This window comes from Watersipora subatra, chromosome 2 (assembly GCF_963576615.1).
Source record: "Watersipora subatra chromosome 2, tzWatSuba1.1, whole genome shotgun sequence".
Classification (NCBI taxonomy): Eukaryota; Metazoa; Bryozoa; class Gymnolaemata; order Cheilostomatida; family Watersiporidae; genus Watersipora; species Watersipora subatra.
Genome location: NC_088709.1, coordinates 22570960 through 22827865, shown reverse-complemented (window position 1 = coordinate 22827865; position 256906 = coordinate 22570960). Strand labels below are relative to the sequence as shown.

Below are 256906 nucleotides of genomic sequence, written 5' to 3'. Positions count from 1 at the left end.
ACTATGGCATTGCCGTCAATCACACACCGTCCATAATCTGACCACCACCCACACCATCAAATCACAATAATTGTGATATAATAGTTGAGAGCAGTTAGTGCTCTCGACTCCTAAATAGTGTCCAATAATTATCATAGAAATTGATAAGGATTGATTGATCAATTGATCACCTATAATAGATTATCATCAAATTATACCTGATTATAATTGATTATCATCGATCATTATCATGTATGTCTGTATGTATGTCTGTATGTATGTCTATATGTCTATATGTATGTCTGTATGTATGTATGTACGTACGTACGTATGTATGTACATACGTATGTATGTACGTATGTATGTATGTACGCATGTACGTATGTATGTACGTACGTACATATGTACATACATATGTACGTACGTATGTACGTACGTACGTATGTACGTACATATGTACGTACGTATGTACATACATATGTATGCACGTATGTATGTACGTATGTACGTACGTACATATGTACGTGCGTATGTACGTACATATGTACGTACGTATGTACATACGTATGTATGTACGTACGTATGTACGTACTTATGTACGTACGTATGTATGTACGTACGTATGTATGTACGTATGTACGTACGTACATATGTACGTATGTACGTACGTACGTATGTACGTACGTATGTATGTATGTATGTACGTGCGTATGTACATACGTATGTAAGTATGTATGTACGTATGTACGTATGTATGTCTGTGTGCATGTGTGTGTATGCGTGTGTGTGCGTGTGTGTGTGTGTGCGTGTGTGTGCATGTTTCGGTGTTCATGTGTGTGTGCATGTGGGTGTGTGCATGTACGTGTGTGCGTTTGCGTGTGTGTGCATGTGCATGTGTGTGCATGTGCATGTGTGTGTGCATGTGTGTGTATGCGTGCATGTGTGTGTGTATGTGTGTGCATGTGTGTGCGGGTGCGCATGTGCTTGTGTGCACGTGCGTGCGTGTGTGAATGCGTGTGTATGTGTGTGTACATGTATGTGTGCAGTTCAGTATGTCCAGCTATAGCTATTGCAATTAGAATCAAAACTTCGCATTCTGTTGGATCTCGACTCACAAAGATTGCAAAAGCAGGTTGAGAATCAACCTGCTTGGGAATTGTTGTCTATTCACAAGTCTGCGATGGCTCGCATGGCTTACAGCTTTTACTGTATACTGTATAAATCCTTTTGTCAATTGCACGTGCTAAGCAATGTATTAATTGAAACTCTATTAATTCTATTAAATCTATGAAACCTGAGAGTTTTTATGTTTTCTTGAACTTCTATTTCCATTTTTTGTGCTGCGGGAAGTCAGAAAACTCGTGTGTTATTGGATGTTGTGAGTCTTATCAAAAACTTGCCTTCTTTTTATTCTAAACTTTTGTATCACTCAAATGGTTTTAAGTTGAATTTGAATTTTTATGAAGCGAGACAAGTTCGAAAAAGACACACTATGAAAACTATTGATGAATGCTGCATGTACACAATAGCTTGGCTAACTGGGTGCAAAGCTCTGTTAGCAGTCAGTGAGCATTGTGTGGCTTACATAGAGAAAAAAACCACTATAATTTAAAGGAAAATGAAGAAAGACAGCCAAACTGAACACTGACTACTCCAGCCTTGACAGCAAGCGCTGCCTCAAGAGCTGCTTTTGGAGCCCCGGATGGCAGCAGGCATCTTATTCTATGCAACAGAGGCTGGGTATGCAGACTGACAATGTCCAGACACTGAAGTAAAGGCTGGAAGTGGTAGCTTTATTTATGAGTAGAGACATTGGCTTATGTGAGATGCTAAGCAATCATTCAGTTTTTTCAACAGCAAAATTCAAAACAAAACTACCACATTTTCTTAAAACTGTGAAGAGTGTATGAGTTGAATTCAAATGTGTGTAACAAATTATTCAAGGAATCTTTACACAACCTTAACACAACCTTACCAAAACTAGGCTGGCATAGTACAACCATTTGCAGGTTAAGCTCATGTTATCATCACACAGGTTCCCTCTTATAAAAAATCTACAATGATCATAAAACCACTTTTAATGGAATTGCACACATAGCCTTTGTTTCTAAACAACAGGGGTGCTGATACACTAACATTATATTGCTGCCTATTCAGTTTTGATCAAACTTCTATCCGTAAGGAGGTCGGGTGAACAACTATTTAATGAAATCTGCGACAAATTCTGCAAACCCCATTTCCTTATAAATATATTCTTAGCAGCATGCTTGTTAGCCAGGTAACCTTTTGAAAGTTACATTTGAGTGAAAGATGATAAGGCCTTCAACTCTTCTCTAAATACAGTTTTTGAATAACAAATGTGCAAAAATGAAACATTCAACACGTTTACCATGCAAAATATCATATTGCTGAACATGTTTATACAAACTGTTTCACTGTTGTTGCAGCAACTGTTTGCTGTGTAAATAGTATATGCGCAATTCATCAGATGTTCTTGTTACTCGATATGAATCTATGAAAGAGAAAAAAGTTTGTGCCAGTTCGGCCAAAATATGGGAGGCTCTAGCTGTCAATCAGATTCTGCTGTTAGACATAAATCTAAAAATTAATAATGTCTTGGCTGAGAATGATTTGATTACATAACTATATCATATAAGTTTGAAAAGTTTAGATGACATTTAATACTTTAAAATACAGTACTATGTATATATATCTATACATATATATATATCTATACATATGTTTTTTATATATTAAAACATCCTTAGCAGTTCCTGCTAAAGATATATATATATATTTGAAAAATTATTGCGAAATTTTTTTTTTTCGCAATAATTTTTCAAATATTTCATACTCCACTAATAATCTTTTAGGTTTTTAGTGTAGAGTTCTCTTTTTATATGCTTTTGCACTTGCTTTTAGTTAATATATATATAAATACATGTATATATATATATATATATATATATGTATATATATATGTATATATATATATATATAAATATATATATACATACACATTTAGCAGGAACTGCTAAAGATGTTGTAATATATAAAAAACATATTCTTACAGTGACATGAAAAGAAATATGTGCACAAGCCATGTTTTTTGCATGTAATTTCTGAGTTATGCATCAAAAATAATAGAAAAACAAACATAGAGCAAAAGGGACTGTCCAACAGTTTGAGACGGACAGCAAACCAGCTGCTGCAGAACACTTCTGCACTTGAAGTTTCATGAGAACTAACACAGTTGTGGCATCACATAAATGAGCCTGAACCAGTAGCACCACCGCCACCAGCCGCCCACAAGCCGCATCACTTTCACAACATTTGAAGCCAAGTCATGAACTTCAAATATGCATTTATTGAATAATTTAGCTGTGGTGCACAACATAGATCTTTGACCTTTATTAGTACCAAATTTCAAAAACATTTCTTGTCTTTAGTCTGCTACAGTAGCTGTGCTAGGTTAAACCTTTTCTCTACCTTTTTAGCCTTCTCAAGTGAATTAGAGAGGATAACTCCAATTCATCCAACTCTCTTAACCTTTTCATTAATCTTTTTTTATATGCATCGTTTGCTTCAGTAGTATTAGATGTCTATGGGTTAATAAAACAACCCTCCCGAATTGCTGATGTTTTTGCTAAGAGCGAAACACATAGTTATAATAAACCAAAGTTTATTATATCAATGGTGAAATAGTATACATGACTTCTCAGTCAAGACGAGCCACCTTGATAGATTTGCAAACACAATCAAAACGAATTCCTATAGCGTTATCAAAGCAGCCGTTAGCTTTCATTTCCACCTGCGCCTGTCTCTGATAACCTTCTTAATGGAATAATGGGAACAGAGTATTATCTGAACTCAAGTTGGGCTGTACGGTACAGTATAGGAGATAACCTACCCGAACAAGTGTACATTAACATCTGCTTGTCTTTGGGAATCCTGCTAAATGGATCTGCGATATTCGTTATTGCTTTCGGTGAACATACAGGAAGCAAAGTCAAGATTCCACTCATCAACATGGCGGTGGCTGATTGTCTCTCCGCCATTCTCCATTTTGGATATTTGAACTCTGACATTCTCTTTCAGTCACCTGTGTATTACTTCTGTTGTTTCGTAGGATCAAATGTCGCATATATCGGACACATCTCTATTAGTATTGAACGATGCGAAGCTATATTTTCTCCATTCAAAGCAAAGAATTTTCAAACAATACATGAAATAATGGTAGTAGTTGTTGTCTGGTTGTTTGGTGGTATATACACGGCTCTACAACTTCTCAGAGAGTATAACTATGTAGGTTCACCTACCATGTGGACTATTGTGGCAGTGCTCCAATATACTGTGCCTACTAGCGTCGCAATCGTCTGCTACACTATGGTCGTTGTCAAACTCTGCATGAGAAAACATAGCAATGTTATTCAAAATTCTACAGATCTAGAAAAGGACACCACTATAAAGGTTGGGATTATACCGGTTGATAGATGCTACATACTTGAAACTTTTAGAAAGCAGCTTAAATAATATACTTATTCAGTTTGGAAAACAAACCTTTGTTTCTAAAGTCTAGGGAGCCATTGCATAAAGTAGATAGAGGCTGACACAAGGATGCTGGTGCATTACATGATAGTTAACTCGTTAAACTTTTTTTCTATATATATATGTATACATATATATATATATATTTATATATATATATATATGCACAAAAATACATGTATATACTTAACTTCATGCTACAGGCAGTACTATTTCAACTATTGAAGCCTTACCAGTACAGCTTAGAGCCGAAAAGGGAGACAACTCCCATTGCAAATAGGAATTGACTTCCTGTCGTGAAACAATCACATTGTGCAAAAAAGTGTGCAAAGTGCAAAAGTGTCAAGTGTCAAAGTGCAAAAAAGGTGCTCAAATCACAAAAATGATTAGCACTGAACTAAGGCTAATATTTTCACCCCTCTCACATAGAGCCCAACCAAACCAAAGTAGGAGAGCCAAATACTTAATCTACAGACTGTACTGTTTCGACTATCTAAGCCTTATTATGCATATGTATGTACATGTATAATTTATATGTAAAATATGAATATATATAAATATTTTGCATATTTTTTTATATATAAGTTATATAGTTTTTAAAAGTACAACAATGTATAAAACTGCACTTAACATAGCTTTAGTTTGCTAATGTTCTCTATAAAGTTTTAGGAGTCTTTTACAATGCATACTGAGTAAAAAACACGTCTGCAGGAAATTGTATTTGTTACCAAAAAGGTCTCTGGGAGGCATTTCCTTCATATTTTCCTTTAGACAGTCGACTCTACGTTATTTGACACTTGTCAACTAAGGTTTATTGTTATCCTTAAAGTGTAGTACCAGGGAGACTATTTATTGACTGCAACAGACTCACAATTTATAATAATATACACTTTCCTTGCAGAGAATAAGTATCTGATTATATCGTACTAAAGAGATTGTAGTGCAGACAACTTCTGCGGTGGTATAACAAGGCCTGTGCAGTCCCTCTGACAGCACTGCTTAATACTAGTTCACACTATATTGCCATATGTTGGGGCTGTCCAATTGATGATTAGTAGTGAACCGCGCACCTTAAACCATTAGCATCGTCAATGTGATGCGGATACATCAGGAAACATTGCGGCTGTAAAACTTTCCCGATTGCTCGCCTAAAATATACGACGACCTGTACGATGTGCACCAATTCAGCAATGATAGTATATGGTCTATATCCATATTTCCCAAAATCTGTGTTTGTTTTTATGAATGCTACTGCAAGATTAGTACTTTGTCATCTCATTAATGACCACATAGTATTATGGAAACTGTCTCAGACTATTTGTTGATATAAACAATGTTGTCACGATGATCACCGATGTACTGTGGGACATGGACAATATAGTATGTACCAGCCTTCAGTGAAACTAGCTACGATATTAACTCATATTGGTCGGTTGTTAATAGAATGTCAATGGGACATGTTTTTGAAACATTTGTGATCTTACAGGAAATAATTTAAGTATCTAACCATGCATGAGAGACAGGCTAATCATCCTGGTTGACACTTTTATCAATGAATCCGTTGCATTACTTCCCACACCGTGTTATGAAATCTAGTGATAGCTAACCACATTCATGGTCATTCATAAGATGGGCTATTATTGACACATGATATCTTGATAAGGAAACAAGACCAGTCAACCAAACATGTTTTGCTAGACAGTTTTAGTGGCTGAGTTTTCTATCTCACGCTTTAGTAAAATGTCTTGTTTAATGAATTGCATTTTCTCTATGTATTATACCAGCTGAATACCTGCTGTTGTTCGTGTTAACTTTGCTCTTGAATTCTCATGTTTTTATTCTAGCTTTTAAATCTTTCTGAATCTCTCAAATATAAGGGTGTAAAGGCCTATGCATGCACGCATATGCAAATATGCACATGCACACAGGGATCTGCCGCTTACAAGTGCTAAACACACAATATCAGACACACCTGCTTACAAATGCCTAACACACTATGATTCCATCTTATGTATGTATCCTACTTGTTTGCTCAATCCAATGCTGTCATTTCAAAGAAATCTTGAATATCACAGAAAACAATTGTTTTTTATTTGAACAGCTGTCTGTAATGCTGATGGTGGATGTTATGGTACTAGTCATAGCCTGGGCAATGCATCACATGCTAGACTGGCTGAAAACACCTACTCAAGCGACCATGATAGTTACAGAAATCTTTGTTTATCTCTGGTACATCAGCACCTTCTCGTCTCCGGTTATTTACTTCATATTCAATGTATATTTCAGAGTAAGTATCTCTTTATCTCACATAGTAATACAATCTACTAGTTTTTCTGTTTTTAGATAGTGAATTGGTTTTGGTCTGTAACTACGCAGCTTTTTAGCAAGAACACTTCTTCTGTTCTCAACTACCCAGGCAGAAGCTATAAACATCAAATTAATTGGAAGTTTGAGCAAATATTTAAAACTAGCAATGGTTTGAATAATTACATTAATATTAATATTAATAACAGTAGTAGCAAAGTAGATCTAAGTTGATGATCTTCTAATATTGCATTTCTCCTATTGCAGAGGAGAGATATAAACATATAATCTTTTTCTTTCATTATTGCTGTTTGTTGTACATAATAACACCCAGTACATTACAGCTACCATTGCAGTTATCCTATTGCACTGCAGCGCCATTTGACTGCTAATATTACATTTCTCAATCATCAGTACCCATTCTTTTTTCTAATATCACTTTGGTCGTGGGCTGTATGACAGTGGAATTTCTAGTTTTAATAATTACATTAATATTAATATTAATAACAGTAGTAACAAAGTAGATCTAAGTTGATGACAGAAAACTACATCTTAAGTTATTATAAGACCAATAATAATGATAACAATAATATTAATAGCGATAATGATATTAGCAGTAATAAGGATGATAATCTTTTTCCTCATCATCATTATGTAGACTTGTTCTGGCTTCTGCTTCAGCCTCTACCTTTTAAAGCTTAGACATTGTCGGTCAGAAATTGACTATTTCAAGGTAGAGATAAGTATTCATTAGTAAAGATTGTCTTGTTTGCAGTTGGTTAATCTTTTTCAGATTACTGTAAGAAACTATATAATTGCTTGATTTACTAACATACGCCTTGTTTATGTTTTGTTTATTCAAAAACCTTTAAAAATTAATAGAAATTTCATGTTTATAGGATCATCATAGTATAAAAAAGTTATTTGAATTAACTTAAAACTCTTGTAATACTTCAGGTCTCATCATAAATCAACAATATTTTAAGCGACAATAAAACACATTCATTTTACAAATCAGCATACATTGTATTTGGTAAGACAGCGCTTATATATCACTGCTACTAAACAGCTGTTGTTAAATATAGTAAGAATAAGGATATGTATGTGTTGTCTTGAGTTTGATTGGTATGAGAATGTAAATCATATGAGAAACATAAGTGACACAGGTGGAGATTAATCCTTGTTCAAGATTGTACTGTTAAGTTACTGTTTTTTGAGAATGACACGCTGCTCTTTTCTCAGCAAGTCATGTCAATGTCATTATAAAGTCATCATTTATCTTTTGTAGAAAGATGTCAAACAATTGCTACAATTAATCAAGAAGTTGGCTGGTTGAGACGCATTCAGTCCAAGAAAATAAAAATTTATGCTCTGTAATCTGCCTACTAGGAAGTAGGTAAAACAGCTTTCAGTGTATGTTGTTTTTAGCAGTTGACCTAAAATACTTTCACAGAAGATTTACCCACTGTAGCAACTGTTTTTAAAAACTGCCAGTAAACTAATAAATGTAGTCGAGATAACATAAGAGTTTATAGTTGCCTGTATAAACTATTAGTAGGCCCTATTAGGTAAGTACACTTCTTTGTCAAGTAGTGAGTAGAGTTTGGCTCAAAGTGTTATAGTAGAGGCTGACTCTAGGCACCTGCTTAGCTTTCAGTAGAAGATGACTTTATTACTACTGACTGATAAACAATCTTAGCTGGTTAAGGGTCAAAAGGTCAGCTGGTATCTTTCCTTGATTTGTTTGTTTTATTATTATTAATAAATAAAAACAAACACAACTTGCAAGTATACAGGTAAAAGTGCAAAGCTTATTAGTATTTGGAGATGGAAGAAAAAAAAAGAGTGCTAGGAGAAGAAAGGTAGAAAGACATCTACATTGATAGGTAAAAGCACTGTAAATACATATGTACGCACATACATACATATGTACATCCATACATATGTACATGCATATGTAGATACATATGTAGTACATTTGCATGTCCATACATATGTGCATATGTATGTACATGTGCATGTATTGTATAAAATGTATTATATTATTACTGATAAAATTCAACATAACATGTATAAAACTTAAACTAAAAAAACAATCTAAAATATAGCGCTGATTATAAACTGTCGACAAAGAAACTGAGCAGAAACGATAAAGATAGAGATAAATAGAGAAAAAAAGTGAAAAAGAAAGAGAGAGAGAAAGAGGAGAGAGAGTTAGCGACGTAGAAGAATACAAGTGGCAAAGAAGAGAGGGAAGAAGGAGAGAGGGAAGAAGGAGAGAGGGAAAAAGGAAAGAAGGAAGAAGGAGAGAGAGAGAAGGAGAGAGAGAGAGAGACGGACGTTTTGTGACATTAAGTAGCTTTTTTATGCAACTTTATATGAAATTTTGCATAACTTCATTACCAATTTTTGCTCAGGCCGCTTCAAAGAATCCACTCTAGCATGTATTGCCACTAACATGGTATTTATTAAAGGTGCCTAATTATAAAGTAAAGAAACTGATGTTTAGGCTCATGTTTAAAAAATCACATCATTTTAGTAATGTTGAAGTGTTGTACTTTTCAGAGTATTGATGCCCTATAACATCTGTTTCTGTCTTAGCCCTTTTACTTTTAAAGTAATCTTATGAAGCTATCATGTACATGTATGTTTAATAGCTTGCTCCTTGAAGTAAACACAGAGCTAAGAAAGAAGTCAAATGTTCTCAGGTCTGAATTGTAAACCTTTTCTTTCTTGTGTAGCTGGTGCTTTGGTAACTTTAGATGTCCTTGGGTTGCTAACAAAAACATTCCATAATACTAATGCTTTTGTTAGGAATGAAATAGTATACATGACTTCTCAATCATGATGGACCAACTTGATAGTTTTGTGAAAACAAAAACAAATTCCTACGAAGATATCAAAGCAACCGATAGCTTCTATTTTTAGCTCTGCATGTCTCGGATTGCCCTTAATGGGATTAAGCTACATGAATTACCTGAACTCAAGATGGGCTGTACAGTACAGCATCGGAGACGAAATAGCTGAAAAGGTGTACATTAACATTTTTTTTGTCTTTTGGCATCCTGCTAAATGGATTTACGATATTCGTTATCGCTCTCGGTGGACATACAGGAAGTAAAGCCAAGATTCTATACTCATCAATATTGCAGCGACTCAATGTGTCTGTGCTACTTTTTATTTTAGATACCGAAATTTTGAGGTTCTCTTTCAGTCTCCTGTTTATTACTTTTGCTCCTTCATCAGATCGGATGCTGCTTATATTGGCAGCGCAGCTATTAGTATTGAACGATGTGCTGCTATACTTTTCCCTTTCAAAGCAACAAATTTTCGAACGTCCTACAAAATAATAGTGGTTGTTATAGTTTGGTTGGTCGCTGGTCTGTATACTTCTCTACAGCTATTCAAAGAGTATAATTATATAGGGGATCCGTCTGTGTGGGTGTTTATCTCAGTTCTTCAATATTCTACTCCGACAAGTATTGTAATCCTCTGTTACACCCTGATCATTGTCAAACTCTTCTTGAGAAAACGCAGCAGTGTTTTCCAACGTTCCACTGAGTTAGAGAAAGATATGACTATCAAGGTGGGTAATTGTAATTGGGTAATTGGTAATCATTGGGTAATTGTCGGTTCTTTAAGTTGCTAAATAATTAAAAATCAAAAACACCAATGTTTTATTTAAAAAAATTTCTTAACAATGGTTCAATGCCACAAAATGTTAACTTGCTTAAGCCCAGTTATTCTCAAAGTTATACAATTGCAAAAAAATATTATTATGTATAGGTTAATAATATTGTTTTTGTATAGGCGGTGCTGATGTCCTGCGAGCATTTGATTGAGGGTAATGATTGTTAGCCCTTGACTTTTATTATTGCAGACCCACTTTGAACAGAAAAATACACATGTATTTAAATATGTAGGTCTGACAACTCCAAACTCACTCCCTCATCACTCGAGTTTAAAAGGCAGGTCACACTTTGAATTATATTTATCTAAATTGTTCAGATCTGCGCTGCTGCAAGGTTTTTTTCCTTCCCTGGTTATTGTTGTCTTTGACTAATGACCAAGGCATAAAAACATTAACACATCATGCGATGGTCAGCAACCAAACTATTTGTTCTTCATAAAAAGGCGCATATGGAGTATGTCGTTTTCATTTGTTGTTAAAATGTTATAACGATAAACACATGACGGGTGTCATTCTAACTGAGGATAAAAAGAATACATACATTCAGAATTCTTACTACTTTTTAGTACTGCTACTACTATTCACTACTACAGCTACTACAGCTACTACTGCTACTACTGCTACTACAGCTACTACTGCTATTACTACTACTACTACTACTACTACTACTACTACTACTACTACTACTACTACTACTACTACTACTACTACTACTACTACTGCTACTACTACTACTACTGCAACTACTACTATTCACTACTATTACTGCTATTACTACTACTACTACTACTACTACTACTAGTAATGACTGCTACTACTACTGCTACTACATGTATTAATAGTACTACTAGTACTACTTCTACTATTTCAACTGCTATCCATACTTTGGCACTGCCACTTTTACTATCTCTTCAATGCTACTATACTGCTACTCCTTACACAACTATCCCTCCTCCTTCTGATACTACTACTACTAGCAATACTACTACTTCTACTCTCACTACTGTTACTACTATCTCTACTAACACTATTATTACTACTACTTTTACCCCAATCATTGTTATTGTTACTACCAATTCTACTGCTAATAGTTACTACTGCTACTACTAACTTTTTGGTCACTTCACAGAGAAATAAAATAATTATTACCATTTTGAAAGAAAAGAATGCTATCCAAAGCTCTCTTTAAAAATGAACTTTAGTTCCAATTTTGCATGCTGCTTGAGCTGCACATTTCATGCATTTTATTTTATCATAGCCTACATCTGTGTTTACAGAGTGACGATTGTGCAGACATGATCGTAAACCTCACTTACGACAACACAACTGGAGAAAGCCAACCAATTTTATGCCAACTTTGGCACTGAATTAGGCAAACCTATTGACTGACTCAATGAGTTATGTAAAAGGATAATTTGTCTAAGAAAATTCCAATTTTATCACCAATGTTTTTTTTAGGTTCTGTCTAACACAAATGGAGAAAGTCATTCCAACTTTAGATTATAGACAGCATTTGTTCAAATTCTAAACAAACAGTGAAGAGCTTTTAAAAGCTGCGTCAGAATGAGTCACTGAAGTATACTTAATCCTTGTCAGAGAATTACTATCTTTATATTGTTATTATTGTTACTATTATTATAATTTTATTGTAGTTTTAATTTTCAATGAGACATGATTCTAATGTCATAATATACTTAAATATTCAGTAGTTTTAGAGATCCAGTCATCAAAAATGTAAGACAATTTTGGTTCTGTATTTAAACAGCTCTCTGTGATGTTGATGGTAGATGCCTCAGTCTTAATTTTGACTTAGTCCATACACCACGTACTTGACTGGCTGCCATCAACAGTTCCAACAAAAATGAAAATAACGGAAGTCTTTGTATATTTTTTGTATGTTAACGCCTTCACAACTGCTATTATTTACTTCATATTCAACTCTTATTTTAGGGTAAGTCTTGCTCTTACACCAATGGTTGTTACTTGTTTTGCTTAAGTGTTGGTAGTACTATTACTGTTGTTAAGCCTCTAGTTACTGATTCTTACAAGAAAAACCTTTTTTATTTTTTTTAAATCTTTATCTAGCAGTAAACCAGTGTTGGCCAGAATTTGTTTCAATTTCCATTAGATAGCCTGCAGGAGGGTGTATACGAAACTGGCTCTCAAATGCCAAATAGGCTTTTGAAGCCAAATATGTTTGATGATCTGGCAGAAGGCACAGAGCATACCCGCATGAGGTGTGGCTAAAACTGGCCAATAATGTTGAAATGCATAGTGTTTACACAGACAGACAGACACACACAATGACAAGTTTAAATCTATAAACAGAGATTTATCAAAAACTCTTCATGCTCTTAATTTAGAGTGGCCACAGAAGCAGAGCTGGTTTTAAGTGGATCTCCACCAACAATTGTTTTTTTTAGATTTTATTCACAATGTTTTGTTCTCTATTTGAGCTTTTTAGATCGATATAATCCTTTATGTCACTATTAATAGTCACTGCGTATGGTCACCCCTATTTTACTTTCCAGTCACCGTAATTGTTAATAATAGGCTTAACAATAACTATTAACAGTTAAATTGCATGAAGCCAAATGTATGGGTGAGGAATATTGACTAAACTATCATCTATACTATAATAAGAGTGGTGTCTGTTTGTCCATCAATCACCACACTCAGAAGTTGAAATAAAAGGTTGTTTCAGACCAAACTTGAACTCATCCAAGTAAAAGTTAACATTAATGTTTGGGTCAGCTCTAAATAGCGAGTCACGTCTTTTTTTAAGATTTCCTCAAATCTTTGATAAGTTAACTGAGTACACAAAATATTGCTCAGGTACTTTTACAAGTAACTCTTAAGCTAGCATCACCAGCACAAAATTCTAGTTTCAGTTCAAGTTTAAGAACTGTTTCTTTACAGCCAAAACCAGGAAATTTCTCTGGTAGAAGTTAATATTATTTATCCATCAGATTTACTGAAGACAATAGCCTTAGTGACTATACATCAAAACAAACTTTTGCTTTTTGTTGGTTCCCAATTGAGCCATCCCTCATCACAGAAGTATTTTATTTGGAAAAATTAGATTAATTCTAACAAAGTATTTCTGGATGAGGATCAATCAAGTGATGAAGTGTTATAATTTGGAATCGTCTTCACTTTGGTAACTATATACATGTAGATTATAAAAAAGAAAAGTTAAAGGCCTGCCCAGACACTCATGAAAGAGTACAACATTAAATCTATATTCATTAATCCCACTTTGCATTCGTCTGTTTGCCTACAAAGAGGGTGTGCTTCCTCATTTTTGGCTGATTTTATTAAAAGTTCACACTCATATGCGTTGAGCCTTCAGCCAGATTACTAAAATATTTAATTTCAAACCCCTATCTAGTTCCTGAAAACCAGCATCTTAAACACAATCCTGAGGCTAACGAATTTAAAATAAAATAAATCTGGGGCTTCGCTTGGCTTACTGCTTGTAATTACAGTAATCATATAAAATATATAATATGTTATTATAATAATATATTATAAATAACAATTGCTATAATATATTATACATGTATAATATAATACATTATATTACATATATTATATACCATAGGTCACATAGCGGTTTTTGTCAAAAATATCTTGGTAGCCATAGCGGAGAGCTCGCTGACCTCTGGCCAGCACGCAGTAGTTGTATAACTGCCGGAAAGTTAGTTTTTTCCTTGCTGTTCCAATTTTAGAAGCAGTTGTTTTACTACTTCCATTTTAGCAGAATGGACATCTTACACTTTAAAATGCTTTAACAAGTGAGCTTTGGTTGTTATGAAATTGTTTACCAAATGCTGCATGCTAAACACAATATTCATAATTTCATATATGCATGTGTCACAGCAATGAAATTTTACGCTCGTTTCTGATCAGCCTATTGTGAAAGGGAATACACTTGTTTCTGAGCACAGCTGGATTTTTTTGTATACTTAAGTGTACATAATCAATCATTTCTGTGACTAGACTAAAGAAAAAAGATTTCAATTTCAGATAAAAGACTCTTTATTAATATATTATTATTCTTTTCAAACAACAATATGACTCTTATTCAATGCTTGTTACTGAAATATGTTAAATGTTTTGCTACAACAAATAAATTCCACTCTTACAGGCAAACATGAAAGACAAATTTGTAGCTCCCATCTGACAAGTAGAAACAGCACAATACGCTCTATGACCATTACATCTTTCTCTCATCATCCTGATATATATGGACAATGGTGCTACCTGACAGTCATTCACAGATCCGAGTAATAGAATATATACATGTATGATATTTTTATTAGGAACAATAGAGTTAGTACACTTACTATTGTTAAGAACAAAAGATATATTCTACTCCCTGTTGTTAAGAACCATAAAATTGTTTTGTTACTTGTTCCTTTGTTAAGAACAATAGAGTTATTACTCTTTCTTCTGCTAAAAATGATAGCGTTATTTCATTTACTACTTTGAAGAGCAATGAAGCTATTTCTATCAATATTGTTAAGAGTTATTAATTATTATTAGTTGCAATAAAGTAGAGTTACTACTCTAATAATTGCTGATATAATTTTTTTTCTGAAGGTCAGAAACAGGTTGTAGCAAGTGAGAGATAAAAAGCCCATACCTTCATCCAGTTCTTTTGCAAGTCACCATGACATCAATATAAAACAGCTTTATTGACTACAAACATTTTACTATTGAGTAGTCACAACACAGTACACGGTACATGGTACATGATACAGGGTACACGGTACCCGGTACCCAGCAAAACACAGTACAGTGAGTTGTATATTTATGGGCAGTAATTAAAAGAGAAAGTGCATAGAATTGTCTATATACTTACTCTCTATATCTGACATCACATTTAAAAGATAATTAGTAGTTATTCAAAAATATTTTAAGGGTTATTGTTTTTCCATTGTTTAAATGTTCTTTTTTTCAATCCCATATCCATAAAACAACAAAACTATATAAATTTAATTGGTTATCAATCCATACTTAAATAAGTGGCCACGGTAGAAATTACAACATGCAGTTGAACACAAACTTGATGTTTTCATTGTAAGCATTTGGAATAACTAAATGTTATATTTTAATTCGCAAAATGATCTCTCATAAGCCCAATTGTGACTTGATAATAACTTCCTTCAAAGAGTTAGATCTTCCCAATATAAAAACATGGAAGCCGTAATTTTTTAAGCCACAAGCTTATTACTGACTCAAAAGCACCAAAAATGTATAGGAATTGCATTAAGTTGTCAAGATTCCAACGTGATAAATACAAACATACAGCGCAGACAGTGGGGAATATAGAAAATGGAAAAGAAACTTAATAACGAAAATCCACAAAAGAATTTGCACGGTATAATTATAGTTAATCATAAAATTAATATATAAAGCTTTTTTACAGTGAACAGAAAAGATTCACTTTTACTGAATATAAAGGAAGCCTGAAAGACTCACCTGCATGCATGATGCACCACACCAATCATGACCAACTGCATAGCTGTAGTCAAGAATAATATATATGTATTTAAATATATTAGTAAATAGAACATAGATCATACACATATATAAGGGGCAAAGGTGCTCTTCTTGTTTCATACTTTCTGTTCCTTATATAGATGTAGTCGTTAGGTGGGCTTTACTACTGGTTCTACAGCCGTTACATTTTATGCTGGTTTATTTATGTCTGACCCTTCGTCGATATCCTGACCGAGTTCAGCCGACAGGCCGGGTCAGACGCATGGCCAGCTGGTTTCTACCAGAAAATGACAACTCCAAGGTTTTGGCATAAAGTTGACAAAATAGTTGATTAGCAATGACCGTGTCTAGCAAACAACATGTCATAACCATGGTCAGTGATTATGATCAGTATATTGATAGCCTTATTTATTATGTAAACAACAATTAGATCTTCACATACCAGTTTCCAGTGGTTATTTCTGCTATGTGTTTGTTTGCCACTTTTTTGTTTCCTCCACATCTTGTCAGGCTTTTATTGAAACGTATAATAACCATTTAAGTCATTGAATTGTGTAAACGAAAGCGAGGTTAAACTTTATCCAAAGGAGAGTTTTGGTGTTTGATAATGATTTTGCACGTGTGAAATCTATTAGAAGCCTTTGACACAGAAAATTTCCCAAATGATATGGTTCTTGACTACTATTATCACAAGTTTGTGTTCCGTGAGTGGAGTATCAAGCAGCAAAGGCCTCATTGAGAATTTGAGCTTGAGGAAGTAGAAGAAATAGAGGAACAGCATATTTATATTCGGACATGGAAGATGACCTCATTAAGTAGAGTTTAATATTTACTATATATTACAATGTATTTTATTGTGCTGGTGGCTGCTCAATCAATATACTATATTATAGTTAGACAGGATTTCGTTTAACTGAAGTATTGAACAAACTTAGATAGTTTACATAGTAAATTACATTTTTCACAAATAAACGTTTTACGATAAAATAAATATGAAAAAAACGTTTGAAATAACTTTTTCACAAATAACCATTTCTACTGCTACTAGCAATACTATTAACAGTTTGTGAAATAACTCTATGGTTTTTACCAAAAGTAAGCAGAATGGTTCTATTGTTCTTAACAAAAAAAGAGTAATAACTCTATTGATTTTAGCAGTAGTAAAACAAATATCTCTGTGGTTCTTTACAATAGTAAGTGGAATAACTCTATTGTTCATAACAAAATATCGTATATATTCTATTAGCACAGGATCTATGAATTAATGTCAGGCAGCACCATTGCTCAAGCGAGTGTGATGTGAGAAAGATGTATTGACACAGAAAGTTTCTCAAATAAATGGCTTTTGACTACTATTATCCCAAGTTTGTGTTCTGTGAGTGGAGTATCAAGCAGCAAAGGCCTCATTGAGAATTTGAGCTTGAGAAAGTATAGAAGAGATAGAGGAAAGACATATGTCTATTCGGACATGGAGGATGACGTTATCAAGTAGAGTTTAATATTTACTATATATTACAATGTATTTTATGGTACTAGTGGGTGCCCAATAAAATTACTATACAGTTAGATAGAAGCTCATTTAAATAAAGTGGCAAACAAACTTACATAGTTTATGGAATAAGTTAATAACTTAATAAGTTATGTGAATGTTTTTATAAGCAAAGTAAAAGCAGCTAACTTACAACAATTAGTGTTTGTATTTTAACAACTTTGAAGAAAAATACTTATAATCGGCTATAGCTACCATTATCATTGGCACTAGCAGTGTTCTAATCTGCAAGTCTTTACCTAAAACATTAGTATAACAAAAAAGAATGCCAGAAAATTAGTTTTAAACTCACAAACACCAGTGCAGATGGAAGAGCTTGTAAACCACCAGCCTAGCGCCCATCACTACACTTATAAGCATTCGTTTAGTCTTCTGTGCATCTAGTAAACTGGAGTTGTACTCTCCATGCCACCTTCAGTGATGTGTGACTATGGTAATTAAAATATGACTCTATCGATGACCTTGAGATGAATAAAAGCATTTTAACATATGCTAAGTATGGTACATTTGTTAGTAGACTCAGTTATTGTAGCGCTCAAATAAAAGCATTTTAGCATTTGTAGAATGCCTTTGTTATGCAACTTGGTTATTGCAGCGTGCAAACGCTAAATTATGTATAAGACTTTCAATCTACAGCTTTTAATGTTGAACCAGTGCACTTACGATCTCGATTACCATTCAACTGTTGATTGTCATACTAATTGACCATTACTCCACTACCATTCGACTTCAATTGGTTTGGCTTTTATAGAACTTTGTGTGCCAAATCAAGGCAGAGACAACCAAATGTTACAGTTGTTCTGATTCGCTACCGCAATTCACACTGCTTCACTAAATCACATACAGTTGTGTAAGGAATCCATAATAACCTTAAATTATATTAATTGTGAATTTTAGTGGTTATTTTATGTCATCATGACATATTGCTAGTTTGAGTCATGATAGTTGATTGATAGTTTGGCCGCATGAATGGTATTCACATACCATTCATGCTGCCTCACTAAATCAGATAGTTGTTTAGGGAATCCAAAACAACCTTAAATATTAACTGTGAATTTTAGTGGTTATTTTATGGCTTCATGACATATTGCTAGTATGAGTCATTACATTTATTAAATTATTAATAATGACATAATAAACACACTATATTATATAAATGTACAAACATGTGAGCATAGACATACTGCATAGTGCATAGGTAAAGTGAGCATATATAAAATTTATCTAGCATATATACAAGCACAGATGCACTGTATATACATACTACATAAGAAACAGTTCATAAATATACAAACCCATGAAAGTAAAACTACATAGAAAGTAGTAAAACCAGTATCACACTATAACAACAGAATAGCAACTTGCAGCGCAAGCTGTAAAAATGAACATGCTTGCTCATTGTAAAACTTTCAATTCCCACAGTGTGTAACTTGGAATATAACAAATATACAGACAAATAAATATACTAACATGAGCGCAAAGCTTAATACATTTCAGAAACAACTCATAATGTTAAAATGAACAGTTTGTGCGCATATCTCAATCAGGGCAGCGAATGAGACAAAATTCTCTCATTGAGAATGCAGCTAATGAGATGGCCAGATGAACACCTGAATGTATCCCAGCTGTTACTAAAAAAGAGAAACCAGAAACATACATAGTGTCTGTTGACACCCTGCAGTTATTATCTTAGTGTCTGTTGACACCCTGCAGTTATTATCTTAGTGTATGTTGACACCCTGCAGTTATTATCTTAGTGTCTGTCGACACCCTGCAGGTATTATCTTAGTGTCTGTTGACACCCTGCAGGTATTATCTTAGTGTCTGTTGACACCCTGCAGGTATTATCTATTATTCTCATCTCTAAATTCCAGGTAAAAGAAATACTTCCAAATTTTATCAACTATTAAAGTTACTGGTTCATTATATACTTTGTGACAGCTTTAAAATTACTTGTTTGAAGTGCAACTAAATGGTGCAACTTGAAGATATGATGTGCCTGAAAAATGGTGTTAAACTACGTACTTGTTATATTTGCAAAAGTTACTAACTTCACTAGACTTTAGAAGCTAAGGCTATTTAGAGTCGATAACCTTGTATGAGTTTACTCGAGTTACTCAATAAATACATAGTTCAGTGACGGTTAGCTTTGAAGGCCTGACCCAAGCATGTCACGTTAGTTCTCAATAAGCGAATAAATATGAGATCAGCTAATGCTGGATTATACAGCATTAATTGATCTCTAACTAATAATTTACAATAATCAGATATTACTATTGGCATAATGACATATTATTTGGCCCGAGTAGCAATACTGTATTTTTTGTAAATGCCTGTTGATTAGCGATAGATTATGGCTGTATATCTCATCAAATAGGCTTACTGGCTGCAACCGTAGCTATAAATAAAACTACTTGGGCATCTCTTGGTTTTTGCATAAAATTATTTTAGTTAGGTGAACAACTTGCTCATTACAGCATGACTGGGTTACTAAGTACTTTTGTCAAACCCGCTATAAAGGCTTGCTGAAATATTTATAAATTAGCCAAATGAACAAGAAATGACAATCTTTAAAAAGATTTGATTTAGAGTTGCATGAAAAAATTCAGATCATTAGTTGTCCTCCCTTACTTTATTTTGTCAGTTTTTGTTGATGGCGCCAAATAAAGTAGCTTTTCCTTCTTCAGCTAGTTTTTCAAGAAGACTCCAGTCTATTGCCGCTTCTGCCATTTTATTCAAGTCCTGTAGAGTTCCCTTCTTATCCTTACTGCTCCACTCTCTCTCAAGCTATAAATAATAATAACTACTAAAAGACAACACTTCAATAATACAGTCTTCATCTTAGCCTTTTTTCCACTACAATATGTAGGGTAGCAAGCACTAGCCCATGATTTAACAAGCTAAAAGACTTCATTAGCTGCAAAGACAATCTTATTTATATAAAAAAGTAATCATAAGGTTATTGAAGTCAGTCTGTAAATCAAATTCAAATTTACACTGTCAGATGGCAAGGTTATAGTTAATAAAAATATTATTGTATTTTATGAAAGTAATCAAAAATTTGTAGACGACGATATAAGAGTGTTAACTTTGTTAAGGTCAAGCGCCTTCCCTTAACTGGCTACTGCAATCCACCCCTGTTTCACGCAGAGAAAGAGTGTATGAGTTCAAAGTGAATAAGTTTGTATTTGATTGTAAGCGCCACAATAAGTGTACAACAGAGACATTCACAACTCCACTGGGAGCCAGGCCCATCTTGCCAAGTCACTCAATTTACTACCATAGAAAAAGAAGGTGGATATGTACAAAACAAGTAAAAACATAGCACACGGTCGATTAAAAAGCGTCGATTAAAGCGTCGCCGATTAAAAACGTACAGAGTAATAGGAAGTAAGCATATACAACAGACAGAGGAGACGAATCATGATATTTAAAAGGACAAGACAGTATAAGGCATATATATGTAGCCTGTAGGAGTAAATAAAGTAAATGCAACGTCCGCCACACCGTACTATCAGCGGCTGTTAATAAATGTAGTAAGGATAATGATATATAAGTGTTACCTTACTATCAGTGGTTGTTATTAAATGTAGTAAGGATAATGATATGTAAGTGTTACCTTACTATCAGAGGTTGTTATTAAATGTAGTAAGGATAATGATATATAAGTGTTACTTTACTGTCAGAGGCTGTTATTAAATGTAGTAAGGATAATGATCTGTAAGTGTTACCTTACTATCAGTGGTTGTTATTAAATGTAGTAAAGACAATGATATATAGTGTAAGTGTTACCTTACAGTCAGAGGCTGTTAATAAATGTAGTAAGGATAATGATATATAAGTGTTACCTTACTATCAGTGGTTGTTATTAAATGTAGTAAGGATAATGATATGTAAGTGTTACCTTACTATCAGAGGTTGTTATTAAATGTAGTAAGAATAATGATATATAAGTGTTACTTTACTGTCAGAGGCTGTTATTAAATGTAGTAAGGATAATGATCTGTAAGTGTTACCTTACTATCAGTGGTTGTTATTAAATGTAGTAAAGACAATGATATATAGTGTAAGTGTTACCTTACAGTCAGAGGCTGTTAATAAATGTAGTAAGGATAATGATATGCAAGTGTTACCTTACTATCAGTGGTTGTTATTAAATGTAGTAAGGATAATGATATATAAGTGTTACCTTACTATCAGTGGTTGTTATTAAATGTAGTAAGGACAATGATATATAAGTGTTACCTTACTGTCAGAGGTTTTTATTAAATTTAGTAAGGTCAGTGATATATAAGCAAACTGCAGGCGTTGCCCGGGTAATAAAAGCCTTTGCACAGAAAATTTGCTTTTATTTAACATATATCAATAGTTACCATGCTGACTTTCAAACTTCATATCATGCAAAAAGTGTTTAAAAAAATTTGCAGTTTAAAAAAATTAATAAAAAAATGAAACGACTGTAAAAGTTTTTAAACTTTGTCGAACAACTGTAACTTTTAAACTTCATATTATGAGGAAAATTTTTTGTGCAAGTCAAACAAATAGAAAACAAAATGAAACGTCTATAAAAGAGTCTAAATGTAAATGTGAAAAATTAGCTTATAATAGCTAAATTAAGTTGGTTTTGCTGCGATTACAGTAAAAGATGATTTGGTAGTAATGCAATTAATACGAACTAAAAAAACAAAATAAAAATCAACACTGTGTTTAATTAGTATTAACAGTTAGTGCATAGAAGTGTGTGTGTTTATAGAAAAGTTACTGCTTTAGCGGAAGCTATCCATCAAAACATTAAGTACGGCGACACTGGTACCTGTCGATACTGTTACAAACAGAAAAATTGAAATGTCTTTGTCTAGTACTTTGTCTGCTGACGGAGAGAGATCGTAGAAGCTATTCCTACTCAAGATAATACAATTTTTTGCATGAAGAATATTAGCCGTTACCGATTTAGCAATCAAACTTTACATAAAACCAAAAATAGAAGTGTAGCGACACATTTGAAATTGAAATTGTACAGTTAAAAATTACGGAGTAGAAAAAAAGGTAATGGTATCAGAAAATTAACTTTAAACAATTTAAAAAATAGCAAATGCAGAAAGTAACATTAGTTAACAATCAAAAGTTCACATTTGGTGTGTGCATACGAGAGTTAAATGCATGGTTTTAAGCAGCTTGCAGTTGTAATCTCCGTGAGTACAATTCCCGTACGCAGGAATCTTTTCATTCCAAGATTTCAATAGCTAGAACTAGACATCATGAAGGACACGCAAGCTTTGATATCTATATATATATGTATGTATATATATATATATATATATATATAAATTGTTTCCTCACCCCAGATACCCCATATGGGTGGTAAATTCTGCTCTAACTCGGGTCTTCTACCAGAAACCTAGGAGTTTGAGCACTCGCCTCAAAATCTTAGCTGTTCCCAATAGCGCACTTTTCTGCAACTCACCTGAGTTGATTGTTGTCGGTATTTGGGCAAGCCACATTTTATGCGCCGGTATTATTGCGCCCAGTGCCCCAATGACTACTGGGATTACAGTTGTTCTTACATTCCAGCCCTTTTCAATTTTTTCTCCAAGAGGGAGATATCTCTCTACCTTTTCTTTTTCTTTGCTGGCTATATTGTAGTCATTGGGTACTGCTATATCTATTATAGTAGCCCTCTTGTTCTCCTTGTCTACCACCACTATATCTGGTTGGTTTGCTAGGACATGCTTGTCAGTTTGGATGTAGAAGTCCCAGAGGATCTTAGCGCGGTCATTTTCATTCACCCTACCAGGAGCTTCCCACCAGTGTTGTGGTTTATTAAGGCCATACTCATCACATAGACTTCTACAGTATACACAATACCTGCGACATGATTATGCCGCTCAGTGTATGCGTTCCCTGCTAGCTGCTTGCATCCATTGATGATGTGTTGGATGGTCTCAGGTGCATCTTTGCACAGTCTGCATCTAGGATCGTCTCTAGTGTGATAGATTTTTGTATGGCGTTGCCTTGTTAGGAGCACTTGCTCCTGGGCTGCCATGATTAGCGACTCTGTATTGGCCGTTAGGTTTCCTTTGTTCAGCCACATATATGTCTGGTGAAGATCGCCAACCTTTGATATTTGTTGGTGGTAAGCACCATGAAGAGGTTTCGTGTGCCAGTCAATTTCCTCATCATCAGGGCGTAGGTCCGTTGTAAGAGCAGTCGATTGAAATTCAGCTAGCAACTTATCTGAGATGGCCATGGAGGCTGCATATGCTTTGATGCTTTGCTCCTCCTCTTTCACTGTCTGCTGTGCACTTTTGAGTCCCCTACCGCCATCTTTTCTATCAAGATACAATCTAGTAGTATCAGATTTTAGTGGAGTGCTCCATGCATGGTCAGCAGTTTACGAGTTGCTATATCTGTTTCTTTGATGGCTTCCTCAGTCCACTTTATTATGCCTGCTGGATATCTTATTACTGGCAGTGCAAAGGTATTTATTGCCATGACTTGGTTCTTGGCATTGAGCTGGCTCCGTAAGACCTGCCGAAGGCGTTTTTTGTATTCGGTAATGGCTTTGGGACGTACCTCGGCTTCGTGGTTGATGTTGCTTTGCATAATCCCCAAATATTTGTACCCTTCTTCTATATCTTTGATGGTACCATTTGGCATTCTGAGGCCAACTGTGAGCATAGAATGGCCTTTCTTAAGAATTAGCCTTCCACATTTCTCAATACCGAAAGTCATTCCGATGTCCTTGCTGTATACCTGAGTGAGGTGTATTAGCGAATCAATGTCCCTTTCTTTGTTAGCGTACAGCGTGATGTCATCCATGTAGAAGAGGTGGTTTATCTTGGTGCCACTCTTAAACTGGTACTCATATTGAGTCTCCTCCAGCATATTGCTTAGAGGGTTTAGGCATATGCAGAAGAGCAGCGGTGATAAGGAGTCACCTTGATAGATGCCTCGCTTAATTTGTACACTCGCCAGCTTTTTGCCATTAGCCTCCAGTTCTGTCTTCCATTTGGTCATTGACATTTTGATGAATGCCACAAGAGCAGGGTGAACATTGTACATACTGAGGCACTCAAGTATCCAACTATGGGGAATTGAGTCATAGGCCTTTTTGTAGTCAATCCAAGCCATGGCAAGATTGGTTTGCCTTCTCCTGCTGTCTTGACAGACTGTCCGATCTACCAGTAACTGATGTTTAGCTCCTCGGGTGTTGCGCCCAATTCATTTCTGAGCACTGGTCATATAGTGACTCATGTGCTCTTCCAGTTTGTCTGCAACTATTCCTGAGAGCGGTTTCCAAGTGGTGGGCAAGCACGTTATTGGTCGATAGTTTTTGGGAATCGGCCCCTGCTTTGAATCTTTTATCAGAAGTACAGTTCGTCCTTTGGTCAGCCATTCTGGATGGTCACCTTGTTCTATTAGGCATTTCATCTGCTTAGCTATTCTAGTGTGAAGTGATGTCAATTTCTTTAACCAGAAGGCTTGAATATTGTCATGGCCAGGTGCTGCCTAGTTCTTCATACGCTGCACTCTGCACTTAATGTCCTCTTTGCTGATGGTGAGTCCTTGCTGAGCCACAGTGTGTTGTTGGCTCTCTTTAAGCCTCTTCAGCCAATTTGCAGTGGTGTTATGAGTAGTCTCTTTCTCCCAGATGTCCTTCCAGAACTTTGAAGTGCTAGATCGGGGAGGCTCAGACATTGGCCTCTGCAGTTTGCCTTTGAACTGGGAATACACTCTAGATGGATTATTGATGAACAGTTTGTTCATTCTCTTGTTATCCCGCTCTTTGGTGTACCGCTTCAGTCGTGCCGAGAGTGCTACTAGCTGCTGTTTGGCAGATTCTAGAGCTTCTATTGTGGCATCCCTTTTTGGACGCTCCAAAATGTGGTTAGATCTCTCACTGAGCCTACTAACTTTCTTGCGCAAGTCCTTGATCTTATTTTGTAGCCTCAGCTGCCAGGATGGAATGGCTTGAAGCCTTGTTGACATTGGCTTAATATCTATCTCCTCCGAGATGACGGTTGCTGTACTGTAGATTAAGGCATTAGTCTCACTGATTGATCCATATATCCATATTTATATATATATATATATTTATATATATATATATACATTATATTTATACACTCTGTATATATATACATTGTATATATATACAGATAGGCATGCAACTTATATAACTGGATAGGTTAGTTGCTAGATATGATAACCTAACGACTTTTAGAAACCTGTGCATACACTGTGATAATCTTTCTCAGTTTTCGTTTTCTTTAAAATTCTAAAGTTTGATTGGACAAGTTTTTATCTCGCGTCTTTTTTCAGTTATTTTTAGCTCCTAACACAAAGTTTTATGAATATCACTAACTTTTCCTTCTCAATAGATGATTGTGAAGTTTAACAGTGTACCAACCTCACTCAACCTGTTGCTACTTGTCAGATTTAGATAGTAGATGTTCTTGAACCTTTCAATAGTCTTCCTATCCTTCCCAATTTCCTTAAGAGCAGCATTGATAGTCCTACCACTCTTAACTTGTTCATGTACAGTTGTGAATAACTCAATCACCTGCTTGATACTGGTCACTGTAAATGTAGATGCAGCCTAATAACATTTCAACAGGGGAAATGAGTTGGATGTATTACAGTTGTACTGTAGTAGAATCTACTCAATCAGCAGCATTTGTTTCTCAAAAATAGGCCAAAGTATTTATCATACTATCTGAATGCTACATGATGTACTTATACTCATCAATAGACAAAGTAATACCAACTTCTAAATCTCAAGTGTCTGTTTATTTAAACTTAAACCATAACTGTCACGAACAACTTTTATCGTACTTACTAGGTAAATCAGACACTCTGATTCCGATTTTGTACTCAAAATAAAGATTAGTCCACTAATTTTCAGAGTAATGAAGGCTTTTTAATAGCGTTTTAATATCGGTCTCTAAAACAACACGATCGGCATAACAAGCTCCGCCCATAAATACGTGACGTAACCTAGCTTTTTAGGAACAGAAGTTACGTAGGGATGTTTGGACCGATTTAGAATAATGGAGATGGGTGTGTTAAAATCCATTAATATCTAAATTTAGCCTTAAAAATAATATCAGTCTTTTCTGAAAGGAAGATAAGCTATTTTGCATTGCACATTTAAAAAAGCGCGATAACAACGCTAGTTTCTGATAAAACCGCGCTTTTTGAGCTCATTCTTCTCGGCGTTCAGCCCATTTAAACGTCATGTAACAAGCTACAAGCAATTTTAAATAGTTTATATACCCTTCATGAAAAATTGAAATTATTTTACAGGCTGGATTTAGATAATAATGGGGTTTAAGACACCCATCTCTATTATTCTAAATCAGACTAAACATTTCTAACTTCCGTTTCTGAAAAAGCTAGGTTTCGTCACATATTTATGGGTGGAGCTCGTAATGCCGATTGCGTTGTTTTCGAAACGGGTATTGAAACACTTTAAAAAAGCCTAAATGACTTTGAAGGTTAGTGGACTAACCTTTATTTTGAGTCCAAAATCGGAATTAGCGTGTCTGATTTACCTAGTAAATACGATAAAAGTTGTTTGTGACAGTTATAGTTTAATACTTGACACATGTAGTACCTGGTATAAACATAATCGGTACTTCAGTACTTGAGAAGCTGTTTATTGTGACCGAGTAAAGAAAAAAACTTGTAAGCTATTCATAGTAACGATCCTATGATACAATTACTAGCATGGTTTTATTTTCTGCTATAATCTCACCTACTTTTTATTTCGTAGAAGGAAGTAAACGTTCTAGAAACTTGCTTACAAAAGATAATGTGCAACACTATAAAACATTTGCGTGCTTTTTGACAATGATAAAACATTCAATACATTCAAGTAGCCATCAAGCAAAGTTGATTGTATAAAATCAGTTGAACTAAAAAAAGAGCTGTGAACTTAGTTGACCTTACTTGAATATTATATGAAGCAAAATGAGCAAACTAAAGTGATGTTAGAGTACTGAGCTCTTTTTGTTTGCAAAACTGACCGATGTTATAATAGATTTAGAAAACGACGAGCAGTGTTACGAGCCACTATTATAGGCAGCATTTTACAAGTCACTACAATAGGCCGCAATCTACAAGCAGCGACATAAGGCAGCACTCTACAAGTAACTAAAATTGGCAGCAGTCTACAAGTCACTATAATAGACAGCACTTTACAAGTCACTATAATAGTCAACACTCTGCAAGTCACTATAAAAGGCAGCAATATACAAGTCAGTATAATAGACAGCACTATACAAGTCAATATAATAGTCAACACTCTACAAGTCACCATAAAAGGCAGCAATATTCAAGTCACTATAATAGACAGCACTTTACAAGTCACTATAATAAGCAGCAATCTACAAACAGCATCGCTAGGCAGCAAAATGATCTCTACATACCTCTGCTGAGTTTACTCAACTTGCTGGTAGAGCTGAGCACAGGTGCCTTATCTAAACCTCTTGAATCTACTTGTTCAACATCTCCTCCTGAAACAATTGTTGTGTTCTTTGCTTGAAACATTTATATTGAAGTAATTTATGCATTTCAATGTTCAAACACTAAAGATGCCAGTACAAATTCTACTCCTGCTTGTACCAAAATCATTTTGACATTGGTATGCATGTCAAATTGAAATTTTGACATTTCAATTTTGAAATTTCAATTTGACCAGTTTGTGCGTCACCTCTATTTGATGGCTACCATACAGGAAAGATTGAAAAATAGAGCACGGTGGCATTCAATTAGAAGTTTCATGGTATATTCCTGTTTGTACATATGCTAAAGACCAACCCTAACCTACATTAGCAACATAAGTTAGAGACGCACTTGGTGTAAGCTAACTCACTTGATGTTATGATGGTTTTAGAGTCTCCAGCAGAAATAGTAAAGGGTAAAACTAAAGCTCCAAGTTGTACAGCATCAGTGTATTCAAATCCATCTGCACAATTAAATTTGTGACATAATATGAGTAGCATTAGATCAGATCGTGTCTACAGAATACATCATGTTTACAGAGACTCTGTCCACATAATACTTCCTCTTCAGGCTTGTAAAAACAATTCAGGTTTGTCTCTGCTGATGTGCAATTGACAATAAACCAGCAGTAGTGCCATACTCGTTGTCACTGGCTAGTCAGTATTGCTACTCAGGCAGTGCCTACTCAGCACAAAGGGTAGCTACATATGCTGGTACAAATGCTGCTCGACTTCTGTGTAAAGGCTCCTTTATTTTTTACACCATAAACAACGGTGAGTTGTTCAAGTGCCTTACACTAGACTAGCATTTTCTAATGTGTTGATTGAAACAGAGACAGCAAATGCAGAGTGAAAGGTCGCTAAAGGTTGTTTTCTAGAAATGCCAAAAATAAATTGAAACCTAAAACTTTAATTTTAAGGTCATAGGTTCCCGTTTACTCAATACTTGTTTAGTAATAAGTAACGAGATGGTACTGACTTTTAGATTTGACTGAATCAACTCTAAAAGTCAGCACCATCTCATTTCTATAATGTAAAAATTTCGACTGATGCTGAGGTAGCCAACATAACTGTAGAACATCTGACTTCAACTAGCTCTATCCAGATCGTCCAGAGTAAAGATGGTCTTTATAGTTTATACTAGTTGTTGGTGGGAGCACTTGGTGTAGCTAATGACATTAACCAGAATCAGAGACTTGTAAAATTGGTTCAAGATTACAGTCAGCAAAGTATACTAGCCTTGAGATGAGATTACGCATTCATATCCAGTTGTATTTTCTACTTCTCTAGTGAACTCCCCGACTGTCCGAGAACTGTCAAACATGAAGATAGACCGCCGTCCTTTCACAAGGAGTTTAACTGTACTGCCTTCAACCTTGGCTAGAATGAATGTATAAATAAGAATCAGCTGGTGCATGCTAATGAACCTATGAACATGTATGACAGGAGCTTTTGTGCTCCAGACTAACTGAAATGAAGAACATAGGAAATAACAGATGCTCTATACAGTTTTGATTGGCCATGAATCATTACCGGAATGTCTGTGAAGTAATAAATTATAAGTATATGAGTTACTATTAGCTGTTTGAATATAAATTATGAATATATGAGTTACTATTAGCTGTTGATTATAAACTATGAGTATATGAGTTACTATTAGCTGTTTGATTATAAATTATGAGTATATGAGTTACTATTAGCTGTTTGATTATAAATTATGAGTATACGAGTTACTATTAGCTGTTTGATTATAATTTATGAGTATATGAGTTACTATTAGCAGTTTGATTATAAATTATGAGTATATGAGTTACTATTAGCTGTTTGATTATAAATTATGAGTATATGAGTTACTATTAGCTGTTTGATTATAAATTATGAGTATATGAGTTACTATTAGCTGTTTGATTATAAATTATGAGTATATGAGTTACTATTAGCTGTTTGATTATAAATTATGAGTATATGAGTTACTATTAGCTGTTTGATTATAAATTATGAGTATACGAGTTACTATTAGCTGTTTGATTATAATTTATGAGTATATGAGTTACTATTAGCAGTTTGATTATAAATTATGAGTATATGAGTTACTATTAGCTGTTTGATTATAAATTATGAGTATATGAGTTACTATTAGCTGTTTGATTATAAATTATGAGTATATGAGTTACTATTAGCTGTTTGATTATAAATTATGAGTATATGAGTTACTATTAGCTGTTTGATTATAAATTATGAGTATATGAGTTACTATTAGCAGTTTGATTATAAATTATGAGTATATGAGTTACTATTAGCTGTTTGATTATAAATTATGAGTATATGAGTTACTATTAGCTGTTTGATTATAAATTATGAGTATATGAGTTACTATTAGCTGTTTGATTATAAATTATGAGTATATGAGTTACTATTAGCTGTTTGATTATAAATTATGAGTATATGAGTTACTATTAGCAGTTTGATTATAAATTATGAGTATATGAGTTACTATTAGCTGTTTGATTATAAATTATGAGTATATGAGTTACTATTAGCTGTTTGATTATAAATTATGAGTATATGAGTTACTATTAGCTGTTTGATTATAAATTATGAGTATATGAGTTACTATTAGCTGTTTGATTATAAATTATGAGTATATGAGTTACTATTAGCTGTTTGATTATAAATTATGAATATATGAGTTACTATTAGCTGTTTGATTATAAATTATGAGTATACGAGTTACTATTAGCTGTTTGATTATAAATTATGAGTATACGAGTTACTATTAGCTGTTTAATTATAAATTATGAACATGTGAGTTACTATTAGCGGTTGGATTATAATATATGAGTATATGAGTTACTATTAGCTGTTTGATTATAAATTATGAGTATATGAGTTACTATTAGCTGTTTGATTATAAATTATGAGTATAGGAGTTACTATTAGCTGTTTGATTATAAATTATGAGTATATGCGTTACTATTAGCTGTTTGATTATAAATTATGAGTATATGAGTTACTATTAGCTGTTTGATTATAAATTATGAGTATATGAGTTACTATTAGCTGTTTGATTATAAATTATGAGTATATGAGTTACTATTAGCTGTTTGAATATAAATTATGAGTATATGAGTTACTATTAGCTGTTTGATTATAAATTATGAGTATATGAGTTACTATTAGCTGTTTGATTATAAATTATGAGTATATGAGTTACTATTAGCTGTTTGATTATAAATTATGAGTATATGAGTTACTATTAGCTGTTTGAATATAAATTATGAGTATATGAGTTACTATTAGCTGTTTGATTATAAATTATGAGTATATGAGTTACTATTAGCTGTTTGAATATAAATTATGAGTATATGAGTTACTATTAGCTGTTTGATTATAAATTATGAGTATATGAGTTACTATTAGCTGTTTGATTATAAACTATGAGTATACGAGTTACTATTAGCTGTTTGATTATAAATTATGTGTATATGAGTTACTATTAGCTGTTTGATTATAAACTATGAGTATACGAGTTACTATTAGCTGTTTGATTATAAATTATGAATATATGAGTTACTATTAGCTGTTTGATTATAAATTATGAGTATATGCATTACTATTAGCTGTTTGAGTATAAATTATGAGTATATGAGTTACTATTAGCTGTTTGATTATAAATTATGAGTATATGAGTTACTATTAGCTGTTTGAATATAAATTATGAGTATATGAGTTACTATTAGCTGTTTGAGTATAAATTATGAGTATATGAGTTACTATTAGCAGTTTGATTATAAATTATGAGTATATGAGTTACTATTAGCTGTTTGATTATAAATTATGAATATACGAGTTACTATTAGCTGTTTGATTATAAATTATGTGTATATGAGTTACTATTAGCTGTTTGATTATAAACTATGAGTATACGAGTTACTATTAGCTGTTTGATTATAAATTATGAATATATGAGTTACTATTAGCTGTTTGATTATAAATTATGAGTATATGAGTTACTATTAGCTGTTTGATTATAAATTATGAGTATATGAGTTACTATTAGCTGTTTGATTATAAATTATGAATATATGAGTTACTATTTGCTGTTTGATTATAAACTATGAATATATGAGTTACTATTAGCTGTTTGATTATAAATTATGAGTATATGCGTTACTATTAGCTGTTTGATTATAAATTATGAATATATGAGTTACTATTAGCTGTTTGATTATAAATTATGAATATATGAGTTACTATTAGCTGTTTGATTATAAATTATGAGTATATGCATTACTATTAGCTGTTTGAGTATAAATTATGAGTATATGAGTTACTATTAGCTGTTTGATTATAAATTATGAGTATATGAGTTACTATTAGCTGTTTGATTATAAATTATGAATATATGAGTTACTATTAGCTGTTTGATTATAAATTATGAGTATATGCATTACTATTAGCTGTTTGAGTATAAATTATGAGTATATGAGTTACTATTAGCTGTTTGATTATAAATTATGAGTATATGAGTTACTATTAGCTGTTTGAATATAAATTATGAGTATATGAGTTACTATTAGCTGTTTGATTATAAATTATGAGTATACGAGTTACTATTAGCTGTTTGATTATAAATTATGAGTATAGGAGTTACTATTAGCTGTTTGATTATAAATTATGAGTATATGAGTTACTATTAGCTGTTTGATTATAAATTATGAGTATATGAGTTACTATTAGCTGTTTGATTATAAATTATGTGTATATGAGTTACTATTAGCTGTTTGATTATAAACTATGAGTATACGAGTTACTATTAGCTGTTTGATTATAAATTATGAGTATATGCGTTACTATTAGCTGTTTGATTATAAATTATGAGTATATGAGTTACTATTAACTGTTTGATTATAAATTATGAGTATATGAGTTACTATTAGCTGTTTGATTATAAATTATGAATATATGAGTTACTATTAACTGTTTGATTATAAGTTATGAGTATATGAGTTACTATTAGCTGTTTGATTATAAATTATGAGTATAGGAGTTACTATTAGCAGTTTGATTATAAATTATGAGTATATGAGTTACTATTAGCTGTTTGATTATAAACTATGAGTATATGAGTTACTATTAGCCGTTCGATCATGTATTTTGCTAATTTAGTCAAAACTGAGGTGCCAATCAGAAATTACTTGTCCCACATTCAAATTTTCATAGAGAGCACTTTATGTAAATCTGCTCTCAAAAAGATTTACTATATTATGTTTACCTTCATGTTTGGAGATCTGTGTATTTGATGGACCAGGTTGTACTTGATCAAAGAGGTGAACAGGAGAAGCCCGTTTCCTGTTTAGCACTGTTCGACTAACATCATATTTGTTAGCACTGTTGGGAATGCTTGAGTCGTCTTGTAAAAAAGATGCGAATGGTGCCTGAGGTGAATGACACCCAACTGATATCTCTACCGTAGAGGGGACAGTTGCTGCAATTTTATCAGGGATGCTCAATGGAGAGTATTCTCTACTGGCTGCTGTTGTTGAGTGAGAAACTATTCTTGCTGAGCTAGAATAATTCATGGGAAGGTAAGTGGGGTGTGTGCAAACAGGAGGGACATAGTTGGTGTTATAAGATAAGTTAAGTGGAATCGCTGGAACGGGCAGAGCCAATGAAGATAGATCAATATGAGACGAAGTGAAGTCATTTCCTGATAAAAAGTCAGCATTTTGAAAAGTATTCTGGGAGCAAGCACTGAATGTATCTTGGTCACTGGATAAGATATTCTGGAGAGACCGTTCTGTGGGTTGAAAAGAATATGTCTCAAGGAGTTGCAATTCTGAGGGTTGCGGCGTTCTTAGCTGTCGGGGGAAATTATGTAATTCAGGAGAGTGGGCCATATGTCTGAAAACATATGACATTCTATTATTTGCATGATCCAGTGATGTCATCCCTTTATCATCCTGCACCATAAGTGATGCAAGTCTATTCTCTGGTGCTATGGATTCCAATACACATTTCAATGTATCTGCTTTTCCTGACTGACCAGCATAGTGTAGTGATGTCATTCCTTTGTGATCCTGCACCATAAGTGATGCATGTCTATTCTCTAGTGCTATGGATTCTAGCACATATTTCATTGTATCTCTATCTCCTGACTGACTAGCATAGTGTAGTGATGTCATTCCTCTATTATCCTTCACCATAAGTAATACATGTCTATTCTCTGGAGCTATGGATTCCAGTACATATTTCACTCTATCTGCACCTTCTGGCTGACTAGCATAGTGTAGCGGTGTCATCCCTTCATTATCCTGCACCATGAGTAATGCATGTCTATTCTCTGGTGCTATGGATTCCAGTACATATTTCACTGTATCTGCATCTCCTAACTGACTAGCATAGTGTAGTGATGTCATTCCTTCATTATCCTTCACCGTAAGTAATGCATGTCTATTTTCTGGTTCTATGGATTCAAGTACATATTTCACTGTATCTGCATCTCCTAACTGACTAGCATAGTGTAGTGATGCCATTCCTCTATTATCCTGCACCATCAGTAATGCATGTCTATTTTCTGGTGCTATGGATTCAAGTACATATTTCACTGTATCTGCATCTTTCAACTGACTAGCATAGTGTAGTGATGTCATTCCTTCATTGTCCTGCACCATAAGTAATGCATGTCTATTCTCTGGTGCTATGGATTCCAGTACATATTTCACTGTATCTGCATCTCCTAACTGACTAGCATAGTGTAGTGATGTCATTCCTTCATTATCCTTCACCGTAAGTAATGCATGTCTATTTTCTGGTTCTATGGATTCAAGTACATATTTCACTGTATCTGCATCTCCTAACTGACTAGCATAGTGTAGTGATGCCATTCCTCTATTATCCTGCACCATCAGTAATGCATGTCTATTTTCTGGTGCTATGGATTCAAGTACATATTTCACTGTATCTGCATCTTTCAACTGACTAGCATAGTGTAGTGATGTCATTCCTTCATTGTCCTGCACCATAAGTAATGCATGTCTATTCTCTGGTGCGATGGATTCCAGTACATATTTCATTGTATCTGTACTTCCTGACTGACTAGCATAGTGTAGTGATGCCTTTCTTTTATTATCCTGTACCATAAGTAATGCATGTCTGCTCTCTGGTGCTATGGATTCCAGTACATATTTCACTGTATCTGCATCTCCTGACCGACTAGCATGGTGTAGGGATGTCATTCCTTCATTATTCTGTACCATAAGTAATGCATGTCTATTCTTTGGTGCTAAGGATTCCAGTACATATTGCAATGTATCTGCATCTCCTGACCAACTAGCATGGTGTAGTGATGTCATTCCTTCATTATCCTTCACCATAAGTAATGCATGTCTATTCTCTGGTGCTATGGATTTCAGTACATATTTCACTGTATTTGCATCTCCTGACCGACTAGCATGGTGTAGTGATGTCATTCTTTCATTATCCTGTACCATAAGTAATGAATGTCTATTCTCTGGTGCGATGGATTCTAGCACATATTCTACTGTATCTGCATCTCTTGACCAACTAGCATAGTGCAGCGGTGTCCTTCCTGCATTGTCCTGCACCATAATTACATTATGTCTATCCTTCAACTGAATGCTGTTCAAAATGCACATGAACAGCAATTTGTCATATCCAACAGCTCGATGAAGGAAACTCACTCCATCTTCAAACTTGCTTTGAACAATCAAACAACGTTTTGCTTCTGAAACACCTTTTAAGAACCTGCTCAGGTCTGTGACTGTTAAATGAGAAAACCTGTACTCTCTGTCTGTGTATGCTTTGAGGAGATTGTACAGCAGCTCTTCAGAGTTCACTTCTACCCCTTCTACTACCGTTGCACTACTGGCTCCGTAATTTTCCATCCTTTACGTTCTGTAGATTATAATTTGTTAATGATTATGCACATGACAAAATACATTGTTTTCAATTTTTCCATTTTGGCCTATTTATGGTTTATTTTAGAGCTGCACAATGATCGCGTAAATTAAACGATTAACGCGATCAATACAAATACACGATTAACTGAGTTTGGTCAATTAATCTTCCAATAGAATGCAACCGAGGTGATGATCATGATGTGATTCCTTGGTATTGCTTAATATATTGTAAAGGAATTTGCCGGCCTTTACTAAGGCACGATCTAGATTGCAATAATAATGCATAAATTGTAAAAAAAGTGAGTATGGTTTTCCGTTCGTTTTATTCCAAAGCAATTAGTTGTGGAGCTGCAACTACTCTGCTCTCTGCAAGAGCAATTTTTTTATATACATATATTTTCCCCAAACTGTCAAATGGAACCAGGTAAGAAACTGTAAAAGTATTGATGATTAATAGACTCGCTAACACGTTGGCTTAATTACAGCCAAACTAACATAGTATTAGCTATAAGACACATAATAAAGACAACCACAATTAGCAAAATGTATATAAGAGTAATTACATGCAAATAAAACACATAATAAAAACAGGCACAACATGCAATATATAAAAGTAATTATATGCGAGTATATAAAATATAAGAAATAAATTCGTGGCCCGGCGTCTGCCACAATATAACATTAACATAGCAGGTTACTACCATTAAATTTACTAACAAATAAATACTATGACAAGCAACACTTTTTTACCAATTAGAGACAACCACAATTATTTTGTAATCAACTATGAAAACATGAAGTGAGTCACTAACATAAACTTGTTTATACAATACAAAAACACGAGTGCCGTGTCGGTCTTGTCATAAGCGGCCATGTTGTTGGTTGTTTGCACATTGTTCTAGGTAATAGCAACAAAAATGATTTCATTATCATTTAATATTTTACAGCCTATTTTTTGTTTATATTACAAAACTTCTTAAGGTGAATTATGCATGTATTTTCATTTTTCAAAAAATCGCAATTTCATATTTCAGCTTTAGAATGATAGTAATATAAGATTGACACTTTAATGGAACATGAAAGCAGAAAAATGTCCTCCATACTAGGTATACTTCCGTAGTAGTAGGTAGCGCATTTTCATATGTGGTTTGAAGCATAACAAGAAAGTGACGTGCAATATATGCCAGAACGAATTTGCCTACCACCACAGCACATCATCATTAAGATATCATTTGAAGGTTGACTTGCAACAAAATTCACATTACAGTTATTTGATATGAAAAGATTCACCATGTCTTAGTATGTTGTGTTGTAGGTGCAAAATATGTGGAAATGTGATTACAAGCTCTTAAAAGCTAAAAACCGAACAGAAAATCGCAGCCACACGAGACCGCCGTAGTTTGGATTCCCTTTCCAAACTGGCTCAAATGTGATGTAGTTGTGAGAGATGGTTTCTGTTTACACTTTCTTGCAACCTTATTCGTCGAAATATTTTTACAAATCTACTTCACGCATTCAATATAACTATGTCTATTGTTCTTACGCGTCTGTTTTATCGTCATCGTAACGCTGTCACTTTTAGCACTGATATCTTATAACTTACCGTAAAAAATCGTTAAACTTTTTAACCTTAGCTCGAAGGAGTACATATCATTGTCTGATAATCATGACAAGCCTGTTGGTCACCTGTGATAATCGAAAAGTGCTGCAAATGTTATTTACTGAGTATTGGGTCACATGATCAGATTACAACTTGACGATTGAATAATGTCGAAACAAAACTGTAAAGTAGCGAGCATCTATATTTAATACAGAATCTTCGGTAAAACCCGAAGTGTTTGCCATAAACTAGTACTACGATAAGTTTTATATTGAGTTTTGTATTAGCCTCTCAATTTACGTGAGAACATACATGACAAGACGATAACCGAATTTCATGGCTGCGTCATCGAAATAAAGAGATTCCAATCTACGGCGGCTTTTCGTTTTTGAACTTTTAAGAGCTTGTAATCACATTTTCATATATTTGGCACCTACAACACAACAGAGTAAGACATGGTGAATCTTTTGATACTAAATACGTGTAACTGTAATGTGAATTTTGTTGCAAGTCAGCCTTTAACTAATTCTTATCCTATCGCTCAGAAATCATCACCAGCTGTCGCAGACAATAACTACTACTACTGTATGTACGAAGAGGGCATCTTTTCATTCGGATAATGTGAATAGGCTAAATTGTGCTGCCTCAACTCTTGGCTGGCTTAATTATAGACTTTCATAGACTATTTTTATACTCATAATGGTTATTACTTTGTAACTTCGGTACATTACACATAACATGTAATCCTGCTAACAATAATTGTCTCAAATATAATTAATTTATATATAGCTGTATTATTTGTTTTTGAATAGGCAGGTTTTAGCTAGATTAATTACATGTATAGATTTTACTAGATTACATGAAATGTAATCCTGTTAACAATAATTGTCCTGAATATAATTAATTTCTATAAAGCTGTATTATTTTTTTCGAATAGACAGATTTTTGCTAGATTAGTTCTAAGATTAATCGAAGATTAACTGGTTCAGACCAGTTATTAATCGCGATTAATTTTTATAACTGTATGCAGCTCTAGTTTATTTGCTCTGATCCAGTGTAAAATACGAAGTGAACTTTAACAATTAAACATTCGGTTTTCAAGGATTGTTTCACTTAACGATTTTCAGTTCAGTGGTCAGTCAAATTAATTTACATGAAACTACTCAATTTTATAAAACCACATGCATGTGTATCTTGCTAATTACCTCCTCATGTTATACAAGTGATCGTTGTCTCTTGTTTTAAAGGTTGACTTGCAACAAAATTCACATTACAGTTATTTGGTATCAAAATATTCATTATATTTTACTCTGCTGTGTTGTAGGGGCGAAGTATGTGGAAATGTGATTACAAGCTCTTAAAAGCACAAAAACTTAAAGCCGCCGTACATTGGAATCAGTTTAATTCTTTGGCATTCTCATTACATTTGATTATTGTTTTGTCACGTGATGTTCTCACGTGAATTGAAAAGTCAATAAAAGGCTCAATATAAAACTTCTCGTAGCACTAGTTTATGACAAACACTTCGGTTTTACCGAAGTCGCCGTATCAAATATAGATGCTCGCTACTTTACAGTTTTGTTTCGACCTGGTCTAATCGTCTAGTCGTAATCTGATCATGTTACCCAATACTTCCAAATAATTTCTGCAGCACTTTTCGATTACCACGGGTGACCAACAGGCCCCTCATGATTATCAGACAATGATAGGTACTCCTTTGAGCTAAGGTTAAGAAACTAAACAAATTTTTACGGTAAGTTGTAAGATATCAGTGCTGAAAGTGACAGCATTACAAATTACGATAAAATAGACGTGTAAAAACAGTAGACATGGTTTTATTGAATGCGTGAAGTATGTTTGTGAAAATATTTCAACGAATGAGGTTGCATGAAAGTGTAAATAGAAGCCATCTTGTGCAACTACGTCTCATTTGAGCGGTTTTGGAAAGAGATGGTGAATCTGGTGATACTAAATAGCTCTAATGTAAATTTTGTTACAAGTCAACCTTTAAATAGCTTTAAATTTTCCATCTCTGTCTCAGTTACTGGAGTGTAAACATTTGTAAGACTAGTTATATGTATTTAACATGGACGTGTGGTAGCCCTCTAGTAAGTAGTTTTAAAATATAATATAGGTACCAGAGGCATACAGTAGATTGCTGTCTCTGACAGCGACTATCTTCACCGTAGTATTACAACATAGGTGGGCCATAATTCAAGTAAATATAGAAGTATACCTAATACAACTGTTTAGATATGCCTAAAGACGAAGATATAAACTTGAGTTATCCTGTGGTTCCTTTATGTAAATATAACTGTCGGTGATTATTCAACTTTAAAATGATCTCTACTCGGCTATTATAAGCATAAGTAGTGTGTACCGAATGAAGGCTTTTCTATGGTAATCATTTAGATAGATTTGTCTGAGCTAGATGTTATCACTGCCCTGAAAAGGCCAAAGCCTCTAACTACTGTTGAGAACAATATCCTGAGTGATAAGAAAAAATCTTCCATTTGGCATGACTTGAACCTTGAATATGTTGTAACCTCACTTCATATTGATTATTTTCCAAAAGATTTTCATAAATTTTCCATTCAACGCAACATATTATGCAGTAAGCAATACAAGTGAAGACTTTTCAACTGTACTTGAAGAAAATATAAAAAAAGCAACCTATTATTAAACTTTGTGTTTCAAAAATGAACACTTTGTATTATAGTTCCATTTTGAAAATCTTTTTGATCTTTGCTGTTTAGCACATTCTACCTTCTTTTCTCTACTTCCGTACTATTAGTTACTAAATCTTGATAGTTCTACTGGGCCCATCTTGGTAGTTCTACCGAACCCATTTAAGCAACATTTATGAAAGCAAACAGTGTTGAACAACATATTTAGTCACAGCTACATGAAGAGTGCATCAACATGAAGCAATTGCGTAACAAGAAGCATAGGCCTATTACTATCTATATTTAACCATCTTTAGAATATCAAATTATTCCATGTAATTTCCATAGTGTTTGAGTTCTTTTAAGTTTTACAAACCATTTTAAAGTTAGACGGTGAGTTATATATACAGCGTTTAAAAGAGTGCGAGTTAAGTATAACTATAGCCCTTTAATAAATGCTATTTTATAAACACTGTCTTATAAAATATGTCTCATAAACACTGCCAAATAAACATTGTCGCATAAAAGCTGTGAAATCAAAGTCTTCTCGTAAACACCGTCTAATGAACGCTGACTGAAAGACGCTATCCTGTAAATGCTGTCTCACACATGCTGTCTTGCAAACGCTCACTCACAAATGCTGTACAGCAAATGCTACCTCAAAAACGCTGTCTTGCAAATGTGTTTTATAAACGCTGTTTTGTAACAGCTCTCTGTTTAACGATGTCTCGTGTAGCAGTCTTATAAATTGTGTCCAACAAGCGGTGTTTAAGAGCACAGTTTTATGAGTACTTTTGAACTTTATCTTATAACATCCTTCTTAAAAACACTGTTTTGTAAACGTTGCTTCATAAACGCTGTCCTATAAATGCTGTCTAATAAAGGATGACTCATAAGTGCTTTCTCATAAACGCTGTCTTATAAACTTTTTCTTGTAAACACTGTCTTATAAATACTGTCTAATAAATAATTTGTCCCAAACTCTGTCATATAAATGTTTTCTTAAATGCTGCCTTATAAAAAGTGTCTTATAAATGCTGTCTTTTAAAAACCCTGCCTTATAAACGCTGCCTTATAAAGGTCGTTTTTTAAATTCTGGCTTATAAACGCTGGCCTATAAGCGCTGTCTTATAAACACTGCCTTATAAACACTGTCTTATAAACACTGCCTTATAAACGCTGCCTTATAAAGGTCGTTTTTTAAATTCTGGCTTATAAACGCTGGCCTATAAGCGCTGTCTTATAAACACTGCCTTATAAACCCTGCCTTATAAACGCTGCCTTATAAAGGTCGTTTTTTAAATTCTGGTTTATAAACGCTGGCCTATAAGCGCTGTCCTATAAACACTGGCCTATAAGCGCTGTCTTATAAACACTGGCCTATAAGCGCTGTCCTATAAACACTGGCCTATAAGTGCTGTCTTATAAACACTGGCCTATAAGTGCTGTCTTATAAACACTGGCCTATAAGCGCTGTCTTATAAACACTGGCCTATAAGCGCTGTCCTATAAACACTGGCCTATAAGTGCTGTCTTATAAACACTGGCCTATAAGTGCTGTTTTATAAATGTTTTATACACTTGCTGAATTGCTGGATACTTTCCGCAAAAAGTTGTAATTAAAGTCTGTGATCCAACACTATATTTTCAATACCTCTTCAGTACAATAACCTATCACAAAGTAACGGTCTGAGACCCCTAAAACCTCTCTGACACTACACATAGTTTACTGTTGCAATTGCTTTACAAACTTATGTTAGCAAACTATTTATAGCTAAACGCATTATAATGTTTACAAGTCGTTCATGGCTAGAATTAATATTTTAATAACCGTTCTCTGTATTCATGAGTACCATATGTATACAGGTTTGCTGTGTCAGGTCTTTCATTTGTTCTGTTTTCATTCATATGTTAATATGACATTTTGTTATTAGCTAACCTAAGTAACACCAAAAAATATTAAGATTATACCCACATGTTGCGTTGCTTGCGCTGGTTGTCACCAGTAGACTCAATCAAGCAGGCACGCTTTTGTAGAAGTTAGCTAGTAAGCAGTAACTTGTAGAATGACTACCTTAACATTAATAGCAGCTGTTGGGAAATCCACTCAGTTTGTGAATCTGATTAGGAACACATTTGGTATTTTCGCTTTCCTAACAGATGAGTCAGGTAATGGGAATTCCCAATATTCAAACCCCTGATCACAACCAACAGTCGACAATAATGCATAGTTGAAATTTGGTACGCGTATCTAAAACTTCAAAGGCATACCTCTTTCTTTTCCAGTAAATAAAACACATCAGATACGATAGTTGGCTTCTCAATTAGGGTTTGAATACAATCTTTGAAGCATCACGAGTTTATTCACACAATTTTTCCGCTGCAAGCTACTGGTTCTGTTGTCTATTGATTGTGTAGGCTATTGATTGTGCAGGCCATCGATTCTGTAGGCTATTTAGCTCTCATTGCAAAACACTTCATACCAACTCTTTGTTAGCTATGTAGATTTACTAGCTGTACTACCCGGCATTGCCCGGGTAATAAGAAAGTCTTTGCACAGAAAGTTTATTTGTATTTAACATATAACAAACTTTGCCATTCTAACTTTTGAACTACATATTTTGAGAAAAGTGTTTTGTGTACTTGAAATAATTAAAGACAAAATAAAAACAATTGTAAAGGTTATGAAACTTTGTCAAACAACTGTAACTTTTAAACTTCTTATCATGAAGAAAATGTTTTGAGCAGGTCAAATAAACTGAAAAAATATAACAACTATAAAAAAGTTAAAATGTGAATGTGAAATAATTAGCAAGTAATAGGTAAATTAAGTCGGTTTTGCTAAAATTACAATAAAAGATATTTCGGTAATGATACAATTAATACCAACTGAGAAAACAAAATAAAAGCCTTGAATATGTTGAATTAATAACAGCAATTTTTGCATAGGAGTTTGTGTGTATAAAAAAGGTTACTGTTTCACTAGAAGCTATTCATCAAAACTTCGAATACTGCGATACTGGTAATTCTCGATACCGGTACATAGGTAAAAATGAGATGCCGTTCTCTCTTTTCCTGACCGAATAGAGAGATAATGTCCAGGCTCTTCCCACGATAATAATAGAATTGTCCGCGTGAGAAGAATTGACCTTGACCCCAGATATAGTAATTGAACCATAATTATGTAATGTAATTAATGTCAGCATTGACTGATGATATAAATAAAGCAGTAAACATTGCATAGCTTGTGTAAATGAGTGTCGCTCTTGACATGTTACAGTGATGTTATTATAACAAGATAATGTTTGTCCTATAAGGCTGACATATTTAGGTCAACTCCAGCGTCTTCTTTTTGGAAATATTATATTACAGTGAGCCAGTTTTTGACCACAATCATCCAAAAAATTAAATAAATGTCAAGCATTGTGTATTACTATTAAATGCTGTTGTGATAATTGTACCGCAGTCCCGTCTTTCATGAATTATGTTTAATTTGATATTATATTATTAAATCAAATATTAATTTTTTTCCGACATCTAGTTTATTAATTTATCACAAGAATTTAGGAGAGCTTACTTATATAGTTTGTGTTACACACACACACACGCACGCACGCACACACGCACACACACACGCACACACACATTTCCCTCACCTTATGAAACTCAGTTGACATGGTTGTTGGGTACACTCGTGTACAAAATGTAGGCACTTTTAAATTTTAAGGCACTCCAAACTTTTAAATTCTACCATTATTAAGGTCATCGGCACAGTTCAAATATCTGTGTTTATCCAATCACTGTACCACTACTTGTTAGGAGACGAAGAGTAACTGTACCTATTAATGAAAAACACTTACTCGTTGTTTCAGGTTTTCATGACATATTGGTAGTTTGATATATTACATTTGTTAATAAAAGCATATTGAACAAACTATATTATATAAATGTACATACACGTGGGAATATTACATGTGGGAATACAGAGAACAGGTTGACAAGTGAATTGAGCATATATAAAGTGTTTGTACTTATAAATATATACACAGGTGTAACTTACAAACATGGTACACACTCATCACCACGTAGATATACAAAACCAAAACATATCAGATTATAACAACAGTACCTAGCACAAGTAGCAAGAGTAAAAGGGTTTGCTCATTGAAAACTTTGTATCACACAGTATGTACCTTGCAATATAACAAGTGTACAGACAAATATAATAGATAGAGAGCCTGAATCATTTTACAAATCTATATATATATTTCTCAAAGTCCGTCTGTATGTCATATATCTGTTGGTTTTCCGGCTATAGCTATTATTAGAACACCTGAACTGGACAACAATGCAGACTCAAAGTCATGGCTTACCGTCATTGGAAGCCTAACCTTATTAATTAGCTTTGTGGAATTTTCCATTGGCAATATGCCAGGCTACTAGCTTGAAAGGTACAGTTGTTTGACAAAGTTTTAAAACCTTTACAGTTGTTTTTATTTTTCTCATGATATGTAGTTTGAAAGTTAGAATGGCAAATGTTGTAATATTGTGGAGGATCGGGACATACCTGTGTACTATTTACTGCACTCATATATATATCCGCACTATCATTTAACCGAACCTCTCGAACTTCCCTTATTGCATACTTGAACTGCCTTTTTATTATTATATAACTGTATTACTGAACTGCCCTTGTATTACTGAACTGCCTTTTTATTATATAACTGTATTACTGAACTGCCTTTTTGTTACATAACCATCCTTTTATATCTGGCATATCCTTTGCGATATAAATAGATCAGTAGGCGGAGTTAAACGATAGGCGCTGGCTATATAAGCCAGCGCGGTAGACAGGCAAGGTGTGCTTGATTTCACTCATACTTGTGCATACTGTACTTGTATTGAAGATATCGATAATAAACTGCTATATACTCATACGAACTGCTTCTATTTACGCCTGCCTGGTTGGCTCACCGATTGTACAAGCAGGCTCAGTGCAACCAACAGACGGAACTGCCAGGGTGACTCTAAGAAGGCTAGGAGGCGATCCACGGCCTTGTCTAGACTCGATCGGGTGTGCCATGGCACTAGAGATCCAGTTTTAAGACCAGCCATTAGTGGATCCAGACTAGCCTGGAATAGAGATCCAGAGGCAGGCCGGGGGTTTGGTTTCGGAGCAAGCCTGACTACTAGATTCTTGTCTTGGACTGACTTGACCGCCACAGGCAGGTCAATCAGGCCCCGGACAAGGTCAGCCAGTAGCCCAGGTTGCGACTCCCTTGTCAGGAAGTAAAGCTGACTCAGCTACCGGAGTCAGATCCTTTACAATATGTTAAATACAAATCGATTTTCTGTCCAAATACTCTTCTATTACACGGGCAACGCCGGGTGGTACAGCTAGTCTATACATAAAACTAAGATAGATTGTTTGTGCATGCCTCAGTGAGTGCAGGAAGATAAGATATACACAGCCATAAAAGAAAACCGCATAGAAAATTGACATACCTATAATAGCAGACAACAAGAGATTGTATCACGAGCTGTAAGATGTCTAGCTTATTGAAAAAGCTGGTAAGCGCACAACGTATAACCCAAAGTATAACAAGGGTCTATACAAGCAAATGAAATGAGTAGAGAGCTTGATTAATTTCATAAAAGCTATAGATAATACTAAAATGCATGTAAATTGTTTGTGAACGCCTTAGTCCAGAACATCAAATCAGGTAAAATTCTCAGGAATGCTGCTGATGAAAACATCAAAGGAGCAGCATCTGAATGCCTTTCAGTACCCCATCTGTTACGATAAACACAGAAATTTTGAAAATATTATACTCATAGAAAGGCTATGAATTGAGCATAGTGTGTGTTGACTCCCTGCAGGTGTCACCTATTGTGTTTTCATCAAAACTACAAGTGAGAGGAATAACTCCCAAACATTGCTCTTTCACAGCTGTTTAAAGTTTATTGTTTGATGCGTATTTTGTTACACAGCTTTGGAAATACTTCTGCGATGTGCGATAAAGAGATGCAAGTTTGAGAAAGGTACGAGACTAAAAGGACTATTTTAAACGACCTGTTATACATGCATGAGTTATTAATTTCACCATGCGGTAGGAACTTGGGCTAATTATAATTAACAAGCTTGTAAATACCTGTTTATTGACAATAGATTAGTTTTGCTGCATCGGTAATAATATTTCTTGGCCAACGAGTTTAGACTCGCCACTTCCGTTCGAGATTTTTGAGTATCAGGTAGATGGTAGTGCTTGGCTTGAGTACTTCTTGGCCAATGGATTTTTTGGGTATCGGATTTGTTGATACGAGTGTTATGTCTAAAATTACCAAACATAAGACATAAATTTTAAAATTTACAATGCAATTATAATTCTATCCAATTTATTTATTGTTTTTTAGTATTTTCTAACAACTGATATTTGTGCTCACAGCATTAACCCTTTGAAGTTTGAACCCAAGTTGGAAGGGTTTGTCAGAATCTCTATCAGCCAGAATTCCGGCATTCACATGGCTTTGCTTACAAAAGCCGGATGTAAATAACAAGGCAAACCAATCAAATTAATTTTTTACAAAATATTAGATCAGGAGTTTCACTTCCGCTTGTAACAGTGTTGAAATATTTTTACCTACTTCCTCCGTTTTAATAACAAATTTTATTTGAACAATATCACGAAAAATCTGATGCAACTCGTTTTTTGTTAGGTCATAAAGGATTGTGATGCAAATAAAGAATTTCATAATACTAATTATAGTTTTTTAATATATATTTTGTGTCATAAAATAATGATGAACAAGTGTTCAATGAATATAAAACTATTGTAAATGTTTCTACGAGTTTTTTTAAATCGTACAAACTTTTTATAGTTTTAGCCCGAATAAGGGTACAGCACTGTTTTTTTTTTCTGTTCGATGAAATTTGCTGTGGGTTGCCTGATTTTGTTGCTAGCGGTTTACTAAATATCATTGTACTGTGGGCACGTTCAGATATATATAATAGCCTACCGGGTAAAATTTTTAAAACTTCAGATCGTTGGACAGGTTGACCAGGGTTACCGACACACATTGACAAACAGGGCTGGGGTTCAAAGGGTTAACAGATGGGTTATTAAACAGGGTTTAGAGCGCAGGGCGCAATAGGCCGAGTTTTTGTCCACTCTACTCGACGGATTCGTGTACCAAAACCTGAACTCGCAAGTCCAAACCCGAACTTGCAAAATCGAAATGCTCAAAATTTCTCTTACCTGAGACTTGAGAGAAGATAAACTCGCGAGTTCAACGAGTTTTATTGCCCGTGCCCAGCACTACAATAGATTAACACACTATGTCAGTCTATCTCCCCCCAATTGCCTGCTGGAATAGATAAACAATGTATATAATTAAACTTACTTGACGCTTCCTCTTTATAGAGTCATGTATGTGTATACTAGAAACTTCTCATGATTCTCACATAATGATTATGATCAAGAGATCCGCTCACTAATTGATGTATGCAATAGTGACTCATTTTTTATCAGAGCTACTGTTGGTTGAATACTTTATAACTTATCAAAACGAACATGAGAAGACCACCCTTGAAGACACAATTGATTAAGCATTGCAAACAAAAATTTCAGAAAATTTTTAGTTATCCCTTACTGTATTTTATGAGTTTTTGTTCATGACAACAAATAAAGTAACACTTCGTTCTTCAGCTAAAATACCTAAAAAAAACCCAGTCTAAATTTTCCTCTGTGAGTTTCTCAGTCTTGCAAAGTTCCCTGATTGTCTTTCTCGCACAGCTGTCTCTCAAGCTATGAATAATAAAAACTAGTTGCAGACAAGACATTAATAAAACAGCTTTCATCATAGATTTTGTTTTACTGCAATATATAAGATAGCAAGCATTAGATGATGATTTCACAGATCAACAGTTTTAATAGCACAAACAGCAAGTTATTTATTAACACAACATAATATTATTTTTCTCATAACTGCTTTTATGACTACATAACTACAATCATACTGTAAACTACAAGGTTAGTAGCTAGTACTTCAACTTTTACAAGTACAACTAGTACTACTATAACAGTGCTACGAGTCACTACAGCATACAGTACTTTACAAGTCACTATAATAGACAGCACTTTACAAGTCACTGTAATAGTCAGCACTCTACAATTCACTATAATAGACAGCACTTTACAAGTCACTATAATAGTCAGTACTCTACAATTCACTATAATAGACAGCACTCTACAAGTTACTACAATAGACAGTACTAGACTACAAGTCACTATAATAGGTAGCACTCTACAAGTCACTATAATAGATGGCACTCTACAATTCACTATAGTAGGCAGTACTCTACAAATCACTATAATAGGCTACACTCTACAAGTCATTATAATAGGCAGCACTCTGCAAGTTACTATAATAGACAGCACTCTACAAGTCACTATGATAAGCAGCACTATACAAAATACTATAATTGAGAGCACTCTACAAATCACTATAATAGACTGCACTTTACAAATCAATATAGTAGGCTGCACTCTACAAGTCCCTATAACAGACAGCACTCTACAAGCCACCATAATAGAGAGCACTCTACAATTCACTAGAATTGGCACTACTCGACAAGTTACTATAAAACACAGCACTCTACAAGTCACTATAATAGGCAGCACTCTACAAGTCACTGCAATAGGCAGCAATCTACAAGTCACTATAATAGACAGCACTTTACAAATCGATATAGTAGGCAACACTCTACAAGTCCCTATAACAGACATCACTCTACAAGTCACTATAATGGACAGCACTCTACAAGTCACTATAGTAGGCAGCACTCTACAAGTCAATATAATAGGCAGCACTCTACAAGTTGCTGCAATAGGTAGTACTATACAATGCAATAGTGTAAACTACACTTAGTTGACATGTAGTAATATGAAAATGCAATTGTTGTATTTATGTCTTAAAACAAGGGTACAAACTAATATAAATTAAAATGAAACATTAAACATTGTATTTTGTTTGCATGATACTGCAGGGTTACGTTGAAGGTCACTAATACAGCTGTCAGTGTAATCATACCAGACCATCACTCGCTATTATCAGAAGCATAGAAACAGTCAACATTGATTACATGTATCCCAAGTGAACCTTACACTAAACAAGGAATATTAGGAGGTTATAATAATGCCTGATGTGCACGCGTATTCTTAAACAATGTTGACTTGTTGTCCCTAGTTACTTACCTAACTACTTACCTGCAGTTATTAACTAGCTAAATGTTTGACGCTGCCCGGTAATAAAAAGCAGTTACGATTCTAACTTTCCAATGAAGGTGTTTGTTTATTTCTATGTGAGTTGGGTTAATACATAATTCAAGTATTTGAAAGTTCAAGGCCTGGGTAAAACAGATTGCTAAAAAGTTTCGCCTTTCTCATGCTACACACCCATTAAAAATTTAAAATGGCTTATAAACAGTTGTAGGTAATGTAGTATCCATTGGCTGAATTTATTTACCCCATTAATTTGAGATGGGTTTGTCCTTTCATCTGGGCACTAAGAATAATGATTACACTTCACAGGAATTCAAGCCATATACTGAGTAGATGCACAGATGTGAGCCTAAGCATCCTACCCTTATGCTACATGGCTAACTTGTCACAGCTTGTAATAATTGCACTTATAATCATTTCGTGTCCTGATCTCTGATGCAATCATGATCTTCAAGTGAGCTAGATTTATTCAATCATGCTAATTATTCTATAACAACGCATTGAATAGTATACCAGTCAGAATAACTGTTGTGTTCAAGGTAAATGCCAGGGCAAAGCAAATTTTTCTTTCCTCCAGCATTATCACTATGGACATACAGAAAACAGACTGACAAACGACAAACACTTAGATCTATATATAAATCTCAAACTTTGCTTGTCTTATGTTGGTTGTTGGTCTATCTTTACTATTCCTGGTTCAAATGGTAAAAACGGAAACTTGATTTACGCTAGATTTGAACACAAATCTCTACAAACAAAAAAGTGAAACAAAAACAAAAAGTCTACAAACAAGCGTGTTTAAACTCAAGCATTTCATCGATTGCCATCATAATTGCAGGCACCAAATATGAACTTGTTAATATCGATTAATATCATTTTTTGCGTTTGTGTTTTTTGGGAAAGTTTATAAAAAAGCTGTTTCAAAATCCCTTATGTATTTTTTTATTTTCCAATTTTCAATTGGCCATTTATATATCAAATGTGTCATTTTACTCCTAATTCTAGTTTTGAATTTGCTAAAATAGCCAAATTTCTAAAAGTTACATACTTTCCACGTTTTAAAGTTCACACAAGTACCCTTGTATGCTTTACTGCTCTACGTTTACACCAGTATCACGAGGTACCGGTATTATCTATCAAAACTCAGAATCCATTTAGCTTTTGCTGCAACAGTAAACTTTTTCATACGCATGGTTATATGTACATATGTACTCATTGCTATTATTAACTCAACATATTAATGATTTTCATTTTCTTTTCTAAGTTTGTATTAATTATATCAGTATCAAATCATTTATCATCTCAGTTTCATTATAACATTGCGTGCTAGTCATTTAACATTTACACACATTTACTGTTGTTTATTTTTTCTTTCAATTTGAACTGCATAAAAAACTTTTTTCATGATATGAAATCTCAAAATTCAAATGACAAATGTTGTGAAAAATAACTTTTTTTGTGCAAAGGTTTTTACTAATCCGGCAATGCCGGGCATAAGGCTAGTCTATATATGAATTTTAATGTTGGTATTTTGTTTGTTGGTCTGTCTACTCATGTGTCTAGTTATAGTAATTAAAATGTACTAATGAAGTATCTGCTTTGCAAAGGATTCGATCTTGAAACCTCCAGCTGTGAAAACCAGCAACCTACATATACCACAACACTACGATTGTTCAACTGACCATAGCCAAGAATGATTGCAATGACATTTATTGCATCAGTTGCAATACCCACGCTTAAAGTATTTAGAGTTAGTTACTAGCACAGTTGATCATTATGCAACGGTTATTAAGCTGATTTCAAACTTTGCTATTGTGTTAGTAAGAAATTAGACTACTAACTTACAAGGTAAGTTACTCAAATTTATTGGGTAATTGTTTTCTTACTGGCATTTTCTATATACATATAAACTAGCCAAGCATTTGGGTGGTTTATAAATGTAAAGATCAAGATTATCTATATATATATATTTCTCAAAGTATGTCTGTGTGTACGCCATATGTCTGTCTGAATTTCGGCTATAGCTATTATTAGAATAACTGCAGCTGGACAACAATGCTGACGCAGTGTCATGGAGTATCGTCATTAGAAGCCTAGCAGCTTTACTGCAATTTTTATTGGCAATGTGCCAGGCTAACCACTTGAAAGTTAGAGCTGTTTGACAAAGTTTTAAAACCTTTACAATTTGTTTTCCTTTTTCTCATAATTTATTTAAACTACACAAAACACTTATCTCATGATATGTAGTTTGAAAGTTAAAATAGTAGATGTTGTTATATGTTAAATACGAATCAATTTTCTGTCCAGATATTTTTATTACCCGAGCAACGTCGGGTAGCACAGCTAGTATTTACATAATTACTGGTAAAAATAGCTTCTCTATGATTGGCCAGTAATAGAAAAACTAGTTTGCATGAAAAGCTATTAGACTGGCTGACAAGACTCGCTATATAAACAACCGTGATTCAGTGTTGTAGGGACTAGAAGCATAGTAGAAGAAAATGAAGAAAAGGTGAAATATGCTGCTGAATTGACATGCTCTTCTCTTCAGCTGTCAACAAACCTTCAGTGTGTGGTGATTTGCATGGACAGGAATCACTGTGAAGCAGAGGAGGGAGTTATTAATTTGTACACAGGTGTCGGAAAGACTCCCAACATCTGCGTATGAACTGTGTAGCTCAGTGGTTAAACGAGAGGTTAAAAGCTTACAGTTACAATCTCCGTAGGTTCAAATCCAACCTTTGGTGAGCTTCCGATTCTAAGATTTTTATAGCCATAACTAGGCATGCAAACATCTGAACAGATAGATGACAATTTTTTTGCGAATTATATAGATCTAAATTTTTACCTTATGTTTGTTGGTCTGCCCATGTGTTTAGATATAACAAATAAACTCTAGCAGTGCAAAATCCGCTTAGAAGACAATTTGATCTTGAAACTTAAAAGTCTGAAAATATAGTCTAATCCCACGACCAAACACAAGCGGAACGAATGTTTGAGAGTTTTATGATAAATGCATGTGCACACAACTCACGAAAATTATTCATCAACAACGTCGCAAACCCTTGTACCGAAATCTCATCAACAAATTTAACCATTTTTCAATGGAGTCGTTTACGTATAATAACGATACAAAACAAATACAACCCTATTTAAATATGTTACCAAGTCTTTGTAAATTGTCAACAAAATTTTAAAACTTAGCCATCTGATCGGATTATACACAAATAGACAGATTAATTTGGCCGAAAATCGTTATTAAAACTTGCCAAGCTTTAATTTTATCAAAATTAAGACCGGCAAACGAAACGCCGAGCAACAGAAAATAGAACCGTTAAGTAGTGCAAAATTTATGAAAAAATAACGTGCACATTTCGCCAGTCTATAGCATTGTCGAATTACCGAAGACTTCTGTAATTAACGTAGAAGTACTGAAATATAATCGTTTCTTTTTTGCCGATTTCAAAGTAACTGACATTTTGGACACTTTTGAGTACTTTGGTATTCGAACTGATGTCCAAAGCAGTGAAAGTAAAGGAAATGGCGATGATTTTTTTTTTAACGATTCTTATGAGATTATTACAATATTTAGTTATAAGTTTGGATGACTATCGAAGTGTTATAGTCACACTAACAACATCGATAATGAGCAATATGTTACTGTTATTATTTTTTCTAAATTTGTTTTGTTAAATAGATTTTCTAAAAATCTATATAAATATCACAACTTCTTGATATTGTTAGCTATGACATTTTGAAATGTAAACAAAATTGTGCAATGGTTTTCTATTATTACTGTATTACTATATTAATAATATTGGTTATTCTAATAATATCAGTGCATTTTACTTCTAATATTGCAGTTCTCCTACTGCAGGGGGAGATATATAAACATATAATCTTTTCCTTTCATTAATGCTGTTTGTTGTACATGATAACACCCACACTCAGTGCATTACAGCTACCATTGCAGTATCCTATTGCACTGCAGTGCAAGTTGACTGCTAATATTGCATTTCTCAACCATCAGTACCCTTTCTTTTTTCCAATATCACTTTGGTCGTGGGCTGTATGACAGGAGAACTTCTAGCATAATATGATCATTCAACTGACCGTAGCCAAAAGTAATTGTGATGACATTTATTACATTGGTTATAATACTCAGCACAGTTGATCATTACGCTTACATTACGATTATCAAGCTGATTTTAAATTCAACTATTGTTTTAGTAAAGAATCAGAGTACTAGCTTATGAGACAATTTACTCAAATTCTTTGGATAATTATTTTATTATTTGCCCAACACGGGAATTCAGCTATTATCTATATATAAATTTTAAAGTCTGTGTGTCTCTGTGTAGATCAGTCTTTCCAGCTATAGCTATTAAAATTTAAGAATGAAATATACATTTCATGCTAGATTTGATCTTAAAACCTCCCGCATGCTAGGCCACCTTTGTCGCTATATAGGTGAAAATATGCCTAGCATTATATTTTGGCACAACGGCTTTAAAGCTTGTTCTCGCGACTTCTTTAGTAAATTTCGCAATAGTGCTTCATTCAAACTTGCCATTGGCATTGTGCCAGCCTAATGGAAAGTAGCAAGCACCTACATCACCTGTCACTGTTTATCAGCTAATTTTCAATATCCGTACAACGCCGGACTTTCCACTAGTATATCTATATAAATCTCAAAGATAGTGTGATTCGGTTTGTCAAGCTATAGCTAATAAAGTATTAGAATGAAAAAACCCGTATCGCAGAAGATTTGATCACATGACCTCCCATTCTCCTGTTAATATGCTAAACCATTGAACTATGCAAGGATGATGGATTCATTGGATGATATATGTCGCTACCAATTTACGAAAATACGCAAACTGATCTGCAGCATGGTGCAACGTCATTTTGGTGCTTGCTCTCATGGCTTATATTGGTAAGATTAACAATAGTAGTTTATTCAAATTAGCCATTGGCAATGTGCAAGGCTAATGGCAAGCGACAGGCAACTACATTACCTGCCACTGCTTTATAAGCTGTTTTAATACCAGTGCAAAGTCGGGCAATTTGATAGTATAGATATATACATGTAGATTAAAGTTATTATTACGTAATTATTAGTGAAAACAGCTTTTTTATGATGAGCCAGTAATACAAAAACTAGCTTGCATGGAAAGCTATTGAACTAGCTGACAATACTCGCTATATAAACATCTGCGATACATTGTTGTGGGGACAAGAAGTGTAGTAGAAGAGGACGAAGAACCGGAGAATGTGCTATTGAGTTGACATGTTTTTCTTTTCAGCGGTCAACAAACCTTTAATGTTTGCTAGGCTGTTGTAGTTGCCTTAACTGATATAAAACCTCATTTAAATTAACAGTTTTCAGAGAGCACTTTCAAAACACGGCAAACTCTTTTGGCGCCATTTTTGAAAAGTAGCTGCAAGACTACATACATGCTTGTTGTCTCTGCACAGAAGCACAAAGATACCAGCAATGGTAATTTGAGATTGTCCGCTCTGTAAATTCCTAAAAAATTGAAATTCAAAAACACCAAAATTTCACTTAAAAAATCTTTTAAACATATGTTCGAAGCCATAAGAATATTAGCCTGTCTAACCCCAGTTATTCTCAAAGTTATAACAAAAATTACAAAAAATAATTATGTACAAAAACTGTAAATTGTATGCTATATATATAGCTCAAAAAATCTAATGCATAACGATTTTGGAAAGTCTTTGCGGTTTTTGCTATTCTGGAACTAGAATCTTGAAATTGCTTTTGTTTGGGTAGTGCTGGATGTTCTGCGAGCATTTGATTGATGGTAGTGATTGTTAGCCCTTGTTCTTTATTATTGCAGACCTAATTTAAACAGAAAAATAAAAAATATTTCTTAAATTTGTTTTTTAACTAAGCTGCAGTGGTCTTACATAGACATTTATTTGGGGAGGAAAAAATTTTACTTGAGGGTGGTTGTACGAATGACACTGTAATAGAGGTAGTCTTTGTCTTCTATTATTTTAAAACTATTTGATTTTTATTTGTTGTTTTGTTTTAGAGTTTTACTAATTTGCTATGTAAAAACCAAAATATATTAAATTAATTGGCTTGTATTTAAATATGTAGGTCTGACAACTCCAAACTCACTTCATCATCAAACGAGTTTAAATGCACACACTCCGAATTATATTTCTCTAAATTTTTCAGATCTGAGCTGCTGCATTTTTTCCTTATCTTGTTATTGGTGTCTTTGATTGATGATATGATATGGTTTCTTTGATTCATGATATGATATGGTTTCTTTGATTGATGACTTTCTACCTTTGTGTCAGACAGAAGTTGAAAAAAAACTTTGAGGATAAAATGGTAATTTTCTTAGACAAATTATCTTTCGGCATCACCAATTGAGTCAGTCAATAAGCTCACTGGGTTCAATGCCAAAGTTGACACAAAATTAGTTGACTTTCTCAAATTGTGTTGTGGTAAGTAAGGTCTACAGTCATGTCTGCCACAACCATAACTCGGCAGACAAAGAGGTATGATATAATAAAAAGTATGAATTGTGCAGCTCAAACAGCATGTAAAATTGAAACCAAAATTAATTTCTGGAAAAAGCTTTCGATAGCATTTCATTCTTTCAAAAAGGTAGTAAATTTTCCATTTCTCTGTAAATTGATCAAAAAGGTAGCTGTAGTACCAGTAGCAATACATAAGCACATAAGTACATAAGCATTAAAACATGTAACACATCATGGGATGGCCAGCAAACAACTTATTTGTTGTTCATAAAAAATGTGCATATGTATGAGCATGTTGTTTTTGTCTGTTGTTAAAGTGTTATAATGATCAACACATGACGGCTGTCATTCTGAGGATAAAAATAATACATACATTCACTATTCTTACTACTTTTTTAGTAACACTACAACTATTCACTAATACTACTACTACTACTACTACTACTACTACTACTACTACTACTACTACTACTACTACTACTACTACTACAACTACTACAATCATTGTTATTGCTATTACTATTTTTATTGCTACTGGTGCTACTGCTACCTTTTTGATCAATTTACAGAGAAATGGAAAATTTACTACCTTTTTGAAAGAATGAAATGCTATCGAAAGCTTTTTCCAGAAATTAATTTTGGTTTCAATTTTACATGCTGTTTGAGCTGCACAATTCATACTTTTTATTATATCATACCTCTTTGTCTGCCGAGTTATGGTTGTGGCAGACATGACTGTAGACCTTACTTACCACAACACAACTGGAGAAAGTCAACTAATTTTGTGTCAACTTTGGCATTGAACCCGGCAAGCTTATTGACTGACTCAATTGGTGATGTCAAAAGATAATTTGTCTAAGAAAATTACCATTTTATCCTCAAAGTTTTTTTCAACTTCTGTCTGACACAAAGGTGGAAAGTCCTAATGTTAAATTGTAAACAACATTTGTTCAAATTCTAAACAAACAGTGAAGAGCTTTAAAAACCATGTCAGAATGTGTCACTGAAGTATAATTAATTCTTGCTAAAGAATTACCATATTTCTACTATTATCATTGTTATCATTATAACATTTGATTGGAGTTTAATTTTCAATGAGACATGATTCTAATGTCATAATATACTTAGATTCTCAATAGTTCTAGAAAGCCAGTCATTAACATAACAAGACAATTCTGACTCTGTATTTAAACAGCTCTCTGTGATGCTGATGGTAGATGCCTCAGTCTTAATGATTTGGTCATAATGATTTGGTCATAATGATTTGGTCGATACACCACATACTTGACTGGCTGCCATCAAAAGTTCCAACAAAAATAAAAATTACGGAAATCTTTGTATATTTTTTGTATCTTAACACCTTCACAATTCCTATTATTTATTTAATATTCAACTCCTATTTCAGGGTAAGTTTCTCTCATACCTATGATTGCTATTAGTTTTGCTTAAGTGTTGATAGTACTATAATTATTGTTGTCAAGCCTATAGTAACTAGGTCTTACAAGAAAAACGTCTTTTATTTTTAACTAGCAGTAAACCGGTGTTGGCCAGAGTTTGTTTCAATTTCAATCAGATAGCCTGCAGGAGAGTGTATGAGAGACTGGTTCTCAAAAGCCAGATGGGCTTTTAAAGCCAAATATGTTTGATGATCTGGCGGAAGACACGGCGCATACTCGTGTGAAGTTTGGCCAAAACTGGCCAAAAAATGTTGAAAGGAATAGTGTTTGCACAGACTAACAGACAGACACGCACAATGACAAGTTTAGATCTATAAACAGAGATTTACCAAAAACAGTTTCATGCTCTTAATTTAGAGTAGCCACAGAAGCAGAGCTGGTTTGAAGTGAATTCCCTCCATCAACAATTGTCTTTTTTGAGACTTCATTCACAAGCTTTTGTTATCTATTTGGGCTTTCTAGGTCAATATAATCACTGTGTCACTATAGTCACTGCGTATGGTCACACCCTATTTTACCTTCCAAACATAATAACTGTTAACAACCAGTTTAACAATAACTATTTTTAGTTTAATTGCATGAAGCCAAATTTATGGACAGCAACATTGACAAAGTTATCATTTTTATTATAATAAGAGTGGTGTCTGTCTGTTTGTCTATCGCCAGTGTTAGAAGTTGAAATAAATGTTGCTTCAGACTTAACTTGAACTCCTTCCAATAAAAGTTAACATTAACGTTTGGATTAGCTCTAAGTACCGAGTGACTTGTTTTATAGATTTTTTATAGAACTTTCTATAAAATACAGAAAATTCTCCTTTTTTAAAGATTTTCTCACATTCTTGATAAGTTAATTTAACTGAGTACACAAAATCTTGCTCAGCTACTATTACAAGTAACTCTAAAGCTAGCACCACCAGCACAATATTCCAGTTTCAGTTCAAGTTCAAAAAATTGTTTCTTTACAACAAAAACGAGGAAATTTCACTGGTAGAAGTTAATAATATTTATCCATCAGATGTGCTGAAGACAATAACCTTAGTGACTACACATAAAAAAAAATTATTGGCTTTTGGTAGTTCTCAATTGAGCCCTCCTTTATCCCAAAAGTATTTTATTTGGAAAAATTAGATTATCTTAGCAGAGTATCTCTGGATGTGGATATATCAAGTGATAAAAAGTTATAGTCTGGAGTCGTCTTCACTCTGGTAACTATGTATATGGATTCCTAAAAAAGATAAGTAAAATGCCTGCTCAGACACTTGTTTGTTAGTTTAGCAAAAATTAAAAATATATAAACTATAGACAGAAGTTTTTACCTTGAATGATGACATTTTAAACCTCTCATGAAAGAGTACAACATTAAATCTATATTCATTAATCCCACATTGTCATAGTGTCTGTCTGCTTTCACATATTTATGCTGATTTTATAAAAAGTTTTCACTCATATGCTCATTGCCTTCAGTCAGATTACAAAATATTTAATTTCAAAACCCCATATAGTTCCTAAAAACCAGCCTCTTAAAACACAAACCTGAGAGCTAACTTTTTCAAAACGAAAGAAATCTGGAGCTTCGCTCGGCTTACTGCTTGTGATTATCATAATTATATAAAATATTACATAATACATTATTATAAAAATATATTATAATAATTATAGAGTATATTATATTACATATCATATAAAATAGGGCTTGTAGCATTATTTTGTCAAAAATCATTTCGGTAGCCATAGTAGAGAGCTCGCGACCTAGGGCCAGCGCAAAATAGCTGTATAACTGCCTGAAAGTTAGTTGCTTACTTGCTGTTCAAATATTGAAGCAATTGTTTTACTTCTTCCATTCTAGCAAAACTCTCATAATTCTCCTAAACTGTCTTTATTTTGTATAAACTACTGAAATAAAAACCAATCTCAATTGATTGAAAGCACCTTTCTACTTGTACCAACTTGTGTTACACTCTAATTTTATCACATTCACATGTTTTCAGCCTGGTTTCCAACCTAATTTACCCCCTATGAATACATACATACTTACGCAGTAAAATGCTTTAACAAGTGAGCTTTTGTTGTTATAAAATTGTTTACCAAATGCTACATGCTAAAAATGAAATGCGTAATTTCATATATACATGTCTCACAACAATGAAACTATACACTCGTTTCTGATTGGCCCATTGTCAAAGAGAATACACTTATTTTTGATAACAGCTGGATTTTTGCATGTTTAGTGTGCCCAACCAATCTTTTCTGTGACTAGGCTAAAGGAAAAATATTTGCAATCAGATAACAAGTTATTAATAATATATTATTATTCTTTTCAAACTACAATCTGGTTCTTACTCAATGTTTGTTACAAAATGATGTTAAATTTCTGCTACAACGAATAAAGTCGACTCTCACAGATAAACATGAAAGACAAATCTATAGCTCACATTTGGTCTCATTTGACAAGTAAAAACAGCACAACACGCTCTATGGTCATTGCATCTTTCTCACATCACACTGACTTAAGCAATTGTGCCGCTTGACACTCATTCCCAGATCCTGTGCTAATAGAATATATATGATAGTTTTGTCAAGAACAATACGGTTAGTACACCTACTATTGTTAAGAACAACAGAGTTATTAATTATCTTTTCCTAAGAGCAATAAAATTATTCCTTATTTTTTTGTTAAGAACAATAGAGCTATCACATTTTCTTTTGGAGAGAACAATAGATTTATTTCTATTTCTTCTGTTAAAAACTAGAAATTCCCCTGTCATACAGCCCACGACCAAATGGATATTGCAAAAAAGAAAGGGTACTGCTGGTTGAACAATGCAATATTAGCAGTCAAATGGCAATGCAGTGCAATAGGATAACTGCAATGGTAACTGCAATGGTAGCTGTAATATACTGGGTGTTATTATGTACAATAAACAGCAATAATGAAAGGAAAAAATTATATGTTTGTATCTCTCCCCTGCAATAGGAGAAATGCAATCTTAGAAGTAAAATGGCAAGCTGCTGTGTAATATGCACAGTTTGAAAGTTTGTTGTGTTGAATGTAGAATGGTTTTGACAGCGATCTGTAACAAAAGTGAGAAGATGGGTCATGATCATAAAAACCATGGTTAAGTCGGGTGTGTGAGATTTAGAGTTATCTACACTAGCAGAAGGAGAAAATTTTCAATTATTTTGCAAAGAAATTCGATTCCAGCTTAATGACAGCAGATTTTATGGTCAATAGACTGAATGCATGTTTACCATTAGTGCGGAAACTTAGTTCTGATAAAACTGGTGTTAAAGTTTGAGAAACGAAAACCAATGCACAATTTTGTTTACATTTCAAAACTTCATAGCAACCAATATCAATAAATTGTGATATTTATCTAGATTTTTTAATTTAAATCCAAAAAATTATGCTGAACTTAAAAACCTAAACAGATTTTAGTTGGTTGTCATAGAAATAGATGTATATCTATAAGAAAATGTAGGCCTATTACTTAATTTTGCAGATATTAAAAACGGCTTGGCAGTACCGCGATATTGGGCACAGCCATACTATCATCATCAAAATCTTTAGAAAAATAATAACAGTAACATATTGCACACCATCGCTCACTATATACTTCGATCTTAAAAGTTCAAATGATTATTCTTATAAATAACTCTTATAGTAATCTTATAAAATCGAATAATTATTCTTATAATTAAATATTGTAATAATCTTATAAAAATCGTTAGAAAAATATCATCGTCATTTTCTTTACTTTCACTGCTTTGGACATCAGTTAGAATACCAAAGTACTCATTATAAGTGTCCAAAATGACAGTTACCTTTAAAATCGTCAAAAAAGAAGCAATTACTTTTGAGTACTTCTACGTTAATTACAGAAACCTTCGGCAATTGGAAAAAACCATAGACTGGTGAAATGTGCGTGTTTTTCTTGTGAAATGTGCATGACTTAATAGTTCTACTCTCTGTTGCTTGGCTTTATTGGCGTTTTGTTGGCCTAACTTTGATGTTCGTTGGCTTAATTTTGATTAAAAAGGCTTGTCAGGTTTTAACGACGATTTTAGGCCATATTTACCCTGTCTAGTTATGTATTATCTGATCAGATGGGTAAGTTTTAGTATATTGTCTACACTTTTCAAAGACTAGGTAACATATTTAAATAGGTTTATATGTGTTTTGTATCGTTATTATACTTGAACGGCTCCATAGAAATATGGTTAAATTTGTTGATGAGATTTCGGTACAAGGATTTGTGATGGCCATTGGTGAATAATTTTTCGTAAGTTGTGTGCACATATGCATTTATCATAAAGCTCCCAAACACTCGCTTTGCTTGTGTTTGGTCGTGGGACATTAGAGTTATTTCATTCACTACTCTAAAGAACAATAGAGTTAACTCTATCACGATTTTTAAAGATTATTAATTGTTATTTGTTAAGTAGTAATTTTTTTAATTTAGTAATAAAGTAGAATTACTCCTTTATTTAATGCTGATCTCATTTTTGCTTCTGGCGGTCAGAAAAAGGTTGTAGCAAGTGAGTAATAAAATGTCACTACCTTCATCCACATATTTTCAAGACACCATGGCGACAATATTAAAGCAGCTTTATTGTATACAAACATTATACTATTGAGTAGTTACAACACTAGTACAGTAAATTGTATATTTATGAGCAGTAAGTGTAAGAGAAAGAGCATGGAATTGTCTATTTACTTACTCACTATATCTGACACTCCATTTATAGAAAAAAATTAAAAATTATTCAAGTATATTTTAAGGGTTATTGTTTTTCCACAGTTTTAATGTTCTTTTTTTAAGCCTCTATCCATAAATCAACCAAACTATATAATTTTAATTAGTCACCAATCTATGCTTACATAAGTGGCCAAAGTAAAAAAGCAACATGCAGTTGAACACAAACTGGATGTTTTCATTGAAAGTAATTGGAATAACTGAAGTTTACATTTTAATTTACAAAATAATCTCTTATGAGACTAATTTTTACATAATAAAAGCTTCACTGAAATAATTAAATCTTTACAGTATCAAAACCAAAAAGTCATAATTTTTCAAGTCACAAACTTATCCCCGATTCAACTGCACCCAAAATATGTAATAATTGCATTGAGTTGTCAAGAGTCTCACATGATGAGTACAAACATACAGTGCTGAGAGTGTGACAAGAGAAAATTAACAAGAAATTTAATAGCAAACATTTACATAAAAATTGCACAGTATGATGATAGTTAACCATAAAATATGAAATATAAATTTTTTTACAGTAAACATAAAAGTTTCATATTTACAGAATTTAAATGAAGCCTAAATACCTTGTTTCTGGCTGACGACACCAATCTCAATCAACTGCACAGTTGTAGACAAGTATAAGATATATGTATTTGAATATAGTACTAAAGAGAACATAACTCATAAATAAATAAGGGGTAAAGGGACTCTGCTTGTTTTCTACTTTCAGGTCTTCATATAGTTGCTGTTAAGTAGGCTTCACGACTGGCTCTACGACTAGTACACTTTATACTGGCTCCTTCATGTCTGACCCTTTTTTAATATCTGACCAAGTTTAGCCGACAGGCTGGCTCCGACCCAAGCATGGCTGGTTCTCATCACAAAATGACAAATCCAAGGTTGTGACGAGTAGTTGATAAAAAATTTGGCCAGCCATGATCATGTCTAGCAAACCACAGGTTATAACCACAGTCAGTGATTATGATAAGTATATCCACAACCTTATTTCTTATGTAAATAACAATTAAATCTTCACATTCCAGGTCTAAGTGGTAATTTGTGATAGGTGTCTGTTTACCACTTTTGTTTGTTCATTCCTTTTCTTGTAAGGCTTCGAGTGAAACATATAATAGCCATTACAGTCATACTTCAACTTACGAGCTTAATGCGTTCCGAGACATAGCTCGTATGTCAATTTACTCGCATGTTGGTGCAATTTATTTATATATAGAACAATTAAATATATATTTATTGGTTTCCTTACTCTGTAAAATGCAAATACAACACTCAAAACAAGATATTGTAACAGAAAGAACATGTTGGTTATTGTCCTAACTTACCACTTGCTTTCAGAAAGCAACAAATAAAAAATAATGCAAGGAAATGTGTTAAATTAAAATGTAAAATTAAATACATACAATAGCAGCTAACGCTAGCATTTGCCAGAGAGAGATATATAAGTTATCCTTCATTGCAACAGTTGACTTTGATAAATTTGGATTTTATCAAAGTCTTGAAAGACAAACTTAAAAGCAAATCTAAAAGCAAACTTTCATTTCTAAATTAAAGTAATTAAAATTTCTTCGGCGTTCACAGTTTGAAGTTTCTCGCTAGTTAGCTAATTGTTCCTTTGTTTCGCTTTCACGACTAGCCGGCCGTTTTAAGATGAACCTATCTAAGGACATTTGCCTTTGTCGCCCTTTCAACATGTCGCGATTAGGACGAACACAGGTGTCGTCACAAAGGTTTAATGCAAGACCACTAGCCAACTTGTCCGAATGTCTATTTTTATAGTTTTGATAGATAGCAACGGCCTTTCTAAATAGCGTCGTTTCAGTTACGCTGTCACCGGCCAATTGTTTATCTTATATCAAATGCCTGAGCGGTCGCCCCATCAGCGGTGGTGAAGATCGCCGCGCCGTTTAGAAACTACGGTTAGTACTTTTGCGAGCTAAATGTCCTGAATATAATCCTTCTGTTTGATAATTGTGGATGTATTTCTGTCATATTGCTGAGTTAGCTCAATCATTGATACACATTTCGCATATTTTTCAATAATTTTCCGTTTAATATCAATTGTTATCATTTGCTTTTTCTTTGCATTATTTTTCATTTTACTGGCAAACTTTCGGTCTACGCACAGTATTTTTAATTCAGATAATTCTGCACTGAAAAGCGTGCACAAAAACACGGTACAAAGGTATAACCTGTGCAGTTGAAAAATACAGATTGATGCTGTTGTCATAAAACACCTCCGGCATACTTGGCAACTGACTCACGTGCTCGTATCTCAATTATGGCTCGTATGTTAGTGCTAAAACTTGCTTAAAAGCTGGCTCGTATCTCAAGTTTCTCGTACGTTGGAGCACTCGTAAGTTGAAGTATTACTGTATTGTCTTTGAACTGTGCGAATGAAAGCAAGGTTACACATTATCCAAAGGAGAATTTAGGTGTTTGATAAAGCTTTTGCACGTGTGAAATCTATTAGAAGCCTTCGGACACAGAAAATTTTCCAAATGATATGCTCTTGACCACTATTATCTCAAGTTTGGCTCAATGAACAGAGTATCAAGCAACAAAGGTCTTATTGAGAATGTGAGTTTGAGAAAGTGAAAGAAATAGAGGAAAGACATATGTATTTGGGCATGAGGGATGAAGTTATCAAGCAAAGTTAAATATTTACTATATATTACAATAACCTTTATTGTGCTAGTGGCTGCCCAATAAATTTACTATTTAGTTAGATAGAAGCTCATTTATCTAAAGTGTTAAACAAAACTACATCGTTGACAAAATAAATTACCCCTTTCACAAATAATCATGAAAATATCTTTGCGTGATCCAATCTTAAATGAGTAGCACAAGGCCAACTTTGTAACACGCAACTTAATGCGTTCTGGGACTGAGCTTTTATGTTTTAAGGGATTATTTCCAATATAATGTATGTCCTATATATTGTGTTCGGTACACTAAAATTTTGTAACGCTACATAACAATAACTTTTATTTTAACTTAAATAAATTTAGCTTCCTAAAAACACACTTAAAGCTAAGTTTTAACGTTTTACCAAACTTTTTTTAATTTTGCCCAACTAATTGTTTACTAGCTGTTGCTGGTTTGGCACTTTTTACCAAAAGTTTGCTATATCTTTTAGCCAATCTTTGAGAAACGGTGTGTCTAAGATTGCTTGTATCTTGCAGAAGAAACTCGATCAAAATGCTGCTCATATCTCAATTTTATCATAAGTTGTGGCACTCGTGTGTCGACGCATGTCTGTATTTATCATTAAATATATTTTAATCGTTGTAAGCATAATGCTTATTATAGCAACTGTGGAGTTTGAGGAAGAGTTACTGAGATGGTTTATTATCACGTGAAACTGTATCCAGGCTTTACCGAAAGCAATAATAAACAAGAATGCCAGAAAATTAATTTTTAAACACCCAAACGTCAAAGTGCTTTCAAGCATTAAACCTAGCGCCTGGCACTACACTTATAAACATTCGTTTAGTCATTCACGTATCTAATAAGTTGGAGTTGTCATCTACATGCCACATTCAGAGACGTGTGACTATTGTGATTACCATACGACTACCGATGACCTTGAAATGAATAAAAGCATTTTAGCATACGCTAAATATGGTACAATTGTTAGGAGACTCAGTTATTGTAGCGCAGAAACATTAAACTATTTGTAAGACTTTTGATTCATGACTTTTAACGTTGCATCAGCGCACTTGCGATTTCGATTACCATTCGACTTTTGATTTCCATAATAATCGACTACTATTCCATTACCATTCCACTACTTGGTTTGGTTTTTATATAACATTTTGTGCTGAGTCAACGCAAAGGCAACCAGATTTGACAATTGCTCTGATTAGCTTTACTTTATCAAATATAGTTGCACAGGGAATTTATAATAACCTTAAATATTAATTGTGAATTCTGGTCAACTATCTTTTAGCTTCATGACATATTGTTAGTTTAAGTCGTGGTATTTATTATATTGTTAATAATAACATAATAAGCACACTATATTATACAAATGTACAAACATGTCAGCAGAGACATACCGAGAACATGTGCATAGGTAAAATGAGCATACATAAAATGTATCTAGCATATACACACACACAAATGTATCGCATATACATACTACATACGAAACATTTAATAAATGTACAAACTCATGAAAGTAAACCCACATAGAAAGTAGAAAAACTAGTACCATACCATAGCAACAAAATGTATTTACACTACAAGCTGTAAAGGTGAAAATGCTTGCTCATTGTAAAACTTGCAATGCCCACAGTGTGTAACTTGGAATATAACAAATGTACAGACAAATAAACATAATAACATAAGCAGACAACTTGATACGTTTCAGAAATCAACTTATAATGCTAAAATAGATCATTTGTGCACATCTCAGTCAGTGCAGCAAGTGAGACAAAATCCTTCTCTTCAGAATTCTGTTAGTGAAATGACCAGATAAGCACCTGAATGTATCACAGCTGTTACTGGAAATAGAGAAACCAGAAACATACTGTAGTCATAGAACTAAAAATGAACCTTACTGTGCAATAATACTCTACAACTATCTATTATTCCTATTTCAAAGTAGGAGAAATAGTCCCAAATATTACCAACTATTTAAGTTACTGATTCATTGTATACTTTGTGACAGCTTTAAAATTACTTGTTTGACGTGCAACTAAATGGTGCAAATTGAAGATATGATGTGCTTGAAAAATGTTGTTAAACTACTTATTATATTTGCACAAGTTATTAACTTGACTAAACTTTAGGAACTTAGGCTATTTAAAGTTAATAACCTGATATGAGTTTACTCAAGTTACTCAAGAAATACATAGGTTCAGTGGCGGTAGCTTCAGGGTGCCGGCCCAAATGGGGTGCGTCATTTCTCCAAAACTTAATATATAGGAGATCAGTTAATGCTGTATTCTACAGAATTAACTGATCTCTAACTAATAATCTACAATAACTGCTTTTGGTAGCAATACTGTATCTCATGTAAACTACTGTTGATCGACACTAGATTATGTCCATATATTTCACCCAGTTACTAGCTGCAACTGTAGCTATAAATAAAACTACACAAACATCTTTTAGTTTTTGCATAAGCTTTTTAGTCAAGTAATCAACTTAATCCATTAAGCATGAGTTGGTAGCTCTTTTTTCACACTTACTTTGAAAGCTGGTTAAAATATCCATAATTTTATCAAAATGAACAGGAGATAACAACCCTTAAAGAGATGCTAGATTAAAAAAAAGCGTAAAATTATTTCAGAGCATTAGTTGTCTTCCCTTACTTTATTTCATCAGTTTTTTGGCACCAAATGGGGTAGCTTCTCATTCTTCAGCTAGTTTTTCTAGAAGGTTCCAGTCTATTTCCTCTTCTGTCATTTTATTCAAGTCTTGTAGAGTTCCCTTCTTATCCTTACTGCATCACCCTCTCTCAAGCTATAGATAATAACAACTACTAATAGACAACACATCAAAAAAACAGTTTTCATCCGAACCTTTGTTCCACTAAAATATGTAGGATAGTAAGAAATAGCCAATGATTCCACAGGCTAATTTATTTCAATAGCTTCAAAGACAACCTTATTTATATAAAAGGGTAATCCTAAGATTATTGAAGTCAGTCTGCAAATCAAATTCAAATCTTACACTGTCAGATGGCAAGAACTATAAATAATAATAATATCATTGTATTTTATGAAAGCAACAAATACTTTATAGACAATGATATATAAATACTACCTTACAGGCAGAAGATGGTATTAAATGTAAATAGGACAATGATATACAAGTGCTACCTTACTGTCAGAGGTTGTTATTAAATGTAGTAAGGACAACGATATATAAGTGTTACCTTACTGTCAAAGGTTGTTATTAAATTTAGTAAGGATAATGATATATAACTGCTACCTTACTGTCAGAGGTTGTTATTAAATGTAGTAAGGACAATGATATATGTGTTACCTTACTGTCAGAGGTTGTTCTTAAATGTAGTAAGGACAATGATATATGTGTTACCTTACTGTCAGAGGTTGTTATTAAATGTAGTAAGAACAAGGTTGTATAAGTGTTACCATACTGTCAGAGGTTGTTATTAAATTTAGTAAGGATAATGATATATAACTGCTACCTTACTGTCAGAGGTTGTCATTAAATGTAGTAAGGATAATGATATATAACTGCTACCTTACTGTCAGAGGTTGTTCTTAAGTGTAATTTCCGAAAAAATCCCAATAATGCTAATGTATAAATAAATTATAAGTATCCTACATAATCATTATATAAATTAAAGAGGTTAGTGACCAAATATAAAAATTTATTGATTTTTAAAACTTGGGCATACACTGTAATAATCTTCCTCAGTTTTCATTTACTTTAAAATTCCTAAGCTTTATTTGACGAGTTTTTCTCGCGTTCTTTTTCAGTTACTTTTTCCACTCTTACCACAAGGTTAAATGAAAGCCACTAACTTTCCTTTCTCAAAAGATTATTGTAAAGCTTAACAGTGTACCAACCTCACTCAACCTGTTGCTGTTAAACTTTGTACATCTGCTCTGAAAAATATTTACTATATTCTGCTTACCTTCATGCTTGAAGATCTGTGTATTTGATGGACCAGGCTTTACTTGATCAGATAGGTGGACAGGAGAAGCCCGTTTCCAGTTAGGCACTGTCCGATTAATATCATAATTGTTGGCACTGTTGGAATGCTTGAGTCATCTTGTGAGAACGAGGTAGCTGGTGCCTGAGATGAAAAAGGCCCAACTGATTTCTCTACTGTAGAGGGCACAGTTGCTGCAATGTTCTCAGGGGTGCTTAATGGAAAATATTTCTCATTGGTTGTTGCTGTGGAGTGGGCAACTATTCTTGTTGAGCTAGAACAGTTCATGGGAAGATAAGTGGGGTGTGTGCAAACAGGAGGGACATAGTTGGTATTGTATGATAAGATTAGTGGAATGGGAGTAAGAGGAGCTAATAAAGATAGATCAGCATGGGGTGAAGTAAAGTCAATTCTTGGTAAAATGGTAGCAGTGGAATAATGATTCTAAAAGCAAGGATTAGATGTATCATGCTCGCTGAATGAGGTACTCTCAAAAAACAGATCTGTTGGCTATATAAAAATATACCATGGGGTGGTAACTGTAAGACTTGTTGCGTTCTTAGCTTTCGGTAGAAATGATGTGTCTCAAGAAAGTGGGTCATATGTCTGAAGACATGATACTCTATCATTTGCATAATCTATAGATGTCATTCCTGTATTATCCTGCACCATAAGTGATGCATTTCTATGCTCTGGCGCTATGGAGTCCAGTACATATTTCACTGTATTTGCATCTCCTGACTGACTAGCATAGTGTAGTGATGTCATTCCTTTATTTTCCCGCACCATAAGTAATGCATTTCTATTCTCTGGTGCTATGGATCCCAGTGCACATTTCACTTTATGTGCATTTCCTGACTGGCTAGCATAGTGTAGTGATGTCATTCCTTTATTATCCTGCACCATAAGTAATGCATGTCTATTCTCTGGTACTATAGATTCCAGTACATATTTCACTGCATCTGTATCTTTTGACTGACTAGCATAGTGTAGTGATGTCATTCCTCCATTATCCTGTAACATAAGTAATGCATGTCTATTCTCTGGTGCTATGGATTCCAGCAAATATTTCACTGTACCTGCATCTCCTGACTGACTAGCATAGTATAATGATGTCATTCCTTTATTATCTTGCACCATAAGGGATGCATGTCTATTCTCTGGTGCTATGAATTCCAGTAAATATTTCACTGTATCTGCATCTCCTGACTGACTAGCATAGTGTAGTGATGTCATTCCTTCATTATCCTGCACCATAAGTGATGAATCTCTGTTCTCTGGTGCTATGAATTCCAGTAAACTTTTCATTGTATCAACAGAGTGTGACTGACTAGCAAGGTGTAGCGGTGTCATTCCTCTATTATCCTGCACCATAAGTGATGCATGTCTATTCTCCGGTGCAATGGTTTCGAGTACATATTTCAATGTATCTGTATCTCCCTGCTGACTAGCATAGTGTAGTGATGTCATTCCTTCATAATCCTGCACCATAAGTGATGCGTTTCTATTCTCCGGTGCTATGGATTCCAGTAAAGACTTCACTGTATCTGCATCTCCTGATTGACTAGCATAGTGTAGTGATGTTATTCCTTTATTATCCTGCACCATAAGTGATGCTTGTCTATTCTCTGGTACAATGTTTTTCATTATATATTTTACTGTATCTGCATCTCCATACTGACTAGCAAAGTGTAGTGATGTCATTCCTTTATTATTTTGCAGCATAAGTGATGCATGTCTATTTTCTGGTGCTATGGATTTTAGTACATATTTCACTGTATCTGCATCTCCTGACTGACTAGCATAGTGTAGTGATGTCATTCCTTCATTATCCTGCACCATAAGTAATGTATGTCTATAATTCTCCTGTGCTATGGTTTCCAGTACATATTTCACTGTATCTGTATCTCCCCACTGACAAGCATAGTGTAGTGATGTCATTCCTTCATTATCTTGCACCATAAGAGATGCATGTCTGTTCTCTGGTGCTATATATTCCAGTACATATTTCATTTTATCTGGGCACCTTAAATAACTAACATGGTGTAATGATGTCATTCCTTTATTATCCTGCACCATAAGTGATGCATGTCTGTTCTCTGGTGCTATGGAGTCCAGTAAATATTTCACTGTGTCTGCATCTCCTGACTGGCTAGAATAGTGTAGTGATGTCATTCCTTTATTATCCTGTACCATGAGTGATGCGTGTCTATATTCTGGTGCTATGGATTCCAGCAAACTTTTCATTATCTCATCATAATATGACTGACTAGCAAAGTGTAGCGATGTCATTCCTTCATTATCCTGCACCATAAGTGATACATGTCGATTCTCTGGTGCGATGGTTTTCAGTACATATTTCAATGTATCTTTATCTCCCCGCTGACTAGCATAGTGTAGTGATGTCATTCCTTCATTATCCTGCACCATAAGGGGTGTGTGTCTATTCTCTGGTGCTATGGATTCCAGTACATATTTCACTGTGTCTGTGTTTTTTGACTGACTAGCATAGTGTAGTGATGTCATTCCTTCATTATCCTGTACCATAAGCAATGTAAGTCTGTTCTTTAGTGCAATGGATTCCAGTACATATTTCACTGCATCCGCATCTTCTGATTGACTGGCATAGTGTAGTGATGTCCTTCCTCTATTATCCTGCACCATAAGTAATGCATGTCTATTCTTCAACTTAATGCTATCCAAAATGCACATGAATAGCTGTTTGTCATAATCAGCAGTTCGTTGCAGGAAACTCACTCCATCCTCAAATTTGCTTTGAACAATCAAGCAACGTTTTTCTTCTGAAACACTTTCCAAGAACCTGCTCAGGTCTGTGATTGTTAGTTTAGAGGACTTGTACTCTCTGTCTGTGTAAGTTTGGAGGAGTTGGTAGAGAAGTTCGTCAGAGTTAATTTTTTGTGCTTCCATAACTGTTGCATTAATGGCTCCGTAGTCTTCTATCCTCGATATACTGTCAATCACAATTTGTTAGTAATTATGCACATGTCGACATATATCATTTTCATTCTTCCGATTTTGTCATATTTCTGATTTATTTGTTTTGATCAAGTATAAAATACAAAGTAAACTTCAACAATTAAACATTTGGTTTTTTCAAGAATTGACTTACTAAGACTTACTAAAAGATTTGCGACTCAGTGGTCAGTCAAATTAAGTTACATAAAACTATTCAATCGGTAAAACCACATGTATGTATATCCCGCTAATTTCTTCATCATGTCATACAAGTTGCCTTTTTCTCTTATTTTAAATAAGATTCAAATTTTCCATCTCTGTCTTAATTAATGTAGTGTAAAAAATTGCAAAAGTAAGTCTGTTTTCGATCTGATGAGGAGCTTTAATGTATAGTAGGTACCACAGGCATACAGTAGATTGGTATCTCCCACAGTCACTATCTTCAGCGTAGTGTTGCAGCATAGGTGGGCCATGATTCAAGTAAATATTGAGAGATAGCTAACCCACATGTAGGGATACGCTTCACGAGTGTGGGTGTAAACTTAAGTTAGCCTGTACTTCCATCCTCTAGGTAATTATAACTGTCTGCAATATTTCAACTTTAAAATTATCTCTACTGAGTTATTATAAACATAATTAGTGTCTGCTCAATGGGGGCTTCTCTATGGTATTCATTTACATAGATGTGTCTGAGCTAGATGTCATTCTTGCTAAAAATGCATGTCAACTTCCAGAATGATAAGAAGTGATCTTCTACTCTGCATGGTTTGAACATTGATTATGTTGTAAACTGATATCATACCGAATATTGTTAAATAAGGTTTTATAAATTTTTAATTCAATCCAACCCATAATACAGTAAGTGATACAAGTGAAACTTTTCAAGTATACCTTTAAAAAAGTACAACAACAGTCCACTGTTAAACTTTCTGTTGTAAAATTGAATATATAGTATTGTTCCATTTTAAAATTCTTTTTAATCTTTGCTGCTTAACACAATCCACCTTGTTTCCTCTACTTCAGTACTATTAGTTGCTAAATTTTGATATAGTTCTAGTGAACCCATAAGCAACATTTGTAAAAGCAAACTGTGTTGAACAATTTAGTCCCTCAACATGACATGAACATTGCAGCAACATAAAGCAATTGTCTGATAAGAAGCATTTATTACCTAATTTCTAACCATCTTTAAATTATCATATTTTTTCATGTATTTTCTATGCTGTTTAAGTTTTCTTATGTTTTATAAACCATTACAAACTGTCCGGTGACTTATATATACAACGTTTATAAGATGGTGAGTTATATTTAACTCGCAAGCTTAAAATCGCTGTCTGATCAACTCTGTCTCACAAATGCTGTCTAAAAAACACTGTCTCGAAAATGCTGGGTCATAAACGTCCTCTCACAAATGCTTTCCCCTAAACACTGTTTAAAAACGCTATCTCTGAGACGATGTCTCCTAAACGCTTTTTTAAAAATGATTTCTTTAAATGCTGCCTTATAGAGGATGCGTTACAAATGTTGTCTTATAAACGCTGTCTTATAAACGCTGCCTTATAAATGATGTCTTATAAGCACTGTCTCATCAATGTTGTCTCATATACGCTGTCTAACAAAGGCTGACTCACTAAGCTCACTGATACTTTCCGGGAAGATCGCAATTCAAGTCTGTGATCATTATCTTCAATAGCTCTTTAGCAGAATAATTTATCATGAAGCTCGAGTTTATGGTAAACTATCATGAAGTAATAGTCTGAGATGACTAAAACCTCTCTAATGCTACACATAGTTTACTGTTACAGTTGCATTACAAACTTATGTTAGAAAACTATTTATATTTCAAGGTATTAAAATGTTTACAAGTCATACACGGCTACTATTAACTTTGTATTAACTTGCTATTTACCATAAATTATCATGAAGTAATAGTCTGAGATGACTAAAACCTCTCTAATGCTACACATAGTTTACTGTTACAGTTGCATTACAAACTTATGTTAAAAAACTATTTATATTTCAAGGTATTAAAATGTTTACAAGTCATACACGGCTACTATTAACTTTGTATTAACTTGCTATTTACCATAAATTATCATGAAGTAATAGTCTGAGATGACTAAAACCTCTCTAATGCTACACATAGTTTACTGTTACAGTTGCTTTACAAACTTATGTTAGCAAACCATTTGTATTTTAAGGCATTACAAGTCATACATGGCTGCTATTGACATGACAATATAATGTTGCCTCATTAATGCTGCCTCATAAACAGTGTCTCATCATTGTTGCCTCATAGTTGATGTCTGAAAGTCGCTGCCTCACCGATGCTGTCTCAATACGCTGTCTCATAAAAGCTGTCTTGCAAGCGCTGTCTTGTAAATGCTTCTCATCCCTGCTGTCTCGTCAACGCTGCCTCACAATCGCTGTCTTGTAATTGCTGTCTCGAAAAATGCTGTGTCGTAAACGATGCTTCATAAGCACTGTCTCAAAAATGATGTCTCGTAAACGCTGTTTTGTAAATGCTGTCTCATGAACGCTGTCCCGTGACTGTGACCGCTATCTTGCAAACGCTGTTTGTTAAATTTTGTTTTACATTCGCTGTCCAGTAATCACAGCCTCAGCGTAGTTACTACGACTGTCTCAGTAGCCACTACTCCAGCATTTGTGATACAGTGTAAACACTGTATTACAAATGCTGTCTTTTAAAAGTTGGCTTATAAACCGTGTTTTATAAACCCTGTTTTATAAACTCTAGTTGGATACTTTTAACAAAGTCTGTGATCCAACACCTTATTTTCAATACCTCGTTAGTACAACAACTTATCATGCAGTAATAGTCTGAGATGACTAAAACCTCTCTGACACTAACCATAGTTTACTGTTGCAGTTGCATTACAAACTTATGTTAGAAAACTATTTATATTTAAAAGCATTAAAATGTTTACAAGTCATACACGGCTACTACTAACATTACAATTTTCTCTGTATTCGATTCGTTAGTACATATACAGGTTTGCTGTGTCTGGTCTTTCACTGGTCCTCTTTCATTCATATGCTAATATGACATGCTTTTATCAGCTAATCCAAGTAACACAAATAAATATAAAGACTATACTCACACGCTGGGCAGGTTATCACCAGTAGAGTCGATAGAGCGGATAGGCTTCTGTAGGAGTTACTTAGTAAACAGCGACTTGTAGAATCACCACTTTGACAACGATAGCAACTGCAGGCAAATCCCATGCAGTTTTGAAATTTGATAAAGGCCTTTAGTATTTTCACTTTCTTAACAGATAAGTTGGGTAATGGGAATTCCCAATATTGAAACCACCGATGACAACGGATAGCCAACACTAATGCGTAGTTGAAGTACGGTATGTGTATCTAAAGCTTCTAGGCTTGCCTTTCAAGAACGTATGTATAACACATCAGGGACGCTAGTTGGCCTACGTCGCCTAGCATCATGAGTTAATTTAAACAATGTTTTCATTGTAGGCTATTGATTCTGCAGTCTATTGATTCAGTAGACTATTGAGCTCGCATTGCGAAACACTTCATACTGACTCTATGACATTTACACACTGTTGATTAATATACAGCGTGAGTGATGACTAACCAATTAAGAAAATGCAAGTGCCATAAGGTAACACAATTAGATTTCAACAACGTCATGTGATAAATTTTACCATTATGCCTATAAAAGTATATATTGCTATTTTAGGCTCGATAGCTTTAGTTACCTTCCTCCAGATTTAATACATCATGGGAAATACATGGCTTGAAGTTTAGCAGGGGAAACAATTTTAAAAAAGGGTAAAACTGCTTTTCAACTCAGCCTGTATCAAGAAATTTTTGATCTCTGTTGATTTGGTAAACAAGTTTTAGAAAGGTCTTGTTGTCTCCCTGACTATACTGATTGAGAAATTCAAAAGTTCAGTCGCCAACTAGTTGCTTGCAGTAATTAGTATCCTTTTAATCAAGGCCTTGTTTTGCTATATATATACAATATATTATATATATTTTTTATTTATATATTATATATATATTATATATATTTTTTTATATATATATTTTATATATATATATCAAAAAAAAATTGTTTCCTCACCCCGGATACCCTGAATGGGTGGTAAATTCTGCTCTGACTCGGGTCTCCAACCAGAGACTTGGGAGTTTGAGCACTCGCCTCAAGATCTTAGCTGTTCCCAATAGCGCACTTTTCTGCAACTCACCTGAGTTGATTGTTGTTGGTATTTGGGCAAACCACATTTTATGCGCCGGTGTTATTGCGCCCAGTGCCCCAATGACTACTGGGATTACAGTTGTTCTTACATTTCAGCAATTTTCAATTTCTTCTCCAAGAGGGAGATATTTCTCTACCTTTTCTTTTTCTTTGCTGGCTATATTGTAGTCATTGGGTACTGCTATATCTATTATAGTAGCCCTCTTGTTCTCCTTGTCTACCACCACTATATCTGGTTGGTTTGCTAGGACATGCTTGTCAGTTTGGATGTAGAAGTCCCAGAGGATCTTAGCGCGGTCATTTTCATTTACCTTACCAGGAGGTTCCCACCAGTGTTGTGGTTTATTAAGGCCATACTCATCACATAGACTTCTATACACAACACCTGCGACATGATTATGCCACTCAGTGTATGCATTCCCTGCTAGCTGCTTGCATCCACTGATGATGTGTTGGATGGTCTCAGGTGCATCTTTGCACAGTCTGCATCTAGGATCGTCTCTAGCGTGATAGATTTTCGTTTGGAGTTGCCTTGTTGGGAGCACTTGCTCCTGGGCTGCCATGATTAGCGACTCTGTATTGGCCGTTAGTTTTTGTTTGTTCAGCCACATATATGTCTGGTAAAGATCGCCAAACTTAGATATTTGTTGGTGGTAAGCACCATGAGGAGGTTTCGTGTGCCAGTCAATTTCCTCATCATCAGGGCATAGGTCCGTTGTAAGAGCAGCCGATTGAAATTCAGCTAGCAACTTATCTGAGATGGCCATGGAGCCTGCATATGCTTTGATGCTTTGCTCCTCCTCTTTCACTGTCTGCTGTACACTTTTGAGTCCCCTACCGCCATCTTTCCTATCAAGATACAATCTAGTAGTATCAGATTTTGGGTGGAGTGCTCCATGCATGGTCAGCAGTTTACGAGTTACTATATCTGTTTCTTTGATGGCTTCCTCAGTCCACTTTATTATGCCTGCTGGATATCTTATTACTGGCAGTGCGTAGGTATTTATTGCCATGACTTGGTTCTTGGCATTGAGCTGGCTCCGTAAGACCTGCCTAAGGCGTTTCTTGTATTCGGTAATGGCTTTGTGATGTACCTCGGCTTCATGGTTGATGTTGCTTTGCATAATCCCCAAGTACATGTACCCTTCTTCTATATCTTTGATGGTACCATTTGGCATTCTGAGGCCATCTGTGAGCATAGAATGGCTTTTCTTAAGAATTAGCCTTCCACATTTCTCAATACCGAAGGTCATTCCGATGTCCTTGCTGTATACCTGAGTGAGATGTATTAACGAATCAATGTCCCTTTCTTTGTAAGCGTACAGCTTGATGTCATCTATGTAGAAGAGGTGGTTTATCTTGGTGCCACTCTTAAACTGGTACCCATATTGAGTCTCCTCCAGCATATTGCTTAGTGGGTTTAGGCATATGCAGAAGAGCAGTGGTGATAAGGAGTCACCTTGATAGATGCCTCGCTTAATTTGTACACTCGCCAGCTTTTTGCCATTAGCCTCCAGTTCTGTCTTCCATTTGGTCATATATATATATATATATATATATATATATATATATATATATATATATATATATACATAGATATATATATATCCTACAGGATGAAATTGTTCAATGGATTTATTAATTCACAAGTTCACGTTTAGTCAAATTCGCGAATTATTAAGATATGTGAATAAATAGTTTTATTTTTAACACAAGGGAAAATATTATGAGGAAATGATTTTGTGCACAACAGGTTATTTTCTTTGAATGCATTACATGATGTGTAACTTCAGAGAATACATGTATTTATTAGATTTATAAAAAATATGACAGAATATGGTAGTATTTTGTAGTTTAAATTTTATTAGAACAATGTCTGCCAAAAATGGTTGAGTGAAAAATTAATATTAATAATAAAGATTGGAAACTAAGTAATAGTTGAAATAAAAAGTTGGAATGTTAAATGTTATATATGCTGGATAAAAATAATTTTCCTGTGCAAAGACTTTTGTACGCCCGTGCAATGCCAGGCAATCTTCTAGTTTAAATATATAAACTAGCTGAATGCCCAGTGTTGCCAGAGTAATAAATGAGGTTTTGGACTGAAATCTATTTTTATTTAACATATACAATGCTTACCATTCTAACTTTAAAACTTCATTTCATGAGCAACTTTTTAAATTTCTTTCAAACTGAATCAGTTTTTTTCAAGCAACGGTAACTTCTAAATATCGTTTCATGAAACAAATGTTTTGTTGAAATAAATTGGGAGGGAAAATAAAACTGTAGAGGTGTTTAAATATGATTGTGAAATCATTTGCAAGTAATAGCTAAATATAGTCTGTTCTGCTACGATTAGAATGAAAAATTATTTGGTGTACGATTATATAATTCTAGTTTGTTACAATGCTGGCATCATATGGCGAAAATATTGTATAGACGTATAGGGTGGTATAGAAACTAAAAGTAATTGTCTAATGCAAGCTCTGCCTGGTAAAAATGAGCCAAATCATCACTATTCAAAATATTAACATAACAATATGTTAACCTTAGTAACTATAGTTACTTAAAATAATTTTAGTGCATTTTGTGGTTATGATCTGCAAGAAAATGTAGCATTACAATGTACTACACCAGAGTTTTTACTTTCGAAATAGACGTGTAACATAAATGCAGAATCTACGTAACTTAAATGAATTCAGCTTACTGAACCCATCGTTGAAAGAAGTATTAGCATGTATTTTAAAAAACTTCAAACTTTAAACTAAAGTTTTATCACTTATCTGTTTGCCAATCCATTTTTACAACAACGAATAATTTTGATAGTGGCAAAATAGCATATCAAATGTTGGTTCATGCATTGCAATCAGTACAACAATCGCCAAGTCTTAGTTTCGAGAGAAATCCTTGTTGATATCGTGTGATGGAGAAAAAATTTGCCTAACGATAAAGTAACGAAAAAGCATCGTGTTTCATATAGTTAGGCAAAAATATTATATAACTGGTGCATCGTAACGTGTAGGGTCAATGTATCAATTAATATGTCATTTAGCGCATGCATCTGGTATACGGTATATGATAAGAGAAATAGAATGCTAAGGACTGTATAACTCTGTTGTTAAATGGGTGGTTAGAAGCTCGTGGTTGAAATCTCCGTGAATTAAAATCCAGCAATTGTCGAGCTTTTCATTCCAAGATTTTAATAGCCAATAACTAAAAAGACAGACATCTGAACAGATAGATGATGGCAAATTTTGAAATTCATATAGATCTAAATTTTTATGTTGTCTGTTGGTCTGCTTATGTGTCTAGATATAACAAATAAACTCTAGCAATGCAAAATCTGCTTTGCAGAGTATTTGATCTTGGAACCTTCAGGTCTGAAAAACAGCAATATACTCCACTATAGTATGATCACTCAACTGGCCATAGCCAAAATTTATTGCGATGACATTTATTACATTAGTTATAATACTCAGCACAGTTGATCAATTTACGTAGCATTACGATTATCAAGCTGATTTTAAATTCAGCTATTGTTTTAGTAAGATTTAGAGTACTAGCTTATGAGGCAAGTTACTCAAATTCATAGGATAAAGCTATTATTTATATATATACAAATCTGAAAGTTTGTGTGTATGTGTGTAGTTCAGTTTGTCTAGCTATATAGCTTATCAAATGTAAAAATGAAACATTCGTTTTATGCTAGATTTGATTGCAGAACCTCCACTTCGCCAGGCAAATATCTTACCAATTATTCTGTGTGAGATTGGTAGATTCATTGGGCGATGTATGTCGCTATGTAGGTGAAAATACGCATAGCATTACGTTAGGACACAATGACACTAGAGTTTGTTCTCACGGCTCTTATTAGTAAGTTTCGCAACATTAGTTTACTCAAATTAGCCATTCACAATGTGCCAGACTAACGGCAGGTGGCAGGCAACTACACTACCTGTCACTTTTTATAGACTGATTTTAGCACCTGTGCAACACCGGACATTCTGCTAGTATAGATATATAGATTAAGATTATTACGACATGATTAGTGAAAATAGCTTTTTTTTGATTGGCCAGTAATACAAAAGCCAGATTGCATGGAAAGCTAGTGGAATGGCTGACAAGATTCACTATGAAAAAACTGTGATCAAGTGTTGTGGGAACAATAAACATAGAGAAAAAAATGAAGAATCCGTAAACTGTGTTACTGAGTTGACATATTTTTCTCTTCAGCTGTCAACAAACCTTCAGTGTGTGGTGTTCTGCATAGACAGGAACCATTGTAAAGCGGAAGAGGGAGTTATTGATTTTTCAAAGGTTTTGGCAGTTCTTACTGCCAACACCTCACTTCTGTGAGGTTAGTTGTAGCTAATGATCTGCAGGTACACATTGTATTGGTAAAGGCTGGTGGCCTAAAGGAGGTTGGAGTGCCATTGTTGCCAATTGGTGCTGCATAAAACGTTTTGTTCTTTGCGCACATTATGGTGCGTAACGACGTTTATGATAATAGTACGACACTACTAGCATTCAAGGTCAATAGTAATTTGATGGTGATGGGTTGGTCAGATTATGTCGGTGTGTGGTTAAAGGCAATGCCATAGTTTAATGGTGATGCCATAAGTTTGGTTATGGTTGGTACATAAGCTACTAGGGACACTGCAAGTGGCCTCATTCTACAGTGTTGCATTGAGTAGGTAACTGTATTTTATCTAACAGTCCTCCCCTGTTACAAGCAAAACAAATAATACCACTAGCATGAGAATTACATAGCATAGGCGAAAAACTTTCATAACATCTAGAGTACCTCTCCACCAGGTTACGACCTGTGCGACATGTTACTACTTGGGCTATTTCTCTTGGATGGTATGGAGCTAGACATTTTACCTCAAGAATTCTCACCTTTGCTGTCAACTTAAAAAATGTGGGCAACAGAACTGTCTTCAGACTAGCTTTCTACTTCCACATTACCAATTCCTGCATCACTATCCCTTGTAGCACCAGTGAAAATAGAGTTTAACTTTTTAGGCAAATGTCAAGCTTTTAATTTGTTAGACAATTGATGTAAAGTAATATCAGTCTGTGATAAAACTTTTTTTCTAGCAACAGAATTGACCAAACCATTCACAGCTAAAGCTACACAAAAGCATTGTTTCAAATTTTCATGAAAAATCAATCGTTACTCACTTTTTCTATCTCATCAGTTACTCTCTTTTTTTCTTCCCACGGCCTGTAAAATTGAAACAAATTTCCTCTTCCTACATAACCATACAGATAAAGTTTCCAAGTTACAAAATGTCTTTTGGTAGAAGTATTATTTTGACATGAAATATGTTTCTAGATATGATAGACCAAAAGGCTTTGCATAGTTTTATAGTTTGAAAAAAACAAGTGACTGCTTGCTTCACTTCTTTGAGAAACAAAATAAAAACAAAAAAAGGCATTCTAATTTTGCTGTAGGTGTTCATTTTGAATTTACTGCATCTGTTTTGAGTTTATTGACAGTATGTTTGTTTGTGAGAGATTTGGTTTTACCTACATTTTCTCTGTAATGCGTATTTTCAAGCACAAAGTGCTACTGAAAATTATATTGCTTTTCAAAAATGAAAAATATTTTACTTTTCTTATAAGTTTTATTTAATTAGGAAATTTGCTTATAAAATTACTTTACATTTTTGAACATTGTTTTTTGCATTTGACACCGTTGCCTCTCTCCTCTCATTATTGCACAATTTAAACCTGTCATATATCACATACAGAAAAAGAAAACTTAAACTTCTAGCAAAATTCTTAAAACTGTATTCAGTGCATTCACTTTTGACACAACACAAACCAAAGTCTTGAGTACTTTTGAGTTCTGAACTGAATGGTATAGACAACTTTTATGTGCTGCTTTGGTTACTTTTATTTGTCTTGACATAGCTATGCTTTACTTTTCAACGTATTTCTCCTATAAAAGAATTCATAGAAATGTCACTTTGTCATTTCTGTTACACCTAATGTACATATTTCAACACAGTGTATTAGCCTAATTTAGTTTGTGTACAAACATTTATGTTTCTACCTCATCCAGTTTTGGTAACCTTAATGTTAAAATGGCAAATATGATCTTTATGTTATCAGAATAAAGTCTTCATAGAGTATCTCTTATCTCTCTCTTCAAATACCTATTTAAACACAATGGCTATAGCTCAATCTAAACCCACTCCTTCTGCGTTTTCTCCTCTACATAAAGTCTATTTCTACTTAAAAGATTTCCTACAATTGAGTCAGCTTCCAGAATAAATTAACTTCATATGAAGAGAAATTTTATAAGTAAATTTCTTAATTAACTAAAACCTATATTAGGAACAAAACATTTTCATCAATGAAAAACAATTTTATTTACAGTAGTGCTTTTTGCTTGATAATACGCAATACAGAAAAGGCATATGTAAAACCAAATCTCTCACTAACAAAAAGAAGTTTGTCATTACAGCACTTTTTACTTCTTGGTTAAAGTTTGTTAACTGCTGTAGCATGCCGGATGAATAACCATCTGTACAAGTAAGCTGCTAGTTGCCCACTCTTGTCTGCTTTTTTTCGCCATGTTTGTTTGCACTATGGCAATCTGATTCGTTGATGGTTTTGCATTGGTTCATACTTGTACGTTTATGCAATCAGTTTGATTAAATTTTGTCAAACAAAAGATTGCCAATCACTGGAGTACCACTCGCTACCTCGGGCACGTAGCACCTTAGCACAACTTGTCTCGGTGTTTGAGTTTGGGTAACCCTACATCATTACATGATTTCTCATCTTTCCTTTCTATCAGATCTCTACAAAGACGAACTTTGAAGAAAAGCTATAATTTTGTCATCAGGTAATACTTTATGTATTTGTATTATGTGATAAAAGAATAACTAAACATGGAGTTATACAGGCGTCATTGGCTTACAATGTTGATCCGTTTTCAAAGCGCACCATAAGTTGAATGCGTAGACATTGCACGATCAAATGGCAACGGTGCTGGCTGTAGCTGGTCTATGACAATGCATTGATAAGTGGGCTACTGGCTTAAAACAGAAAAAATGGACTCAGACTGATAATATGAAGGTCATGTCGTGCTACTTTTTGAGCAAACCTAAGAAGTGTGACCACATTGGTAAAGCTATTTATATACCAGATAAATGTTTGATGTATGCATATGTATGCGAATTGGTATTCAAGATCTACGTATCCAAGATATTATTAGCTATAGCTGGGCATACACAAACACACACAGAAACACACAATAAAGCTCTTTAAGACGCAAAAATACCAAAAATGCGCACTTTAGGTACACTAATAGCCAAGTTATAAAGTGAATAAATTGTCATTTTTTATATTTTAGGTCAATTTTCATACTTTGGAGTCAATTTTCATTCTTTATGCATATCGGGAATTCAAAACCTCCTCCCCTTACTTCCTATATTTGGGTATTTCCCTTTCCTAATGGGAAATTTGGTGGGTTTGTCTTTCTTGCTTTATTCGTAATGTATACAATGAGTCAGCATGGCGTACCCTGCTCGGGCCACTGGGTGGTATTTAGAGCATTCACTACCAAATTATATGACTGCTATGCAGTCAGTTTTACACTAGCAAAAATAGCAAAAGCTAAGCGTTCAGGTCATGGGAAGATTCTTCAGATTATTAGAGAGTTTACTATTGAGTTCACCAAGACACTAGGCAATGAACTATATTGTAAACTTTGCAGTTGTGTAGTAAAGCCTTCTAAATGATTTTTGTGGAAAGTCATCAGAAAACTGCCAAGTGGACCAGCCAAACCAGTCAATGCAAAAGTTCTTACCAGCAGCAGTTTTAGATTCTTCTGAAGAAGTATCGTGTGTTTTTTTGTCTGTGAATATATCCAGGCACAAGCTACACAATAAAGCTCCGTGTACGTTACTTGAAAACAGTGATCACAGCCTCCCTTCAGCAACAACGTATAGAAACAATGTCAGTGAACTAGCTAGCGCAGATGCGTAAAAACTGAAAGCATGTTTACATGAAAAAGAGATATTCATGGTAATTGACAAAAATGATATATCAGGAAAGTAGTATTTGAATATTTTTGTGGGTCTTCTAAATCAACCAAAGGTTTCGTTTATGTTCGATTGCCAGTTTCTTCAATGCTCAGCAAATGGTCAATCAATATTCCATGCTGTGGATGATGCTATACGTTCCCTAGGTATTGACAGGAAGGATTTTTGCTTGCTGTTATCGGATGCAGCCCGATATATGCAGGCTGCAGGCAAAACACTTGAGCAGCTGTATCCACGCCTCTTTCATGCCACTTGTATGGCACACCTGCTGCATAATTGAGCTATCAAGGTCCAAGCCCTTTTAATTGCTGTTGATGAACTCATTGCAAGAGTTGAAGGTGCTACTGTGAAAAACAAAACACGAAAAGCTCTTTTTGCAGAAATTTGTAGTTTCCCTGAGCCTCCTGTTACGAGACAGGCAAGTTGGTTGGATTCAGCACACTATTATGCAGAGAAATTGCCGCAGGTAGTCACATCGTGGAAAGCTTTGATGGCAGTGGAATTATAGTTAAAATAGCAAAAGCAAGTGTTCAGCATCCATCGTTAGTTCAACTGCTGCTGTTGGAGATACAGCTCTAATATGCACGACTTGCTAATCTAGTCACAACAATGGAGAGCACAAAATACACCATCTCTCAAGCTTACCAAGATGTAAAAGCCTTTGATTTTGGTGACGACAAATATAGGATAAGAGAGCATATTGCCAAGCAGCTGCAAAAAAATGACATTGTCAGCATAATGTCTATATCAAGGGAAGATATATCTCAGTTACTATAAAGCCTGTTACAAAACTTTCAACCTACATTAGCATTTGTAGAGAGTTGCTTTTCTATGCAAGGAAAGCTTCTGGCCAAAGGCAAAAATTTTAAGCCACAAAACCTTTCTAATTAGTTGACAGTATATTACAATGCATCCACTATGTAGCTACATGTATTAATGTTATGTTTTTAAACTATGCTTAGACAGCTTGATTTGTAAATTAACTAGAAAACTATGTATTTTAACTTTAAAGTCAATAAAGTCAATTTTTCAAAACAATAAAGTCAATTTTTCAGTTTTGAAGTCAATAAAAATTTTGCTTTAGTAATTATCTAATGCAATCACTGCATGGTGAAAATCATCATCATTAAGGAGTAGTAACAAAACCATATATTAATCTTAGTAACTATAGTTACCTGCAATAACTTTAGCGCAATTTGTGATTATCTGCTAAAAAATGTAACATCACGATGTACTACATGCAGTACGTACCATGGAAGTTCTTAATTTGAGACAGACATGTAACATAAATGCTGAATCTAACTTGAATGAATTTAGCTTACTATAATTTAGTAAATACATATTTAAAAAATGTTTAGTATGTATTTTAGCGAATTTCAAACATTGAAATAAAACTTTATTACTTATATTTTTGCGAATCCGATTTTACCATTACGCATAACACTGAACTGAGATAGCAAGCAACATATATTTATTTTCAGCCTAGTGAGAGATACTTTGGCAAATAGCATATCAACATTTCTGTTATTTTGTAGTAATCAGTATGACAATTGCTAATTTTTATTTTTGAGAAAATTTTTTGTTGATATCGTATGATGGAAAAAAATTTAACCTAGTATGGCAAAGACAAAGAAGCATCGTGTCTTATAAAGTTAAGAAAAATAATTTTTGTAACAGGGGTACCGTGACCCATGGGCGCAATGTATCAATTAGAACATCATGCGTGGGCAATCGGAAAAAGGTATACAGAATATGGTAAGAGCGATGGAATTGTAAGTTCTGAGTAGCATGGTGGTTAGAAGAGCGTGCACAAGTTTAGAAACGTGCCATTGCGATTTTTGGGAGTTCAAATCCTGCCTTAAGGAAGCTTTTCACTACAAGATTTTAATAGCTCTAGCTGGACAGACCGAATCACACACATGATCCACACACGCGCACTCGTGCAACCTGCACACCCTATGCACATTCCATGCATACCCCACGCACATCCTACGCACACCCCACGCACACCTCACGCACACCCACCTCGCACACCCTACACACACCACATGCACAGCACACGCACACACTCACACACCGCACGCACTCACATAAACTGAGATTTACATATGTAAAAGATTCAGGAAACTGGATAATAACAGAAAGATAACAGATGCAATATCATACACTTTTTTTATTCTTTTTGGAGGAAAACAACTAAAGGCTATGCATCTAATAAAACTAGTAGGAATATGTGTACATGACATTTATTCTTCAAAAACAAATTATACTGTTAACATATATAACTCATGGCACTGTACCATGAGTTATATATATGTATATATATATTAACAGTATTATTTATATATTAACAGTATAATTTATACTCTCCATATATATATATATATATATATATATATATATATATATATATATATATATATATATAACTTGTGGCACCACACCATAAGTTATGTATATATTAACAGTATAATTTATCCTGTTAATATATATAACTTGTCACCTTGTTGGTAGAACCAGTGTCAGTATGGAAAGGTGTAGAGAATTGATGGAATGAAGGGAGCAATGAGATGAAGAGTGTTTGTCCCCCCAATATTCTGAATGGTCCTGCAAATGTATGTCAATAAAAATTTGCATACATATTGATGTTAGCCAAATCTACATATTTTTATAGGTTTAGTTTAAATAATTTTGTTTCAAAAGTTCCCCTAATGGTTTTGATGTTGAAAAAATAAAAACCTTGTATGGTCGTTTTTAAGTTTTTGTTACGACAGAACTCACAATCATCTTGTTACTACTATTAGTTAATGGCTATTCAGAAGTGTTTAACTGTATTAGAGAGAAAAATGGTATCTTCTCCAAACTCTTCTCCTTCCTCACCCCCTTTCACACCTCTCAAACTGTCACTAGACCTGCAAACTTATACATAGTGGCCATGAGAGAGTCACCATTCAATGCTGAGTAGGTGTGGCTTAGTGATCTAGAACGCTGGACCTACAAGCGACGAGATGGTGTTCAATTTCCATAAGTGGTAACAGGAATAGCATTAAGCCTTAAATTGCTCCCTGCAACTAGCAATGTATCAAGTTGTCAAAGTTCCCTTGCCTCTGAACTCAAACACGCTCAGCCAAGACAGAGCCCATGTTTGTTTTTAAAAAATCGTACAGCATTTGCTTGATGTAATTTGAGCAGACATCACATTTGATATTTGAAAATATGATTAGTTGAACATGCATGCATGCGTGCGCACACTCGCCTACACACGCGAGCTTGCACGCGCGCATGTACACGCGCATGCACGCGGACACACACCTTTTAATTATGACAACCAATTCCTAAAAGGGTGTAATCATGCAGCCAAGGATTTTCAAATACACACTGATACTTCACTCATTTTCTTTGCTAGGATAGGTAAACTACAGATATTGTGTTATAATACTAAAAACCAAATAGGTGTATTGAATGTTTATGCTCTAAAATAAACAACCAACACGCAACTGATTGAAAAACACTATTTGCTTAACATATGAACTATTTAACACTCTCTCTTCAACTACGTAAGAATGCTTAAGATGCTCCACACCTCTTGACTATCCCTATTACCCTCACTCTGTTCCTAATATTCACAGAATGCCTCGAGATATTAATTATGGCTGCCTACTTAAGCTACTATTGCTAGTGTCACTGATCACTCTCAGCAATGCTTTCAACTCCACAACATCAGATAATGACACTGACAGTTGCAAGTTTACCTGGAGACTTCTAGGGGTTACGGCTGGCATCTGTTTAGGAGTGGCTGTAAGCACTACCCTGCTCTTCTTCTTCCTGTTATGTGAGTATTCTAAAATATCAATGGAAAGTCTCTTTCTTGAAAGATAGATATTATTGTTTAAATAAAGTGAAGCTAAATAAATATCCACAAACAATATTGTTTGATTGACAAGATCTCTGTGTACAATCACATGACAGACTGCATTAGCAAATAGTCAATAAAGATATCGACTAATCGATCTATCAACTAATAAAACCTCTACCTATGTTTTCAAAAATCACAAAACTTTCAATCAATAGAGCTATCAGACAATAGAATAATCGATCCAATGAAATTTTACTAATGCTGAAAACCGAGGTTAGAGACATATGCTGGAAACAGATGCTAGAAACCAATGTTGGAAACCGATGCTTTCCATTGTGACTATGGCCTGGTTTCACACACTGACGGAATGCACAGAGAAAGCAAAATAGTTAGTTGTGTTTGTATCTTTCATTACCGGTAGAGACCTAAACGTATTTTTACAAGTGATGTTTTTCACATTGGGCCTCACATATTTCTGATAACTACAGTATATTTTAACATAAAGAATGAGGGTCTGCAGTTTTTTTAAATTATGAAAGTGACAACATTGGCTTTAGCAGCTGGTTTTACAGAACTAAAAAAATTAAACAAGGCTTTCGTTTGGTGAATGCATTGATTCTGGAGCAGAACTTTTGTCCAAATCTAAAAAAAATTCTGATGAGGCACCTATCAAAGAAAATCTAGTTCTTTTAACATACACTTCCCTTCCAACCCTTCGATCTCATGCAGCATCCATAATTGAATTTATTTCTTACACTAAAGTTTCAGATGCTCAATTTTTTATTAAGTTGGCTACTTGTCATATTTTGCTGCCTTAAATTATATCCGATACTTTTATAGATTTTTAATAAATGCGCCAAATGCATGACGCTTCCTTTCCACACTAGCATACCGTGCTCTACCATTCTGCCAGACCTTGTGCAACCTTTAACTTCTCATTTGAACGAGGACAACTGGCTGAAGTAAAATTCTTTTCAAAAGCATTTTGAGCAGAAAATGTAGACCCTATTGGTGCAACGGTGTTAGTCTGACACAATAGTAAATTCTGAAACTGAGCTTAGTTTGGGCAGACAAATATTTTTTTTGACATTGCATAGATTGTTTTTTGTACCTAGCAGATTGAAAGGGTAGCGGAAACTAGAGAATATTAAAGATTTGACATACCTTGTGTCGTTAGTGTTTCACACTCGCTATTTGCTACCAGATGTTCATATTGCAGTCATTTTTCTCTGAATTGCAGGCAGCTTAAAGATCATCCTTGATTTGTCAGACTTCATTAAATCTTTGTAGTTCCTTTACTATACACCACATTCACAATCTAGATTAACCTCGATATCACCGGTAAATGAATTTTAAGTTTTTTAAAGCATCATGTATATTTGTTCAAACTAACCAAAACTTTAATCTTGAGTTCTCCTTATCATTTAGGTTGCTGTGGGTTTCCCTGTCGAGGTAATAGAAAAGATTCGTTTGCTGCAGGATATCAAAGTCTTGGTGGTGTGGAATCAGGTTCATGTTTTGCTTGCTGTCAGTCAACAGGTATTCGTACCTTAAAGGCAGAATGTAACATGAAATTTGCATATACGGTGTAGTATAATTTATAATGTATTTAAATTATATATTGGCATCTATTTTGTAATTTTGTATCCATACACTGTATAATTGATAGTTGGTGAAATTAGATATTATACAACTTAATACAGCATGTATTAGATACTCAGCTCAGAGCACAGGCAAGAGAGTGAGGAGCACAAAAGCAATGAGCTTTGCACTAAAGCTAATAGTGCCTCACCTCTCACAGAGTGCTCAACCAAACCGAACTGAGGGAGCATATACTCATGCTACAGACAGCACTGTGTTGGCTATTAGAGCCTCACCAGTGCAGCCCAGAGCTCAGGTAAAGGACACAAATCCCATTACCAATGAGAGTCGACTTCCTGCCATGAAACAACTAGGTTGCCTCACAGACTTTAAGGAAAGTCAATGTGCTGGCACCAGAGTGCTCAAATCACAAAAGTGATGAGCTTTGCACAAAAGCTAATAGTACCGAACCTCTTACAGAGTGCTCAACCACACCAAAGTGAGGGAGCATATACTCATGCTACAGAAAGCGCTATGTCGGCTATTGAAGCCTCATCAATGTAGCTCAGAGCCTAAGCAAGGGACACAAATCCCTTTACCAATGAGAGTTAACTTGAAACAACTAGGTGAGCTGCACTGTTTCAGCTACTGAAGCCTCATCAGTGCAGCTCAGAGCTCAGGCAAGGGACACAAAATCCTTGTTAGTATATATATATACTATATATATATATATATATATATATATATATACAGAAACAAAAGTTTAAAACTTATGGTTAAAACACTTTTATTACTAATAGTTTCATGCTCTGAGGGAGCAATCATCAGATAAAATATGTCAATCAACTACAGGTGTTTATATAATAGAGGTGAAGTAGCTAACAGATTGAAATTTTTAACTACATAGAGTTCATGGTCTTACTACAGATTATGTTTTGTGGTTGCATAACAAGAATTTGTCTACATGTCTGCATGTAGATGTCAGTTCATTTCGCCTGTTCAATGTAGCCAACTCAGGCATTCGAATGTTGTAAAACTTTTCCCACAAGCACAAGTTACATGTCTTAGTTGAACAGTTAAATAATGTTGCCTTTCTAATAATTCTCCATCTTATATTAAAATCAATGTTGTTCTCCTTCAATCTCCATACGTATTTACTAAGTTGGGTGCTAGATCGCTTTTGTGCATGTCTAAATGTTGACTTGTGGTTGGTGTAGCGTGTTTTAAAAGTATTATCAGTAAGTCCAACATAGTGCTGGTCTGGCTGCTCATCTGCTCTTGTCACTGTTGCTTTGTATACTACTGACTTAGTTAAGCACTTTCCATTTAACGGGCAATCTTCTTTAACTCGGCAGCTGCATTCTCTTGTAACCTTTGGGTCAGCTTGCAATAAGGCGCTATTGTGTGAGTTTATAGTATGCTTGATGTTTTTCATGCAACTATAACTCACTTTGGTGTTGTTTCGGTTAAATATCTTTTGCAGTGGGTGTGTGTTTGGAAACTCACTGTCGAACATGCGTAAAAAAGTTCTTTCGATGTTGCTGTTCACATTTTTGCTGAAAGGTGGATTATACCAAGTTATCTGCCTTTGTCTGTTTTTCTTTTTTTTGCCTGTTGTTGCTGGTGAATATGTTAGCTGATAATCATATCCAATTCTGTTTAGCGCATTCTGGTAGATTCCGGTTTCACTCACAAAAGATGCCTCGTCAGATAAAATTTTTATAAGCTTTCTATTTATGGCAGTTGGTATATTTTTAAGAATTTGTGGTGGATGGTTAGATCTCCTATCTATATATCACGGAGTGTTGCTGGGTTTGTTGTAAACTTTATACGTATTGTTGTTTAGATTCAATGTTACATCCAAAAAGTTGACTATTTTTCGGTTGGCATTGATTGCGATTTTCAAGTCATTTCTCCTAAATATTGCGCAAATTTTCTTCTTGGTATTTTCGGCTTTCTGAGCTCCGCCTTCTACGATGCCTAATCCATCATCTCGGTATAATCCATAGTTGTTACCACATTCTTTACATATTTGGTGTAGAATGTATGCTCCAACTAGTTCGCACGTATCGGCTCCGTCGTAGCTGCCCATTGTGACGTCAAATAGCTGGTCCGATGTCTTTTTTCCCCAGGTGTTATTCGTATCGAACGGTACAGGTCTTTTAGTGTGCAAGATAAATTCTCTTTCATCATCCTGTATGTTGTCAAAATTAGATGCAAAATCTATAGCAAAATTTAGTAGTTTTGCAGATATCGATGGATAGAAATTTACAATGTCCAACTCAATAAAGGTGTATCTATTTTTATTGTGGCTGCCGCTGAACGATTCTAACACAGAAGTTGTGTTCTTCCACTGATTTAATTTATTGCTTATTTTCACTTTTGAGTTTATACGTTCGAGTATCTGCTTACTTACTTTTCCGAGCTCCGATTTGGCCGGGTTGATAAGACGGCATCTTAGGTTGTTTGCAAAATTTTCTTTGTGGTTTTTCATAGTTATGAAGGCTCTGCTCGCCGCTGCTTTACAAATCCTGTCATCAAGTAGCAGTTTGGTTGCAATATGCTTGGCTTCTGTTGTGATGTTGGAGATGGTGTTGTTGCCGACTTTCTTATAATTGGCCGTTATTTTGTTGTTTAGTAGTTGCTAGTAATCCTTTACATCTAGTTGGTAGAAGTTGCTAGATTTATCTGCAGCCACAATAATCTTCTTGGTGCTAATGATGTTGTCTTTAATAACCTTTGATAATTGTCTTTGTATAACAGGCTCTATTTTATAACATCAAGCACTCTATGTGGAAATTTTACTCAAAGTTTATATATATATATATATATATATATATATATAACGCGCATAAAATGTGGCTTGCCCAAATACCAACAGCAATAAACTCAGGTGAGTTGCAGAAAAGTGCGCTATTGGGAACAGCTAAGATCTTGAGGCGAGTGCTCAAACTCCCAGGTCTCTGGTAGGAGATCCAGTAAGAGCAGAATTTACCACCCATTCGGGGTATCCGGAGTGAGGAAACAATTTATACATATATAAATATAATATATATATATATATATATTAATTGTTTCCTATATATAATATATATTATATATACTAACAGAGATTTGTGTGGATATATATATAGTGGATATATATATATATATGTATAATATATGTATTTGTATATATGCATTTTTATATACATACCTGTTTATATATAAATATTTATGTATATTGTGTGTATTTATATATATATATATATATATATACTTTTAGTATACTTTTACTATATACAAAGATAAAGTAGAAATCGTTTACTTATGCAATTTTTGAGAAAAAGCGAATTTGGCTCACAAAATGGTATGACTTAATCATAACCTTAAAGATGGGCTTACATAAAATATTAGTAGATTTTATTCGAATACATCGTTATTTTTTATCATTTTCGATTGTTTTTGATGTTTGAGGTGATCTGATTGCCAGGGTGTTTTCAGATTAAAATCGACAAAACATTAATACATCTAAAAAATTGACTAGATTAAGGTTAAAGCGTTCATAAAAAAATAACTTGGGAAATGATGTCGCTAGTTACAAGAGTTGCTATTTTTTTATATCGGTTATTCCGTTAAAGTTGCAGAGTTACCAGTCTATATTCTGTCATTCTCTTTTCAAATATAGACTTCATAATTTTATTTTTGCTTGGTCTGAGCGTTTTTAGCCGCAATCAAGCTATGTCAACATTAATTTTGCAACATCCTGACAGTCCTACCACCTCAAACACACAAATATACCAATAGTTTTGATAGAATCTTTTAAAATGTTGTGCAAGTTTATTCATAATAAAGCCTCTGGTGTTCATAGTTTCTTGGGTTTGGTCAATAAAAATTGATGGTATTAATTGGTTTTGTAACATCTTATCTTTTTTCCTAGTTTTTATATACAAATTTCAAAATAAAATTAAAATAAGTGGCACCAATGCTGCTTTGATCTTAGGTATTTGACAGATAGTTAAAACTCAATTACACAAGTTTACAATAGTCATACACATTTCAGTCCTTAGTTTCTAAAAAGAGATGATTTACTGCTGGTAAATACTGCTAATTTCAGCTTATATATCTTTTTTTTGTTTTAGGTCAGGGAGGAAAATGCAAGGTAATGTGCATCATAATTCCTGTAATTTGGATAACTTTGGTTGTTATCTATATCACTGTGATGCTCACCGGTGTTGGCTCACAGGAGTTCTGCAAGAAAGAAGGATAAATGCACATTAGAGTCATCATTCAATATTTATTATCAATATGTCATCAATAAGTCATTGCTATATCATCAATATATCATCTATGCGCCATCGATATGTCATCAATATGTCATCCGAATATCGTTAGCTTAACTTTGTAAACAAACTTTTATTGATTGGTTACTGGTTTTAAAGTTTTTAATCTTTCACTTTAAATATAAAACTTCTTGAGTAACCAAAGAGCTGTAATGGTGAGAATAGCGCCAAAAGCTGTTGTTCTTGTGAAAATGCTGTAAATAAAGCAATTGATAAGTCTAAAACTCAACTGTGTGCTTATGCTAAGTTAGGAGTTATTATCATTGTCAAGTGTTTTAGGAGCTAGAATGTGAAATAAACGCAACATTTAAAGATTCTACAAGATATATAATGTAAACCGTGTAGTAAAGATACTAGAAATAAGACTTCAGTAGAAGGGACATAATGAACAGCATCAGGGATGTTTATTGTATCATCATTTTTATACAAGAAATTCCCCTGTCATACAGCCCACGACCAAAGTTATATTGGAAAAAAGAAAGGGTACTGATGGTTGAGAAATGCAATATTAGCAGTTAAATGGCACTGCAGTGCAATAGGATAACTGCAATGGTAGCTGTAATGTACTGGGTGTGGGTGTTATTATATACAACAACCAGCAATAATGAAAGGAACAGATTATATGTTTATATCTCTCCCCCAGCAATAGGAAAAATGCAATATTGGCCAATATTAGAAGTAAAATGAACTGATATTATTAGAATAACCGATATTATTAATATAGTAATAATATAAAACCAATGCACAATTTGGTTTACAATTTCAAACGTCATAGCTAACAATATCAAGAAGTTGTGATATTTATATAGATTTTTAGAAAATCTATTTAAAAAAGTTTTTGGTCATAACATACAGCAATAATGAAAGGAAAAGATTGTATGTTTATATCTCTCTCCCTGCAATAAGAGAAATGCAATATTAGAAGTAAAATGCACTGATATTATTAGAATAACTATTATTATTAATATAGTAATACAGTAATAATAGAAAATAGCAAATGCCAATACCAAATGCTGAATACCAAAGTACTCAAAAGTTTCCAAAATGTCAGTTACTTTGAAATCGGCAAAAAAGAAACAATTTCTGTACTTCTATATTAATTACATAAACCTTCGGCAAATCGACAATGCTATAGACTGGTGAAATGTGCACATTTTTTTCGTGAAATGCGCACGACTTAATGGTTCTAACTAACCTCTGTCGCTCGGAGTTTTGTTTGCCGGTTTTAATTTTGATAAAAGTAAGGCTTGGCCAGTTTTAATAAAGATTTCCGGCCAAATTAATCTGTCTATTTAGGTATAATCCGATCAGATGGGTTAGTTTTGAAATATTGCGGTAACCTTTCAAAGACTTGGTAACATATTTAAATAGGTTTATATGTGTTTTGTATCGTTATTATACTTTAACAACTCTACACAAAAATGGTTAAATTTGTTGATGAGATTTCGATACAAGGGTTTCCGACATTGTTGATGAATAATTTTCGTAAGTTGTGTGCACATGCTTTCATCATAAAAACGCTCAAACTTCGCTCGTTTGGTCGTGGGAATATTCAGTGATCAACAATTGGTAACAGCTGTAAAAAATGAAAGTTCTATTTTTTTTATTTTTTTTGAAGTGCTTCATAGCTGAACCTTAATTTTCTGCATCTAAAATCAACTGCAACGAATACAAATAATTTAAGTATGTATAACTTTTATTAGCATTGATAATCACTAAAAGTAATGTTTTTCATTACATGCCAAAAGGAAAAAATAAGGAAAGGACAGAAATCAGGAGTTATTGAGTGAGTTGAATAAATGTGTTTAGAAAGTAGGTAATCTAATAGTACTGTGGAGGAGTCAGGATAGTGAATATATATAAAATATTAATATGATAGTAAATAAAATATAACCATTTACAAGTTGCTATAACAAACTCAATACTTATGTTTATTCACTGTAGTACCCAAACCTGTTCAGAAATCTGTCCTGTAATCAGAAAACTCGTGTGTTGTTAGATGTTGTGAGTCTTATCAAAGGCTTTTCTTATTTTCAGTTTTAACTTTTTGATCACTCCATTGGTTTTGAATTGAATTTGACTTTTTTCATTGAGTAAGACAATTTCGAAAAACACAATGTGTAAACCCTTGATGAAAGCTCCATGTACGCAACAGCTTAGCTAATCAAGGTGCAGAGTCCAGTTGATAGGCAGTGAGCATTGTGTGGCTCACATGAAAGAAATACTATCAAAGAAACACACCATGAAAACTACTGATGGAAGCTCCGTGTACACAATAGCTGGGCTAATTGAGGTGTAAACCTCTTTTGGCAGTAAGTGAGCATTATGGGGCTCACATGAAAGAAAATTTACTGTATTTTAAAGGAAAAAGAAGGAAGACGCTCAACGACACACAGACTACTCCAACCTTGACAGCAAGTTCTGCTGCAAGGTGGTCCTAAATAAATTAGTGATTTTAAATTACTGGATGTCAGCAGGCAGCTGACTCCATGCTTTTGAGGCTTGGTATGCAGGCTGACAATGCCCAGATGATAAAGCAAATGTTCGAAGTGGTAGCTGGTAAAATGATTTATGAGTAGAGTAAGGGTGGGTGGTTTTATGGAGCCAACAACTGGTATAGTACAGGTTGGAGCAGCGTAACAAAATGTTGGGAAGCCAAGTTTTTTTTTATAGAGTTTCAGGAATACTTCTTAAAATTGGTGTAGCTAGTTTAGTAACTAAAACTGTTACATAATTTACACTTTGCTACTAAATTTGTTATTAGCATAACCTTAAAGTAAGAAGTTAAAAAATCATTCAGCTTTTCAACAGCAAAATGAAGGAAGGACTATTGCAAGGAACACAGACTCATTACAACTACATCAGCTAGCATAGTACAACCGTTTGTAGATTAGGCTTAAGTTAACATCATGCAAGTTGTCTTTTTTTAAAAACATCTGCAATGACCATAATAGATTTTAATAAAACCAGCGCACATAGCCTCATTCCTTAAGAACAGCAGAGCTGGTATGCTACTTTTATTAAAACAGTGCAGATAGCCTAGTTCCTAAAGAATATCAGAGCTGGTATACTACTTTTATTAAAACAGTGCACAGAGCCTAGTTCCTAAAGAACAGCAGAGCTGGTATACCACTTTTATTAAAACAGTGCACATAGCCTAGTTCCTAAAGAACAGCAGAGCTGGCATACCACTTATATTAAAACAGTGTGCATAGCCTAGTTCCTAAAGAACAGCAGAGCTGGTGTACCACTTATATTGAAACAGTGTGCATAGCCTAGTTCCTAAAGAACAGCAGAGCTGGTGTACCACTTTTATTAAAACAGTGCACATATCCTAGTTTCTAAAGAACAGCAGAGTTGGTATACCACTTTTATTAAAACAGTGTGCATAGCCTAGTTCCTAAAAACAGCAGAGTTGGTATACCACTTTTATTAAAACAGTGCATATAGCCTAGTTCCTAAAGAACAGCGGAACTGGTACACCACTTTTAATAAAACAGTGCACATAGCCTAGTTCCTAAAGAACAGCAGAGCTGGTATACTACTTTTATTAAAACAGTGCACATAACCTAGTTTCTTAAGAACAGCAGAGCTAGTATGCTATCATTCTATTACTCTCTATTCATTTATCAAACTTCTATCTTTAAGGGGTTGGGTGGAGGTGGATCACCATTCCAATGATATCTGTAGTAAAATCTGCAAGCCCTATAATCTTACATATATTCTTAGCATTGCGCTTGTTAGCAAAGCAAGTTCTTAACAATAGCAGTTCAGTGAAAGATGGAATGACCTTCAACTCTTCTGTAAATACAGCTTTTAACTAAAAAATATGTAAGAACTAAACACAATCGACAGGCTTAGTATTTAAAATATCATGTTGCTGAGCATGTTTAGACTTGCCGTTTTCTTGTTGTCATGGCAACTACTTGCGATATAAATAGTATTTGAGCATTTCACTAGATATTCTTGTTATTCAATATGACAATTAGAAAGAAAACACTTGGAAAGAATAAAGCCTTTTGCGGGTTTCTTGGCCAAAACATGGAATGTTTGTGCCGTCAATTACATTGTGCTATTTGGACATTGGGTCATAATTGATAATATTTTGGCAAAGAGTGATTTGAATATATAGTCTTATTAGATGAGTTTGAAATCTTTGGATGACATTTAATACCAATTATATATAAATTGTAAATTTGTAAAATAAAATTCTAAATTATATAAATATTACTAAGTCTTATTTATTCTATTTTTGTTTTATGGTCTAATTTGCTTTGAACACTATTGTCCAGTGATAACAAAGTTTATAACTATCTACATATTTATATACCTACACATCAATCTATATCTTTCTATCTACCTATTTATCTACCTGTCTGGCTATTTATCTATACATCTATCTACCTATTTCTATATTTATCAATCTATCTATTCACCTTTCTATCTACCTATCTATCCATATTTCTACATAGCAATCTACATGTATTTCTATATCTATCCATCTATCTATCTACCTATTTATCTACCTACCTGGCTATTTATTTATACATCTATTTATTTCTATATCTATCCAACCTATCTATTTATCTACCTACCAACCTATCTATTTATCTATCCATCTATCTATGTATCAAAATGCATCATCAATATAAATAGAGATGATCAAATTCATTACCCTATTTATTTCTTCCCACAACCTATTGAACCTCTTAGGCATACTGCTGACAGGCAATGAGGCAGCACCATTTGAGGTCATCTCGCACTCTAGTACCACTAAATGAGTGGTTTAGATGGCACCACTAATACCACTTATTAGCAGGTATTATTAGTACCACTCATGATGTGGTTTTATTAGCATCACTCACACAGAAAGATTTATCTTGATGATTTATTATAAAATATCTAGAATTCAGCAACATAATTATAGCTTTGTTTAAAACTGCTCAAGCAAGAGTATTCGTTTAGTATCACTAGTGGCATGGTAGCAATTAAAAGCAGGAGTTTTAAGAGAAAGACCAATAATATTACAATGAATAATCCTGTTGAAACGGCTAAATGCTCATTGAAGATAGAAGAAAGATGCTGAGAGACAATCAGAATGGTATGTTTTGAATAGGGTATTTGACTAGTTGTAGTGGGTACTAATTAACTAGTTAAAAAGAGTCAACTATTGTGAATCAATCATCATCATACATATTTATCACATTTGAATTAATACCACTGCATGAATGGTTTTAAAAGGACCACTCTCATACCACTGGACAAGCCATATTATTCACACCACTTTATAAGTGGTATTAATGTGAGATACACTGACCATTTATGCTGACAGCTGCACCGGCTAAGCCAATATGCTTTGTAAAATGCTACAATATATTTTTAGCAGCAAACAAAGGTGGTAACACTCTAATGACTTTGGTCTTTACTTGTGTGATTGTAATAAATTAACTGGTTTGGCTGTCAAAAGACAGACTCTTTTTCAACTTTCAGTTTGCTTACAGAGTATCATCATTCAAATATTGGATATCTGCAAAAACTGCAAATACTTCCTTTGACCGTTTGTGTTAATATATAAGGCACATTAAAGTTTAATCATGCTTGCATTTCTCCGACAGCTTTTATATTTTCTGACAGTTTTCTGACTTTCATATTGCTTTCTAGGCATTTGTTTGTCTGCTCGCCCCAGAGAGAGAGGAGAAAACTATGAGGACCATGAAGAGTGTGTTTGTAGTAATATTGTTGTGTTTCTACTTTCTGCTCGACAAAAATTGTCCTTTCCTTCAAGCAGACGATTCTTGTTCCTCAGAAGATAGACAATACAAGGCCTTGAACACAAAAGGTAAAAAAGTTATTCTTAGGTTTTTTTAGATGGCGCGTATGTAGTCATAAGAGACTGTGCAACTCATAAGTATTAAAATGGGCAGCCACTATGAACTACCAAATGTTTTGACAAGGAGTCACAAGTACTTGAGTGTTGAGCTCATTCACTGCTTTTATTTTATTGGCTAACCATTTTCTCATTCGCCTCGTGATTCCAAATTTAACATTTTCATTTAAGTATCAATAAATCGCAATTTTTTTCCTACTTTATTTTGACATACCCAGATAATTGTAACAATGATGTAAGTTTTATATCACCTGCATGGATGATCCCAGATTTACAATGATATGGTAAGTAATTTTGCTGTTTTATGTCATCAGGAGGTGTATTCCACATCCTTATATAAAAATAGTAAATAGGTGTGTACAGTTTTATATCACCTACAGACATATTCTACTCCCAAATATAGAAACTGTAATAGGTGTACACAGCTTTATATTACCTGTAGGTATACACAGTTTGTATCACCTGTAGACATTTATCACCTGGTGTATTAGTGTGGTAAATATAAACTAACAACATGCTGCCTTAGGTGTGTCAGCAATAGGATGCTTGGTTTAGCAGCAATATACAGAAACATGACTCCTACCTCCACTAATCAGCCAGCAATATCTTAACGTTTCCTATAGTTTTCATAATTTCTGTAATGATAAGACAGTTTGCTATTAGTTACTGCTTAAAATAATAATTTTTATCAACAAATATTCGGAGCTCAACTTTGCTCAGTAGTATTTATAACATAAAAAAAGAATAAATAAACGCCATCCAGTACTAATATTATTATGTATTAAATTATTTAAAAACAGCTAAATTTAAATGATTACTTCAAGTAATCATTAAATTAATTAATATTAAATAATTAACAATTCGTATTAAATAATCTAACTTTGCCATTGTGTCTGTCTGTTAGTCTGTGTACCTGCTATGGGGATCTACATTTTCACCTGATTTTTTTTTCAAACTGTACATGCATGTTTTCCGTTTCTTCTGCCAGGTTGTCTTAAATATTTAGTTTCAAAACTTCATCTTGGTTCTGAGAACCAATTTCTTAAACATCTACATGTCGGCTATTGAACAATGAAAGAATTCCTGGACATCACAGAGCTTACGGCTAGTGAATGCTAGATAGCTGAAAAATACATGTAAATGCATAAAACTTATAGTAGCTGAAAAAAGAGAAATTTTTTTATCTGACTGAAATTGATATAAACTCCTGGGTTAAATTGATTTGTTTATAGAAATCCCTTCAAACCATTGTAGATGTGTTGCTAGTGACTACAGGTAGAGCATCTCCATACATATTATTTATATAAGACTGTTTGCTATCCGGGGTCTGAGTTGGTTTGGTGTAGTCTTTGTTAAAATGTATTTCAAATTGTAAACAGACTAAAAGCCATTCAAACTTTGACCTTTCAGTGGAAACACAACTCCAACAAATTCTCATGTTTTAAACACATTTTAACTTGCTGTGTATAAAAGGCTGATGCCTTTGCATAGCAGGAATAGACTATTTATGATGTTCCCAAAACAAACCGGTTTGAGTCTTTTGTAAATAATTGAATATAGAGATTTCCAGATTCTATAGAATAAAAAGTAAACAGTGGCTCACTAATGTTCAGCTAAGTAAAATGTCAGAGTCTTTAGAGAGGCAAGTTATGATATTCTGCTTTGCTTGTTTTATTTACGTCTTCATATAAATGTTTGACAGAAGTTTTATTTTCTAACATTTGATATGTATAATCGGCTAGCCTTTGATATCAAGTATCTATGAAAATATTCTGAACTCTCTATTTACATTTACCCAGGTATCAATGTTTGTTAGTCATTCATTATTAATTACTAGTATGCTGACAGTCCAGTACGACATGAAAGATTGTCTTGTGTAACAACTAGTAAGGAAGTAAATATTACACAAACAATCATCAGCATATTCTAATATTGCTTGGTCACATAATTACACCATTATGTGCATCACAAAACCATAAGCATCTCAGGCCACATCTTTTATTGATTTTATATTTAATGAGCAAGCCAACCATCATTTAATGTTTTTCAGTTTCTTATTTTGCAAAAGATCAACACTTTTGCTTACTTAGAATAAACAAATCTTTCCTAAATATCAAATTTTAATATCGGTGCACAGCTTTGATAAACAATATTGTAAAGGATCTGACTCCGGTAGCTGAGTCAGCTTTACGTCCTAACAAGGGAGTCGCAGCCTGGGCTACTGGCTGACCTTGTCCGAGGCCTGATTGACCTGCCTGTGGCGGTCAAGTCAGTCCAAGACAAGAATCTAGTAGTCAGGCTTGCTCCGAAACCAAACCCCCGGCCTGCCTCTGGATCTCTATCCCAGGCTAGTCTGGATCCACTAATGGCTGGTCTTAAGACTGGATCTCTAGTGCCATGGCACACCCGATCGAGTCTAGACAAGGCCGTGGATCGCCTCCTAGCCTTCTTAGAGTCACCCTGGCAGTTCCGTCTGTTGGTTGCACTGAGCCTGCTTATACAATCGGTGAGCCAACCAGGCAGGCGTCAATAGAATCAGTTCGTATGAGTATATAGCAGTTTATTATCGATATCTTCAATACAAGTACAGTATGCACAAGTATGAGTGGAATCAAGCACAACTCTGCCTGTCTACCGCGCTGGCTTATATAGCCAGCGCCTATCGTTTAACTCTGCCTACTGATCTATTTATATCACAAAGGATATGCCAGATATAACAGGATGGTTATGTAACAAAAAGGCAGTTCAGTGATACAGTTATATAATAAAAAGGCAGTTCAGTAATACAAGGGCAGTTCAGTGATACAGTTATATAATAATAAAAAGGCAGTTCAAGTATGCAATAAGGGAAGTTCGAGAGGTTCGGTTAAATGATAGTGCGGATATATATATGAGTGCAGTAAATAGTACACAGGCATGTCCCGGTCCTCCACAATATGATACCAACCCAGCGTGAAAACTACTCACATCAGCATTTTGTGTGAAAACACATGAGAGCCCGATAGAAAGAAATTTGGTTGCCACGGTAGCAAAATAGGAAGCACAAATTTTAGCAAAATACAAAAGGAAGAATAGTAAGAGATGGGATGACAACCTGAGCAAGAGATGGGTTGACTCTGAATAACCATATGCTATGGTCACTTATACAGAGGATCACAAAGGCTTTGAGACATATATCTTATATAAGATCATGGGGAGTATTAGGGAAACACGCCTGAAAGCCTGTAAACTGTACTGTTCAGCGGTAAGGAGTAGGTAGCAGAGCCTAATCTATCGGAACTGTGCAATAATTTAATGGCAATCATTTTTGCTATAATAAGATCGGTGTACGTCCGTCTGTCCGAGGCAAAATAAAAAGAGTAAAAAATCTGTCTCACTCAGGAATTGAACTCATACTGTCTGTTTCACAAACAACACTCTAACCACTACCCTACTCATCCACTTTCACACTTCAACAAATAATTATGAACATACCGAACACTTATGATTATTTCTCAAAGTGTACGAGACTGCTGAGTGTGCTAGTAATAACAATAATAGCAATAGTAATAACAATAACAATACTAATAATAGCAATAATAATAATGAACTTAGTTTAACCTAGTTAATTTAATTTAATTAGTTTAATTTAACCTAGTTTAGAAGCTCAAGAAATCAACAAAGAACAGCAACATCAAATAACAATACTAATAATCACAAATAACAATAATAACTGACATTTGACCTTAACCTTAATCAGTTTAACAAACTTCCAAATATCAACTTGTAAAGGAAAACGTAACTATTTGGAAGTTTTTAAAGCTTTAAACTTGTAACATATAATAGCTTCTTTCACCAAGCACAATACTTGAATGTATGCTGTTTATTTAAATATGTAACTAATACAACATTTTATTGTTTAGAGCTGTTGAAACAGTTTTGCGAATATATGAGTTTTTGATTTAGTAGATAAAAAATGCTTTATCTTATGTTCTGAAGCCTGAACTTGAAACATCCTTTAAGTGAGGGCTTTGACCAATTTGTAGTTAGCAAAGTTGAGATTAACTAGCTAAAACCAAACTCCTTGTTGGCTTCTGATTATTGCACTTTCAGAGGTTAGTGCAAAAGCACTGACATACGTAACTGAGTGTCAACTTGTAATAAACACATGCTAACAAGTGGTGACTAAAATAGCAGTTAATTTAAAATCAAAATTTTGAGGAATTTATCTGTTTTAAAATTAACTCTTTAAAATTCATCTACCTCTCACTATAAGAAAACAGAGATATTGAAAGTAACGACAACTTGCTAGTGGTCATGCAGTATATGGTGTTTCAGCCTTTTATTTGGTGCTTTTTCACTTGAAATATATTTTTGTTTGTGAGCAGAGCTGAGGAGAAGTAAGCGAGATGATTTTGGCAGCAAGCGCTCTTCGGTTAAAATTCAGGTGAAGTTTGTCTCTGATAGCAGCTCAGCTAATGCCTCAGCGATAACAACAGCAGCAGATACGATGACTACACATTCCGAGACAACAACTGCCACAACAGCAACTTTACCACTTTCAACAATAACTACCCTCGCCTCTATAAAAACTAGACCATTATCTACTACAAAACTTACTTCGACTACAGCTTTGCCTGCGTCAACAGCAACCACACCGACGCCTACCTCTATGCCTGCTTCAGCAACAACTACACTGTTGCCCACTACTACACCTGTTCCAGTAATAACTACACTTTCCGCAAAACAACAACACTCGCTCCAACAAAAACTACACTTGCCCCAACAACAATTACCCTGGAGTCAACAACAACTACCCTGGACCCAACAACAACAACTACACTTGCTCCAACAACAACTACGCTTGCTCCAACAACAACTACATTTGTTCCAACAACTACACTTGTTCCAACAACGACCACACTTGCTTCAACAACAACCACGTTTGCTCCAACCACAGTTACATTTGCCACAACAACAACCACAATGTTGCCCACTACAACAACTACACTTGCTCCAACAACAAAACTTGCTCCAACAACAACTACGCATGCTCCAACAACAACTACACTTGTTCCAACAACAACTACACTTGCTCCAACAACAACCACACTTGTTCCATCAACAACTACGCTTGCTCCAACAACAACCTCACTTGCTTCAACAACAACTACACTTGCTCCAACAACAACTACACTGTTGCCCACTACAACAACTGCTCCAACAACAGTAACCACATACTCAACAGCAGTAACTACACTACCTGTCAACAATGGTAATGGTAAAAGTCAAGGTAGTAATAATAAAGGATAGCCACCACACACTACAGTCATGGCTACAACATTTATGTAATCCACTGCAACAACTAATATTTCTTGAGCAACCGCCAAAACATAACTTTTGGCGGACTGGTTTTATCATTTTTAGTCTTTCAACACAGCAGATAAGTTTTTAACTACATATATAAACTACATATACACTATATGAACTCCATCATGGCTGACTAACAGCTTCCCAATGTGCAAAATTGTTTGACCTTAAAAAAAACACAACTTGCTGTGGCTCAGGCTTTAGCTCTGGCATGACTATTTGTAATCAAACTGCTGCCACCAAGTTTTGAACCGATGCCTGTGTGAGAATAGGATGAATAGGCCTGATGCTCAAGCTAACTAGACAACTCTTCTCTAACTCAACTAGTGATCATAATTTATATGTACATCCTTCTCAAACAATAATTGTTTTAGTGAAGAAGAACTTGAATCCCTGTAAATTGCGATAGCTAGAAATAAAACTACAGTTTTTGGTTGAACGAGATCTTTTAAATCTAAAGTTGGTGTTTAATTCAGTGAATATGTCTGCTACCTGGTTTGTCTATCACACTGACAGCCTAGAACTGTCAGTGTGATAAACAAACTGACAGTTTTAGGCTGTCTCACTTTATTGAACTGTTTTCTTGCTTCAAATCATTCTCAGCTGTGAGTACAATTTCAATTGTACACTCTCATGACAGATATAACATTGAATTGTTGTTCCAATTGTCGGTGTTTACAGATAAAAGCTTTTTATTGCTATCCTGTGTAGATGTATAAGAATGATGTAGTATTTTACTCACTTATATGATGGATAAACAAGTTATTTTATCTATAAGTGTTTTAAATTTAGTATTTTAGTTGCTATTACCTCACTATAAGATATGTTAACATACAAGCTATGTTAGTATACAAGCTATGTTAACATACAAGCTATGTTGACATGTACAATACATTAACATGCATGCTAAATTACTATACAGATAGCCAAAATAGCTATATGTAGTCAACAGAATAGCTAGAAGAATAAATAATAGAATTTGCAATGAAGGTATCTCTTTGTAGCCATAGTAGCAGCAAACGTCTCTGACCTCAACAGCTACAACTGGCAGGCCTTTGTCTTTACAGGCTGATAATAAATTGTTTTTACCATGTCAACAAAAAACATATAGTTTAGTAGTTGCTAGGAATTTGCATCATGAGTAAGAAGCATGTTTTAGGGCGTAATATTATTAAAGATTCTTTACCAGTAGGTAGCATGAGATAAGATACTCAGGAATCATTTGAACTAATCGTGCAAGTTTAGGGTAACTATGATAGTTTTGTCTTTGCTTGTGGCTCCAAGATAACAGAGTCATATAGAATCTGTTGAGAATAAATAAACACATGTGTGGCAATGCAGCAGCAAAACCAATATCCTGAGACCTTCATGAATATTTTATTGCTTCAAGGCTGTGAAAACCAGAGCATTTTCTAATAAAAACATTTGATATGTTCTAAAAAATTGCTTTGTTGGATTCATTCTATGGGTCTTTGATAATGCTATTACTGTGTTGATCACACGTCACTGAAAGAGGATTGGAGAAGATAACTCCAAGTTTATGGATTCATAAATGCCTATCGTGTGTATACACCGTATAAAGCCAGAAATCATTTTGATATTGTTATCATACTCCGCTGAATCAGAGAGAATCAGAACACACAAGTCTGTATTAGGATTCATTATAGATAAGATACGTGTAGTTACTTACTGATCAAAAGCTTTTCCTAAATTGCACCAAGAAGAAACAAAGACCACTGCACTATTAGTTGTTAGTAAGGAGTTGGTCAAAGCCATTTAAAACCATTTAAAAACCACCAATATTTAAATATTTTGTCTTGTCACATATTTGTGGGTTAAAAATATTAGAGTTAAGCATTGGTATGGCAGAGATATAGATAGTAGTTATTATGAGCTTGTTTTCCCGGTGCTCTAACATACCCTTAGATGTGACAGAACGCAGGCTACAGATCCTGAATAAGATGTGTCATGACTAAGCGATTGACAGTTTTCCGTTAAGAAGTGATGTAATCAAATAGCAATGGTTACTGACCACAAAAATTCATCAGCTCAGACAAGTTAAGCTAACTAGCCATGATATAAACACATGCACCATACTTCTGGGTAAATAATATACTCTAAAAAGGTCAGATAGTAAATGCTGATAGTAAACAATGAAATCACAAAGTAACCTACTAAAGTGATGCAACTTCAATGAACCCGTAGGAGTTTTGATTACTGTTTCCTTCTCAGAGAGATCATTTCTCATTGGAATGAGCATGGAGTGTTACCTGAACTCAAGCTAGGCTGTAAAGTACAGCATCGGATATGAACTACCTGAACAAGTGTACATTAACATCTGTTTGACTTTGGGCATCCTGCTAAATGGATCTACGATATTCGTTAACGCTCTCGGCGAACATACAGGAAGCAAAGTCAAGATTCAACTCATCAATATGGCGGTAGCTGATTGTCTCTCCGCCATTCTCCATTTTGGATATTTGAACTCTGACATTCTCTTTCAGTCACCTGTGTATTACTTTTTTTCTTTTGTTGGATCAAATGCCGTGTATATCGGACAAATCTCTATTAGTATTGAATGATGCACAGCTATATTTTCCCCTTTCAAAGCAAAGAATTTTCCAACACCGCATGAAATAATAGTAGTTTTTATTGTTTGGCTGTTTGGCGGTGCGTACACAGTTCTACAACTTCTCAGAGAATATAACTATGTAGGTTCACCTACCATGTGGACTATTGTGGCAGTGCTCCAATATTCAGTGCCCACTACCGTCGCAATCGTCTGCTACATTATGGTCGTTGTCAAACTCTGCATGAGAAAACGTAGTGATAATTATTTTTAAAAGCTCTACAGATCTGGAAAAAGACACAACTATAAAGGTTGGTGATATAGTGGTTGATAGATGGTACATATTAAGTGAAAAAGACACAACTATAAAGGTTGGTGATATGGTGGTTAATATATGGTATATATTAAAGAAATTTTAAATTTCTCAAATAAAATACTCAGTTTAGAAAAACAAATAATTTGTCTAAAGTCTAGGAAGCCATTGAATAAAGTAGATATACATGGATGCTGGTGCATTACATGATAATTAAACTATTAAATTTTTTTCTATACATATATACATAAAAGTATACCATTCACTTTGTTGAAATTGTAGAATATCACTAAGTAAACTAAGGATATCGTTGAAAGCAAACAATCTTCATGAAAAACTTACATGTCGCTGGTTGGCTGTTAGAGCCAATCAAAGCAGCTGCCAGATAAAATTGTTATAAACAACTTGCTTCAACTTGTCGAAAACGGTAGACTATTAATAGACTCTCACATAATATTCATTCTCTTAGCAAAAAAAGGTACTTTAAACGCTATATGTCAAACAATTTATTTGATTTTTGTTGCTAGCAGCTGCCCTTTTTATGATTCTTGTAAGGCATAAATTGAAAAAAAAATCTGTTTGAAATGAAATTATGGCCAGTAAAGTAATATAGACAAGAAATCATGACAGTTTCTATTTTTGTCAGTGGTTCAGTGTCGGCTAAGCAATTCACTACATAAACTCTCTTAGACAGCTCAGCTACAGGAAGTGCACTAGAGTAACTATAGATACTTAAGTGTAATAATTCTTATAGAAGGTATTAGTTGGTAATTTTCAGCTCATGCGCAACTGACTGAATTTCTTCAATTTTTATAAACGTTTAAGAAAGTTTGTCAGTTGTGACGAAAGCTTGTGTATAAAGCATATAATTAGCACCTAATACCCATAGTCACACGACGTTGTCTGAACAACAACTTTGTAAAGCTGCGTTCACACCAGCCAATTTCTGGTCAATTCTCTGGCCAGCTTTTTTCACTTACCAAGACTTGCTTTGTGTTGACAGAGGAATTGAGTCCGAGACAGATTTTTTCCAGAAATATATTTTATCGGAAAGTGCCTTATCGGTGGTTGATTCTACTCAGATTTTCAAATTGAGTAGCCAATGCAATAACTTTCACAGCGAGTCACACATTTTCATTTAAAGTAAATGCCATATGTGTCTTTACATGTGTCCATGTTTTTGTCATAGATTCACTCTCAAGTAACAATTGCATTGATAGCACTGCTGAAGGGTGTTATCAACAGAATTACTGCTCAGGTTCAATTATTATAGGAACAGCAGGATAATTGAAGCATATGCTTCAATCATTGTGCCGTAGCGATAACAGTTGAAGCATACTGCATTGTGTTAGCAAAAGATCCTCTTTATAGTTATGGGTTTTTATTGACGAGCTGAGATTATGTTAGCAAAATATTGTCCTCCTTATAGTTATACGTTATTAGTGATAACCTGTGATTATGTTAGCAAAAGCCTTTTAGCTAAGTGAATTGGAGAGGATAACTCCAATTCACTTAACCTTCTTAACATTTTCATAAATATGTTTTTCCTTGTTTATTTTGTGCTTCAGTAATATTAAATGTCTTTGGGTTGATAAAAGAAACATCCCGTAATGCTGATGTTTTTGCTAAAAATAAAATAGTATACATAACTTCTCAGTCAAGACGAGCCATCTTGATAGACTTGCAAACACAATCAAAACAAATTCCTATGGCGATATCAAAGCAGCCTATAGCTTTCATTTTAAGTTGCGCATGTCTTCGATAACCTTATTAATGAAAGAATGGGAATACATGTAGAATAATACCTGAAATTAAGATGGGCTGTAAAATACAGTATAGGAGATAAACTATACCTGAACAAGTGTACATTAACATCTGCTTGTGTTTGGTCATTCTGCCAATAGATCTACGATATTTGTTATCGCTCTCAGTGAACATACAGGAAGTAAAGTCAAGATTCTACTCATCAATATTGCAGCGTCTGAGTGCGTCTGTGCTACTCTTTATTTAGGAAATTAAACTCTGAGGTTCTCTTTCAGTCGGCTTTTTATTATTTTTGCTCTTCCATCAGATGGAATACTGCATATATCGGCAGCGTAGCTATTAGTATTGAACAATGCACTGTCATGCTTTTCCTTTTCAAAGGAACAAATTTTCGAACATCTTACAAAACACTAGTACTTGTTATAGTCTGTTTTATTGGTGGTCCGTACACTTTTCTACAGCTATTTAAAGAGTACAATTATACGTATATGGGATCCGCCTGCGTGGGTGTTTCTCTCAGTTCTTCAATATTCTATTCCGACGAGTATTGTAATCATCTGTTACACCCTGATCATTGTCAAACTCTTCTTGAGAAAACGCAGGAATTTTTTCCAACATTCTACTGAGTTGGAGAAAGATATGACTATCAAGGTAAGTAACTGCAAGACTACACTAATACTTGCTGTCTCTGCACAAAAGCACAGGGATACCAAGAAGGGTAATTTGAGATTGTTGTTGGTGTAAATTCCTAAACAATTAAACTTAAAAAAAACCAAGGTTTCATTTAAAAAAACTATTAAAAAAAATTGTTAATTACAATAAAAATGTTAACTAGCCCAAGCGCGGTATTCTTAAAGTTATAACAACAATTACGAAAAGTATAATTATGTACTAAAACTGGAAATTTTATGTTATATGTTTAAACAAATTTTGACGACGTCAGCAGCAGGATCTAACGTCTAGTCACCATGCATTGAAGAGAGAGAAGAAGCTGCATAGATAGCAACTCTTATCTCCTTAAGCTCTGGGAAGTGTAGACTGGATCGGTCGCTTTTCACAGTCAAGAGAGGGACGGTATCGGAAAATTATCCTACTAAAAGAAGACTTGGGCTATAGTTTGTGACTTGCTGGTGCGAATCTATTGGCTAAGGAAAAATCATGCCCCCTTTAGGCTAGTTTAAACAGCAACTGCAATGCAATACAATAGGTTCCTATACCACAGTACAGCACAAACCATGAGAAGCAACCCAGCAAATGCACAGGGTGATGGGAGTTATCCAATGTAAGATGACAACTTCAAGTCTCAATCAATAAATCAAACCTACTGAAACCGGATATAGCACTCCTACCTCTGCTCTACCTACTTTTACCCTTACTACTGCTACTACTATCATGAGTGTTAATACTACTACCATTTTTACTGCTACTAGTACATCTACAACTTTTTTTAGTCATCTTGCAGAAAATGAAAAATTTATTGCCATTTTGAAAAAAATTAAGCGCTTGCAAAAGATCTTGTAAGAAATTAATTATGGTTTCAAATTCCCACTGTTCGTGCTACACCTTTTATGCTTTTTATTTTATCATTCTTCTTTCTCTACTGCCTGATGCTTATGGCAGACACAATCTTAAACCTTATTTACAGCAACACATTTGGCGATTGCTAGCTATCCCGAGATGTTTTAGAGATTTCTTCACATTGTTGATAAGTTAATTGAGTACATAAAATCTTTCTTACTCTAGGACACTTATATTTCGCTAGTATTTAGTTTCGTGAGTGGCATACCGAGTAAAATTTTTCTGCAACTTAATTTCGCGATGGGATAATAAATGCAATGGAACAAACATAATTAGATTCCTCAGGTTCGGTTCCCCAGTAATAAACAAAGTTTCAATTTGGGACTAGTTTGTAATTGTGAACCGCAGGTAGAATTGTGTGGCCGAGATCAATAACGCAGTTTGATCGCTTGCTGCCATTTGTTTTAGACTGTCATTGAACAAAGCTCTTTAATTTCGCCTTTCCGCTCGTTCATTATGATAGTTTTGTTTGGTTCATGAAATTTTTGCGAGAGGATGACTCCGTAAAAACGCGAAAGTTAGATGAGGCGAATACTTAAGTGTCCTAGGGTACAATCTTCCTTAAAAAATCTTTCTATTACAAGTAACTCTACAGCTAGCATCACCAGCGCAATATTCCAGTTTTAGTTCAAGTTCAAAAAGTTGATACTTTAAAGCAAAAACAAGGAAATTTCACCGGTAAAAGTTATTATTATTTTTATATGGGGTGTGCTGAAGACAATAGCCTTGATGACTACATATCAAAACAAACTATTGACTTTTGGTGGTTCCCAATTGACCCCTCTCTCACCACAAAAGTATTTTATTTGGAAAAATTAAATTATTTTAACAGAGTATCTCTGGATGAGGATATATCAAGTGAAAAAAGGTATAGTTTGGAATCGCCTTCACTTTGGTAACTATATGGATTCTTAAAAAGATAAGTAAAATGCCTGCCCAGACACTTGTTTGTTAGTTTAGAAAAAATTAAGAATATATACAATACAGACACAAGCTTTTACCTTCAATCGTGCTCATCTTTGTAAATCTCTCACAAAAGAGTACGACATTAAATCTATATTCAGCAATCCTACTTTGTCTTGGAGTTTGTCTGTTTGTTTAAAGATATGCTGTGTTTCTACATTTTTTGGCTGATTTTATCAAAAGTTCATATGCTTATTTCCTTCAGCCAGATTACTAAAATATTCAATTTCAAAAACCTATCGACACATAGAGCCTGAGAACCAGCCTCTTAAACACAAACCTGAGGCTAGCGGATTTAAAATGACTTGAGCAATGGTACCACTTGACACTCATTAACAGGTGCTGTGCTAATAGAATATATATGATTGTTTTTGTTAAAAACCATAGAGTTATTACGATTGCTAGTGTTAACAACAATAGAATTATTACTGGTTCCTATGTTAAAAAAAGTAGAGACATTCCTCTCACTGTTGTTAAGAACCATAGATTTGTTACTTGTTAAGAACGATAGAGGTATTCCACTCACTGTTTTTACAAACCATAGAATTGTTATTTGTTCCTTTGTTAAGAACAACAGAGTTTTTACTCTTTTTTTAGCTAAAAACATTAGAGCCATTTCAATTACTGCTGTAAAAATAGATTTATTTTTAGCACTATTGGTAAGAGTTATTAATTGTTATTTTTTACAATAAAATTAACCAGCTTCTGGAACTACTGCTAATCTCATTTGTGCTTTTGACGGTCCGAAACCGGTTGTAGCAAGTGAGTGATAAAAAGTCCATACTTTCATCCAGTTCTTCTGCAAGTCATCATAACAAGAATATTAAAACAGCTTTATTGTCTACAAACATTTTACTATTGAGTAGCTGCAAGACCAGTACAAGAAATTGTATATTTATGAGCAGTGAATGAGAGAGAAAGTGCATAGAATTGTTTATATATTTACTCCCTATATCTGACATCACGTTTCAAAAACAATTAGAAATTATTCAAAGATAGTTTGAGGGTTATTGTTTTTCCACCGTTTTAATGTTCTTTTTCTAAGGAAATATCCATAAAACAACTAAACTATATAAATCTAATTATTATCAATCCATACTCAAATGAGTAGCTATGGTAGCAATTACAACATGCACAAACTGGAAGTTTTTATTGTAAGTATTTGGGATAACTGAATGTTATATTTTAATTCCCAAAAGAATCTCTTACAAGACCGATTTTGACATTATACAAGCTTCCTGCAAAGAATTAAATCTTGACAGTATTCAAACAAAGAAGCCTTAAATTTTCAAGTCACCAACTTATCACTGACTCAACAACACCCAAAGTATGAAGTAATTGCATTAAGTTGTCAAGATTCCAACATAATAAATACAAACATACAGGGCTGAGAGTGTGACAATAGAAAATGGACAAAAAATCAACGTAAGTTTAATAAACGTAAAAAATAAACCTAAATTCACAAAAAATCGCATAGTATGACTAATAATAGTTTACTGTAAAAATAGAATAGATAGGTTTTTTATAGTAAACAGGAAAGCTTAAATTTTCTGATATTTAAAAGAAATCTTAAAGACTCATTCATGGTGCACGACACCAATCATGATCACTACCACAGTTGGAGTCAAGTATAATATATATGTATTTGAATATAGCAGTAAAGAGAACATAACTCATACACATATGAGGGGCCCAAGGGTGCTCTGCTTGTTTCATACTTTCTGGTCCTTATATAGATGTAGTCGTTAGGTAGGCTTTACTACTGGTTCTACAGCTGGTACATTTTAAGCTGGCTCTTTTATGTCTGACCCTTCGTTGATATCCTGACCAAATTTAGTCAACAGACCAACGTGGATGCAGGGTTAGCTGGTTTCACCACAAAATGAAAAATCCAAGGTTTTGGCTTTTAGTTGACAAAAAAGTCAGTTAACCATGACTGTGTCTAGCAAACCAGCAGATCATAACCACAGTCAGTGATTATGATCAGTATATTCAGAACCTTATTTCTCATATAAATATTATTTAAATCTCTACATGCCAGTTTCCATTGGTAACTTGTGATAGGTGTTTGTTAACCACTTCTTGTTAGGCTTTGAGTTAAACCTATAATAGACATTGAAGTCTTTGAACTGTGCAAACGAAAGCAAAGACACACTTTATCCAAAGGTAAGTTTAAATGTGTTTTTATAATGCCTTTGCGCATGTGAAATCTACCAGAAACCTTATGACACAGAAAACTTCCCAAGTGATATGCTCTTTACCACTATTATCCACGTTTGTGTTCTGTGAGTGGAGTATCAAGCAACAAAGGTCTTATTGAGAATGTGAGCTTGAGGAAGTGAAAGAAATAGAGGAAAGACATATGTATTTGGGCATGAGGGATGAAGTTATCAAGCAAAGTTAAATATTTACTATAAAATTTTATTACAATATTTTTATTGTGCTAGTGACTGCTTGCTAGCTTGCTAATAAAATATATTTCCTAAATAGTTCGATAGAAATTCATTTAATTAAAGTTTTAATTAGACCTCCATAGCTTACGGAATAAGTTACCCCTTTGACAGATAAAGATGAAAATATATTTGGGTAATCCAATCTTAGAGGACTACCACAAAGACATCTTTTTAACCTAAACATAATGCATTCATAAATTGAGCTCGTATGTCTCAAGGGATTACTTCCTATGTAATACATTTCTTATAAATGATGTTCGGCACTCTAAACTTTTGTGAGGCTACATAACAGAAAATTTGAATTCAAAAGCTAAGTTTAACCACGTACTAAACTAACTTTAATTTTTAAAATTATCTAAAAATCATTTTAAAGTTTTTATTAGCTGTTTCTGGTTAGGAGCTTTTAACCTAGAGTTCACTGTAACAGTTTACTATAGTTTTATATGGTTTACTATATATTAGCCTTTAAAAACCTTTTTCAAACTGAATCGAAGAAAAAGACTGGGAAATGCTCTCCTCAAAAGCGGTCTCTCACATCCTTGGTCGTATATTGGTCATCGAGAAAAAGGTTGTATGCTTGTGTGTGTAAGATTACTCGCATTTTCAAAAAGGAACTTTCTCAAAATGCTGCTCGTATCTTGATTTTATCTTATGTTGGGACACCCGTATGTCAACGCATGTCTGTATTTATCATTAAATATATTTTAATGGTTGTAAGCATAATGCTTATTATAGCAACTGTGGAGTTTGTTGAAGAGTTACTGAGATGGTTTATTATTACTTAAAACTGTATCCAGGCTTTACCTAAAGCATTATAATAATAAAAAAGAATAGCAGAAAATTAATTTTTAAACCTGCAAACATCAGAGTGTTTTCAAACATTAAGCCTGTCACTACACTTGTAAACATTCATTTAGTCATCCATGTATCTAATAAGTTGGAGCTGTTCTCTCCATACCACATTTAGTGACAGGTGACTATTGTAATTAGCATACGACTACCGATGACCTTGAGATGAATAAAAGCATTTTAGCACACACTAAATATGGTACACTTGTTATTGTAGCGTACAGACATTAAAATACTTGTAAGACTCTCAATTCATGGCTTTTAAAATTGCATCAGCACATTTACGATTTCACTTACTATTCAACTTTAAACTACCATGCTATTCAACCATTAGTTCATCACCATTCGAATTTACTCAGTCTGTTTTTATGTAACCTTTTGTGCCAAATCAAAGCATAGACAACCAAATTTTACAACTGTTCTCATTTGCTACCAGATTTTTCACTGCTTTACTAAATCACATATATTTGTGTAAAGAATTTATAACAACCTTAAATATTAATTGTCAATTCTGTTAATTATTTTTTAGCTTCATGACATGTTGGTAGTTGAGTCATTCCATTTATTAAATTATTAATAATAACATAATAAACACGCTACATTATATAGAGGTACAAACATGTGTATAGACATACTGAAAACATGTGCATAGTTAAAGTGAGCATATATAAAAATTATCTAGCATATATACACACAGATGTATCACATATACATACTACATACGAAAAATTTCATAAATATTCAAGCTCATGAAAATAAAACCACTGAAAAGATAGAAAAATCAATATCATATCATAGCAACTGAATGCATTTACAGCACAAGCTGTAGCAGTGAAAATGCTTGCTCATTGTAAAACTTTCAATGCCCACATTGTGTAACAATGAATATAACAGTTTTACAGACAAATAAATATAATAACATGAGCAGACAACTTTATTAGTTTCAGAAATCAACTTATAATGTTAAAATAAATTGTTTGTGCGCAATTCAATCAGTGCAGCAGTGAGACAAAATCCTTCTCTTTAGAATTCTGCTGGTAAAATGACCAGATAAGCACCTGAATGTATCCCAGCTGTTACTAGAAACAGAAAAATGGGAAACATGCATAAACAAAAGCACTGTACAAGTCACTATAATAGACAGCACTCTACAAGCCACTTTAATATACAGCACTCTACAAGTCACTATAATAGGCAGCATTCTACAAGCCACTACATTAGACAGCACTGTACAAGTCCCTATAATAGACAGCACTCTACAAGTCATTATAATAGTCAGCACTATGCATGTCACTATAATAGGCAGCCCTCTACAAGCCACTTTAATATACAGCATTTTACAAGTCACTATAATAGACAGCACTCTACCAGTTACTATAATAGTCAGCACTATGCGTGTTACTATAATAGGCAACAATCTACAAGTAACTATAATAGATAGCACTCTACAAGCCATTTTGATAGGTAGCACTCTGCAAGTCACTTTAATAGGCAGCACTTCACAAGTCAATATAATAGGTAGCACTGATTAAGTCACTATAATAGACAGCACTCTACAAGTCACTATAATGTGCAGCATTCTACAAGTCACTATATTAGACAGCACTGTACAAGTCCCTATAATAGACAGCACTCTACAAGTCATTATAATAGACAGCACTGTACAAGTCACCATATTAGACAGCACTGTACAAGTCAATATAATAGACAGCACTCTACAAGTCATTATAATAGACAGCACTGTACAAGTCACTATAATAGGCAGCACTTGTTAAGTCACTATAATAGACAGAACTCCACAAGTCACTATAATAGGAAACAATTTACAAGCACCGACAATAGGCAGAATACCTGCATACCTCTGCTGAATTTACTCAACTTGCTGGTAGAGCTATGCACAGGTATTCTGTGCAAACATCTGGCATCTACTTGTTCAACATCTCCTCCTGAAACAATCGTTGTGTTTAATGTTTAAAACAATTATATTGAGATCATCTCTATACTGCAAAATTGTAAAATTAAGGATGGCTACTCCAAATTACTGCAAAACCTATAACTGAAGGTCACCTCTATTTGAATGCCACTTCTATTTGACTGCCACTGTGGGAGTACGGTTGAAAAATAAAGCGCCAGCATCTAATTGATCACCCCTTCTATTTGACCGTCACTTTGAAACTCTTTGATCTAAACGAACCCATAATACTAAGTGATCAGTAGAAAAGTGTCCACAAAATCGTAATAATAGTGAGTCATTTACATGAATAACAACTAATTTTCTCATGGTCCAATGGGCAAGCTCTTCATTTTTTGTTGTTAGAACTTTGAAAGCAACATAATAGAAATAATTAATAACTGTCTCAGGCTGTTGGTAGTTCCCTGTCTAACTCGATCTTGATACTTCTAAGCTCAGTCTGTGTAAAATGGTTACATTTACAATGATATATGCATGACTAATTTAAGGCTGAAAGTTGTGTTTAGCAAGTAAATCCTTTACGTGTTGCATTTGTGCAAAATGCCACGCGTAAAAGTTTTGCTCTGCTGAAAAAACTGTTTAGACGATAATATTGACTAGTTCAGCGGTGTAGAAGCAGTTTTAGTCAGAACACATGAAGGAAGATATTGAACAGCCAGAAGATGCTTGTTTCATTGACAGCAAAAATCAGATCGCGCTGGCCTAGCAAACGATGCAAATATTTCTGGTTTTTAAAACGTTAATTTTTGTTTGTACATGTATTATCAGTATGGTTCGTTTATGTCACTTGTTCATAAATATATATTTGTAGCATTTGGTATACTATCATTATATAACTTATAAATATGCAGATTTATAGCATATTATTTGATAGACTCATTGCAGTAATCTGATCTTACAATGAATCGATGCTCGCAACTCCTCTTCTATTGCACAAAACCAAGCTAGTTTTTCCTGCAAACTGTAGCAAACATCAATGAGTGCACTGAGCTTTTATGCAAAATTGTTAAATATAAATATAAAAAAATGTGCTTTAACAATTAGAATGAAGTAAAAGTTAAAAGATCAAACAAATTGCACAGCAGGACACTGGCTATAATTTCATTGCAGGTTGATTGCAAGCAATCGATATCAACTGGTAAAGTTATATATCATCTTCCCAATGCATATTTATTAAAAGATTTTCAAACGTTTAAGGCCAGTTACCAGATTTATGGCATCTGCAAGGGTTAATTTCGGTCGACCGAAAAAAGAGGCTAAAATATAGGTGACATTCACTTCGCCTGTAAAAGTGCTATATTTATCGTTCCAAGATTCTGACAAACCATTTAAAAAGTACAACACTAGCCTCTATCTGAATGCGACCTCTAGTTGACTACCACTAAAAGTAGAATGCATTGGCATTCAGTTAGAGGTTTTACGTATATTCATGTTTTTACACATAGTAAAGACCAACCCTAACCTACATTAGCAACAAAACTTAGAAATGCACTTGGTGTAAGCTAACTTACTTGATGTTATAATGGTTTTAGAGTCCCCAGCAGAGACAGTGAAGGGTAAAACTACAGGTTCAAATAGTACAGCACCATTGTATTCAAACCCATCTGCATAATTAAATTTATGACACTCTACAAGACACTATAATATGCAGCACTCTACAATACTATAACAGGTGGGGTAACATTGCAGTATATACATATATCAAATTACCTCAACTTGCAGGTAGAGCCTCACGCAGATTTTCTGTCAAAACATCTGAGATCTACTTGTTCAACATCTCCTCCTTTAACAATTGGTGTTTTACCATTCAGAATCTTTCTACTGTGATCATTGGAAGAAATCATCAAAAGACAACACAGCCTAAACTAGCAACATAGCTTAGGAACATACCTGATGTAAGCTAACTTACTTGATACTATGATGGTTTTAGAGTCCCCAGCAGAAATTGTAAACGGTAAAACAAGAGCTCCAAGAAGTACAGCGTCAGTGTATTCCAACCCATCTGCACAATAATATTTATGACATAAGAAATATGAGCATCTTTGAACAGAATGTGCCTACAGTTTACATCTGGTTAAAAGAGACTTTGTCCACATAATACTTCCTTTCGGGGTTTGTGAAGACCATAGAGGTCTGTCACTGCTGACGTGCTTCTGTGAATAAACCATTAGTGCCGTCATGGCTGTTACTAGTTAACCTGTACTACCATGCAGGCAAGGCCTACTCAGCTCAGAGGGTTGCTACATATGCTGACACAATTGCTAATCATCTGATGTGTGAAACCCTCTTTATTTTTCACATCGGAAGCAAAGTTGAATCTTTCAACTGCCTTACACTAGGCTAGCTTTATTGAAGGTACTAATTGAAGCAGAGACCGCAAATATAGGGTGAAAGGTCACTAAAAGTTATTTATGAAAATGAAACCTAAAACTTTCACTTTTAAGGTCATAGGTTCCAGTTTTCTTATTCCTTACCTGACTGAGTCAAATCTAAAAGTCATCACCATCTCTTTTAACTAATGCTAAAAGGTCTGCTGCTGCTGAGGTAGCCAACAGAACTGAATAACATCTGACTCAAATTAGCTCTATCAAGATCATACAGAGTAGTAATGGTCTTTGCAGTTTATATTAGTTGTTGGTCGAAGCAGTTGGGGTAGCCAATGACATTCAACCAGAAGCATAGATTAGAATAATGGGTCATAGATTACAGTCAGCAGAGTAAACTAACCTTGAGATGAGATTACACATTCATATCCAATTGTATTTTGTACATCTCTAGTGAACTCTCCGACTGTCCGAGAACTTTCAAGCATGAAGATGGACTGTCGTTCTTTCACAAGGAGGGTAACTGTACTGCCTTCAACCTTGGCTAGAATAAATGTATAAAGAAGAATAAGCTGATGCATGCTAATGAACCTACGCTAATGGTGCTAATGCTAACCTAATGATATAATAGAAGCTTGTGTGCTCCTCATTGGAGCACACTAGCATTGGAGATAGCGGATGCTATATGCAGTTACTGATTGAATGATCGTGAATGAGTACCAGAATGTTTGTGCCTAATGCTGCCCTTTTATTGAATGCTGTGACTGTGACTATAATTTATGAGTATATGACTTACTATTAGCTGTTTGATTATAAACTATGAGTTACTATTAGCTATTTGATCATAAATTAAGAGTATATGAGTTAGTATTAGCTATTTGATTATAAATTATGAGCATATGAATTACTATTAGCTGTTTGACTATAAATTATGAGTTAGTATTAGCTATTTGGATTATAAATTATGAGTATATGAGTTACTATTAGCTGTTTGATTATAAATTATGAGTATATGAGTTACTATTAGCTGTTTGATTATAAATTATGAGTATATGAGTTACTATTAGCCGTTTGATTATAAATTATGAGTATACGAGTTACTACTAGCTGTTTGATTATAAATTTTGAGTATATGAGTTACTATTAGCAGTTTGATTATAAATTATGAATATATGAGTTAATATTAGCTGTTTGATTATAAATTATGAGTATATGAATTACTATTAGCTGTTTGATTATAAATTATGAATATATGAGTTACTATTAGCTGTTTAATTATAAATTATGAATATCTGAGTTACTATTAGCTGTTTGATTATAAATTATGAGTATATGAGTTACTATTAGCTGTTTGATTATAAATTATGAGTATATGAGTTACTATTAGCTGTTTGATTATAAATTATGAATATATGAGTTACTATTAGCAGTTTGATTATAAATTATAAGTATATGAGTTACTATTAGCTGTTTGATTATAAAGTATGAGTATATGAGTTACTATTAGCTGTTTGATTATAAAGTATGAGTATATGAGTTACTATTAGCTGTTTGATTATAAATTATGAATATATGAGTTACTATTAGCTGTTTAATTATAAAGTATGAGTATATGAGTTACTATTAGCTGTTTGATTATAAATTATGAATATATGAGTTACTATTAGCTGTTTGATTATAAATTATGAATATATGAGTTACTATTAGCTGTTTAATTATAAATTATGAATATCTGAGTTACTATTTGCTGTTTGATTATAAATTATGAGTATATGAGTTACTGTTAGCCGTTTGATTATAAACTATGAGCATATGAGTTAGTATTAGGAGTTCGATCATGCCTTTTGCCAATTAACTCAAAACTGAGGCATCATCAGAAATTACTAGTGACACATCTAAATTGCCATAGCGACCGTTCTTTGTAAATCTGCTCTCATAAAGATTTACTATATTCCGCTCACCTTCATGCTTGAAGATCTGTGTATTTAATGGACCAGGTTCTACTTGGTCAGAGAGGTGCTCAGGGGGAGCCCATTTCCTGTTGAACACTGTCTGACTAACATCATAAAGGTTAGCACTGTCAGGATTGCTTGAGTCGTCTTGTGAAAATGTCTTGTGAGACCGACCTGATCTCTTTACCGTAGAGGGAACAGCTGCTGCAATGTTCTCAGGGATGCTTAACGAAACATATTTCCTACTGGTTGTTGCTGTGGCTTAAGAAACTATTGTTGCTGAGATAGAATCGTTCTTGAGAAGGTACATAGGGTGTATGCAAACAAGAGAGACATAGTTGGTATAACATGATAGATTTAGTGGAATAGTTGGAGTGGGAGGAAGCAACAAATATAGATGAATAGAAGTCATTTCCTTGTAAAACGGTAGCAGTAAGAAGAAGATATTGAAGGACTCAATGTATTTTGGGCACTGGATAAGATACTCCGACTAGACCATTTTGGGGGTTAACACGAAAAAGTATCAGCATTGAGAATTCTGAGAGTTACAGCGTTTTTAGCTGCTAGGTAAAATTCTGAGTTTTAGGGAAGGAGACCATATGCCTCAAAACACATGACACTTTATCATTTGCATGATCTAGTGGTGTCATTCCATTGTTATCCTGTAACATAAGTGATGCATGCATATTCTCGGGTGCAATGAATTCCAGTACATATTTCACTTTATCTATATCTTCTGACTGACTAGCATAGTGTAGTGATGTCATTCCTTCATTATCCCGCACCATGAGTGATGAATGCATATTCTCGGGTGCAATGAATTTCAGTACACATTTCACTATATCTGCATCTTCTGACTGACTGGCATGGTGTAGTGATGTCATTCCTTTATAATCCTGTAACATAAGTGATGCATGTCTATTTTCTGGTGCAATTGATTCCAGTACATATTTCACTGCATCTGCATCTTCTGATTGACTAGCATAGTGTAGTGATGTCATTCCTCTAGAATCCCGCACCATTAGTGATGTATGTCTATTCTCCATGGCTACGGATTCCAGTACATATTTCAATTTATCTGCACTTCCTGACTTACTAGCATAGTGTAATGATGTCATTCCTGTATTATCCTTTAACATAAGCGACGCATGTCTATTCTCGGGTGCTATGAATTTCAGTACATATTTCACTGTATCTGCATCTCTTGACTGACTGGCATAGTGTAGTGATGTCATTCCTCTATAATTCTGTAACGTAAGTGATGCGTGTCTATTTTCTGGTGCTATGGATTCTAGTACAAATTTCAGTATATCTTTATCTTCTGACTGACTTGCATAGTGTAGTGATGTCATTCTTTTATTATTCTGTAACATAAGTGATGCATTTCTATTCTCTGGTGCTATGGATTCTAGTACATATTTCACTAAATCTACATCTTCTGACTGACTAGCATAGTGTAGCGATGTCATTCGTCTATTATCCTGTAACATGAGTGATGCATGTCTGTTCTCTGGTGCTATGGATTCTAGTACATATTTCACTAAACCTACATCTTCTGACTGACTAGCATAGTGTAGCGATGTCATTCCTCTATTATCCTGTAACATGAGTGATGCATGTCTGTTCTCTGGTGCTATTGATTCCAGTACATAGTTCACTTTGTTTTTGTCTCTTGACCAACTGGCATAATGTAGTGATGTCATTCCGCTAGTATCCTGCACCACTAGTGATGCATGTCTATTCTCCAGTGCTATGGATTCCAGCATATATTTCACTTTATCTGCACCTACTGACTCACTAGCATAGTGCAGTGATGTCATTCCTTTATTATCCTGTACCATAAGTGAGGCATGTCTATTCTCTGGCGCTATGGATTCCAGTACATATTTCACTACGTCGGCATCTTTTGACCGACTAGCATAGTGTAGCGATGTCATTCCTATACTATTCTGTACCATAATTGATGTATGTCTGTTCTCTGGTGCTATAGACTCCAGTATATATTTTACTGTATCTGCGTCTTCTGACTGACTAGCGCAGTGTAATGATGTCAATCCTGTACTATCCTGCACCATGAGTGATTCATATCTATTCTCTGGTGCTATGGATTCTAGTACATGTTTTATTTTATCTGCATCTCCTGACAGACTAGCATAGTGTAGTGAGGTCATTCCATCATTATCTTGCATCATAAGTAATGCATGTCTATCCTCCCGTGATATTGATTCCAGAACATATTTAACTGTATTTGAAAGGCATGAATAACAAGCATAGTGTAGTGGTGTTCTTCCGTCATGATCCTGCACCGTAAATGATGCATGTATATTCTCCGATGCTATAGATTCCAGCACATATTTCACTTTATTTGCATCTCTTGATTTAATAACGTAGTGTAGTGATGTCAATCCTTGATTATCCTGTACCATAAGTGAAGCATGTCTATTTTCTGGTGCTATTGATTCCAGCACATATTTCACTTTATCAGCATCTTCTGATTGACTAGCATAGTGTAGTGATGTCCTTCCGAAAATATTTAGCACTGTGAGCGATTTATGTCTATTATCTGGTGCTAAGGATTCCAGTACATATTTTACTGTATCTCCACTTCCTGACAGAATAACTTGGTGTAATGATGTCATTCTGTCGTTGTCCTGTACCATAAGTAATGCATGTCTATTTTTTGGTGCTATGGATTCCAGTACATATCTCACTGAATGTGCATCTTCTGACTGACTAGCATAGTGTAGTGCTGTCCTTCCTTCGTGATCTTGCACCATAAGTGATGCATGTCTATTCTCCAGTGCTATGGATTCAAGTACAGATTTCACTTTAACTGCATCTTTTGACTGACTAGCGAAGTGTAGTGATGTCATTCCTTCTTTATCCTGCAGCATAAGTAATGCATGTCTATTCTCTGTTGGTATGGATTCCAGTACATATTTCACTGTATCTGCATCTTCTGACTGAGTAGCATAGTGTAGCGACGTCAATCCTTCATGATCCTGCACCATAAGTAATGCATGTCTATCCTCTGGTGCTATGGATTCCAGTACATATTTCACTGTATCTGCGTCTTCTGACCTACTAGCATAGTGTAGTGGTGTCAATCCTTCACTATCTCGCACCATAAGTAATGTGTGTCTATTCTTCAACTGAAAGCTATTCAAAATACACCGGAACAGCTGTTTGTCATGTTTAACAGTTCGATGCAAGAAACTCACTCCAAATTCAAACTTGCTTTTAGCAATCAAACAACGTCTTTCTTCTGAAACACTCTCTAAGAACCTGCTCAGGTTATTGACTGTTAGTTGAGAATATATGTACTCTTTCTCTGTGTATGTTTTAAGGAAGTGATAGAGCAACTCTTCAGAGTTCATTTCTTTTGCTTCTATAACTGTTGTTGCACTGCTGGCTCCGTAGTCCTCCATCCTCGATACTCTGTAGATTATAATTTGTTAATAGTAATGTACATTGGACATTTAATACTTCCATATGTTACTTGTTTATTTTTGTGTATTTCTGTTTATTTCCTTTTATCAAATATGAAAGGTAATGCAAATCTTGACAGTTAAAGATTTGGTTTGTCAAAGATTCTTTTACTAAAGAATTTGTGGTTCAGTGGTCAGTCAAATTAGTTTACATGGAACTCTTCAATCTAATAAAACCACATGCGTGTGTATCCTCTTAACTACTTTGGCATGTTAAAAGCAAACAGTGTTGAACAACATATTTACTCACCGCTACAGGAAGAGTGTAGCAACAAAAAGCAATTGTGTAACAAAAAGCCCTTTTACTTACTTTTTAGCCATCATCAGAATATTATAATACTCTATGTATTTTTTATACTGTTTGAGTTCTAAGTTTTATGAACTGGTATAAAACTATATGGTGAGTTATATAGATATTTATAAGTTATATATACAGCGTTTATGAGACGGTAAGTTATATTTAACTCCCCGTCTTATAAACACTGTATTATAAGCTCTGCCTTATAAACTGTAACGACAGTTTTCAACTTTTTTTCAACAATATCTCATAAACCCCTTCTCAAAAACAAATTTTTTAAAGGCTGTTTTATAAATTTTGTCTTATAAACAATGACTTATAAACTGTTATGACAGAGTGCCATTAGTCAGGCTATAAAGATTGATTCCCCGTTTACACGGTCACCTGGCCGAGCCTTCCAGTAACCGGCGAAGGCTTGGTCACCATTGAAGATGCTCAGATGACTGAGTGGACTGAGTATTACACCAAGCATAAAATAAAAAGAAAAGCAGGCAGAGCACAAAATGGAAGAAAACGTATATAAAAAGCAAAATTTAATAGTTTTGGAAGAATCGTGCTGCTCACACGCTCTTTGCATGTATGTTTTTGGTTTATTGTCTGTCATTCATGTGGTCCTATGTATGCTTATAACTATAGCTATTGTTAGTGGCTAAAACTTGGTGTGTTTATAGCTTGATTGTCTTGTCGAGAGTAAAAGAAACCAATATTTTTCTTTACACAGATGGCAGTAGTGGGATCAAAGATCTCAGCTCCATGAGATGAAGTCTAAAAGCAGGAGCATCTCTGAACCTTGGCAGACCGTGTTCTGGAGACAGCATCACCATCACCTGATGATTACTGCTTAAGCGAACAGTGGAAAAAATTTCCTAGAACTCAGTATGCCGTGTTACGTAATCAATGCCACCCTGCAGTTTGGTGAGCTTGATCTAGTGGAAAAAGGATTTCCCTGAGTTCGGCAAGCCATGCTGCATGACCAGCACCACCCAGAGTCTGGCGAGTTTTTTTCAGTGAATTATGGACAGCCAACACTCAAGGAGCGCGGATTAAGAGATGAACAGGCTGGCAAAGTCCTGGAACAACTTGCAATGGCATCTCAAGCTCAAGTCCAAGTCCATAAGTTCAAGGCACCTTAATACTCAATATAGGAGCATGTAGTATTTTGTCAGCCGGTTCAAAAAGATAGTTGGAGCTAATGCCTAAACAGGTCTGAATTATAGGCTCTGAAGGAAAAGTCCAAGGACTGTGAACAAACCAATCAAGTGGAAGCTGTCTTTGACATGCTTTAAGCCCAGTTTAGCCTCTCACCGAGGGAGGCTCACAAAAAGATGAGCACCTTCAAGCGGTTCACAGCAACTTCTTTTCAGAAGCCCGCCTACCATGTAAAAAGGCTAGTTCAGGCTGCCTGCCTACACAAACTTGCCAGGCCTCTATAGAGCTACTGATATGGCTAAAGAGCTGTTCTGCAGCTCGGTCATCTGTGCCTGCCTGCAGGGATACCTGCGGGCCATGCTCATGGCTACTCTAACAGAGATCATGTGCATCGAGGCATAGCTTTTGCAAATCAAGCCTGAGGGCCAAGTGATTACCGACATCCGGGCCATAAGGGAAACCCCGGAAAAACAGACAGCTGTAGTACAGGACCATGAGGTTGGTCAGCAAGTGGAGCAGATGTAACAGAAAACACATCGGCCCCAAGATGGAATGGAGCCAAAGACCCTACAGCGCTAAGGGTGTGAGACCTGAGCACGTGTGCCGGCAGTGCCCCAACAAGGCAGTACACTGGAGAAACAGCAGCGGGCCTCGACAGCAGTGTCAACTGTTGGTTGCATTAAAACTTCCGACCCGGATTTTCTTGGCAAAAAGAAACAATTCAGCACTTTGTCAGGGGCTCGTTTTAGTAGGCAGGCTGACCAGGCCAGGGCCAAAAAAGTCTGGTCAGGAAGAGTTCCAGCCCGGAAGAGCTGATGTCAAAGCGGGGAGCCTGAGAGTAGGTCTGTTTCGGCCAAGTTTGCAGTAGAAGAGACCTTCGCCATGGCTTTCTGAAACTACTACCACTACTGCCGGAGCAAGCTCGAGAACCTGTGGGAGAGAATAAGGTTGGTAAAATTTCAGAGGCTGGCCTGTACAATCGCACTGATGTTTTTCCTGTTGCGTACCCTTACAGATCTGGCATTTTAGGAGCTCCCCGTTATGTCCTAGGGCCAAAAAGGAAGACAACAGGCCAGTAAGCCGTCAGAAGCCTACTTTGAAAGTGGTAGGACTGACTCACGGTACGCTGACTAGTCAGACATTGTGAGCACTCCAGAATGCTGCCCTGGGTGCCTCAAGAGTGCCTGTAGAGGATAGGCCTGCTTGGCTTAGCAGTGGTAGTGCCAAGCCAACTCAGGCACAAACGCTGAGATGGCGCCGACTCCACCAGTTACTTCCTACTTTCAGCTTCCTAAGTTGGAGGGGCGGCAGTTCCTGCCTGACACCGGATGCACCACAATCCTGCTATGTAAGCATGTGTTTGACAAAATCTCCCAGGTCACAAACAATTTGTTGGAAGAAAGAGACAGCCTTGGACTCATGACCAATGGCACCATGCTGTCTTTTTATGGACTCGTGCAACTACCCATAGCCATACTGGGACATAAAAGACGGAGGAGATTTTTATGGTGAGCGAGATTAGCAAAGATGCTATATTAGGGATGCCCTCCTGGTTGCCCACTAATGGGTGATAAAGTTCCAGCAGCCCATGGTATGCATCAATGATCATCTGTGGACCTGTATAGACAGATACAGCCAGTTGCTATTCTGTAAAGTCTAAGTGGTTTGCGACCTAATGCCGCCAGCCAAGACCGAGATGGCAGTTTCATGCAGAGTGACAACCAATAATTACTTATTGTTGATAGTGGTTGAGGAATATCTGAATGTGCTCTCACTGGTTATGAGCTCAAACTGACCTGGGGGAAAATGAAGCATTGTGGCACGGTGCCTCAATGTTATGGATCTGTTTCTCCACCTCCGAGTTGGCAGTGCAGTGGGCACGTACATGGGGATAGAGGATTACCAAGTAGAAAACAAACCATTCCCATGGCTCAGGAGCTGTGCTTTTGGGTGCAAATATGTTAGAGAGAGGGATGCCAGCCTACCTGACGTACCTATATGTCACGATCCAATATAACTGCCCAAAGCCGGGACAGTCGAAGCGACAGGCATGGCTGCGGATAAGCTATCAAGGCATGCTTAGTACCAGAGATGTGGATATAGGCTGGACTTTCAAGGTGGAACGTTCCATTCTACTCAAAAAGAGTATCGTCTTATTTGCCAGCCACTGCACTGACTAGGCCCAAAGAAAGAAGGAAAGGCCGAACATTAAGTTGAGAGCTGTTAGACAAAGGGCTCATCGAGCTAGCCTGTGGCTTGTGGAGCTCCCCGGTAGTACTCACCCAAAAGAGAGATGGGAAGTGCCGTTTCTGCATTAATTATTGATAGCTGAACGTCATCACTAAGCAGGACGCCTATTCCCTTCTCCAGATCAATGACAGTCTTGATGCGTAGTAATTCTGAACCTATCTCTTATTGTTTTCTTTGGGAAAAGTATGATGACCAGTAATTTCATTAGCCACGCAGGATGTTTTCCTGTGACTGCAATTATGTGATTTCATGGCTTTCAGGCTTTACATGAAAGTCAACACCATTGTTCAGCATAAAAATTTTAATGGTAATTTTATAGCTATCTAAGCCATGCTATCATTTTGCCTGCAGTTTTGTGCGAACTCTCAGACTCTGAACAATACACAATAAATAGTTCATTATCTCATGCACTACTCAACAAGTCTATACTATTTGACAGTCAGTGGCTATTGGCAAGTACCCATAGACATTGATGCACAACAGAAGTTGGCATTTGCTGTTTCGGGAAATGGAAGGTCCAGCTCATTAGGCTCAACTTGGCGCTGGTCACCTTCTAAAGATATAAAGTGAGTGTTGCAAAGCTTGTATTAAAAGACGTTGCTGTACCAACCTGCAGCACCTACCAACCTTGGCACCAACCTGCAGCAAATAGATGAGATTTTCCAAAGCTAAAGGGAGCTGGCCTGAAACTAAAGTCCTTCAATGGCAAACTCTTTTACTCACAGGTCTGATATCTGGCCATGTGATACATGTAAGTGCAGAAGCCCAAGTCAGCTATCCATGGCCGACCCCTAAAAGACTCCTTGAGCCACAGTGCTCTTTGATAACAGCAAGGTATTATAGACAATAAATTTCCAAATTCACCACCACATCTCGACCTCTGAACCAACTTACAAGCAAAGGAAAAAAGTTGGTGTAGGGCAAGGACAACCAGGCAGCCTTTGACAAGCTGAAGAGGCACCTTTCCTCGGCTCTTGAATTTGGATACCCTAAGCTGCGCTGATGGCATACCCTGGATACAGATGCCAGTAGTTACGGAGTGGCAGCGCTGCTGCTTCAAGTACAGAAAGGGACTGGGAGGATCATAGCCTTCTTTGGTAAGACACTGACCCCGCGGAGAGAACTTACTATGTGAAACAAAAGAAAGCTGGTCGCTCTGGAAAAAGCCGTGAAACACCTCCAGCCATACCTTTACGAAGTGTAGTCCTTCTTTATTACAGATCACGTCTCTCTGCAGTAGCTGTGTCCGCGGAAAGAACCCTCAAACTAAGGGGCTAGGTGGTTAGAAATCTTGGCAAAGTTTTAGTTAACTCTAGAGCACCGAGTCAGTTGCCGTCACAAGATATATATGGATTCAGCCCACAAACCTGTGAAACTTTCTGCATTGTGAGCTCATCAAGCTGAGAGATAGATGACCCACTCAAATAAAACTTTATCTAGAGACCCAGCGCCTTTTGCAAAGACCTAAAGAAACTCTGTTCACCGTGCCAGGCGTCACCAGGATCGTGGACGAGCGGTCAGTCGAAAGGGCCTGTTCACTATTATGGCAGCCAGAGAAGCCTGCCCAGAACCGACTAAAGCCATCTTGAGGCTCTGTGGCACGGCACAGGTCAAGACTCAAAAAACCATTTAAAAAGAGCTCGTGCAGATGCAAACCACTGTACAGCGATTAGTGGCCACGATGTAGTATGCTGTGGAGCAGGTCGAGGAGCTGACTCGGGAGCAGCTAAAGCTCGGAGGTAAAATATTCTGCCAGCTGCATAAATTTTCTCCATTCTTCTAATTATGATCTAATAGGGTTCTGGAAGCCCAGGCTTTTTCTATTTGCTAGCCATGATGGTGCGTTATATGCCTACCAGCCATCAGAGAAATGACCGTTTGGCAGACTCACATCCTTGCTCACTCTGGAGTGAGTAAGACCATCAGTCGACTGCGGATGACCTGGTAATGGCCATGGATGACAGTCATGGTGAGAAGACTGATCAACAGCTGTGAGGTCTGTCAGGCAGCAAAGCATAGTGGCACCATGACAGCTGGCAACAGGCAAAAAGGCTATGTCAGGTGCCCTTGAAAGAATATGGCTGTGGATCTGGTAAAACCAATGTTGGAGACTCCAAGAGGGAATATGTGGATCCCGGTGCTGAGAGACCACTTCACAAAATGGCAGGATGCCATAGCCCTCTCAGAGGCCATAGCTTCAGTGGTGGAGAATGATTTAGATGAGTTTTTTGCTACATGGGTTTACTGGAGCAGATCCACATCAACCAGGGTGCACAGCATAAGAGTCAACTGATAGCATAATTGTGTCAACTCTGGTGAGTGAAAAAGACTGACTACACCTCATGACCCCCAAACTGACAGTGTGCTCGATAGCAATAATCAACAGCTAGGCGACTTCCTGCGAGTGCTGCTACTGACCCGGGGTCAGGGAAAGTAGTACAGGTTGCTCCCTCAGCTAATGCAAGCATATCGTGCCACGCTACACTCAGCCACTGGAGAGACAGCCAACCTGCTAATGGTTGGACAAAACTTGGAACTTTTAAGCCAGCTAGAGTTCAACCCACGATCCGCCCAGGCCCAGCCCTTACATGGGTATGTGGTAGAGTCGTTGAAAATGTTGGAGGAGGCACACACGGTCCTCCATAAAAATTAAATGGTCGTCTAGCAGAAAGACCAAGATGAGCCTCTAATGTATGCACTGAAAGACTGGGTGTGGCTCCTAAATAAAAGGAGGAAACGAGAAACAACCTTAAGCTACAGGCTAGTTTTGTAGGGCCTTTTTAAGTTCTGGCTAAACCATGCTTGTTTGGTACAGTGACAGGGCCAGTTCTCCGTTCAGAGTGAAAGAAGACTGAAGCTTTTCCATGCCTGCCTGGAGGAGCGACGCAAGCACCTGCCACAATAGAGCCCCAAAGAGGGCTCTATATAAAACGGACAACGGCCAAGAGGCAAGATTAACAGGCTGAGTTAGCCGCTGGCCAAGCAGAAAACAGAGGCTAACACCTCCCCTGCTTTTAGCAAGAATCTAGAGGAACGGCTACAGGAGCTCCGAAGGAGACAAGAGCAAGAGAAGAAGCAGGAACAAAAGGAGCATGACACTTGGGGGGAACTAGCTTGGCCAACGAGGCCTTCGCCAACCCGGCTTCGTAGCCTAGAAAAAAAAATGTCTGGTTCACCCAGCATAACCTCTGACCAGCCCAGATCACTCGGCCACTAGATCGTTATGGAGAGTAGGCGTGGCTAACCATGGTGACAGCCAAAAAGGGTTTCCCCGTGGTAGTACTGCCAGAGCCCAAGTGAGCAGGGGTACTGAAGGAATTGGTGGCATAAGACCTTTTGTTTCTGCACTTTCAAGGGAGTAGATTCTGCTTAGGAAGGTCCAGCACTACTTCTGCAGACACTACATTCCGATCTGTTAAAAAGCTCATTACAAAAAGCTTTCCATGCTTTCCGGAATTCCATGCTGATGTTATGCTATGATTTAATGTAAATCAAACAAACACACTATGGCAATTTCAGGTGAAAATCTCAACTCCTTAGCTGAGATGCTGAACTTACTAGAGCCTGCAGGGACTGGAGATGAGGAGTTGCTGGCGGGTTAGCTAGATGTCAAAAATGAGACCGCGTCTATGCGTCGGAACACAGGCCCTGCTGTCTCAGAGAGTACAACCAAGCTCTTCTCAGTACAGCTGCTGTCTCCTCGGGCTAATATCTTACTGACAGAGAGGCTCGAGTTTAGACACACCCATTTGACACTCTAGCCACAATCAGTCAGATGATACCGACTCGCATTGTGCCTTTTAAAAAGATGCCTGCGAGTCCACCCATCGAGGCATCGTCAGAAATTTATGAGCCTCTCAACTAGATAAAGGAAGTGGAGAAGGCTGAAATCGCTGCGCCGGTTGAGGTCTCACGCATTAGTGATACCGAGCTCATTCTATTGCCAGCCCCCATGCAGGCACCATAACAAAAACTTTCAATAAAGCTGGCCAAAATACGGACTGAAAAAGGGAGGTAATTCAGACCGATCGCTATGTCAGCGGTAGCACATGGGAGTGAGTGAAGGATGCACTGAATGATCCTAGCACCTGCAGCTCATGTGGAGTAACTACGAATGCATGCAGGAACAGGCAGCACGTAGTACAGCATTTCACTGTATATGTCTGTTCCTACCGCCTTCAACACATCTTCGAAGACCAGTTGATGGCCTCGCTGGAAAAACCGCCAATCTACCGAGCGCGGTAGTGCAGTACACCTGGTCGACCAGGCCCGCGGGTGATCTTTTCTGCATGTCAGAAGGTGGCCAATCAACCTGGAGACGCTGCCCTTCCAGCCAATGTCGACCGTAGCCGACCGCCCCTCTAGAGAAATGGTGGCCTGGTTTGTTACTACTCGGAGGCCAAAAGAAGAACACTGGTAGAAAGCCTCACATGGCTCAGTCAAGCTTATCACAACCAGGAACATTCAATTCTTATTTTAGGAAGAGACCAGCCATAACAGTAGCAGTACAAAAAAACCCCATATTTAAAACAAAGAAAAATGTAGGCGAAGCCTACAAAAAAAGAAAACGTATAAAAGAAACAACATTCAATCGTTTTAGTATAGTTGCACTGCACACACGCTCTCTGCTTGTATGTTACTGGTTCATTGCATGTCATTCATGTGTTCCTATATATATATTGAACTAGGTGAACACTCAACATTAAATGGGTAGTAAGAGTAAAAAGAAACTACTATTAGCCTGTGAGCATTATTGATTATTTATATGGTGTAGCTTTCAAAGTTTTAACAAAAAAAAACTGGAAAGCTTTGGGGTTGGATAACAAGAAAACTGATTGTTATTAATACGATTTTCACTCGATATTATGGATTCATAGTGATCAAAGATACGTAGTCTAAGTTACGGTCAAATGAAGGTGATATTCAAATAGAGGTGGCATTCACCGTAGAGGTTTTACGGCATATATATATAATAAATATATATATTGTTGGTGGCTAACACTCGGTGTATTTATTGCTTGACTGCCTTGTAGAGAGTAAATGGAACCGGAAGTTTCTTTTACAAAACACCAGCTTATACACACTCTCATATAAACGCTGCCTTATAAACGATGTTTTAAAAATGCTGCTATATCATTGCTGACTTATAAACACTGTCTCGCAAACGCTGTCTCTTAAATGCTGTCTAATAAACCTTGTCTCATAATTGCTGTTCTGCAAACACTGTCTTGCAAACGCTGTCTCGTAAATGTTGTCTCGTAAATTCTGTCTCGTAACCAATGTCTTGTAACCACTGTCTCATAACCATTGTTTCATCAACGCGGTCTCATAAACGCTGTCTCGTAAACGCTGTCTCGTAAACGCTGTCTATTAAACACTATTTTATAAACGCTGTATTATTAACAAAGTTTTATAAACTCTGTGTTATAAACGCTGTCGTATAAACTTGGTCTTTTAATTACTGTCTGATAAATTCTGTCTTATAAACACTGTTTTATAAAGGCTGTTTTATAAATGTTGCCTTATAAATGTTGTCTATGATTGATGGATACTTTCTGGAGAAGTCATAATTAAAGTCTGTAAGCCAATACCTTCTCTTCAACACCTTTTCAACACAATAGATTATCACGGCTGGAAGTGTGGTACCAATTGTTTGACGCCAAATTTCCTTTATATGCCGAAGTTTATGGGAAATTAGCATGAGGTAATAGTATGAAATGACTAAAACCACTCTGACATTACACATAGTATACCGTTACAGTTGGTTAATAAACTTATGTTAGCAAATTATATATATTTAAACACATTAAAATGTTTACAAGTTGTACGTGCCTACTATTAACATTACAATAACTGTTCTCTGTATTCATGAGTACTTGTACAGGTTCCCAGGGGTGGGACAGTCTCTAAAACAGGCACCATGTGCACACCAAACTTCACCTCCTAAGGGGTATATTACCCCAGTTGTCACGTTAACGTGCTATGGGTATAATTCAGTAAACTAGATACATGAACGTGGTATGGGTTCGTGGGGTCCGTTATAGTAAGGCTTGTTAGAATGTAGAACTTGATTATAATGAATTATGTAATCCATAATAGCTAACTGTGGTAATCAATTTAAATAGAGATATTACATTTTCAACGCTACTGCCAACAGTGATGGCAGTTTTTGACAGGGTGATAGCGGAAACAGACTAAGGACCTTTTTGTGAAAGCAAATACCACGCTGTATTAAAAAGGGTATAGATTTATGTTGACGGAGCTAATTGGCTGATTTGGCTAATTGCGCATGTCGTAAAGATAATCTTATTTGTGTATTTCTAATCACCTTTTACTGGCAAGCCCGGACATGTAGCCTTTTCTATAAATGCAGTGATAAGGATGTAAAACTGTGTGTTATGGTTACTATAAAACATGTAATGCAAAAATGCTTAATTGTGAAATAAATGGTTGGTGGGCTATGGGTCATTTGTTAAAACCCAAGGAAAATGTGCTATGTGTCCAAATCTAAACCTAGGTATGCACATGGTGCCTGTTTTAGAGACTGTTCCATCCCTGGGTACAGTTTTTCTGTGTCAGGTCTTTCACTTGTTCTGTTTTCATTCATATGCTATTATGACATGCTATTATCAGCTAATCAAGTAACACAAATAAATATAAAGATTATACCCACCTGCTGGTCTGGTTATCACCAGTAGAGTCAATAGAGCAGGTACGCTTGTAGAAGTTACTTAGTAAGCAGCGACTCGTAGAATGACCACCTTGACAACAAATAGCAACTGTAGGAAAGTCCTATGCAGTTTCGCAACCTGATCAAAGCTTTGGGAATTTTCACTTTCCTAGCAGATGAGTTGAGTAATGGGAATTCCCAAAATTGAAACTGCTTATGACAACAAATAGCCGACACTAATGCTAATTGGCCTACTGTTAGGGTTTGAATACAATCTTTCATGCATGGCGAATTCATTTAAACAATATTTCTACTGTAGGCCATTGATTCTGTAGGCATTTGATTCTGTAGGCTATTGATTCTGTAGGCTATTCAGCCCGCATTGCGACACACTCTATACTGACTCTACGACAAATACATTCTGTAGATTCACATGCATCATGAATGATGACTAGTCAATAAAGGAAATACGAGTACTATAAGGAACCGCATTGAGATTTCAACATCATATGCATGTATCATAAATTTTTACCATTTTTAAGTTCAGTAGCTTTAGTTACGTTTCTCTAACTTTAAAACAAAATGGGGAATACATGGCTAAAAGTTTAGCAGAGAAGACGACTTCAAAAAGTTTAAAACTGTTTTTCAACTCGGTCTGTATTAAGGGATTTTTGAACTGTGTTGAATTGGTGAACAAGTTGAAGAAAGATCTTGTCGTCTACTTGACTATACCGATTGAGAAGCTCAAAATTTCAGCCAACTATAGTTGCTTGCAGTACTTAGTAGCCTTCTAATCAAGGCTATGTTTTTCTATATATATATATATAGCAAAACATATATATATATATATATATAGCAGAACATATACAAATATATGTATATATACATGTATACAAATATATATATATACATATATTAAAACTATGTGTACTAAATAACTACAAGTTTAGTTAAAACATTTTATTACTTAAAGTTTTGTGCGGTAGGCTTGCACTCTTCAGATAAAATGTTAAAAATAATAAATATTCCACTAGCAGTAAAGCTGTATAAGAGCTAAAAGCCAGAGTTTTAAGTGACACTGTTTCTTAGCAGGTATTTACTGGCATGACAGCAACTGGATAGCATTTCTTAGTGGTAGGGCTATAAGGTCTTGCAGTTTTTAAGATTGACCATTTGATGTTGTGGTCTAGTCTGCTATCCTTTAGTTGCCATATATAGTTACTTAGCTCTGTGACATTCCTTTTTGATGTATGGTTGAAGGAAGCCTTATGGTTGGTATATCTAGTCTTGAAAGTATTTTGTGTCAAGCCGACATATGTCTCTTCTATTCCATTGTTGGTGGTGACTGATGCTTGGTAAACGACATTCTCTGTTAGGCACTTTCCTTCCATAGGGCAGATGGCTCCATTTCTACAGTTACATGTCCTGGAGTTGTCATCACCACGAGTAGGTAATAACAAAGCTTTATTGTGAGCGTTGATATGGCTTTTAATATTTGACATGCACCTGTAGCTAAGTTTGATTGTGTTGGCATTAAATAGTTTATGCAGTTTATGACCAGGTGGAAATTCTGTTCTTATGATGTTCAGAAACTGCTTTCCTATGTTGGAGGCAACATTCATACTATATGGCGCGTTATACCATATTATATTCCGTCTTCGCTTTTGCTTGTTATTGGTGGTCTGGTCGGATTCTGGCAAATATGATAGTTTGTAGTCGTACCCACTTTGTTGGAGTACTTGTTGGTATGTGGGAGCTATTCTTTGGAAACAATCCTTACTGGAAGAGAGTGTTGACAATCTCTGATTTATTGCTCTAGGTATGTTCTTCAATATGCATGGTGGGTAGTTTGACCTTGCATGTACATAGATGGGTTTATCTGAAAGCTTTATATATGGTCTATATTCTCCATTGGTCAGGTTGAGTTTAACATCCAAGAAATTTACAACTTTGGAGTTGGCTTCTGTCATAATTTTCAGGCCTTGTCGTTTGAATATGGAGCAAGGATCTTTTTTGATATTTTCTATGTTACGGGGTGAGTCTTGTATGATTCCCAGTCTATCATCTCTATATAGACCAAACTTGTCTCCGTATTTCAGCTTGATTAGATGTAATAAAATGCAGCCCACCAATTCACATGTTTCTGCACCATCATGGCTGCCCATGGTGACATCAAATAAGTTATCTGCACTTGATCTTCCCCAGTCTTCTCCTGAATGGTGTAATATCGATTTTTTAAAGTGCATAATGATGTGACGTTCTTCATCTGTGATGGTGGTATATTCAGAGGCAAAATCTAAACTCTTCAGTAATAAGTTCCTCTTTATGGAAGGGTAGAATTCAACTACGTCAAAAGTGATGAATGCACTCTGGCTTTTGTTGTCAGTGCCAGTGAACCATTTCAAAACTGCTGAAGTATTTCTCCACTGGTTGAGTTTTAGAATATTGACTACTTTTTCGTTGATTCGCTCCAGGATAATTTCGCTTATTTTACCTATTTCACATTTTGTGGGGTTGATTAGCCGACACGTGGGGTGGTTGACAAAGTTAGCCTTATGATCTTTTAGGGTAACATATGCTTCTCTTTTAGCTGTTATATTTATTCTGTCATCTAAGTCTAGATCTTTTACAATAGATTTTGCTTCAATGTTGATGTTGTCTGTCTCCGTGTTGTCAACTTTCTTATAGCATTGTGTGATGCTACTTCTAAGCATATCGATGTATTTGTCAGTGTCGAGTTGGTAGTAATTAGATGTTTTGTCAGCGCTAATTATGAGCTTTTTGGTAGATTGGATTTTCTGCTGTATGTCTTTACGGAGCGTATTTTGAAATTCGCAATGTTTGTGGTGAAATTTTGCGTTCCTAATTAAGTTAAACAGTTGTGCCTCAAAGCTCTGCAGTTCGAGTATGCTGGGTGGTGACCTTTTTGAGTTAAATCCATATGTCTCTTTATTTGCGGTTTTAGTACACATAGTTTTATATCAGCTCTGTTTTTACTCAAAACATTGAGCACTCTTTTTACTAATGTGTATAAATATAACTTTTATATACATATATTATATATATATATAATTATATGATTGCAGTACTTACTATCCTTTTAATCAAGGCAATGTTTTGCTATATATATACTGTTATATATACATATATACTGTCATATATATATATATAATTGAGCATATATACAATATACACTGTTTATATTTAAGCATATTATGCTTAAATATAAACAGTTTGAAATGCATTATAAGTGTTTATTTAAGATTGGCTTTAAATATCTCTGCAAGCACGAGGGATTTATCTTCTCTCTGTAGCACTTCGAATATTTTTTTATTAAACCCCTCCTCTTATGAAGCTCAGTTGGCATGGTTATCGGGCACTTATGTACAAAATCTAGGCACAATCTACTAAATTCTACCATTTTTACGGGTCGTGAGTACAATTCAAATATCTGTGCTTACACAATCACTGTACAACTACTTGTAAGGAAACCACGAGTAACTGTACTTATTGATGATGAACAATTAGTTGTTGTCTCAGGTTTGCATGACATGTTGGTAAATTGAATTATTACATTTATTAATAAAAACATTAAACACAAAATTTTCCTATTTGTGTGTTTACACTATTTTATATAAATGTACAAACATGAGGGCATATACATACAGATAACAGGTGTATGGGTCAATCGAGCATATATAAAGTGTATGTACTTATAAATATATATACACAGATGTAACATATATACATATTACACACCGATCATTACATAAATATATACAAAACCATGACAACATATCACGGTTTGCTCATTGAAAAATTTGTATCACACGGTGTATACATTGCAATATAACAAGTGTACAGGCAAATAAATATCATGAAATAAACGGAAAGCCTGATTTGTTGATAAATGCGTACACAATACTAAAATAGATAGTTTGTGCATGTCTCAGTCAGTGCAGGAAGATATGATACACACAGCCATAAGAGAAAACTGCATAGAAAATAAACATACTTATAGCAGACAACAAGACAATGTATCACAAACTGTAAGATGTCTGGCTTATTAAAAAACCTGTAATGCACACAACGTATATCCTGTAGTATAACAAGGGTCCAGACAAGCAAACGAAATAAGAGGAAAGCTAGATGAATTTTATAAATTCATAGATACAAGCAAACTCAGATAACTCAAACTTCACAGGACCGAGCGAAAGTGTTCGAGTTCTCAGAGCAATCAAGTTATCAGAGCACCGTCACAAGTCCATGTATTTATTAGTAGATAAATGTACATATAAAAACTATATATAAATCAAATGCATAGATGGCTTGTTTAAAAAAAAAGGCTTCTACTGTAAAGTGAAAAAAATGTCATCAGGAAATATAGATTTTCTATCACTTGAGATTGGTTTGACGCTTTAGGTGATGTGATTGTCAGGACGTTTTCAGATTAAAATTGGCAAAACTTGATTGCTGTTGAAATGCTCAGAAGAAAAGACATTTTTTTCTTTTGAGAGTTTTAACCAAGATCAAGTTTGCCAATTTTTCTTCAAGTTTATGTGATGGTTACCTCACTTTTACTTGCTTTCGGAGGGCCATTACTAAGCGGATGTTTAGTAAAATTTGATTATTAGCAAACCTTTAGAAAATTCATTAAAGGGAAAGTAAACACAATTTACTGATGTTGGCCAACATTTACCCTATTTGTTTTGTGTAATTTACTATGATTAGCAAGATATAAATTGTTTCTTATAACAGATAAATACTCAGAATAATATTTTAAAAACAGAAATTGCTTGTGCATTCACATATAACTGAGTACAGTTTTTTTTTCAATCGCATATTTTGCAAAAATCGGATCGATAACGCCATTGCGAAAATGAGTGTGAAACGGACTCGCCATTGCGAACACTGAATTATAATCATTCATTCAATCACGAGACACATAGCGTTTGACTTGAATCGTGATCTAATGTTAGAGACATCGCACGCCTCTCGCAATTGTGACAATCCAGAAACGAGTGCATATTTAGAACACGTCTTTGACCGTCGTTGCTAATACACGTATCGCTAAAATATTTCAACTTAAATTTATTTCTGTCGCTGTTCTATTACGTTCACAATACAATGGCTAAAAGACTCACAGCTAAAACAACCACTCCTTATAGAAACTACCTAATTGATGACGAAGTTGAAGATGGGCAAAGATATAAATATATCAGTGGTGAACTATTCATTGATATTCATTGACATTCATAGATATATAAATATATCGACATAGATATATTTATATATCTATGGCGCAAGCGAAACAGACAGTCAGATTCATCATCGTCATGTTCAACAACGATTAGTATAGCAATGACCACGAGCACTACTATTACTACCACTGCTTCAACTACAATTGCTTTGCCTACAACTCTCTCCACTGACGTCTTACCAACTCCAAATAAATTTTGCAGGTGTGGCAATTGTTCTGACTTGCCGACGCTATTGAAAAAGTGTGTTGCTACACTGAAAATTTGGCTAATACAAACTTTCATGATGATCAGTATATTCTCGGTATAAATAGCTGCATCCTGCAGTCTAATTTACTAATACATCAGATGTTGGGGAAAGTTGCCATACAACTCTCATGGTTCAAGCATCAAAGGTCTCTTGGCTTCAGAGGGAATGCTCTTCTGTTTACTAACATGACTAGTTTAAACTACAGATACCATGCTTATAGAAACTATATAGATTTCGTCTACGGGTACCTTGGAAGAAGAAACCGGAAAGTTATTTCTTCATGCGTTGTTGCCTACATTCGCACAATGTGGCCTGATCCAAATGGGAGCTATGTAGGCTTCAAAAATGTGGAATCGCAAGATGAAGATCAGAATGACGCTGATGAAGTGGAGCTTTTTATTATGGATAAAGGAAATTAATGTAAATTCAGTTGAGTTGAGCAAAATATGGTTTTTATATATCTTTTAACTTAATCTGACAGCAACATTACTTAGGTGATTTTCATGATTTGTACAGTGAATAAGTGAATAATGTATGGTTTGAGAAATAATTATATTTCAATCATTTGACTTGCGCCATGACATAAAAACACCATATTTAACAGGTTACGTTACATAAATCTAAATTGTGTTATACAAAGAATTGCATAATATTTATAATTTGAATAGCCTGTTATATTAATTTCATCAAAAAATATCTCACATAAAACTAGGGATTGAGTTTAACTTTTATGTAAATCTTGACCTATGCATTTCTTTCGCTGTTTTACCATCCGCTTTTAGAAGTTTTTTTTGAAAGTGGAGCAGCTCTGTCTTGCAATTCAAATATTTGTATATTACACTATCATAATAATTTCCGAAACTTGCACAGGCTGTGGAGGTTTTCTAATGAGGCGGTGAAGGTTTTCTAAAGCACCCGTGTGTTGACCATGGTTCAACAGACGCAATGTGTTTAGCAGTCTCGCTTGTCCTAACGCATCACAAAGGACTTTGTGTCCTGCACTTCCTGAAATTAACCATTTCACCTTTCTTTCCATTTCTCTGTAAACATCAAATTATTCGTTGTTATTTTTTCAAGATATTATAAATCTGCAGTTTTTGTTTATTCAAATTTCAACCAGCTGCAGAATATTTAACCATTTGTACAATTTCTGTTTACTATTATGCAACAAATGACTAGATATTCTTATTTCAAAAACCAAAGGCATTCTAAGTGATATATAAAATATTATATTACACATCTCCCTGAGCTTTGATAATTCTGAATATATTATCAGATTCAACATACAGCTTTCATGCCAACATTGGGTATAAATAATATATTTTTTCATCACTCACGGAACAATTGGTTCATGAGAGCACTGGATGAACTTGTTGTGTCCTGGAAAGCTCTTGTGAATATTAGCGGCATGGTTTGTATACTTGAAGCATGGGATGATTGCTAAAAGCATAAAGGAAAAAATAAATGTCATCACAAGCAATAACAAACCGAGGCCTAATTTAAATCTGCAATTTATTATTATATCGTTAGAATGTAAAAATTTGGTTTTCTTTTGATGAAACAAAGTTACAAAACAACGCAAATACTACTAATATAATAATGCGGGCTAATCGCTTCAAGTGATTTGTAAAGCCTATATTAGCAATGGTAGCATGAATCATAAATAATAATAATGGATTCCAAATTTTATGGTAATATTAGTCATATATTTAATGAACAATTAGAGCATTTCTGACAATTCAGACCTAACAGAAAATTTAAGTTCCCTTACTAACTTTTACACAGTTAACCAAGTTAATTCAAGTGAATCAGGTTAACATCAAACATAGCCTATGCAACACAGCCTGAGTCTGTATGTACAGAAATGTACAGTACTACCTATTTTTACTTATTATATTAATTAATTTATTTTATAAAATCACTATATTTGTTATCAATATTTATTTAAAATTCTTCATAACTTACTTACAGTTGAGGTTTTCCTGTTTGACGATGCTCTCTTGCTGTACGGTACAACACCATTAGGAAATGGAACCTCTCCCTCTTTCACTCTTAATCTTGTAGTTGTTTCAAATTACTCCAAATAAAGCTGGCTTTTATGGAAGTGCCTGATGCACACGACGGCACTAGCGAAAAGTTAAGTCGGCAAGCTTTGCCTTAGACAGGCATAGTTTTGCTAAATTTGGCGACTGAGAGACAGGAACTCTAAAAAAGGTTATGCTACGACTTCTAGCATCAGATTCACAACTAGCAAAGAGACATCTACCTATCGTAATAACCTGATTGTGGTTAAAAGAAAATAAAATGCGTTGAATTACTAGCGAATAAGTAAAGAAATCTTTACCGGAAACGGCTTTATTAGGATTCAATGATGGTCCGAAGTAAATGCACCAAAATATATTTTCAACTTCGAACTTGCTAAACTACATGTAGTAGAAATATCTGCTAAAAAAATTTTTTCTTGTTCAATTAACATAGTATCATGCATTACCATTTATATAAAACAATGTTAAAATTATGTGTTTACTTTCACATATGTGTTTACTTTCAAATATTTTGCCGATGATGTTAATAACGACGTCTAAGAACTACGAAAAGTTAAGGTTTATTTCTATGGCTTGAAATAAAGTGATATTCTAAAACGATAACAACCATCGCAGTAGATTTTGGGCAAAAAACTTTTCGAGTTAACCAAGTTGAGGTCAAGTTGAGGTCAAGTTATTTAAAGCAATTTATTGTTGCGTGGAAATGGAGCAAATAAATTCGTTTGATTTAACCATGTGTTCGAGCTATCCAAGGGCAAGTTTTCTGAGTTTTACTGTAAGGCTAAAATAGATCGCTTGTTTGTGGAGAACCTCAGTCCAGGACATCAAATTAGGTAAAACTCTCAGGAATTTTGCTGATGAAATCGTCGAAGGAGCAGCATCTAAACACCTTTCAGTACTCCATCTGTTATTATAAAAACAGAAATTGGGAATATATTACAATCCTCGAAGGGCTATGAATTGAGTATAGTGTGTGTTGACACCCTCCAGGTGTCACCTATTAAATCTTCGTCAAATCTCCGAGCAAGAACAATAACTTCCAAATATTACCACCTCACGGCTGATTAAAGTTATTAGTTTGATGGGTATTTTGTTATCCAGCTTTGGAAATACTTCTGTGATGTGCTTTAGAGTGATGCAAGTTTGAGAAAGTACTAGCCTAGAAGGATTATTTTAAACTACCTGTTATACATGCATGAGTTAATAACTTTACCATACAGTAAGAACTTAGGCTAAACAGAATTAGCAGCCTTTTAAATACCTGTTTACTGACAATAAATCAACAGATTATGTAGGTCTATCTCACCACATTGCCTGCTGCTACAAATGGGCATTATTTACTTCACAGTTCATCCTTATTGAGTTATGTACACTAGAAACTTCTTATCATTTTAACATAATGATTTTGATCGGGCAACCCACTCACCATTTGATGTATGTTATGGTGACTTATTTCACCACAACTACTGCTAATTGAAAATTTTATAACTTATCAAAATGAACACAAGAAGACAACCCTTGAATAAACATTGGATCAAGCATTTCTCGCAGGAAATTCGGAGGATTAATGGTTAATAGTTATCCCTTACTATATTTCATGAGTCTTTGTTCATGGCAACAAATAAAGTAACACTTCTTTCTTCAGCTAACTTTTCTAGAAGCTTCCAGTCTACATCCTTTTCTGCTAGTTTGTCAAAGTCCTGTAAAGCTCCCTAATTGTCCTCCCCGACCCGCTGTCTTTCAAGCTATGAATAATAGAAACTACAAAACGACAAAACATTAAAAATACTCTCATTCTAGCCTTTGTTCTACTACAAAGGCTAGAAAGGTGTGTAAGATTTAGAGTTATCTACACTAGTAAAAGGAAATAATTCTCAGTTATTTTGGACAAAAAATTTGATTTCAGCTTAATTACAGCAGATTTTATGGTCAATAAACTGAATGCATGTTTACCATTGGTGAAAAAACATATTTGTGAAAAAACTTGTGTTATAATTTGAGAAACCAAAACCAATGCACAATTTTGTTTACATTTCAAAACTTCATAGCAACCAATAATAAGAAGTTGTGATATTTATGTAGATTTTTGTATTTATATGCAACAGATTTTGCATAATCTAAAAATCTAAACATATTTTAGTTGGTTGTCATAGAAATAGCTGTATATCTATAAACAAGTGTAGGCCTATAATTTAATTTTGCAGATATTAAAAACGGCTTGACAGTATCGCGATATTGGGCGCAGCCGTAGTATCATCAACAAAACCGTTAAAACAATTATAACAGTCCCATATTGCACCCCATCGGTCACTATATACATGTACATCGATCTTATAAATTCGAATGATTATTTTTATAACTAAATGTTATAATTAATCTTGTAGAGGCAGCACTCTAAAAGTCACTATAATAGACAGCACTCTACATGTCACTATAATAGACAGCATTCTACAAGTTACTATAATAGACAGCACTCTACAAGTCACTATAATAGACAACACTCTACAAGTCACTATGATAAAAAGCCATCTACAAGTCACTATAATAGGCAGCACTCTACATGTCACTATAATAGACAGCATTCTACAAGTTACTATAATAGACAGCACTCTACAAGTCACTATAATAGACAACACTCTACAAGTCACTATGATAAAAAGCCATCTACAAGTCACTATAATAGGCAGTACTCTACATGTCACTATAATAGACAGCATTCTACAAGTTACTATAATAGACAGCACTCTACAAGTCAATATAATAGACAGCACTCTACAAGTCACTATGATAAAAATCCATCTACAAGTCACTATAATAGGCAGCACTCTACATGTCACTATAATAGACAGCATTCTACAAGTTACTCTAATAGACAGCCCTCTACAAGTCACTATAATAGGTAGCACTCTACAAGTCACTATAATAGGCAGCACTCTACATGTCACTATAATAGACAGCATTCTACAAGTTACTATAATAGACAGCACTCTACAAGTCACTATAATAGACAACACTCTACAAGTCACTATGATAAAAAGCCATCTACAAGTCACTATAATAGGCAGTACTCTACATGTCACTATAATAGACAGCATTCTACAAGTTACTATAATAGACAACACTCTACAAGTCACTATGATAAAAAGCCATCTACAAGTCACTATAATAGGCAGCACTCTACATGTCACTATAATAGACAGCATTCTACAAGTTACTATAATAGACAGCACTCTACAAGTCAATATAATAGACAGCACTCTACAAGTCACTATGATAAAAATCCATCTACAAGTCACTATAATAGGCAGCACTCTACATGTCACTATAATAGACAGCATTCTACAAGTTACTCTAATAGACAGCCCTCTACAAGTCACTATAATAGGTAGCACTCTACAAGTCACTATAATAGGCAGCACTCTACATGTCACTATAATAGACAGTATTCTACAAGTTGCTATAATAGACAGCACTCTACAAGTCACTATAATAGGTAGCACTCTACAAGTCACTATAATAGGTAGCACTCTACAAGTCACTATAATAGACAGTACCATACAAGTCACTATCATAGACAGCAATCTACACGTCACTAATAATAATAGGTAGTACTTTACAAGTCACTATAATAGGTAGCACTCTACGAGTCACTATAATAGACAGAATTCTACAAGTCACTATAATAAACAATACTCTACAAGTCACTATAATAGACAGCACTCCACATGTCATTATAGGAGGCAGCCCTCTACAAGTCATTACACTTGGTAACACTCTACAATGTACTACTGTAAACTAGTCGACATGTAGTAGCATGAAAATGTAATTTTTGTATTCACAATATAAAATGTTGGTGCAAATTGATAAAAATTGAGCTGAAACATTGAAAATTAAACTTAATTTTTAAGGTAAGGGTGCTGTAGGGTTAAGTTGAACGTTCCTAACGCTGCTATCAGTGTAACTATACCAGACCATCACTTGCTATTATCAAAAGCACAGACACAGTCAACATTGATTACATGGACACTAAGTAATCCTTACACTAAACAAGGAATATTATGAAGCTTTAATAATGCCTTTTGTGTAACCGTATTATTAAGTACTGTGTCGGTTATTAAATGAATATCTGAGGTACTTGTTGTTACTAATTACCTACCTCATGACCTACCTACAATTATTTACCAGCTAAATGCTTAGCGTTGCCCAGTCAATGAAACACATTTACCATGCTAACTTTTAAATGGATGTGTTTGTTTATTTCTGTGTTAGTTTGGCTAATGCATAAATCAAATATTAAATTTTGATAAATTGAGACACAGTTAAAACCGTTTGTTAAAAAACATTCTTTATTTCTTCTGCTACACGATTCTGTTTAAGATTTAAAACAGCTTACAAATAATGTCAGGTCATATAATAGCAATTCGCTAAATTTCATTAACCGGCGCAAAGCGGGTTTGCTTTCCTATAACATTATCTCCATAACTGGACATACGGACGGCAGACGGACAAACGACCAACACTTGGATTGATATATAAATCTCAAAGTTTGTTTCTCTTTTTCAACTTTGTATATATATCTTCACTATGTCCAGGGATTAAATCTAGGAGCGGAAAATTGTTTTGCACTAGATTAGAACACTCGACATTCAAATCATAAATATACAAATAAGCGCTTTTAAGCTCAAGCATTTCATTGAACACTATTGCGATGGCACACATAAGTTTGTACTTTTTAATATTAAATAATATTACTTTTGCCATTTGGTTTTTAAAAAGCTATTGAAAAATCGGCTACCCCTCTTTTATTGCAATTTTTAAATGGACGTTTCGATTCTAAATGTGCCGTTTCAGTCTTATTTTCAGTTCAAAATTTGAAAAGTCGCAAAATTTGTAAGTTACATGCTTTTAACGTTTAGTCAGACAATGTACCCTTGTGCTCTTCACCACCACAAGTTTATCCCAGTATCCCGAGATACCAGTGTTGTCCATTAAAACTTAGAATACAACGAGCTTCTTCTGCGACAGTAGCCTTCTTATACACACTCTTCTAAGTAGTCATTTTTATCGTTAATTCAACATGCTCATGGTTTTTATTTTGCTTTCTAAAATTGTATTAATTGTATCAGTAGCAAATCATATTTTATGGCGATTGAATCATAATACTACTTGCTAATCATTTAACATTTAAATACCTTTCAATTTGTTTAATCTTTTCTCTTAATTCATTGTAACTGCATAAAACACTTTTTTTATTAAATAAAAAGTTGGAATGTTAAATTTTATATATGCTGGATCAAAATCAATTTTTTGTGCAAAGACTTTTGTACGCCCGCGCAATGCCAGGCATTTTCCTAGTTTATATACATGTATATAAACTAGAAGAATGCCCAGTGCTGCCCAGTAATAAAATAGTTTTTGGGCTGAAATCTATTTTTATTTAACATATACAACGCTTACCATTCTAACTTTAAAACTTCATTTCATGAGAAATTTTTTCAAATTTCTTTCAACTGAATCGGTTTTTTTCAAGCAACAGTTACTTCTAGATATCATTTCATAAAACAAGTGTTTGTTGAACTAAAGTAAAAGGAAAAATAAAACCGTAGAGGTGTTTAAGTATGAATGTGAAATCATTTGCAAGTAATAGCTAAATATAGTCTGTTCAGCTACGATTGCAATAAAAAATTATTTGATGTACGATTATATAATTCTAGTTTGTTGCACTGCTGGCATCATATGGTGAAAGTATTGTATAGACGTATAGAGTATAGATGGTATAGAAACCCATAGCAATTGTCTAATGCAAGCTCTGCCTGGTAAAAATGATCAAAACCATCATTATTCAAAATATTAATAAAACGATATGTTAACCTTAGTAACTATAGTTACTTAAAATAACTTTAGTGTATTTTGTGGTTATATCTGCAAGAAAATGTAACATTACAATGTACTATGTCAGAGTTTTTACTTTCGAGATTGACGTGTAACATAAATGCATAATCTAACTTAAATGAATTCAGCTTACTGAACCCATCGTTGAAAGAAGTATTAGCATGTATTTTAAAAAACTTCAAACTTTAAACTAAAGTTTTATCACTTATCTGTTTGCCAATCCATTTTTACAACAACGAATAATATTGATATTGTCAAAATTGTTTATCAAAATGTTGGTTTATACATCACAATCAGTACAACAATCGCCAAGTCTTAATTTCGAGAGAAATTCTTGTTGATATCGTGTGATAGAGAAAAATGGGTTTCATATAGTTGGGCAAAAAATATTATATAACTGGTGCATTGTAACGCGTAGGGTCAATGTATCAATTAATACGTCATTTAGCACATGCATCTGGTATACGGTATATGATAAGAGAGATAGAATGCTAAGGACTGTATAACTCAGTTGTTAAACGAGTGGTTAGAAGCTTGCGGCTAAAATCTCCGTGATTTAAAATCCAGCACTTGTCGAGCTTTTTGTTCCAAGATTTTAATAACCAATAACTAAACAGACAGACATCTGAACAGATAGATGATGACAAATTTTGAAATTCATATAGATCTAAATTTTTATGTCGTCTGTTGGTCTGCTTATGTGTCTAGATATAACAAATAAACTCTAGCAATGCAAAATCTGCTTTGCAGAAGATTTGATCTTAGAACCTTCAGGTCTGGAAAACAGCAATATATTCCACTATAGTATGATCACTCAACTGGCCATAGCCAAAATTTATTGTGATGAAATTTACTACATTGTTTTATTACGCGTAGCATTACGAATATTAAGCTGATTTTGAATTCAGCTATTGTTTTAGTAAGATTTAGAATACTAGCTTATGAGGTAAGTTACTCAAATTCATTGGATAAAGCTATTATCTATATATACAAATCTCAAAGTTTGTGTGTATGTGTGTAGTTCAGTTTGTCTAGCTATATAGCTTATCAAATGTAAAAATGAAACATTAGTTTCATGCTAGATTTGATCGCGGAACCTCTCCTTCGCCAGGCAAACATCTTACCAATTATTCTGTGAGAGATTGGTAGATTCATTGGGCGATGTATGTCGCTATGTAGGTGAAAATACGCATAGCATTACGTTAGGACACAACAACACTAGAGCTTGTTCTGACGGCTCTTATTAGTAAGTTTCGCAACATTAGTTTACTGAAATTAGCCATTCACAATGTGCCAGACTAATGGCAAGTGGCAGACAACTACGTTACCTGTCACTTTTTATAGGATGATTTTAGCACCTGTGCAACATCGGACATTCTGCTAGTATAGATTAAGATTATTACGACATGATTAGTGAAAATAGCTTTTTTTTGATTAGCCAGTAATACAAAAGCCAGATTGCGTGGAAAGCTATTGGAATGGCTGACAAGACTCACTATGAAAAAACTGTGATCCAGTGTTGAGGGAACAATAAACATAGTGAAAAAATGAAGAATCCGTAAACTGTGTTACTGAGTTGACATATTTTTCTCTTCAGCTGTCAATAAAGCTTCAGTGTGTGGTGTTCTGCATAAACAGGAATCATTGTAAAGCAGAGGAGGGAGTTATTGATTTGTACAAAGGTTTTGGCAGTCCTTACTGCCAACTCCTCGTTTCTGTGAGGTTAGTTGTAGCTAATGTGCTGCAGGTACACACTGTATTGGTAAAGGCTGGTGGCCTAAAGGAGGTTGGAGTGCCATTGTTGCAAATTGGCGCTGCATAAAACCTTTTGTTCTTTGCACACATTATGGTGCGTAACGACGTTTATGATAATAGTACGACACTACTAGCAGTCAAGGTCAATAGTAATTTGATGATGATGGGGCGGTCAGATTATGACAGTGTGTGGTTAAAGGCAATGCCATAGTTTAATGGTGATGCCATAAGTTTGGTTATGGTTGGTACATAAGCTACTAGGGACACTGAAGGTTGCCTCATTCTACAGTGTTGCTTTGAGTAGGTAACTGCATTTTATCTAACATGGCCTACCCTGTTACAAGCAAAACAAATAATACCACTAGCATGAGAATTACATAGCATAGGCGAGAAATTTTCATGACATCTAGAGTACCTCTCCACCAGGTTATGACCTGTGCGACATGTTACTACTTGAACTATTTCTTCTGGATAGTATGGAGCTAGACATTTTACCTCAAGAATTCTCACCTTTGCTGTCAACTTAGAAAATGTGGGCAACATAACTGTTTTTAGACAAGCTTTCTACCTCCACATTACCAATTCCTGCATTGCTATCCCTCGTAGCACCAGTGAAAATAGAGTCTAACTTTTTAGGCAAATGTCAAGCTTTCAATTTGTTAGACAATTGATGTAAAGTAATATCAGTCTGTGACAAAACTTTTTTTCTAGCACTAGAACTGACTGAACCATTTACAGCTAAAGCTACACAAAAGCATTGTCTTAAATTTTTAGGAAAAATCAATCGTTTCTCACTTTTTCTATCTCACCAGTTACTCTCTCTTTTTTTCCCCACGGCCTGTAAAATTGAAATAAATTTCTTCATCCTACATAACCATACAGATAAAGTTTCCAAGTTATGAAATGTCTTCTGGTAGAAGTATTATTTTGACATGAAATATGTTTCTAGATATGATAGACCAAAAGGCTTTGCATAGTTTCGTAGTTTGAAAAAAACAAGTGACTGCTTGCTTCACTTCTTTGAGAAACAAAACAAAAACAAAAAAACGCATTTTACTTTTGCTGTAGGTGTTCATTTTGAATTTACTGCATCTGTTTGAGTTTATCAAGAGTATTTTTGTTTGTGAGAGACTTGGTTGTACATATATGCTTTCTTTGTAATGCGTATTATTAAGCACAAAGCGCTACTAAAAGTTATATTCCTTTTTAAAGATGAAAAATAATTTGCTTTTCTTATAAGTTTTAGTTAATTAGGAAATTTACTTATAAAATTACTTTACATTTTTGGACATAATGTTTTTTGCATTTGACACCATTGGCTCTCTCCTCTCATTATTGCACAATTTAAACCTGTCATATATCACATACAGAAAAAGACAACTTAAACTTCTAGCAAGATTCCTTAAACTGTATTCAGTGCATTCACTTTTGATACAACCTCAAACCAAAGTCTTGAGTACTTTTGATTTCTGAACTGAATTGTGTAGACAACTTTTGTGTGCGGCTTTGGTTACTTTTAGTTGTCTTGACATATCTAGGCTTTACTTTCAACGTATTTCTCCTATAAAAGAACTCATAGAAATGTCAATTTGTCATTTCTGTTACACCTAATGTACATATTTCAACACAGTGTATTAGTCTGTTTTAGTTTGTGAATTACATGTTTGTTTCTATCTCATCCAGTTCTGGTAACTATGATGTTAAAATGGCAAATACCATATTTATGTTATCAGAATAAAGTCTTCATAAAGTATCTCTTATCTCTCTCTTCAAATACCTATTTAAACACAATGGTTATAGCTCAATCTAAACCCAATCCTTCTGCATTTTCTCCTCTACAGAAAGTCCATTTCTACTTAAAAGATTTCCTACAATTGAGTCAGTTTCCAGAATGAATTAACTTCATATGGAGAGAAATATTATAAGCAATTTTCTTAATTAACTAAAACCTATATTAAGAACAAAACATATCAATGAGAAACAATTTTATTTACAGTAGCGCTTTTTGCTTGATAATACGCAATACAGAAAAGGCATATGTGAAACCAGGTTTCTCACACACAAAAATAAGTTGGTCATTACTGCACTTTTTCCTTCTTGGTTAAAGTTTGTTAACTGCTGTAGTATGCCGGATGAATTACCATCTGTACAAGTGAGCTGTAAGTTGCCCACTCTTGTCTGTTCTTTGTCACCATGTTTGTTTGTACTATCGTAATCTGATTGGTTGATGATTTTGCGTTGGTTCATACTTGTACGCTGATGCAATCAGTTTGATTAGAGCTTGTCAAACAAAAGATATCACTGGAGTACCACTCGCTATCTCGGGCATGTAGCACCTTAGCACAACTTGTCTCAGTGTTTGAGTTTGGGTACTCCTACATCATTACATGTTCTCTCACCTTTCATTTCCGTCAGATCTCCACAAAGACCGACTTTGAAGAAAAGCTATCACTTTTGTCATCAGGTAATACTTTATGTATTTCTATTATGTGATAAAAGAATAACTAAACATGGAGTTATACAGGTGTCATTGGCTTACAATGTTGATCCGTTTTCAAAGCGCACCATAGGTTGAATGCTTAGACAGAGCCCGATCAAACGACAATGGTGCTGTCTGTAACTGATCTATGAGAATGCATTGATAAGTGGGCTACTGGCTTAAAACAGAAGAAATGGACTCAGACTGATAATATGAACGTCACGTTTTTTGAGCAAACCTCAGAAGTGTGACCACATTGGTTAAGCTGTTTATATACCAGATAGATGTCTGATGTATGCATATTTATGCAGATTGGGATCTAAAATCAATGGATCCAAGATATTAATAGCTACAGCTGGACATACACAAACACACACAGAAACACACTATAAAGCTCTTTACAACACAAAAATACCACATATGAGAAACCTACGTACATCAATAGCCAAGTTATAAAGTCAGTAAATTGTCAATTTTTATCTTTTAGGTTAATTTTTATACTTTGGACTCAATTTCATTCGTTATGCATACCGGGAATTCAGAATTTTCCCTCTCCTTACTTCCCGTATTTGGATATTCCCCCTTCCTAATGGGAAATTTGGTGGGTGTTTCTTTCTTGCTTTATTCGTTACGTTACGTATAGGATGAGTCAGCACGGTATGATGAATCCCTGCTCAAGCCGCTGGTTGATATTTATAGGACGCACTACCAGATTATATGACTGGTATGCAGCCAGTTTTACACTAGCAATGATGCCAAAAGCTAAGCATTCAGGTCATGGGAAGGTTTTTTCAGATTATTAGAGAGTTTCCTATCGAGTTCACCAAGACACCTGGCGATGAACTATATTGTAAACTTTGCAGTTGTGTAGTAAAGCCTTCTAAACGATTTTTGTGGAAAGTCATCAGAAAACTGCCAAGCACAAGAAACAAGTGGAATAGCCGAACCAGTCAACGCAAAAGTTCTTACCAGCAGCAGTTTCAGATTTTTCTGAGAAAGTAACGCTTGCTTTCTTGTCTGTAATTATACTCCTGCACAAGCTACACATTAAAGCTCTGCGTAAGTTATTCGAAAACGTTGATCAGTCTCCCTTGAACAACAATGTGTAGAAACAATGTCAGTGAACTAGCTAGGGCAGATGCAGAGAAACTGAAAGAATTTTTACGTGAAAAAGAGATATTCATGGTAATTGACGCAAATTGTATATCGGGAAAGCAATAATTAAATATTCTTGTAAGTCTTCTAAATCAACCAAAGGTTCCGTTTATGTTCGATTGCCAGTTTCTTCAATGCTCAGCGAATGGTCAATTGATATTCCATGCTGTGAATGATGCTATTCGTTCCCTAGGTATTGACAGGAAGGATTTTTGCTTGTTGTTACCAGATGCAGCCCGATATATGCAGGCTCCAGGCAAAACACTGGAGCAGCTGTATCCATTCCTCTTTCATGTCAGTTGTATGACACACCTGCTGCATAGTTGTGCTATGAAGGTTGAGCCCAGTTCATTGCTGTTGATGAACTCACTGCAAGAGTTAAAACTGCTACTGTGAAAAACAAAACAAGAAAAGCTCTTTTTGCAGAAATTGGTACTTCCCCTGAGCCAATTGTTACGACATGAGCAAGATGGTTAGTTTCAGCAAACTATTATGCAGAGAAATTACCGCAAGGAGTCACATCGTGAAAAGCTTTGATGGCAGTGGAACTATAGTTAAGATAGTCAAAGCATCGCGAGTTAGCTCAACAGCTGCTGGAGATAGAGCTCCAATATGCAGGACTAGCTAATCTAGTCACAACAATAGAGAGCTTAAAATACACTGTTACTCAAGCTTACCAAAATGTAAAAGCTTTGAATTTGGGTGACGAAAAATTTAAGATAGGAGAGTATATTGCCAAGCGGCTGCAAGAAAATGGCTTCGTCAGCATAATTTCTATGTCAAGAGAAGATATACCTCCGTTACTATAAAGCCTGTTACAAAACTATCAACTCACATTAGCATCTGTAGAGAGAAGCTTTTCTATGCTAGGAAAGCTTCTTGCCAAAGGAAGAAATTTAAATTCAGAAAACTTTTCTAATTACTTGACAGTATATTACAATGCCTCCAATATGTAGCTACATGTATTTATGTTGTGTTTTTAAACTATGCTTAGACAAATTTATTTGTTAATTAACTAGAAATCTATATATTTTAAATTTAAAGTCAATAAAGTCAACTTCCCAAAACAATAAAGTCAATTTTTTTGCCTTTGAGGACAATAAAAAGTTTGCTCTAGTGCAGGAATCAGCAACCTTTCCCACTCAAAAAGCCATTTGGACCCATTTTCTACAGAAAAGAACGCAGTGGGAGCCACAAACTCCCTTTTCATAGTTCAAATTAAAAAATGAATAACACGTAACATTTTTGCTTAGATTTTAATGTTTTTATGCAATTTTTACATCATAAAACATAAAGTATTGGCATCTATAATGATTTAACTGCTGAAAAAACAAAATTACACTTTTGCAAAGAACAATAAAATAGTTTCAGTAGTTTTATTCGCGCATAAATTGTTATAAAGTGTACTACGTGTATTAGTGTTGTTGTTTGTCAGTACAGTAATACTTCAACTTACGAGTGCTCCAACGTACGAGAAACTTGGGATACGAGCCAGCTTTTATGCAAGTTTTAGCACTAACATACGAGCCATGTTTGAGATACGAGCATGTGAGTCAGTTGCCAAGTATGCCGGAGGTGTTTTATGAGAACAGCATCACTCTGTATTTTTCAACTGCTCAGGTTATACTTTTGTACCGTGTTTTTTTGTGCGATTTTCAGTGCAGAATTATGTGAATTAAAAGTACTGTGCGTTGACCGAAAGCTTGCCGGTAAAATGAAAGATAATGCAAAGAAAAAGCTAATGATAACAGTTGATATTAAACGGAAAATTATTGAAAAATATGCAAAATGTGTATGCGTGATTGAACTAGCTCAACAATATGACAGAAATACATCCACAATTATCAAACCGAAGGATTATATTCAGGGCATTTAGTTCGCAAAAGGACTGGCCATAGTTTCTAAACGGCGCAGCGATCTTCACGACCGCTGATGGAGAGACCGCTCAGGCATTGGATAAACAATTGGCCGGTGACAGCGTAACTAAAACGATGCTATATGAAAAGGCCGGTGCTATCTAGCAAAACTATAAAAAATAGACATTCGGACGAGTTTGCTAGTGGTCGTGCATTAACCTTTTTTGACGACACCAGCGTTCGTCCTAATTGCAACATTTGAAAGGGCGACAAAGGCAAACGTCTTTAGATAGGATTATCTTAAAACGGCCGGCTAGTCGTGAAAGCGAAACAAAGGAACAATTAGCTAACCAGCGAGAAACTTCAAACTACGAACGCCGAAGAAATTTTAAATACGTTAAGTTAAAAATGAAAGTTTGCTTTTAGGTTTGCTTCTACGTTTGTCTTTCAAGACATTGATAAAATCTAAATTTATCAAAGTCAACTGTTGTAATGAAGGATAACTTATATCTCCCACTCTGGCAAATGCTAGCGTTAGCTGCTATTGTATGTATTTAATTTTACATTTTAATTAATTACATTTGCTTGCATTATTTTTTAATTGTTGCTTTTCGAAAACATTTGGTAAATTAGGACAATAACCAACATGTTCTTTCTGTTAAAATATTTTGTTTTGAGTGTTTTATTTGCATTTTTAAAGTATGGAAACCAATCAATATATATTTAATGGTTCTATATATAAATAAATTGCACCAACATGCGAGTAAATTAACATACGAGCTCAGTCTCGGAACGCATTAAGCTCGTAAGTCGAAGTATGACTGTAGTGTTGTTGACAATATTGCAGACCTAAGTGGCTGGTCAGCCTTATTAGATTCCTAATTGCCTAATTAACCCAGTTTGTTGACATAATATCAGAAAGTATCTCGCAGCGGTTGGGCCTTCCTCGTGAATCCGTTAGAACATTTTTCGATACTTTTATGTTACAGTCACGTGACGATCATGTTATAAGGTACTAATAGTACAATATAATGTAAATGGTGACGCATAGCAATTGACAATGCTTGATTTATCACCATACTTACAATTTTTAAAATTATGTTACAAAGTAGAGTGATAAAATTTCTATATTTTTATGAATTACTTGGCATATGGTAAAAAGAGGAGAAAATTCCACAGTCAGAGAGAGCCGCAGCGAGGGGATGAAAGAGCTGCATGCGGCTCCGGTGCCGCAGGTTGCCGACCCCTGCTCTAGTGTTTATTTAATGCAATCACTGCATGACGAAAGTCATCATCACTATAATTAGTCACAAAGCAATATCTAAACCTTAGTAACTATAATTACCTACAATAACTTTCGTGCATTTTGTGATTATTATCTGCTAAAAAATGTAATATTACAATGTACTACATGCAGTACGTACCATGGAGGGTTCTTACTTCAAGATAGGCAAGTAATGCAAATGCTGAATCTAACTTAAATGAATTCAGCTTATTATAGTTTACTAAAAACACATTTAAAAAAAATTTAGTATGTATTTTAGTGAATTTCAAACTTTGAATTAAAACTTTATTACTTATTTTTTTGCGAATCCGATTTTACCATTACGCTTAACGCTGAACCAAGATAGGGAGCAACTTATATTTGTTTCCAGAGTAGTGAGAGATACTTTAAAAAATAACATATAAAAGTTTCTGTTATTTTGTGGTAATCAGTTCAACAATCACCAAATTTTATTTTTGAGAGAATTTTTTGTTGATATCGTATGGTAAAGAACAAATTTGACCTAGTATGGCAAAGACAAAAAAGGGTCCTGTCTTACGAAGTTAGGCAAAAATATTTTATAATAGGGGCACCGTAACCGTTGGGCGCAATGTATCAATTAAAACATCATTTTCTGTTTAATCGGAAAAGGGTTTGCAGAACATGGTAATAGCGATGGAATTGTAATTTCTGAGTATCATGGTGGTTAAAAGTGCATGCGCAAGTTTAGAAGCTTGTCATTGCATTTTTCAGGAGTTCAAATCTCGCACGAAGGAAGCTTTTCACTACAAGATTTTTATAGCTCTAGCTGGACAGACTGAATCACACACATGCACCGCACTCGCATCATACGGGCACCACACGAGCACTCATGCGACCCACACCTTACACATACTCCACGCCCACCCCACTCACACTCTGCGCAAACCTGCACACATCCTACACACATCTCACGCACACCTATGCACACCCCATGCACACCCACCTCGCACACCTTATCCACAGCACAGGCACACCTCGCATGCACATATGCACAAAATTGAGATTTATAGAATAAAAATTAGTAAAACTGGATAATAACAGACAGATAAAAGATACAATAACATACACTGCTCTATTCCCTTGGATAAAAGGACTCAAAAGCCTTGCATCTAGTATATATACCAACTACCAATAACAAGCAAAAACGAAGACGGAATATAATATGGTATAACCCGCCATATAAAATGAATGTTGCCTCTAACATAGAAAAGCAGTTTCTAAACATCATAAGAACAGAATTCCTACCTGGCCATAAACTGCATAAACTATTTAATGCCAACACAATCAAACTAAACTATAGGTGCATATCCAATATTAAAAACCTTATCAACGCTCACAAAAAAGCTTTGTTATTACCTACTCGTGGTGATGACAACCCCAGGACATGTAACTGTAGAAATAGAGCCAGCTGCCCTATGGAAGGCAAGTGCCCAACAGAAAATGTCATATACCAAGCATCAGTCACAACCAACAACGGAACAGAAGAGATGTACGTCGGCTTGAGACAAAATACTTTCAAGACTAGATATACCAACCATAAGGCTTCCTTCAACCATAAATCAAAAAGGAATGCCACAAAGCTAAGTAAATATATATGGCAACTAAAGGATAGTGGACTAGACCACAACATCAAATGATCAATCTTAAAAACTGCAAGATCTTATAGCCCTACCACTAAGAAATTCGAACTCTGTATATGGGAGAAGTATTACATAATATGCAAGCCTCGATTAGCCACCTTAAATAAGCGCAACGAAATGCTATCCAGTTGCCGTCATGCCAGTAAGTATCTGCTAAGAAACAGTATTACTTAAGAATCTGGCTTTTAGCTTTTATACAACTTTACTGCTTTTAGCTTTTATAAAACATTACTACTAGTGGAATATTTATTTTAACATTTTATCTGAAGAGTGCAAGCCTAACGCACGAAACTTTAAGGAATAAAATGTTTTAACAAAACTTGTAGTTTTTTGGTACACATAGTTTTGGTACACACACATATATATATATGTATATATATATATGTATATATATGTATATATATATATTTATATGTATATATATATATATATTAACAGTCTTGATTATACTGTTAACATATATAACTTGTCGCCTTGTTGGTTGAACCAGTGTCACTATGAAAAAGTGTTGAGAAGCGATGAAATGAAGGAAGCAATGAAAAGAGGAGTGTTTGTCTCCCCAATATTCTGAATGTTTCTGCAAATGTCTCTCAATAAAAACTTGCATAGAACTGATATCAGCATAAACTACATGTTTTTATTGGTTTCATTTAAATAATTTTGTTTCAAAAGTTCCTACTAATGGTTTTCACGTTGAAAAAGCAAAAACCTTCTATGGCCTTTTTGTAGGTTTTGTTACGACAAAACTCCCACTCATCTTGTTACCAGTATTATTTAATTGATACCCAGAATTTCTTAACTATATTAGAGAGAAAAAGGGTGTCTTCCCCAAACTTTTCTCTTTCATCACAACATACTATGTATCAGTTTACTATATTCATGCAGCATTATAATTTTAACCCTTCAAGAATTTTATTGTAATCACATCCCTTGCACAATATATCAAACCCGATTCTCAATTGTTGTCTAAATCTCCCACAATCTTCTTCCCGTGCAAGCCATCGCAAAGTGGATTTCCAACAAGCCATTTTTTGGAACCAACTCCCTAAGACTATTCAAAGCATAGTAAAGATGGCCAGTTTTACGAGAGAACTTAGGTTGCATCTTTTAAAAAGTGAATGAAACCTAATTAACCATACAAATTGATGTTGATTAAATGATGACGACAAGCCCAACACCACAATGAGCTATGCTATTGCGTATGATAGGTGTCATCACTCTTCCAGCTTTTTTTCTGTTGTCTAACTAATTTTGTTGATGAAAATGAATCACATATCAGAAATCTCAAATTGTAACTAGACCTGTGAACTTATATACAGTGACAATGACATAGTCACCACTCATTGCTGAGTAGTTGTGGCTTAGTGATCTAGAACTCTTGACCTGCAAGCGATGAGTTGGTGTTCAATTTGCATAAGTGGTAATAGGAGTAGCATTGAGTCTTAAATTGTTCCCTGCAACTAGCAATGTATCAAGTTGTCAAAGTTCCCTCACCACTGAACTCAAACAAGCTCAGCCAAGACAGAGCCAATTTTTGTTCTTAAAAAGACATACAACTTCTTCTTAAAGTAATTTGAACAGACATCGCAGTAGATCTTCAAGAATGTGCTCAGTCACACATTCACGCACGCTTGCACATGCCCGCTCACGTGGGCAAGCTTGCGTGTGCACACACACATGCCCGCATGTGCATGCTTATTAATTATGACAACCCAATGCCTAAAAATGTCTAACAAGCCAAGCATTTTCAAATACACACTGATACTTCACTCATTTTTTTTGCTAGGATAGGTGAATTACAGATATTGTGTTATAACACTAAACACCGAATGGGTGTATTGATTTTTTATGTTTTAAAATAAGCAACCAACACCCTACCCATTGAAAGAAATGTTTTTCTTAACATAATTATGAGCAATTTACAATGTAACACACTTTATTAAACTACATAAGAATTCATGAGATGCTCCACACTTCTTGGCTAACCGTATTACCCTCACTCTGTTCATAATATTTACAGAATGCCTCGAGATATTAATTATGGCTGCCTACTCAATCTACTATTACTACTCTCACTGATTACTCTCAGCAATGCTTTCAACTCCACAACATCAGCTAATGACACTGACAGTTGCAAGTTCACCTGGAGACTTCTAGGGGTTACGGCTGGCATCTGTTTAGGAGTGGCTGTAGGCGCCATTGTGCTCTTTTTCTTCTTGTTATGTGAGTATTCTAAAATATCAATAAAAAGTCTCTTGATAGGTATATAATAATGTTTAAATACAGTAAAGCCAAATAAATATACACAAACAATTTGTATGATTGACAAGTTTTCTGTATGCAATCATGTGATAGACTGCATTAACAAATAGTCTATAGAGATATCGACTAATATAATTATCTATCAACCCTTAAAACCTCTACCAATGTTTTTAAAAATCACAAAACTTTGATCAATAGAGCTATCAAACAATATAATAGTCGATTGAGTGAACTCTTGCTAATGCTGAAAACCGAGGTTAGAAACATATGCTGGAAACAGATGCTAGAAACCAATACTGGAAACTGATGCTTTTCATTGTGACTATGGCCTGGTTTCACACACTGACGGAATGCACCGAGAAAACAAAATAGTTAGCTGCAATTGTATCTCTCATTACTCTAAGAGACTTAAGCGTATTTCTACAAATGATGATTTAACATTGGGCCTAACATTTTTCTGACACCTATTTTTTCAACATAGAGAATGAGGGTTTGCGTTCTCTTTAAACTACAAAAGTGACAGCATTGGCTTTAGCAGCCGGTTTCACAGAACTAAAAAAATTAAACAAGGCTTTCGTTTGGTGATTGCATTGATTCTGGAGCAGAACTTTTGTCTGAATCCCAAAAAAATTCTGATGAGACCCTATCAAAGAAACTCTAGTTTCTTTATCATTCACTTCTCTTCAAACCCATCCATTTCATGCAGCATCCATAATCAAATTTATTTCTCACACTAAGGTTTCGGATGCTCCATTTTTTATTTAAGTTGACTACTTGTCATATTTTGCTGCCTTAAATCATATTCAATACTTTTATAGATTTTCAATAAATGTGGAAAATGTCGGACACTTCCTTACCACATTAGCACACCATGCTCTACCATACCGCCAGACCTCGTGCAACCTTTAACTTTCATTTGAACAAGAACAACTAGCTGAGGTGAAATTTCTTTCAAAAGAATTTTGCGCGGCAAATGTGAACCCTATTGGTTCAATGGTGTTAGTCTGAGACAATGGTAAATTCTAAAACTGAGCTTACTTTGGGCGGACAAACCTTGCTTTTGACATTGCATTGACTGTTTTGTGTAGCTAGCAAATCAAAAGGGTAGCGAAATCTGGAGAATATTAAAGATTTGATATACCTTGTATCATTAGTGTTTTGCACTAGCTATTTACTACCAGATGTTCATATCGCTGTCAGTTTTCTCTGAATTGCAGGCATCTTAAAGATCATCCCTAGTTTGTCAGACTTCATCAACTTTTTGTAGTTTCTTGATTATACACCACATTAACAATCTAGAGTAACCTCGATATCAGCTGTTATTGAATTTTAGTTTTTAATTTTCTGCCAGGTCCCATGTATACATGTATGTTCAGATTAACAAAAACTTGAATCTTGAGTTCTCCTTATCATTTAGGTTGCTGTGGGTTTGCCTGCCGAGGTATTAGAAAGGACTCGTATGCTGCAGGATATCAAAGTGGTATTGGAGATGCGGGATCCGGTTCATGTTTTTCTTGCTGTCAGTCAACAGGTAATCATACCTCAAAGGCAGCATGTAACATGAAAGTTGCATATACAATGTAGTATAATTTATATTGTATTTATATTATGGCATCTACTTTGTATCCATACACTGTATAATTGATATTTTGTGTACTGGGTATATGTTAAATATTATGAACTTTCTACTATTTCTTTTTAAAGACAGTATATAATAGATGAATTCTGTCTGAAGAAAGACAGAGTATGGTCGGGGTGAGAGACCAATTTTGTATATATATATATATATATATATATATATATATATATATATATATATATATATATATATATATATATATATATATATATATATATATATATATATATATATATATATATATATATATATATATACGACGTTGATGTTGCACAATTCATTATAAAGTGCTTAATGATGATTCAGAGCTGAATTATACCATATGTAAAAGTGGAACTTCACTCTATACTCGTCACTCTCTTCAACTTCACGCTATAGAGTGAAGTTCCAATTTACATGTTTGATATATATATATATCTATAAATATATATATATGCATGTATATATGTATTCATACGCATGTATACATTCATTTAAAAATATGTATGTATATATTTATATATATGTTTATGTTTATGTTTATGTTTATGTATATGCATATTTACTAGCTGCACTTCCCAGCGTTGTCCGAGTATTAATAATCAGCTTATAAATAATGAGAAGTAATGAGAGTTGCTTGCCACTCCTTATTAGCCTGGCACAATGCCAATGGAAAATTTGAGTATGCTTAATAATGAGAGTTACCAGCTACTCGTGACATTATGCTATAACTCTGCAAAGTACGCAAAGCCGTTGGGTATTTGATTCCATATAGCGGCATATATTCGCTAGCGAAGAAGTCAATCGCTGTTGCCTCATTCGTACGGCGCCAGACTTGTGAATGGGAAGGTCAGAGATCAAATCTTCTTCGGTGTGGAATCTTTTTTCCAAGACTTGAATAACTATAGCCGATATACGGTAGCCGGTATACAACATATTTTGTGGATATGTGTGTATGTGTGTATGTGTGTCCCTCCAGCTATAGTTATCAAAATCTTTAAATAAATAATCTGTACCGAGGAAGATTTCGATCTTGAACTCTACCATCAACCAGTCTGACGCCGCAACCATTAGGCCAAAGAGATTAAGTTGTAAGCTAGCCGATATGCACTCAAGTCAAAAGTCCTTATGCAAAAAAGTCCTTCAAGTGATAAAAAAATCTCTATACTTTTTTATAAAAATGTTTTAAACTTTACATTAGAAGCATCTAATTTGAAACAAGCCATTTGTGCTTTTGATTTATATTATAGTTTGTATATGTACATGTATCTACTAATAAATAAGTAAATACATGGACTTGTGACAGTGCTCTGATAACTTGAACATTCTGATAATTCGAACACTTTTGCTCGTTCCCGTGAAGTTCGAGTTATCCATGTTTGACTATATATATATATATATATACGGATGAAAAAGAAAGTTGCAGTTCACTAGAAGAGAGTGTTCAATATTAAAATAGAGCATTTATATCAAATATATTAAGCAGCACAGAAAACTTTTAAAACTGTTTACTACTTAAAGTTTCATGGTTGTTACAATTCATAAGGTAAAATTAAAATGATCTGAAGCTCATATGACTGTATGCAAAAACACAACGAGTAGCTAGACGATAAAAGTCAGCTACAGTATACATAATACAACAATTTGATTGGTTCATGTCACAGCATTGCAAGTCAAGTGCTTATTTGAATGCCTGAACTTTGCCACAAGCTCGTTTCGTGAGTTTAAACTTGCAAGCTCATGTTTGTATAGAATGAAGTACTTCTCTCAAATACACAAATTACAGCGTTTACTGGTCTTATTGTAACTACTCGATTTTTTTAATACTCTCCACTTGATGTCGTACTGGATGGATCGATCTTTAAGCTGCCATATATAATTACTTAGTTCTGTTGAAGTTCGTTTTGATGGATTGTTGAAGCTACTACGATGGTTGTAATATTTTTTCTTGAATGAGTCCTCTGTCAAGCCAACATATGTCTGTTTGGTAGCATTAGGTTCGTTGGTCATAACTGTAGCCTGATAGATGACAGAACCGGATGAACATGCATTTGGCAGTGGACATGTGCTTTTATCTCGACAGTTGCATGTTGCTGTTGGCTTTTCGTTTGATAGCTGCGCTTTGTTGTTATTTGTAATAATCTGTCCAATATTCTTCATGCAGCTATAGCTAAGTTTTAAATTGTTTCTATTAAATATCGAATAAATTTTGTGATCTTTGGGAAATTCTTCACTCAGAGCTCTGAAGAAAAGCTTTCCTATATTGGTGGTAATATTTTTAGAGAAAGGGGGGTTATACCAAAGTATATTTCTCCTGCGTTTGTTTCTGGTGTTATGCGATGTTGTATTCTCACTAAATGTCAGTTTATGATGGTATCCACTTCTATTAAGGGCTTCTTGGTGCTCTTTTGTATTTTGTCTAAATATATCTTGATTTGATGATATGGCGGAGAGGCGCAGGTTGACTGATGCTGGAATGTTTTTGATGATGGAAGGTGGATGGTTAGATCTTGTGTGCACGTATCTAGGCACATTATTGGGCTTGCTGAAGGGTTTATATAATTCATTCTGTAGATCTAACGATATATCCAAAAAGTCAATGGTGCTTTTGTTTGCATCTACAGATATTTTTAACCCATATCGATGGAATAATGTGCACAGATTTTTCTTGAGCTTCTCAGTTTGTTTAGGAATTGTTGCTCTCACTACGCCAAGTCCATCATCTCGGTATAATCCAAAAGTCTTTTTTGTAATTTGGTTTATCTGATGTAACATAAAGCAGCCAACTAGTTCACATATTTCTGCTCCATCATAGGAACCCATAGCCACATCGAAGCAGTCTGCATGTCCTGATTTTCCCCATGCTTCATGATCACTATATAGCATGAAGCACATGTCCACTGCCAAATGCATGTTCATCCGGTTCTGTCATCTATCAGGCTACAGTTATGACCAACGAACCTAATGCTACCAAACAGACATATGTTGGCTTGACAGAGGGCTCATTCAAGAAAAGATATTACAACCATCGTAGCAGCTTCAACAATCCATCAAAACGAACTTCAACAGAACTAAGTAATTATATATGGCAGCTTAAAGATCGATCCATCCAGTACGACATCAAGTGGAGAGTATTAAAAAAAGTGAGTAGTTACAATAAGACCAGTAAACGCTGTAATTTGTGTATTTGAGAGAAGTACTTCATTTTATACAAACCTGAGCTTGCAAGCTTAAACTCAAGAAACGAGCTTGTGTCAAAGTGCAGACATTCAAATAAGCACTTAATTTGCAATGCTGTGACATGAACCAATGAAATTGTTGTATTACCGTATATGTAGCTGGCCTTTATCGTTAAGCTACTCGATGTGTTTTTAGGTACAGTCATATGAGCTTCAGTTCATTTTAATTTTACCTGATGAATGGTAACAACCATGAAACTAAGTTGTAAAATGTTTTAAAAGTTTTCAGTTCTTAATATAGTTTATATTAATGCTCTATTTTAATATTGAGCACTATATATATATATATATATATATATATATATATATATATATATATATATATATATACATATATAAATTTGGTAAGAAATTTATTAAAATTTGACTAAGCAAAAAATTACTAAAAGTGTCGTATTACACAAAAGGTGTGTAACACTCATCAGATAAAATGCTTAGTGAGGACTATACACAAGATTCTGCATTAGCTGGTAAGCTGAAATAAAAGCTCAGGTATTAAAAGCTAGATGGATAAGATCTATTATGTAATGCTATTTCGTAAAAGGTGTTTCTTAGCATGTCTACATGTAGATATAAGTTCACTACGTTTGTTAAGAGTTACCTTCTCAGGTCTGTAAATGATGAAATATTTTTCTAATGTACATAATCTGCACTTTCCGGTGCTTTTAGAGTATGGCTTGGCGTGTGATAAAATCTTCCAGGCTATGTTGTAGTCAGCGCCGCTTTCCTTGAGTTCCCATATGTGGCTGCTTAGCTCGGTAGAGTAGCGTTTAGAAATGTCCTTGAATGTGGATTTGTGAAGGTTATATCTAGTTTTGAAGCTGTTTTCGGTTAGCCCTACATATGTGGCTGCAGGTTTATTGTTATCAGTGGTAGTTACGCTTGCCTGGTATATCACTGATTTTGCTAAGCAATTGTCTGGTAATGGGCAGGTGTTCTTATTCCTGCAATTGCAGCCAGGATTAGTTGTTTCTTGATGGTTCAGTGACAGCATGGGATGTTTTGATGGTGCTGAAACATGTGAGCTAGTAGGCGCATACATATTGTACCAAATATCTAAAAAATACAATAACAAATTTGGACTATATAGAGACGATGGTCTGGGAGCTTTACACGCAACCCCCCGCCAAGTTGACAACATCAAGAAAGACCTGTGCGCTATCTTTAGCTCACATGATCTAAGAATACTAATAGAAGCCAACAGGAAGATAGTAAATTTTCTAGACGTAACCCTAAACCTAGAAAACGGGAAGTATGAGCCCTACACTAAGCCAAACACCACCATTACCTATGTTCACAAAGATTCAAACCACCCGCCTAACATCATTAAAAATATACCACTGGCAATCAACAAAAGACTCTCAGAAATTTCATCAGATGGAAATGCCTTCAGCAAAGCTGCACCTATTTATCAGGAAGCCTTAAGAAAAAGCGGATACCAACACAAGCTAGAATTCTCTTCACCTAAAGCTACACCACTAAAGGCTAGACATAGACAAAGAAAAAGAAACATAATCTGGTATAACCCCCCTTACAGCAACACCGTACACACCAACATCGGGAAAACTTTCTTTAAATTAATCGATGAAGAATTCTCTACTGACCACAAGCTACACAAAATCTTTAACAGAAGTATTATAAAATTAAGCTATAGCTGCATGAACAATGTGAAACAGGCTATCAACTCTCACAATCAGAGGCTGCTGTCACTGAACCATCAAGAAACAACTAATCCTGGCTGCAATTGCAGGAATAAGAACACCTGCCCATTACCAGACAATTGCTTAGCAAAATCAGTGATATACCAGGCAAGCGTAACTACCACTGATAACAATAAACCTGCAGCCACATATGTAGGGCTAACCGAAAACAGCTTCAAAACTAGATATAACCTTCACAAATCCACATTCAAGGACATTTCTAAACGCTACTCTACCGAGCTAAGCAGCCACATATGGGAACTCAAGGAAAGCGGCGCTGACTACAACATAGCCTGGAAGATTTTATCACACGCCAAGCCATACTCTAAAAGCACCGGAAAGTGCAGATTATGTACATTAGAAAAATATTTCATCATTTACAGACCTGAGAAGGCAACTCTTAACAAACGTAGTGAACTTATATCTACATGTAGACATGCTAAGAAACACCTTTTACGAAATAGCATTACATAATAGATCTTATCCATCTAGCTTTTAATACCTGAGCTTTTATTTCAGCTTACCAGCTAATGCAGAATCTTGTGTATAGTCCTCACTAAGCATTTTATCTGATGAGTGTTACACACCTTTTGTGTAATACGAAACTTTTAGTAATTTTTTGCTTAGTCAAATTTTAATAAATTTCTTACCAAATTTATAGTAAGCTCTATTTTAGTATCGAGCACTTTATGCTGACTTTTAGCCTATACTTTATTGTATATACATATATATATATTTATCCAATAATATTTTGTTATAGATTTGTATATGTGTGTCTGTTAGTCTACGTAAAACATACTTTTTAGCTGATTTCAGTCCGTCATCTTCCACGCCTTCTTGCAGGTTACAAAAATAATTTAGTTTCAAAAGTAGGCTGGTTCCTGAGAATCAGCCTACTTTTGAAAATTATTACTTGCAAATTCCTAACACAAAAATTTGCATCTTCTGCTTTTAGCCTGTTTGTTTGCTCAGTTCAATGTTGTTGATGCACAGAAATCCCCCACATCACAGAAAACAATTGTATTTTATTCAAACAACTGTTTGTAATGTTGATGGTGGATGTTATGGTACTAGTCATAGCCTGGTTGATGCATCACACGTTTGACTGGCTGAAACCACCTACTCTTCCGACCATGATAATGACAGAAATCTTTGTTTATCTTTGATAAATCAGCACCTTCTCATCACAGTTTATTTACTTCATATTCGACGTCTATTTCAGAGTAAGTCTCTCTTTTCCTTACATAGTTACACTTTCTATTTGTTTTTTTTATCATGGATTAGGTAGTAAATTTTGTTAGGTGTATATTTTTGGTAATTTTGGTAAGTACATGATTACGGGCTTTTTCATGAAAATCCCTTTTTTTCTTTTTAACTAGCTAGACAGAGGCTACAAATACTAAGGTAATAGCAAGTTGAGAAAATATTGTAAAACTAGTCATGATTTTAATTATTACAGTAATATTAATAATAATAATATTAAAAACAATATTAATAATGATAACGATAACAACAAGGCCATGTTTATCTCAGGCTGAGAGAACTAAGTTGATGACAGGAAATAGCACCCGCTTATTGATATATATATATTTCTACAAGTTGGTTGTCTGTCTTTCCTGCGGTATGTCTATTTATAGTTATTAGAATCTTTGTTTTAAAAACCACAATTTGATGAATTTTTGATGAACCGTCTTCACTTTGGTAACTATATGGATTCTTAAAAATGTAAGTAAAAGGCCTGCCCAGACACTAGTTTGTTAGTTTAGAAAAAATTAACAATATATACAATACAGACTCAAGTTTTTACTTTCAATGGTGCTCAACATTGTGAACCTCCCATAAAAGGGTACGACATTAAATCTACATTTGGCAATCCTACTTTGTCTTTGAGTTTGTCTGTTCGTTTACAGATATGCTGTGTTTCTACATTTTTTGGCTGATTTTATCAAATGTTCATATGCTTATTGCTTTCAGGTAGATTATTAAAATATTTAATTTCAAAACCCTATCAACACATATTGCCTGAGCACCAGCTCCTTAAACACAAACCTGAAGCTAACATATTTAAAATGACTTGAGCAATGGTGCCACTTGACACTCATTCACAGGTGCTGTGCTAATAGAATATATATGATCGTTTTTGTTAATAACCATAGAGTTATTACAATTACTATTGTTAAGAACAATAGAATTATTGGTGGTTTCTATGTTAAGAACGATAGAGGTATTCCACTCCCTAATTTTACAAACCATAGAATTGTTACTTGTTCATTTGTTAAGAACAACAGAGTTATCACTTTTTTTTCAGCTAAAAACAATAGAGTCGCTTCAATTACTGCTGTAAAAATAGATTTATTTCTATCACTATTGGTAAGAGTTATTAATTGTTATTTGTTACAATAAAATAGACCAGTTTCTGGAACTACTGCTGATCTCATTTGTGCTTCTGATGGTCCGAAACAGGTTTTAGCAGGTGATTGATAAAAAGCCAGTTCATCCAGTTATTTTGTAAGTCACCATAACAACAATATTAAATTAGCTTTATTGTCTACAGACATTTTACTATTGAGTAGATACAACACCAGTGCAGTAAATTGTGTATTTAAGAGCAGTAATTGACAAAGAAAGTGCATAGAATTGTCTATATATTTACTCTTTATATCTGACATCACGTTTAAAAGATAATTAGAAATTGTTCAAAGATATTTTAAGGGTTATTGTTTTTTCACCGTTTTAATGTTCTTTTTTAAGCATATATCCATAAAACAACAAAACTATATAAATTTAGTTAGTTACCAATTCCTACTTGCATAAGCGGCTATATGGTTAAAATTAGAGCATGAAGTTGAACACAAGCTATTTGTTTTTATTGTAAGTACTTGGAATAATTGAATGTTACATTTAATTTACAAACTAATCTCTCACAAGACCAATTATGAGGTGGTGAAACAGTCTAACAATGCAATCAAAGAACTAAATCTTCACAATATTCAAACATGGAGCCGTAGTTTTTCAAGTCACCAACTTATCACTGACTCAACAGCACCCAACATATGAAATAATTGCATTAAGTTGTCAAGATTCCAACATGATAAATACAAACATACAGGACTGAGAGTGTGGCAATAGAAAATGGACCAAAAGTCATTGTAAGATTAATAAACATAAAAAATAAACATAAATTCACAAAGAATCGCACAGTATGACTAATAATAGTTTACTGTAAAATTATAATAGATAGGTTTTTTATAGTAAACAGGAAAGCTTAAAATTTCCGGAATTTAAAGAAAATCTGAAAAGCTCCTTTCCGGAGCACGTCACAAATCTCTATTGATGGCACAGCTGTAGTCAAGTATAACATATATGTGTAATTGAATATAGCAGTAAAGAGAACATAACTCATACACATATAAGGGGCCAAGGTGCTCTGCTTGTTTCATACTTTCTGGTCCTTATATAGATGTAGTCGTTAGGTAGGCTTTACTACTGGTTCTACAGCCGGCAAACTTTATCCTGGCTCGTTTATGTCTGACCCTTTGTCGATATCCTGACCGAGTTCAGCCGGCAGGCCAGCTCTGACACAGGCATGGCTGGTACCCATCACAAAATGGCAAATCCAAGGTTTTGGCATTTAGTTGACAAAAAGTCAGTTAACCATGACTGTGTCTAGCAACTAGCAGATCATAACCATAGTCAGTGATTATGATAAGTATATTCAGAACCTTATTTCTCATGTAAGTATTATTTAAATCTCCCTATACCAGCTTTCATTGCTAATTTGTTATAGGTGCTTGTTAACCATTTGTTGTCAGGCTTTAAGTGAAACGTATAATAGCCATTAAATTCTTGGAATTGTACGAAAGCAAAGGCACACTTTATCCAAAGGAGAGTTTAAATGTACTTTGACAATGCCTTTGCGCATTTGAAATCTATCAGAAACCTTATAACACAGAATATTTCCCAAGTGATACGCTCTTTACCACTATTATCTAAGTTTGTGCTCAGTGAGCAGAGTATCAAGCAGTAAAGGCCTTGTTGAGAATTTGAGCACAAGGAAATAAAAAAAATAAAGGAAAGGCATATGTATTGGGACATGTAGGTGAAGTTATCAAACAGAAATCAATATTTACTATAAAATTATATTACAATATTTTTATTGTGCTATTGACTGCTTGCTAACTGGCTAATGCAATATATTTCCTAAATAGTTCGATAGAAGTTCATTTAATTAAAGTGTTAATCAGACCTCCATAGCTTACGGAATAAGGCAGATAAAGATGAAAATATCTTTGGGTAATCCAATCTTAGATGAGTATCCCGAAGACATCCTTTTAACCTGGACATAATGCATTCTTAGATTGAGCTCGTTTTCCTCAAGGGATTAATTCCTATATAATACATTTCTTATAAATCATGTTCGGCACTCTAAACTTTGCTGAGGCTGCATAATAGAAAATTTGAATTCAACTTGGATAAATCAATTTTATTAAATATCCACTTAAAGGTAAGTTTTAACCATTTACTAAACAAACTTTAATTTTAACATTTTAAATTTTTATTAGCTGTTTCCGGTTTGGAGCTTTTTACCTAGAGTTCACTGTATCAGTTTACTATAGTTTTATATAGTTTACTATATATTAGCCTTTAAAAACCTTTTTCAAACTGAATCGAAGAAAAAGACCGGGCAATGCTCTCCTCAAAAGCGGTCTCTCACATCCTTGGTCATATATTGGTCTTTGAGAAATAGATTGTATGCTTGTGTGTGTAAGATTACTCGTATTTCCAAAAAGGAACTTGCTCGAAATGCTGCTCGTATCTCAATTTTATCGTATGTTGAACCACCCGTATGTTGACGCATGTCTGTATTTATCATTAAATATATTTTAATGGTTGTAAGCATAATGCTTACTATAACAGCTGTGGAGTTTGTTGAAGAGTTACTGAGATGTTTTATTATCCCGTAAAACTGCATCCAGGCTTTCCCTAAAGCATTATAATAATAAATAAGAATGCCAAAAAATTAACTTTTAAACGCACAAACATCAAAGTGTTTTTAAACATTAAGCCTGGCACCCACCACTACACTTGTAAACATTCATTTAGTCATCCATGTATCCAAAAGAATGAAGTTGTTCTCTCCATACTACCTTTTGTGACGGGTGACTATAGTAATTACCATACGACTATCGATGACCTTGAGATGAATATAAAAGTATTTTAGCATACGCTAAATATTGTACATTTGTTAGGAGACTCAGTTATCATAGCGCACAAACATTAAACTAGTATTTGTAAAACTTTTGATTCATGACTTTTAACATTGAATCAGCACACTAGCAATTTCGATTACCATTCCACTTTCAATTACCATGCTATTCGAGTATTATTGCATTACCTTTCAACTTTACTTGCTTTGGTTTCTATATAACTCTGTGTGCTCAGTCAAAGCAAAGGAAACCAGATTTGTTAATTGCTCAGAATAGCTTTACTTTATCACATATAGCTGCGCAGGGAATATATAATAACCTTAAATATTAATTGTGAATTCTGGTCAGTTATTTTTTGGCTTCATGACATATTAATATTTTAAGTCATTGTATTTATTATATTATTAATAATAACCTAGTAAGCACACTATATTATACAAATGTACAAACATGTCAGCAGGGACCTACCGAAGACATGTGCATAGGTAAAGTGAGCATATGTATAAAATGTATCTAGCATATATACACACACATGCATATGTATCACATATACATACTACATAAGAAACATTTAATAAATATACAAACCCATGGAAGTTAAACTACATAGAAAGTAGTAAAACCAGTACCATATCATAATAACAGAAGGTATTTACAGCACAAGCTGTAAAGGTGAAATAGCTTGCTCATTGTAAAACTGGCATTTCCCACAGTGTGTAACTTGGAATATAATTAATTTACAGACAAATAAATACAATAACATAGGCAGACAATTTTATTAGTTTCAGAAATCAACTTATAATGTTAAAAGAAATTGTTTGTGTACAATTCAGTCAGTGCAGCAGTGAGACAAAATCTTTCCCTTTAGAAGTCTGCTGGTGAAATGACCAGATAAGCGCCTGAATGTATCCCAGCTGTTACTAAAAAGAAAGAAATCCTTAAGCTGTTTCAAATGGAGATAACATTAGAGGCAACAAAAGATATAACATGCTGACTACCTTTCACTGATTCAAAATTACATAACAAAATATTGCAAACATGTTGAATAATATATATACAGTTACATACTTGTATCTAGATCTCTACTGGCATGAAATTAAGTGAGCTGTCTTTTAGGTTTGCATATACGCATAACAAAATAATATTTATTAATAAAAGGAAAGTAGACGTACATCTGTACGTATGTGTCTACAAGCAGAGTCACAGTAGCTACCTGACGACAATAAAAATTAGTGTTTGTATTCATACAACTTAAAGAAAAATAGCTATAATTGGCTATAACTACAGCTATAGCTATAATCAGAAATAGCAGTGTTGTAATAGATCTGCAAAGCTTGACCTTAAGCCTTAGGATAATAAAAAGAATGCTAAACTCACAAAGACCAGTGAAGACGGAAGCGCTTGTAAATCCCAAGCACTAGCACCCATTGCCACACTTATCAACATTTGTTTAATATTCTACTTATCTAATAATTTAAAGTTGTCTTCTATGGGCCACATTCAGTGATGTGTGACTCATGCTATAACAATATGACTCTGCCAATGACCTTGCTTGAAACGAATAAAAGCATTTTAACATTCGCCATATACGGTATATGGTACATTTGTTAGTAGACTCAGTTATTGTAGCGTACAGACATTAAACTACTTGTAAGACTCTCGATTCATGGCTTTTAACATTGCATCAGCACATTTACGATTTCAATTACTATTCAACTTTCAACTACCATGCTAATCAACCATTAGTTCATCACCATTCGAATTTACTCAGTCTGTTCTATGTAACCTTTTGAGTCAAATCAAAGCAAGGACAACCGAATTTTACAACTGTTCTCATTTGCTATCGTATTTCTCACTGCTTTACTAAATCACATATACTTGTGTGAAGAATTTATAATAACCTTAAATATTAATTGCGAACTCTGTTAGTTATTTTTTAGCTTCATGACATGTTGGTAGTTGAGTCATTCCATTTATTAAATTATTAATAATAACATAATAAGCACGCTACATTATATAGAGGTACAAACGTGTGTGCATAGACATACTGAAAACATGTGCATAAAGTGAGCATATATAAAATTTATCGAGCATATATACACACAGATGTATCACATATACATACTACATATGAAACATTTCATAAATATTCAAGCCCATGAAAATAAAACCACACAAATGATAGAAAAATCAGTACCATACCATAGCAACTGAATGCATTTACAGCACAAGCTGTAAAAAGGAAAATTCTTGTTCATTGTAAAACTTTCAATGTCCACAATGTATAACTCTGAATATAAAAATTTTACGAACAAATAAATATAATAACATGGACAGACAACTTTATTAGTTTCAGAAATCAACGAATAATGTTAAAATAAAATGTTTGTGCACAATTCAGTCAGGGCAGGAGTGAGACAAAATCCTTCCCTTCATAATTCTGCTGGTGAAATGACCAAATAAGCACCTGAATGTATCCCAGCTGTTACTAGAAACAGAGAAATCAGAAACATATGCATAAACAAAAGCACTCTACAAGTCACTATAATTTACAGCACTGTACGAGTCACTATAATAGACAGCACTCTACAACGCACTATAATAGGCAGCACTCTACAAGCCACTTTAATGTACAGCACTCTACAAGCCACTATAATAGACAGCACTCTACAAGCCACTTTAATAGACAGCACTCTACAACCCACTTTAATAGTCAGCACTTTACAAGTCACTATAATAGGCAGCACTGTACAAGTCACTATATTAGACAGCACTTTACAAGTCACTATAATAGACAGCACTCTACATGTCATTATGATAGACAGCACTCTACAAGTCACTATAATAGACAGCACTTTACAAGTCACTATAATAGACAGCACTCTACAAGTCATTATAATAGACAGCACTTTACAAGTCACTATAATAATAGGCAGCACTGCACAAGTCACTATAATAGACAACACTCTACATAGCACTATAATAGACAGCACTCTACAAGTTACTATAATAGGCAGCACACTACAAGTCACTATAATACGCAGCACTCTACAAGTCACAATAATAGTCAGCACTCTACAAGTCACTACAATAGGCAGCACTGTTAAGTCACTATAATAGTCAAAACTCTACAACTCACTATAATAGGCAGCACACTACTGTAACACTTCTCTATAATAGGCAGCACTGTACAAGTCACTATATTAGGCAGCACTGTACAAGTCACTATATTAGACAGCACTTTACAAGTTACTATAATAGGCAGCACTCTACAAGTCACTATAATAGGCAGCATTTTACAATACTATAACAGGCAGGATAACGATGCAGTATATACTTCTATTAAATTACCTCAACTTGCAGGTAGAACCTTACACAGAATTTCTGTCAAAACATCTGGCATCTATGTGTTCAACATCTCCTCCTAAAACAATCGTTACGTCTTATGTTTTAAACGTTCATATTGAGATCATTTTATTACTGCAACCTTCTAAAACTAAGGGTGGCCGATCTAAATTACAGTAAAATCTTTAACTAAATGCTCCCTCTATATGACTGCCACTATGGGAGTAGAGTTAAAAAATAAAGCGCCACCCTTTAACTGAATGTCTCTTCCATTTGATCACCTCTGACATGTTATTATTTTTACGAACTCATAATACTAAGTGATCAGTAGAAAAGTGACCACAAAATCGTAAGAATAGGGAATAGTTTTTTACATGAATAATGATTAATTGTCGTGTGGTCCTACTCCCGAGCTTTTTGTGTTTTTGTTGGAACTTTGAAAGCAACATCATAGAAATAATTAATAACTGTCTCAGGTTAATAGTAGTTACTTGTTTAACTCGATCTTGATACTTTGAAGTTCAGTACAAGTAAAATGGTTACACTTACAATGACATATGAATGATTAGTTTAAGACTGAAAGTTGTATTTAGCAAGTAAAACTTTTACGGGTTGCACTTGTGCAAAATGCCACAAGTAAAAGTTTTGCTCTGCTGTAAAAACTGTTTAGGTGCTAATATCGACTAGTTCAGCAGTGCAGAAGAAGAGTTGTAGTTAAAAGATATTGTGGAAAATATTGAACAGCCAGAAAATGCTTTTTTCATCGACAGTAAAACTCAGATCGAGCTGGCCGATCAAACGATTCAAATGTTTTCGCTGTTTAAAACATTCAATTTTGTTTCTACATGTATTATAAGTATGGCTTGTTTATCTCACTTGTCCATGAATATATATTTGTAGCATTTAGTTGATTATCATTTTATAACTTATTACTTTGCAGATTTCTAGCATATTATTTGATAGCCTCATTTCGGTAATATGATCTTACAACGACTTGATGCTCGTAACTCCTTTTCTATTGAACATAAAAAACTAGTTTTGGCTGCAGACTGTAGCAAAAATATCAATGAGTGCATTGAGCTTTTATACAACATTGTTAATTATTAATATATAAAAAAGTATGCCTTGAAATTTAGAATGAACTAAAAGTTAAAAGCTCAAACAAATTTCAAGGCAGTACACTGACTATATTATCATAGCAGGTTGATTGCAAGCAATCGATATCAACTGGTAAAATTTAATGTCGGCTTCCCAATGCATATTTATTAAAATATTTTCAGAGGTTATAGGCCAGTTTCCAGATTTATTGCATCTGCAAGAGTAAATATCGCTCGACCGAAAAAAGAGGCCAAAATATAGGCGACATTCACTTCGCCTGTAAAAGTGCTATATTGATTGTTCCAGAATTTTGACAAGCCATTTAAAAAGTATGACACTAGCCTTTATCTGAATGCGACCTCTATTTGACCACCACTAAAAGTAGAATGCGTAGGGATTTAATTAGAAGTTTTACGTATATTCATGTTTGTACACATACTAAAGACCAACCCTAACCTACATTAGCAACAAAACTTAGAGACGAACTTGGTGTAAGCTAACTCACTTGATGTTATGATGGTTTTAGAGTCTCCAGCAGAAAAGGTGAAGGGTAAAATAAGAGCTCCAAGAAGTACAGCATCAGTGTATTGAAACCCATCTAAACAATTACATTTATGCCATAAGAATTATGAGCATCTTTGAACAGAATGTGCCTGCAGTTTACATCTGGTTAAAAAAGACTTTGTCCACATAATACTTCCTTTCAAGGTTTGTGAAGACCATAGAGGTCTGTCACTGCTGACATGCAACTGTGAATAAACCTTTAGCGCCATCATGGCTGTTACTAGTTAACCTGTACTACCATGCAGGCGATGCCTACTCAGCTCAGAGAGTAGCTACATATGAGGACACAGTTGCTAGTCATGTGATGTGTGAAACCCTCTTTATTTTTCACAATGGAAACAAAGTTGAATCTTTCAAGTGCCTCACACTAGACTAGCTTTATTGAAGGTACTAATTGAAGAAGAGACAGCAAATATAGGGTGAAAGGTCACTAAAAGTTATTTATAAAATTGAAACTTAAAACTTTCACTTTTAAGGTCATAGGTTCCAGTTTTCTCAGTCCTTATTTGACTGAGTCGAATATAAAAGTCATCACCATCTCTTTTAACTAATGCTAAAAGTTCTGCTGCTGCTGAAATAGCCAACAAAACTGAATAACATCCGACTCAAATTAGCTCTGTCAAGATCATACAGAGTAATAATCTTCTCTATAGTTTATATTAGTTGTTGGTTGGAGCAGTTGGGGTAGCCAATGACATTCAACCAAAAGCATGGACTAGAATAATGGGTCATAAATTACAGTCAGCAGAGTAAACTAACCTTGAGATGAGATTACACATTCATATCCAATTGTATGTTGTACATCTCTAGTGAACACTCCGACTGTCTGAGAACTTTCAAACATGAAAATTGACCGTCGTTCTTCCACAAGGAGTGTAACTGTACTGCCTTCAACCTTGGCTAGAATAAATGCATAAAGAAGAATCAGCTGAGGCATGCTAATGAACCTATGCTAAGGGTGCTAAGGCTAACCTAATGATATAATAGAAGCTTGTGTGCTCCTCATCAACTGAAATGAGTAGCATTGGAGAGAGCGGATGCTATAAGCAGTTACTGATTGAATGACCTTGAATGAGTACCAGAATGTTTGTGCCTAATGCTGCCTTTTTATTGAATGCTGTCACTGTTACTATAATTTATGAGTATATGACTTACTATTAGCTGTTTGATTATAAATTATAAGTATATGAGATATTATTATATATAGCTGTTTGATTATAAATTATGAATATATGAAATACTATTAGCTGTTTGATTATAAATTATGAGTTAGTATTAGCTATTTGATTATAAATTAAGGGTATATGAGCTACTATTAGCTGTTTGATTATAAATTATAAGTAGATGAGTCACTATTAGCTGTTTGATTATAAATTATGAGTATATGACTTACTATTAGCTGTTTGATTATAAATTATGAGTATATGTGTTACTATTAGCTGTTTAATTATAAATTATGAGTATATGACTTACTATTAGCTGTTTGATTATAAATTATGAATATATGAGTTACTATTAGCCGTTTGATTGTAGATTATGAGTATAATTATGTGTTACTATTAGCTGTTTTATTATAAATTATGAGTATATGAGTTACTATTAGCTGTTTGATTATAAATTATGAGTATATGACTTACTATTAGCTGTTTGATTATAAATCATGAGTATATGAGTTACTATTAGCTGTTTGATTATAAATTATGAGTATATGACTTACTATTAGCTGTTTGATTATAAATTATGTGTATATGAGTTACTATTAGCCGTTTGATTATAGATTATGAGTATATGAGTTACTATTAGCTGTTTGATTATAGATTATGAGTATATGAGTTACTATTAGCTGTTTGATTATAAATTATGAGTATATGAGTTACTACTAGCCGTTTGATTATAAATTATGAGTATATGAGTTACTATTAGCAGTTTGATTATAGATTATGAGTATAGGAGTTACTATTAGCCGTTTGATTATAGATTATGAGTATAGGAGTTACTATTGGCTGTTTGATTATAAATTATGATTATATGAGTTGCTATTAGCCGTTTGATTATAGATTATGAGTATATGAGTTAGTATTAGCCGTTTGATTATAGATTATGAGTATATATAGGAGTTACCATTAGCTGTTTTATTATAAATTATGAGTATATGAGTTACTATTAGCTGTTTGATTATAAATTATGAGTATATGAGTTACTATTAGCTGTTTGATTATAAATTATGAGTATATGAGTTACTATTAGCTGTTTGATTATAAATTATGAGTATATGAGTTACTATTAACTGTTTGATTATAAATTATGAGTATATGAGTTACTATTAGCTGTTTGATTATAAATTATGAGTATGTGAGTTACTATTAGCTGTTCGATCACGCCTTTTGCTAATTAACTCAAAACTGAGGAGCCAATCAGAAATTACGAGTGCCACATTTAAATTTTTCTAGAGAACGCTCTTTTTAAATGCGCTCTCAAAAAGATTTACTATATTCCGTTTACCTTCATGCTTGAAGATCTGTGTATTTAATGAACCAGGTTCTACTTGATCGGAGTGGTGGGCTGGAAAAGTTGGTTTCCTGTCAAGCACAGTCCGACTAACATCATAATTGTTGGCACTGTTGAGAATGCTTGAGTTTCCTCGGGATTAAAATGAATAGGGTGGATAAGATGAATGATACCCAATTATTATCTCTACTGTGGTGGGGCAGTTGCTGCAACGCTATCAGGGATGCTTAATAGAGAATGTTTCCTATTGGGTGTTGAAGTGGGGTGAAACTTTTTTAGCTGAGGTAAAATCGTTAATAGGAGGGTAAGTGGGGTGTGTGCAAACAGAAGAGACATAGTTGGTGCTATAAAATAGATTTGGTGGAATTGTTTGAATGGGAAGAGCCAATAAAGGTGGATCAGTTGTATTTTTTTGGTAAAACAGTAGCAGTAGGAGAAGGATTTTGAAAGCAAGGACTGAAAATATCTTGGTCACTGAATAAGATACTCTCGAATGACCGTCCGGTAGGTGGAAAAAAATGTATCAAGATGTTGCAGTTACAAGACTTGCAGCGTTTTTAGCGGTTAGGTAAAATTTTGTGTTTCAGGGAAGCGGACAATATGCCTGAGAACAAATGATACTCTATCATTTGCATGATCTAGTGGTGTCATTCCTTCGTTATCCTGCACCATAAGCGATGCATGTCTATGCTCTGTTGCTATGGATTCCAGTACATATTTCACTGTATCTGCATCTTTTAACTGACTAGCATAGTGTAGCGGTGTCATTCCACTATTATCCTGAACCATAAGTGATGCGTGTCTATCCTCGGGGGCAATGGATTCCAGAACATATTTCACTGCATCTGTATCTTCTGACCGACTGGCATAGTGTAGTGATGTCATTCCTCTATAATCCTTTACCATAAGTGATGCATGTCTATTCTCTGGTGCTATGGAGTTTAGTGTATACGTTATTGTATCTGCATTTTTTGACTGACTAGCATAGTGTAGTGATGTCATTTTTTTATAATCCTGTAACATAAGTGATTCATGTCTACTCTCTGTTGCTATGGATTCCAGTACATATTTCACTGTATCTGCATGTTTTAACTGACTAGCATAGTGTAGCGATGTCATTCCACTATTATCCTGAACCATAAGTGATGCGTGTCTATCCTCGGGGGCAATGGATTCCAGAACATATTTCACTGCATCTGTATCTTCTGACCGACTGGCATAGTGTAGTGACCTCATTCCTTTATAATCCTTTACCATAAGTGATGCATGTCTATTCTCTGGTGCTATGGAGTTTAGTGTATACTTTATTGTATCTGCACTTTTTGACTGACTGGCATAGTGTAATGACGTCATTCTTTTATAATCCTGTAACATAAGTGATTCATGTCTATTCTCTGTTGCTATGGATTCCAGTACATATTTCACTGTATCTGCATCTTCCGACTGACTAGCATAATGTAGTGATGTCCTTCTGCTTTTGTCCTGTACCATAAGTGATGCATGTCTATGCTTTGGTGCTATTGATTTAAGTACATATTTCACTTCGTTTGCATCTCTTGACCAACAAGCATAGTGTAGTGATGTCATTCCTTCAGTATCCTGCACCATTAGTGATGCATGTCTATTCTCCAGTGCTATGGATTCCAACATATTTTTTAATTTATTTGCACCTCTTGACTCACTGGCATAGTGTAGTGATGTCATTCCTAGACTATCCTGTACCATAAGTGATGTATGTCTATTCTCCGGTGCTATGGATTCCAGTACATATTTCACTGTATCTGCATCTTCTGACTGACTAACAAGGTGTAGTGATGTCATTCCTACACTATCCTGTACCATAAGTGATGTATGTCTATTCTCCGGTGCTATGGATTCCAGTACATATTTCACTGTATCTGCATCGTTTGATTGACTAGCACAGTGTAGTGATGTCTCTCCCGTACTATCCTGCACCATAAGTGATTTATATCTATTTTCTGGTGCTATGGATTCCAGTATATATTTCACTTTATCTGCATCGCCTGACAGACTAGCATAGTGCAGTGATGTCCTTCCGTCGTTACCCTGCACCATAATTGATGCATGTCTATCCTCCGGTGGTATTGATTCCAGTAGATATTTCACTGTATTTGAAAGGCATGAATAACTAGCATCATGTAGTGGTGTTCTTCTGCTATTATCCTGCACCATAAGTGATGCATGTCTATTCTCCGGTGCTATAGATTCCAGCACATTTTTCACTTTATCTGCATCTTTTGACCTAATAACATAGTGTAGTGATGTTAATCCATGGTTATCCTGTACCATAAGTGATGTATGTCTATTCTCCGGTGCTATGGATTCCAGTACACATTTCACTGTATCTGCATCTCCTGACTGACTAACATAGTGTAGGGATGTCCTTCCAAATTTATCCTTGGCCATGAGTGATGCATATTTCTTTTCTGGTGCTAAGTATGCCAGTACATACTTCACTGTGGCTCCATCTCTTGACACAATAACATGGTGTAGCGATGTCATTCCTATGGTATCCTGTAGCATAAGTGATGTATGCCTATTCTCTGGTGCTATGGATTCTAGTACAAATTTCACTGTATCTGTATCTCCTGACTGACAAGCATAGTGCAGTGATGACATTCCTCTATTATCCTGCACCATAAGTAATGCATGTCTATTTTCTCGTGCTATGGATTCCAGTACATATTTCAATGTACCTGCATCCTCTGACTGACTGGTATAATGAATTGATGTCATACCTTTATCATCTTGTACCATAAGTAATGTATGTCTATTCTCTGGTGCTATAGATTCCAGTACATATTTCACTGTATCTGCATCCTCTGACCTACTAGCATAGTGTAACGGTGTCATTCCTTCACTATCTTGCACCATAAGTAATGTAGGTCTGTTCTTCAACTGAAAGCTATTCAAAATGCTCCGGAACAGCTGTTTGTCATATTTAACAGTTCGATGCAGGAAACTCACTCCACATGCAAACTTGCTTTTAGCGATCAAGCAACGTTTTTCTTCTGAAACACTATCTAAGAACTTGCTCAGGTCATTGACTGTTAGTTGAGAATATATGTACTCTCTCTCCGTGTATGTTTCAAGGAAGTGATAGAGCAACTCTTCAGGGCTCAATTCTTGTGCTTCCATTACTTTTGCACTACTGGCTCCTCCATCCTCCATCTTCGATACTCTGTAGATCATAATTTGTTAATAGCAATGTACATTTTGACATTTATTAATTCCATATTTTACATGTTTTTGTTTGGGTATTTTTGTTTACTTCCTTTGATCAAATATGAAAGGTACCGCAAAGTTTTGACAGTTAAACATTCGGTTTGTCAAAGATTCTTTTACTACAATATTTGTGGTTCAGGGGTCAGTCAAATTATTTTAAATGGAACCATTCAATCTAATAAAACCACATGCGTGTGTATTCTCCTAATTACTTTGGCATGTTAAAAGCAAACAGGTTTGAACAACATATTTACTCACTGCTACAAGAAGAGTGCAGCAACATAAAGCAATTGCGCAACAAGAAGCATTTTTACCTAATTTTTAATCATCTTCAGAATATCATATTGTTCCATGTATTTTTTATACTGTTTGAGCTCTCCTAAATTTTATAAACCGTATAAAACCTCACGGTGAGTTATATAGATATATATAAGTTATATATACAACATTTATAAGATGGTGAGTTATATCTTAACTCCCTATCTTATAAATGCTGTCTTATAAGCTCTGTCTTATAAAATGTTGAAGCAATTTTCCATTTTCTTTTCAACAATTTGTCATAAATGTTTTCTTAAAAACAATGTTTTAAACGCTGTCTTATAGACATTGCCTAACATATGATGTCTTATGAATGCTGTCTTATAAACGGTTACGGCAGAGTGCAATGACTCGGGCTATAGAGATTGACCTCCTGGTCTACACGGTTGCCTGGCCGAGCCTTCCGGTAACCGGTTAAAACTTGGTCACCATTGAGGATGCTCAGATGAGCAAATAAACTGAGTAGTACACCAAGCATAAAATAAAAAGAAAAGTAGGCAGAGCACGAAAAGGAAGAAAGCGTATATAAAAAGCGTGCTGCTCATACGCTCTCTGCATGTATGTTTTTGGTTTATTGCCTGCCATTCATCCAGTCCTATGTATACCTATAAATATATTTATTGTTGGTGGTTAAAACTTGTTGCGTTTATTGCTTAACTGTCTTGTCGAGAGTAACAGAAACTGACATTTTCCTTTACACTGGTGGCAGCAGTGGGATCGAGGTTCTCAGCTCCACGAGATGGAGTCTACAAGCAGGAGCACCCCTGAACCTTGGCAGACCGTATGCTGGAAACAGCATCACCGTCACTTGGGGATCACTGCTTAAGCGAGTAGTGGAAAGATAGCGAGTAGATTCCTTGAGCTCAGTATGCCATGTTGTGTGAGCAATACCCCCCTGGAGTTTGGTGAGCTTCTTCCAGTGAAAAAAGTATTTCCCTGAGCTCAGCAAACCATGTCGCATTAGCAGCACCACTTAGAGTTTGGCGAGTTTTTGCCAGTGATATATGGATGGCCAATACTCAAGGAGCGCAACTCAAGAGATGGATTGGCCGGCAGAGTTCTTTGAACAACTGGCAATGTCACCCTGAGCTTACGTTCTAGTTCCTCAGTTCAGGCACATCAATACTCAGGATTAGGGGGTTTTAAGTATTTTATCAGCCGGTTCTAGGAGATAGTTGAAGCTAATGCCTAAACCGGCCTGCATGATAGACCCTGAAGAAAGAGGCCAAGGACTAAAGACAAGCCCACACCACGAAAGCCGTCTTCGACAAGCTTCAGGCCCGGTTTGACATTTTGCCCAGGGAGGCTCGCAATAAGCTGAGCACCTTAAGGTGGGCCACAGAAACTTCCCTTCAGAAGCATGCCCACTATGTAGAGAGGCTAGTTTGGGTGGCCTACACAGATTTGCCGGTCTCCTATAGGACTGACATGGCTAAAGAGATGTTCTGTAGTGCGGTCAGCTGCCCCTGCTGGCTATGCTCACATTTACTCTATAACAGGGATCATGCGAACCAATACAGAGTTCTTGCAAATCAAGCCTGAGGGCCGAGTGACTACCAACAACTGGACTGCAGAAAAAGTCCTGGAAAAACCGACAGCTGTGGTACAGGACGATGCAGTCAATCAGCCAGCCCAACTCATGCAGCAGCTGACACAACAGGTGCAGCAGCTAAAAAAGAAAAGATTTCAGCCTAAAGATCAAAAGGAGCAAAAGCCCTTACAGTGCTAGGGCTGTTGGAATCGGGCATGTGTTTTGGCAGAGCCCCAAGAAGCCAGTACACCGGAAAAAACAGCAACAGTGTTCAACAGCAGTGCCGACTGTGGGTTGCATTAAAACTTCCAACCCAGATTTCCATGGCAAAAATAAACAATCTGGCACTGTGTCAGAGACCCATTGTGACAGGCGGCTCGATCAGTCAACGGCCAATGAGGTCTGGACATGAGGAGTTCTAGCCTGGAACGCTTGGTGCCAAAACAGGAAGCTTGAAAGGAGGTCTGTTCCTGCCAAGCTTGCAGTAGAGAAGACCCCGCCATGGCTCTTTGAAACTACTACCAGGTCGTATAAATTCTAGCAGCCGAACCCTCCTTGAAGACGGGCTTGACATGCCAACATGTTCGAGTTGAGCTGTACCAAGCTGTCCAGCCAGGAGTGCGCTCGCAAACCATTATGAGAAAAACTGGCCGAGACAACGTCAAAGCCTGGCTTGTACAATCACACTGATGCGTTTCCTGTCGCATGCCACCATGGATCCGACATTTCAGGAGCTTCTCATCATGTCTCAAAGTCGAAAAGAAAGACAACAGGCCAGTAAGCTGTTGAAAGCTTACTTTGAAGGCAGTATCACGGCCTCATGGTACACTGACTAGTCGAACGTCACAAGCACCCCAAAATGTCGCCCCGTCAGCCTCAAGAGTACCTGTAGAAGATAGGCCTGTTTGGCTTAGCAGCAGTAGTACCGAGCCAACTCGGTCGCAAATACTGAGCTAGCCCCATTCCACCAGCTTTTTCTTTCCCAGGAATTTGGAGAGACAGCAGTTTCTGCTTGACACCGGTTGCACCACAACCCTGCTGAGCAAGTATGTGTTTGACAACATCCCCCAGGCCACCAGAGATTTGTTGGAAGAAAGTGACGGCTACGGACTTATGACCAAATGCACCAGGCGGTCCTTTTATGAACTCATGCAACTACCGGTACGATTCCGGAACATGAAGACCAAGGAGGTCTTTGTGGTGAATGAGACTAGCGAAGATGCTATTTTAGGAATGTCCTTGCAGGTTGCCCACCAGTGTGTGATGAAGTTCCAGCAGCACATGGTATCCATTAACGATCAGCTGTCGATCTGTGCGGACAGATACAGCCGGTTGCTGCTCAGTAAAGACTAAGTGGTTCACGGCTTCGTGGCGCCAGCTAGGAACGATATGGCAGTTCCTTGCAGAGTGATGGCCAGTAATTGCTACTTTTTGAGAGTGATTGAGAGTTATCTGGATAAACTGCCGCTGGCTACGAGCTTAAACTGGCCTGGCCAAAGTGAAGTGTTGTGGCTCGGTGCTTCAATCTTATGGATTTAGCCTTCTACCTCCGAGTTGGTAGTACAGTGGGCACTTTCACGGAGATCCATCGTCTTATCTCCGGAGCTGCACTTTTGGGAGAAAATATGTTAGAAGGAGGAAGGCCAGCCCACCTGAAGTACCTCTATGTAGTGGACCAACAAAACTGCGCAAAGCCGGGACAATTTGAGTGACTGGCATGGCTCCTGATGAGCTACTAAGGCATTTTCAGTACCAAGGATGAGGATTTGGGCTAGACTTTTGAGGTAGAACATTCCATTCTATTCAAGGAAGGAACCCTTCTTATGGGCCAGCCACTGAAATGACTGGGCTCAGACAAAGAGGGGGAGGCCAAGCGTTAAGTTTGAGAGCTGTTAGACAAAGAGCTCATCAAACCATCCCGTGGGGTGCGGAGCTCCCCGGTAGTACTCATCCGGAAAAAGGATGGGAAGTGGTGTTTCAGCGATGATTATCAACAGCTGAACGCACTAAGTAGTGCCCCATTCCTTTTCCCAGATCAATGACAGCCTTGATGCGTAGTCCAGCAGCGAGTACTTTAGAGCACTGAACCTTGTCAGTGGCTATTGGCAAGTACTCATGGACATCGATGGACAGAAGGTGGCATTTGCTATCCGCTCTTGTCTCTGAAAATGGAAGGTCCTGCCCTTTAGGCTCACCTTGGTGCCGGCGGCCACATTTTAAATGTATAGAGCGAGTGTTGCACAGCTTGTATTTGAAGGCGTTGCTGCTCTACCTAGATGATGTCATAGTCATCGCTGCCTGCAGAGCGATACCAACCTGCAGCAATTAGAGGAGATGTTCCAGGGATGAAAAAACTGGCTTGAAGTTAAGCCCCTTCTAGTGCAAACTCTTGCACTCACAGGTCCGGTATCAAAATCATGAGGTAAGTGAAAAAGGGCAGCTACTGACCCAAAGGAAACCCAAGTGGTCCATCAATAACTGACCCCCAAAGGACTTCTTAAACTACAGCGCTTTTTGGGAGCAGTAAGGTATTGTAGACAATAAATTTCTGACTTCGCCATCATAGATCGGCCTCTAAAACAACTTACAAGCAAATGAAAGGAGTGGAGGTGAGGCAATGACGAGCAGGCAGTCTTTGACAAGCTGAAGAGGTACCTTTCTTTGGCTCTTGCATTGGGATACCCAGATCCGAGCCAATGGTATATCCTGGAAATGAATGCCACCGGTTGCAGAGTGGCAGCGGTGCTGCCCCAAGTACAAAAAGGGGCTGAGAGGGTGATAGCCTTCTTTAGTAAGACACTGATCTCATGGAGAGAAATTACTCTGTTACCCAAAGGGAGCTGGTCACTCAGGCAACGTCTGTGAAACACTTCCGGCCACACCTTTACGGCATGCAGTCCCTCCTATATACAGATCATGCCAATCTGGAGGGGCTGTGTCAGCAGAAGGAACTTTTCAACTAAGTGACTAGATAGTTAGAAATCCTGGCCAAACTTCAATTCACTCTGGAGCACCGAGTCAGTCCTTGTCATGGGATGTCTATGGATACAGCCGCAGACCTGTGAAAACTTCCGGCAATATGAGCTCCTCGAGTTGAGAGATTGAGGACCGACTTTTAAAAAACTTGCTTTAGAGACTCAGCGCCTTTTGGAAAAACCCAAAGGAACCCCGTTCACCGTGGCAAGGGTCGGCAAAACCGCGCGCGAGACGGTCGGTCGATTGATCCTGTTGACTACTATGGCAGCCTGGGAAGTGGGCCCAGGACCAACCAAGGCCACCCTAGAGCTCTGGGGCACGACACAGGTAAAGACTACTGAACCGCTGACCAGGGATCAGTAGCCACTATGTACCATGCTGTCGAGCAAGTCAAGGAGTTGACTCAGGGGCAGCTAGAGTTAGGAAGCCAAAACCTCCACCGGCTGCATAAATTTTGTTCGTTCTTCAGGCTGCAATTCAATAAGGTACTGGATGCTCATACTTTACCCATTTGTTAGCGATGATGGTGTGTTGTATGCTCATAAGCCATCAGAGAAATGATCATATAGCAGACTCACGCCCTTGCTCACTATGTGGTGGTTAGACCGATCAGAAGGCCGTTACTGACCTGGTACTGGGCTCTCCTGACAGCCATGGAGAGAAGACTGATCAACAGCTGCGAGGTCTGTCAGGCGGCAAAGCATAGTGCACCATGACAGCGGGCAACAGGCGTAGACTATATGCCGGGCTCTCCTGACAGAAGATGACTGTGGACCTGGTGAAACCGATGTCGGAAAGTGAATAAGTGGATTTCGATGCTGACGGACCACTTCATGGGGTGGCAGAATCCCACAGCCTTTTCAGAGGCCACAGCTTCAGTGGCGGCGAATGCGTTGGACAAGTGTTTTGCTACAATGGGTTTACTGGAGCGGATCTACATCGACCAGGGTTAACAGTTTGAGAGTCAACTGGTGACCGAGCTGTGTCAACTCTGGGAAATAGAAAAAACTCATACTACATCCTATGATCCCTAAGCCGGCAGGGTGTTCGATCGCAATAATCGGCCGCTGGGCAACTTCCTGCGAGTGCTGCTACTGACCCAAGGTCAGGAAGAGTAGTTTAGATTGTTCCCTAAGCTAATGTGAGCATATCGTGGAATGCCACACTCAGCCGCTGGAAAGACGGCTAACCTACTAATGCGATTTGCAACTTTTTAACCAGCTAGAGTTTAACCCACTACTTGTTGAGGCCCAGCCCACACATGAGTATGTTGTGGAAACATTGAAAATTTTGGAAGAAGCACACACAACCCTCCAAAAGAAACAGATGGCTATCCGGCAGGAAGACCAAGAGGAGCCTCCTATGTGTGCACTGGGCGACTTGGGCTGGCTCATAAATAAGAGGAGGAAATGAGAAAACAGCCCTAAGCTACAGTCTAAGTTCAAAGGGTTTTTCCAAGTTATAAAGTTCTGGCTAAACTATATTTGCTTGAGAGAGCAATGAGGGCAGTTCTCAGTGCAGAGTGATAGACAACTGAAGCTTTTCCATGCTTGGCCGACAAAGTTACAAAAGCACCTGCCACCATAAAGCCATGAAAAGAGCCCTGTATCAAAGGGACAAAGGCTAAGAGACAAGAAGAACAGGCCGAGTTAGAGCTGGACAAGCAGAGGAAAGAGGCTTACATCTCCCCTGTTTTAACAAGAGACTAGAAGAACAGCTACAAGAGCTCCGAAGGAGAGAAGAGCAAAGCAGATGCATAAACAAAAGGAGCAAAAATTTTGGAGAAAAGCAACGCGGCTCATGAGTCAATCGTCAGCTCGACTTCCTAGCCCAGAGAAAGTTTTTTATGGTCACCCAGTATAACCTCTGGCCAGCCCAATGCAATTGGTCACTAGACCGCTATGCAGAGTAGAAGTAGCTAACCATGGTGTCAGCCAATCAGGGTTCCCCTAGGGGTAGTACCGCCAGAGCTCAAGTGAGCAGGGCTACTGAAGGGATTGATGACATAAGATATTTTGTTTCTGCACCTTCAATGGGGATAGAATCTGCTTAGGAAGGTCCAGCACTGCTTCTACCGACACTACTCTCAAATCTCTTCATTAGCTTTGTATGCTTTCTGGAATTCCAAGCTGATGTTATGTTATGATTAATTGTAAATAAAACAAACAAACAACGGCAAGTTCAGTTGAAAATCTCAACTCCTTAGCTGAGATGCTGAACGTACCAGAGCCTGTAGAGACAGGAGAGGAGTTGCTGGCGGGTTTTCTAGACCTCAAAAAAGGGGATCGTGTCTATGCATCAGAGCACAGGCTCGAATGCCTCAGAGAGTACAGCCAAACTCTTCTCAGTACAGCCGCTGTCTCCTCGGGCCAATCCGTTACCGACAGAGAGGCTTGAGTTGAGAAACACCCTGTTGACATGTTACTCACGATCGATCAGGCAATACCGACTCACATTGTGCTTTTGAAAAATATGCCGGCGAGTCCACCCACCGGAGTGCCTTCAGAATATCATGAGCCCTTCAACTAGATAAAAGAAATGGAGAAGGCTGAAATGGCTGCACTGGTTCAGGTCTCATGCATTGCTGAGACTGAGCACGTTCCATTGGCAGCCTCCATGCAGCCACTTTAACAAAAACTTTCAATAAAGCTGGCCAAGATGCGGACTGAGAAGAGGGAAGTAATTCAGACCAAGCGCTATGTCAGCGGTAGACATTGGAGAAAGTAAAAAATGTGCTAAAGGATCCTGCGGCTCATGTGGAGTAACTAGGAATGTGCACAGGAACAGACAGCACGTGGCACAGCATTTCGCTGTGTATGTCTGTTCCTGCCACCTTTAACACATATTCGGAGATCAGCTGATGGCCCGCTGAAAGAACCATCAAGCTATCGAGTGCGGCAGCGCAGTATACCTGGTCAACCTGGCTCGCTGGGCACTCTTCTGCGTGTCAGAGGGTGGCCGGTCAACTTGGAGACGCTGCTCTGCCAGCTAGCGCCGACCGTGGTAGACTGCCCCTCTAGAGAGTCTACAGCCTGGTCTGTTACTACTCGGAGGACAAAAGAAGAACGCCGGTGGAGAGCCTCACATAAGTCCCGCGTTACTACGGCTCATTCAAGCTCATCACAACTGGAAACGTGTGATTCCCCTTCTAAGAAAAGAACCGAGATGTGAACTGGCAAGGACACAGGCTACCAGACAGGGACCAGTGGCCATCATGTACCGTGCCATTGCCACAGGAAAGGAGGTGCCAGCAGAACACCTGGAGGTTGGGAGCAGAGAGCTGGACATCCTGCATCACATGCAGGGCTCTCTGCGCATACGACAGGACGGCGTGCTGGAACCATGCGTGGCCCCGCAGGGCCACGCCAGATGGTGCACTATCTGCCCCCGACCATGCGAGAAACCACGGTGTGGCAAATGCACGCCCTGGCTCACTCTGGGATGGAAAGGACGATAAGTCGACTCCAACTGACGTGTTACTGGCCCGGACTGATGTCCACAGTCAAACGGCTCATCAAGAGTTGCGAGGTGTGCTAGGCTGCAAAGCACGGAGAGACAAAGGCGGCTGGAAGAAAAAGGAGGCTCTACGCAAGACGACTCTAGCAAAAGGTGGCCGTGGATCTGGTGGGGCCATTTCCTGTCACGCCAAGGGGAAACAAGTGGGTGCTGGTTCTCACCGACCACTTCACCCGGTGGTAGAACGCTTTAGCACTACCTGACGCCACGGCCCCGGTGGTCTCCCATGGACTAGATGAGCAAGTCTTCTGCTACTTGGGATTGCCTGAGCAGATCCACACGGGCCAGGAGGCGCAGTTTGAGAACCAACTGATGGCCAAACTGTACCAACTCTAGTATGTAGGGAAAACCCACACGGCTCCGTATCATCCACAGGCAAATGGAATCGTGAAGCGGAATAACCAGGGACTTGGAGACTCCTTGAGGACGCTGCTCCTAGCTCGGGAACTTGACGAGTGGGACCTACTGCTCCCCCAGCTGATGAGGGCATACAGAGGCACCCCTCACTCCGCGACTGGAGAAACGGCCAACATGCTAATGTTGGGATTGAAGCTGAGGTTGCCAGACCAGCTGGAAAGCCACCCTCCACCGACCAAGTTTTTTCCTGCCTACAAGCACGCTCTGGAGGTGCAGCGGAAACTGCAGACAGCGCACGAGGCACTGCGGCGAAGCCAGACAGAGGTGCAGCAAGAAGACAGGGAAGAGCCACCGCTGTACGCCCCAGGCGACTGGGTATGATGGCTCACGAACAACCGCCGGAGACGGGGAGAAAATCCTAAGCTGCAGGCAAAGTTCGTGGGACCATACAAGGTCCTGAAAGCCTTGAGGAACCACACATATCTGGTAGAACGGCAGGACCAGTCTTCTATCTAGAGCGAATGAAAGCTGAAACCTTATCATGCTTACCCAAAGTGGTTGGGTCAGGCCCCAACCACTCCGGAGCCAAAAAGGGGACCCAACATGATGGGAGCTCGACACAGCAGGCCGGAGAAAAGGCAGGAAGAGGCCAGAGTAGACTTTGTGCCGATAATGCCGGTAAGAAATCCGGTCTCACTAGAAGAAGTTCCGGGAGAAACGAAATCAAACCAAGAGAAGACTGGAACGGCTCTGACACCGGAGACTTCATCGGAACCTGTCCGCCACAACCCAAAGCCGGCCCGGATTACTAGAAGGCCAAGCCGGTACAGGAACGGGGTGTGTCACTCAATGGAGTCACCGGCAAACGACCCGGAGGTGGGACATGAAGACAACCAGGTAGTTCTCACGGCCGCTCTAGGGCCTTTTTGTTGGAGCACTCTCTCACCCCAGATGCCCTCAGTTTGTTGGAGAACCTGGATGACGCATGTGATGCTTCTTTGCCAGAACTATTGGCTTTGGTCACCAGGAGCTTGAAAGAAGCTGAGGAAGCCCTAAGTGCACCGAAGCCAGTCGGTGTGGCAGCAGACCAGAGAGATTGGGAGTGGGAGAAAGCAGCCGCCGAGGCCGGCACGAGCTGCCCCGGGGCAGCTGCCTGAGACACGGATATGGAGGACCTGAGTGGAACCCTGACTAGAGAAGAGGAGGTCTGCCACGTGGCTACCATAGGCTCTCTCCCAAGGTCTAGATTGAAGACCATGGTCACCAATGGGGGGAGAGTGTTGTGGAACGTGGTTCATTGAGAGCTGAGCATAGGGCTGAGTTAAGCCGAGCCAAGCTGTGTTCAGTCAGGTGTGTTAATGAGGTCAGAGTTCAGCCAAGCCAGAGCCATGCCGGGTTCAGCCAAATAGAACGGAGGCGGAGCTTACTAGCTATATAAGCTCGAACATTTGTATAGAAAAGCAGAGCTGTTCTGGGCCTGTTTATTGACTGTTACTTGATTTTTTCTTGTACACCTTGATGAACCAAGCAAAAATATATGTATTGTACTCATGCACGAGTCTCGTACTAGTGGAGGAAAGTGAAGGTCGCACAAACCATTACACACTGCCTTATAAATGCTGTCTCATTGACGCTGCCTTATAATTGCTGCCTTATAAACACTGTCTTATAAACACTGCCTTATAAAAGTGGCTGTATAAATGCTGGCTTATAACTCTCTTATAAATGCTGCCTCATAAACACCGCCTTATAAACACTGTTTAATAAACGCCATCTTATAAACTCTGCCTCATAAACACTGTCTTATAAATGATGCCTTATAAACGATGTCTTGTAAATGCTGCCTTATAAATGCTGTATTATAAATGCTGCTTTATACCCGCTGCCTTATAAACGCTGCCTTATTAATGTTGTCAACGATTAATGGATACTTTATGGATAAGTCATAATTAAAGCCTGTGATCCAATACCTTTTCTTCAATACCTCTTCAACACAATAAATTATAACAGCTTGAAGTGTGGTGTCAATTGTTTAACTTACTATGCCAGAAGTTACAGTAACTTATCATAAAGTAATGGTTTGAGATGACTAAAATCTCTCTGACACAACACATAGTTTACTGTTACAGTTGCATTACAAACTTATGTTAGCAAACTATTTATATTTAAAAGTATTATAAGTCATACATGGCTGCTATTGACATGACAATTTGATGTTGCCTCATTAATGCTGCCTCATAAACAGTGTCTCATCATTGCTGCCTCATAATTGATGTCTGGAAGTCGCTGTCTCACCATTGCTGTCCCAATACGCTGTCTCATAAAAGCGGGCTCACAAGCGCTGTCTCGAAAATGCTGTCTCATTCCTGCTGTTCCGTCAACGCTGCCTCACAATCGCTGTCTTGTAATCGCTGTCTCGTAAACGCTGAGTTGAAACGCTGCTTCATGAGCACTGCCTCAAAAATGATGTCTCGTAATTCTGTTTCATAATCGCTGCCCAGTAACCACTGCCTCAGCGTAGTTACTACAACTGTCTCAGTAGCCACTACTTCAGCATTTGTGATACAGAGTAAACACTGTATTACAAATGCTGTCTTCTAAAGGATGGCTTATAAACGTGTTTTATAAGCCCTATCTTATAAACGCTAGCTGGATACTTTTCGGATAAGCCGGCCATAATTAAATTAGGGTATTCAAAACTTATCAATACCTCTTCAACACAATAACTTATCACTCTTGAAAACCGGTATCAATTGTTTCACTTATAAGCCAGAATTTACAATAAATTATCATGAACTAACAATCTGAGATGACTAAAACCTCTCTGACACAACACATAGTTTACTGTTACAGTTGCTTTACAAACTTATGTTAGAAAACTATTTATAACTGTTAAACTGTTTACAAGTCATACATTGCTACTATTAACATTAAAATAACTGTTCCCTGTATTCATGAGTACTTATACAGGGTTGCTGTGGCAGATCTTTCACTTGTTCTGTTTACATTTAAATGCTACTATAACATGTTGTAATTAGGTAACCCAAGTAACAAACAAATATAGAGATTATACTTACACACTGGGCTGGTTATCACCAGTAGAGACGATAGAGCCGGTAGCTTTTGTAAAAGTTAGTCAGTAAGCAGCGACTTGTAGAATGACCGCGACTCTGTGAAACTATACGGCTCTGCTGCCGATGACAACAAATAGCTGACTAATGCATAGTTGAAGTAGGGTATGTGTATCTAAAGCTTCTAGGCTTGCCTTTCAAGAACGTATGTAGAACACTTCAGGGACGCTAGTTGGCCTACTTTGCCTAGCATCGCCTAGCATCGAGTTAATTTAAACAATGTTTTCATTGTAGGCTATTGATTCTGTAGGCTATTCATTCTGCAGGCTGTTGACTCTGTAGGCAATTGATTCTGCTGTTTATTCATTCTGTAGGCTATTGAGCTCGCATGGCGAGACACTTCATATTGATTCTAGGTCAATTACACACTGTAGATTAATATATAACCTGTCTTGACAAACTGTTGTTTTGCGGAGTTGTTCCCCCGTCGAGCGGGCGAGCAACACAACAGCTTGTCACAAGACGTACTGCACCTGATGCATCAGCTGCACTTATAGGGAGTTGTTCACTTCCGTCTGTGCGGCTTGGTTGCGATGTTATGGCGGTCACTCCATGGGTAATCTTAAAGGCTGACTCACAACAAAATTCAAATTACCGTTATTTGATATAAAAAGATTCACCATGTCTTACTCTGTTTTGTTGTAGGTGCAAAATATGTAGAAATGTGATTACAAGCTCTTAGAAGCTCAGAAACGAACAGAAAATCGCAGCCACACGAAGCCGCTGTAGTTTGGATTCCCTTTCCAAAACGGCTCAAATGTGATGTAGTTGTGAGAGATGGTTTCTGTTTACACTTTCTTGCAACCTTATTCGTCGAAATATTTTCACAAATATACTTCACACAATCGATAAAACTATGTCTATTGTTCTTACACATCTATTTTATCGTCATTGTAATGCTGTCCCTTTTAGCACTGATATCTTATAACTTACAGTAAAAAATCGTTAAACTTTTTAACCTTAGCTCGGAGGAGTACATATCATTGTCTGATAATCATAACGAGCCTGTTGGTCACCTGTGATAATCAAAAATTGCTGCAAAAATTATTCGCGAAGTATTGGGTCACATGGTCAGATTACGACTTGACGATTGAATAATGCTGCAACAAAACTGTAAAGTAGCGAGCATCTATATTTGATTCAGTGTCTTTGGTAAAACCCGAAGTGTTTGTCATAAACTATTACTACGATAAGTTTTATATTGAGCTTTTTATTGGCTTTTCAATTCACGTGAGAACATCACATGACAAGACGATAACCAAACTGTAATGACTACGTCATCGAAATAAACAGATTCCAATCAACGGCGGCTTTTCGTTTTTGAGCTTTTAAGAGCTTGTAATCACATTTCCACATATTTGGCATTTACAACTCAACAGAATAAGACATGGTGAATCTTTTGATACCAAATAACTGTAATGTGAATTTTATTGCAATCCACCTTTAATGAACTTCGCGCAAAAATTTATGTAGAAAAAATAAGACAACAACGTTTAACTAGCGACCAGTCTCTGCGGTAAACTTTAGTAGAACTTGGAGAACTTAGCAACAACAGCGACTAAACATGTCGTTATTTGTGCGATCAGTCAGTTTTATTTTTGTATCAGCCAGTTTTCTTTGTTCTTATGGATTTTATTTTCAATTTATTTTATTCTTAAATTCTACTAACGTTTACAACAGAGACTGGTATTTGGTTAAACGTTGTAATCTTATTTTTTTCTAAATAAATCTTTACGCGAAACCCGTTATGATTACCAATGGAGCGACCGCCATAACATCGCAGCCAAGCCGTATAGACGGAAGAGAACAACTCCCTTTCAGTGCAGCTGATGCATCAGGTGCAGTACATCTTGTGACAAGCTGTTATGTTGCTCGCCCGCTCGACGGGGAACAACTTCGCGGAAACAACAGTTTGTCAAAGCAGGCTAATTAATATACAGCGTCAGTGATGACTAACCAATAAAGGAAATACTAGTGCCATTATGCCATAAGGTGATGCATTTAGATTTCAACAACATCATATATGATAAATTTTACCATGATGCCGATAAAAGCTTATATTGCTATTTTAAGTTCAATAGCTTTAGTTACCTAATTCCTCTAACTTTAAAACAAAATGGGAAATACATAGCTTACAGTTTACCAGAGGGAGACCATTTCAAAGAAGTGTAAAACTTTTCTTCCGACCCGGTCTGTATCAAGGGGTTTTTGATCTGTGTTTCTTCTGTAAACAAGTTGAAGAAAGATCTTATTGTCTCCCCGACTATACTGATTGAGAAACTCAAAAGTTCAGCCATTTAGTTGCTTGCAGTACTTAGTATCCCTTTAATCAAGGCCTTGTTTTGCTATATATATATATATATATATATATACCCATATTTCCGAGTTAGGAGTTAAATAAATATATACCAGTTAGGAGGTTGCGGAATATAAGGGATTAGGAGTTAACGCAAATATATATGGGTAAGCCTCCTATATGGTCTAATTTATCTACATTGTAGATATATATATATTTATTCACCTCCTAATTATTATATATTTTTATGAAAATTTTAGGAGAATATGGTATCATACAATATATATTCATCGCCTTATCATACTTTGTATATATGCATACTAGAAAAACTGTCAAAACTTGGAGAATGTCTAGATGGTTGTTGTAAATTACATATCAATTTGAAGGTAAAATAATTCATACCTCAATGAGTAAGCAAAAATAATGATTACCAGTTTGCAGATTGCTACAAATTACACATAAATTAGAATGTTACCATTGTAACTTATGTAATAGTTACAATGAAAACATTACATAGCTTGGCATAGCTTACATACCCTTTAGTAAGATGCCGTAACTTATATCATTTAGGAGTTTGCTATAACTTGTTTCTTTTAGAAGCTGCTCTGATTTACATATAATAAAGTATGTTGCTATAACTTATAGATCATTTGAGAAATTGATATAATTTGAATTTCACATAGTTGGAAGCAATTATCTATATATCAGTTAGGAGAATGCTATGGATTATATATTAATTAGGAGGCAGCTGATATTTATATATCATTTAGGAGGTTGCTATAACTTACATATCATTGCAGAGGCTGCTATGAGTTACATATAATTTAGGATGTTGCTATCACTTATAGATCACCTAAGACCTTGCTATAATTTGAATTTTCCATAGTTGATAGCTATTATTTATATATCAGTTAGGAGGCTGCTATGGATTATATATTAATTAGGAGGCTGCTGATATTTATATATCATTTAGGAGGTTGCTATAACTTACATATCATTGCAGAGGCTGCTATGAGTTACATATAATTTAGGATGTTGCTATCACTTGTAGATCACCTAAGACCTTGCTATAATTTGAATTTTCCATAGTTGATAGCTATTATTTATATATCAGTTAGGAGGCTGCTATGTATTATATATTAATTAGCAGGCTGCTGATATTTATATATCATTTAGGAGGTTGCTATAACTTACATATCATTGCAGAGGCTGCTATAAGTTACATATAATTTAGGATGATGCTATCACTTATAGATCACCTAAGACCTTGCTATATTTTGAATTTTCTATAGTTGATAGCTATTATTTATATATCAGTTAGGAGACTGCTATGAATTACATATTAATTAGGAGGCTGCTGATATTTATATATCATTTAGGAGGTTGCTATAACTTACATATCATTGCAGAGGCTGCGATGAGTTACATATAATTTAGGATGATGCTATCACTTATAGATCACCTAAGACCTTGCTATAATTTGAATTTTCCACAGTTGATAGCTATCATTTATATATCAGTTAGGAGGGTGCAATGGATTATATATTAATTAGGAGGCTGCTGATATTTATATATCATTTAGGAGGTTGCTATAACTTACATATCATTGCAGAGGCTGCTATAAGTTACATATAATTTAGGATGATGCTATGACTTATAGATCACCTAAGACCTTGCTATAATTTGAATTTTCATAGTTTATAGCTATTATTTATATATCAGTTAGGAGGCTGCTATGAATTATATATTAATTAGGAGGCTGCTGATATTTATATATTGTTTAGGAGGTTGCTAGAACTTACATATCATTGCAGATGCTGCTATGAGTTACATATAATTTAGGATGTTGCTATCACTTATAGATCACCTAAGACCTTGCTATAATTTGACTTTTCCATAGTTGATAGCAATTATTTATATATCAGTTAGTAGGCTGCTCTGAATTATATATTAATTAGGAGGCTGCTGCTATTTATATATCATTTAGGAGGTTGCTATAACTTGCATATTATTTCAGAGGTTGCTATGGGTTACATAGAATTTAGGATGTTGCTATGACTTATAGATCACCTAAGACCTTGCTATAATTTGAATTTTCCATAGTTGATAGCAGTTATTTATATATCAGTTAGTAGGCTGCTATGAATTATATATTAATTAGGAGGCTGCTGCTATTTATATATCATTTAGGAGGTTGCTATAACTTACATATCATTGCAGAGGCTGGTATGAGTTACATATGATTTAGGATGATGCTGTTACTTATAGATCACCCAAGACCTTGCTATAATTTGAATTTTCCATAGTTGATAGCTATTATTTATATATCAGTTAGGAGGCTGCTATGGATTATATATTAATTAGGAGGCTGCTGCTATTTTTACATCATTTAGGAGGTTGCGATAACTTACATATCATTGCAGAGGTTGCTATGAGTTACATAGAATTTAGGATGCTGCTATGACTTATAGATCACATAAGAGTTTACTATAATTTGAATTTCATATAGTTGGTAGCTACTATTTATATATCAGTTAGGAGGCTGCAATGAATTATATATTAATTAGGAGGCTGCTGCTATTTATATATCATTTAAGAGGTTTCTATAACTTACATATCATTGCAGAGGCTGCTATGGGTTACATATAATTTAGGATGCTGCTATCACTTATAGATCGCCTGAGAGTTTGCTATAATTTGAATTTCATTTAGTTGGTAGCTACAGTACTATTTATATATCAGTTAGGAGACTGCTATGAATTATATATTAACTAGGTGGCTGCTGCTGTTTATATATCATTTAGGAGGTTGCTATAACTTACATATCATTGCAGTGGTTGCTATGGGTTACGTAGAATTTAGGATGTTGCCATGACTTATAGATCACAAAAGAGTTTACTATTTTTTGAATTTTATATAGTTGGTAGCTACTATTTATATATCAGTTAGGAGGCTGCAATGAATTGTATAGTAATTAGGAAGCTGCTGTTATTTATATATCATTTAGGAGGTTGCTATAACTTACATATCAATGCAGAGGTACCATGGCTTACATATAATTTGGGATGTTGCTATCACTTATAGATCAACTAAGAGTCTGCTATAATCTGTACAATAAAACAACAATCTGTATAAAACAAAAATAATTGTTGTTAGAACCTACATATTGTATAGTATGTTAAACTTTAACGTAGGAATCAATAAATTTGTATTTAAAACAACAACAGCCACCATGCTTGATACTAAAAAATTCAACTAGTCCAGTACCATAGAATGGTCGTTGCTTAGTCACCAAACGGAGTAAATTTATTCAGACGTCAAGTTTAATGCGATATTACAAAAGCCTCAACAACAAGAAGATCCTGCTGCCAGTGTAATTTTGCAGCTTCTTGAGTAAGTTGTGGGCTCGGGCATAAGTCATCATTATAATTTTCAAACACCAATTTCTTTTAACAGTATACAGCTCTGGCATTTTTGGTAGTTTGCCGCAATCTTCCGATCATGGCTTTTTGAACTCTCAATTTTCTTTTAGGCTGCATAACTTTCTGCTCACTAATATAAACGAATAATGTAACTCAATATTTGTAAATATGGTCTATGTTATAGTTTCTTATTCAGTCACATATCGCTGCTGCACTGCATACAAAAACTTAGAAAAATTAGTTGGTAACAATGCATGGACGCAACTCAGTTACTGTGATTGCTAAAATGAAACACACACATTTTTGCTTGCTGTGCATATTATCTACAGTAATAATATGAATTACTTGCACAACATACTTAGTTACTCAATCTAACATACAATAACAGCAATGTCTTTCTATTCATCTTAAGCCACTCTTAGAACGTTAAGTAAAAACATTTCCCCACTCGGGAATGGAGTGTCAGGTTGCAAAACCTGCGCAATACCACAGCACCATAATTTGGGTAGATTCCAAACAAGCCCATTGTGCCTATGTAGAACCCAGGGAAAAACTTAATGTCACATAGAGAGCCAATAAAAATACAATAACATTCTATCTTGAGAGCATTTTCGCTTTTCAAAACTTCTTTCTTACTGCAATTTATTGTTAGCAATGATCAGTCGGGCTGGACCCAGCACAGTACCAAATTTTTTCTAACTTCAGATCTCTTGACTTTGGGTGGTTTTATTGATCAATAGTAATACTGAGTGCTATTATTCACATTTTACCAGTAATAATAATGCCCTGAAATGTCAAGAAATTAATAGAACATTCTACTCAGACACATTCGCTTAAATTTGGAAAATGACCCAAAAAGATATATTTCTCATTGTGTAGTGAATTTCTGATTGTTTTTAGTCAAGCACAGTGTTCTAAGTAATTTTTTGGGCTTGTCGGTTTGACAGTAAGTTGTCAGTAGACTTGCTGCTGCGGCATATTTCCTTATATTTAGTTTTTCTTTAAAAGAATTATTATAATTTATCTTAGAGCTTGTTTCTTGAATAATACATCATAGTGTACAGTGCAGTACAACATATAATATCTATTGTCGGTATTGTATTATCTATCATAGTCATTGTTTTATGCACATTTTCTGTACATAAAATAATAGCTAAGACTGCTTGATACAAAATAACTATACAAGTGCATTACTGCGGAGTTGGTCTCTTTTAGTCTTCAAAAAGAGCACATTTATTGACAAATACAACGCAATGATAATAAGAAGGTTCAACAACATAAAAAATTCAGCTGGCATTTTTTCTCGCAGCCTTCTTTAGCAAGTTGTTGGCTCGAGCCCGAATCACTGTAACACTTCTGTTAGGCAGCGTTGAGTGTTTAGCATCCAACACTGATCTTGTTGGCAGTTTGCCTGATTTTTCAGTCCAGTACTTGTCAAATTCTGCTATTTCCTCTGCACTTTACCGTTTTCTGCTGACTGAAATAGTAAATAATGTGAATTATCATTTATAAAAATCTGATAAGCTATGGCTTTGATGAATCACCTATCATTGCTCAGCTCCATTCAAAAGTTAAATAAGCTGGTTTACGTGCTGCAAGTCAAAACAGAATTGATGGTTTCTAAGATACAAGTGAACAATAAGGACATTAATGCTCGTTAGTGTCATTTCTCATTTAGTAATATAATACTTAACCAATGTATTGTTATTCAAAACACACATATACTGTAGAAGGTACTTTGATGACCACTTCTATATACTACTTTAGTAGCTAATTATGAAACTAAATGGTGTGCCACTTGCATGCATGCGATAGAGCAGTTTGGATTTCTATTTGCTTCAAATTATTAGAGAAATGATCAGGATTAACATTTATTGAGCAGTCTCACTGGCCAGTGTTCAGAACGATTGCTGCTAAGCTTAGTGTGACCTGACTGGGTAGCTATTTATTGAGTCATTAATTAGGCTAATACTTGACCTATGGGGTCAAGCAATGTGGTTAAACACCATTGTTCAGGTGTTCATTGAAACCACTAATGCCTAGATTGCTCTAGATACCTAAATGCCTCTGACTAGGAGAGCTATGTTTTGTAACCTGACAGCAGCAGAACACAAAGACTAGTGTCAGCATTTATGTAGGCAACGAATTTGACTGAAATACTTGAAAAGTTAGACACCTTTATTTTTTCTACTGCATTTGAGCTACAGCAAAATAATCACGCTTGGTTCCCTAGTACATTGTGTTAGTTTAAAGCCACTTATCATAGCATCACCCACATTTAATCTGATGTCTGAAAATCACTCTTCGGTGTTGATAATCCATGTATGTCACTCTGCACTTATTTAAAATCAATGCATTTTTGATTAGATGCTACTACACAAAGAGAAATATACCCTTGGGTTCTTTTTTTAAATTCATGCATTAGTGATTTGCAAATATATGAAAGCAGAGCCTAATTTAAAACTAAAATCTTGTTGCGTCAATATTTGCAAAGTTATGCTTGCTATTTTAACCTTGACCCAAAACTCCAATATTATAGCATTCTGAAATACAGCTAAATTGACATAAGGTAGAATCTTAATTTGAAGGCCATGTTCATTTGAGTGCTATTCTAGAAGTGTTGAAAACTAGAGTGTCACCCTTTAATTGACAACCACATCCAGCTGACTGCGACTTCAACATTCTTTGATCTTTGGATCCGATTTTGGACAGGATGGATAGAAAAATGTTGACAAATTTTTACTAACAATGACTCAGTTACAACAATAGCAATTAATACTTTTGTCAATGCATATTGAAGCGAGTTTTCTAACTTCTAAGCTTTACAGTGTTTTCGTTAAAGCTTTGAAAGCAGCACCGTGGAAATAATTAATAACTCTATCAGGCTGATAATAATTTTATTGTTTAAGCGGCCTTGATAGTTCGTCATATATGAAAAAACGGTTTAGCAAATATGATGAAATCTGTTCTACTATTTGAGGCTAAAATTTCTTGCACATGCTACAGCATTAGAATAAGCAGTTAACGATGGCATTTTGCAAGCTCAACGCCCAGTGTATATGTTATCACTGAATCACAGCTTAGTTTGTGTGTTATATAGTTTTTTATGTGTTTTTTTCAAAAGAAGTAACGTTCACTTGAACGGCGGCGTTCTATCTTTAACCGTCATCGATTATAGTACAGGTCTAGTAGAGGGGCGTTTAAATGAATGGGGATTCAATTAGAGATTACATAATATTTTATTAACCCTTTCACCGCTGCATGCGCATTTAGGCGAAATCAATGGACGACCGGCATATGTGCATTTTGCGAATTTCCTGGCAATTGCGTAGTAACTTAATTTTATTATTCGTTGACAACATAACTAACAGTCTTTAAGACTTTTTATGGTATTGACAGTGTTGCCCAAAAGTTTCCCTGTAAAATTACCTTAAACTCACGAAGCAATTTTAAATTTTTGTTTAGGACTTTTCAACATAAAAAGAAACATTTGTTCTTTCTGATTTTCGAAATATTTAGTGCTATTATAGCTTTCGCAAGTACATCCAGAATTGAAAACAGATAATTACTTATGTTGATAACATTATTGATGATTGTTGATGACTGACGGATTAAGATTTTAGTGATTACACATATAATTAAAGTAGCAGCTCCAATAGTGACTCCAATGGTGGTCAAAGTAATAGTTTTTGTAAGAGTAAGGAACATGGTAGAGCATTGTTTTTTGAGATTCGAAGGGATCGTAGCTTCACATAGCATTAGCAATGCACAAAGTAGGAATGCATTAAGTTTTTTGAATAGTATTATTTTTTAACGTGTTGGAAAAATAAAATCTATAACAAAAAGGTTTTAGATAGAGTTGAAGCTAATAAAGATTGAACATATATTATGAAGCACAATCGACAATTTTTGCCACTATAATTGGAAGGGTTAAAAAATGCAGTGCCATGGCATTCAAACATAGATTTTATAGTAATATTATTTCTTATAAATTTTTTGAAATAAAACTTTTATTAATGTGGCACGCTCTTGTGGAAACTAACCGTTAATCAGCAACATACCCCCTTCAAGAAAGCGTCCAGCTGTGCTTCGTACCATTTTCCATCTGGTGGATATAGTGCTTGGATGCGGTGACCAGGTTTCTACCAAAATAAGCAAAACAATTTTAATAGCCCAAACAGATGTTATGCAGATTAAAAAGTGATGCAAAAGATGCCTGTTGTTTTTAGGTTTTTCAGCAAACCCGTGTCCCTACCTCCCATTACTAAAATTCTATGAAGCTGTAATATTTTATCTCATGCGATATTCTTCTACAAAATTGAAACATAGGTTTTAAAGCTTCAACAATTTAAAGGATTTCATTTACTCCAGTCACTTACTTATGACTCAGCCTCTAGTTTAAATCCGTATCAAATTACGACTAAAATGCATCAACTTGTTAATTACAATGAAAATAATACATTATCATAACTTTATACTGCCCTAAGCAAGCAAAACGCCCTATCTGAAAAATTTTTCAAAATTCACTTTTTGTGCTTATATGTAATTTAGGTTGAGATCTAACATGTCTCGAAATTTCATATATCTGAGACCACCAGAAATAGCACTTTTCACAATGTGCAAAACGCCCTATCCACATTTACCACACATAAAGTGGCAATCAAAGCGCTCTATCTGCAGATACAGCGTTTTGATTGGCCTGAACATACACAAAGTTGGACATTATGAGCAGCATTATGTAATCAAAGAGTATATAAACAAAGGGAAGCGAAACTGAAGCATATATATTTGGTTGTTTCAAGGCAGCTCATACAAGCTAGTGCACTTCTAAGTGCTCAATCTTATTGCTATATTTTTTATCATAATATATTTATTATGACAAGACGATATCTAAGTGACAAAAGTCTCGATATAAAGATCCGACTCAGAGATTTGATGAAAAATTTGTTTTAATTACATGTCTATTGGAAGGTTTTGCTTTTTTAAAATACTGACATTATTGCACTCAGTTGTTTGCTTTAAATTATTTTTAATAAAAGCGTTTGATCTTTTTTAAACTACTATTTTACTTATTCCTTTCATTTCATGACATCTGGTTTGAAGGATACCTAGATCTTTGATCATCTCTTAACTTTTGAGCTAAATATGGCTATTACAGGGTTTTAATCCATGTGTTGACTGGATGAGTAATAGGAATTGCAACATATATCATTTTGTTGACTAATTGCGGGTTAATATCAGAATTTAAACTTGTAATCCTTTGATAATCCAGTCATGGCAAATGGTCTTGTGGCAAACTAACAATGAGAAACCAGTCCAATTAAGCAATCAAAAGGCACTATCTGCAGTGATAGGGCGTTTTGATTGCCTAGTGCCAGCTTAGTAAATTGTCAATTTAAGCAAACAAAATGCCCTAAGTGAAATAACTCCTTTGATTTTAAAGTTTCACGAAAGAAAAAATCAGTAAAGATTGTTGGATATCTCACCATAATAAATAAAAAAAACAACTAAAATACTGCTAATACTGATGCCAGGCTTGACCAAAACGCGTTTGTGCTTGTGCTGAACAATTTACAAATATCAAGATACAGCGTTTTGCTTGCTCAGGGCAGTATAGTATAGGCTACTAATAATTCTGCCTGTTTGGTGCTATCAATCAGCTAACAACACTAATCAGAATAAAAAGCATCCATAATTATTTTAATGCTTTTTAAAAAGTTACAAAAGTTAGGAGCATCGACAGAGTCACAGATATTCATCAATTGCTGGCTACTGTGCTATATGTTACCATAACTATTTTAATGTGTGTCGGTTAATCTCACAAAGCTACCCTTGTGTATAATTACAAAGTTATCATTTTATGAAAATTAGTAATAATTTCATTCTTTTAGCATTATAAAGTTGGGGTTTCTTGACCTTTTTAACTTGACAATATTACGATCTTGCAATTAAGGCAGTAAAATCCAAATCCAAATTAGCTGCGAAAACCTATGCATTGTCGTTTGCCGTCGCAATTTGATGACATGAGTAAGTTGCTTAGATATAGTATTTAAAGTGGCTCGCCCTAAAGGTCAAAAATGGCCACTACCGGTCTAACCTTTCGCATTGGTATTGAAGCGAAGTAAAATACTTTTTCATGATGCCTTTTCACCATAATATGGTACAATTAATTCAATGACAAAATTGGCAAAAGTAATATAAAACAATTGTGACAAACAAATATACCAATTGTGACATCCTTCTTCTGCTGCTGCAAAACCCTAAATGGCTAGACGCGTGAAAAAAGCAAAATGTTTAGCGGCTACAATCTCGCTAGAAGGTTGAACTTATGTGATAAGTCTTTAGGTTGTGTAGGAATGAGAGGTTGGCTTGTTTCTTACAATCTATTTAATCAATTGACTTGCATGCAAGAAGATAGCAAGCCATGCCACATTAGGAGAATGAGTCACTTTAAGCACAAACCACAATTGCATAAGTACATAGGTCATTTCTGCTAGTGAGAAGACCTTGGAGAATAAGACCACATTATGCAATTCTGTGAAAATTTTATTACTGCAGTTATACTTGTGCTGCAATATTTCTAATAGAGTGAAAAGCAAATGAGCTGCCCAACCACAACCTCCTTCATTATAAAGTTACAAAGAATAGGAATAACAACAATAGCTTTCATTCGGAGGCTGAGGCTATTGAGAAGTAGAAAGTGAATTAGCTAAGCAGGCAATAGTAGAACACACATAATAAGAGCATAGGCATCATTATTGACGTGTATGCAGGCAATGAATTTATGTACAATTTCACTACCAAATATTTTAGTAAAGCTAGACACCTTTGGCTAAAGAGTGCTAGATATAGGTCAAAACAAGCCAGTGACAAATCTCATGTTATGCATCCTTGTTTGGACACTTTATTTCTAAAGGGTTTAATGCATTGGAAGTTTAACGTAAAAGTGTGCCAAGAATGCACAAAGAACATTGACAGCAATAACTGCATAGTACTGACAGCAATAACTGAATAGAACATGATGTTTAATTAAAATGTAACATAAAAATAAACGTTTTATTTTGTTTTGGTAAGCTTGCAGCAAAAATGTTTGCTGTGCACATAAAATATTGTTTTGCTCCAAATACTTTACAAACAAGTAATAATAACTTTATTGATGCAAATTGTACTGAAATTATATTTGCTACGAGCATCAATGGAAGTCAAAATAAGTAATACAATTCTTACAGACCTTTTAAAAACAATGGCCTTTGCTGCTACAGAAAAGTGAGTAGACCCATAGGAAGAGAAGTATATGTTCTTATACTGCTAAAACTACCTTTGGTTCAGAAATGAGATTTGAAAAGAGCAATGAATTATTATAAGCATTGGCAAAATGTTTGGGATGGATAGGAAACAAAGCTGGGTATTGCACATGCTGGTAATTTAGCTAATGTAAATAGATTTCATACACTACCTAATTGAAAGCATCAATGCAAAATCTAAATACATGTAAATACTTACTAGCCATAGTACAGAGTGACCTTTTAATGTTTGTCAACATAACATCCGTACCGCTTAGAGCATCTTGAAATTATATTAAAGTTGCATTCATTATGAGCTGCCTTTGAAATTTTAAAGTATTAAAATGGCCAAATACAAGTTGCATTTTCAGAGAACTTTTAAATTCAAGTCATATGCCACAAAAAGTTCCTCTGCGTTGTTTGTAGTATATTCTAAAAGTGCTAACACTACATTTGTTTTAAATTTTAAAGTTGACACAAATAATTGAGCAAATTATGTAGCTTATTAGTAAAACTTTTGTTAACATCAGCAAACAAACTGCATACATGCTGCCCGATACCGAAGGCCAAAAATAATAATATATATTGCTATTTATATTTTAACCAATAGTTTTGCAGTTTTGTTATTGTACAGCAATTTGTATAAAACCTACTGTATTTCAGGTTTGAGTAACTATGAGTTTTAGTAGTGTTCTGGCCCTTCCTATCGCGTGTTTTCAACATTTTGAGGTAATAATTAAAAGCCATGAGTTGAATTGCGCAACTTCAGCAGCATCTTATATATATATATATATCATTCGCCAAACTCATTGTCTTGAATCATCAAAGTTCATTAAATCATTCAAAAGAAATACATACACTTGTATCTCTAATTCTTTTATAGCTTTACCCTTTTACTGCCACCAATGTACAAACTAAGCTACCGGCCTACCGCCAGCCATTTCACCGAAAATTGCCAATTTAGCTTCATGATATGTACATGAAGCATGTATACTATTTTGTTTCAACTTCAAAGTTTATCTATAAACTTTTTGTAATATATTTTATTTTGCTAAAATGTTAACATATAGTGCTATGCAAAAATCAATGTACCTTCACTTTGTGCATTGCTAAAGCTATGTGAAGCTACAATCGCTACGAAGCTAAAACGATGCTCTACAATGTCCCTTACACTTAAAAAAACCATTATTTTCACTATCATCAGAGTCACTGCTGCTAATTTAATTATCTGTGTAATCACAAAAATCTGAATTTGAATTGACTATAGTGTCATCAACATACATGTAAGTAATTATATGTTTTCTGACTTGCGCGATACTTAGCAAAACTTACACAAAAAATGTCCATTTTTATTTTGAAAATTCTCAAAAAAAAATTTGAAACTGCTTGGTTATCTTAGACTAATCTATTAGAGAAATATTCGAACCACACTGACAATACCATCAAAGTTTTAAAATCATCCGTTATGTTTTGAATGGATAATAAAATTAGGTGACCACGCAATTGTTGGAAAATTCGCAAAAATGTGCATACGGCAGTTGCTGATAGATTTAGCATAAATTCGCATACGGCAGGGTAAGAGTAAAAACCAACAAAATATTTGTCAATCTCCTGCCTCTAAACATGATATCTCAAATCTGATAATTACTCTCAGTGTTGACTGAGTAACTAAAAGTGGTAATGAGTAACCATGGAAAACTATTCATTTTATATAATTATGCAATTGCTCAGCAATTGCAACCATGACTCATAAAGACTAAGAAGAGCAATACTAAATCTCTTTGCTATGCTACATTCCTTTAATTGGTTTGCGCTATTTATATTATGTAATCTGTCAATAATAGATGAATAGAACACAAAAGTGGCATAATGGTTTATGTAAGCGTTTAAATAATACAATGCCTGTAAAAATTAACAAATTTTCTTACTGAAGCTATGGCTATATCAAATTACTACACTAATTTTTGGCTCGCATGTATAATGTGCTATTTTACAGCAACTTATTGCAATATCGCATACCTTTAATTTGATGTCTGCAAATCAGTCTTTGGTGTGGGCCATCAATGCTTCTCATCCAGCAGTTATCTATAACTAAAGCGTCATTGATTATTTGCAACTATACAAAGAAAAACTACTTTTGGGCATGCTGTTACATTCTTACGTCAGGTATACATTTGCTAGTTACAGTAAAACTTTGTACAGTATATTTTGTGTTGGTGAATTTAAATTTTTGCTTATCATAGTGACTTTGCCAAAACGTCAAACTTTACTACATTTCAAAATACAACCTTACTGATATAATGTTTTATAGTTTGTAATCTATAATTATGTATATGTTAAAAAATATTATAAATTTCGGTAGATGAAACCTTGATTATTTTGACATATCTTTTATGCGAACCAACGTGTAATTAGCAACATACCTTTTCTAGAAAAGAACATCCAACTTTGTCTAATACTTTCTGCTATCTGATAAATATGCCATCTTAGCAATAATGCTTACCAAGTTTCTACAAAAATGAAAAGATAATTCAAGTAGCATAAACAGATATACAAACCAAAATTAATGCAAAATACACATTTTAGTTTACTGGTTAGGCTTTTTTTGGCAAACTTGAATGTCTGCCTCCTACTACTGAAGCTCTATAAAACAGCTAAGCTCTTAATTACTACACAATTACTACACAAGATTCAAACTAAATACTAAAAGTTTCAAAATTCAAAGGCTGCATATACCCACTTACTTGCTTATGCCTATGCATGTACTACAATTACTTACAAAATCATTACTGAAATACGCAAACTCTCACTATTCGAGATAACAATAATACAATTACTTTATGATCATGTTATTTTAATAACAGTTTAGACTGTTGGTAGAACCACATTAATATTGTTACTTATCATTATAAAAAACATCAAAAATTATAATAATAATAACTGAAAATAGATTAAAGTTGGAGAATTAACTGATTCACTAAAATAACTATTAATTGTCAGCTGGCGTGTCTGTGTTGATGTTACAAAACGAAACATTCGTGTAACAATAATAAAGTCAAAAATTAGGACTTTACAAAAAGTTTTGATTTTTTCCTTTTTGGTAATATAATGCTGACCTTTCTTGACTTTTCTATGCAGAACAATATCAGCAGTTGGATGACATAAACGGATGTAAAAAATATATCAAACGTGTTCTGTGCTACATTCCTTAAAAATTATAATAATTGAAACATACTTTTTTCACGCTAGTCCTATTTCAATATTAAATAAAATTTATACTGCTTTTCTACAACTGTATGTTTCAAGTAAATAAACTGTAAATTGACTAAAATAGCGTGAACAACTTACCGAATGTGACTTGCTCCCTTACATGTAGTCATTATGCTGCTACCAAGCTCTAGTAGACTACATGGGTGAAGAACTAATAGTCCTAACAGCCACAGCAACATTATAACAGCCACATCTCTCTAGCTGTTATATACTGTGGTTATACTTTTGCCACTTTACTTCAATAAATTTAAAAAATCAATTCTTCGACTAAAAAACCATCTCTCAGGTATTGCGTTTGGATGCAAAGTTTCAAAAAAAGATTTATTTTGTGGCTGGATGCAACGGCATCGAAAATATGAATTGTACTGATTATAGACTTATTTAAACTTTTACTACAGCCATGCTTAAACATCAGTTGAAACCATAATGTGCAATTATTGTGAATTTTCACAAAAAAGAGCAGATCAATGAGAAACCTTGCAAAAAAAGGGACTGCTTAAATGGCAGTCTTGAAAACTATAAAGAGGGTCAGCAAATAAATTGTAATGTATTGTAGTTTGTTAATATACAACTTTATTTCTCAAATCTAATAAAACTATCATGAATATTAGCAAAACTGACTGTATCCGACATAGCTGCTAATTCTTTGTATTTGCTGATGCTTAGTCATAAACTTATTGCAATATGTTTTTAAAAAGATTGTGCTATTAACTGAAACGATACCAAAACAGTTAAAAGTAAGAATGTTTTAAAATTGATATATGCCTCCTAGTTCCATATATAAGAGCCTCCTAGGGTTTATAATTTATTGATAGAAAATTACACATTTTTGTTGGAGTTGTCTCCTCTTTTCCATATATATGAATATAGATATATAAGGCGATTATGGGAATCATGTTTAAAATACTTCTATAGGGTTGTTAAGCACTATAAACACTGCTAGAATTAGGAGGCTCCCTGGACGCCTCCTAATTTTTCAGAGCCTCCTAACATGGATTATATATTGATAGAAGCCTCCTAGTTGGGAAATATAGTTCTATATATATATATATATATATATATATATATATATAGCAAAACATAGGTTATATATATTTTTGTGTTATGTATGTATATATATAGCAAAACATATATATATTTGAAAAAACTATTAAGAAGAAAGTAAACTTTTAGTAATTGCGCCACAAATCTGTTTCGTGCGATGCACTCATCAGACGCGGTTGGACTAAAAAGACATTTTAGTCTTTGCTGTCATCAACCGCATCTGATGACTGCATCGCACGCAACAGATTTGTGGCGCAATTACTAAAAGTTCACTTTCTTATCAGTTTTTTTTTCATAATATAAATAAATTTTTAAGTTTTTTTAAATATTTCATACTTCATTCTAATTATATTTTAGGTTTTAGTGTAGATTCTCTTTTTATGTTTTTGCACCAGCTTTTAGTTACCATATATATACATGTATAGATATATATGCATATATATATGTTTAGTATATATATATATATATATATATATATATATATATATATACTAATTATATATATATAATATATATAATATATATAATATATATATATATATATATATAGTAACACATAGTAAGCATATATATTTATGCTTATATGTTTATATAAGTATATTTAAATATATATGCTTAAATATAAACAGTCTAAAGTGCTTCAGAAGTGTTTAGCTAAGGTTGTCTCTAAATATATCCGCAAGCATGAGAGATTCCTCTTCTTCCACTGTAGCAGTTTGAATATTTCTTAGAGATTCACTCCCCCACCCCTTTATGAAGCTCAGTTGGCATGGTTATTGGTAGCCTGTTTCGACAAGCTGTTGTTTTTGCGTAGTTGTCCCCCCGTCGAGCGGCGAGCAACAACAGCTTGTCACAAGACGTACTGCACCTGATGCATCAGCTGCAATTATAAGGAGTTATTCTCTTCCGTCTATGCGGCTTGGTTGCGATGTTATGTCGGTCGCTCCATTGGTAATCATAACGAGTTTTGCGCAAAAATTTATGTAGAAAAAATAAGATTATAACGTTTAACCAGCGACCAGTCTCTGCGGTAAACTTTAGTAGAACTTGAGAACTTAGGCAACAACAGCGACCAAACATGTCGTTATTTGTGCGCTCAGTCAGTTTTATTTCTATTTTTGTATCAGTCAGTTTTATTTGTTCTAATGGATTTTATTTTAAGTTTATTTTATTCTTAAGTTCTACTAAAGTTTATCACAAAAACTGGTCTTTGGTTAAACGTTGTAATCTTGTTTTTTTTCTACATAAATTTTTGCATGAAATCCGTTGATTACCGATGGAGCGACCGACATAACATCGCGGACAAGCCGCATAGACGGAAGAGAACAACTCCCTATAAGTGCAGCTGATGCATCAGGTGCAGTACGTCTTGTGACAAGCTGTTGTTGCTCGCCGCTCGACGGGGGGACAACTACGCAAAAACAACAGCTTGTCAAGACAGGCTAGGTTATTGGGCACACTCATGTACAAAACCTAGGCACAACCTACTAAATTCTACTATTGTTAGGGGTCATGAGTACAATTCAAATACCTGTGTTTACCCAATCACTGTACAACTACTTGAAAGGAAACCCCGAGTAACTGTACTTATTGATGATGAACACTAAGTTGTTATTTTAGGTTTGCATGACATATTAGTAGTTTGAGTTATTAAATTTATTAATACAAACAAATTGAACACACTATATTATATAAATGTACAAACATGTGAGCATATACATAGATAGAAGGTATATGGGTGAATTGAGCATATATAAAATGTCCGAATTCATAAATAAATATACACAGATGTAACTTATACACATAGGAGACACTAATCATTACATAGATGTACAAAACCATAACAACATATCGGACCATAACAAGAGTACTTAGTACTAGCAGCAAAAGTAAAACGGTTATCTCATTGAAAACTTTGTATCACACAGTATATACCTTGCAATATAGCAAGTGTACAGAAAAATATAGTAAATAGAGAGCATTATTCGTTTTATAAATCTATACATAACACTAAAATAGATTGTGCATGCCTCAGTCAGTATAGGAAGATATGATACACACAGCCATACAATAAAACGGCATAGAAAATAGACATACTTATAGCAGACAACAAGACAATGTATCACAAGCTGTAAGATGGCTGGCTTATTGAAAAACTTGTAATGCACACAACATACATCCTGTAGTATAACAAGGGTCCAGACTAGCAAATCAAATAATAAGAGAGCTTGATAAACTTCACAAATCTATAGATAATACTAAAATAGATTGTTTGTGAATGCCTCAGTCCAGGACTCAAATCAGGTAAAACTCTAAGTTGCTGATGTGATCATCGAAGGAGCAGCATCTGAACATCTTTCAGTACCCCATCTGTTACTATAAACACACAAATTGAGAATATGTTATAATCCTAGAAGAGCTATGAATTGAGCATAGTGTGTGTTGACTCCCTGTAGGTGTCACCTATTATCTCTTTATCAAATCTCCGAGTAAGAACAATAACTCCCAAATATAACTCCCTCAAAGCTGTTTAAAGTTGACTTGCAACATAATTCACATTAAAGTTATTTGAAATGAAAAGATTCACCATGTCTTACTGTACTGTGTGGTAAGTGAAAGATATGCGTAAATGTGATTATAAGCTCTTAAAAGCTCAAAAGCAAACAGTTCATCGCAGCCATCACAAAAACATCATAGATTGGAGTCTCTTTCCAAAATGGCTCAAATGGGACGCACTTGAACAGAATGGCTTCTGTTAACACTTTCATGAAACCTCATTCGTCGAATTATTTTCACCAATATACTTCACGCATTCAATAAAAGCATGTCTATTGTTCTTACGCGCCTATTTTATCATCATTGTAATGCTGTCACTTTGAGCACTGATATCTCAAAACCTACCGTAAAAATTTATTTAATTTTCAACCTCAACTTGAAGGAGTGCATATCATCTTCTGATAAACATGATGAGCCTGTTGGTCACCTGTGACAGTCAAAAAATGCTGCAGAAATTGTTCGCGCTAAATGGCAGGAAGTATGGGTCACATGATCAGATTACGACTAGATGATTAGACCAAGCCGAAACAAAACTGTAGCATGGCTAGCCTCTATATCTGATACGGGTATTTTCGGTAAAACCCGAAGTATTTGTCATAAACTCGTGCTACGAGACATTTTATATTGAGCCTTTTATTGGCCTTTAATTTCACGTAATCAAAAACGGTTACCACATCGTTTGACAATGTCATCAAAATAAAGAGATTCCCATCTACGGCGTTTTCGTGATGGCTGCAATTAACTGTTCGTTTTTTGGCTTGTAACCACATTTCCACATATTTTGCACTTACAAAACAGTAGAGAAAAACATGGTGAACATTTTAATGCCAAATAGTTGTAATGTGAATTTAGTTGCAAGTCAACTTTTAATAGTTTGATGCGTATTTTGTTACACAGCTTAGAAAATACTTCTGTGATGTGCCATAGAGTGATGCAAGTTTGAGAAAGTACGAGCCTGGAAGGATTATTTTAAATGACCTGTTATACAATATACATGCATGAGATATTGCCTTCACCATACAGTAGGAACTTGAACTAAATAGAATTAGCAACCTTGTAAATGCCTGTCTAATGACAATAGATTAACAGATTTTGTTGGTCTATATCTCACCCCACTGCTTGCTGCAACAGATAGACAATATTTATAGCTATATTTACTTCACACATCCCTCCTAATTGAGTTATGTACACTAAAAACTACTTATGGTTTTCATGTGATGATTTTAAACAGGCGATCCGCTCACTAATTGATGTATGCCAAAGTGAACCAATTTATACCACAACTACAGCTAGTTGACAACTTTCTAACTTAACAAAATGAATATGAAAATACAACCCTTGAAGATACAATAGACCTGCACGATGTTTCGGTTTGATCCGGTGGTTGCGGTTAGTTTCTATTAAATCGAGTCGAATCTTTTATTTTCTGACATCGGACAAAACCGGAAACACCTGTTAACCGGTGCGAGTTTGCGGTGCGATTTTTTGGTGCGGTTTCCGTTTCCATATCATGAAAACTGCGCCTGCGTGCTTAGATCGATCACACAGAATCTTCCATAGAAATTGACACTATTTTCTCTTAAAAGATTTTTTTAATCTTTGCTGTACATATACGTAGACAATATATTGTTATATCCATTCTTAAAAGCTATTTATACTTCATTACAGAAATCTGAAGTTAAAGCTCATGAAATGAGGATCTTCAGGTGGCCTCGATGTCAGGTTAATCACAAGCAATTGTGACATCATTTGACAGTGTGGTGAGTCCTCATGTGTGTCGGTTATAAACGGTGTTCGACTGAAGTTGAGGTCGATAACCGAATTGGCATGGGGAGACAAATCGTGCAGGTCTAGGACGAAATTGATAAAGCATTGCACACAAGAAGGTCGGAGGATTAATGGTTAATAGTTATTCCTTACTGTATTTCATGAGTCTTTGTTCACGGCAACGAATAAAGTAACACTTCTTTCTTCGGCTAACTTTCCTAAAATATTCCAGTTTACTTCCTCTTCTGCTAGTTCATCAAAGTCTTGTAGAGTTCCCTAACTGTCCTCCCTGTGCCGCTGTCTCTCAAGCTATGAATAATCAGAACTAGTAAGAGACAGTACAAAGCACCCTCGGGTTACGATGTTCATATTAGACACATTTTTCCCTTCACAAAATGGAACACATTGGTTTTTAATCCTCTCCATATGAATCCTATTTCATCATACGGATTAAACAAAAAACTTTGCTCGAAATTCAAATTTGGCAGTCGATGTGCTCATAACAAAGATGTCGATATGCTGTTCCCGAGACCTTCTCACACGCCTAAAAGAGATACGATGATCGACTTCTCTTAATTCAGCATTTCTTGGGTAAAAAGCGGTAATATTTTCCCCTTTAAACCAGTAGCAAAATTGAAGTTGCGATCGTTTCGAACAGAGGGTCAGGATCAGACAGGTTTCTTTAGCCGGCTAGCAATAATCCATCTCATTACGTATTAAATAGAACAATTTATGAGAACAGCATCACTCGGGCTTTCTTGTCGAATTAAGTTGAAAAGGGGTTAATGAGGTCGGCTAAAAGTTATAGTAAAAACTAAGGCGGAAACCGGTAAGAGGGATAAAATTTTAATGATGAAAAAGTTGAAGTTTAGTAAAATTGTTAAAAATACATAATAAAACTTAGCTTTAAGGGTGTGTTTAGTAAGCTAAATTCTTTAGGTTAAATTCAGCGTCTATGTTATATGTTTGTTTCGAAGGTAAGAAATCTATACGGTACATACTGCACATAAAACATTGTAATGCTACATTTTATTGCAGATCATAACCACTAAATACACTAAAGTTACTGCAGGTAACTATAGTTACGACGGTTAACATACTATTTTGTTACTGATATCTAATATGTACAGTACTTAAAGGTTGACTTGCAACAAAATTCACCTTACAGTTATTTGGTATCAAAAGATTCACCATGTCTTACTCTGCTGTGTTGTAGGTGCCAAATATGTGGAAATGTGATTACAAGCTCTTAAAAGCTCAAAAACGGAAAACTGGAATGTCTTTATTTCTCTGACGTTGTCATTACATTTAGTTATTGTTTTGTCACGTGATGTTCTCACGTGAATTAAAAGGCAAATAAAAGGCTCAATATAAAACTTATTGTAGCACTAGATTATGACAAGCACTTCGGGTTTTACCGAAGACCCTGTATCAAATATAGATGCTCGCTACTTTACAGTTTTGTTTCGACTTGGTCTAATTGTCTAGTCGTAATCTGATCATGTTACCCAGTACTTTGCAAATAATTTCTGCAGCACTTTTCGATTATCACAGGTGACCAACAGGCTCGTCATGATTATCAGGCATATGATATTTGATAGAAGTTATGTACTCCTTCGAGCTAAGGTTAAAAAATTAAACGAATTTTTATGGTAAGTTATAAGATACCAGTGCTGAAAGTGACAGCATTACAATGACGATAAAAATAGACTCGTAAGAACAATAGACATGGTTTTATTAAATGCGTGAAGTGTATATGTGAAAATACTTAGACGAATGACGTTGCGTGAAAGTGTAAACATAAGCCATCTTGTACAACTATGTCTCATTTGAGCCATTTTGGTAAAAGATTCTAATCTACGGCGGTTTTGTGATGGCGGCGATTAACTGTTCGCTTTTGAGCTTTTAAGAGCTTGTAATCACATTTCCACATATTTTGCTCCTACAACAAAGCATAGTAAGACATAATGAATCTTATGATACCAAATAACTGTAATGTAAATTTTGTTGCAAGTCAACCTTTAAACAAAATTTTTAAAATTTTCACCACAGGATCTTTGCATTATATAATTACTATGGGATTCTATACCCCGCTATACGACATTTTCGCTATACGGTACCAACCATGAAACGGATTGGAATTGTATATCAGGGACGCACCGTACATTAATAATACAGCTTTCATTCTAATCTTTGTTCCACAGCAATATATAAGCTAGCAAACGTTAGCTGATGATTTTACAGATCAAATGATTTTAGTAGCGCAGTCGCAGGTTAATTATTAACAGAAGCAACATAAGATTATCATTCAATTCAATGCTTTTCTTGAGTATATGACAATCATACTGTATACTACAAAATTAGTAACTACTACTATAACAGCACTACGAGACACTATAATAAGCCACTTTCTACAAGACACTATAATAGACAGCACTCTACAAGTCACTATAATAGACAGCACTCTACAAGTCATTATAATAGGCAGCACTCTACAAGACACTATAATAGTCAGCACTCTAAAAGTCACTATAATAGTCAGCACTCTATAAGTCACTACAATAGGCAGCACACTACAAGTCACTATAATAGACAGCACTCTACAAGACACTGTAATAGGCAGCACTCTACAAGTCACTATAATGGGTAGCACTTTACAAGTCAATATAATAGCCAGCACTGTACAAGTCAATATAATAAGCAACACTTTAAAAGTCACTATAATAGGCAGCACTTTACAACTCACTATAATAGTCAGCACTTTACAAGTCACTATAATAGGCAGCACTTTACAAGTCAATATAATAGCCAGCACTGTACAAGTCAATATAATAAGCAACACTTTACAAGTCACTATAATAGGCAGCTCTTTACAACTCACTATAATAGTCAGCACTTTACAAGTCACTATAATAGGCAGCACTATACAAGTCACTATAATAGTCAGCACTCTACAAGTCACTACAATAGGCAGCACACTACAAGTCACTATAATAGACAGCACTCTACAAGACACTGTAATAGGCAGCACTCTACAAGTCACTATAATGGGTAGCACTTTACAAGTCAATATAATAGCCAGCACTGTACAAGTCAATATAATAAGCAACACTTTACAAGTCACTATAATAGGCAGCACTTTACAACTCACTATAATAGTCAGCACGTTACAAGTCACTATAATAGGCAGCACTCTACAAGTCACTATAATAGGCAGCACTCTACAAGTCACTATAATAGACAGCACTATACAGGTCACTATAATAGACATGACTCTCCAAGCCATTATAATAGTCAGCACTCTACAAATCACTATAATAGGCAGCACTTTACAAGTCACTGTAATAGGCAGCATCACGATGCAATACATACTTTTGATAAATTCCTCCAATTGCTAGTAGAGCCTCACACAGATTTTTTGTTCAAACATTTGAGACCTTCTTGTTCAACATCTCCTTAAACAGTTGGTGTTTTTATGATTCAGACGACTTCTATCGAGACCCTTCTATTACGGTGATACTCTAAAACTAGGGATGGCTGGTAAAATATTATTTTCCACTTTGCTAACATACCAAAGGGCAACACAACCTAAACTAGCATCACAGCTTAGGAACGCACTAGGTGTAAGCTAACTTACTTGATGTTATGATGGTTTTAGAGTCCCCAGCAGAAATGGTAAAGGGTAAAACTAGAGCTCCAAGACGTACAGCATCAGTGTATTCCAACCCATCTGCACAATTACATTTATGACATAATATGAGTAGCATCGAAACATATTGTGTTTACAGAATACATTCTGTTAAAAGAGACATTGTCCTCTTAATACTTTTTCTTGAGACTTGTAAACACCATTCAGGTCTGCCACTGCTGACACCCAACTGAGAATAAACCAGCAGTAGTGCCATTCTCGCTGTCACTAGTCAGTCAGTACTACCATTCGGGCAGTACCTGCTTTTCTCAATGGGTAGCCGCATATGCTGATACAATCGCTACGCAATTGTTTGTGGAACTTCATTTACTCTTCCCAACGGGAACAGAGATGAGCCGCTCACGCGACTTACAGTTGACTTTCATTATTTCAGTGACTGATTTAAACAGAGACAGAAAATAAAAAGTAGAAGAACCCTAAAGGTAGTTTACTTGATATTTTTACAGACTCAAAACCTGAGATTGTCACAAATAAAGGTCATGGGTTCAAGTTTTCCCATAACTGTTTTAACTGAGTTCAAGCAAAAGGGAGAACCATATTTTATATCTAATACGAAGAGCGCTGCGGTTGATGGAACTAACAGAAGTGAATAACGTCTATGTCAAACTAGCCCCATTCAGAATGATGATGATCTTTATAAGCATATTTTAGACTTTTGTCCGAGCAGTTGAAGAGAATCGACTATAGACTCTTCTATGGGACTACTATAACCAGATAATGACTCTTATCATAAAACTACACTCGCCTTGAGATGAGATGTTGCATTCATATCCAGTTGTCGCCTGTACCTCTCTAGTGAATTCTCCAACAGTCCCACAATTTGGAAACATGAAGATAAACTGTTGTTCTTTGACAACAAGTTTAACGATACCATCTTTAATTTTGCCTAGAAAAACGCGTAGAGAATACTCAGTTGGTGTATGGTGATAAATAATTGAAGTAATATAAGGGTTGTCTGCTCCTCTCCAACTTGACAGTAAATACATTCTAGATAACCAATACCAGATTGCCATTGTTCATTTATTGCCCTTGAAAAATCACCAAATGGTTAGTGCCATTTGTTATGTTCTTCATGATGTGCAAACTGGAATTATTCGTGGGTCTATTCACTATCTTCACATTTTCTGCCATTACATTTGCAATCGTATGAGACGAAAGACTTAAATTGAATTATGAGGATATGAATTACTATTAGCTGTTTTATTATATATTAAGAGTATATGAGTTACTATAAGCTATTAGATTATAAATTATGAATATGAGTTACTATTAGCTGTTTGATTATAAATTATGAATATATGAGTAACTATTAGCTGTTTGATTAAAAATTATGAATATATGAGTTACTATTAGCCATTTGATTATAAATTATGAGTATAAGAGTTACTATTAGCTGTTTAATTATAAATTATGAATATATGAGTTACTATTAGCCATTTGATTATAAATTATGAGTATATGAGTTACTATTAACTGATTGATTATAAATTATGAGTATATGAGTTACTATTAGCTGTTTGATTATAAATTATGAGTATATGAGTTACTATTAACTGATTGATTATAAATTATGAGTATATGAGTTACTATTAGCTGTTTGATTACAAATTATGAGTATATGAGTTACTATTAGCTGTTTGATTATAAATTATGAGTATATGAGTTACTATTAGCTGTTTGATTACAAATTATGAGTATATGAGTTACTATTAGCTGTTTGATTATAAATTATGAGTATATGAGTTACTATTAGCTATTGATTATAAATTATGAGTATAGGAGTTACTATTAGCCGTTTGATTATAAATTATGAGCATATGAGTTACTACTAGCTGTTTGATTATAGATCATGAGTAAATGAGTTACTGTATGGTCATTGGCTGTCTGATGAAAGCTAAGAGGCTTATAAAAATACTAAAATGGCATTTAAATTACCATGAAGGCTGCTTGTAGTAAATGTGTTCTCAAGAAGATTTAAAATATTTCATTTACCTTCACGTCTAATGATCTGTATATTTGATGGACCAGATTCGACTTGGTCAGAGAAGAGATCAGAAGGAGCCAGTTTCCTGTTGAACACTGTCTGACCAACATCACAATTGTTAGCATTGTTGGCAATGTTTGAGTAATCTTGAGAAAAAGATGCAGATGGGGCCTGAGGTGAATGAAACCCACCTGATCTCTCTACCGCAGAGAGACTAGCTGCTGTAATGTTATAATGGATGTTCAATGGGGATGATTCCCTCCTGGCCGTCGCTGGTAAAATGGTAGCGATTGGAGAAGTATTCTGAAGGCAGCGATTGACTGTATCACTGGATAACATATCTTGGATAGGCTGTTCTGTGGGTTGCAGGGTAAATGTCTCAAGAGATTGTGACTCGTAGACTTGAGATTGCGTTCGTAGCTGTCGAGTAAAGTTATGTGTTTTAGGAAAATGGATCATTAACCTGAAGAGATATGATACTCTAGCATTCGCATAGTCCAGTGATGTCATTCCTTTATGATCCTGCACCATAAGTGATGCATGCCTATTCTCTGATAGTATGGATCCTAGTACATATTTCACTGTCCCAGCATCTCCTGACTTACTAGCATAGTGTAGCGATGTCATTCCTTTATGATCCTGCAGCATAAGTGATAAATGCCTGGTCTCTGGTGCTATGGATTCCAGTACACATTTCACTGTATTTGTATCTCCTGATTTACTAGCATGGTGTAGGGATGTCATTCCATCATTATCTTGCACCATAATTGATGCATGTTTATTCTCTTGCGCTATGGATTCCAGTAAATATTTCACTGTATCTGAAAAATATGACTGACTAGCATAGTGCAGTGATGTCATTCCTTCACAATCCTGCACCATAAGTGATGCATTTCTTTTCTTTGGGGATAGAGACTCCAGTAAATATTTTACCGTGTCTGTATCTCCTGACTGACTAGCATAGTGTAGTGAGGTCTTTCCGACATTGTCCTGCATCATAAGCAATACACGTCTATTCTCTGGTGCTATGGATTCCAGTAAATCTTTCACTTTATCTGTATCTCTTAACTGACAAGCATAGTGCAGTAATGTCATTCCTTTATTATCCTGTACCAAAAGTGAGGCATGTCTATTTTCTGGTGCTATAGATTCCAATACATAATTCACAGGATATCTTGACTGGCAAGCATAGTGTAATGATGTCATCCCTTTATCATCCTGCATCATAAGTGACGCATGTCTATTCTCTGATGCTATAAATTCCAGTACATATTTCACTGTATCTGTATCTCCTGACTGACAAGCATAGTGTAGCGATGTCATTCCTTGATTATCGTGCACCAAAATTGCTGCATATCTATTATTTGGTGCTATTGGCTCCAGTACACATTTCACTGTATCTGCGCCTCCTGACTGACTAGCATAGTGTAGTGATGTCATTCCCTTATAATCCTGTACCATGAGCAATGCATGTCTAGTCGCCCATGATACGGATTCAATTATATATTTCACTTTATCTGTATCTCCTGACTGACTAGCATAGTGTAGCGATGTCATTCCACTATTATTCTGCACCATGAGTGATGTGTGTCTATACTCCGGTGCAATAGATTCCAGTACAAATTTCACTGTATCAGAAAAGCAAGATCGACTAGCATAGTGTAATGATGTCATTCCTTCATTATCCTGTACCATGAGTGATGCATGTCTATTCTCTGATGGTATGGATTCCAGTAAATATTTCACTAAAGCTGTATCTCTTGACTGACTAGCATGGTGCAGGGCTGTCTTACCTTCATTATCCTGTACTTTGAGTGATGCATGTCTATTCTTTGGTGCTATAGATTCAAGCACATACTTAACAGTATCTGTATCTCCTGACTGACTAGCATAGTGTAGGGATGTCATTCCTCTATTGGTCTGCGCATAAAGTAATGCATGTCTATTCTTTGATGTTATGGATCCTAGTATATATTTCACTGCATCTGCACCTCCTGACTGACTAGCATAGTGTAATGATGTCATTCCTCCCTTATCTTGCACTATAAGCATTGCATGTATATTCTCTGGTGCTACGGATTCCAGTACATATTTCACTGCATCTGCACCTCCTGATTGACTAGCATAGTGTAGTGATGTCATTCCTTCATTGTCTTGTACTGTAAGTAATGCATATCTATTCTCTGGAGGAATCGATTCCAGTACATATTTAACGTTATTTGCGCATCTTGAATGACTAACATAGTGTAATGATGTCATTCCTTCTTTATCCCGCACCATAAGTAAAGCATGTCTATTTTCTGGCGCAATGGATTCTAGTACATGTTTTAATGTATCTGAAAAGTATGACCGACTAGCATAGTGTAGCGCCGTCATTTCTTCATTATCCTGTGCCATAAGTGTCGCGTGTCTATACTCTGGTGCTATGGATTCTAGTACATACTTCACGTTATCTTCTTCTTCTGACTGACAAGCATGGTGTAATGATGTCATTCCTTCATTATCCTGTACCATAAGTAATGCATGTCTATACTCTGGTGTTATGGAATCCAGTACATATTTCACTGTATCTGCACCTCTTGATTGGGAAACATAATGTAGTGATGTCATTCCTTTATTATCCTGAACCATAAGTGATGTGTGTCTCTTCTTTGACACTATGGATTCCAGTACATATTTCACTTTATCTATATCTCCTGACTGACTAGCATACTGTAGTGGTGTCATTCCTTCATTATCCTGCACCATAAGTGACGCGTGTCTATTCTCTGGTGCGATACATTCCAGTAGATATTTGACTGTATCTACATCTCTTGACTGACTAGCATAGTGTAGTGATGTCATTCCTTCTTTATCCTGCCGCATAAGTAATGCATGTCTTTTCTCTGGTGCAATGGATTCCAGTACATAGCTCACTGTATATGAATCTCCTGACTGACTAACATAATGTAGTGATGTCATTCCTTCATTATCCTGCACCATAAGTGATGATTGTCTATTATCTGGCGCTATAGATTCCAGTACACATTTCATTGTATCTACACCTGACTGACTAGCATAGTGTAGTGGTGTCATTCCCTCATTATCCCATACCATAAGTGATGCGTGTCTATTCTCTGGTGCTATGGATTTCAGCGTATACTTTAATGTATCTGGATTTTTTGACTGACTAGCATAGTGTAGTGATGTCATTCCTTTATTATCTTGGACCATAAGGGATGACAGTCTATTCTCTGGTCCTATGGATTCCAGTACATATTTCACTGTATCTGGGCCTCCTGACTGACTAGCATAGTGCAGTGATGTCATTCCTTTATCATCGCGCACCATAAGTAATGCATGTTCATTCGCTGTTGCTATGAATTCCAATACAAATTTCACTGTAGCTGCGCCTCCTGACTGACTAGCATAGTGCAATGGTGTCATTCCTCTATTATCCCGAATCATAAGTAATGCATGTCCCTTCTCTGGTGCCATGGAGTCCAGTACATATTTTACTTTATCTGTATTTCTTGACTGACCAACATAGTGTAGTGAGATCATTCCTTCAGTATCCTGTACCATAAGTGATGCTTGCCTATTCTTTAGTGCTATGGATTCCAGTAAATATTTCACCGTATCCGCACCGTCTGACATACTAGCATAGTGTAGTGACGTCATCCCTTTATTATCCTGCATCATAAGTAATGCATGTCTATTATCTGACGCTATGGATTCCAATACATATTTTGCTTTATCTGAGGAGTATGACTGACTAGCATAGTGTAATGACGTCATTCCTTCATTATTCTGTATCATAAGTGATGCAAGTCTATTCTCCGGTGCTATGGATTCCAGTACATATTTCACTGCATATGCATCTTTTGACTGACTAACATAGTGTAGTGGTGTCATTCCTTCAGTATCCTGTACCATAAGTGATGCATGTCTACTTTCTGGTGTTATGCATTCCAGTACATATCTCACTGTATCTAAAGGGTATGACCGACTAGCATAGTGCAGCGGTGTCATTCCTTCATTGTCCTGCACCATAATTAATTTATGTCTATCCTCCGACTGAATGCTGTTCAAAATGCACATGAACAGCAATTTGTCATATCCAACAGTTCGATGAAGGAAACTCACTCCATCTTCAAACTTGCTTTGAACAATCAAACAACGTTTTGCTTCTGAAACACCTTCTAAGAACCTGCTCAGGTCTGTGACTGTTAGTTGAGAAAATCTGTACTCTCCTTCTGTGTATGTCTTGAGGAGGTGGTAGAGCAGCTCTTCCGAGTTCATTTCTTGCGCTTCCATACCTGTTGCATTAATGGCTCTGTGGTTTTCTATCATCGATACACTGTAGATCATAAATTGTTAATAGTAATGCACATGTTGACAAATAGTATTTGAATCTCTTCCATTTTTGCTTATTTCCGGTTTATTTGCTTTGATCAAATATGAATTAAATTTTGACGGTTAAACATCTGATTTGTCAAAGATTGTTTAACTAAAAATTTTAGGTTCAGTGGTCAGTCAAATTAGTTTACATGAAACTACTCAATCAGGTGAAACCACAGAAGGTCTTACCGGATTTTACCACAGCAGAAAAACCGCAGCTCACTATTTTCAACAGTTGCCATTTTTTGTAGTATTACAACATAAGTGTGTCAAGGTTCAAGTAAATTAAGAAAGGTAGCTAACATAGATGCTTAGATAAGCCTCGTAAGTGTAGATGTAAATTTGAGTTAACTTGTGGTGCCAACTTTCAGGTAAATATAACTGCCAGCAATTGTTTAACTGTAACATGATGTCTGCTTGACTATTAAAAACATAAGCAGTGCTCAAAGAAGGCTTATCTATGGTATTCACTTAGATAATTGTCTTTGAGCTAGATGTCCTTGCTGCCTCAAAAAAACTAGAGCCTCTAATTTCTGCCGAGAGCAATGTGTTGAGAGATGAAAAAATTCCTCTTGACAGAGCTTGAACCATCATTTAGTAGTTACTTTGTGTCATATCCAATATTTTCAAATAGGTCTTTATAAATGTTCAATTTACTTCAACATATAATGCATTAAGTGAAATAAGTAAAAACATTTTACTTGTACCTTAAAAAAGGTACAACAACCCACTGTTAAAGTTTGTGTTCTTAAATTGATTATTTTGCATTATAGCATTATGAAATTCTTTTTGATAATTACCGTTTAACACAATCTGCCTTGTTTCCTCAACTTTAGTACTATTGGCTACTAAATGTTGATAGTACTGAACCCACTAGCAAAAATTAAAATTAAAACAGTGTTGAACAACGTCGGCAAAAGTTGAGCATTGAGGCAAGTTGAGCATTACCATTTCCTACCAATCATGTGCTCTGTTGTTTACATTTGTAGCATAATTTTATGACTTTAAACATTACATACAGCTATTTACAAGCTAAAGGGGAAAGACAAAGAGTTAGCCATTCATTCAAATTTTTGTCAATTGTCCTGTTTTTTTGTAATTTTCGTGTACATCATAATTGTGAAAAAGGCCAAATTGAGCCAGTCTGTGTCCACTATATTGTTACATCTTGTTTGATAGAATGTTTTTGAAGTTATAGTATAATTTTTGTGATACTACATGGAGGTTTTCCAGGTTAGATTACAAAGCCTGAGAAGTTATAAGTGGGGCAAGTCGATCATTGTTGATTTTAGGTAATTGTGCACGCTTGTGCAGGGCAAATGGCTCTTTCATGAGATATATACCGTAAGACCTTCATAATAATTGTCAGACATTATAAAATGAAAACAAATAAATATGCAAGAATTGAAAATTTAGAAGCTGCATATGATGATGTTATTAATAACAAGCCGAAAGTAAATGCTCTGGCGCAAGAGTATGGTGTAGGTCGAATGGCAATTACTTAGTACATAGCAAAAATGCATCACAGTAATCATAGGCTAGGCGATGGTAATGCATCAAAACAATTATTTTCTCAAAAGTTGGAAACTGAATTAACCTATCATATAGTAACTTTGACATATAGATTCTATGGATTGTCTATTGTAAAATGTCAAAAAACTGCAGACAAAAATGCTGCTGCGAACAGTTTTAAAATTTCGAATCTTAGGAAAAAGGTGTATGGCAGGCTATGGCTGATATTCCTCATTCAAGGAACGTCGGCACTTATCCCTTCATACTCCAGAGGCCACATCAGTTGCTCGAGCATCGACATTTAATAGAGGAACCATTGAAAAAAATGTAATAATCTAGCAAAGGTTATGGAAAAATACATATTTCCACCAAGCAGCAAGGATACGATATGGATTAAACTGGATATTCAATGATTCAAAATCCAAAAAGAATTGTTGCAAGGAAAGAAAAAAAGCAGGTAGGAAGCATAACTTCTGCAGAATGAAGTGAGCTTGTTATTGTAGTATGCACAATCAGTGCCACAGAAACTTACATTCCTCTACGTCTAATATTTCCTTGAGTCAGAATGCAGCCACATTTTATGAGCGGTGCTTCAATTGGTAGTAAAGAATGCGCAGCATAAAGTAGTTGAATGAACGAAAAAATTTTTAGCTGAGGTTATACTGAGCACCTTATAGAAAATATTGGATGAAGTCTAGAGAATCCCATACTTCTGATCTTGGACAATCAGTTTGCATACCCGTATTGATCTTATAGAAAAAGGAAAATGTGAACGTTTGGTGATGTTGAACATATCCCCTCATACTTCCCATCGCATCCAACCCCTTGAAACCCATCGCATCCAGCCCCTTGAAATTGCAGTTTGTGGACCATATAAAGCCCATTTTAACACTGTCTTTGATGACCGAATGAGGCTTAATGATAGTAAACTTGTTGGATTTGTAAAAATTGCAGTTTGTCAACCGAGCTGTTCTAAATACTCTAACACCTAAAAACACTATATCTGGATTTGAACGGTCAAGTATATACCCTTTACACTGTGATTTTTTTGGTCAATCAGACTTTGTAGCGGCAGTGATTGCCCTATGGCAGGGTCATGGAAAAATTCAAACTGGTGTCCATTGGATGTTCAACATAAGCTATCTTGCACTGGAGTCAGACGGTACATACCACCTGCCAGTATTAATTCCAGTACCAAAAGCCCTACCTCAAAAGGCAAGAACAAAAATCGAAGATGTTATATAACCCTGATATTGACTAATACCCCTACTAAAGTTAATGATCACCACAGAGAAGCATACCAAAGTTCCAGTAACATCTACCAAACCTCAACTAAAAAAGGAGACAGAGCCAGTCAATGATAGTCGCGAAGATAAATCAACCACTTCTGAATGAACAGGTGAAGAGAAAATATGCGAACAAGTCTATTCACAATTCATCGAAGTAAGAGTCGGCAGTTATGTAATGGCTAGTGTATTAGGAAATAGGTCAACGAGAAAATAAGTTCCTGCACATAGTTATTATGGTTGATGAAGATGATAAGGTAGTCTACATAAATTATCTGATTCGAACAGGAGAGAGCTCACCTACTCGAACACCCTTCCGCTATCCAGACTGTTATATCTGATTTCGGTAGTTTCCAATTAACAATTGAAACTCAGAGTTGTCTTCTTGCTTTGGATAGCTCATAGAGCGATGCGAAAGTCGCCGGGTTGTTTTGCGTCACTCATGCCGTGTTACGGTGCTGGTACTTACCCATCGCACATCGCGATTGACGTTTGAATTGACCTAACGGTGTGCTGTTTGTCCTTAGCCAATAGAATGACACCAGCGAGCCCGGGTCATGTATGATAGCCAAGTTTTCTTTTGATAGGGTGGTCTACCGATACTCCCCCTCCTTTATCGTAAGCATTGAGTAATCCTGTCTACGCCTTCCAGTGCTACGAGCGGTTAGACTTCCTACGAATGCTCATTGTTTCTTGGTTCTTCTCTCTCTTTGATGCCTGGTGACTAGATGTGAGATCCTGCTGCTGGCTACATCAAAACCAAAAATCCACGCTTGCCATGGCCGGATGCGTACATCCCAGAAGGACTGACCTATGGTCCAAACCTATGGCATACCAGTGGTATGCTGATTCCCTGTATAACTTCATTTTCCTTGAATTTAATAATAAATGTAATCATGGAGTAATTATGCCTTTGAATAATTTTTAATTAAAACAATAATAATAATTTGTTTTTGAATTGAGCATAAGTTAATAAATGTATAAACTCTTGATGCGAGCGAGCTCTAATATTAGTAATCTGCATTATAGTGGAGTGTGGGTCAGTTCATTTCTGTTATTGATTCTCACCCCTTTGTTTGCTCGAGCAATTGAGAAACCCCACATTCCAGCATCACAAGACAAAGACGATGAGGGATGGTTAGTCTATGCAAATATCATTGAAGTGTTGCCAAAGCCTGTCATTAAACAGCAAGTAAAGTTCATTTTAAGTATGCATTGGGCTGTAACTAATACTTTTACCCATTTATACTTCTCGCTCCTAGAGTTTGTTCTATTTTAGCTTTTTCTTGCCAGTTTGCATCCTGAATAAAAGTTTCAGCAACTATATTTTTAATGCTCAACATGCTCCAACCATGCTCGACATGCCCCAATATTTTTTCAGTTTTTCAATTGCTATGAAAGCTACATTAGTTGGACCAATGATATACAGCCCAAATTGGGGCTGTATATCATTGGTTGGACTGAAAAAATAATACGCCTACTACCCACTGAAACACTGTGCTATGCCGCACCTATGCTGTGAAAGTCAATTTGATTGTACTATAGACAAATGAGTGGTACCCAATCAAATTTTGAAAACTCAACTTGCTCCGGTCTTCCCTGTTTACTTGCTGCTACATGAAGAGTGCAGCAACATGAAGCAATTGTCTAATAAGAAGCATCTAGTATAGCACTTGATTTTTAGCCATCATTAGAATACCACAATGTCCTGTGTAATTTCAATACTCTTTGAGTTCTCTTAAGTTCGCGTTTCAATAGTAATCGCTAATAGAGTGACCTCCTAATCTTAAAAATGAATCAAGTCGTAGTAAAAACTAATAATAACACTAACAGAGCGACTTATCATAAATATATCGCTGGATATTTTCTGTCCGTTCATGAATGACGTCCGTGATCCAACGCTTTCCCTTCAATACTAATAAGAGAGTACCGTAAATTTCGGCGTATATATCGACTCGGCGTTTATGCCAAAGTCTAAGGTTTGGTTTAAAAATCATGGTACTGACATATAATGTACATGTATATACTGGACAGTCGACCTTTTTTTCTGACTGTTTGGTCGCTACTAGTGCAGTCGGCATTTCATACAGTGGCGATGCGTACGAGAAAAAATGGCGTTTAAAACGCCATCGGCGAATATGTATGGCAAATAGTATCGGCAAACGGTATGTTTTCTTTGTGCTTTCGGCAATACAACAGTTAACCAAGACCGAGAGACCACAGCTCTAATGAAGACCACAAGGTACAAAACAATACTTCAACATCGTGTTAGCCCACCTCACCAATAGAACGAACACGCCACCGTCAAATTTTAGTTGATTCTGACAGAAAGTATTGATTGTTTCTGATCAGTTCCTATCAGTGTTGGTTGTTTTAGGGGTATTAGGCCAAAGTCCGGCATGTGGGCCAAATGCCACCCAAGGTCAATTTTCATTCGGCCCACAGCCTCTGTCAAAAAATCAATAAAGTCTGGCCGGTCTGCAGAATTAACTTTGAAACCTACCGGCCGTTTTTTCAGCATTGCGAAGGCAGATGTGTCAAAATCCCCAACGGCTGGAATTCTGGTATTTACACGGCTTTGTTTACAAAAGCAGTTTCTAAGTAACAGCATAAACCAATCAGATTAATTCTTGCACAGGAAGTTTGAACTGAAATGTCCTATCCATTTGTAACAGTTTTCAAATATCTTCACTTCCTTCGATTTAAAAACAAATTCTATTAAAAAGGTTTTGCGAAAAAATTGATACGACTCGTTTGTTGTAGGTCATAAGTGATTGTGATGCAAATAAAGAATTTTATGATACTAACTCTAATTTTTCACTATATTTTTAGCCATGAAATGATGATGAACATGTGCTCAATGGATATGGTGCTATTGTAAATGTTTTACAAGTTTTTTGAAATCGCACGATTTGTTATAGTTTTGGCCCGAATAATGGTGGTGCACTGTTTTTTTCTGTTTGGTGACATTTTCTGTGGGTTGCTCGACCTTTTTACTAATGTTTACCAAACATCATTGTGTTATGAGTATGTTAAGTTATATTTAATAAAAGTTATGAACGTTGGACAGATTTCCTAGAGTTACTGACACCGCTGACAAAAACGACCATAGTTCAAAGGGTTAATAAATTGGGCAGAAACAGTGTTACCTGCGTGTTAAACATTTAAGATTGTAATCAATATTTATAGTACTGTCATATTTTAAATGAGCCCTTAATTTGTTGATATGCCTATTGCTTGTTCATTTTTCTGTAATTGTGTTTAAAAATGCTATAAATATTAAACTGCCATTGTAAGATATTGTTTCACGTTTCAAATGTAATTTGTAACCAAGAGTACAATTACTTTTGTTCATCTGTTACAAAAAAGTTAGTGTAAAAAGAGTGAAGTTAGGTGATTATTAAATTTCAATTATATTGTCAATGCAATTTTGATATGCATGCTTCAAACGAACCAAAACACATGCTTACAATAGCTGAAATAGAACTAAAAAAAGCAAATATGAAACACGTATTGGCTCGGTAAAATTTATTTAAATTAATTTCTGTTAGATGTAAAAAATGTTCGCCAAGGTTGGCCCCTCAAACTTTTAACACGACAAATATGGCCCCCTTTGCAAAAATTTTGGACACTCCTGTTTTTGGTGATCTTGTTGTCAAGATTTAAGGCATTAACGGGTTCGTATTCTGTTGGGCGGCTGAACCGCCCCAACTTTTTAATGATTTTCGGCGGTTAAGCACTAAGAATTGCAGTCTAAGCTCATTCATTTGGAATTTCCAACAATTAATTTACTTTTGTGATAGCTTGAGAAAGAATAAATATATCCCCTTAATTTAAAAAACAAGTTGTTGAAAAAAGATACGTTATTAGAAAATCCAAAAAAAACTTGAAATACGTGTAACTTCGTTTGAAAATGGTAAAGTTTTTTACAAACTTCACCAACACTATTTTGGCAGCGATTTTGATAGTCGTATTTTGACTGTCACCTTAATATTCGGTTACTTTTACAATTTTTCACATGAAATACATGCACTAAAAGAGTCCAAATCACTCGATATAGAGTTACTAGAGTCCCAATGGCTAAAAATGTTAGAATCTTCTACAGCTTGAACGATTGAGGTAAATGTATAGTTTTTTTATGTGCAATTTCCGCAGTGAACTTTTTGTTTGATAATCAGCGAGCCGGCAGCGAGAGGTCTGTTAATTAGTTTATATCATTAGCAATAAGCTTGTTTTCATGAAGGCCAGATCTTATTGGTCTATCTGAAGCGAAAGTGGAGTAATTATAAATAAACTAACACACTGTCTAGAAGCCCACGCAATGGCTTCCGGCCACTAAGAGAAGGTAACCTGAGCCAATACATCGGCTTGCAGTAGTGAAAGAGACTTGGAAACTGAACTTTATTGCTTATAGGGGGGGGGGGTGTGAAGAAGACCCCCAAACTTGAATTTTCCTTGTCATATAAAACTTGCACCATTGCAAACTTGCTTCAAAAAGCCCTTTTGTTGAGAGATAAAGAGCTTTTAGCTGTTTAGATGAACACTGACTACAATGAATAAACAAAACAAAATTAACTGCAGTCTTTTCCAGGTAAGCCTTGTGGTGTAGTAATTAGGTGTTTTGGTTGATTCTGCCACTAAAACTGAACAGGCCGATCATGAGCAATACACTCTGGTCATTCTTAATCAATCAATCAATGACTCTCATAATTTTATTTTGATAGTAAATTTTGATGCTTACAATTGATTGCATTTATGCATACTTTGAGGGTTGTTGATGCTTAAAAGGTCCAGAGCTTTGTGACGCTGCTCTGAACCCCGTTGGGGGACTTACACCGCCTCCGCAATCCCCAGATGTTCATAATAAGTCGCCTAACATTTGCAGCCCCAACTTGCTACCAGAAATACAGGTTTAGGCATTAAGTTTGAAAAAACACGCTATTCCAAAAAGGAATCCTAGCGATGATAATTTGAAGTTTTTTTTCAAGCAAATGGGCTGAATAGAAATATTATTACTAAGAAAGTTACTCGTGTTCCATCTTGAAATACATATCGTTTATGATAATTACTCGACGTTACAAAGATATGCCTGAAAACATTGTGTAAACATATTTATACTTGCCAATATATGTAATCAATAAAAAAGTTAATGGCCTTATATCTTATATCAGCCATGTACAGATAGACCTCAAGAAAATAACAAGTTATATCACCATGCAGCTTATGACATCTACATTTACGACATCTTCCTGGAATGAAAAATTCCAATCCTCAAAATATCGAATGAAAACTGAGCCATCACATAATAATATTTTTTTATTTTTTGACCAGTATATCCAAAAGAAATAGGTTGTTACACAGCGTACTATGAAAGGTTGCGCTTGTCTATTCTACGGCCAGATCGACTTGGCTCAGCGAGTCAATTATATACAGAGCAACAGTCACCACCGAAGATAAATTACCAGATGAGCACGACATAGGATTGGCAGATACCACCTTCAAACAACATGATTACAATCACATGTAAAGTTTTAGAAATGAGTGCAAAAAACCAAGTATTAACCGAGTTTAGCATATATGGAGATGGAAAGACTGGAGCATAGATTATAAAATCAAGTGAAGCTTAGTAAGAAAAGCAACATCATATAATAAAATTACAGGTACATTCCACTTACCGTAAAACTTCTATTTGAACGCTCCCTTTTATTTCACCGCCATCTTCATTTGACCGCCACTTTGACATTCTTTGATCTTTTTGAACACATGGTAGCAAGTGATTAGTAGAAGTGTCCACAAAATCGTATTAATAATTAATCGTTTACATCGATAAGAATTAATTCTCTCGTTGTTTCAATTTTTGTCGAAGTCCGTTTTGTTACTCCAAAGGTTTACAGTCTTTTCGTTAAAACTTTCAAACTTGGATATTTCAATGTATGTGAAAAATGGTTTAACAATTCGATCAAATCTGTACTACTATTTCGAGGCTATATTTTGGGCTTCGTGCCGCTAAAAGGTCTCATTATTGTCACAAAAAGTATTCAACTAGCAACGCGTAAATTTTTTGCTTTGCTTAAAAATTTGTTGAAACAATAATATCGACTAGTTCTGCAGTGCAGAAGGAGATTTGAGGTCAAAATAAATTGTGGGAGGTATTAAACAGCCAGAAGAAGATGAAATCATTCCAAACAAAAGCAACATTCAGAACGCAACTGGTTGAGCAAACGATGCAAATACTTTTGTTTCCAAAATGTTAATTTTTTTCTCCATGTATGATAAGCATAGTTTGTTTAGGCTACTGGTTCTTAAATATATATTTGCAGCAAATGATAGATTAGTATTATATAACATATAAATTGGCAGATTTATAGCATATTGTTTGGTAATATGCTATAGATCCTTGTGGTTATCTAAACCTGGTTTACAATGAATCGACGCTCATAATTCCTCTTCTATTGCACAAAAAAGACTATTTTGGCGGCAAACTCTAGCAAACATATCAGTGAGAAATATGCCTTTATATTTAGAATGAAATAAAAAATTGAGACGTCTAACAAATTGCAAAGCAGGGCACAGGCTATAATATCATCGCAAGTTAAGTTCAAGCAATAGATATCAACTAGTAAAGGTATTTCTCGGCTTCCCAATGCAAACTTATTTGAAGATCTGTAAGAAGTTGAAAAGAAGTTAGAAGGTTTCTTGCAATATTTCTTGTCACTCTGCCTGAAGGGAGTGCAAAATGTAGGTAACATTTGCTCTGACCATGAAAAGGTTAAACTTGGTTTCCAAAAATTTGATGAATTTTTTAAAAAATACGCCAGCCTCTATCTGAATGCCACCTCTATTTGATCGTCACTATAAGAAAAAGGTTGAAAAATAGAGCGTCATTGTGTTCAAATAAAGGTTTTACAATATATATAGTTATAATATACTCTACAGGATGAAATTATTTGCGGAGTTAAATTTCGCCAGAACAGTCTTTTCATGCATTTACGCGGACTAAATTATTCACGGATGAAAACATCCGCGAATAAATTAATCCGTGAAAGCAGCTAGTAATAGAGTAAAACCCATAGAGTTATCTCCCCCTAGAGTGATAACTACACGAGCGTTTCCGGTGCCAATAAGGAGCGTTTAGGCCACGCCTCTTTTTTGTGCTAGTCAGTCGTAGTGATTGACTAGATCAATAACATCAGCCATGAGAAGGGTTAAACAAGGATCATGAATTTCCAGTTGAGATAGTAATTAAGGCTCATATTAAAGAAATGATGATTATAGTTTATTACTCTAATATATGCTTATTATTTAAAGCAATTCAATACCTACCAGGGATTGCTAAGCATATTATGGAAATGTTTACTTTTTCATTTCCATAAACATAAATATTTCCATAATTTTAGGGAAATGGATATGGAAATTTTATTTTACAAGTATGGAAATAATATGGAAATGAATTATGGAAATGCTATAGAAATGGAAATAATATGGAAATGAAGGAGGGTAATGTTATGGAAATAATATGGAAATGAATTATGGAAATGGAATTAATATTAAAATGAATTATGGAACTTTTATGGAAATGGAAATAATATGGAAATGAATTATGAAAATGTTATGGAAATAATATGGAAATGAAGTAGGGAAATGTTATGGAAATAGAAATAATATGGAAATGAATTATGGAAATGGAAATAATATGGAAATGAATTATGAAAATGGAAATTGTGACATACACGTAATCCCTGATACCTACATGACTTGCCAAGGCACTGAATAGATAGTGAGTGAAAGTGAAAGTAATGCAAGCAGTTACTCATAGATAACATATATAGTCACACTGGGGTTGTATTACATTGGTGTGATGGGAAGCTAATCAACTGCCATCAACTATGAGCTGTACTACCCGGTGTTGCCCGAGTAATAAAAAAGTATTTGGGCAGAAAATTTATTTTTATATAACATTTACTATTCTAACTTTTAAACTTCATATCATGAGAAAATATTTTTAAGCAGTTTAAATGAATTAAGAGGAAAAAAAACAACTCAAAAGGTTTGCAAGCTTTTTCAAACAACTACAACTTTTAAATTTCATATAATGAAAGAAGTGTTTTGTTGAAATAAATTAGGAAAAAAAATAAAACTGTAAATGTGTTTAAATGTAAAATAATTAGCAAGTAATGGCTAAATATAATCTGTTTAGCTATGATTACAATGAAAAATTATTTAATAAATAAGGTAATAAAAAAGTCTATTTTATTTTTATATAATTATAGTTAGTAGAATTAAGTATAATTTATTTTTATTTAACATATAACAAAATTTACCACTTTAACTTTCAAACTACATATTATGCAAAGTGTTTTGTGTAATTGAAATAAATGAAGAGAAGAGAGAAAATAAAAACAACTGTAAATGTTTTCAAGCTTTTTCAAACAACTACCACTTTTAAACTTCATATCATGAAAGAATTTTTTGTTAAAATGAATTAAGAAGAAAAATGAAACTGCAAATGTGTTTAAATGTAAAATAATTAGCAAGTAATGCTAAATATAATCTGTTTAGCTATGATTACAATAAAAAATTATTGTAATCATGGCTAATTTTTATTACTTTATTTAATAAATAAAGTAATAAAGTATTTAATAAATAAAGTAATTCACAACTGCTTTTTTATTACTTTATTTAATAAATAAAGTAATAAAAAGTCTATTTTATTTTTAAATAATTATAATTTAGTATAACTAAGTATAATTTATTTTTATCTAACATATAACAACATTTGCCAGTCTAACTTTCAAACTTTTTGCTTGCTTACATCAAGCAAAGATGTCCACTAACTAGTGGACATCTTTGCTTCAAGCTAGTCTATGTATTTGATTGATATGTATTGAAATCTAATATTACATGCAAGGGCTGTTTGTGAACTGAGGTGACAATGAATCACTCTATCACCATACAATGTCAATACTTTCAGTTGATGGCAGTCGATTAGCTTCCCATCACACCAATGTAATACAACCCCAGTATGACTATCTATCTTACCTATGAATAACCAATGATATACAGCCCCTCATGTGTGGGGGCTGTATATCATTGGAGTAAGTGATTGCATTAACTCACTTACTTAACACCATCTATTCAGTGCCTTTGCAATGCATGTAGGTATTGAATTGCTTTAAATAATAAGCATATATTAGAGTAATAAACTATAATCATCATTTCTTTAATATGCGCAATAATTACTATCTTAACTGGAAATTCATGATCATTCTCATGGCTGACGTTATTGTTCTGTCGATCACTACGATTGACTAGCACAAAAAATGGGCGTGGCCTAAACGCTCCTTGTTGGCACCGGAAACGCTCGTGTTGTTGAATGCACAGTTATCACTCTAGGGGGAGATAACTCTATGGTAAAACCTTCATGTGCGTATACCACGTGTTTAAGTTTCTGTTTAGCTAGGAAAGTTATGTTGATCATGCCAAGCTATAAATTTCTCACTGAATCCAGAGGTTTTCATGAATGTTCATCGATTTGGAGGCCTTTGGTGAACCGACAACTTGGAGTAAGTTATGAGTTTTTTCAATGTAAAGACCTGCAAAAGAGATTTTTGCGATGATGACACCGTACCAAGTTCCGAATAACTTGTGACAACCTTGAATAATTTTGTAAAGAAGTGTGACGCGTTGGCAATGGGCTTAACTTAAAGCCCTTGGCGAAGATTTTAAAAGAGTTGGAACTCAGCTATGTTTACTAACTCTGCCTAGCAGCTAGTTTTTAGTTTGAGGTAGTAGTTATTCTCTCTTGTGTTAAAAATAAAACTTAATACATGTATTTGCGGATTTTAATAATTCGCGGAATTTTGCGAATTATTCAATCCATTAAATAATTTCATCCTTTAGCAGTGTATATTGCATGAAATACTACTCTACTGGTAGTAAAAGTATTACGGAATCGGTAGTATGACCTCACGATATACTACCTATGCTATGATTATCCGAGTGCGAATACTACAGATGACGTAGTAAGCCTCAATCTATCAGAACGCATATAAAACAATGATCTCTCAGGTATTAGTGCAGTTAGTCACCACGTAAACATTGGAGCACAGTGTCATAGACTTGTGTATGGGCTGTATTAAAATAGGAAGGAAATTAAAATGGTCATGGATTTGAGTCTAAAACGAAGGTAGTTTTGGGGTCGCGTTTCATGCTCATACTTATTATCTTAGATTCGCAAGGTTCTAACAAATTACAAAACTGAAAACTAAAAAACCTACTGTGAACTAGACTACAACAGAACGTAAGTATTCCGCGACAAGATATGATTGATAAATTGTTAAGTAAATAATCAATGTAGGTACACGTTTGATAAGAACAGTAAGCAATTGCTAGATTTTAACGAATAAAACGTAGGAATTTAAATTAATCGCTTTTTAGTAAAAGTCATGTGACGTGCCTAAGATGATCCTGAACTCTTTGTTGATTAAAAATAATACTAAAACAGAAAAAATGTCCCCTTTTTCGGGCCAAGATGAAAGGTTAATACTTGAGAGTGTATAAATACAATCTACAGTGTAATTGTTCCTGTACAGATTTTTACAGTGTTATATTGGTACAAAATTGTAACGATAATATAATAATATATACAGAATGATACTTAAAAATAAAAATTGTATGAGAATTAGATTGACAATTTTTGTGGTTTATATTCTATCATCTGGATCGAGTATTGCTAGAACATCAGTCTTTTCGTGAGATTAAGGAACAAAAAGGCTGATGTTCTAACACGTCACTAGGTGCCGTGCCTAGTGAAATTAGTATTTGATTTTAATGGATTCAAATGAAATCATGAATAAAATTATTTATTTATTAACAAATTTTAATAATTCAAATAAAAGATACTCGGAGTACGATGTACCGTTTGGCACTTTGTGTATATATATATTATTATTATTATTCTCAGTAGTACTAATCTAGTCTAGTCTAGTCTACTATATTATCTCATTCGCGCCCGGATGGGTGCATTATAGAGATGTCATTATGTACCAGTATTTTATTTTATTTTTTCTACGAGACAAACAAATAAACGACTTGATTAAGTCAATAAGACAATTAATTATGCAAGTTAAACAAGTCAATAAAGACAGAAAATAAGGGGTTTTTGGTTTATTATAAGACGATTGCTTCAAGAGAGCAATCGGATAACGGATGATTACAGAAAATATGCAAAAACAAAAACTATTTGATTAAGTCAGCAAAACGAGCAAGGAAACTAGTTAATCTAGTCAAGAAACTCAAGCAAAATATTTATATATATTTGTTTGTTGCTTGCATTAATAACACGATTTAAGTAAAACGATACAAGCAAGCAAGCCAACAAGTCGACAAGGCAGGCATACAGACAGGGACCTCTCAAGGATAAGTGTGATATTAGGTATTACAAGAGGAGCCTGCAACTGTAATTGCTGACAAGGCATTGGACCCAGAAGCACTCATTGTTAAGATGCGATTAAAATACCAATATTTGGCCACATCACATGAGATTGCCTTTCTGATCAATCCCTTTCGTGTTCGACTTGTTGTGTTAGAAAGTACGTGGTTTTTAATATCGATGGCTATATTATCACTAAGAATTCTATTAAGCATACTTATATCTATATCTGACCTACGGTCTTCTAAAGTAGGCCAGTTTAAATTGTGAAGTAAATTCTGGTCGTTGAGGATAGCCAACTCCCAACTCAAGAGCGAGTTCACGCAAACTCCATGAGTTGATGAACAGACTCGTGGGCGAGTCGATAAACAGACTCGTGGGTGAGCCGATAAACAGACTCGATGGCGAGCCGATAAACAGACTCGATGGTGAGCCGATAAACAGACTCGATGGCGAGCCGATAAACAGACTCGTGGGTGAGCCGATAAACAGACTCGGAAGTGAGCCGATAAACAGACTCGATGGCGAGCCGATAAACAGACTCGGGGGTGAGCCGATAAACAGACTCGTGGGTGAGCCGATAAACAGACTCGAGGGCGAGCCGATAAACAGACTCGATGGTGAGCCGATAAGCAGACTCGATGGTGAGCCGATAAACAGACTCAATGGTGAGCCGATAAACAGACTCGATGGCGAGCCGATAAACAGACTCGTGGGTGAGCCGATAAACAGACTCGATGGTGAGCCGATAAACAGACTCGGGGGGTGAGCCGATAAACAGACTCGTGGGTGAGCCGATAAACAGACTCGGGAGTGAGCCGATAAACAGACTCAATGGCGACTTCTCTCAGTTGTTACACCCTAGCAAGCCAAGCGCAATAATTCTTGATGTTCGGTCAATAGCATTTATAGTGAAAGCAGCTATGATACGCTGGCTAATATCACAATGCTAAAGGCAGAAACAGTGACAAGAATTTTATACCCTATTTGCTTTTGAAAATCAAACAGAGCTTATTATAAAGAACGCAGTATCTTTATTGGTGTTATATCTCTCAGTACCAAGCAGTAACACACCAACAATGATCAAACCGGCAGGTTATATAGCAATCCCAAGAAAAATCCACAAATTGATTGGCTGCACAGTAATCAGGTCAACCAATTCCACAATAACATATTTCGAATACAAAAACGATAACATTTGTCACTAACTAATCACGCAATACGAGTATTAATAATTTTTTGTGTGTTTGTATAGTAACATGCAAATCTTAGAACAATATGGTAATAAATGGTTAACATAAAAAAAATTGCTAGTATCACACATACATACACTCTACATTGAACAAGTGTTAAGCGTGCGCCTTATAAATGACTATTCAAATTTGTCTGAATTGCGATGAGCGTAATATAGATCCGTTGAGTTAGCAATTTGGAGCTGCCGGATTATAGGCTTAGAAAAGACGTCATCAACTCTTGCACATTATGACGTCTACAATTACGGATACACACTGATTGACAGCTCATTCGCTTTTACAAGCATGAAGTGGGGTCCAAGACCATTCGCCCATCGGTAGATCCTATCGGGGACGGCAGTGACCCTCTCGGGCTACTGGACTCAACAGTCAAAATCGATTTCTGAGTGCCAGTAGTCTCACCAACCACCTCAGCCCTTCTCAGGGCCACCATTTCCATTTTAAGGGTTTTGTTCTGCGTCGACAATGGCGGAAACTCAGTGTCGTACTTATCATCCATTTTTATTACAATTGTTCATCTTCAGGGAAATTGGGTCTCTCCATTTAATTTTGTAAGCCCATCTGAAGGATTTTCTATTTATACTCTCTAACTTGCTAATATGCTTTGCTTGATGAGGAGACCATGCGCACGAAGCTTATTCTAGTATAGGTCTACATATAGATTTGTACGCCTGTGATCTTGTTTTACTAGATGCTCTGTTTAATGCTCTCATTCACATATATAAGGTAGAGGTAGCTTTTTTAGCTACGTACTGAACATGGTCATCATTATTTAGTTTTCTATCTATGTTAATGCCCAAGTACTTTATCGTTGATACTTGCTGTATGTCTTTCCCATTTAATGAATATACTGTGCTAATAGGATCAGTTCTTGATATAAACAAGTGTTCACATTTACCAGCATTAAAATTCGTCTGCCAGTCTTTTGACCATTTCTCCAGGTTTTTAAGATCTTCCTGAAGATGACATTGATCTTGTTTATTTTTGATTGTGTGATAAAGCAAAGAATCGTCAGCAAATAATCTGAGTTGGGCATGTTTGATCACGTGAGGCATATCATTAACACTTTCAAGACTGACATCGAATTATTTCGATTGGAGTTGCCCTCTCCAAGTGGCTGACATCGAAATAATTCGATCGCGGTTATGCTAGTTCATGGTACTAGTTCTTGACCTTGGATCGGCTAATGTTGCCGATATTCTGATAGCCGTGAGTTTTAGCTTTGTGTACAAAAAAAATTTTGCCATTAGCTTAAATAAAACAGGAAATATTAGCAAAAACCTCAGGCTATGTCAGAATTGTAACTTTCTCAAGTTTTTTTAAAAGTTTGAGAAAACTGCTAGGATTTTTTTCTACATCAAAGAAATAGCTGCAAATGTTGATGAGTTGGTAAATGAAAGTGATAGTGAAGTAGATGTAGATGACTGTGATGATGAGGAAGGTGAGTAAAATTGAAAATACTCTCAGAATTAGTCACAGTAGAAGAAAATCACAGCTTTAGTGAGTAAAAGATGTCAGTGCGGTTTCACTTTATTTAGTGTGTCAAGAAATGGCTTGACTAATGGATGATTTAGAGACACTCATTGATAGACTCCTGATGGTTGTAACTCATCTTGTTAGTCCAATCTTTGGTCACACTCACATCTCATATGATTAGTTGCTTTGGCCAAACTATTATTAGATATGTAAGTGACTACTGGCTAATAGTAGTAGATTACTAGACTAGTTCTAAAACTGCTTCTATAGAGTATACTGCTGCAAAGTAGGATATTTTACATTCTACAAGCAAATATTTCCCACCCTTCCTCTCTGTTGGGGAGAGGAAGTCAGGGGTATGGAGGGATAGGAAGAGTGGGGTGTGGGGGGATTGAAGGGGTGGGTTGTGGGGGGATAATCCTCCTTTTCCAATCCACCTCTGCCCCAACCGACCGATTTTGAAAGCAAGCTGTGAGCTATTCATACATTTATAAATAATAGCTACAAAACCATTATAATTGTATTAGATTACTGATGAAGTGGATAGGAGAATTGGTGATTGATCCAATTCAGATAGTGATATGCCTATGGATATGAATGATGATGATCACCACGAACTGGGAATAAGCGAGAGCAATTTTGAAACAGACTATTATGTGTTGACTGTTTTTTGTCTTATCATAGGCTTAATGTGAAATAATATGTCATGTCAGACATAAATAAAAGTAGATATAATACAATCAAAGTATTTACTGCAATGAGCAATACCTTGTACTCTGTTTACGAAAAATATCATTTTTGTTTTGAAAAGGCATTCTTTGTCTTGAAGTTACATAGATTAGATTTATCAGAATAAACTCATATTTAGTATGATATGAAAGCTCATGTTTTCAGCTCCACAATGGTGTGCTCATACCTAGCTTTACTAGCATTATGGTAGACATATTATATAAATAGAAAACCTCAAAAGCAGCCAGCCACTGGGGGGAGGATTGTACTAAAGCGGCCAGACTTGAAAGTGTTAATGTATATAAGAAACAAAAGAGGTCCCAGTACTGAACCCTGAGGAACACCTGATGTTACAAGGTGTGGGTCAGATTCGACACCCTCGACAACCACAGACATGTGTCTATCGTAGAGCCAGCTTGCTATCCACTGAATTGTTTTCTCAATTTGCATAGTTTTGAGTTTGTAAAGTAATTTTGCAAATGGAACAACGTCTAAGGCTTTAGAAAAATCGAGCACTGTCATATCTGTTTGGTCATTGTTATTAAAGTTATTGACCAATTCTGATTTTGTTATGAGTAATTGTGAGTCACAGCTGTGTTTTGGTCTGAAGCCATGCTGTCTTTCAGATAATATGTTATTTGACTCAGATAAGTGCGGATGTCGTGTGCTATGACGTGTTCTATTAATTTGGATGTTATTGATGTCAAAGAAATTGGTCTGTAATTCAGTGGACACTCTCTGCTACCCTTATTTTTAAAAATTGGTACCACCCGAGCGTTACGCCAGTCAAGGGGAACGGTAGACGTGTCATAGGAATGCTGCATAATTACTGTCAATACCTGATATATTCCATCAGCAGCAAACTTTAGAAGCGCAGCAGATATGCCATCAAGACCAGAACCCTTTCTAGCATCTAATTGGCTTAACATTTTGTGAACTCCGTGAGGATCGAACTGAATGGAATTATTATTAACTTGAACGCTATATTTGAGCAAACACTGGTTGAACTGACCTGAATTTTTAGTGAACACCGAAGCAAACACAGCAGCGAATGTATTTGGAATGCCTATAGGAGAGTTATCTGCACAGTTTGCAATGTTTTTAATTTTGTTGTGCATTTTTCGCCTATTTTCGATGTACTTAAATAATGGCTTTGTGTTGCCATTGTCAAGTTCTTTGCAAATATGGTGATCTATGTATGTTCTATAGTCTTTTATTACAAAAATTCTTTACTAAAAACCTCTCAGGTCTCGAGTTGTTCTCGGCCAAAAAGAATTAAAAACGCATTTGTCCGGATTGTTGGCACAAACAGACCTGCTTTCTGTCGAGTGTTGTGGTGCTTGATAGTATTTTTAAAATCAGGGACCGTAAATTTATTTTCCACTGCTTTTAAATAAAATGCACACCTAATATCTTTTCGCCGTTTAGCTAAACTCTCGATCCCTGTATTTGCTCTTATTTCTGTAAAACTGACTTGCCCCTTTAGTTTAAAAATGAACCTTAAAGCAGTGTTCTGTATTTTCTCAAGTCTTTTGATATCTTTTGATATCAAAATATAATATGAATATTGATATGAATATAAAATAGATAGAAGAAAGTTCAGCTTGAGTTATATCTCTTTTCGTTTTCTTGTAAATAAAAATAAGGATTGGGAATAAAATTCAATTAATATAATTTTCTGAACAGTGAACAGAACAGGGAACACGACTGTTGGGTTAGTGAGAACTGTCTGTCTGCACTGAACCTGCGATTCCGTTTGGGTAAAACAATCAATTATTTCATTGTCTTCATCGTGGGAGTTTGTCATAAAATATTATTCTTTGCCCTGATTCTGATTTTTTTGTATAATTTTTACATTTTGTAACTTACATACAGCACATAGGGCCTATAATTTGCAGAAATAAGAAGAGCAGCAGAGGAACCAGCAGAACAACAATCAACAGGAGAGTCAGCGATAGAAGGACCAGCCATGCTATATGAGACTGGGCGATGGGTTCCATTGCAGGAACTGCAGCTTGAAGATATTCTCAGTAAGATCTCAACACCATGTGCAATATAGGGTTGCCATTGTCATCAGTCAATATGTGTTATGCTTATGATACATTTGTTGTCACCTTTGAATACTGTAGAAAGTACTGAAACCTCAAACAAGTCATGCTGCTGGGTCCAGTTGGATAGTGGGTGTCAGCGACACCATTCTTTTGAAGTCTGAGTATTTGAAAAAACCTATTATCTGTGTCCAAAAAGTATATGCGTGTCATATCAAAAAGCTTAATATTTTGGTACTATGTGCACTCATACATTAGACTGCAGGCCATGTTTAGTCTGTAGGTCAACTTTGATGTTTCATGGCATGTATTAGTCCATTTACCTCCAATTATTAGTTTACTACCATGTTGCTGTTAGAGGAAATGATGAGACCTAATGTTTTCAAAGCAGTTCCATTTGTAGTATGATTATACTTTCAAAATACATTCAGCCCAAGAGTCAACTGATAAGATCTGCGTGTCACTACGCAACTTTCTTATGATCAGTATTACATTTATGTATATATTAGATCAATTTGTTCTAATTTGTCTATACTTTTTATTTTGTAAGTTGCAGATCACAGGCAGATGGCAGAAGAAGACACAGATATGACAGAAGAGCCAACAGGAGAAACTTTTGACAGGGGTGAGAATAATTCCTAATTTTACCAAAGCTATCCTAGGAACAATGGTTTGCAAAAACCTGTCTACCAAAGCAGGTCTCCTGGGAAAAAAGTCATGTGATCTGCTGTTAACTGTGGTTTAAATTATATTCTTAGGTGAAGAACGAAAGCTTGACCAAGGAGATGAAGGCACGAGAGAGAAGCGTAAGCGACCAAACGCAGAAAACTGTGAAAAACAAGGTGATTGTGGAACAGTCAAAATTTAGAAGGGGGAGAAAGTCCCAAACATGAGGAATTGTTTTTTACCATGAAGTGACAAGCATGTTATACGGCAGGGGACAGCTTGAAATTTTGTTAATATTATTTTATCTACCCACCCCTTGGTAAAATTGTTGCTTGGTTTTCTCTTATCACCTGATCGTTTAAAAACAGAAGGCCTGTACCTCAAGTTTAAAGTTCTTGTTATAGTTGATAAAGCAAAGCAGTGGAAAGGAGCAGAAAAAGAAATGGAGCAGCAGAGAAAGCAAGAGGACCAAAATGTCTGCTGACAATGAACAAGGAAGTGAGTTAAGAACTTTAAAGCCCTAATAGAGAATGGGGAAGGTGTACTTCATGTAAAATATGAATCATTCTAAGGATTTGCTGAATGCCATTGTATTGTATGTATTGATGCATTTCACTTAGCATTCCACTAGTGGAAGTTAAAATGCAGTGCGAAATGCACTTGCATTACAAGTGGCCCCAGCTCTGTTTTGTAATGAGTACCTCTAAAGTATGCTAAGATGACTATTTCGTTTTGGATCATGTTGGATAATGTGACAGATTTTGGTGGGATAACAAAATTCTGTCTATTTTTATCTTATGCTTGTTTGGATAAAGTTGCTTGGAAGGATGTTCATCTCTGTTTCATACTCCACATAACAATTTTGTAGTAGAACAACTTACACGCTACTCAGTCAGAGTCCGCCACTTCCCTGACGACAACCTCACAGAGTATGTTATGAAGTTTTGATCTATTACATCATCTATGCTACTATTTGTCTGCTGATTTTGTTATATCTGTAAGTAGACTGAGTTGAACGAAAAAACTTGAAGACAATGCTACATCTACCTACCTGTGTAATACATTGGCCTGACATCCACATATTATACATCATACATTATGTTTGCAGGTTTAACAACTAGTTGTGTTCGCTATCAACGGAGCGATCGGAATTAGCCAACTGACTGAGTACAATTGGCACGGCTATATCCAGCTTGGCTAACATGATCAAATTCGGCACAGTTGACACTGTTTTGGCTATTAATGACAAAGTATGCTCGATTATTAAGGCTATACTCGGCTCCGCTAAAACCAGACGAGTTATTGCTTATATACAGAATCTGAGTTACATACGCATGACCAGCCGAGGTTAAAGGAGGCCGAGCTTAAAGCATATATAAAGGAAGAAATGAGCAAAACCAACCAGAGCACCTGGAAGTTTAACCCCATGCAGTTATACGTTTGTCGCATATTTAACTGTATCATTATATATTTACTGATAAATATATACTTTCATTGCCTCTGATTATTGATGATATTTAAACAAAATCATATTTGGTTTGGCACCGGGCTGCTTCTGCAAAGTCAGAGAATTCAACAAACCCAATCATAGAGCCGTGAACTCGAAACTACCAGTCATACACATATCAGACATGCTGATTTCAAATATGCTCTCATATTTTGTGTGTGTGTAATAGTTTAGCCTGAGTAACTGTCGAATATTGTAATCGTCTCCCCACTGATCGTCTTCACACTGCTTAATTTGATCCCAGACAAATTGACACGTAATTAGCCAACCGCAACTATGAGGATAGTTTGATCATTGGTTTTGGTGTTCTGTCAAGATGGTTGATGGAAGCACAACAGAAGACATTGGTGATCTTTTTCTGGCTCTGATTAAAGATGATATTTAAACAAAATCATATTTGGTTTGGCACCGGGCTGCTTCTGCAAAGTCAGAGAATTCAACAAACCCAATCATAGAGCCGTGAACTTGAAACTACCAGTCATACACATATCAGACATGCTGATTTCAAATATGCTCTCATAGTTTGTGTCCGTGTAATAGTTTAACCTGAGTAACTGTCGAATATCGTAATCGTCTCCCCCCTGATCGTCTCCCCACTGCTTAATTTGATCCCAGACAAATTGACACGTAACTAGCCAACCGCAACTATGAGGATAGCTTGATCATTGGTTTTGGTGTTCTGTCAAGATGATTGCTGGAAGCGGCAACAAAAGACATTGGTAATATTCTTATGGCTCTGATTAATGGTGATATTTAAACAAAATCATATTTGTTTGGGCACCAGGCTGCTCTGCAAAATCAGAATTCACAAGTTAAAAATGACTAAAACTATAGCCTTGGACAAAATCGTATATTTTTTGAGCACTGAAATTATTTGTGAGATAAAAGTATTTTATCGTACTATCAACTATATCGAGATCAATGGTCAACTTGAGATGGTCAACGGTCGAGATCAACTCTTCTTCTATACAGTATTGATACATGTATTTTACAATAACAATATTTTTATAATAACAGTCTGCCGATTTACACTACAGTCATACCAAACGTTGAAATTAAAAAGTTGAAGGTTCATTGCAAAGCAGACAAGAGGTGACTGCAAGTATCTATACATGTACATTACAAGAGCTGACAATGGTATGTGAAAGCTTGCTGTATCAATGTTGGCAATTGCGTACTAGCAACATATTGTATTTTGTTCTATCCTATCATGCCTTCGTTATTTGTGATCAATCATCATCGACATCACTTTCTAATTCTGGCTCCTCAAACTCTACATTATCATCTACATCTGGCTGGTCAATCTGAATTAGCAAGCAATCTCTGATTTTGGAAACAAGCTCCTTGGTCAACCAAGACTTATCCTGCCCTGTTTCTAACTTATCATTGATGTATTCAATGAGGTTGTCTCTCTCTGTAAGTAGTACTTCTACTTCTTCATAACATCTATTGATCCTACAATAATATATACAAACTAATAGAGAAGAATAAGCAGGTTGCCAAAGCAATAAGGAGAAAAAACAATGGAGGAAACTGCAATAGAACACCTCATCTCTCCTGTTGTAAAAAGTACAATTTTTTAGGAAAAGGAATGACTTTCAAGCTGTATGAAGTTTATTTTCTATGAGAACTGCTGGCCACCCTTTGTTCCTTCCAAAATTATGCACTTTTCAAACTCACCGATGGTGAAGATCCACTGCTGCTAGCAATCCTGGACTGATTTCGAGTGCTGCAACCATCCAAGGAAAATATAGGGTGTCCTGGACTTGGAGAAGTTCCTTCTTGCTTACTTTCTTTTCTTTCTTTCTACCTGTTCAAAATGATGAGATGATATTTCAACAACTACGATCATAATCATTCTGACCCATCATATATAAATATAAGTACGTTGTACTAACTAGCTAATTTTCCTTAAAACTCAAACATTTTGATATAAAATTTAACACAATGATTACCTGACAGATACTTGTCCACCTCACTTTCAAACTGCCCTTTGACTTTGGTCAACATGTCGCGGTGTCTCTTTTTGGTCTTGGAAGAATCTGAAACAATAACAATATCCATGGCTTAAGTTGAGAGTAAAAACAGTTTTTCAACGCAGCCATTGGAGTTGTCTGTAGATCCAGCAGAAGCTTTGACCGGGGAAGCTAAGGTTATATTTCAGCTCCTCATGATAATAATCTTTAGTAAAACATTGTGAAGTTGCTTGGGTCAGTTGTTCTTTGGCCAAAGAATTTGTTTTTGCCGTTGTTCCAGGCTTTAAAGTAGATGTTTGGGCCGGAAATATTTTTTTGTAGATTCACTGCTGCACATGACGGAAGTCTAGTCCTTTGAGAAAGTGGAGTTATTGGCTAACTTTTTGAACTAAACATGGCTTGAGACCTACCCTCACAGTCAAGGGTAGGCAGCTCAACATACCGTAAAACCTCTAATTGAACGGCATGGCGCTCTATTTTCCAACTCTTCTTTTAAGGTGGCGGTCAATTGGAGGCGGCATTCAAATATAGGCTGGCGGTGTATGTTTCAAATGGCTCGTCAAAATTTTCGGAAGGCAAATTTAGCACTAGTACGGGCGAAACAAATGTCGCCTATATTTTGCTCTCTTTTTCCAGTGTAGCGATATTAAACCTTTTGGATGCAATAAATCTGCTAACTTGCCTCTAACTTGTCAAAGATCGCTTAATAAATGTACTTCGAGAACATACAAAACTAACTTTTTATGTGCAATAGAAGTGGAGTTACGAGCGTTGATCTATCGTAAGCCGTGTTAAGATAGCTGTAAGGACGCTATTAATTAAATAACATGCTATAGACCTGCTTAGTTATAAATTATTCAATAACAATCTATTAAATGATACAAATATTTATGAACAAGTGACATAAACGAATTATACTTATATTACATGCAGAAACAAAAATTAACGTTTTTAACACAAAAATATTTCCATCGTTTGCTCGGATAGCTGCGTTCTGATTGTTGCTTTCGATGGAACGAACGTCTTTTAGTTGTCCAATACCTTCTACAATATCTTCTGACCTCAACTCTTCTTTTGCACTGCTGAACTAGTCGATACTAACATCCCAGCAACTTTTTATCATATTTTTAACGCGCTGCATTAAGCACGAACACAACGCGTAAAATTTGCTTAGTAAACATAACCTTAGATCGAAGTAGCTCGGCCGCATCAAACAAGGAACCACTATTAGCTTGAGACAGTAATTATTTCTATAGCGTTGCATTGAAAGTTCATCTACTATTGTAAATTTAAGCCGTTTTATATGTAGGCTTCTTCGAAGTAGAAAGAACGCGTTAAACAGATAGCTACTACTAGCCGGAGATCGTTATTGATTATTTCTATGGTGTCGTGTTCAAAGTTTTAACAGAAAAATTCACGAAAAGCTTTGAAATTAAATAATGAGAGAATTAATTATTATTGATACAAACGATTCATTATTAATACATTTTTGTGGACACTTTTCTACTGATCAGTTAATATTATGGGCTCGTGAAGATCAAATAAGGTTAAAGTGGTGGTCAAATGGAGGTGGCGTTCAATTGAAGAGTGGCGGTCTATTTTTCAATCTTTTTCTCAGGGTGACGGTCAATTGGAGATGACATTCAAATATAGGTGGCGTTCAAATAGAGGCAGCTTTCAATTAGAGGTTTTACGGCAACTTATGAAAAATGTTGAATATCAGTTTGCATGTGTACCACTGATTTCGATGGATTAAAACTTCTGTCAAAAAGTACATTATTACCTGGGTCACTCAATATACTTGATGCTAATCTTTTGTAGCGACAGGCAAGCTCCTCCATCTTCCGCTCCTGTGGTGTTATATCGCCTAGAAAAGAATACCAAAAATAAACTAATTTACATTTCTACCGGTAGAAAAACTACAAAAAAGCAAAATAATTATTTTTGCTGTACTGGGACTGAACACTGGATTTTTTGGTTTTCTGTACTGTGAACCCTGAACGAATGAAACCAATTGGACCATATTGCAAATGCCAACATAGTTATTACTGTTGTAATGAGATTAGTACAAGTGCGAGTTATCCTCTCATGTTTATGTTTTCATTAAGAGTAGACAACTTGCATTTAGCGAGCACATTATATTCATGTCTGGAGATGACCATGCGTTTTCGGTTAAATACAAAATTAAAGAAAAACGATCTTATATCGCTCTCGCTATAATCCAAGCCATCCTCTCCATCTGTGTAATACAACATGGTGGCAGCGATCTAAACTTGTTCCTGGGTGTCATGCAAGGTGTTTCGCCTCCACACGGCTTAGATCTGAGGGCTGATGATCTCTCTGGAGAGTGGAGAAAATGGTCCAGATCATTTGAAGATTATTTGCTGGCCATAGATTTGGTGGCAACTAGCAAGGCTGCAGAAAAAAGGAAGCTTGCCTTGTTCAGACATGTAGGAGGTGAAGGTGTAAGGGAAGTATATTCACAGCTGGAATTTACAACTGACCCTGATGAAAATGGTCTGATTCATGAGATAGAAGAAGGAACGGAGGGGAGGAAGTTAAATGACGTGTTGAAGAAATTTCAAGATTATTGCAAGCCAAGGTCTAGAACTATAGTGAATAGATTTCAATTCCACGGCTGCACTCAGTCAGGTGAGTCATGTGATGTATATCTTATGAGGCTGAAGAGGCTAGCTGAAGGGTGTCAGTTTGAAACACAGAGGGATTTACTCATCAGAGATAAACTACTCTTTGGAATGGATGATGTGAAGCTTCGTGATATGCTAATGAGAGAGCCTGATGAGAAGCTCACTTTAGAGTACGTTGTCAAGGCAATTCGAGTGCAATAAATGGCAGTCAAGTTCAAAAATGTGACTGCCACCCCACAGCAAGAAAAGCAAGAAATCAAGGATGGAGATATTGAGGTAGTAAGGAGTGAAAGGAAAAGCTGGAAAACCAAACCAGCAATAAAAACAGTTGGTGGAGGCTTTTGTGGCAGATGTGGAAGGAATCATAGCAAGCAAGTAAGGTGCGCTATGGGTCAAAAATGCAGAAACTGTGATTAATTTAACCACTTTGCGAGACAGTGCAGAGGAAGAGCAGAAATAAATGCTCTAAAAGAAGATGAAACTGAGGTTCAGGAGGAGGTTTATTTAGGGGAAATAAACCTAGTGGAATCCATCAACACAGGAGCATGGCATTCTACAGTCAAAGTAGACACAAGCTTGAAGAAGGGGCAAACAGCCAGCTTTAAATTGGACACTGGGGCTGCACTAAGTGTTTGTGGACCAAATCACTTCAAAGGGAGATTAGAGCCTTCAACTAAAAGATTATACGGGGCAGGTAAAACACAGTTAAATTGCTTAGGGGTTATAAGATGCCGCATCCAAGCTGGTAAATTTGCCACAAAAGAAGATATATATGTAGTTTAGAATCAACAGACACCATTGCTGATCAGAAAAGCTTGTGAAACACTACAGTTAATATCAGTGGATGTTGACAGATGTGAAGTGAGTGATGTGAATGTGGACCAGCAGCTGTTCAAGGGTCTAGGAAAAGTGAAGAGTGAACATTCCATCACACTAAAGGAGGATGCCATACCTTTTGCCATACACGTCCCTAGACCAATAGCATTCCCGCTAAAGAAACAAGCAGAGCAAGCATTAGATGAGATGGTGAAGGATGGAGTCATCACGCCAATTACTGAAGCAACACCCTGGGTTGCACCAATGGTCGTTGTACCAAAAAATGGCCAAGACAAAGTTAGAATTTGTACAGACTTCACCCAACTCAACAAATATGTGATGAGGGAAATTCATCCAATGGCCACTGTAGAGAGCAGTCTTGCTAGTCTGGGAAACGGTGTAAAGTTTTCAAAAATTGATGCTAACAGTGGATTTTTTCAGATACCACTCAGTCAAGAGTAAAAAAAGTTGACTACTTTTTTGACTCATAAGGGAAGATACATGTATGAAAGACTTCCCCAAGGCCTTTGTAGTGCCCCGGAAATATTTTCAGCAGAAATGAATAGAATGCTGAATGGGATTGAAGGAGTGATAGTTCATATGGACGATGTGTGTGTATTTGGAGAAACGGAAGAGAAACATGACAAAAGTTTGGAGCTAGTCCTGGCCGCAATCAAGACGGCGGGTATGACACTGAACAAGTCAAAATGTAAGTTTGGTCAAAAATGTGTGGAGTTTCTTGGGTATATCATTTCCAAGGAGGGTATAAGCACTGGACCGCGAATACAAGGAATACAAGACTTTCCCACACCCACTTCCGTGACAGCTGTAAGAAGTTTCCTTGGTCTTGCAAATCAATATGCACGCTTCTCAGAGAAGCTGGCTGAGAAGAGTGCCCCTCTGAGGGCTTTGCTGAAGACAGGTATTGAATGGCATTGGGGTTATGCGCAGGAGAGTGCATTTCAAGAAGTCAAAGAGCTGTTCAGCAAACCAAGCATTCTTGCTCCATACAGTACAGAAAAGCCCACATTTGTGACCACAGACGCCAGCAATCAAGGACTAGGAGCTACTCTGAGTCAACTTCAAGGTGACGGCACTCGTAAGCTAGTGGCGGCTGCTAGTAGATCCCTTAGTGAAACTGAGCAACGTTATGCAGCAATAGAAAAGGAGGCGCTAGGAGTGTGCTGGGCAATGGAGAAATTTTCTCATTATGTCTTAGGAATAAAAGATGTAACGAATGAAACAGTTTGTGGTGGCCGTCTATGGCAAAGGCAATAGAGGTACAGATAGCTAATTGTGAAGTGTGTAAGAGAGAATTGAATATAACATACGAACCCCTGAGGCCTTCCACTACCCCTGATCGCCCTTGGCAAATGTTAGGCACTGACTTGTTTCAACTAGAGAGAAACAACTACCTGATAGTGACAGATTATTATTCAAGATACCCTGAGATAGCTTTACTAGGTAGAGATACTACATCAAAGAATGTCATATCCCACATGAAAAGTATGTTTTCCCGGCACGGTATTCCAGATTGTTTAGTGTCTGACAACGGACCGCAGTATTCATCTGAGGACTTTCAGATATTTGCAAAAGCATATGGATTCACCCATGTCACAAGTAGCCCGAAGTATGATCGCGGCAATGGTGCAGCTGAGAGAGCGGTTGCAACAGTAAAATCCTTGCTCAGCAAGGAGAAAGATCCATACATAGCTCTCCTTGCCTACAGAGCATCACCACAGTTAGGAGTATACTCTCCCGCTGAATTGCTTATGGGACGGATGCTGAAGACAACTTTGG

General features: G+C 35.5%; 3 protein-coding genes across 3 annotated transcripts in view; all 3 read right to left on the bottom strand.

The window, feature by feature from the left end:
- Nucleotides 1-19111: 19111 nt before the first annotated feature.
- Nucleotides 19112-181308, bottom strand: LOC137388070 (uncharacterized). Its single transcript, XM_068074585.1, has 8 exons — nt 181163-181308; nt 180967-181043; nt 179224-179364; nt 178406-178498; nt 117552-117638; nt 25990-26159; nt 20211-20366; nt 19112-19210 (listed from the first exon to the last, which is right to left on the bottom strand). Exons 1-7 carry the CDS (start codon nt 181306-181308, stop codon nt 20220-20222), a joined length of 861 nt encoding a protein of 286 aa, XP_067930686.1. The 3' UTR covers nt 19112-19210; nt 20211-20219.
- Nucleotides 181309-181536: 228 nt separating this feature from the next.
- On the bottom strand, nt 181537-184164 carry LOC137388069 (serine/threonine-protein phosphatase 6 regulatory ankyrin repeat subunit B-like). The gene has a single exon (XM_068074584.1). It carries the CDS (start codon nt 184162-184164, stop codon nt 181537-181539), a length of 2628 nt encoding a protein of 875 aa, XP_067930685.1.
- Nucleotides 184165-250631: 66467 nt separating this feature from the next.
- The window catches only part of LOC137388068 (uncharacterized), a 13708-nt gene continuing 7433 nt past the window's right edge, over nt 250632-256906 (bottom strand). The window contains exons 14-17 of the mRNA XM_068074583.1: nt 253426-253509; nt 251622-251708; nt 251347-251476; nt 250632-251121 (exon numbers count right to left, since the gene is read on the bottom strand). Coding sequence (XP_067930684.1) covers nt 250896-251121; nt 251347-251476; nt 251622-251708; nt 253426-253509 — 527 coding nt within the window. The 3' untranslated portion in view covers nt 250632-250895. The remainder of the gene's footprint in view (nt 251122-251346; nt 251477-251621; nt 251709-253425; nt 253510-256906) is intronic.

Bases quoted from the DNA above. Each gene is read 5' to 3' on its own strand.
- LOC137388070 (XM_068074585.1), bottom strand. From the start codon at position 181,308: ATGTCTCTTCTGTTTGCACACACCCCACTTACCCTCCTATTAACGATT. The intron at 181,044-181,162 runs GTAGAGATAATA...TGTGCTTGACAG, and splicing joins GCAGCAACTGCCCCACCACA to GAAACCAACTTTTCCAGCCC. The intron at 178,499-179,223 runs GTTAGTTTACTC...GTAATTGTTTAG, and splicing joins ATGTGTAATCTCATCTCAAG to ATGGGTTTCAATACACTGAT.
- LOC137388069 (XM_068074584.1), bottom strand. From the start codon at position 184,164: ATGGAGGATGGAGGAGCCAGTAGTGCAAAAGTAATGGAAGCACAAGAA.